We start from the raw sequence: 261,604 nt of genomic DNA on the forward strand, positions 1-261,604 counted from the left end.
AAATAAATAGTTAATATCTAAAAAATTGAAATCTACCAGATAAGATCCATATGGATATGTCTTTTGTTCGATGAAATAAACCAGAAGGACAAGTACTAGGTAATCTATTCATAGATAGAATATAAAGAGACAGAGTGGGGAAAAATATGAAATAATCACAGTCTCTTGCATTGAATTACAAAACAGAATTTTTAACAGTGAGATAATGAGAAGTTGAAAAAAGACATTGCTAGAGGATTTTGCTCATTTTAGTGATGATGATGATATACAATACTTGTATACAACCACTAGAAACTTTAATACTATTGTAACTATGTTACCTAAACTATATGAAAATTATTTATAAATATAATCATGTACTAGAACCCAACAAAATGATTATGGCACATGCCTAGTATGTTTTTGACCCATGTTTGATTCTCAGAACCACATGATTTTCTGAGCAGTTCAAGGTACAGTCATGGAGACTGCCATCACCACCAGAATGGCCTGGGTGTTCTCAGCATCACACATCCTGAGTAGCATTGAATCTTCAGGCATTTGCATTATTGAGAAACTGCACTGGAGCCTCTAGGCCTCTTAAATAGCATTTGGAAAGCCTCTCCCCTGCCAAAATTTCATGTATTAGAATTGAACACTGAGTGTTTCTGATGGATTAATTTTATATGGCATGGAGGTAAGGCATTTGCCTTGCATGCAGAAGGACCGTGGTTTGAATCCCGGCATCCCATATGGTCCCCTGAGCTTACCAGGAGCGATTTCTGAGCTTAGAGGCAGGAGTAACCCCTGACACTGCTGGGTGTGACCCAAAAAACAAAAAAAATTTAATTAAAAAATTTTGGTTTTGGCATAAAATATATTTAAAAGTGTATAAAACTCAAAACTTCTACATAATGTATTTCCAAATTTTATTTACATACATATGACATTGATAACTATCACATTTAACAGAACAAAGGTACTATATGTTATAATGTTTTCTGTATAGCCTTTCTTGGGGATATGTGATCTAAAAGTCACTGGCTCAGTTTTTCGTGTATGATAGATATTTGTCTTTGTATCTATTTTGTTTGGAGGTCAGGCTCAGTGGTATTCATGATTTACCTCAGGTGGCCAGATGGGATCTCGGGTATTGGACCTGGGTCAAACATATGTAAGACAAACACCCAATCCCCTGTACTAACACTCTGCCTTTATGTTTGTATTGTTCTTAAAAAATTCACCAAAGAATGTATTTTCATGGGGGAAATTATTATATTTTAACCATCACAGCCCTATAGATATAGCATATACAAAGCACTGGCTTTGTGTGTAACATAACTCTGTTTTATCCGAGCACCACTTTAGGTCTGTGAGAATGATCAGCAATCGGTTCTTAGTACAAAGCATGTAGCAACCTCTGAGAAATACTGGGTGTAGCCCAATGTCCCTCTGATCTCCCAAAATATATTTGTATAGTGGCAGTCATTATCTTTGACTCATTTGAAATTTCATTTACAAATGATTAATGAATGTGATTTTGACTAGAGAAAACAATACTTCCTTTAAATTATTTAAATAAATCAATATAAATTTGTTGAATTCAAGTAGTAGATCCAACTAAGTTAACATACTTTTGTTTATGTCTTCTAGCATCTCCATCTATTAAACTCTTGGTGGATGATCCTATAGTTGTAAACCCTGGAGAGGCCATAACATTGGTATGTGTTACAACAGGAGGAGAGCCAACACCTTCTCTCACATGGGTCAGGTCCTTTGGGACTCTACCTGAAAAGATAGTTTTGAATGGCGGAACATTGACTATACCTGCTATCACCTCAGAAGATGCTGGAACTTACAGCTGCATTGCCAATAATAATGTGGGAAACCCTGCAAAAAAATCCACTAACATCATTGTTAGAGGTAAGTTTCCCTCAAAAATGTTACAGCATAGTCATTAGGTTAGCCTGCTTACTAAAATATAAATTTGGGACACAAAAGTATTTCTTAGTGTATATTTGTGTGGCATATAGATAATTGTTTACCAAATAATGAATAACATTTAATAATTAATTGGATTAAAATTTCAATGTTGAATGAAAATTATTTTATCGAAGTTTTCATAATGTTCTTAGTGATATCAGTGTTTCTTTACATTTTAGTATAGAAAAAATTATTAGACTAATTAAACAAAGAATATTAAACTTTATTATATGGTATTTATACAAACAAACATACAAACAAATATATTTAAACAAACTATTTAAACAATTTATACAAATAAATATATACTTGTTTGTAGTTTAGGAATTTAACAAATATATAATTTAATTTCAAATAAACTCATTGAACAACCTAGAACAACCAGAGCTTTAAATTGGGGAACTTTATAAATATCTATAAAACATAACCCTATTCTCAAGGATTCTACTGTCATTAGTAAAAATAAATAGGCATTAAATCCATGTAATACATTTTTTGGCAAACATATGCAAAAGATATAAGATATTAATAATTATAATAACTTCTGACTGAGATCTTTAGGGCTATTCTCTAGGTCTTATAGCTTGAATAGTGCTTTAACATCTTTGATAAGGGGAAAATCATGAATATACAGAAATAGTAATCAACAAAGTTTATTTGAGGAATTGACAAAATACTGGTAATAGTCAATATTAGCAGTTATGTGTATATGTATCTATCACAAGCTTGTGTGCTTTGTTACATGCAGAGGGAATGTTCTTGTTTCATTTGAGAGAATGTGTAGTGGATGTGTAAGTAGAGCATCTGCATTTTCATACCTCAGTATGCCTGCCATTGTCCTGGGTTAGGAATGAGGAAAATTATTGACACTTCTAAAGTTAAGAATAAACATTTATACCAAAATGATTATTTTACTGAGAAATGAAGAATATCGTGATGGAAGAAAATGATGAATCCAAAACATAACTGAATACATAGAGATTAATGTTTATTTTGTGAACATAGATTCTTGACTAGCTTAGTGACCATGGCATATGTTATCCAAATACTGTACACTATCCACCCCCCAAAAGTTTAAAAGAAAGATAAAGTGGTACAAGGAATTAATGTTTATTTCTGCTTTTTGATTTGCTTTTAAGTAATTTTCTCATATGTTTTAGAAATAATGTTGCCAAATTATTTATATGTAAAAGAGATCATAATTGTGATAGTAGTGAGCTAATAAATGGTACAGTAGTTATAAATTGATAAAATATATATTTAGGAACCTGTAACATGGACTCTCATCCCATTATTTTATTTGAGAAAGGAACTGGCTAGAGAAAATGATGCATTAAATCTAGCTTGACTGTAAAATCAGCAGCAACCATGTTGATCTATATACAACTGGCAAAATATCCACCAAAAATGTCTGTATTGCTCGTCACCCACTATTAAAGTCTAACTCAATCCACAGCAAATACATTCTCAGAGATTTATTTGCTCCTCATTCCACCTGACAATATATTTCTCTTTTTTTAAAACAGAATGTTTTTTAACTTTGATATGAATGAACTGAATAAAGCTCTAAAAATGCCTGAAATTTATTATTTATTTATTGTTTTTATTTTATGTAAAATACACATTTGAATATTAAAATTATAGTGTCTGTGGAACTCTCATAAATTGCATTTATATAATTTATAATTTTGGTTTATATAATCTCACCAAATATAGAAATAGCTTTTACTAATGGATCATAGATTAAACTATGGAGAAAAAACTATAACAATATGAGAAATGTGATATGTCATATGTCAGGAACTTCTGTAAAAAATGGTTTTCTTTCATTATCTCAAATACATCATTTTTTAGTTTTCTGAATTTGTAGACCTTTGCACAGCCTTAGATGATACATATCATGAATACAACTGAAATAGCCTTTTAGGTTTATTACCCCTCACTTCCATTCTCAATATAATTAAATCAATATAGTCCAAGATTTCTGAGTGAGCATAATGATATCCTGTGCATTTCTGTTGCCAGATGAGAATATGCAAACTAAATTTAATGAAATAGATTCTCCCCACATCAGCTTGGATTCAACTTGAATAAGACACCTACAGTGAGAATTTTAACATGATTGATTTCTTTCTCTTCCTCCATTATCTTCTATTATCTTCTACTGCTATTCATCACCAAATATAATTGTCAGTTGCTCATACCTCTAGCTTGGGTGTTCTCTATATAAATCTTTGTTTATCATAAGTGGTTCATAAATGATCTATATAAATTCATATATCTAAAAGAGATTACATATCAGCATAGATCAAGGAGAAGCTTCTGGTGATGGGACCTCCAGTGAGTCTATTAATGTTCTACATACCTGAGCATTTTTTATTTTATCTTGACTCTCTTTGTGTTGAAGATTTCTCTTTCCTCTTCAGGTAGACAAGAAAACAAAGCTTAAGTTTATCTCATGCACTTCTTCAAAGCTGTGTAACACCTCTACTGAGTGAAAATAATTGCCAATACACTGTTTTTGAGCACATAGATTTCAGTTTAGCTATTTCCTATTAGCACAAGCATTTTAGGTTCACCATATTAAATAGTATTTTTCCACAGAAATTATTTCAGAGCTCTAATTGGTCCATGAAAACCCTTTAGTAAGACAGAATAGTCTTTCCCGCTACCTTGCCTTTGGAAGAAGCTATTTTTTTTTTTCCTTTTGAGGGGAGGCACACCTGTGAGCTCTCAGGGCTCATTCCTAGCTCTATGCTCAGAAATTACTTCTGGTAGGCTCAGGGGACCATATGGAATTCTAGGGATAGAACCTGGGTCTGCCACATGCAAGGCAAAAGTTCTACCAGCTGTGCTATCTCTCTGACCCTGTAACTTACAGTTTTCTTTAAAGCTATCTACATAAACAAATTTGTTTTTATATCTTTAACTGTGCTAACTATCTATAGAGTAAAAAGGTAATGAAGTTTTTTTTGTCTCCCCCCACCCCCTGGTAATGAAGTATTTTACATTTTTTTAAAAATATTCTGCACAAAGTTAGAACTTAATTTCTGCATGGTAATAAAAAAAGTAAAGTTTTTGTCTATAACATGCTGCCTCCACAATAATATTCAGGTACTAGAAAGTACTAGAAATTATTCAATTTCCTGTTTTATTTTTTAACCTCCTATGTTTTTAGTTTTGGTACACAAAAATTTGGTAAGCTATGGTGTTTACATTTATGGCTTTAATATACAGTTACCACACTTCATTAACACCACCTCATCACCATCTGCCAGTATTCTTGTTAACTTTATTATATCTCTTCATTCCCCTAGACCAGGGGTCTCAAACTCGCGGCCCGCGGGCCGTTTGCGGCCCTCCGTACAACATTTTGTGGTCTGTGGCTGGCCTTCAAATATCACAGTATTTGCGATTATTCATTTACTGAATAATCGCAATAAAAATCGCATTAGTAAGAAAAAAACCGCATTAAACATTCGCATACCCCGAGCAGTTCCGTTTGGGGTATGCAAATGTTTAATGCGATTTTTTGCGATTTTTTTTCTTACTAATGCGATTTTTTATTGCGAATATTCGGTAAGCGAAATCCCTTATGCGGCCCTGCCTCACCCCGACTTTGCCTCCTGCGGCCCCCAGGTAAATTGAGTTTGAGACCCCTGCGGCATAGACACTGCCATATAGTATATATACTTCAGTCTTGTAATACAATGAAAAGGGCTTATCTTCCTCAAACTTTCCCTTTTCAGAGTCAGAGAAATATTAGATATTGCTTTGCATGTGGCCAATCTTAGCTCAATCCCCAGCATGCCATATGGTCTCCTGAACATCACAAGCATTTTAGCAATCACAAGAAGTGATTGCTATATAAGAGTCATGAGTAACTTATGAGCATTGCTGGGTTTGGCCAAACAAATAAAATGCCTATTTTTTATTTTTCTTCTCTATATATCACAGATGAATTAAATCACCATATTCTCTTTCTCTCCTTAACTGACTTTGCTTAACCTAATACCCCAGTTCCATCCAAGTTGCAACAAATGGTATGATTCCACTTTTTCTTATAGATGTGTATCATATCCTAGTTACGGTTTTAAGCAATGCAGCAAACATGTGTGTGTATATATATTTTTTGAAATAATGATTTTGTGTTTGGGGGTAAGTAGCAGGTCGTGGAATCACAAGATCTTAGTAAAGCTCTATTACTTCATTTTATTTTATTTTTTCTTTAATTTAAATCCATGATTACTAATTGTTCATGATAGAATTTTAGTCTTACAATGTACACTACCCTTCACCTGAGAACATTTTCCATCACCAATGTCCCCAGAACCCACACCTTCCGCACATTCCAATCATCCCCGACCTGTCTCTGGTCCAGGCATTTAACTTCTTTCCCTCTTTTAGTTTCTCTTTCTCATTCCTTTTTATTTTCTTTTAGACATTTTGTTTTCACTATTGATAATAAAAAGGTACTATATATCTTTATCTTCATTCAACTCAGTTATTGTCCAGAATTATCAGTTCCAACTATCCCTTTGTCATAGTGGTTTCTTCTCTACCCAAACTGCACTGCTCCACTATTTGTGGTAAGCTTCCTACCATGAACTGATACTAGCCCTAAATTCTATAGTCTTTGGATATTATTACCATACTATCTCTTATTTTTCTTACATCCAACAAATAAGTGAGATTATTCTATGTCTATCCCTCTCCTTCTCAACAATTCACAGCATAATACACTCTGTATCCAATCACATATAAGCAAATTTCATGAGTTCATTTTTCTTTTTTTTCTTTTTTTTTTTTTTTTTTTTTGGTTTTTGGGCCACACCCGTTTGACGCTCAGGGGTTACTCCTGGCTATGTGCTCAGAAATCGCCCCTGGCTTGGGGGGACCATATGGGACGCCCGGGGATCGAACCGCGGTCCTTCCTTGGCTAGCGCTTGCAAGGCAGACACCTTACCTCCAGCGCCACCTACCCGGCCCCGAGTTCATTTTTCATAACAGCTACATAATATTCCATTGTATCAATATAGCAGTTTCTTATGTACTCATCTGTTCTCAGGCACTTGGGTTGTTTCCAGATTCTTGTTATTGTAAATTGAATGTTGGAGTGCAAATGACTTTTCTGCATTTGGGTGGGGGGATTCTTACCATAGATTGTTGGGTTGTATGGAAGCTTAATTTCCAGTTTTTTAAGGAATACCCATATTTTCTAAAAATGGTGGAACAGACTACATTCCAAACAGCAGTGAATGAGAGTTCTTTTCTCCCCACTTCTGTGCCAGCACTGGTTATTCTTCTTATAAGAGTGAGAATCTCTGTGATGTATGAGACAGTATCTCACTGATGTTTTGATTTGCATCTCCTGGATGATTAGTGAAGTGGAGAATTTTTTAATGTGCCTTTGGCTTCTATATTTCTTCTTTGAGGAAATGTCTAATCATATCTTCTCATTTATATTTTAAAAATGTTTTATTTATATTATTCCTACCAACAATGTCCCCAATTACTCTCTTGCCCACCCTCCCCATTGCCTCTGGGCATGAATTTTCCTCTATGGCTCTCATCGCTTTATCCCTCTTTCTCTTTTCTTTTTCTTCCTTTTTTTTGAGGGGGGCTTGGTTTTTGGGCCACACCCAGTGACACTCAGGGGTTACTCCTGGCAATGCACTCAAAAATTGCTCCTAGCTTGGTAGACCATATGAGACACCGGGGGATCGAACCATGGTCCATCCTTGGTCAGCCGCATACAAGACAAATGGCCCTATTGCTGTGCCACTGCTCCAGCTCCCTGTCTTTTTTGATATGATACCTGACACTATTGGTAAAGAAGGGGTGATATGCAAGTCACTTTCCCCTCTTTCAGCATCCAGTTCTTGTCTAAAGTAATCAGTGCTATCATTGTCATAGTGGAGCTTCTCTATAATTGCACTCTCTTCTCTTCTTTGTGGAAAAATTCCCATTATGAAACAGTACTCCTGATTCTCATCTCTATTGTCTCAGAGTATTATTACTATACTGCCTTTTATTTTTATTATAAGATGATTGAGCTTATTCCCTCTCCCTCAGACTCATTTTACTAAGCATAATAATCTCTGTGTCCATTTATGTATAAACAAATTTTATGATTTCATTTTTCCAAAAAGCTGCATATTATTCAATTGTGTAGATGTACCAGTTTCACTAGCTACTCATCTATTGTCATCTGTTGTTGGACAGCTGGGTTGTTGCCATATTCAGGCTATTGTAAATAGTGCTGTGATGAACAGAGTGCAGTAGGCATTTTTATATTGTATTTTTGTGTTCCTAGATTATATCCCTAGAATTAGTAAGGCTGCACCATAAGGAGCTCAATTTCCAGGTTTTTGAAGAATATCCATATTGTTTCCAGAAGACTGGACTAAGTGGCATTCCCATCAGGAGTGAATATGAGTTTCTTTTTCCCTGCATCCACACCAGCATTATTTGTTACTGTTCTTTGTGTACTTGTCTCTGTGGTATAAGATGATACCTCATTGTCAATTTGCATCTCCTTCATGATTAATGATGTGGAGTATTTTTTCATGTGCCTTTTGGCTATCTGTATTTCTTCTTTAAAAAATGTTCATTTTTTTTCTATTTTTTGGATGAGATTAGATGGTATTTTTTCTTGTTATATTCTGTCAGTACCTTGTATATCTTAGTATTAACTATTTATCAGATAAGTATTGGGTGAATAGTTTCTTCCATTTCTGTAAATCATTAATTATCAAACAGTTAACTAGAATTCTTTCTGTATTGTGAAATGAATGCAATTTTTATAGTTAGAGGATAAATATACCAGACATTATGAAGTCTTTTAGTAATATCCAAAGTCCTATTTTAATAAACCCTAAATTTTTGTTAAGAGATATGCTTTTCTTATCTAATAATTATGTTCAAGTTCAATTCAACATAGTGTTTTATACATTGTGATTTCATAAATATCATTGTATTTTCAAAGACTTAGGATAACTGTTACTAGCCAACTTAATACTTGCTACTTAAATAATTTTGTCATTTATAAAAGAACAGTAGAACCTCAAAATAAAATATAATTTTTTTGTTAAAATAGGCAGTTTCACAAAGCTAGCTCAGTCATTTTGGGGACAAACTGTGTATGCAAGGTATCTGGAGTAGATTCTCTTCTTGGTATAGTATTTGAGTATTGATTGCAACCACCCCTGAGCAAGGCACTGGAGGTATTAGCCTCTAATCACTGTCATGTGTGTTCCCCAAATCAAAGTAAACTAGTGGATTAAGAATCATATAACAATATAAGGAGGAAGAAAGTAAAAATTGACTATTGAGATATGTTTATTGTTTTTTATTTTTTGTGGAAAGGTATGCATCATCAACTTATTGATCAGAAAGTCAGTCTTAATTAATTGGCACTTATTCAAAAAAGAACCAATCAAAATTAATTCACTATGTATTTCTAAATGTAAATGATCTGTAAATTCCCACTTAGAGGGGCAATGGAATTCTTCCCATGCATGTAGACTAATCAAATTAAATTTCTAGTCATCAATACTTTTCTTCCATAATCTTTGATTAATAGGACTATAATGATGATTGCTAAATTGTACAAAACCAGTCTTTCAACAATCACCAAAAGCAAATCTGTCTGTAGTGTGCAGGTGTTCCAATTATTCATGGAGATTAAGCACTTTATTTCTATTTTCCCAACTTAATATTCTGTAGTAATTACATCTTCCCAAAACACCAGAGATAATTTTATCTTATTATGTTGTATAGCTCTGAAATGGTTTTATTATTATATTTTTAAATTTATCAGTATTTACAAAATGTAAAACATGTCAAATTTAGTTGTTATCTGAATATAGATTTCCATTTCCTTTAATAAATGAGAAAAATATCTGTATCAATAAATATTAATATTTATAAAATACAGTTTCAATAAAAATGTTTATCTGAATTGGCATTAACTTAAGATTACATTTATTTAATGCAATATAGGCAAATATAGGCAAATAGTTGGCCTTTTTTTCCCAAAACTATTAGTGCTCAGGGCCATCTGTTCTTAGGAGACAATATGCAGTTCCAGTGATTTAACTAGGTTGACCAAGTATAAGCCAGTGTCTTAACATTTGTAGTCTCTTTTGGGCCTTCTACTTCTGTTATTAAAATATATTGTCTTGTTGATTTATGGAGTCTTTGTTATAATAGCCTTTCAGCCAAAGATAGATATACTAGTTGGTTTTAATATTTAATAATAAATAACCCATAATATACAGAAGAAAGGATCTTATTTAGGTACATTGTTTTAATCAACTTTGTAGATGTTTAGTTTTTGAGTTATTTTTCTGCAGTTACAAAATAGTAATAAAACAATAAAATAATGAGATAATTTTAAAATACCTACCTCAAAACTATTAGCTCTTTTTGACAGCAGATACATTTTTCCCATGAATGCTGATCATCACATTTAGTTTCTGTGAATCAAACTGTCTATAGGCAGTATGATATAGGGATAGAAATTAGAATATGGTTCTGGATTCCTTTAAATTACTTTTTACATAGTGGATGTGTGAATGTATCTGCAATACCTAAGTTCCAAGATGATTTTTTAATAAGATAAACTTATTCTACCCATTTATGATTATTTATTTTCAAATTGTCCTTGACATAATTGTACTCTTTTTTTGTTTGTTGTTTGTTTGTTTGTTTTCGGAGATACCTCTTACAGCACTCAGGGATAACTCCTGCCTCTGAGCTCAGAAATTGCCCCAGCAGGCCTGGGGGACCATAGGGGATGTCAGGATTAGAACCAGTGTCCATCCTGTGTTGGCAGAGTACAAGGCAAATGCCCTGCCACTGTACTATTGCTTCGGTCCCAAATGTATTCTTTTTATGGGAGTCATACCCTGCAGCGCTCAGGGGTTACTTCTGGCTCTACACTCAGAAATTGCTCCTGGCAAACTTGGAGGGACCATACCGGATGCCGGGATTCAAACCACTGTCTTTCTGCATGCAAGGCAAATGCTTTACCTCCATGGTATCTCTCCATCCCCCAATTGTATTCTTTTTAAAAATATTTCTGTACCTTTATTATTTTTTTCCTTAATGAACTTATACAATGTGCCTGAGGACACCTGTTTCTTATATTTATGAATATTAAAATATAATTTTGATTCTTACAGATATGGTCTCTGAGGTTCCTGAGTATCATTCTAGGGGCCCGAAATCCTCGTAAATATTTACTGATTTTACTTCTTTTTAAAATGTAACAAGTTACATAACTTATCAGAATACAGTTTGTATTATTTGGACTGTCTGTATTGTCAGTAGTCAAATTCCTCAATCAATAACTCTTTCTCTTTCTATCTGGAGGATGGATCAATGATTTAAAAAAAATGCCTGTCTTGCAGACTAAGGCTGCAATTTTCGTATTGAATCATTCCCAAATGTACTAGGTACATTCCTGGAGGTTTTGATGCTTGAGACATTACTAACCAAAAAGTATGCAATTCTTAGGGAGTGGTGAGCTTTTCTGCCAAGTATATTTCATTGAAATGAAATAAACAGACTTCTACAAATACCAAAACCAAATGTATGTGAAAAACAATAAGAAAATCAACAAAAAAAGATCAAGTGAGAGGCATCTTCTTTGGTGGGGAAGATATATTTGGCAGTCCTCAGGACCTACTCCAGGTCTATGCTCAGAGACTTCTCCTGATAGTCCTTGATTGATAGTCCTGAAGGTACTTGTCATGGTTTAAACTTAAGTTGGTAGTATATAAGGCAACCACCGTACTCAATGTTCTGTATCTCTGACTTCAAGAATCAACCTTCTTAACTTTCATTGACCTACAGAAAAATATAAAAAAAAAAACTCAAATAAACAATATAACTGTATACTTGGATTTGCCAGAAATACCTAGAATAAAAGAAATAAACTTAGCTAAAAGCAAACAGAAGGAAAGGGGCATAAAAATTAAGAGTGGAAATGAAGGAAAGATTAAGCCAAAATAAATAATCAGTAAAATCAAGAGCTGGTTCTTTGTTACAAATAAAAACAAATAAAAATAAATCCAGATAAAAACCATAAATTAAAGCTCAAATTATGAATGATACTTCATGAATAAAAATAATTTGGGGAAGTGATAGTACAGTAGGTAAAGAGCTTGCCTATTTGCCTTACACTGGGCCGAACAGGGTGATAGGTTCCATATCAGCACCATGTATGGTTCTTTGAGCACTTTCAGGAGTGTTGCCTGTGTATGTTGACAAGAGTAGCTCCTGAGCACCATAGATATGTTCCCAAATACCCAAAGTAAAGACTGTTAGAGATAACTGTGGATATATGTTTGTAAACAAGGTGGACAACCAAGTAAAATGGATACTAAAAATTATGCATTATAATTTATTTTTATTTATTAAAGGATACAAAGATGGATCAATATAAGCAAAATCTCACTGTATACAAGTGAACAGAGATAGCTACCTGATTGTATCAATATCTGCTAGAAAAGCTTTTGGAAAGATGCATGGGAAAAATTACTATAAAAGAACTCTCAGAAATTTAAAGTGAAAATATCATGCCTCAACATAAAAAGGTTCATAATACTTGACAGAAAATGTCCCAGCTCCTCTGCCGACTTCCTAAAGAAAATAATGGCTGCTGTTACTTCCCAGGGAGTCTGGTGGAGGATGATAGCTCTGTGGAACTCTCAGATGCAGATTCCCTTTCTTCGTGAAAGACAGCAGCCCATTGGCACACTCTACACCTATCAACTAAAAGCTCATAACTCAGACTTAATTAAATCTGAGCAGTTGAACCGTCTCAGGTAGGATCAGACTATGCAGTTGAAAACTCTAGGACCTTTTGGAATGGATTTGGGCTGAGCACCCACAATCATCAACTGCAAAACCCAGCAGCCTCCTCTCACACATGCCATCTTCCAGGTAGAGAAAAAGTCCAGATCTTCTACCAAGTTCTGAAAGAAAATGTTGGCTACTGTCTCTTCAGTCTAGATAGTCCAAGGTGATACCTCTGTGGCATTCTCAGAACAAGTAGCAAAAGATTCCCCTTTCTGCATGAACATCCCCTACATCCTCTGACAGAAATAGTCCCCCTCTAGAATTTACCAATACCAAATTTCCAAACCATCAAATTTGCTTTAGAACTATAAATTCTGGAATACACAGCCACAACCAGCTGAGTGATAACTCACTAGCTCATAATAATGTCAGTTAAGTAGTATCATAGGAAAGCTGATGGGAAAGTTACACAGTATTTACCAAGCTCATTGAACCTCAACAGTAATATTGAAGGCTCAACTAGCATAAACCACAGCCCAGTATTACCATAAAGAGATATAAAAATCACTTAAAATTGACCCTGGTTGATCGAAATTTTGATCATTCCATCTTTTTTGTGTCATAACACTATGAAATAAACTTGTTTTTCAAGGTGAAAGTTAATAGCAGTTGGTGGGAAAGTAGAAACACTTACGAAGGGTAAGTCACACTGGTGGCGAGGTTGGTGCTCAAACATTTATTGTTAAAAGAACTGTATTGTGAAAAACTTGATAAGTGGCACTATTATAAGATATTTAAACGTTCATAATATAAATCACACAAAAGCATGGAACTCAAAGATAACATTGAAAGTTTTTCACTGAAAATACAAAGATAGACAAGAATATCCACTATCGCCTCTGCTTTTTAACATAGTTTTTGGAAGCAGTAGTCAGAACAATTAAAGGACATGAAAGTGCATGATATATTAATGTACATAGAAAACTATTATATTTACATCCTATAATTTCTTTTCGCATACTGTATAATTTTATTGTTTCCAGGTTTTGGCTACTATAAAATGAAGGTTCTGTATATATCTTTTTTTATAATAATTTTTATTTTGACCAAAATAAATTACAAATCATTCACAGTAGTATTTTAGGTACATAGTGACATTGAATTAGGGGCATTCCCACCACCAATGTTGTCATCCCTCCACCCCTGTTCCCACCATGCATATATCTATTTTAAAGTTACTGTCTCTTTTGCATTTAAAGAAGTCCTAAAGTGGAATTGCTAAATACTCTAATAGTGCCATATTTTATTTTTTGGAGAAATTTTCAAAATGTTTTCCTAGAGACTCAAATTGTTTATATTTCCAATGAAAGTGAATGAGTATTGATTTTCTTCACACCCAGACAATACTTATTTCTGGGCTTTTTCATAAAGATCATTTTTATTCCTTTAATATGATAACTCATGGTCATTTTGACCTGCATTGCTTGATAATTAGTGATGATGAGAATTTTTCATGTTTCTATTTGGCCAATAGTATGGGGCTTTTTTGTTTATTTGATTTGAGAAATGTCTAGCTCTTCTCATATTCGATAGTGTTGTTTGTATTTTTATTGTTGAGGTTTGAGAATACTTTCTGACTTTGCTATATATATATATTTGCACATACAAAAGGTCATCTTTGGTCTGGTGATAGCTTGTTTAACATTGCAGAATATTGTTCTTTGGATCGAACTGAATATGAAATATTTTTCAGTGTATTGGCATTGTCAGTCATTCCAGGTAATCCTTCTTGAATGTCTTTTAATAAAGTTTATGTTTTTCCTATAAGAAAAGTTAACCAACTGCTGTAGAATTTATTTTTAGTATTTGAATTTAACTTTCTTTGTTCCTGATTTTGTAAATAACATAAATTAAAAACTCTCACTTCCTTTTCATTCTGTGATGGCAAATAGCTGTAAATATTGATCCTGTATTGCTCAACTTTATAGGTCTACTATTGGTCACAATTATTTATCTTAGGTTATTTTGAAATTTCTAAGTACATAGCTATCTCTTTCAAATAATCAAGATGCATTTATTCGTTTTCAATACTTCAATACTTTATATGTTTACTGAATTATTTTATTCCCTAATACACAAGCATGTGTTTAATAGAAGAAATATTTGGTATACTTTGTATTTTTTTCAGTCTCAGGGCAAAATATTTAAGTATTATATCATTCAATGTAGTGCTTACCACTAATATTTTAATTTTCTTCTATTATAAATCTATAAATATGTATTATGAGTGAGTGATAAATGTCTTGCTGAATCATGCTGGAAAAATCTAAGAAGATAAAGATGAGCAATGAAATTTCAGCTATAGATAAATCGAACCCCAAGAAATAGAGAAAAAGTAATGAGCAGATATCACATATCAGTGAAAAATAGAAAACTGCAGGAAAAAAGCAAAAAATATTTTTCTAATAACATTAACAAAGATAAATTTTAAAAATACAAATCAAGGGGCTGGAGGGATAGCACAGCAGTAGGGCGTTTGCCTTGCACACAGCCAACTCAGGACAGACAGTGGTTCAAATTCCTGTATCCCACATGGTCCTACCCCCATTCCTCTACCCTCGTGCCTGCCAGGAGCAATTTCTGAGTTCAGAGCCGAGTAACCCCTGAGCACCATTGGGTATGACCCCAAAACAAACAACAATATTAATCGGGAAAACAATAAAATACAAATTGCTGACAAGAACAAACACAGTTTTAACACAGATTTTGCAGACTTTTAAGTATAATGTGGACCTGCCATCACCAGATAGAAAATCAAGAGCATAGGGAGATTGCTAGAGAAAGAGGAAGTGATGAATCAGGGACACCAAAACATCGTTTTCACTTTATCTTGGCAGACTGGAGCTCTGGAGTGCTGCTTGGGTCCATCACCAGATAAGCTCGCGGGTCTGGCAGGCTGCCAATCTTAGAAAGTGCAGCTGGAGCTTTGGAAAGCAGCACAGGCCAACCCCACAGCGAAGGGCTCAGACATTAAGAGTGCAATTGAGCCATGGACAAAGTGCAGCTAATCTAGGCGGGCCCTGTGGTCAGGCAGAGGTAGCATGGCTATGAGATAGCTACAGCCATCCAGCCATCCATCCTCAGCAGTGAGGCCTGGGAGGTACTCAACTTGTGGGAATCTTTACACCCAGCCCAGTCCTGTTTCCCTGGTAACTCAGGTAGGGTCTGGGGCCCAGCCTGTACTTCCAACAAAGGTTCCTACAGACAGGCAAGAGCAGAGACCAGCAGCTGTGGTGATTGTGGGAAGCTCAGTTAGAGACAGGACAACCTAGAGACAAGCACAGCCCACAACTTGCTCTGAGGCCTCATATTTCTAGCTAAGGAGTTCCACAACAACACTTTGAAAGGAAAAAAAAAAAACGAAAACAAACAAACAAACAAAAAACTTCAAAGGTAACAATGGGAAAACAACACACCCCACCACATCTAGTGAATTGAGATTGTATTGCTGACAAACAAGCAAATCTGACACACACACACACACACACACACACACACACACACATATATATATATATAAAACCTCTCTGATAAAGACTTTAAAGAAGAAATATGGGGTCGGAATGGTGATGCAATCACCTTGGGTGACTAGCAGAGGATAGACTATGGTTCTATCCCTTGACGTCACATATGGTCCCCCAAGATAGGAGCGATTTCTGAGCTCATAGCCAGGAGTAATCCCTGAGAGTCACCGGGTGTGGCCCAACACCACCCCCCAAAAAAAGAAAAGAAGAAATGTGGGGATGATCAAAGAACGCAAAGCAATTATCTAACAGATGGTTTAAAATTCAAGAGGATATAACAGTAGATATCAGAGAACTTCAAACAGATATGAGAGAAATGAAAATCTTGGTAAACAAAGTGAAAAATTTTCTGGAAGGTAGAGTAAGAGAGAGCTCAAAAATGTGTTGATAATAATTCTATACATCAAAAGAAGTTGGAAAATAGTCTTAAAATAAAAAAACAGATGACCATAGACCTTTGAATAAATTCAACAGGAATATAAGAATCATTGGGGTCCCAGATAGGCAGGAAGAAAACCCCAATGTAAAAACACAGTCAAAGACATCATCACTGACAAATTTATAGACCTGAAGAGTGTATGTACCAACATCCTGGATGCCAAAAAGCACCAGCTATAAAGATCCAAAGAAAAGCCCTCCAAGGCACATCCTAGTGACAATGGTGAAAACCACAAAAATATTGAAAGCAGCAAGATCAAAAAGGGAAACTACATATAAAAATAATCCTTAAGATTCAAAAGCAATCCTCTACCAGGGTAGACACTACCACTGCTCTGGCATAGACCTATTCAACAGAGACTTCCCTTTAACACCCAGAGAACTTAACAACAATAACAACCCACTTTAAAGACTGAGCTCTCTGCATCACCTTCTAATTGTGAGTGAAACTAAAGGGTGCTCCGCATCATCCTGACTCTTATATTGGATATGGACATATTCCGAGATCCTTGGCTACAGAAAACTGACACCAACAACAGTGACTGTGTGAAAAATAAAAGTGTATTAGCACTACAGTCAATGACTTGGGTTGGACAACTTCAGGGGTAAGGTCTCCTTGTATTTAGGACAAGGCATTTTCTTTCCGTGTCCCCTATTTTTTGCTGGGCCTATGCAAACAATTTCCACACTAACACCAGTCTTTGCTGTGCTCCTTTGACTCATTCTTAATGAATTATTGTATTATGATCAATTGTGTCAACAAAACTATAGCTTTTAATGTTAAAGGAGTTGCATAAATTATGTGACTTTGGATTGCTTTGTGTAAGAAATATTATAATGTACTACAATCTGGGGGGTCGAGGGACAAAGTAAATGTACATGTTAAAATAAAGAAAAAAAAAGAAAAAAAAGATTCATAGCAGATCTATCACAAGTCACCAGAGGCAGTGGTTGGAATTTAGGGGAAAAAAAACACCAAAAAACTCAATGAAGTGCATGTCTCTCAATGAATATCTTACACAGCCAGGCTTTTACTCCGGCTTGAAGGATATACAAAAACTCAGGAATTTTACAGACACAAAACCAAAATTAAAAGAACTGAAGGAACTACTTTAAGAATAAGACAAAACCCACAAACACACCAAATTTCTACCAAAAAAGGTTCAAAATCCTATGACAATCATCTTTCTCAATGTTGTTAATTAAATGCACCAGATAAGAGACACAGAGTGGCAAAATGGACCAGAAATTTGAATCTAACATTTTGCTTCCTGCAAGATATACATTTGATTAGTCAGTGTAAACATATACTTAAAATCAAAGAGTGGAATATAAATCTTCAGGCAAACAACTCCTTAAAATAGGAGTTTCAGTTGGTGTCCAAGCAAAAGCAGAGAGCGTAGGGTATTTGCCTCAATATGCCCTAACAGGATTCAGCCCCCAGAATCCCATATGGTCCTCTCAGCCTTCCAGGAGTTCTTTCTTTTCTTTCTGTTTTTTTTTTTTTTTTGGTTTTGGTTTTTGTTTTGGGGGGACACACCCAGTGATGCTCAGGAGTTACTCCTGTTTATGTGCTCAGAAATCACTCCTGGCTTAGGGAACCATATGGGAAGCCAGGGAACTGAACCAAGGTCCGGTCCATCATAGGTTATCTGCATGTAAGGCAAATGCCCTACTGCTATGCCATCGTTCCAGCCCCATATGTTAAAGAATTTCATAGATCAGCTATAGCTGATTTCTGACTATTTTAATGAAACTCTTGATGCCCATTCATCATCAAAATTTCACCAACCCTATATTATATTGCTTAATATATTATTAAATATGTTTAAAATTCTAATTTATTCACTATATTTATCATTTAAATGTTTATTGTATATATTTTAATTATATGATTAAAATGTCCATGTATTTATTAAGCTAACCCCAGCGTTTTTTGTCTTATTTCAATACTCATTCAATTATAGGTATTTCAGTATATTCTTCTGGGAATTTGAGTGTCCTCATTTCCTAGTATCTATTGTCAATCCTATTATTTTTTTGGATTGTCTCTTAGGGAACTTATTTTGCTAGAAATGCCATTACTATTACCTAACTTTAGAAATACTTTGATTTTTTTTTTAGTTAGCAATTTGTATTTTTACAATATAATTGAGGTTGCATTTGAGGCATGTTAAATCACAACACTAGTCATAGTTCCTGTGTTCCAATGCTCCATCAACCCTCTATCCCCATACACACACTTCCTCAACCTCTACATGCCACCTATATAGGCACATTGCAACGTTTAGTGTATACAGCTTACATTTTTTCAGTGTGATTGAGTCTGACCTTTGAGTTTATACCTATACCACTATGCCACATCACCAATATAATGCACACTCAGAACCCCATTCCCCATTACTTCCCTTCTCATCTTCTTCCTTCCTAACTTGTTTTCTTTTCTTCTCTCTATTCTTGTCCTTCAGCTTTGGAGTCAAGGCTGATCTAGTTATTCCCACCCCTCACCCCTCCTTGCTATTTGTTTTTATCAGTTTATTAATTGATTGATTGGTTGGGTTTTGGGCCACACCTGGTGATGTTCAGGAGTTACTCCTGGCTCTGCAAAAAATTTAAAAATCACTCCTGGCAAACTCGGGGGACCATATGGGATGCCAGGAATCGAACCAGGTCAGCCCTGGGTCTGTGAATGCAAGACAAATGCCTTACTGTTGTGTTATCTCTTCAACCCCAGCTTCTTTGCTAATTTTTTCTATTGGTTTGATTCTTAGGACATGAGTCTTATAGTTTCTAACTCATTACTTGAGCTCTTAATGAAAACTTTTTGGGGGTTCTTCCATGGCCTGCTGCTGGTTTACAACATACAACCCAAAACAAAGATCAGCCCTGATTTCTTTGGATTTGTTTCTTTACAATGTTATTTTACCCAAATCTGGCAGGCAGCTCTCATTCTCTCTCTCTTTCTCTCTCTCTCTCTCTCTCACTCTCTCTCTCACTCTCTCTCTTATCTTTCTGTCTTGCTCTCTCTCTCTGTCTCTCTGCTTGATGAGACAGTTTGCCACACATATTTCACTCTCAACTTTTCCTAAGGTGACCCTTGCTCTAGACCCACTTTTCCTTAGTCTGCTCTAAGTTATTAACAAAAAATGGTAGCAGTAAAGTCAGCTCTCTTTTTTCTTTACTTACTTTAATATTTAAAACTCTCAGAATGTTAGACCAGAACTTTAATGCCAACTCTCATTGGCAGTATTGTAAACCATGGTGTATAAAATAAAATTAAAAACATAAAAATGGACTCTTAAGTCTTTCAGTCTTTTAAACTGTGTATCTTTGGAATTAGAGCCTAATGTATGTATATAGGAACAAAAATTTGATTCAGTAAACTTTTTTTTGTTTGGTTTTTTGGGCCACACCTGGCAGTGCTCAGGGGTTACTCCTGGTTGTCTGCTCAGAAATAGCTCCTGGCAGACATGGGGGAACATATGGGACACCGGGATTCAAAACAACCACCTTTGGTCCTGGATTGGCTGCTTGCAAGGCAAATGCCGCTGTGCTATCTCTCCGGACCCTGATTCAGTAAACTTTTAAGACTATTAATAACAGTATTATAAATCATTATCCCTAGATCAAAATTTGGGTAAATACGCTTTTAACAAAATATATTACTTGTAAACTATACACTAAGTTTATATTTGGAGTTTATGAAGAATGGTGATAATACAACACATAAAACAGATTTCGTAAGCAAATAAAATATAAAATAACTTAATATTTAAAGTTTACTCATTTTTCTACTATAAGCCTAATATTCTACAAGCTCTTACTGTAAGCAAAAACTTAGTCCCTATTCATTTTGAAGTAGCAACATATGTAATGGAATATGAAAGTATTTGTAACATGATTTACCTAGTAAAGGTGCTAAGGGTAGTGTTCTTTCAAAATCTAATAGCAAATAATAAAAGTAATTTGCAAATAGGTCAACTTGAAAATAATCAAAATTTTAAATTAATAACAATTTATAAATCTCTTTTTTATAATTGTAGATGTTTTGTTTCAGGCATTATTCACTAAAATAATAGTCAATGAATTGCATGTTTATATTATTACTAATTAATATGACATAGTATCCTTTGCAATATAATTATTAGTATGAGACAAATTATTTTAAAAATTATTTTATTTATTATAATTTAATAACTTACAATACTATTAAAATTTATGTATTACTATATGATTGTCCTACCTCCTCTCCCACCAGTTGTCCACACCCTCCCTCACTGTCTTTATGTCTCTTCTAGACTGGTCTTAGTCCCTACGACCAAAATTGACCATTGATTCTGTACTTCAACTCAAGGATTTGTCTTTGTTCAGTACTTTCTGCATTTTTATTTTTATTTTTCATAATATATAATTGAATATAATCATCCTGAGTTTGTCCTACTTCTGATTTATTTTGCTCTATGTGATGCCCTCAAGTTCTATTCATGTTGCAGTAAGCTAAATTATTTCACCTATATCGTGATCCATTCATCTGTAGTGGCACATTTGTGTTGATACACTGTTTATTATCATATTAAGGACTTCAATGAACAATAGTTTACATATATTTCAAGTTATTTTGTGTGTATATGTATGTTTTAGGGGGTAGATGGCAAGAAGTTAAATCTTTGGTTCATATATGAGCTTATATGGTTCATGCATTTTTGAGAAGTTTCTATACTGCTTTTCATAAAAGTTGAACTAGACTGTATTGAGGCACATTATTAATTTTTTAAAAAAAGTCCCTCACAGTGATATTCCTTTGTTTAGTTAATGTTAGTTTTTGTCTTTTTATTTATTAAATTTTTAATGCCAAATGAGAGTGTAGATAAAGAAGGAAAGTTATAAAGGAGTCTATTTGCATCTTAATATAAAGGGGTAACCCAGAAGCTAGTTTTTAGAAAATTATGTGTCTGGGAAATAAAGAGTGTGAATACTATTTGAAGCAGTGATCCATACATAGGAAAAGCGAGTATGGCAAAAATCTGTTTCAAGATTACAGAGACAAGCACCTGTTAAAGCTTGACAAGTAGACAACTAAAAGTCTAAAATCAAGAGAGAGGTTAATAGAAGAATTTCTTGAGAAAGACCTAGGACTTGGCATAATAGTTGCCCTGCTTATTTGATCAATCTGTGATAGTAAGAAAGGAGAAGTGGAACCATAGTGCAAGTTTGGCCTCTACATAAATATATTATACTCATTTATTCTTTTGCTTTTTGGGCCACACCTGGTGACCATCAGGGGTTACTTCTAGCTATGCACCCAGAAATTACTCTTAGCTTGGGGACCATATGGGATCGAAACAAGGTTCATCTTGGATTGACAGCATGCAAGACAAATGTCCTACTGCTGTGCTATTGCTCCGGCCCCATTATAGTCTTTTTCATTAGGGCTATTTCTTTTTATCATTGAAGAATAATTATTATGAATATGTGAGAGACAAGATCAGATGCGTTCAGGGTGGTATAATTAGAAAAATATCATAGACATTTAACTTGCCTTAAATTATACAGAGCATATGAATAATTTTACTTCCTTTGCCTTGGTAGTTCATATTTTATGTATATGTATTATGTATATATATTATATTATTATGTATATAATGAAATTTAGAAGTTAAAAGAATATACATAAAAGGGGAGATACATAAAGCATTGCTGTAAACAGAAACTAGCATTTTAACTAATGTACTTTAATAATATTTCTTAATAAGAAGCATATTATCATATAATTAACAATACTTAACTATTATTGGATGTGGTTCATTACCTGATTTATATTGTTTTGCCTTTTCTTGTAGCTCAGAAAATTGAACTCAAAGTCTTACAAGCATGGCATTTATTTTGATACTAAGTTATGCGTAAGCCCAAATGTTTTTTGTGGTGTATGTTGTGTGTTTTTTTTAGAGCAGTGGCAAGGACAAATTATGAACCTTGAACATATAAAGCAGTAATGTACTGATGAAAAATATGTCTGACACTTTAGTATTTGAATTTAATCATGAATTTTATTTTATCATAACTACAGTTTAATTATAACATGTCATTACTGATCACCTGTTCAAAATATAATAATCTGTCTTGGAACTACTGTATTTGTGTATTATATCTTTCAGAAATTGGCTGAGTTGAAATAAATGTATTCACATGACTGGAGGTGTTTTGAGAGATAGCATTATAGTACAATAAGCTATCATTCATGATTTCTTTTATAGAAAAGTATAAATTTAATACTGTTAAACTGATATTAAGTATTGTTTTTCATTGAAGTGAAAATAGTTTAAAAGCCTCTGTGAAAGAAATTGAATCTGATTTAGTGTCCCCACATAAACTTGCTATATAAATAAACCAGACATCTCTGAGGCCAGAAATCATTGAATTAAACATTATTTTTAGTACTCTAGTCTAAAAAAAGCATCTAAACAAAGCATCTTGAGCATTATTTTAGAATCATGTTTATTTCCTTCTAAGATGGGAGATGTCAGATACCTCTAATGCTCAATTATGTATTGATTCTAATAATTGGTTTTGTTCAATTACACAAGGTACTAAACCTCCACCTTTCTTTCTTAGCTCATTTTGTTTTCTTTAATTCCAGATGAGCTGCATATAAAATCTAAGAGAAAGAAACTAGCCCAAATATAGTATATTTGACATATTTGTTTGGCAATGAAGTATGATTTAATTAATAGCAGCATTATTACTGACATGTATTCAGTAAATGTTTTCTATAATAAATCCAGGTGCAAATAAAAAGGTAGTTTGATTTTCTCTGCCATTAAATTTTCTTTAAAAAATTAAGATAGTGCTATCAGAAGTTATCTGTATTTTATATATTTTACTTACATTTAAATATATCTTGTGACTATTTTTTTCCTCTAGTAATATCAGAATCAATAAAATATTAATTCCGTGATGATGTTTATGTCTATGTAAATATGAAAATAACAAAATTTTGTCGATGTTTGGAACCATATCAATGTAATAAAAGGATTCTCAGAATCAAGATGAAAATCAAATATGCCTTTGTTCTTTGAAGCTATTAAAAGTTCTACAACTTTCAGTCTATTAATGATGCATTGTCAAGTAATTATTTATTATTTTATTCCACAGTGAGCTTTATTTTAATTGCTAAAAGAAATTCACCTAAGCAATCTTCAAATTAGAGAGGACTTTTTATTTAACTTTACATGAAATGATGGCAGAGAAATGATATTAACATTCAAAACAGTTTATATATGTCTAAAAATTTCCATCAAATATTTGTATTTGCTTTCATAATTATGACCTACATGAATCTGTGGTATATCTCAACAATCCAAAAGAGGCACAAATACAGTTGCCTTCTTCAAACCAGGTCAGCTCAATAGACTCACTCTTTTCTTGAAAATATAAACTGCAACAGATTATGGCTACATGAGTCCATGTAACACAAAACTACCCATCTCAGGAGGAAATTTTGGAACAAGATCCTACCCTACCAAAGCCATTCTTGCTGCCTTCATCACACAAAATCACCGTTTCCCCAATGGCCTGTACATCACTGACTCTCCACAATATCCTAATGGGATGCCTATCTGACGACACTTTATGTACACAGATGTTGGGCTGATATTATCAGCTTTCTTGGAGTGAGTTTGGGCATCCTCCCCTGTAGTTTCCTTCTTTCAGTAAAGCCTGGCAGCTGTAGCCATCTTTGAACCAGGCCTTCTTCCAATATGCCCTGTAGCTGAGAATATGTCTCTAAAATTTCTAGTATCATAGCTTTGAATTTTTAGACAACCTTATTGATTTGACACAGTCATCCCTAAAAATATCACCCAAATTTAACAAACTGGACATATAAAAAGAGCTTACTAAACCTTCTGCCTTTGTATTAATGACTTCACTGTTAATACAATAATTTTCAGAAATGAGCTTGCTACTGTACTTTTTTTTCTCTTCTACCATTTTCTTTTTTCTTTCCATTTTTTAAATAACTTTGTTTTTACTTATCTGGAAACAAATGTATTAGGATCAACTTTGTCAACTATGTGATGTATTTTCTTAAATAAAATATAAAAAATAAGTAGTTCTACTCCTGAATTATTAGAAAAATGATATATAGTAAGAATCCACAGTTCCTACTATATATAAAGAAATGCTAGTACTGATTTATTATAAAGATGATATAGTAGCAATGCAAAATTCATATATATTATGCCAAGCACTCTGAATCATATATTTTCAAAAGTTCACTTTTAAAAGATTAGTTTGCTTCTTTTCATTTATTTTTATGTGAATAATGTTTTTATTATGTGAATAATGTTTTTATTATGTGAATAATGTTATCCAAGATTTTGTCTTAATATTGCCTCTTATGCCCAAATTTGAAAAGAAATCAACAGGAGTACAAGTGTTTATATGTGCTATCCTAATGATAAATTAGATTTATAATATAAAAGTTTTCTATGGATATGATATTTTATATATTCTAATCATAAGTAGTTTGTTAAAAGTACCTACTTAGTGTAAGCTACATATAACATGTTTTGGGGTTGTTATTTAGGTATATTTGTTGTTGCTATTTGAGGTGTGCTAGAATGATACTCAGCAATGGTCAGGACTTACTCCTGGCTCTATGCACAGCAATCACTCCTGGCATTGCTCAGGGATTATATGGAGTGTTGGGCATTTGACTATGTTGTGTGTTACTAGGTAAAAGCCTTACCTTCTATATAATCTCTGATGCCCAAACATAATTTCATAATGTATTTTAAACTGAATAGTTATTATGTGAAACTATCTTCACTCAGCTGATGGTTGAAATATCTGGTTTTGCAGTTTACAGTGAGTAAAGATTGTTACCCTTTGGGGATTATGATCCAAAGTTGTTGCTGCTCGGTATATTTCCATATTTCTATGTAGACAAAAAAGTTTATTAGGTTATGCTTTTAATTTGTTTATTTATGGGAGGAACTTCAGCCTGAGGCATGAATGCAAGTCTTTTAAGTTCCCTAAAGATGCAGATCTATAAACTCTGCACTAAAGTAACTTTAGTGAAGTCACTAGTGACTGCTTAGACAATGTTTTTTTGATGCTTTGCTTTTAGTTAAGAATCACTGATTCCAAAGACCTAAAATCCGTCTCTAAAGTAAAATATCTTTACATTTTCTTCAAACTTTACATATCAAATTCATTTAGGAAAAAAGTATCTTTAGCCTTAGGTTTGAAGCTTATTCTGGCTTTTTAAAACAAAATCCCTCTTCAAAATTGTTCCAAATGTCCCATTTGTTTAAGAAAATGTTCGAAGGTATTGTGTATTAGCTGTTTTATATACTTTTATGACAATATTAAATAGTCATACTTTTCTAGTATACTCTTTTGTTTATATTCTACAGTTTCATTTTTATTTTTTGCCTTATTAACCTCTGTTATTTTTTTCTTCAGGAAGCTTTAGTACATTGTTTTTAGATTGCTACTATCAAGTAAAATTAGACATACATATTGTATTTATTTTTCATCAATTTCACTCTGGTCTTGTCCATTTAACTTTTTCTTATATAATTTATCTTTTTAATTGAAATCTCTTAAATTTTCTTAGACTATGACAATGTATAAATAAAGAAGATGCTCACTCTGAGTTAAGACAGTCTTATTTATGTTATAACCCATTTAGGAAAAGAGAAAAGTTAAATCTTACATAGAGAGCTACCATATTTAGTTGAGCCAAAAGAGCTCAACTAAAATTTGAAATATAACCAAAGATAGCTAATCCAAAATTTGAAGAGAGACTAAACGAAATAGGACAAAATTCACATACATGTATATTTACCCAAAAGAGGTAGTCAGGAATTTTGAAAAGAATACAGTTGTTGCACTAATTTCAAATGATAGAATAAGAGCTTGTAGTTATCAACAAATACAGTAGCAGAACTGAAGCTCTCTGGCAGAAAAAAATTGACACAAACTAAAAATATATGTCAGTAGGTAGACATTTGGTGAAGAAATAGTGTTTCTGCTAACTCAGAAGATGCATAGTACCTAGCCATTGAGTCCAATAAATGATGATAAATTATGAAATTGTCAAGAAAATGCAAAATTGTGTTCTTGTTTCTTTACTAAAAAATGGAGCCATATACAATACATTTAAAGTAAATGTTTTTTTAAAAGGCTTGATGTTTTACAGTTTTGACTTTAGAATGATATGTTTTCAGTTGTGTTGAAAAAACACATAAACATTTTTCTGAGTTTTCAACTAGATTAATTTTAACACTGCTGCAGGTAAAAAGTAATTTTTTTAAAGTAGAGTGGTGCAAAGTAGATTTATGCAGAGTATTAAGGTAAGGAAGTGTTTTAAGATCAGATAAACTTAAATCATTACTCTGTTTTGTTACATGATTAATCGAAATATATGTGGTTTATGTTCTTCAAAGAAAGGAACAGATTTAGAAAAACCACTTTTCACTTAATTTTAGAATAAGAGCTCTCAACTTCTCATTTATTAGTTCTTATGTTACATGTAGAATTCTGATTGAATGTGTTTGTTCACAGAATATGTTTCAAAAATATACTTCTACAATTAGATTATATTTATAGATAAAACAGTAAGAAAAGGGAAGCCAATAAATAAATACTAAGAAAGATAACACTTGTTATCATATGTATTAATTCATTCGTATATGTATGTGTATATGTATACTCATATATGATAAGTATATATGCATTCATATATATTTATAATGGACACAGGTATCACACATATCTAATTTATTAAGCATTTGATAAATTGAGAATTTGATAAAAACATGTTTCTAACTTTTATATATCTTAGTCTTTCAACATGTATGAGAAAGATTTTAGAATTACACATGAACACATTATAGAAAATAAAAAATTGTATTTTATTTTACATTATAATTAGTAATAGCATTAAAATATATAAATATAGGTATAGTGCATATTACATGGGTCCACATTTTGGATTTTTTTATTTTTTCCAAAATTCTATAGATTTACCATTAAATGGTATTAATAGATTATTTCTTTCCTGTATTAAGTGTTTTTCAGAAAGACAGATCATTTGTTCTAAATCAATTAAGGAAAATATTCTGCAACAAGATTCTACAGGATTTTGAAAAGTGATTCACAAAAGGCGTGTGGTATTTATCAGGCTCCATCACTAATTGGCACCCATTTGTGTAAGAAAGATTAATTTATTTGCTTAAAAAATATTTTTTGAGTTAAAGTAGATTTCCCTGCCTATTTTTGTTTAAATGATTTATACTTATATTGTTATTTATCATTTTTCTATGATTAATTTAAAAAATAATGAGAGTTCAGTTTAGTTTATAATGAGAAAAATTTAGGAGTAACACAAACTCCACTGTTATCATTGGGGCTACATATCAGTGGGCCTCAGAGTAAAAATGTGACAGAGTTCTGTTTCTTTTATTTTTATTATTCATTAAACATGATAGCACAATTTATAATGTCGCCACCTTTCTCAGGTTAATAAATGTTACAACAAATATCTGGAAATAATATATGAGTTTCCAAGGAATGATAATTGTTCATTATAATCTTATTTTTGTTTTATTTATTTTTCCATATCATGGAATTAAGAAATGATGAGTTTCCAAGTGTAAACATCATGATCAAGAACTTACATGCAGAATCAATGTAGCTGAGTCCAAGAACAAAAATTATATTTAGGGGCTAGAATGATACTACAAAGGTAGGGTACTTGCCTTGCATACAGACAGACAAATAGTACCTGCACCCCGTTAAGCCTATGGTCCCTTAAGCCTATGAGGAATGATTCCTGAGCCCAGAACCAGGAATAAGTCCTGAACACTGCATGAAATGTCCTCAAATCTAATATATGTATATACATATATACATAATAAAATGTACATATATATATTTTATAAACAAATATGTGGAATAGGGTATTAAGATAGAAAATATTATTATATGTAACTTCATACATTGGTAAATAAATGCAAAGAAATGAAATTGGATATGGACTTGTTTACATGCTACTTAAACAGAGAACACGGAGATAGCATATTGACACATTCAAAGATCGTGGCAAAGTTGGATAGGCAGTGAACAATATAGGACAAAGATAGGGAAAAGATAGGTTTAATGGAATGGGTATTAGTAATAAAAGAAAGTAGGTGGAGAAACCCAAATATTCCTAAAAGTGGTGATACAACAAGTTTTAATCACTGATGCAAAGAAACTTTGAATTTCTTCATCATATAGAAAAGTAATTAGTGATTGGAAATAAACAACTGTTTCTCAGAGAAGTAGAGTCAATGACTTTACTATAAGCAGGCATTTGTGCTGAATCAGAAACCATGAATGCTAACCAAGTTTTAAAGTGACAATGCAGATAAAGAAGAGGGGAAAAAAAAGGCCAAATTTAAGATAAAACAAGTGAAAAAAATCAGTCTCTCAGCTAGGAAATAAGGGTAAGTAAAGTTCTACATCACAAATGCAGCGGAAGTGTGGTCTGACCTCTTTAAATCATGCTTTCAATACCTATTGAAAAAAGTTACGATACCAATAGGAACTGAAAACTAATTTAAATGAGATTAAGGTCTCTCTTGTTTACATTTTAAGGTTTACATGCTAAGGCAGTGAGAAAGTGAGAGAAAATGAAGTAGCAACAGAACATAAATTGTATTTTTAGTGCTTTCATATTGTTTTTTTGTGTTTTGAGGCCACCCCCGTTTGATGATCAGGGGTTACTCCTGGCTATGTGCTCAGAAATCACCCCTGGCTTGTGGGGGACCATATCGGATGCCAGGGGATCTAACCGCAGTCCATCCTAGGCTAGCACTTGCAAGGCAGAAGCCTTTCTCTAGTGCCACCTCTCCGGCCCCAAGTGTCTTCATAATTTTTTAATGAATGAATAAATATATTTGATAATGTTTGCAGATACAGAGGAATGAACTTGTCGAAAAAAGATAGAGTCTAGAAAAAGTGAGTAAGGTGCTTGCCTTGCTTGATATTAATCCTTATACCCAATATCATCCCACGAGCCCCACAAAGAGAAATTCCTAAGTACAGAGCCAGAAGTTCTTTTTTTTTTTTTTTTTTTGGTTTTTGGGCCACACCCATTTGACGCTCAGGGATTACTTCTGGCTATGCGCTCAGAAATCGCTCCTAGCTTGGGGGGACCATATGGGAGGCCAGGGATTGAACTGCGGTCTGTCCTACGCTAGTGCTTGCAAGGTAGACACCTTACCTCTAGCGCCACCTCTCTGGCCCCCAGAAGTAAGTTCTTAAGCACTGCTGGGTATTTCCCCAAAACACATAAAACAAGAATAAAAATATAAATAAAGAAAAATTTGCATACTATAATATTACTGTATATAGGGACATAGCTGCAATAAAAGCACAATTTAAGACAGTACTGTTGCAATAATAATAAATTCTGTAGAATTCTGTAAATAGTAATAAATTCTGTAGAACAACTAAAGCAATCCTAGAAATAAAGAAGATATAAAAGTATTTTCCCAATTTTATTTTCTTTTTAAATTAATTAACATATTTTTTGTTTTGGAGTGACACTCAGTGGCAGGGTTTATTCCTGACTCTATACTCATGGATCACTCCTGATTAAGACTCAGGTGATTATCGGGCTTAAAATGATCAGTCTGGGGTTCATTGTATGAAAAGAAAGCATCCCAGTGAACTTTCTTGCCTCTTTCTGCCCCATTTAAAATTATACTATAAAGCTATAGTAATCAAAACTGTGGTACTATATAGTAAGGGCAGACTCTCAGACTGATAGAAAAGAAGTGAGAATTGAAGAACTGTTTCTTGGCTATATAGACAATTAATCTTCAACAATAGGAGCAAAGTATGAAGTGTAACAAGAAAAGGTGTTGTAAAACTGATTGGAAATGCAAAAATATCAATTTAATCTTTTCAACCATGCTGCACAAAATTAGCTAAAATGGATTGAAGAACTTAATATCACACTTGAATCTGTAAATTACATTGAGAAAAACATAATTAAAATACTTTAATTACGTTGAACCAATGATTTTCAATGAATCAATGCCTTTGGCCAAGCAAAGAGAATAACAAATAAATAAATGGGATTATATCAAACTAAGAACCTTATGCACTGCAAAGGAAGCAATGTCCAGAATAAAAGTCAATCTATGGACTGTGAGAAAATATTTTCCCATCACTCATCTAACAAAGAAATAATATAAAATATTTATAAAACTTAGGTAGATTTTTCCAGAAAATAAAACAACACATATGAGTTGTATCAGAAATTGGGAAAATAAAAAGAAACTTCTTCCAAGATGGCATGCAGGTGGTCAAAAGGTATATGAAAAATTGCTCTATATCACATATCTTCAGAAAATATAAATCAAGTCAAAATTATATTCAACTCATATCAATGAGACTGGCAAACATTAGAATGAACAGAAACATACAGTGTTGGCATAGATCTAGGGAAAGAGATCCTTGTTTTCTGGTTGTATAAATGTCAATTGGTTCAATATTTTTTGAAAAGAATATGTACAACCCTCAAAAAAAAACTAGGATATTATCATCCATATAATTTACCAATTCTGTTTCTTGGCATCTACCCTAAAATCTCTAAAGCTATTTGGAAAAAAGAATTGTACTCCTATGTTTATTGCAGTTGCCAAAATCTAGAATTAATCCAAGTATCCAATAACAGAGTGCTTGATTAAAAAAAGAACATGGTACATATACATAAGTGAATATGAATAAGCAATAAGAAAAGATGAAACCATACAACTTGCTGTTATGTGAATAAACTTGGAGAGCATCATACTGAGTGAAAAGAGACAAAAGGTAAATGGTAGGCAAAGTAATTTTTCTCATGCCTTGTGTATTAACATAGTAGAATTATTCCTCAAAAAAGAAAAAACCCAGAAAATAAAAACTGGTCTTTAGTAGGAAGAAAATCATTGGAGAAAGATGAGGGTTAAAAGATGATGGGGCACTGGAACAGTGATAGAGGGATTTGACTTTAGTGAAGAATGAGATGATGAATAGTTTTATCCATGAAATCTTGCCATTAACAAAATTTTTTTAAAAACCACTCTCAGAGACAAGAGGACAAAGGTTGAAATCACAAAGAAAGAAATATATCTTGTGAAACCATGGGGGAATTTTCTATAGTCGAAAGTTGAACCATAAATAAGTGTTGTTTTAGTAAAAAAAAAAAATCTTTAAACCATGTACCTATCATGCTGTCACTCTCTACTTTGAATTTCAACATCTAAAAGAAAGATCATCCCATTATCTTCTGATTTTCCACTAAATCTCAAGAAGTCTTCCCTTTGCCTTATGTGGGAAATAGTCTTGTTTTCACTTTAATATCCCCTTTTATAATACTTAATACTAACAGTCATTATTTCACTTTTACTGTTAAAATTGTGTTTTTACAACAATTAGATATCCTTTTACAGCAGTAAAAATGGCGCATATAAAAAATATTGGTAACAATTTGTGTTGGCCAGGATGTATTGAAAGGAAATTCTTATCCACTGCTGGTTAGAATGCTGCATGACCCAACCACTATGGAAACTGGTTTGGAGAGTTCTCAATAAATTCAGAATTGACCTGTCATATTACCCAGCAACCTATTTTGGGATATTTAACCCCAGAACAAAATAAAAAAAAACACTCATCCAAAATGATATATGAACCCCCTATTCATTGCAGCACTCAGTACTGTGGTTAACAGTTGAAATCAACCTAGATGTCTAACAACAGACAAATGGATCGTGAAGAAGTGGTACATAGATACAATGGAATACTACATAGCTGTAAAGAATGACACAGTCATGCAATTTTCTGCAACATGGATGGAACTGGAAGATATTGTTAAATTAAATAAGCCAAAAGAAGGATAACTATAAGATGATAACATTTATATAGGGATTTTAGAATATCTTCATGAGGGAATGCAATAGTTTAAATGTGATGGTTTAATATAGAAAAGAGAAGGAAAGGAACTTGTGTGTGGAGAGGAAAGACACATAAAACAGTCTCGAGAGAGGGGCTAAGTGGTGTCAGTTGCATTGGTGGTGTTAAGAAAAGTGATAGCAAAGTATGAGATCATGAAATCATGAGACCCAGACTTTAAAAACCAAATTAAAAGTGCTTGTTATGGTGCACTAGAGGTAAGGTGTCTGCCTTGCAAGTGCTAGCCAAGGAAGGACTGCGGTTCGATCCCCCGGTGTCCATATGGTCCCCCCAAGCCAGGGGAAATTTCTGAGCACTTAGCCAGGAGTAATCCCTGAGCATCAAACTAGTGTGGCCCAAAAAAACAAAAAAAACCCAAAAAAACAAAAAGCTAAAAAAAAAAAAGTGCTTGTTATGATGATAGGCTGGGCTGAGGGGTGGTGGCATGTGATGGACTCTAGAAATAAAAGGAGGAAACTTGATACTGGTGGTGGGATTGGTCCTGCAATATTGTTTGTCTAAAACCCAACTATGAATAACTTTGTTAATCACAATGATTTAAATTAAAAAAAATAAAAGACTGTATCTTGACTTTTATTCACTATTAGTCCCTTTGTTGTTTATGATTTTCTTAATTTTAGCAGCACGCATAGTGATAGATGATTATTGGTATAAAGAAAAGTTTAATATACATTATTTAGATTACTGTTTGTGTGCTCTGTGTTGATATTCATACTTCCTTCAATTATCAGTTAGATTTTCTTCATTTTATATAGTTGAGAAAACAAGGCACTGATTTATGAACTATAGTAAATAACACGTAAAGAAGTAATGAAATTATATTAGAATCCAGACAATCTCATCCAAGAAAATTTAATCTCCACTATTATTTATGGTGACCTTCAAAGGAATTCATTAGGAATTGGTGGGCTAGGAATATTTCAATTTAAAATAATGAGCATAATATTTTCACTTTTAAAACAGTTTTAGTCATCATGATTTACAGTTTTGTTAATGATAAATTTTATTAATACTATGTTCCAGCATCACACACACACACACACACACACACACACACACATACACAACTACAGTTTCCATTTTCTCTACCAAGGACCTATAGTTCCCTCCCATCCACATATCTCTTGGTAAGTACAGTTACATAGACAATATTGTTTGGCTACTTATTATTTCTTTACTGTATCTCTTTATATTCATATGAGATAAATGAATCATTATATTCTTGTCCCTCACCATATGATTAAATTTATTCTAATCATATTATCTGTTTCCATACACATAGCAGGAAATTTTATATTTTTCTTTAGCTGACTAGTAACCAAATATATATGTTTAATTTTTGTGTTGAAGTATCAGCATTTACAATAGTACTGATATTGTTTTATACTAGTTTTTTTTCCTATAATCAAACTCATTTATGGTGACAAAATCTCTTCTTCATATTCTAAGTAATATGAGGGTCCCTCATTTCTTTTTATGATTGGTGTACATTTTTTTCTTTTCAATTTTTTTTGTTTATAGGGTCACACTTGGTAGTGCTCATGGTTTATGCCTTTCTCAAAAGTTAACCCTGGGTGGCAAGAATAAAACATGGCTTTGCAGCATCAAGACAAGCATCCTATCCACTGGATTCTCTCTCCAGCGCCTCATATTTCTCTTGAGCTTACCTCAGTGTCTATGTCTCTTGGAGATTGTCTAATCCTGTGCTTTGTTATGTGGTAATTAATATATTAGTATATAAGCAAGATCACCTAGAAATTTTTATTCTGACTCCACTTGACATTACATCCTTCAAATCTAGACAAGTCACTACAAATTGCAGGATTTTATTTATTTTTTCTCATACCTGAGCAATTGCTTGTGATGTATATTCATCACGATTTCTTTACTCATTCATCTGTTGTTGGGTATTTGGGTTGTTTTCATAATTTGGTTGTTGTAAAAAAATGCTTTAGAAAACTTAGATATGCATATGTGGTTTCTATGTTCTCGAGGTAAATGCACAGAGGTAGAATAGCAAGGTGATATGGATGATTTATTCCAAATAATAGGAACTGACTTAAAAACATTTTCAAAAGCAGCTGAAGCAGGTAGTAGTCTTAGCAGCAGTGAATGTGAGTTCTTTTTTTTTATTTCACATCCTTGAACTCATTTCATGTTTGTAGGTGTTTATATATTATATAACCATTCTCAATTATATGAGGTTATATTTCATTGTTTTTTGGTTTACTTTTCTGATAATCAATGATGTTGAACATTTTTTTATAAAAACTACTTGCCATCTTTGGGCCAGAGCTGTAGCACAGTGGTAGGGAGTTTGTCTTGTGTGCTGGACCTCGGATGGATCCCAGGTGTCCTATATGGTCCCCCAAGCCCGGAGCGATTTCTGAGCTCGTAGCCAGGAATAACCCCTGAGCTTCAGCCAGTGTTGCCCCAAAACAAAACTAAAACAAAAACAAATTACTGGCCATCTTTATGCCTTCTTTGAGGAAGTGATTCTTCATTTCCTCTCTCCAAGCTTGATTTGTTTTGGTTTTGGTTTTTGGTTGACAGCATGTGTTGCTTAGAGGCTACTTTTTTTTTTTTGGTTTTTGGGCCACACCCGGCGGTGCTCAGGGGTTACTCCTGGCTGTCTGCTCAGAAATAGCTCCTGGCAGGCACGGAGGACCATATGGGACACCGGGATTCGAACCAACCACCTTTGGTCCTGGATCGGCTGCTTGCAAGGCAAACACTGCTGTGCTATCTCCCCGGGCCGGGGCTACTTCTTTTTACAACTGGCAATCCTATGGGATATTTAGGATCAAACCCAAATTGGTCACATGCAAGATAAATACCTGATCTGCTGATCTATCTATTACTCCTGCTCCTCCTCTCTCATTTTTGACGAGGTTGTTATTGAAATTTGAGATTGTATGTCTATAAAAATTTTACTATTTCATGATAATTACTTATATTCATATTTTAGAGTTAAATTATCAGATTATGATGAAACCTATACATAATAAATTACTTCATAGAATTTTCCTCAGATTTTTGGTATGTGCGAAGGAAGTAATTTTATGTTAAACTCTATTTAAGCTCATTTGACTCTCATAATTTTATAGATAAAAAGAGTAATTTTCAAAATAATAGCCTCAGGACCAGAGAGATAGCGTAGGGCGTTTACCTTGCATCCAGGATGGATGGTTCAAATCCCAGCATCCCATCTCAGGCCGCTGAGCCTGCCAGGAGCAACTTCTGACCATAGAGCCACTGAGCACTGCCAGGTGTGACCTAAAACCCAGTAATTATAATAATAATAGTTTCAATTAATATAAATGATTTTCTTAGTTTTCTTTTAAGGGAAGTTGTTGCTACCACTAACATAGTATGTACTTTAACAAATCAATACCTGTATTTTCTTCAACACTCCCCCCCCCCCCCCGAAAAACTTCCTAAAGTCTTAAAAGTGTTACTTCTTAAAAGTAAGAGGGGGTGGATCACTCATCCCTGAAGCTGGAATAAGTTTCAGCATGCCGTATACAGGAATATAAAACAACTCCCGACTTTTAGGAAGTTTTCATGGGTTGAAGGATCATTTTATATGCCGGGAAATACAATAACATTCTTTATTGTAATGTCCTTCCTGTTTTCTTCTGATTCTCCATATCTAATGGACAGAAAATAACTTTTTAAGACAGAGGTTCTCAAACTTGAGAGTACAATATTATCACCTATTGCTTTTGTTAAGTTATATGTTGGTGCTATTCAAGATTGTTTATTAAGAAGATATACCCAAGGAATTGCATATTACAGCTACTTGGATATACTCTTGCATTTGTATTGGATCCACAGTTGAAAACTGGTACTCTAAATTATAGATGTCTCATTTCAATTTCAAATGTATACTGGAATGAGTAGATTCCTCACCATATATTTTAATAATTTCCTTTAAGAAAGAATATAAAATCTTCTGATATGAAAGTCATTGCTTCTGGTAAATGTTTTGATTGAGGAACTGATTAATTTAACTACTATGGTGGCAGGAAGGTTGCACTGGTGATGGGGAGTGTATTTAAAGAATATGAAAAACAGCTTGGGCTAGCCTCATAAATTTCATCCAGTTTTCACCTATCTATGTATATGTATATATATATATGTATATACATACATATATATATACATATATATACAATCCTGAAGAACTTCAGAAGAATTCTATTTAAGAATTCTATTTAACTTAAGATGTTCATTATTGCAAACCATGTTTAACTTTCTAGTTTTAGGTCTTTAAAAACTAATAAAATAATTTTACCTTGGATATGTTCTCATTTCTTATAGTGAAGCTGTGTTATTAAACTAGAAAAGGTGAGTTAGAAATATTTATAAATTTTTTGCAACAGAAGGCATTAATATTTTTATTAACATTTCTTTTTAATATTTCCTTTTGGCCACACCCATCAGGCTCAGGGGTGGGAGGATACTTTGACTATACATTCAGAAATTACCATATGGGATGCTAAGGATTGAACTAGGGTCTGCCATGTATAAGACAAACACTGTAACTGCTGTGCTATATCTCCTGCTTCCTAATTACTGTTTTTCTATTCAAATAATATATTCTATTCAAATATATGCTATATATAGTCAAATATTACTTATATAATAGGCATATCTGAATAAGTCTTTATTAACTTATGTCATCATATGAACACTAATAACTTATAGGAATATGTTTTTTACTTTAAAAATAGTAGGATTAAGTGAAAGAATAACAAAATACAAATGATAACACTATATTTTATTTCACTTACTTTTTACTTCTCAATGAAGAGTTTACACTAAAATATTTGTGTCCATTTAAATTTTTTTTATTTTTAATTGTTACTTAGAATATTTACCTGCATTTATTCTGTACAGCAAGAACATTCAAAAGACAATTAAAATTCAACTATACTTTACTTACACAATTTGAATTACTGCAACAATTATCTTTGAGTAAATCCACAAAATAAATAGAACTTCGATAATTCAAAATTAAATAAAATCCCTACTTCCTTCCAGCATTTAATTCTGCTTTCTAAGTACCAGGGTTGCTATTTTAAGCTACTTTTAGGAAATAGATGTAATGGAGTTTTTTGCTTGTAGTTCTTGCATTATTAATGAATATTTATTCACATACAGGCAATTGAAGTCATTATATAAAAGGAAGTAAGTATAAGAATACCCAATAGCACATAAGAAAAAACTTCCAATTTTTATCTATTTCCTTGATGCTTTAATGTACCACATAATAGCACTTTACATATGCTTATACCAACATAAGATGCAAATGAATGTTATGGTTTTCTAAAGTTATTGAATTAGATTGTCTTTTAGTAGTTTATTTTAATTTCTATTGTACAAAAGATAATGCTTTTAGTTCCTTATGTGCTACTTATATAGTTAAAATATGAATTTCCAAGAAAAGAACAAATTGACAAATAATTGTTTTCACATTGTTATTGATTGGGAAAGAGGCATACTACCATTAACATAAATATAAATTTTAAATATTTTAAATGATTTTAGCATTCACTTGACCGCATTTTAAAAGATTAATATATTATTTCTGTTCTTTATTTTAAATTACAGTTTTATATTTACTAGAAGTACATTGTATTATTTTAGAATGTTCATAATGAAAGTCTCTAAAACACCAAGAATTAAATCTAATATCAGTCTTTTTACAATTCTTATCAAGTAATAGACTATTTTACTTTATTCTTTGGGATGTAATCCCAAGAGGTATTCACAGATTAATGGTTTTAATAAAAAAAAGTCAGTTTTGTTAGTAGTGCGTGTGCCTATTAACATTTTGAAAACTTTGAATAACTGCAAAAAATAAAAGTTTCTCAATCAATTTGAAGAATATTAGTGTGTAGATGCTTTCTCCTTTCATTTCTCTCTTCTCTTAATTTCTATTTTAAAATCTAATCATATAAATAAGCCTGTTAGTGTAAAATATACTCTTTGACAAAACAGATGACTAATATATATATACTAGCTTATATATATATATATATACTATGATGACTATATACTCTAATGACATATACAGATGACTAGTATATATATTTATGCATATATATCAATGGCCTAATTGGGATGAGGTATCCTGAGTTTTTCCTGTATAGGATCCTCTTCACATATGATTGAATAACAACTGTCACAAAGGATTAGGTTCTATGTATAACGATATAAATGAAAAATAAGGCATAGCCCACACCAGTCTCCTAGAAACTAAAATGTCATATATATGGGACAAAGGATAACTGCAGTTTTTTGTTATCTTTTAAATAATTTTATGTTGATTTCTTAATTTCTTCCAGCTATGTATTCAGATATCATTCAAGAGCATTAGAAAACATTTATATTAACTCAATTTTTATTATCTTTAAAAAATATAAAAATAGAATATTAATTTATTTATATGGTCACTGTATTAATGTTTCCTAGGTATTTTAATTAACAGTATTTTTCTAGTTTTTTAGGTTTTTTTTTTAAATGTCAACCAAAAGTCTACTGAAATTGAGCTACACTGATAGGAAATTGAAATTGAGAGGTACTCTGTCTTTTTTTTATTTCATTATTTTATTGTATTTTTTAGCGGGGAGCAGTCTAACAAGTATGCTCAAATGGTTGGGTCTTCCAAGTAATTCTCAAACACCTGAGCTGCCAGTGAAGTGCAAAGTCTTAAATGTGTGATGCACATTGAGAGTTTGTTCTAAGTTTATAATGCTAGAGATTATACAGGCTGCACCAGTGGTGCTGAAACTTCTAGGACTGCACCTAAAAATTCTGGAGCATCATATGGTGCCAGGACCAAACTGGGAACAGCTGCTTGATAATATGTACTTTAACTGACCCTTGTCCTATTTTTCAGGCTGCATTCGATGATTTTTGTTGTTGTTGCTGTTGTTATTGTTTGTTCGGAGGCCACATAAAGGAGGAATCACTCCTGGCAGGACTCCAGGGGGCTTGGGTGGCAGGGAGAAGAGGGCGGTTCATAGGTATTGCTGGCTGGAGTGGAGAGAACACAGAACAGTTGCCTGCAAGAAAAATTGTACTATTTCTCTGCATTTGGAAATTTTTCTTTAAATTTATTTCCTTAGAACGGGGATGAGTAGTTAGTTATGCTTTCTCATCAGATTTTGGAAACAGAATCTTTACAGATTCAAAGGCTAACAACTGGAGCATAACTTAGTTCCAAATATCTGTTTCTTTATTCAAGTTTAAAATATTTTAAATTTTATTTTAATTACTGTTATTTTTTGCCTAAATTTTATTATAAAACTACTGTATATTATTTACTCCCTGGGATATTTGACATCATTGCATTGTTGCAGCTAACACTCAGGATATAGTCCTCAAACTTATTTTATTTTTTCTGCATTAAACTTGAATCTTTGGAAGTCACAGATTACAATTCTGGAAAGCCAGTGGTTGCTTGTAAAGAATTAATCTGACTTGAATAGCTCAAGTGTTTCTCTGAATAGTAGGCATTCAAAGGCCAAATTTCACTATTGTCTCTAGGGAATAGTCAGTATACATTTCTGCCCAGATCTTGGCAGTGATCTTTCTTTCATGCACTGGTTTCATTCTGTGCACAAAGCTCATTTGTAAATTACAAGTAGAGTTACCTCAGAGAGTAATCAGGAGTCCTCCCAAGAAACCTTTCAAAAGTGAATTTGGCCAAGTTTACATTCAGTTCTCAACAAATTAAAGGGTAGGGGAAAGCTTTAGGGTTATATCCCAGGATTTCTGCACTGATTATCTAGGACTAAGACTTGATGCTTGTACTTTCTAACTACTGACAATCTAAACAAGTCCCTTTTTGAGGTTCATCCATCACAATTTATGATACATTAAGATAAATCTTACGTTTTTCAGGCTGATGTGAGGGGATTTTCAGTACTTAAGCTAAGAAATTGAATTTGGAAAAGAGATTTCACCTTTTCTCATAGAATTTCTTTAGTTCTAAAGAGTCTTGCTATGTCTATCAGAATCCTGTTAGCCTGTTGTACTAATCGCAGAATGATTTTTTAAGCATTTGAAATCTTAACTGGTAGCAGGAAATGACTTTAAATTAACATTGCATGAACTACTATAAATTGTTCACTGAAAAAGAGAGTGTTTAATTATAAACGAAGGAACCTGCTTTCCAGTTGGTTAACTATATTAAACACTTTATAGTTTCAAAGCTCTACACTATTGCTAATAAGCTGTTTCTCACAATAGTTCTCAGAGGGATACTAATACGATCACCTCCTATTTTTATAAGAGATACACTTGACCCATAAAAATTAGATTGCCCACATTGTATCACAGAGAAAAAGGAAGTAAGTTGTAAGTTCTTACTGTAAACTGTGCCTAGTTTTCAGAGGTAGTGATTAGCTAAAATATTTAGAAAATGAAAATGAAATACAAGACAATTTTCTTATAACTGGCTATATGTACACATGTAGAAACACACATACACAATCATATTTTCTTCTAAGAATATTTCTCTATGCATAAAACATTAACATAAAGAACAATTAGAAAATTTAAAACATTCTCAAAAATTTGTCTCTTATATTTTTAGAGTGCTAATACAAATTTTAAATCAATAAATTAACTTAGGTTAATTTAAAGAAATGTCGATGGTTTGGATATTTAGTTCTTTGTGTTCTTTATTAATACAATCAAAGCACCTGAGTCCACTTGACTCCAATCTCCCATTTTCTCATTTATCTTTTCCTCCTCCACTCTACTTCGCTGCCTTCCTTCTTCTCACTGTATCCTGGTGTAAGTATTCTAGACAACCTTCATTTAAAAGATTGCATTTATTCATGCAGTTATTCTAAAATCACATATAAGTGATATTGTCCTGTATGTATCCATCCTTCTGGCTTACTTCACTTAACATGATATGTTCCAGTTTCTTTCTTATTGCAGCGAATTGCATAATTATATCACTCCTTATAGTTATGTAGTAATATCCAAACCACAGAATCAAAACAATGAAATCATGACACTTAAACTTTTAATAACCACACTTACAAAAATACCTGATATGACACCTGATATCCTATTTGGGGATGGGATCAAGGGATGAAATATGGGATGGACTCTAGGAACACTGATGGAGGGGGTTTGACACTGGCTGTCGAATTGATGTTGAGACATTCTATGTCAAAAACTTAACTATGGATAATTTTGTAAATCACAATGTTTATAAAAATTGTTAGTGGATTGTTAGCTGAGATTCTGACTTCTTCAGACTTTTAAAATGTATCATTTCTATACAATATGATTTCTTTATACATAAATATCATAGTGTTAGATAAATTTGATTGTAAATCATGTGTATCCAAAGAACAATGTACAAAAGCCAGGACTATGTCTACATTGCTCATCCTTGTTGAAAATCTATTCTGAATAGGAAGTCCATAAAAAAAATAAAAAAGAAAACAGGGGCCAGTGATAGCATAGTGGTAGGGCATTTGCCTTGCCTGTGACTAACCTAGGATGGACTGTGGTTCGATTCTTGCGTCCCATATGGTCCTCCAAGCCAGGAGTGATTTCTGAGATCATAGCCAGAAGTAACCCCTGAGCATCACTGGGTGTGCCCCCCAAAAAAACAAAACAAAACAAAAAATAAAAACAAAGAAAAATACAATATTTTTGATTAATAATTCAATTTTGCAAAATACAAATAAGAAGTTAGCTACAAATATTTGAAGCTAAAGTGGAAGCAAAATTAAAATAATACTAAGATTTAAAATACTGTGAATTAGAAAAAGTACATTTTTATAATTTTGTAGGTTTCCATATTCTATTGATGTATTGGGTTGATGCAAATCAAATTAAAGTTTAACAATGCACCCCATATATTTTTAGGAGTCGTGAATTCAGTCTTAATAGGTTCTCTAAATTCACTTTTGTATGATTATACATATTTAGATTTTATGATAAAAGTGCTATCTTTCATCTTGTAGCATGATACTGTAGATATAGAATAATATTTAGGGAGATGGAAATGGATAGTATGATGGAAAAGTAAGTGCATATGGCAATTGCTGACATTAATCATATATTGTATTATTCCTTGTTGAATCCCATGATATCATTTCAAAGTTCAAAACCAGAGCAACTGAGAAACTAATAAAATGCTAAAATACTCCCCTAAGAGTCTCAGGTAGGCATCTCTGCTGACTCAGTCTGTGAGAATAGAACTGACATAAAAGCAGAAAGTACAGCTGTTAGGATACCAACACAGAATAACTTGCAAACCATTCACTTAAGTGTTCCTCTGACCATCTACATGAAAGACAAGCATATAGTTTCAACTGTAAACATCTATATAGTTATATATTTTTTCAATACACAAAATTTTGGTGCACAAAGTATTTTATGAAATAAACTACTCATTTCTCACAAAACTTGGTTTTGGTCAATATGTAGCTACAAACTTATGAGGCTAAAAATAGGACATTTTTATTATATATGAGTTGTGAATCTTATACCAATATTTAAAAATAAATAAATAAGGAATGGGCTTAATCAACATAAATTTATAGTACCTTATATTTTATGATTTTATATAAATAAATCACAGTATTTGTTCAAACATTAATGGCAAAGTTTTGAAGGATTATATAAGCTTACAACATTTATTAATTATTAATGTATTGTCTACTGTATAAAAACATTCTTTAAAGTCTGTATGTGATTTAGGTCTTTAGGTTATATCTAGACTACTTAAGTATTGTTATATAAACTACTTTAAAATAATAAAATTTTGTACATATATACATTTTGTTTTCTTTATTTTACTTTAGCCCAGAGATGATTACCTAGAGTTAATAAATCCCTAACATTATGGAAGTAACACTAACTACTTATGGATCTTTATGTTTTAGCATTAAAAAAAGGACGATTTTGGATCACACCAGATCCTTATCACAAAGATGACAACATCCAGATTGGGCGTGAGGTGAAAATATCTTGCCAAGTAGAAGCTGTTCCTTCTGAGGAGTTAACATTTAGTTGGTTTAAAAATGGTCGTCCATTAAGAAGTTCTGAGCGGATGGTTATTACACAGACTGATCCAGATGTCTCCCCGGGAACAACAAATTTGGACATCATTGACTTAAAATTCACGGATTTTGGGACATACACTTGTGTGGCATCTCTGAAAGGAGGAGGAATATCTGACATCAGTATTGATGTTAATATATCCAGCAGCACAGGTAAGAAGCATTCTTTTCATGCAAAAAGTCCACATTTAGAAAAAGTAATTTACATTTAGTAGGAAGTAGTCTTCAATCAAAGTTGAGAACTTCTTTTTATTTTTAATATTTCCCAAAACACAAAATGGCAATAAATGGAATCCTCAATAATGTTAAGACTTACATCTATTTTGATTTAGCTAATAAAATGTTAAGAAATACTTCTATTTTGATTTAAGAATTAAGAAAATACTTCTATTTTGATTTCAATTATGTCATTATAAATAAATGTGCAAAAATTTTATAACATTGATTATAATAGATAAATATTTCCAGGTTAAATGGTAATAGATTATTTTTACTCAATAACGTTTCTAAAAGCTTAAAATTATATTTAACATTTAAAACATGTAGAGTTAAGAAAAATTCAGAAAATTTAAAAATACAGAAAAAAATGCAAAGAAGAAAATATGAATAGTAATTTAAGGTATTTAGATTAATAATATGAGATTGTATTTTCCAACAACAAAATTAATGATGAAATTACAAAAATTGTAAATAAATGTTAACTTTTAGAAAATCTTATGATAGAAAGTTCCACACTGAAGACAGTTAAACTTAAAACTATGTCGGAGTGAAATTTCTTCTTTTAGGATTAGAAAGTAAAATATGTTGCTACTTTACTCCTCTCAGACTATAACAGTAAATGAGGAAAAAATTAGGGGTTGTTATGGGAGGACACATTAGCTTAGCTAAAAATGTTTCAAATTACCATTTATGTGAACTACAATCTTATGTACTCATAGAATTTCAAAATATTTGCTTTGGTTTTGCCAACTAGTTACTAATTCAAATTTTAATTGAATTTATTTTAATGTAGAGTTAATATCTATTATATGGGATTAATATTATCTTGAAAACATAAGATAAAAATATAATAACCAGGCATACGTTTAAAGAATATTTTTGTAATCCTCTATATCTCTTTATTTGGACAGTATGTCAACTTTTATTATTTATTATTTATCAAAATGACTTGTATTTTTTTCATCTTTATGATTTAAATTATATTGAAAACTAGCTTCATTTTAGTTAGTAGGGTCATAAGTTTATTGATCTATACTTGAGTGGTCAAAACTACTAACTTTTTTTTCCCCCTCTCCAAATCAAAACTACTAACTTTTAAGCATTCTATTTGGGAGAGATTACTTTTGCTATTTGGGTTTTGTTTTGTTTTGTCTATCCAAGAAGTACTCTGGGAACATCTTTGTTTGAATTATTCTTTGGTATGATCACAGCTTCTTAAAAAACTATATACTTCGTAATTCAATATAATGACATAAACCAAATTTTTACAGACAGCTTTTCTTTTAAGATTTAGTTCTTCTTCTTCTTCTTCTTCTTCTTCTTCTTCTTCTTCTTCTTCTTCTTCTTCTTCTTCTTCTTCTTCTTCTTCTTCTTCTTCTTCTTCTTCTTCTTCTTCTTCTTCTTTCTTTTATAAGCTAGCTGGTCAGTACTCTTTTGCTCATGTAATTTCCTACATTTCCTACTTGGCTAAATGGGTTTAAGACCACTCCTGACTGCTCAGCAATTAATTTGCGTGGTACTCTCATGACAACATGTGGTGTGGGATATTGACCCAGGTCAGCTGCATGTAAGCCAAGCACCTTAACCCCTCCACAGTTTATTTCACCTCTTTCCTAATGACTTGTTTTAATTTATTTTTTACATTCAAATCTGTGTTACGTTGTCATGCTTATCATTTTCAGGGTTTGGAGAATCTCCAACTTGTGACTTCAAGTAAAAAATAAGGACAATTTCTCTTGTTCATAATTTGCTTTTAAATTTAAAGTAGAAACATTATGCTATTTATCAAATATAGGAACTTTCTATGTGTGGCTTGACAGATTGATTGGTTTATTTTTTTATTTTATTGCCAAATATGTATTCTGTCTAATTATACTACAGTAACTTTAGAACACATTATTTGGGTACAAGAGATAGTATAGCAGGTAACAACAAATGAGGAGCTTACCTCGCTTGCAGTTGACTCAGATTTGATCCCTGTAAACCTATATAGTCCCCCAAGCTCTAGTAGGAGTGTTCCATGAACTCAAACTTTGGGTAAGCACTGAGCACAGCCTCTATAGTCTCAAAACTGTAAATATAAGACATATTATTCAGAGTCAGGTGTGTGACTCAACTGGTAGAGTCTTACCTGTAGATTATAGGCTCTATTTCAAGCAGTGCTAGAAATACAGTTGCCAGTTGTAGCCTCCACAACAAAATATATGTTAGCAATCATAAACTTATCAATTAAAATTGAATACACTGAATTATTACTTATTACTATTCAATTTGGGGAGGGCAGGCAGGGGATCACTAAAAAAATGATCAGGATTCAAGAGTCACTACCACCAATTCTAGACTAAACAACCCAGTATTTCATTAGACCCAAAGATGTGTTGCTGCTCAGGTCTTGATGTGTTGGCAATCAATAGGGATCACAGTAGTTCCCATATTTCATTAGACCCAAAGATGTGTTGCTGCTCAGGCCTTGATGTGTTGGCAATCAATAGGGATCACAGTAGTTCTCTGTCATCTTTGGAGTTGTATCCACTGATGTTTGGAGACCATGTGGTTCTAGAAATTGAATCGAGGTCAGCCACATGCAAGGCAAACACATTAACCCCGGTGCTATATCTTCAGTCCCAGTTCACTTGTCTAAAATTTGAAACTCTTCAGTTATAAATGAAGTAAAGTTTATTCTAAAAGTCTGACAACAAATAAATCATCTTATGACAATGGAACTTGATAGTTTAATCACTTCTACAATAATTATTGCTGTAGAAGAATTTTAATAAAATATTTTAATAAATAATTTTAATAAAATATTCCATTGATCTTTCCAGTATTGTTCCACAATTACACTAATATAAATTTTTGAATACATGAAAACCATATGGGTTTATATGAAACTTTAAATTATTTAAATGATTCCTAGACATTATAAACAATGACACTGGTGATCTGTGTAATTCACTGGGAGATATATGTTAGTCAAATATAGTGGGAGACTCAATACAGATTTTATGTTACACTTTCTTCCTCATTAGCTTACATGACCATTATATGAACCAGAAAACAAGATTTAGATTATTCAACCACATACAATATTAGATGCATAGCTACCTTGAAAAAAGTTGTTTGGAATTTGAGCTTTCTTCTGACTATCTGACTAGATATTACAGCTGTGATAATTAACAAGTGTACAGATCTATGAAATAGAAGTTCTTGATAATGTAGGATTAAAGCTAAACATTAATAAGAATAACCAGTGATCAAGAAGCAAAATCAAAATGACTACATTAATATTATGCTTCTTTCCCCTTTACATTTAAGGAATAAGAATTCTTAATTTTTTATGATGAAAAATAAAAGTCTGGGGCTGGAGAGATAGCATGAAAGTAGGGCATTTACCTTGCATGCAGAAGGATGGTGGTTCAAATCCCGGCATCCCATATGGTGCCCCCAACCTGCCAGGAGCGATTTCTGAGCACAGAGCCAGGAGTAACCCCTGAGCGCTGCTGGATGTGACCCAAACAAACAAACAAACAAAAACAAAACAAAACAGAAAAAGTAAAGGAAAGAAAAATAGAAGTCTATATGTATAGTGAATTATAGTAAGTATGTAAGTGATAGAATATTCTGTGAAAGAAAAAATGTGAAATTCACACACAAAACTTTTATATACTCAAAAATCACATAATTTTTTCATAAGAAAAGGTTATGTATAACAGATTCAAACTTGTATTAATTTAGTCCCTGAATTACTGACACTGAAATAGTCATCTTTGAGTCTAAAATTGTCAAGTTTAATCCGTGTTCTCAAAATTAAGGATTGTTAACAGCAACTTTTCTCTTAATAGGCCAGATAGCACATTTATCTTTGTAAGCTATTTAAAAGATAATATAATAATTGAATACAAATTTAAAAGTTGGAGCGGTGTGGTGGCGCTAGAGGTAAGGTTTCTGCCTGTGAGCGCTAGCTTTGGACGGACCGCAGTTCGATTTCCCTGGCGTCCCATATGGTTCCCCAAGCCAGGAGCGACTTCTGAATGCATAGCCAGGAATAACCCCTAAGAGTCACTGGGTGCGGCCCAAAAACCAAAAAAAAAAAAATTAAAAGTTAAACTCAATGGACTACATAAAATTTAAGCCAAACCTACACTTGTTTGCTAATTATATAAATAAAAAAATAACATTTTTTGAAAAGTCTTTCGTTATTCAACATTTCTGTGTATACTTTGATTCTTTGTTAAGCTGATTATTTTCTATTAAAGTGGTTCAGTTCTAGAATTTTATTGAAAGGATTCCTAATGATACTTTGTAGTTGCTCCAAGTTAATTACTAACATGCAAGACTTCCTATTGCTATCACTATTATGGTTTTAAATAATTTAATTTATTTATAAAGTACTAAATATATGTTTATATAAGACTTATATATACATACATATGTATATGGGCATAATGAAAAAGCTGGAAGGATTAACCATAGTATCAAGCTTATCAGAGAGGTGAGCACAGCTAGTGAAATAACTGAACTATCAACTACTGTGACAATGATTTTGAGAGAAAGACATAGAATATATGTCCTAAAGACAGGTAGGGGTGGAGAAGGATGGAAATGGGGAACAATGGTGGTGATAGTTGCACCGATGAAGAGTTATGCACATTTAATGACTAAAATCCAGCAACAAACATTTTTGTAACAATGGTGCTTAAATAAAGAAATTATTATAGAAATAATAATGATGCATTATTTGGTTTGGTGGTTACACCTGGAAGCATTCAGGACTTACTCCTGAATCTATATGTTCAAAGATAACTCCTTATAACTCCTCAGGGGACCATGAAGGGTGCCAGGAATTAAATCGAGGTCGTCTGGGTGCAAAACAAGTGACCTATCTATATACTGTCATTTCGGCCAAGCATTCTGAACTTTAGCATGTCCTCATTATAAAGACAACATTCTTCTCTTTTTTGAATATATAATTGTTTGTTTATCACAATGACCTCATGTAGAAGTAATTCCACACAGATTGAATTTACTCTGTAAGTGTTGAAGTTTCCATTATTTAAACTGTTTCCTGTGTATGTTGGAAATGTTATTTTTTATCTATACTTGGATAAAGTCCAGGAATAAATACAATGTTTCAATAGTACTTCAAAGGTTAGAATTTTCTTAAATTGCAGTGCGTTATGCATATATTCTAAAACCTTCCTTACTTTTTATTAACTTTTGCAATATAGAATTATTACTGGATTATACATCACTAGTAGATATCTTTAACATTGTACTTTGACACTTAAGTGCTCTGAGCTTAGTGAATTTCCCAGAAATACATTGCAATGCAAAATACTGTTTTTATAGGCCATATATAAGAAATATTTCTTAGGAAACAGACTTCTGCTTTATAAACATTTTTTTCTGTTTTTGTAATGTTTTGTTTTGGTGTTATACTCAGTGTTACTCAGGGAATATTCAGGGGTCATATTCAGTGTCTCGCTTAGGAAGTGATAGGGGTGTGAAATCACCCTCTAAGCCATATTTCCAACCCCTCTGAAGCAAGGTTGCCTTGAAGAATTAATAAACCAACTAGAGAGAATCATGGATTGATGACATCTCATCTCACAGTTTCTCTGGCCAACAAGCCAAACGAAAACCTCTTTATTTACCAAGTAGTAGGAGGAGGGTCAAGTGAGTGACAAAAACACCTACAAACCAATCTACTTTCACATGAAGGAATAGATGAAAAGGAAAGAGGAAGCTGGGGAACCATTTTGGGTGGGGGAGAAAATAGGGTGTTCCAACAATATGGAGGATTGGGACTCAAGCCAATATTGATCACCTGCAAAGGAACTACCTTATCGACTGTGCTATCTCTCCAATACCAAATACAATGTGTTCTGAAACTTTTTATTAGGGGGACAACCAGATTTCTCTGAGGTAACATATAGCTGTGTGATCAGGAATAACTCTTGGTGGACTCCAGGGATTATCTGTATGGAGTGTTGGGGATGGAACTTGGGTCAATTGCATTTCCCCCAATTGTACTATACCTTGAATCCAGTTTTATGAACTTTTAGGCTGACAAAAAATTAGAAAATATCAGATGTCAAAATAAAAAGTCAGTTGAACACATCAAAACTATTTTCTATATTATTATTGTTATCCTTTAGCTTGAGATGCCATAAATAAATGTGTGGTATTCAGAGCTAATGTCCAGTTTTTAGTTTCTTTATATCAGCTAATTAACTAAATAGTCAAACATCTAAGCATGAATTTTTTTTAGAGAAAGATATTTTCAAAAGATTTATCAAGCCAAATTATAATATGCCAAGTAACATGAAAGAGAATTTTTACAAGTTCAGAAGATAAAGGTGTAATGAATCAAATGAAAGTAGTTTACCAAGAACTAAAAATTATTATGCCTTTTATGTTCATTTGTTTCAGGGGGCTACACCCAGTGACACTCAGGCGTTATTCCTGGGTATGCATTCAGAACTCGTTCCTGGTTCAGGAGACCATATGGGATGCCATGTCCTAGGTCAGCCGCATGCAAGGCAAACTCCCTACCACAGCTCCACTGCTCTATCCCCTATTATTTTTTAATGAAGACAGGCAGTTCACTAAAATAAATGAAACAATATTTATAATTATATTTATTGATATTTTACTCTTTTCCTTATGGAATATCTTGCCCTTGTTTCACAAGCTCTCAGATCTATAGCATCTGTCCTTTGTTGTAGTAGAGCAAACTTTGGAATTTGAGAGGCAAGATACAGAACATAGAAGTAAAAATAATGCTAATGTTGTAATATGGCAAATAGAAAGTGTGTATAGCTGTCACCTCAATTCTGGAATTAATTCATGAAATATAGTACGCGTTTAAACAAAAATATTCAACAATTGTTCATGAAAATAGAATATAATAAAACATAAAACTGTGTAGATCTAATTCAAAATCTATTTTATATTCCAGTGGGAATACATTTGCAAACTTCAATAAAACATAAAGTCTAACTATTGCTTTATAAACTATTAGGGTGATACATAAGCATACATTATAAAATTCTTAATCTAGTTATCACAAATTTCATAAATAAGTGGCTTCTGTGATGGTTAAGAATGGGAAGTCTATGAAATTAGAAGTTAATGAATACAATACAATATCATTATAAAATAAAGAATGATCAATAATTTTATCAAGGTTATCATATAATCAAATTGATATTCCAAGTGGCCCATTTATTGGATGAATATATGATGCTAGAAGAGATAGAGGAAAACAAAGAAATAAAGTTTCTGAATATATATCAGTAGCTTTAGAGTCATTCATTTGATCAAGTAAAACTTTACCTTAATGTAAAATTTATGTCACTGTCCTTGTATTGTGAGAGACTGTTTAAAAAATCATTTTGGAGCATGTTTGAACAGGACCAACTACCATAGCCTCACTCTTTTTCAAAAGAGATGTAAACTTGGGGCTGAAGCAATAATATAGCAGGTAGGGCATTTGCCTTGCATGAGGCCAATCTTATTCAATCCTCAGAAACCCATATCATCCCCAAGCCTGCAGGAGTGATTTCTGAGTGCAGAATAACCCCTAAGTGCCACCAGCTATGGCCCCAAATCAGGATAATAAAAAGAGAGATGTAAACCTAGTTATGAAACTAGTGTTTCATAACTAGTAAACATAGTTATGAAAAACAATGGATGAGGGGCCGGGCGGTGGCGCTAAAAGGTAAGGTGCCTGCCTTACCTGCGCTAGCCTAGGACGGACCGCGGTTCGATCCCCCGGCGTCCCATATGGTCCCCCAAGCCAGGAGCGACTTCTGAGCTCATAGCCAGGAGTAACCCCTGAGCGTCACCGGGTGTGGCCCAAAAACCAAAACAAAACAAAACAAAAAAAAAATGGATGCAACAGACACCATTCCTCTATAAATCTTTTCAGAGACAACCATATGATGAAACTTTAGGTATGTGAGTTGTTTGGGCTAATTATCACCAGCACATTTGAGGAGCTAGTATGGACAGCACATACCCACCCATATTTTGCTATTTTCAGGAGGCCTGGCAACTGAGAACCCACCCCACAAAAGCCACAGTAACAGTTATAGTGCTATGAATTTCTAGACAACATTTGTTTGATGATGCCATTCTTAAAGAAACACACCAATTTAAATGCCAATGGTAGCTGAGTCACCAAATGTTCTGAAACAAATGATATAAGAATGGAGGGCATTTGTCTTGCACATGGCTGATACGGAATGGACCTGGTTCGATCCCCAGCGTCCTATATGGCCCCCGTAGCCAGGAGCAATTTCTGTGCGCATAGCCAGGAGTAAGCCCTGAGCATCTCTGGGTGTGGCAAAAAAAATTTGGACAACATATCTCTACAGTACAGGAAATTACCTCCTTAAGTAGCCAGTAGGATGAACAAGTCAGCTGGTTATAGCATTGCAGTTTTATATTAATAATTTGCCAACTTTTATCTAACCTGCACTCATGTACAGATTATGCTTTGAAGTGTATTTGATCTATCATTGTCTTGATCTTTTAATCAAAATGTATATTTCTAATCATTTTATAAAGGTGAGAGAAATGGCAGAATGAATGTTTATTTTCTTGAAGAAGGTATTTTTAAGATTAAGCTTCAATATGGCCTGGAAACTTTGCTATCAATGTAGTTTGATATGTATTGCATTTGAAAATCTTGTGTATTGTAACTGGTTTTATACAAATATTGACTAGTTTAAATTGTATAATTATAATTATGCAATTAAAATGATTAACGGCCAAAAAAAAAAAAAAGAATGTAGATCCTGGACTGGAGCGATAGTATAGTGGTAGGGTGTTTGTCTTGCACAGGGCTGACCTGGGAGACCTGGGTTCAATTTCCAACATTCCATATGGTCCCCAGAGCCTGCCAGGAGCCATTTCTGAGCTGAAAGCCAAGAGTTAGCCCTGTGCCTCACCCCAAATGGATAGTTGACAACAAAAGCTTACTAAACTTTCTGTCATTGTATTGCTTACTTCATTGGAGATACAATAATATTCACAAATATGCTTGCCACTGTTCTTTTCCTTCCTTTCTTCCTTCCCTTTCTTTATTTTCTTCCTTTCTTCCCTGTTCCTTTTTTCTCTTTCTTTCTTTCTTTCTTTCTTTCTTTCTTTCTTTCTTTCTTTCTTTCTTTCTTTCTTTCTTTCTTTCTTTCTTTCTTTCGTATTTCTCTCTGTCTTTCTTTGTATCTCTCTTTCTTTCTTTCTTTCTTTCTTTCTTTCTTTCTTTCTGTCTTTCTTTCTTTCTTTCTCTCTTTCTTTCTCTCTCTCTTTCTTTCTTTCTTTCTTTTCTTTCTTTCTTTTTCTTTCTGTTTTTTCTTTCCCTTTTCTTTTTCCTTCATTTTTTTCTTTTAAATGTTTCCCTATTCTTCCTTTTTATTTTATTATTTTAAAGTATCTTTACTTTTACTTATATGAAAATAACTGTATTTACCAATGGCATCATTGGGAATAAAATAATTATCAGAAATTTGCTTGGCACCATTTTAAATTTTCTCTCTTCATTTTTTTCTTCTTTCTACTTTCTTTTTATTTTTCTTCTATCTTTTCTTATATCTTCTTTCTTTCAAATGCTTTTTTTCTTCCTTTTACTTTTATATTTATATTATCTTAAAATAACTTTAACCTCATTTATATGAAAACGGCTGTATTTCCTAATGATGTCATTGGAGAAAAAAATAAATTTCACCAAGTTGCTTGGCACTTGTTTAAATTTTCTTTCTTGTCTTTCATTTTCTTTTTAATTCCTATTCTTTTTATAATAACTTTGCTCTCACATATCTGAAAATGAATGTATTTTGGTCAACTATGTGATGCATTTTCTTTAAATCAAGTAAAATTGAGAAAAATCATTTTGAAATACTGAATATAGAAAAGTTTTTGTTTATTCCTTTTGTTTTTGTTGGGGTCTTTTTTGTGTGTGTTTACTTCACATACATCACATTCGGGTCATTTTTCTCTGTGTTAAGTGATTTCTGGTGGCAGGAGTAAGAATGCTGGGGATCAAGTCTAAGTCAGTGGAATATAAGTCAAGCACCCTGATTACTGGACTTCTCTTCCAAAGACAAAAAATTATTGGAAATGATAAGACATTTAAGAGAAACTATTTAATATATGTGTTAGGTGAGAGGAAAAGATAAAGAAGAATTAGGTAGATAACTAAAAAAAATAGACTTTTTCATGACATTCAATTGAAAATTGAGCTGGCCTCTTGGCATCTTAGATTCCTTACTTTTCACTACTGATTTAAAATATTTTATCAAAAGAATTTGAGGAAGTCAAGTGGGAAAAATTTTAAAGGCCTTGCAGATTGGATTGGGGATAAGGGACTATTATACATGTGAAGTGATTGATAGGAATTAGATGAGGTGCTCGGGAGCACTCATAAACTCTTCTATTATGAGGCAGTTAAGTCAGTGACCAATGCTTTTCAGTCAATTTGAAAAAGTGCCTGACTGCTATTACGCAGCTTAATGTAGTGTAGATTCTTGAGTCCACGCCCAATCTTTCCACTTATAAGCTTTATGACCTTGAATCTGGCTGGACCTTAGAACATTTCATATATATAGAATTAAGAGCTCATCTGAGTAACTGATTTCCAAATTGTGTTCCAATAACATCTAGGAATTTGGAGGAATATTTTCAAGGACTGAACTTGAGGAGAAGGTAGAGCAATACAGATTATTCACCTTTTATGCCCTCTAGCCCTTTCTCCATATCCAACTTTAGTCAGAGATAAGCACACATCTCTTCTCTATATAGGAATTCTGCACAATAAAAATAGATATATTATTATAACTTTATTTAAGCACCATGATTACAAACATGTTTGTAGTTGGGTTTCAGTCATAAAACATACACTCCCTTCACCAGTGCAAACTTCCTGCTAACAATGCCCTCATCTCCTCCCTACCCACGCTTATCTTCAAGACAGGCATTCTCTTTCTCTCACTCACTACCATTATCCTGATAGTTATTAGTTGTTTCTGTAACTGCACTCACAATTCTTTGTGGTAAGCTTCATACCATGGGCCTGTCCTTCCAGCCTTCATCACTATTGTCTCTGGATATTTGTAGGATACTATCTTTTATTTTTCTTAAATCACACAGATGAGTGAGACTATTCTGTGTCTCTCTCCTGCTGACTTACTTCTCTCATCATAATAGTTACCATATCCATTCATGTATAGGGAAACTTCATGACTTCATTTTTCCTGATAGCTGTATAATATTCTATTGTATAAATGTACTGAAGTTTCTTTTTTCTTTCTTCTTTCTTTCTTTCTTTCTTTCTTTCTTTCTTTCTTTCTTTCTTTCTTTCTTTCTTTCTGCTTTCTTTCTTTCTTTCTTTCTTTCTTTCTTTCTTTCTTTCTTTCTTTCTTTCTTTCTTTCTTTCTTTCTTTCTTTCTTTCTTTCTTTCTTTCTTTCTTTCTTTCTTTCTTTCTTTTTCTTTCTTTTGGGCCACACCCTGTGATACTAAGGGGTTACTCCTGGCTATGCCCTCAGAAATCACTCCTGACTCAAGGACCATATGGGACACTTGGGATCAAACCAAGGTTTGTGCTAGATCAGCTGCATGCCAGGCAAATGCCTTACACTGTGCCCTCACTCCAGCCCGAGTTTCTTTAGCCACTCATCTATTGCTGGGCATCTGGATTGTTTATAGATTCTGACTATTGTAAACAGTACTGCAATAAACATAGACATGCAAAGGGCATTTTTTATTGTGTTTTTGTGTTCCTAGGGTATATTTCTAGGAGTGGTATAGCTGAATCATATGGGAGCTCAGTTTCCAGTTTTTTTTTTTTTTTGAGGAATTTCCATATTGTTTTCCTTAAAGGCTGAACTAGATGGCATTCCCACCAGAAATGAATGAGAGCTCTTTTCTCCACATATCCTAACTAGCAGTGATTGTTCTTGTTCTTTGTGATGTGTGCTAGTCTCTGTGACATGAGATGATACCTCATTGTTTTGACTTGCATCTCCCTGTTGGTATGGAGCATTTAGTGATATGGAGCATTTATTCATGTGCTTTTGGCTATCTGTATTTCTTCTTTGAGGAAGTGTCTGTTCATTTTCTCTACCCATTTATTGATGAGATTAGATGTCTTCCTCCAGGTAAATTCTCTCAGTACCTTGTATACATTATAAATTAGTTTCTTATCTGGTGGGTACTTGGTGAATAGCTTCTCTCACATTGTGGCTGGCCTTTGCATGCTAAGCACAATTTTCTTTGAGGTGCAGAAGCTTCTCGGTTTAATATTGAGGTAGGTGCAGATTTGTATATTTTATAGGGAACTTTATAAAATATGAGTGACTTTTAATATATCACCTAAGCTAGAAGAAGATTTTGCATGTAGGCCATTTTTATTTTATTATTAAATAATTTTATTTTAGACATGGTTTTACAGAGTGTTCTATAAGTCAGTTATTTTTGTAATTCAGTATTTCAACACCAATCCTAACACTAGTGTAAAGTTCCCTTCACTCTTGTCCTCAGTTTCCCAATCTCTTTGGTCATTATGTCGCAATTATGACCACATTATAACACAATGTGGCCATTATGTCATTTTTGGAAGGTCTACTAAGCTGTATTGCTAGTTATTTTTATTGTTACTGTTTATTTTTATTGTTGTTGTTGAGCTTATGTGGTTTCAGTGATAATTTTACATCTAATCTGGTCTATTGCTATTAGGAAATAAGTATTAAAATTATAGAGTGCTACATGGCTGGTAAGACTGTAAGGACCACAATTTTGAGAATCTGGGCTGATGAGGTCATTATTGGGGCCCTCTGCAGGGCTTCAGTGCATCACCTGAAGGGCTCATATGTCCATGAGTTTTTCCTGCCAGTTATGCCTCTCTATCAAAAGTTAGATGAGTCTACGGAGTTGGCCACTTCTAGCGGAAGTTTCTACATCAAGGGGCTGGCTACTAGGGCTTCTGGAATTACTTATGCTGAGGGAAAAGGCAACTCAGCCTGGCTTCAAACTGTCATTGGATATGTCAGGCACAAAACCGCATAACTGAAGGTTTTGGGTGGCTAGAAATCAGCAGAGATAAGTGGGTAGCAGTGAATCTGGGACACTGGTATGGTTGCAGTTGTAATTGTAGGGCTTCAGCAAGATAAGGGTATGATTTATCTTCCTCAGTGGACCTCATTGCAATCAGCTGTAAGGCAGTACATACTTGATTATTTTCCTGATAGTTATGCCTCTCTTTTGAGATTTAGATGAGAATTTGTAGGCCAGTTCTGATTATAAGATTTAGATTCTGGGGACTGCACACTACAACAGTGGGAAACTGAATCTAATGGGTGTCATACTTGAGGGAAGAACCAAAAATAAACCATGAGCACATCAGATTTTGGCCCCCAACCAAACAATAACTCTGATTTTTTGTACAAAGCACACCCTCTCTGTAAAATGAACTGAATAAATAAGAATTCAGAGTTTAGGGGTGAATTGTGAAGAATGTTTTGTTGCGGTAAGTGAATTAGTCTTAGAAATCTTAAGTCAGCATTATATATGTTTTTATTTGATTTAAGAAAATATGATGTGTAAGGCACTTTCTTTACATATGACTAACTTGGGTTCACTATCTGGCACTGTTATGGTATGTCAAGCCCTGCTAGAAGTGACCCCAAAGCACAGAGCCAGGAATAAACCTTGAATGTTACCAAGTATTACCCCAATGTTACCCCAAATACAAATTGTAGACTGAAAGTCAAATTGGGTGAAAGTCAAAGAGGCAATTAAGGATCACGATCTAAGACTTAAAGGACACATGACAATAATTTGTGGGGAAAGGGAAGAATAGGAAAAAGCACATTCTTCTCAAACATTGAAGAAAATGAGTGGTAAGTATGTCAGATTCCAAAAGTTCTAAGCCAAAGAGATAGCACAGTGGTAGGATATTTGCCTTGCGCACTGCCAACCTGGGATGGACCAGTGTTTGATTGCGTGCATCCCTTATGGTCCTATCCGGAATGATTTCTGAGTTCAGAGCCAGGAGTAAACCCTGAGCACTGCCGAGTATGGCCCCAAAACAAAACAAAACAAAACAAAACAATAAGAATTCCAAAAGTTTTAAAAATATTTGTTGATAATAATGGCTCAGTAAAATAATTAAACTAAAAAAAATAATAATAATAATTAAACTAAATATAGCATTGTAAATTTTATAAAACAGTTTTATATGCAAAATCAAATATATTGGTAATTTATAAATATGAGCTACGAATAACAAAAAAAGCAGTTCAGGTGTCTATATCAAAAATGTGTTCAAAATAAAATCTGTTGAGTATAAATTATGAACCTCTATAAATGAAACATAAATCATCCACTTTTTTCGTCTGTTTAAATAATATATATAAACAATATATATATTAGTTAAAATTTAAATAAAAATATCCTTGTTTAGAAATAAAATTCAGGGGCCGGAGAGATAGCGTTTGCCTTGCATGCAGAAGGTCAGTGGTTCAAATCCCAGCATCCCATATGGCCCCCTGAGCCTGTCAGGAGTGATTTCTGAGCATAGAGCCAGGAGTAACCCCTGAGCACTGCCGGGTGTGATCCAAAAACAAAAAACAAAAACAAAAACAAAAAACAGGAAATAAAGAGAAAAAACTAAAATGCAATGTAAAACTGCATTAATAAAAAAAATCTTTATTACTGCACATTAACTTAGAATTAGTTACATGTCATTACAACCAATGGCATTATATGATATTTTATGTGATTTTAAAATCAAGTCTATTTTTATTGTAACATTCTACACTTCTACAAGCTGGTTGATACTCTCATAACTTAGAATCACAAAATGCAATCAGGCATTTGTAGAATATTTGCTAATAAAATCTGCATGTGTTCTAAGAATACCTTCCTCTTTTTATTTCTAACTGTTCAGTTATCTGTTAGCAGATCTGTTAATTAAGCATCATTTGCTCAAAGGAACATGTGGACTAAGTCCGCTGATGGAACACAATGTTCACCAGTTGTTTCATTTTGCTCTTGACAAAGCATAAAAGAGCAAGAGCTGTTTTATGGTATGATGTTTATTAAAATAGCAATAATATCCATTTCCACAGGAAGAGACATATTCAATGTTACACAATCAGTGGTATAATTAATGAATTTGTAAATCAAGACATTATCCAGAGTGATCATTTATAAAAGGCCTAACTGTGTCGCATGTATTCTGTAAGGAAAGGAATGGTCTTTTTATTATAGCAGTAAATTGATTTTGTAGCCATTCTACATTGAACAACTTACCACTGTGAGCAATAGTAGCTCTGGAAAGTAAATAAATTATGGATTGCTTTAAAATATATTTCTTTTGTAATGCTTTTATAAAATGCATTTGACACAAAATTATAGCTTAACCTGTTTTTCACTTATAATTCCTTCATTCATAGGATAAAAATCACATAATTATTATTATCAGACAGCTCCTATTTTGCTTGCTGGTCGTGGGTTTTCATGACAACACACTGACCTTTGTGGAAATGGACAGAGCTGACATTTTGTCAACCTTGTAAGGGAGGAATAGATATATTTAGAAATGTTCAAATCTCATTTTGTTGTAGGAATGGAATAAGACCTGGGTTATCTGTATTAGGTGCTACCTTATGAAAATACTTAAGCAGAGAGATGTAATTATTATGTCTTAATGCCATACAAATTCAGCCGTTATTCATTGACTGACACTGGGAGATATCGCTGACTCTTCAGATAAAAAATATTTGTGTTATTTTCAAAATGTTATTTCTTCAAATAGTATTCTTTATCTGAAATGTGTGTACAGCTCTGACATAACTGACATTGGCAATTGTATATATATATACATATATATACAGATATATGTATACATATGTATGTATATATATGTATATATTACTTGTACATATACATGTGATGCTTGTTTGAGCATTTATGTACTTGCCCTCAATATTTAACCATTATTTGGGATGAATAAAACGATTTTGCTATTCTATATTATGTGTATAACAGTAAAATATAATCATTTATGTAAAATTATTTATATTGGTAAGAAAATGTAACATACTCTTTGTACTAAATCTTGTACACAAGATTTCATTTTTATATAAAAATTAACAATATTTTTCTATTTACAGAAAGAGGAGATACTATTATATTCACTTTAATTAGGTTAAATAAAAATAATGAAAGTTAAATAATTTCCCAGGTCATAAATCTAGTAGATGGTAGACATAGGATTTTAATCTGGACTGTCAGATAAGAGTCTATTTTTCACACGTACATTATATAACTTGTATAAATTCTGTAGTGTTATAGGATGTTCTTATTTCCATTGTTCCAACTTATTTTTTAATTCATATTTAGTGATAGGAAAATTTAGATGATCTAACATCTTACAACTAGTGATTGGATTAAAACATTATATACAAGCCAACATTCTTACACTTGGCATTTAAAAACCTATTAACAATCTCTTTATGTATATATATATATTAAATTTCTTATAACTTTACTTAAAATAATCTGACTCATCGCAAGTTACTAACCATCATTCCTATTTATCAATTCCCATAATGAGTAGTATATTTTGTGGATTATCAATAAATAGTTTTATCCCTTTAACTATTAATCTTAAAGATGTTTTTTCATATTGAAAGGGTTAAAATATAATCATGGCACTTAAATAAAGATTTCATAATATATATATTCTAAATAAATATTGGTATTATCTCTAGTGTAAGGAATAAATCCTTGTACACAGTTCTTTTTTATAAGACTGCTGTTAATTAGAAAGTGTAATTAATTTATACATCAAGTATATAATTAAATATGGAACTATTTTTAAGAAGTATGTAAGAACATAAATATGAAATATAGAAACTTTAAGAATTTACCTAAGCCTCATATCTTCTAGCTTGTATAATAAAATGTTGAGAATACAATATTCAACTTTTAGAGTTACTTATGCTTGTTTACTTTTTTTTAGCTTTACTCTATACTATTAAAATAAAACAACAAAGGTAAATAGAAGTTTTTAGCATTTGAGTGTTCTGAAAAGATAAGTCCCCCAGTTTATCAGAAATGGTTCTGTATTACTTTTTGTTCTTAAATAAATTTATCCATTATTTTATATTTTGACTCAAAATATTCTATTCTTATTTCAATAAATGAAAATAAAGTGTTTCTTAAATAAGTTAACTTTTTTTTTTTTTTTTTTTTTTTTTGGTTTTTGGGTCACACCTGGCAGCACTCAGAGGTTACTCCTGGCTCTATGCTCAGAAATCACTCCCAGCAGGCTCTGGGAACCATATCGGATGCCAGGATTCAAACCATCAACCTTCTGCATGCAAGACAAACGCCTTATCTCCATGCTATCTCTCCGGTCCCAGCTTTTTTTTTATATAAAGTAAATAAATGTTTTACACCCATATTCCTTCAAACCTCCAGTCTAGATGTCTAAAAGATTTAGTATAATTGAATTATCAAATATAATTATTTTCTCTTGTTATAATTGTTTCAAAAATTTTTTCTGCAAGACCAGAGAGATAGTACAATGGTAGGAAGTTTGCCTTGCATATAGCCAATCCAGAACGAATGGTGGTTTGAATCCCGGCATCCCACATGGCCCCCTGAGCCTGCCAGGAGAGATTTCTGAGCACAGAGCTCTTGAGCACCACCAAAACTCACCACCCAAAAACCATAACACAAACAAAAGTTTTTTTATTTTCCCACTTGTGAGAATCTACTGATCAGTAACCAACATTCCTTATTATACTTCAGTGTATAAAAATACATCTGTCAGGAAAGAAGAGAAATGCTTAAAGTAAAAAAAAGAGGTATGTGTTCCTTCTCTTTTTCCAAATGGTAACTAGAATATTTTCTCGTTTATAAATGCTTATTTATAAATATTTATTTAAATTATTCTCAAAAAATATTTTACTTGGAGCTCATGATAGAAAACAAAATTATGTGACAATAATAATAATTCAAAGTATTCAAAACAAAACTTAACCAAATGCTACATAAATCACCTTAGCCAAAAAGCTCCATTCACTTAATGTTTTATGAGGCAACAAGGATAGAACCTGTGTTTATTTCCAGCTGGTCTTGTAGTTTGTATAGCAGGAAAAGTATGAATGTCACTCAGAGAATGATTTTTTATTTTATTCTTTCATCTTACACTTTGGGCTATTTTGAATCCCTCTGAGACTATTCTTATGCCATAGCAACACCTGCTGGGAGAGGGAAGTTGGAACAGTAACAACTGTTGCTTGCCAAATCTTTTTCCTCATTGAAAGGCACTGCATGCCCTCTATCTTCTAATACTAAACCTTCCAGAATTGTTACACCCCAGGTTTCCTAAGGGTTCAAAAAACTATAAATGCAATTGTAATACGATTTTCTACAGTTCTTTGAAAATAAGTATTGTGTATAAGTATATGAATATTTCCCCTAAGAGGTTCCAAATGCAAGTGCCGTGACATTGTATTTTCATCTTAACTTTTTTAAATATGTATTTTCTTCATTTTTATTGCATAATTTATAAATGGTAGTTAATTTTGTTTTATTGGAATCATGATTTACTTTAAGTAAGCTAATAAAGAAATGTCAGTGTGCAAAAACACAAAACAAAGCAAAACAAATCCTGACCAAACAGAATAATTTTATTTTCAGAGTGTGATAATAGAAACTTTTATGCTTATCAACAAAAAGAATAGACAGGTTTAAATATATTTATTTTCTTTATATGTGGTTTACCATAGGCTAAATTATAGAAATCTCCATGTACATACTACATGGACATTCTTTGTTAGAACTTTTTCTTTACTGCTAGTGAGCAAAGCTGTAACATGCACAATTTACTCAATACTACAAATACTTCCAATATTTCATATCCCTGTATCATTACCAAAACCTAATTAAAATCTAATTCTACTTAGGGTTTCTGCTTATATTTAGGAGTCCTAACTTAATAAAAGACTATTGCTTTTTTTTTTTTAAAATAATTTATTTAAAAAAGAGTTGGGGCTGGAGAGATACACAGTGGTAGTTCGTTTGCCTTGCAAGCAGCTGACCCAAGACCAAAGGTGGTTTGAATCCCGGCATCTCATATGGTTCCCTGTGCCTGCTGAAGCTATTTTTGAGCAGAGAGCCAGGAGTAACCCCTGGGTGCCACGAGGTGTGGCCCCAAAATCAAAACCAAACAAACAAACAGAGGTACTAAGAGTTCTATACACAAAAATTGCATTGTCTTGAAGTTCATATGCTATGTTATAATTAAGAATTAGAAAATTAAGAGGTGCTTACTTGCAATATTTTTCTTACTTTGATTCATATCGACTGGTGCTTCTTCAATCAGTCAAGAAAGATGAAGCTAACCAAAATACTTTAAAATGTGATGCTACGTTGAAGCTACTAAAATAAATAAAATAATAAGCAAGTACATTTTAGCATGTACTGTACACAGTAATCCAAAGAGGTGGAGAAACTAAAGATATAGAAATCAGAAAAGTCATAAGAGAACAAAAATTAAAATGATCTTAAATGAACAAAAAATCATGGGATGTATACTGTTATTTCCAGAACAGAAGGATAAGGAAAAGTACTTGGAAGTTAACCAACTATGTTAAACAGACCAAAAACCTTACCTAAATTGAATAGATACATTTTCACAAAATCACTGTTGATTAATAATGTTTGACAAGTAATATGAAAAACAAGTAATGAGATTTCAACCTAAGGAACTAAACATATATAAATGATGAAATGCCGGACTTTTAAGAAATATTATCTCAGAAATTACAAAAATGTTATATGAACAGATAATTTAGACTATTCAATTTTTCCAATTAATTTATAAGGAGAATAAAATATAAAAGAAAGTGCAGCATCAAAATACAAATTACATAAAATACTATATATAATATTTATATATGATAATACATATTATATTAACATATAATAATAAATTATATATAAAATACTATATAAAATACTTTAATATAGTAAAGTACTATACAAAGTAATCCAGTGTTATATTACATTATATATAGAAAAATTTTAGATATACTGAAACAGGAACAATAGAGTTTCTTAATCTATGAGGTATAATTTATACCTCATCTATATGAGGTATAATATATCTTCTCTGAATTTTCTCAAGAGAAATTGTTTTTAGTAGCTATTAGCAACTTTTATAATATTGCAAATTTTTAATATTTCAGCAAGTCTTGTTGGGTTGATTTTTGGGGGGAAATTAATATTATTAGAATTATCATTTAACCTAAAGCAATCTAGCTCAATTTTATCAAAATCAAGTGGCATTATTCTCATAAATAGAGAAAAATAAATTCTAACTTGGAACCCCTGATGTATGAAAAATAATTCTAACCAAAAAATGTTGTAGATATGTGCCCCCAATTTTAAATTATCTTACAAATAAATACTAATCAAAATGATATGGTATTATATAAAAAGCAGATATCAGGCCTGAGAGATAGTATAGTGGATAGGGTGCTTGCCTTCTGCACAGGTAATTTTGATTTAACCCATGCCAGTTCCACCAGAAGCAATCCTTGATCTCAGCATCAGGAGTATGCCCTGAGCAGTGCTGTGGGTAGCTCTAAAACCAAAAATAAAAATAAAAGCAGACACCTAGTTCAACAGAATAGAACTGAGAGCCCAGAAATAAACATGTATGGGCAATTAATTCTATTCAAGTACTGTAAAAAAAAAAAGAGGAACCCTGGTAATGAGTTTAGATAAATATAGAAGAAATTCCTTAGCCCTATAGTACACCAAAGGCAGGAAAAATATATCCCTTTGAGATGCAAATGGAAATTTAAGCTCTTTGCAGATGAAGAAAATAAGGCAGCACATAGGTGTAGAAAATAAGGTGTCATCTAGTGAAGGTAGATCCCTAAGAAAAGAAGCTATTAAGTAATTTAGAGGTCATTATAATATGAAAGGCCATCAAGAAACAAATGCTTTTCTTGTGACAAGTCAGATTTTATTTTCTAATTTTAATTTTAACATGTTGATTTACCAATTTGTTCATAATACAGTTGTTTCAGGTATTAAATATTTAAACACCAATTGATCACCGGTAAGATCTTCAATTCATCAGTGTTCCCAATCTTCTACCTACCACTATTGCTTGTCTCTATACAGGCACAAATTTACTTCATATTAGTTATTACAGCATAGAGGCAAATTGATTCATCAAAACTTAAATCAGTAAGTGTCAATTTGAAGTGTTTGTTATCTCTTCATGGTGTAATTAAAGGATTTATTAGTTTATGTTTGGTGCTAGTTTAGCATTCTCTGTTACTGTTTTGGCTCATAATTTGGAATAAGGATATTGCTAACTTGTAGTCTCAGAAGTTCACAAATCATAAAATTCAGAGAAGTAAAATGTAGCTATAGTAATTTTCACTTAAGTGCAATTGTGTTATGAATTCTCAAAAATCATAAATAAATATTATAACATAATTACTTATACATCATTCAAAATATAATTTTTGTCTACTGAATTTTTTCTCTTCATATTCAGAAATTACTTTTATGTTACAAGATATATATTTTATAATTATATCGATGCACTGCTATTAAATTTCGAACATATCTATGCTTTAAACTATGGGTGTATATAAACACTGAGGTCTGTTTCAAAAAACATGTATTTTCACACCTACTGTTTGGATGACAATCCTTGCCCTGAACTACTATGATAGGAAAAATTGGTTAGTAAGTAAAGACTAAATATTAAGTATTCTCAGCTTCTTTCCCAATAAAGAAATTAAAATTCTCTCCTCTAAACCTGTTATAGTACACAGTTTGTGATATGATGGAAGAGTTGATAGAAAACCAGATTATTCAAATGAGCTGTCTAGTTATTTATGTTTGGAATGAAAATCTTTGGTGTCATACAACACTTTTCGGGTTTCTCAGCATATAATAGCTCCTATAATAGCATTTCAGGTCAGAGAAATTAAAGGATAGTATATAGATCTTATGTCAGAGAATATACCTGTGCTTTTTATTAGGAGAGAAATTTTCTAGTAGGTTTGTTACTATTATAGATTTCACAGGTTTAATAAATTTATAATTCCCTGCCAATTTTGCTATTACTATTGTGACTTAAGTTTAGAAAAAGTAGTTGCTCCAAGAAAAATGCAAATCCAACATAACAAAATTAAATATCATATACTAAAATTGGTGCTTTGCACTGTTTAATTTATTACATATCTATCCAGATATTTATATTTAAAAAAAAGAAAAGCTGCAAGAGCCTAATTTTAATTTTGCAAGAACCTCTTCTTTAACTTTTGCATTCCATTCTTTGTCCATTCCAAGACATGTATGCATACAAACATCCAAGGTTTGTTACTATTATAGATTTCACAGGCTTAATAAATTTACCATTCCATGACAATTTTGATAAAATACAAATTCAACATGACAAATTGAAATATCATATCCTCAAATTGGTGCTTTGCACTGTTTTAATTTATAACATATCTATCCAAATATTTAAATTAAAAAAAAGCTGTAAGAGGCTATTTTTAACTTTGCAAGAGCCTCTTCTTTAACTTGTCCATTCCATTCTTTGTCCATTCTAAGACACATACACACATACACACAAGATCTACATCGGAAATCTGACCTTATATACTTTACTACAGATCCTAAAACTTGCATGGACCACAAGTTATAAAATTGCTACTTTTCATTGCTATTTTCAGCTATTAATGATCTAATGGTATTGTGTTTATTACTATAATTTTTATAGCTTTAGATAACTTTCTCATCAGTGCTTAGGGTCCCTAACATCATTCTCAGTGATAAAAATACTTGCAGTGCTTGTAACCACCAGGGTCATCCCAAGACAGTTTATGGGCCACTAACTTCCAGAGGAACCAGTTCATGACTTTGAGCTATTTAGTAAGTCCTAGTCTTACCTTTTTGTGCAGGTCGGGTTACACTTGACAACAACTGGACCTAGCTCTCAACTGTGTGTTTAGAAATCATTACCAGAGGTGTTCAAGGGACTTTGTGGTGCTAGGGTTTGAACACACACTGGTTCTGTATCTTCAACATACAGAGTATACTCAGCCTATTGAACTAGTCTTACTCATAATTTTTTATCTTTTTTTTTTACCATCTATTTGGTTCTTCTTTCTGTCACTTTCTTTTCCCAATTATTTACTAACTTTTAAATTGTGCTTATTAATAGAGCCAGACTTCAAACTTGAGTAAGACACTGGAAGCTCAGCTCAGTAGGTCTAAGACATGAGAGAAAATATGGCAGAATTACAAGTACAGGTTAATGTGCTCTCCATAAAAATAGGTTAGGAAGAGTAAGCCCAGTTTATGAGCAGCCAGTAGAAAAGTGACAATGTTTCTGAAGGGCAGGTATCACATCCAAGGCAATTGCTTTTCAATTAGTTGCAAACCTAACCCCAAAGTGGTCATTTTTTTTTTCATGAAAAGCTTACTGAGGGGCAACAGATTATACTACAAGAGAGCAGTGCAGCACATAGCTGCACAGAAAAAAGAACAACTGTTGAAGTGCATTAAGGTTTATTCGTTTACTGCAGATGAATGAGGAACACATATATCTTATATTATGTTGTCTAGCAAGCTACCCTTGTTTTATTAAGCAGTAAAATTTTTATTAATTGAGCATTAAAAATAGCGTTAACATTTTAACTTCTTTGGACTTCTTGGCTCCTGTAATATGTTAGCACTGATTTAACATTTGGGGAAAAAGCTGAATAAAAATATATAAAGAAAATAAAGTTTGTTTACTGGTAATTCTACACTCAAGAGAACCATGATCAGTATAGTTGTATATATAGTTGTGGTATAGTTTGGTATAGTCATGTGTGGGATATCATTACTGTTAGATTTCTCCATTGATAAATCTTCCATATGTCTCTGAATCAATAGTAAATGCCTCCTATTTTTATTTTAATTTGTAAATTTATTATAAAATTTACTATTGAGTTGCTATTCATTGTCCTGGATAATTATAATAAAAATGAATCATATATATTGTCACCATCAAACTCTTCATTAACATTAATTGGCATGTGTTTTTATAATAACATGTATTATTGCTATTCATATTGATCAGTAGAATTTTATTGTTATTATTGTTAGATCTTTTCACACTATTCACTAACATTTATTTTTGCTTAACATGTCTATTAATAAATCATGTCCTATTATGTCAACATTTTGAAAGTCTGCCTTGTATTTATTCTTAGTGTAACTATACCGTTATTTACTTAACAAATTTGTCAGGCTATTTTCAAGTGAAACACTTCTAAATAAGCAATTTTATGATGGACACTCAATAAATATGGCAGTTTTATTTATTTATTTATTTATTTATTTATTTATTGGTTTTTGGGCCACACCAGCGGTGCTCAGGTGTTACTCCTGGCTGTCTGCTCAGAAATAGCTCCTGGCAGGCACGGGGGACCATATGGGACACCGGGATTCGAACCAACCACCTTTGGTCCTGGATCAGCTGCTTGCAAGGCAAACACCGCTGTGCTATCTCTCTGGGCCCAAATATGGCAGTTTTAAGTAATATTAATGAAATTATATTTATGTTGATAAAACTATAACATGATAGCAGGAATATTTAGGGTAATTACAGAAAAAAACTAACACAGTACCAGGAGAAAATAAAATGACTTCTACTAAGAAATCTGCTAAAGAGTCATAAAAATAGACATATATATTATTAATATAGGAATCAAAGCAGTTGATAAAGTGGTGAGCAAAAGTTATTAGATAAACAAAATATGCTTTGGTTTTATTTAGCAAATGAAGTGAATTGATACATAATTAAGTTAAAAATAATGCTTATAATCAGAAAGTTGAAAAACTTGGCTTCCAAGTATAAAGACTCCAATAGACAGAAAACTTGAACAAACCATAAAATAAAGTTTGAATGTATATTATATTTAATAATTAGATGTGATAAATTAAGAATAAGAAGTGATGTATACTAATAGAAAAATACATGGTAAAATTATCACAGTGGAGTATAAAATTCTAGGAAATGTAATTTAGAAAACTTTTGAGAATTTATAATTCCTTGACCAAAAGCCCTGAAGGAAAATTTAATTCTTACTTTAATATATAAAGAGCTTTATGGAAGAAACAGAAAATGATTACATGTTGTTTTTGGTAAAAATTGCATAATTTATTCACATAGTCACAAGACCAGGTTGAAATTGAATCTTATGAGACTAGGGAATACCAGTGTCTATGGAACGCTCACGTGATGCAGGGATCTAATTAGGGTCCCAGGCATGCAAAGCATTTTTACTCTCAAATTTCCAATAACTACCTTAGATTAAGCCAATAAAAATTTGCATGACTTGTTAAAGCAAAAATCTACAGAAATATTTTTAAACTATTAAGCATGCTAAACAAAAAAGTAGCTTTTTAAGAAGTTTTAGAATGCTCTAATGTAACTTCCTTGCACATCCTGCTAAAGTACATTTCTTTAAGCACCATTTCTACTTAACTGGTTGTTTTCTCTTGCATTCAGAGCATCAGTAAAATTTGAACACTTTGAAGTACAATGTGTTAGAAATTTCAGAAGTGATCTTAATGCGTAGGAGTGATTAAATATTTTAAAGATTATGTTCTACTTTAGAAGATATATGTTTTGACTACTTCAAATCACATAGTCCATTAACAGTTCATTAAATAATCATTGATTCATCATCTATTTTATTTATTTCACAAAATTTTTATTTTTTCTTTTTTGTAAAATTCAACATATATAGGAAAAACTCTAACATACCAATGTAGCTATTTAAGATTAACAACATTTATTTGAAAATGTGTAGGTAATGTGTCATTTATCACTTTATATTACAACTTTATATTACTTCCTATTATTTGTGAGACATTACCATTCAGCATGGACAGAGAAACTGTTCCAATTTGTATCTAGTAATGGTATGGTAGTATATGAAAGGCTAAAAATACTGTGTTAGATCAAATTCCTCCTTCATTACAGGAAAGTTTATTAGACCCTGCTTCAAAACTCATATTTCTATCTTTACCACCTATTATCAATGAAAAGTGTCAATTCAAATTTTGTCAAACAGAAGAATTCATCATTTCTTATTGTTAGTGCTCTTAATATTCAATTTTATTATTAAATATTCTACCTTAAGTAATATCTTGGGAATTAAATAGAAATATACAATAACTCTCTGGTTCACAGTATAGATGTAGTTAATATTAAGTGCTGAGATTATTGCTGTTTTCTGTGTCTTTTCTCATGGAGGGTAAATAAGTATGCCCACTTTTTTCAAATTCTGATGTTATAAGATTTCAGCATCATTTATTTGTGACTGAAGTCAAATAGAATGACTTACCCTAGAAAATTTAATTGTTTGTATTTATAATAAAATAACTATTATCTCATCCAGAGGCTTTTAAAATACAATCATTTAAAATTTATATTTTGTTAATGTCAATTCCTGCAATCTACTTAAAGACAAGGATGGAGGTCAATGTTATGTAAATTTTCATTTCATTGTTTACATTATATAGGTTTTAAAAACCTATACCAAACAGATATATGATCACTAATAGTAAGCTAGACAAAGAGGGAACTACCTACCCTAGCAGCCCAAGGAGTGATAGTGGGGTATGTGGGTTGCAGAAAGGGAACTGGGATGGGGGGAGGACAAATTTGGCGATGGGTATTCCCCTGATTCAATGTTAATATGTACCTAAAATACTACTGTGAAAGATATGTAAGCCATTATGATCAAAAGAAAAAAAAGAAAAAGAAAAACCTATACAAAATAAATGAAGGGATTAAATGAAATTATTTACATGAATATACATAAATATCAAGTAATTATATTACTATATGTACTTAAATTTTTCTCAATGTGCTATAAGAGAGAGCATTCTGATGTAAGTTAAAAAAATTCAACATTTAGGGCTAGAGATGTAGGGCTATCAATCATAGAGACAATGCCTCAGTTGTGAGGTCTGACTTTATGTACGTCATCAAAAATTTTTAGATTTAATTATGTTATTGTTGCTTCTGGGCACTATAGCACAAAAATGCAAGGAGAATTGCCTATATCTGGACAGTAGAGCACAATGATGCTAGAAAGATCATTACTTTTATCTATATGAAGTTTTATCTAGATGAAACATCCAATATTTATTTCAAGAAAATAATTGCTCATATATTTTTAGTTCATTTTTGTTAATTTTATTCAGAACTTTTGTATAGACAGGGCTTTTTTGACACATTATATTTCATAGGTAAATTTGAGTTTGTAAATATTTATATATGAAAGACGATCTTGAATCTAAATTATTGTATGGTACTTTCAGTATTTTCTTCATTAAACCCACTGTATATATTCTAGCTCATCATTTTTATTGGGATTGTTCTGATTGTTTCCTAAATACTTCATTGCAACTAAAAATTTGTTTTTGTTTTTGTTTTTGTTTTTGTTTTTGGGTAATGCTTAGCTGTGCTCAAGGGTTACACACAGAAATTACTCTTGGTAGCCTCAGAGGAGACTTCCCATGTGAGAAGCTGGGATCAAACATGGGTTGACTGCCTACAAGGCAAATGCCCTACCCACTTTGCTATATAAAAGAACTTTTTGACAAAATTAAAATTTTGATATTAAAATATTTTTGAAAATTAGCTCAATATTAACTTTTGACTAAAATATAAAAGCATAACAAACTATAATATTAAAAAGTGCTAAATAAAATTGAAATAAACTTTAAAAAATACTAAAAAATAAATGAAAAAAATCGTGAATTGTTATTGCGTAACAATTGACCCACCACCTCATATCCACTTAAAGAACACAATGTTAAAATCTCATCAATTTGTCCAACTTTCTATATCAGGTTTAGACTTTTGCCTTTATATAAGATTCCATACCTCAACCCCTTATGTAGCCTTTTCTTTTATGTGTTCATACTTTGCCTGCTAAATCTTATATTTTATCCTTACCTTATTCCTTTATTATAGCACTTTTGGGTGTTAGCAATATAGGGAGCAGAAGATTGAAAAACTAAAATCTACTCTCAGTTAGCAATATTGTTTTGCTAAATGAAGAACATATCTAATTATTTGTAAATAATGTAACTCAGAATTAATTTTAATGTGGCTCTGTGCATTTATTACAGACAAATATGTTCATAATTTTATAAAATATATATAATTTTGTCATCTGAAATGTCACATTTCTTCAACCAACAGACATTGTTTCCTTGTGATTAAATGTGTTTTGATTATGCTTTACCAATTTATACTAACCTTGAAAAATTTTCTTTTTCCCATTTCAAGTTCCACCCAATCTGACTGTTCCGCAGGAAAAATCACCTTTGGTCACCAGAGAAGGAGACACAATAGAACTTCAATGTCAAGTAACTGGAAAACCTAAACCCATCATCCTTTGGTCTAGAGCGGATAAAGAAGTTGCAATGCCTGATGGGTCAATGCAAATGGAGAGTTATGATGGAACACTGAGGATTGTGAATGTGTCAAGAGAAATGTCAGGAATGTACAGATGTCAGACCAGCCAGTACAATGGATTTAACGTTAAACCAAGAGAAGCCTTGGTGCAGCTCATCGTGCAGTGTAAGTAAAGATTTTTAATGCATTGCATTTGAAGAATCACAAAAATAAATTAATCATGTTACTAGTAAAAATATATTATTTTTGAAATTCGGTGAAAATAAATATTTCTACATTGCTGCTAACAAATTCAAATTTTACTCTACCTTAACTTACCTATTGCTTGGGCTAGAAAGCAATTATCTGAAAGTGTTTGTGAGAAAATACTAATGTTCTTCTATGCTTGATTTTTGCCAAGGAATTAACAAATCTAATAGTCAAAGACTGCCCATGTGCAATAAAGCAAAACAGAGTTGAAAATAATTGCCAATCAGGTGATAATACAGTTGTTCACAGTTCATGTTTGTACTTCGGCATTTTTGTGCCTTTTCCCTAAATTACTAAGGCATCCTTTGCTTAAATTGTGGAGACCTGCTTATGGAAGTGTTTGTATATTGATTACTGGTACACTAGATTACATAATTATCTGGTGCTATAATCAGGCATATATTTGGTACTGCATTTTTGCTTGACTTTCTTATTTAAATATAAGTAATATGTATAGTAATTTTATTGGCATCACCACTATTTGTAGTTAAAAACTGATAACAGTATCTTATATTTTTCTTTAAAGTTAAAATTCCAGAATTCATACATTTAAGAATTGCAATATTGTGTGGTTGAAGTTGGAAGAAACATAGATGATCATAATAAACAGAAATTGTGTGTCTCTCAAGCCATGTTTTATCACTTGTTTAGTTTCTCTTGTTTTATATTGAATAATAACTAATCAAAGAATGACATGATCACAAAGTAAAAATACTTTCTGAAGTTCAAAAAATAAGTTGTCCTAAAATATCGATTGTGACCAAAGTTTAACCATCAAAGGCTAATATAATTGACAAGATAAATAAGGTTTAAAAAGGAAAAGGAAATGAGTACACATTTTGCCTTATACAGATAGGAAGATATTAAAGAAATATAAAAGTAAACGGAAAAAAATTCTTACTTAATAGTTGAAAAAGTGATGACTTCCAGTTTAGAAGCTTGTAACCTGGAAAACAATCCTTATTTCTATACATTTCCTATTTTCCAAACTACTTCAGTACAACTTCCTTTATAACTTTATGGATATAGTATCATAATGTTATCTCTTAGTGAATGAAAGAGATCCTCATGGTTGTCTAATTAAAGATGTACAATACAACTTAATATTAATTTAAAACTGTTTTGACAAAGATTAGATAATTTACTTCATGCATAGTAGTTTTTATTTCACAGTTTCCTTTCTTATTCTCTAAATATAATACTGTCTAAGACATTTTTAAACAACTAAAGAAATGTTGCTAATGAGCTCATAGTTTTCATATAAACTTACATTGATTAGTTGCATTTACTTTTTCACTAAAACCATTTCAAATGAAATTTAGATTACTACCATAAATTAAATACACTCATAAGCTTATGTTTGGGGTTTTTGAAAGACTACAACAAGAATTATAAATAATAAGCTCCCGGTAATTTTCATCCTACTTTGAAGAGACCATTTATTTTGAGATTTCTATTGAACCAAAGAATCCTAGCTTCTATCATATATTACTGTTATTAATTAATAAATTGAGGTATATTACAATTGTAAAATATTTTTCAAGAAAGAGTCAATTATAAGGCAACCAAACTGAAAATGTTTGGGAATTTTTCTTAGATGAGCGCTAAGAAAATATTTGTATTGAGAAAAAGAAGAAACTGATTAAATGACTGCTGTTCTTTAAATCATAGTTATTTGTACTTGTCTACTTGTAATTATATGATTTAATTTTTCTATTCTAACCTTGATGTATATACAGACTTAAATTTAGGTGAATTTTAGAAGGTCACCAATATAGTAGAGCCCTTTTTACAAAAAATAATATGGAAATTAACTCATTATCTGGCAGGGAGGAAGATTTCCTTATTCCTCTTGCTTCTCAGATTAGTTAAATAAAACAACAAATCTACTTATAAGAAAGGAAAATAAGGATTTCAAGACAAGTGAAGAAAATGAATGGCGTATATAAGCTGAGATGAGAAACGGATGAGGGAGTCAGAGAGATAAAACTTCATTTAATGTGTTCTCTTTGCACATCAATGATTAGGTTTGATCGTCAGTACCAAAGATTTCCCCAAGCACTGAGGTGGCCGATGTAATTTCTGGTACCTCAGAGCTAGTGTATCATACATTTTGTTTTTGTTTTTTGTTTTTGTTTGTTTGTTTGTTTGGCCACACCCATTTGATGCTCAGGGGTTACTCCTGGCTAAGTGCTCAGAAATTGCCCCTGGTTTGGAGGGACCATGTGGGACGCCGGGGGATCAAACCGTGGTCCTTCCTTGGCTAGTTCTTGCAAGGCAGACACCTTACCTCTAGCGATACCTCACTGGCCCCAAATATCATACATTTTCATATCAGGCATGGCACTGCCCAACCATTGGTCAGGAAGTTTTGGATGGCTCCAATGAATCTCACATGGGGAGCATTATATAGGGGTCTTGGGCTTCAAGGCATAAATATGACAATAGTGTTTGTAGAAGACTGTATGCTCTGTGCTCAGAAATTCCTCCTGGCTTGGGGAACCATATGGGATGGCAAAGGATGGAACCGTGGTTTGTCCTAGGCTAGAAACAGGCAAGGCAAATACCCTATTGCTTGTGCCATTGCTCCAGCTCCTGTCCTCAGTTGTCCTATTCTTCATCATACAGCACACAATAAATATGGTGACTCAAAAATTATTTTAGATCATTGTGAATTATAAGTCCTTAATAGTTATGTTTCAGGCATAGAGAGATGGTTAATTAAAGCCATTACCATCAGTAGTATTTAACCCTCCACCAAAGACACATGCATGTACGTATTCCATAATTTCGCAATTAGCACCCTTTTACCAATGTAACAGGTCCATTTTATGTTTAGATTGTTGTAGTTTGGGTGATTCTAATATTGTATTCTATTGTTATTGGTTTTGGTTTGAGTATTTAGTTCTGACCCTTTTTATTCCAACACAATGTACCTGAGGCCACTTGTCTCCTGGGCCACATCCACTTTTCTTTTTTCTCAATTTGTAGAAAACATAGAAATATGAAATAAAACAAAGTATCTCATTTCTTCAGGTTCTATGACAAATGTCTGAGCTCTATCTAGAAGATATAAATAAAATAAAAAAATAAAGGTTATATGTGTTTGTGCAAGGTAGGTGTTTGTTTTTGTTTTTGATTTTTGCTTCGGCAAAGCAAACACTAGGGACATTAGAAAAAATATAAAATTGGCCTAAAAAACAGGGTGTATCTACTCATGAAGCTTACTGTCATAAGACTGAATATAGGTCTCAGGCATACTAATTGTGTAACCCAAGGTTTTTCTGCATGGTCCCAAGAAAAGTTTACTCAATTGCGGTTGTTGCAGTCAGGCTTCTATAATTAGAGATCTTGGTTTTTGCACAGATCCTATGACAAAGCTGGAGTTTCATGGTAAGATTTCATTTTACCATTAGGTATCAAGGCAGGGAAACCTGCCCTTAATGCAAGTTGCTGCTGTTTCCTCATTGCCCGGGTGTCAAATGCATCTACCCTGGAGCAAGTTGGTGCCAGGCAGCATTAGCACCTCCCTCAGGGTGAGGAGGTGAGGAGTTTGATTCCTGGTGCTGGTGCAGAAATCTGTGTGAGTTCTGAGGATAGGATTTAAGGTTCAAGGTTGGATGGTCGATATCTGATCAACTGAAGCCTAAGTAGATCCCCATGACAAATATTTAGGGTGAAAGAAGCCCTTGTAGTATAAAATTTATGAGTTCCTATCCTATTAGATAGGAGCCTTTTCCTATATAATATATTTCCCCATTTTAGTGTACCTATGCAACAAGGAACAATGCCATATGATACTACTGGTGCATATGGGGTAAAAATAACAAGCTAAACAATTTCTATATCCTAAACTCAGTTCCCAAAGGAGACTTATCTATTATAATTCACAACTATGGATATTTAAAAATAGGATGGAGGATACAACTGTTCATATAGAAGATAATGGAACAGGAATTGAATGGATGAGAGGATAGAAGAGGATTTGTAAGGCTTGGAGGAGAGGTTATATATTACAAAGATTATATACAGTATAGGCAGGCATGAAGTACAAAACAGATTAGACAAACATAGAGGTTAGAGATGTCCACCACATACACATTCATACACACCCATGTGGATAGATATTGGAGATAAAACATGATAATTTTATAAATTTCACTATGATATTTTAAATATATAGTTTCATGTAAAAATCGATTTTTTCTGGAAACTCATTCCTCCATAGTTTATTTTATTGTTATCTAAAATGAACATCATTGATTTAATCCACCATAATGTACCCTCTTTGTTATCCTAAGCAACACTTCTTCTTAGTATTATAACACTGGCCAGTTCCAAATTTTTGGTTACATAACTCTTCCCAGGGTCTCTATACTCCTGGAAGTTTAAAGCTAAAACTTCTAGATAGGAATTTTTTTAATTTTGTCCTCTCAATGGGAAACTTTGTAATATACTCCAATAAAATGTAAGTTAGGGAAATATTTTAGGTCTTTTTTAGAAAGCAGAATTTTAAAATATTTCCTATATTTTAACATTAATAATTTTTAAATGAAATAGAAGTTATCAATTACTGTTCTTTTAATTTGAATTAAACAACCATTATTGTTTGCAGTAGTCACTAGAAACATTATGCACTTGAACTCTGAAGCAATATTATTATTTAAATGTATTATTTCTTATCTATTTTTGTCCATTCTACCTTTATTCTCCCCTAGGTAAGATTTCTTTCTTATAATATAAGAAGATGTGCAATATAAACTGTATAAGATGAATTCTAAAATTTTTATTTCAATTTGGTATGCTATATATATGTATATAACCTTATATATAATAATATTAGTATATTATAAATAATATATATGGATATATATCTTACATAATATTCCAGTAGATTTAGTGAGGCAGTAAATTAAGTTGACTGGAAGAGATATTTGTTAAAATAATTTTTCTTTAATTTTTTGTAATTTTTATTGTGACCAATTACATTATATTTACGATACATATTGATAGTGAATTAGGGCCACCACCAAGGTTGTCCTCCTTCCACTCTGTTGCAAACATGCATCTGATACCTCCTCCCTTTGTCCCCTGAAGTGCTAAAGTAACATGCCCCCTTTGTGTATACCTTGTAGATTGGGGTCTTAATTCTGTTGTTGACTTTGGGTTTGGTGTTTAGGTCTGATCATTTTTTTTATTTCCACTCTAAGTTCAAGGGACTGTTTACTCTTGGCATCATCCACTTTTTCCCCCTTAGATTTATGAGGCAGAACAAAATGGTTCAGGTTCTGTGGTTCTGTTGGAAAACAAAACAAACAACAACAAAACAAAAAAAAATATCAGCAAGAAAAAAACACAACAGTAACAAGAACAATCAAACAATAATCATAAGAATTAAAAAGAAAAAGAAAGGGAAAAAAAGAGATAAAAAAGGGGGGGCTACTGTGGCAAGTTTTTCTTTTCTTTTTGGATTTTTTTTTTTTTGCATAGGCACAGTAAGTATTGAGGATATTAGAAAGGGAATTTCTTTGGCCTAAAAGATTCAGGGTTTATCCACTCCTGAACCTTACTGTCAAGGCAACAGTGACAAAGCTCTGGACATGCTCATTATAAAACCCCAAGGTCTTTTTTTTGGTGCCAGGAAATGTTCTGCTCAGGTGTAGCAGACTAAATCAGCCCTCTGTCATTAGAGATCTTGGTATTTGCATAGATCTTAGGGAAAAGTCTAGGATAGAGTCTTTCTTTATGGTTCTGCTCTGTCACGGGTTCTTGTAGTCATTACTTTTGAGTATTTGAAAATTAGAATTCTCGGGGCCGGAGAGATAGCATGGAGGTAAGATGTTTGCCTTTCATGCAGGAGGTCATCGGTTCGAATCCCGGCATCCCATATGGTCCCCCGTGCCTGCCAGGAGCAATTTCTGAGTCTGGAGCCAGGAATAACCCCTGAGCACTGCCGGGTGTGACCCAAAAACCAAAAAAAAAAAAAAAAAAAAAGAAAATTAGAATTCTCAAATGAACATGCATTTTTCCCAATTCTTCTTGTTTATTTAATCAGAATTGATCCTGCCATCCTGGACAGTCACAACACACCTTTTTTTTTTCTAATTTCTTAAGATAGCAGGATAGATATCTATAGTAATTGTCAAAGAAGATGAAAAAATCTTCCTTCTAAAAATGTTGGGGCCATAATCATAGCTCAGTGAGTAGTTATTTGCCTTCCACGTGGCCATGCCATGTCAGTTTTGATCCTTGGTACCTTATATGGCTCCCTAAGCCTTCCAGGAGTGATTTCTGAGTGCAGAGTCAAAAGTATTTCTTGAAAACCTCCGGGTGTGGCCCCAAAAGAAAAACAACAACAAAAAGTATTTGATGTAGAATTCACTGGATATATTTATTGAGCAATCTTAGCAAATATTACCTCAGAAGTTTCTTCATCGAGTACAAAGAACATTTAAATAAAGATTCACATTCTTTCCTAGTGCCATCTCTGCTTCTATCTTAAAATAAATATTGGGGCCGGAGTATAGTGCAGGGGTAGGTCATTTGCCTTGCACGCAGCTGACCCAGGATGGACCTCGGTTAGAACCCTGGTGTCCCATATGGTCCCTCAAGCCAGGAGCAATTTCTGAGCACATAACCAGGGATAACCCCTGAGAGTCACCGGATGTGACCCAAAAACCTAAATAAATAAATATAACCACAGTATTTTATGCTCAAAAAGGGTATTTTATTAAAAGGTTAATTTTTTAGCATCTATACAAAAATGTGGAATATTTGAAACTAATTTAAATATATATTTTAAAACTGTTGATCACATAACCCAACCAATTCTTGTATTTATTGAAGTCAGCTATTATTAATATGCCAACTGCTATTGTACAGAAATATTCAAGAGGTTGATTATAGCATTTCACAATACTAAAAATATAGTTTTGCAAGTCTTCATATATGTGATTAGGCATTTCTTCTTAAATTTTTTATTTTTTAAATTGTAATATCATTATTTAGCAGTTAGAGAAATAACTACATGTATTTTAATGAAAAAATATTCTAGTGGATTGTGTAATTAAAAGAGAAAGAATAAAATACAGAATATTTAGTTATAAAAGTTATATATAACTTTAAAAATTGTTTTATTGGGGCCTGAGCTATAGCACAGCAGTAGGATATTTGCTTTGCATATGGCTGACGCAGGACAGACTTGGGTTTGATACCCAGTGTCCATATAGTCTCCCAAGCCAGGAGCAATTTCTGAATACAGAGCCAGGAATAATCCCTGAGCATCCCTGATTGAGGTTCAAAAACCAAAAAAAAAAAAAAAAGTTTTATGCTGATTTAATCTTAATCATTTAATCTTTAATATGTAAAATCTATACCTAAACACTTTCATCAAATTACATTTAATTTGTTTGATTGTTTGTTTTGGGGGGGTTACACTCGGTGACTTTCAGGGGTTGCTCCTGGCTATGCGCTCAGAAATAGCTCCTGGCACAAGCGGTAAGGCATCTGCCTTGACTGTGCTAGCCTAGGAAGGACCGTTATTTGATCCCCCGAGTCCCATATGGTCCCCGTAGCCAGAAGTGATTTCTGAATGCATAGCCAGAATTAATCCTGAGTGTCACTGGGTGTGGCCCAAAAATTAAAAAAAAAAAACAAGAAAAGAAATAAAAGAGAAGGTAATTAAATAATACATAAAGTTTTAAAATATTATACTTATCACTATCTTATCTTTTTAAATATACCTCTGACAATATGCCTGGTTAAAGAAAATTAAAAAAATATGTCAGGGACATGGGTCTATGTTAAGGAAAATAATATGCACAAGAACATAAAAAATAGGTAACAGTTTAAGAAATAAAATATGAAAAGTAGTTTTCAGTCAATGAAAGATAAAAACTAATCAAGAAATGGCAAATACATGTCTCATTGCTAAAGAGAATCATGACCTGTCATTTCTCTGGTTCAAGAGATTACATTTACCAGAATAATTAATTTATTTGAAAGTTTATTCATATTAAATTAGCTTATATTTTGTTAGCATTTTATATTATAATCATATTCTTAGCTATTTTTATAACAGCTACTTATTTTAAGCACCATAATACTTAGAATATTCATATTTTGTCAATAAATTTTAACCTACTAGGAAAAATTCTATCTTCTAACCTATCATAAGGTTGGTTTAAGCTTCTAAAACATTTAATTCATAGGCTACCAGTGGTTATATGGTCTGAAATTCACTTTAAAGACATAAAAAAGGGGTCAGAGTGGTGGCGCAAGAGGTAAGGCATCTGCCTCGTCCATGCTAGCCTCTGATAGACCATGATTGATCTCCCGGTGTCCCATATGGTCCCCCAAGCTAGAAGCGATTTCTGAGTGCATAGCCAGGAGTAACTCCTGAGCATCACTGGGTCTGGCCTCCCCAAAAAACTAACGAACAAACAAAAAGACAAAATACAGAGCCTATAGGCTTCTAGCATGCTTTTTTATCCTGAGAAGATTGAAAGCAGATATGTATATTGCAATGTTTGAAGAAAAAATAATACTGTCAAATTATCAAAAACTTAGAGACATTGTTCAGTGTTTTAAATCAGAGGTTCTCTCAAAAAAATAATATTCTGTGTATAATTATTTGGGAATATAATGGTTTTAATTTAATGATATTTGAAGACAACTGTTTTGAATATTTACATGCAAATAAGTATTTCTCCATTTTCATCACAATGTGTTTATATTTATATGTATATATATTTCCAAATTACCTGCATAAATGACTCCAGATTAAAAAAACTAATTTTAAGTGACCATATAGAGTATATAAATGTTAAGATCATTTTCTGCACGTTATTGCACTAGATTAAATATTTAGAAACACACATAATTGGTTTTCCAAGCACCACCAGGAGCTGTCTTGAACATAAATCTAGGAGTAAGCCCTGAACACCATCGGATTTGATCTAAAACAAAAAACTAAAATACATATATATATATATATATACTTACACAAATTTATAATATAATTTAAAAACAACTACATGTATGACTGCTCCTATATAAAGAGATAAGTTACATAAAGTTTCTAAGGAGGATCTGATAGAAGCCTCTGACCTTTTGAATCTATCATTTTTTATCACAGCCTAGATATCTAACTCACTGAGAACTCTTAAGTACCAGAATCACTATACTAAACTCAAACTTTGGCCACTTAACAGTGATTATTATTTCTCTCAGTCCAAAAGGAATAATACAGAAATGCTGTTAAAATTGTATTTAGTCTTTACATATTCCATTATCATTGCTATGGAATCCCAGTTAGAATTTTTAAAAATTAGAATTTTTATCCAGGAGAGAAAGTTGATTTGGTCTATTCAAAAGCATATATTTTTGGTCTGTCATGTTTAATTTTCTTAGATATTTTTTTTTCTCTTGTGCATTTTCTTCACTTGATCATCATAATTTCAAATGAGTATTCGCACATATGTTTCCAAAATACCTTACTTTTAAAAATAAAACTAGTTCTTTGACTGATCTTCTGTGAGCTGCTGTACTAATATTTTTTTCAGAGAGTTTTTTTCCTGGGTTTAAAAAGGGAGTAACCGTTTCATGCTGTTCCATCAGGTATTTTGATCTTACTTATGAATCTCTTTCTTGTGGCAAGTGAGTATTCCTTGAAGATTTAACAATTCTTGTAGGCAAAAGCAAAATTCTTCAAAGGAAACTTTGAGATTTAAATTGCCTGTGCATATAAAATTGAAAGAAACTTCCCTTGATTTCACACTTATTAGACTTATTTTAAAAGTGGAAATTATTCTTATTCCCTGAATCCAAAGCATTTCAAAGAGAAGAAAGATAAATACAGTTCTTGGAAATTAGTGAACTTTTGAATTTAGGTCTATAATTCTGTTTCTTAGTAACAAAAGTTTTTTCTTCAGAAAGGTTGTATGCATTTAAAAAATAATAGATATTTAGTTATGCAAAATTATTTTAAAAAATGATTTAATATAAATCAGGGAATTGAAGGTTTTAGAGAAAAGAGATGCATTTTATTAGTATTTAGCTTCTGCATTAAAATGAAGGAACTGGTGATAAAACCAGCAGGTAGGATGCTTGCTTCCATGTGGTTGATGTGGGCTCAATCCTTGACATTTCAGATGGTTTCAGAGCATCACTAAGAGGAATTAATGAAAGTAGAGCTAGTAAAAAGCTCTGTGAAAAGCTAGGTGTGGAATATATGAATAAAATGACAGAAAGCAATAAAGTCTTCCTTCAGTTATTCTTTATTTCTTAGCTATTGTCATTATGAACATTTTTCTAGTGATTTCAAGCATTTGAAGATATATATTATTAAACAGATAATTTTTGTTGGGTAGAACCATAATAGGGAACTTTTATTGTTGAGTTAAAATTATTAAGTAATCTTAAAATTTGAAGGTTTTTTATACCATTAAATCTAAGATATAAAAAGCATAAAAATCCATTTTAATTATATATATTAAAATATTCAAATCTCTAGAGAGGTATACATGTGATGATTCATATCTATTATATTTTATTCATCTATTATCATTTTTACATTCATATAGCTAAATATTTTTCAAGTTGGAGACATGTATTGAGTGAATATTCATTTTTAATATAGTTAACAATAGGAGTTAACATTTTTTAAAATATAATTATTCACCTATCATCAGGTGAGGTGACTCACACTCTGGATTGGCAATTTTATATTCAAACTTTTACTCCTTTGTGGACCTTCTGATGTTCAGATCTGAGATATGCTGCCAATTTCTGTGACATTTCAATTAATTTAATGGTGAATTCTAAAATATGTGACTAAATTTTACTTACTGTGATATCCTTCAATAATTTCCTTTTAACTTCACTGTTCAACATAAAGAAGCACTCTACTATTGTTAGTAAAATTAAAGTTCTATCTTTTGTCCAATTTACGTTTAAAAATTAAGGTACTAAATTTTGAGATTTCTCGTAGTTGATTTTTATTTTCTGATCATGGTGATTTATTTCTACTACATTAGAAAATTTTATGAAATGTTTAGCACTATATGACATATAATAGCATTCCATAAATTTTAGCTCAAATCTGAAACCTTCCCTACCACCGTACCTCAGTTACACTTTTTTTTCATTTTTTTAAATTAATTTTAACATGTACATTTACTTTGTCCCTTAAGCCCCCAGATTGTAGTACATTACAATATCTTTTACACAAAGCAATCCAAAGCCAAAAATTTATGCAACTCCCTTAACATTAAAAGCTGTAGTATTGTTGACACAATTGATCATAATACAATAATTCATGAAGAATGAGACAAAGGAGCACAGCAAAGACTGTGTTTGTTTGCATAGGCCCAGCAATATATAGGATACGTGGAAAGAAAAAGCCTGGCCTAAATACAAGACCTTACCCCTGAAGTTTTCTGGCACAAGACCAACCCAAGTCATTTTTATTTTTCAGACAGTCACTGTTGTTGGTGTCAGGTTTCTGTAGCCAAGGATCTTGGAATATGTCCATATCCTATATAAGAGTCAGGATGATGCGGAGCACCCTTTAGTTTCACTCACAATCAGAGGGTGATGCAGAGAGCTGTCTTTAAAGCAGGCTATTATTGTTAAGTTCTCTGAGTATTAAAGGGAAGTCTCTGTTGAATAGGTCTATACCAGAGCAGTGGTAGGATCTTCCCTTGTAGAGGATTGCAATTAGGTGATGTAGTACACAACCATGGTTGTTTTGTAGATGGCATCCCTGGTTCAGGGGTAAATGGACAATGCCTAATCTTTCAAGACATGAGCCAGGTCTTTATGACAATGTGCAGGGTGTAAGGTCCTACTGCAGTACAAGATTTGTGTGTTCCCATCTCTATAAGATAAGAACGTGTTTGTATATAATTTCCCATTTTAATGTGCCTATGCAAAGGAAGAACAGTATCATATGGCGAGATCAGTGTCTATGGGGATGCTAGAACAAGTCCAACAATCCAATTAACTTGGTTCTTATATAAACGTTAAATGGAGGGACACTTCTACAAACTTCCTTATTTAACAAATAACAAAGGGATAAAAAGTGGGGAAAATAAACAATCTAACTTAAGACCGTGGACTCAATTGTCACCTTTTGTGGGAACTAATCAGAAACTTAGTATGGCAGCAAACACAGTTACACAGTGAAGGAAGAGACCAAGAGGCTGCTGAGAGTAAACAAGTAGGAAAAGAGTACTGGCCTCTTCCCAGCCTGAGAGTCCATCCTCTCATTTTTATTTTGAATATATCAGTTCCACTTTTTTAAAAGATAAATTATTTATATCTTACAAGCAATTCCTACTAATTTTCTTATCTTTAATCTTTCCTTTGTCTTCAAATATTGCTAGCAGAAAAATACTTATTTGTGAACTGGCACAATTACATAAACAAATGGAAAATATTTTGTGGCTCAGTGTTAAGGGCAAGATACTGTAGTGAATTCTAGTGTAGATTAAATATTGTCATCTCAACATTTGGTACTTTCATGTGCTGATTTTAATTAGCTGTTCTCATTATTTAGGGGTTCAACTAGAAAAATAAAACTCTGCTTCTCACATAAAGATCAACTCCATTTAGAATATTATTGTTTGGCTTATATAAGCATAATTTATAGCAGTGACAAAGATATTATAATGGTTCATTTCTCTGTGAATAATTATGATTAGGCTACTCATTATTTCTATTTCAAAAATACAACCTCCTAATTGGTAAAAAAAAAAGATCATCAGCTTTCTCTGATATCACACATTATTTAATCATAGCAAAATATTTATAAACCGAGTAGATTCAAAAATTTTTTTTGAATTTTATTACTTTATCATAAATATACCAGTTAAATATTTGAATCTACTTAAAACAATCTTCAAAGCAAATATTTTTCTAGGTATCATCCACAACTTCTACATTTGCTTTTGCATTGTTATATCTTTTATAATCTTCTTTATCTGAATTTAATAATTTCAGCTTTATGCAAATGTTATAATTTATATTTAAAACTTTTTTTCTTGAGGATGGAGCAATAGCATAGTGGGTAGGGCATTTACCTTGCATCTGGTCAACCAAGTTTCGATTCTGACATCCCATATGGAATGGTTTCTGGACACAAAGCCGGGGTAATTCCTGAGCATTGCCAGATTTGGCCTTAAAATCAAAATAAAAACAAACAAAAAATCCGTTTGTTCTCTTTGTCTATCAAAGAGAGCAAAGCATTTACATCCAAGATTCATAAGCATATCTTTGCAAAGAATATAGACAGTAAATATATAAGCTATTATAATATCTCTATTTGACTTTGTATTTTATCTATAATGTTAATGGTGACTAAACATTATAAAAACAGTTTTGGTTTTTATTTCTTTTTGTTTCGTTTTTTTTTTTAAGGTTATGGGCCATACACAGCGACACACAGGAATTACTCCTGGTTCTGCTCTCAGAAATTACTCATGGCGAGCTCAGGGAATCATATGGGATGCCAAGGATTGGTCCCTGGTTGGCCACATATAAAACTACCCACTGTGCTCCAGCCCTAACACAAACAGTTTTTAATCATAAACATGAATTTACTATATTCTTGAATAGGGAGAAAGGAGACTAAATTGTGATATAGTTTCTAATTTTGATCTGGGCTTTTATTTGAACATTATAATTGTAATGTTTGAGTTTTCTCTATCTTTACCACCAATTTTCTTATGGGAATGAAATTAATATGTCATCTCCCAATATGAGATTGATAACAAAAATTGATTTATATTTAATTTTATCATACAAAAAAACACATTCTAGCACACATTTTAGTTACCTTCTATATTATGCGTATTAATTTAAAAGATGCACAAGTAAAATTTATTTTTAACTACTTCCCATTATTATCATAATTTAATTGTCTCAAGTAAAAGATAAAAGTAAAGACAGAAAAAATAATTTGTAAAAAATAATTTGTGATTTGTGTCTAATACTTGTTGAAAATGCAATGCATCTTTAATCATACTAAACATTATTCATAGAACATATAATTACAAATGTTAATGCCTTATCAATATTTTAAAATTTATTACAGTTGTCATTATAAATTTTACACCTGAATATTTTCATCTTTTGATTTATGATCAATATTATTTTACTTAAATTGATACTAGATTAATTTAATAGTCTAAGGGGCCAGCCAAGGAAGGACGGCGATTCAATCCCCCAGCGTCTTATATGGTTCCCCCCCCAAGCCAGGGGCCCCTGAGCATCAAACGGGTGTGGCCCAAAAAAACAAAAAAAATTTAATAGTCTAAATATTCATAAGTATATATCATTTTAGTTTTCAATTTTTGGGGGGCACACCCGGTGGTGCTCAGAGTTTACTCCTGACTATCTGCTCAGAAATAGCCCCTGGCAGGCATGGTGGACCATATGGGACTCCGGGATTCAAACCAACAACCTTAGGACCTGGGTCGACTGCTTACAAGGCAAACACCGCTGTGCTCTCTCTGGCCCCCAAGTTTTCAATTTATAAATGTTTTATTATGTTTTTTATTGAAAATACTCAACATAATAACATGGTTAAATCAAATTATTTTATTTTGTTTGTGTGTCTATTGTATGTAGATATCATTATTGTTTCTGTTTAGGCTATATACATTTTCTTCATTAATGGAATGATTATGATGCTTGGAAATTAGTATTTCTCTTTCAAAAAACAATTTATAGAAATGCCTAATTTAAGAGTTAGATTGTCCATTTGCTTTAGCAATTCTCTTTGTTGAATAGTTGCTTAGCATTTTTTTCTCAAAGCAATATAATAAGAAGAAGTTCTGGCTTTAGTATTTTAAAATTTAAAGAATTTATTTAAAAATTTTTACTGATGCTCTGTTTTAAATCCTATTAGTAATGGCTTTTTCCATATCCAGTATCACATCTTTCACCAGTTTACTCCCTCCATCTCCCAAATACACCAATCACTCTCATTATATTGGTCTTATTGTAGCTGTTTGAGAGAATTGCTGTTTCTTCTTTCTGGAAGACCTTAAAAGTTTGGGTAGGTGGTAGGTCCTCTTTAAAGTGTGGAAGAAATAACAAGTGAAACTGGTCCTAGGATTTTGTTTATGTGGAAATTCTTTTTAATATATAAATGTTTCAACATCCATGAGAGTAATAGATCTATTTAGACTTTTATCTTTCTCCAATCAGGTTATTAGATAGTTGTAAGGCTCTAAAAATGTATCCATTTCTTCTAGACACTCCAACTCAGTGTCATGAAACTGTTCATTGTAATCTCATATGGTCCCTTGTATTTCTTTTTGTTTGTTTGTTTGGGTCACACCCTTCAGCGATCAGGGGTTACTCCTGGCTCTAAGCTCAGAAATCCCTCATGGCAGGCTCAGGGGACTATATGGAATGCCAGGATTCCAACCACCATCCTTCTGCATGCAAGGCAAATCCCCTATCTCCATGCTATCTCTCCTGCCTGGTCTTTTGTATTTCTGACCTATTCCTTGTAACTTCTCTTTCTCAATTTCTAATGTCTTTTTTTTCTCTCCTTTGTTAGTCTTGCAATGGGTGTTTTTGTTTGTTTTTGTTTTGGGGTAATACCCAGCAGCGCTCAGAAGTTATTCCTGCCTCTGCACTCAGAAATCACTCTTTGCCTGCTCAAGGGGCTATATGGGATGCTAGGGATTGAACCCAGGTAGGCTTCAAGTAAGGCAAAGACCCTACATGCTGTCCATATCGCTTCAGAGCCAGGGGTTTGTCTTAATGATTTTTTAAAACCCTTTATTTTTTTTATGAACCTTTAATTGCCATTTTATTTTTATGTCATTATTTCTGCTTGGATTTTTGTTATTTCTTCTTCCTACTTAATTTACGTTATTTTGTTGTTCATTTGCTAGTGTCTAATGATGTCAAAATAGAATACATTTTGTTCTGTTCTTATTTCCTGAGGAATAACTGCAGTACATAAATTTATCTAAGTACAGTCTTTGATGTATCCCATATTTCTAGTAGCTCATAGCTTCATTCATAATTGTAAACAGGGATTTTTCTACTTTCCCATTGATTACTGTGTTTTGGGGGTTTTCTTTTTCTTTCTCTTTTTCTTCTTCTTCTTTCCTTCCTTCCTTCCTTCTTTCTTCCTTCCTTTCTTCTTCCTTAGTTTCTTTCTCTCTTTCTTTCTCTCCCTTTTTCCTGCCTTCCTTCCTTCCTTTCTTCTTTCTTTCTTTCTTTCTTTTCTTCTTTCTTTCTTTTTCTTCTTTCTTTTTCTTTTCTTTTCTTCTTTCTGTCTTCTTACTTTCTTTTCTTTCTTCTTTCTTTTTCTCTTTCTTTTTTTCTTTCTTTCTTTCTTTCTTTCTTTCATTCTTCTTTCATTCTCTTTTCTCTCTCTCTTTCTCTCTCTTCTCTCTTTCTCTCTCTCTCTCTCTCTTTCTTTCTTTCTTTCTTTCTTCTTTCTTTCTTTCTTTCTTTTCTTTTCTTTCTTTCTTTCTTTCTTTCTTTCTTTTCTTTCTTTCTTTCTTTCTTTCTTTCTTTCTTAGCATTGTGTTGAACAACTTCCCAATGCTTGAATTTTTCTTTCCCCAGATTTCTTTGTATTATGGACATCTACAAACCATTTTAAACCTAACAAGATAGTTGATATAATTTTATTTTCCTTGATATAATATTTATTCCTTAACTTTATGAGGGCTTTTTAATGTCCCTGCATGTCACTTATGCTAGAGAATAATCCATGACAATCAGAGAAGAATATTACTCAGCAAGATGGAAAGTTTTATAAATGTAATTAAGCTTATCTTTCTGTCTCACATAAGCCTGTTTCTTCATTTAAAGTGGCGCTGTTTCTTATTGGTTTATGATCTCCCTAATTATTGGTGTAAATGCCTGCATTAAAATCCAATACTAATATTGTGTTGCATAAATATGTTTCTATGGTTTTTGGTAGTTGCTTTACATACTTATTGCTTCCTAATTGGTGCCTATGTTAAGGATTATTCATATTTGGTGTATAGATACTTTGATCACTATAAAATTTCCATATCTGTTATTTATTTCTTCTTTCATATTGCAGTATATTTTGTCTGCTAAAAGTATGGCTTTCCCAGACTTTTTAGTCTGCAATTTACCATATATTTGTTTTTTACTCTGAGCTAATTTATCATGATACTTCAGGCAAATTTTTTATTAGCACCAATATGCTGGGTTCAGTTTTCTAATTTATCTGTCTGGGCCTTTTGATTAGTGGATTTCCTGGGTTTGCATTTGGGAATTACTCCTGGTGGTGCATAGGAAAACTATATGGGTTGCTAGGGATCAAATCTAGTCAGCAGCATGTAAGGCAACTGCTGTACTCTCTAGCCACAAGACTATTTACTGGATCTTGCAGTACTAGATTAGTGCCCACAAACTTTTTAATCTATTTATTAATCTGTGACATTTTTGTTGTATTTTGAATTTGAGAGAAACTAATTGTATAAAGCATGTCACAATTTGGCAATGGATTCTGTTTAATTCAGCATATTGATTGTAATGTATCATTCTACTGTAGTGTGTAAAATTTTATTTGAAAGATTAACCATGACTATTATGGGGAATTTCATATAGATAATTTTAATTTTTTTCTAATTACTATTCAGGATTCTAGTCAGGATTTCTATTCAGAATTTCTATTAGGATTTCTATTCAGGATTCTATCTCTATATTTGAATCTTTCTACTTTAATGCTATATGTCTTGTTGATTTTCTTTTTGAGATGATGAATTATGAGATTTATTTTGAGCTTCCTCAAACTGTTTGTATTATTTATTTTTCAGAGTGGAGAAGTTTAACTATAAATTCTTCCACTCAAATTTCTTCACTTTTTTCTGGGATAATCCAGATTTTTTTTTCTTCAGGCTGTGCTATAGATATTTGCTCTTTTCTTCAATTTGCTCCATTTCTCTGCTCCTATCATTCTATATGTATATCTTCTATTATATTTTAACTTCTATGTCAGTTAGATATTATTTCCAAACTTAATAAAATATGACTCATACTTATGTTTATCCATTTTTATTAAATACAGTAATAGTATTCTTGCCATGGTTATATTCTCTGTTAACAATTTTCTATCTCCACACTTGATCTTAGCCAAAAGGCCGAGAAGCGATTGCAATTTTCTATCTCAAGCAAAATAACTGGTAAGGTTTTTCTAAAGAAAGGAAAAGAAAAGAAATATCATTACATCAGCCAATACATAGTACAGTGTGTGTGTGTGTGTGTGTTATATGTGTGTGTATCTGTCTTTGAGAGAATGCGAGAGTGTGAGAAAGAAGCAGATAGAGAAAAACAGCAAGATTTCCACAAAGTGAGTCAACTGGACTTTAAAATTGCAATGTAGCATTTTCCTTCTTTGGTGTTTCTGAATATACTGTTATGTGTGTTCGCCATATGTGTCTGTGTCTGTAGAAGCACAAATGAAATATTGATCAAAGAGAATTATAGGACAAAAAAAGAAAAGTAATAAAACAAAGATATAGAAGTCTAAAATTTTGCATAGTAACAGAAATATACGATCACTTTTTGATTAGGGTTATTTTTAAATATTCACATTTTTCAAGGGTTATTTTTAACAGCTTGTCATTAGCATAGGTAATTTTTATAATATATGTTTTATTTTAATTTCGTTTTGGGGTCACATCCTGAAATGCTCAGGGGTTACTCCTGGCTCTACTCTCAGAAATTGCTCCTGGCAGGCTCAGGGGACCACATGGGATGCCGGGATTCGAACCACCAACCTTCTGCATGCAAGGCAAATGCCCTACCTCCATATTCTCTCTGGCCCTATGATATATATCTTAAATGTATTTAAATGGTAAACTCTGATATAAAGTAATTTAAGATGATAGAGCCATCCTTTATATCGACACTTTTACTTAAATTTAAAGCCAATTATTTCTGTAATACCAGATCAGAAAGATAATGTTTGATTCTCTTATAAATGAGAACAAAAGAAGACTTTTTAGGGCCCGGAGAGATAGCACAGCGGTGTTTGCCTTGCAAGCAGCCGATCCAGGACCAAAGGTGGTTGGTTCGAATCCCGGTGTCCCATATTGTCCCCCGTGCCTGCCAGGAGCTATTTCTGAGCAGATAGCCAGGAGTAACCCCTGAGCACCGCCAGGTGTGACCCAAAAACCAAAAAAAAAAAAAAAAAAAAGAAGACTTTTTAAAAATAGTTGCAGTTTTCAGCTGTATGTGCAATTTTAAAATAAAATTATTTGAATCTTTTCATATATTTTTTATTGTAAATGTTGAAAATATTGTGAGAGATAAAGAGATAGGTGTTATTGATTATATTAATGACTGCCATGTAATTTTCCTTTTTTCAATTCTCTGTTTTTATTCTGAGAAATGGACAAGATATATATTAATAATGTATGTGAAATCACATACATTATTGTCGATCACACTGGCCTTTGTTCAGGATATATACTTATCAACACTTTAATGCCATATGCTAGCCAGAGATCAGAGGTTGATCACATGCAAGGCAACCTTTTTAACTCCTGTATTATCTCATGGGCCCTATAATGCTTCATTATTTCATTTATGCTCCAGCCATTATATATTTTGAATTGAAATAAAATATCAATTACTGAAGAGACTTAATATTATGAACTTGCTAATGGTAAAATTTAAGTGTTATTTATTAAAATAGCATATTATTAATTGCTTAATATTAATTTATGATTGAAGAGAATTTTTATGGAAAAATACATATTTGCAAGAATTCTTAAGATTCTAAAATGTTTTGGGGCCAGATAAATAGCATGGCAGTAGGGTGTTTGCCTTACATGCAAAAGGATGGTGGTTCAAATCCCAGCATCGCATATGGTCTCCTGTGCCTGCCAGGAGTGATTTCTGAGCACAGAGCCAGGCGTAACCTCTGAGTGTTGCTGAATGTGATGCCTCCTCCCCAAACAAACCCCCAAAACAAAAACAAAAAAGAAAAGCTTCTAAGCTGTTTTAACTAATATAAGTAATATTATAAAAAGGACTAAAGGTATCTCTTTGAAAGGACTATGATATGATAAAATAATTTGCAAATAAAATTGAATGTTTTACTTTATAAAAAATTTCTTGAAGTTCATAATTTTATTTTAATCTTATTCCTAAGACATTGTATAGATAACAATATCATATCTTAATATGTTAACTGAATTTTAAAACTAATAATAAAATGCAACCGTGTCTAAATACACTATATAGTTATGTAACATATATTCGTATGGTGTATATTACATACATTATACTCTATGTACACCTTATAAGCAGTAGAATGTGTCAAAATTTCTAGTCTAATGTCATTTTTTATTTCATTCAACCATGGAAAATAATAAATTGCACCTGGCGTCTAGTACTGTAATTTAGAAAATAAGATAGAATCGAGGGCCGGAAAGGTAGCATGGAGGTAAGGAATTTGCCTTTCATGCTGAAGGACAGTGGTTCGAATCCTGGCATCCCATATGGTCCCCTGTGCCTGCCAGTGGCGATTTCTGAGCATAGAGCCAGGAGTAACTCCTGAGCGCTGCCTGGTGTGACCTAAAAACAAAACAAACAAACAAACAAAAATAAGCCAAAAAATGATAGAATGAAAACAGAGTAATCTTAAGGATTAAGTCTTATTAGACATGTGATCTGTCTTGACTAGCAAATTGTTATTTGCTAATAAACAATGAATTATTATTGTTTTAGTAGACTTATTTCTAAAGGTAGATATAAAGAAGAATTAACACTATTCAGTTGCTTCCATAAACCACCTGCAAAAAAACAAAAAAAAAAAACTCAAGAAACAATTGGACTCTAATTTCTCCTATACTTCCATTAGGAGGAATCTTTTGATCTACTTTTAGCTTTGAACTTTTTATTATACTTATAACTTTGTTTTTCTCATAATTGCACTGTTCTTAATTTATATAGAGGTCTTTTGAGTTGGTTTTATTACTCAATATATAAATATCAAAAATAGCTTCTGTGACTTCATAATGCATGTGTAGAGTTAAAGCTCAGTGTATCTTCTAGGGAACATTCATACATGATTACATAGTCATGATTGTACAGAATTTTAAGGGTTGCCAAGTATTAACTAATAAAATCAGAACTTGGGTTATATACAGAAATTGAAGTCTTAATGAAATACACATTTAGAAATGGATATTTTTTCAAAATAGTTTTTTACCACATTATAATTTATATTTTAGAGCATGTTTGAAAATTAATAAAATTGAAATTTATAGTATTTACTCACCTCAATTCAGAAAATTCTAGCAGAAAAAAATCAATCCAATCTACAGTATTAAATGAGTTGTTGGCACAATGACAATAATATGTTTACTTATGTAAGTAAAAGATAACTGGTGAACAAGAACAAATCCTAAAAATATATTACTGTTGGAACATTTTATTTAATTTCCATGCTCTCTTTTATAGTTTGGAAAAAAATAAAATAATTTTTCACATGGTAACACACAAAATAGAGTATGTACCATTTTTCTGAATAGTATTTCTTAGAACAGTAACATTCTCTGTATCTCTAGTGTTCCATATTACTTTTCCAATTAAGATTATTATGTAATCTTAAAGTTGAGTAAAATAGTCCTTCTATGAAAAAATTTAAAATCAAGTATGTCTGACATGCAGTGCATATCAAATAATTAGCAACCATCAATAGTAATATAATTATTAGCTACATTATTTTGTTATTGATATATATAATTTCAATTCTATTAAGACATTTTATTTTGATGTTAATGATGTGACCTACATTTACTTTTATGTTAGGAACTGTGATTAATCAATGGCAATGATAAGGTTTTTGTGCATAGAATGTTCTAATACTACCTTCCACTAGTGTTCCCCTACTGCCTCCCTATCTTTATCCTCTTTACATGATAACTTTAATAGTAAGACAAAATTTTAATGGTTGTCAAGATAAATAACTTATAAATCTCAACATGTAACAAAGGAAAATAGTGGGATTTCAACCAAATGTTACTATAAACTGAATCATAGTTTAATTCTTTTTGTTAAATATCATGATATATTATCTTTCTTATGAAACCCAACTCTCTAGAAACATATATGTAGAAATGGTCATGCATGTCCTAATTCTTAGATATCTGTGCTCTTCTGGACTGTGTCCTCATTTAAATAAACATTTGTCATGATGGTCACAATTACAGTAGAGTTGTTTCATACTTACCAGTAGAAGAGAGAGATGAAAGCAAGGAATGAACGACATAGAGAAAGAGAGATAGTGAGAAAGGTTAAGAGAGAAAGCTGTCATCTTTTATGGTTTCAAGGCTGGCAGAACAAGATGTCTATGGTTTCCTTTTTTTTTTTTTTATATCTCTCTCTCCCTTTTCCATAAATCACATTAAGTACTGTGATATTTTGCATTATTTGTCATAGTAATGAGAATGCTTGCCTTATTGTAATTATGTCTAGCAATTGAATAATAAAGAATTGAATAGAAGAAAAAATTAAGACTCTTATTATGCATCTTGGAAAACACATTACTTTTTTAGATGATGCACCAGGTTTAGAATCAGCCAGATTTGCTTTTGATAAATAGTAAATTTGTCATTTCAAATTAAATCATGTACATCAAGAATTTAAAGGGTATTATAAAACAAAAATTGTATAAGATTGGTATTCCAATAATTTTTATGATTTTTGTTACAGATATAGTGTATGCTGATGATATTGGCTAATATGTTGATTAATAATACAGAGGAAAATAGATGACTATATTAAAGCTTGTGTCTTGTCATAATAATAGAATTTGACTTTGAATATTTATGTCTTTGAATTTATACTTTAATTTATTTAATTTAAATTTATACTTTTGAATTTATACTTTAATAATTCAAGGTACCACATTAAAAACTACCAAAAAATGAACTAAGTTAGAGAAAGTAAAGCAGTCTTATTTTTGCAATATTAATTTTATTCACTAACTTTCATATGAATTTCAGTTCCATTTTATTTAGATCGCTCAATATACCACAAAATAATAGAAGTAATTTAATTAAAATGCACTAATTCTATTGAGAATGTTAGGTTTCTGACATTTCCTTAGTAGAACCATTTATATAATTGAACAACTTACAATTTATGGGAATATTGGAAAAGGAAATCTATATTATATTGAAGACTTTTTTGTTTGTTTTTGTGCCACACCCATTTAATGCTCAGGGATTACTCCTGGCTAAGCACTCAGAAATTGCCCCTGGCTTGGGGGAACATATGGGATGCTGGGGGATCGAACCACTGTCCTTCCTTGGCTAGCGCTTGCAAGGCAGACACCTTACCTCTAGCGCCACCTCGCCTGCCCCTATAATGAAGACTTTAAACCTTCGGTCTCATTAAACAAAAAGTAAAATAAACCCAAGCCCCTAGTCAAATGATTTAAATATATTATACATATATTTATTTATTATTGATATATAGTACCCATGTATAATTCACAATATATAAAATGAATTTAAAACACTTAGGAGGTTGAAATATTTTAAGCATTTTTGTTTTCCATATAATATAAAAATTAATAGGATTTTTATAAGAACATCTACTCTTCCATAAAGTACATACTTTATGATTGACTGCTATTGTCTTTATTAGATTAAGAAAATGCAGAACTTTTATGCTGGTTTAAGATTGACACTTTATATGACCTTTGTTGTAATTAATTGGCATTATTAAGCTTGCTAGATAATCTTAAATTTTTTTTTACCACAGTACGTATATTTAAACACACATGCTAAGTCTCTCAAGGGTACTTTCATGAACCCCAACTCTCCTGCAAGTAGCTGGTTTCCACACATTTTTAGACAAATTATTATTTGGGGAGATGGTTACTTAATGTGGTGCTCAGGTATTACTTTTTGCTTTGCATTCAAAAATCACTCCTAGCAGGCTCAAGGAACCATATGAGATGGTGGGAACAGAATCTGGGTCAGCCAGGAGTAAGGTAAATACCGTACCCACTACCACCCTATCCACTCTAGCCCTAAATTATTATTCATTTTAATGGGACTTCCCAAGCAGCCCTCAAGAAGTTATAAAATGATCCTAGTGATGCTTATTTCAACATGCAGGTCTGATATTCAGTGACAAGGTACAGCTATGCAAGCTCCTCAGGTAACACTCACTCCACCTAGGGACATGCCAAGGACTGAACTTAGGGATTTGTACATGCCAGGCATGCATTCCACCATTGAACTATAGCCCTAACTAACCTCACGATATTTCACTCGTTCCCTTATTTTTTAGCAGTCACCTTTAAAGTAACTACATCTTAGTCATTTATTTTTCTTTGTGAGATATAAAGCAATAATACTAGTATGCATTTACTTGGTATTTTTTTCTATCAGCAGAAATTTGCTTTTCTTTGAAAGTAAGGGCAGATTAGGATGCTCTAAAATTTTACTGTTAAGACTAACTGCTGAAAGTAACCCAATATGGTACATAGAACACTTTTAATGTTAATATTGAACGGACATCACCCCTTTTAATTCCTAACATACTGAATTAAAAGGATACACAAATGCATACCATAAATACATATTAAGTATGCTAAAATTGTTATAAAAAACTAGCTCAAATTTAACCTTTTACTTTAAATTCTTATTATACTATTATAGAAGTAATATAAATATATCTTTATATTAATAAAATTTAGACAAATTCATACTTAAATTATTTTAAATTATTTACATTTATTATGCTATCCTTTTCTTATTTTAAAATATATAAGGAACCAAATATTTACATTGATAAAATTATATTAAAGACTTTTTTGCTAAAAAATATCACAGGAAAAATTCTAAATAAAGCATTCAAAAATTGTGAGCTGGAAAGTTCTTCCAAGTGAGTGTTTGCTTTGCATGCAAGAATCCTATTATTAATCTCTGCATTGCATATTTCTCCCACCTTCCCCAAGAAGGTGCTAGACATGAATCCTGAGCACTGAGCCAGGAGGTGCTCCTGAACACTGTAGAACCTAACAAAGAAATTTATAAAAATTTTGAAAATTAAAACTCATTGAAAATATTGTCAAATAAGCATTCAAACATTTAGAATAACTAATGTGTTCATGTCTAATAATGAATATATGATCTATCTTCATGATATATCTTCAAGCAAAAGAAAGTGTTAAAATATGTAAATATACAAATTGCTTGACAAAACTCATACATTTATGATCAACCATATTTAAATAAAATTGTGCAGTATCGGGCCCGGAGAGATAGTACAGCGGTGTTTGCCTTGCAAGCAGCCGATCTAGGACCAAAGGTGGGTTGGTTCAAATCCTGGTGTCCCATATGGTCCCCCGTGCCTGCCAGGAGCCATTTCTGAGCAGACAGCCAGGAGTAACCCCTGAGTACCGCCAGATGTGGCCCAAAAACCAAAAAAAAAAAAAAATTGTGCAGTATCAAACATGTTAATAATTAAAATGAAATAAAATTAAATTCCACAATTATTTAGTGAAAAGCAATGAACTAACTCTAGTACATAAGAAATATTTTCTATAGCTTATCAGTAGTTCATAAAATTTGCTAGACAAAAGAATTATCTTGAGCTGAGATACAGTGTTTGCCTTGCATGCGGCTGACCCAGGACAGACCTGGGCTCAATATAGCAGAATCCCATATGGTCCCCCAAGCCAGAAGCGATTTCTAAGTTTATAGCCATGTCCCCTGATTGTCACTGGGTGTTCCCAAAAAAAAAAAAAAAAAAAAAAAAAAAAAAAAAAAAGAAAGAAAGAAAACTCCTTGTTGACTTGAACAGGGTCATTATTCAGTTGATTATAAGTAGAAGGAAATGATCATTTTTATTTCTAGTTATCTTAAGATATTAATTTCTTTGTTTTCATGCTGACTTTGATTGTTTTCATAAAGTGATATTCATTGCCCTATAATGACCTGCCATATTTGTTTTATATGGGCTTTTCCAGTAATTAAATATCAGAAATACTGCTTTGCTCTGCACTATCCAGCCTACATTGGAATTAAGAATTTCAAATACTTAATTTTAATGTGAGTGTTCATAAATTTTGATGTGCCCACAGAAAGAATACTAGAATGAGGCCAGATCTGAAATGATGTATGTGGAAAAATAATGGAAAGAAAGTGCCCTTTGTATTTAAAAATAAAAAGATTACAGGGAGTTATATTTAATTGACTTTTATGCTATGCCATGTGCTTATTTCCTTTGCATCAAGAAATGAAATGAATGCCTTAATTTCAGTTCTAGAGATTTTATATTTAAGGGTCTTTTGCTCTTATATTTAAGGTTGTTTTGCACCAACTCTTGAATTAACTATTAAAATCCACTTGTAGTGCAAGAGGAATGAGCGGAAGCACACATGGCACTGACAGTAAGTTTATTGAACTATATTTGCTGATCTATAGTTTGGTCTGTTGATGTTTATTTTTGTTTGGACTAAGATTGTGTGTTATGTATTTGAGTAGTGTGTGTGCTTGCATTTTAGTTTGTGTCTCTAAATAATTCTTTCTTGTAGTTGGTCAAACTACAAAATTTGGGGGCATAGTTCCCTAACGATTCCCCTCATTCCCCTCATGTCTGATAAGAAAGCAAGTGTAGTTTAAGGGATTCCACCAAACCACTTTTAGGTTTAGTGATTTATTAGGTGAATTGAGATAACTAATATTAGTACTATATTCAAATTTATAATTTATTATTGGAAGAAGATTAAAGTCAACCAGAAAAAGAGACACACGATGGGTTTCTTATGTGAAGCTTCTGTTGTCTTCCCTAAGTTACCACTAAGTGTAACCTCCCAGCACTTATCTTTTACAATACAGTATACACAATACCACAAACTAGGGAACAAATACAAGCATCAATTTCTAGAAATATACTGAGGCATTATAAAACAAGCACCACAGATTTCTTTTCTATATAATTGAACTTGATCTTCAAGTCAACTATTAGTTGTAACTCTTTTCTGGGTAGAGTACTTGCTTGCACATGGCAAACTGGTTAGATTTTCTGGTGTCCCAGGTAGTCCCCTAAGCACTGCCTGGAATAATTTCTGAGTGTAGAACCAGAAGTAATCCCTAAGTTTCACTAGATGGGACTTCAAAATAACAAAATTTATTTAAAAATAATCATGATGATTTGTTATTAATAAGTAGTTACTGTTACTTGGTAGACTCAATTTATATACTTTTATATAGAGTCATGTGAAAATTTCCATGTAAAAGGGTTTCAATTAGAAAAACACTAAAAACAGAAAAACAATTTAGTTTACTTCTAGAGGCATAGGCTAAAGCCCAGACTTCTTTTTTGCAGTTTGCTATACATCTTTGTAGAGCAAAAAGGTAAATAACCAGATGAATTAAATAGAGATAGTAAACTCAGAATTCAGTATGTGAGAAAAACATCAGAAAAGTGATAATTGGTGGTGGGAATAATGTGATAACATGTATCCTGAAACATCTAAAAATGTACACACTTGTAAACTAACATGACCTCAGTTATTAATTCCAAAGCATTTTTCAAATGATAATTGTGGTCCCTGAGCACTTTCAAAAGTGATCCCAAAGCACAGAGCACACATGGCCCAAAAATGAAACATAAAAAGTGATAATTGTGTAAAATGTATTGTAAACAACATTGATTAGTATTATTTATTGACAAGATTTCAATGCAAAAAACATTTTATTTTAAGCCTGAATTATTTAGATGTGAGCCTATGTCCGTAGTAAAGGTGATTTCTGTGAGAAAGTAGAGTGGATGAAGATTTTAGCAATTTATAAAAATATAAATTAATTTATGGTTAATTGCAATAAAATTAGAAAAATTAATTAGGAAAGCTAATGACAAAATGTTTCACATACCGTATCAATAGGGAAATTTTAAAATATTGATTTTATTGTTAGCATCCTTTTTATTAGAAGTGGCTATCCTAGTATATCAGAAGAAATATATTTTTCACGCGTGCAATTTTTTAGGAGAGAGCTGGATTTGTTTCTATGTTTTCTTATTTCCCATTATAAATACTAAATATGTAAGTTATTAGGTTAGTTAATCATAGTACTGTGTCATTAATCAGCTTCATGCATAGGTTAGGATTCATTAGGACTGTGCTGGAAATTATTTTTATTTAAAATATTTTCTCACAGTGAGCTCAATAATTAATTTTTTGACAAAACAAAAGTGACGCTATATAATGGTCCTTCATATTAGTTTTAGCAATGTACAAATTATAATGTTTGCTAGAGAATTAAGACTTTTTATTTATTTATTTATTTTATTTTTATTTTTTGAATTTTGGGCCACACCCAGTGATGCTCAGGGGGTTAATCTTAGCTATGCACTCAGAAATCACTCCTGGCTTGGGGGACCATATGGGACTTCGGGGGATCTAACTGTGGTCTGTCCTAGGCCAGCATGGGCAAGGCAGTTGTCTTAACGTTTCTGCCACCGATCTGACTCCAACCCCAAAATAAGATTTCTATCTGAATTTTGTTATTATTATACCATAAAATGAGAATAATATATATGACAGAATATTTTAAAGAATGAAAACCATATGCAAATAAAATTATTATAGTGTATAATTGTTATTTCAAATTACTTTATTTTAATATGTATAATATGGAAATTATTATTGCAACATTTTATAATAACATTTAATTTATCAATTATATATCATTAATTTTAACAATCATGGGCCTATAATCAATTACTTCATCATAAAAATAAAACAACTCTGAGAATTTTAAAAAATGTTTTAAAATTCTTGGGTAATTAGTTATTTAGGAATTTGCCATGAGTTTTTTCTAGTATTTTGGTAGAAATTTTTCTAATTCATTTTAATAAATATAAAGATAATTCACAGTAGGCATTTAGTAAATTCATTCAAGTATAAAATTCTAAGTTAGATTTTCTAATTCTAAGTTATTTTCTTTTCATTTCTTTACATAGCTCACACCAGGGATTTGGACTGTGTAAGAATTTTTAATCATTTTCACTAGAAGCTGTTTTGTTGCTTAGTTTATATCTCAACTGCTGATAACAACTATTAGGTTTTCTCTTTTGACAGGAAGATTATATTTAGAACTAGGTTTTCTTGCATCCTGGCATCATGAGTTTTAAGCAGTTATCTTCCTTCTATTTAGATGTAACAATTATGTATTTTTCTGAGTCATGACAAAAATCAAATATATAAAGGCTACTTTTGTATTTTAACCTTTGGATGGTTCCAAGAATCTTAAACTGAACTCTGATATAATTTGGTATGACAAATTGTGATATAGCCGAGCTACAGTTGAAGAGGAAAGATTGTTTTTATTTTTAAGTTGATTATAAAACAGTTGCATTCATATTTTATATTTATTATAATAATAAGAAAATAAATTCCTTCAGCAATAGTAGAAAAAGATGCTTCACATTTTTCTCTTAAGAATATGTCATCAAAAAAAAAAAAAAGAATATGTCATCAGGGGCCAGAGCAGTGGTTGAGTGGTAGTGCATTTGCCTTTGGATGTGGTTGACCTAGAATGAATTGTGGTTCCATCCCCCGAGGTCCTATATGGTTCCCCAAGCCAGGAGTGTTTTCTGAATGCATAGCCAGGTGTAACCCCTGAGCATCACCTGGTATGGCCCCCAAACAAACAAACAAGAGAATATGCTATCAAAGATAAGAAAAATGATCAAAGATTGATATAAGACATTCTGGAATATGTTTGAAATATCCTCAATAAAATATCAATGCTTTTATTTATATAGCTAAAATAGCAGATTTAAAATGCCAAATAATTTAATTATTACAGCCAAACTTTACTACTTTGACTATGTATAGAGTTACTGGGGGAAATATTAGTTTATTAGGGACTAAATTATCAAATGATGTCTAGTGTTGCTATTTGACAAATAATCTGTTTGATAAATAGTCTGACCAGCTTACTTACATAAGAATTATTACTAATGGTATAAAAATATTTTTCAACTTTGAAAACTATAAGATCTGTACATTTCATGAGAATTTAAATAATTATCAAGAGATGACCTTTCTAAAAAAGAGTATGTCTCCTATCTTGAAGTTTCTGTTGATTTATCTGACATTTCCGTAGTACTTGAACTAGAAATATTAAAGGACAGAACAAGATGTACAGTCATGATCATAAAAAGTCTTGCTATATAACCCCAACAAGAGACATGAAATGCATTGACACTTTTAATTTTAGATTGAGTAAAATATAACTTGTAAGCAAAAAACAAATCACTGAACATGAAGTCCATTTTAGTGTATGCAATATAATAGTTGTAGTCATGGTCTTATAATGCTTTATAGAACTGATCACCAGCTTTTTGTCCAGGTGGTTTCTAGCTTTGTTTTACATGTGTGTACTTGTGCGTATTTGTGTACATTTGTTTGATTTATATATGAAAGCAAATCAATTATTAGAATATTTATTATATATTATCTTAAGAACTTAAGTGAATCATAAGCACATTACCTATATGCAATATATGATGAAGTAAACTGTCATATATTACTCAAAGAAAGTTATATTTAATTGTCTATCAATATCTAGTAACCTCACTATAATTTTAAGTCTCTGATCACGTTTTACATATAATATAAAAGACATTGTCAGCTAATGTACATCATTTGCAACTTTGAACAGTTGGATAAATTAAACATTAAAACGTTAGGGAGGCCTGAGATAAAGGATAGCAGGTAGGGCTTTTATTTGCCATGCACACGGCTGACCTGGGTTCCATCCCAGCATTCCATATGGTTCCGTGCACCTACCAGGAATTATTTCTGAGTGTAGAGCCAGCAGTAACCCCGAAGTGTTGCCAGGTGTGGCCCAAACAAACAAAGTTAAAACTTTGGAAAATGCTTTTTAAAATGTAAAAAGATTTTATTAGCTATGCTTTTCAATAGAACTTACTATTTTCTTTTTATTTATTAAAACACAAGATTCCCAAGAATGACCCAGGACACTTTCTAAATAAAGTTTACTACACATTTGTTTTTGTTTTTTATTTTGGAGAGGCCATACCTGGTGACTCTCAGGGGTTACTCCTGGCTGTGCACTCAGATATTGTTCCTGGCTTGAGGAACCATATGAGACACTGGGGGATCAAACCGCAGTCTGACCTAGGTTAACGCTGGCAAGGAAGACACCTTACCACTCTGCACCACCTCTCTGGCCCATAATAAAGTTTTTTTTTTTAATTTTACATTTATTTTACTTTCAGTGTAATAGGGAGCAAAACTCCATGCTAATGAAGGGACGATAATTAATACAAGAATTGGACGGAGTCCATCACATGCAAAACAAGTGTCTTAATCTCTATATTTTTACACCAGCCTAAAACATGTATATCTTGCAATTTATCCAATATATTTAATAAAAGATTGACTTTATTAAGGTTGCAAACCTGAATAGCTCTAACTTTATTGTGTTTTTTTTTTCTATAAACTGGCTTTCAGGTCTAATTTCTATGGAAGTTAAGAAATAGAGAGCAAGTAATTTTGTTAAGTGCTTTGTTTGTATTGTTTCATTTAATTTTTAAAATAAAGCTGAAAGTTCAAGTTACCTTCCTAATTTTAAAGATATAGAATTTATAGCTCAAAAGAAATTGGATTCACATATTTCAAAATCTTATAACTATGATGATAAAGTTCAGATTTAAACGTGAGAGGTCTCAAATATAAAATACTTTGAAAGAACTTATCCTTTGTAATTGACTACACTGCATAATGCATGGAAAGGCACGTTTTCACCACATATATGAAATGTGGAGTTTCAATTTTAATTTCATAATAGAAACTTACTGAATACTAGGAAAGAATAAGTTATTTGGGACTTGAATTAACTTTTGAACTATTGACCTTTAGTGTTTCTTCCAACTCTGAAAATCCTATAATTTTTCAAAATTATAAAAGATAATAAGAAATAAAAAATTCATTTATCGTATTATCTGTATATGTTACTTTCCACGACACAATCACTTGAGAGTTAACTGCATGTTAATTTTATTGCCAGCAAAAATTAACGTTATAGTTAGTTTTGCCATGATTGCATTGTCAATATGCAAGTCTAGCAGTATTGACAAGAGTAGTAGTAAATTAGATAAATTTGCTCTATCTCCTGCCAAGATTTTTAAAAGATTAGCTTATTACATTTTTATTTTATTTATCAAGAGTTCATTTTCCAGGAAAAAAACTACCCAAGAATTTCTATTTTATTGTCTTCACAAATTTGCTTTTATTTCACTGACTACTCTGACATGATACTTCAGAGAAATTGCATTTGCTATTACTTGTTAGAAAATATTCCTGACCTATAAATTGTAACAAGCCAGTAAAATATTGCTCGTGGAACCAGGACCAGTCATGTGGATATAGACTATAAAGATTTTTAACAGCTTTGGAATTCTAAGAGTTATACAGACATAAAGAAATATGAAATAATTATAAGTACACATGATAATAACTCCCTACTAGTAAGAAGTATCAAAGTGTGTGATTTGTGTTTATTGTATAATATAAATTACAATACAAATGAGAGCAAATGAGTTTATGCATTGGATGTGTTATTATTTAGTTATAATTTAATTTTATTTCATATTTTAGTTAAAAGAGAATGTTTTATTGAAAGATAGTTGCTTAGAAAGATATGAGAGGGATGAAAGAGGGAAATATATTCTAGAGAAAACAGGCTTCTCCAGAGTGGAAATAAGCAAGCAAAGAAACAGACAAGCAAGCGAGTGATGTTTTTAAGGAAGAATACTGGATTGAAGAGCAAGTTTGATGTGCTAGTTTTTAAAATGTACTATGTTTCCAGTCCAGAATTTATAGTTTAAAAATATTTGTCCGTTGAGAGCACATTATTTTTTAATGAATAGAAATATTATCCAAGTGTTTTTAAATAATACCTATATTTAAACACCATGATTACAAACATGTTTGTAGTTGGACTTCAGTTATAAAATGAAAAACAAGGACAACCCCTTCACCAGTGCAACCAAGTGTTATGGTGAAGAAACAGTTGAAAATCACTCACCTGGGAAACATTAATGCACCTGGCCAATCCAAGTTCCATTCCTTGCACCACATATGATCTCCCAAACATTGGCAGGAATGATTTCTGAACACAGAACAAAAAATAGATCCTGAAGATCACTGAGTGTGATTCCCCAAAAATGGCAGGGAAAGAAAAGAATACAGGGAGAAGGGCAAGGAAGAGTAAGTAGGTAAGAGGATGGAAAGAAAAGGAGGAGAAAGTTGGAGATGAAAGAAAAAAGTAGAGGAGGGGAGTGGAAAGGAAAGAAAGCACTCTCCTCTATAGATCTATTCTGAATTCTGAAATGGGTTTTATTTCTGTAGGCCAAATCATCATAGAACATAAATTTCAATATTCTGAAGAGACAGTAAAGCAAATGTACATACAATGTTTTGAAGCTTTGCTCTATCTCTTCATTTTTCTAGGTTACTATGATAATTTAGCAAGTCTAAGTGAAGATGGTGCCTGCTTATTCACTTCATTAGTATTGCTTCTAGTTCTTCCACCATATTTTATCTTCTTTATCTTTATCTTATCATATCACACCCTTGATATGCCTGGCATTTTATCAGACTTCTACTTGGACACTTTTGAAAATTGGGGTTCTGTTCCCACGTGCAGCACCAGCAGCCTTACATGTCAGCAAATGAACATGTCACCTTTGCTAGGTGTCTCAGTCTCCATTAGGCTAATGATGTTCACATTAAACTCTGTAGCTGCACCTGTCTAAATTGAGGACATATACCATGCTACTTAAGTTCTTCCTCCTTCCCTTTATAATAATATTATCTTTATGGTAATATACATTTCACTAAAATTTTTGATGAGGAGGATTGTGAATAAATAATAACAGTAGAAATAATAGCTCATAAAGTAGTAAATAAAAGTGAGATGAATAGGCATGAGAAAATTTGAGGTTAATTGATGGACTAAGGGTATCAATAGATAAGAATAGATAATGTGGGGCTGGAGCAGCGACACAGTGTTAAGGCATTTGCCTTACCCGCTCTAGTATAAGATGGACCATGGTTCAATCCCCCAGAGTCCCATATGGTCCCCCAAGCAAGGCGTGATTTCTGGGTAATGTGTGGTGCCTACATATCCTGCTTCATAATGATATTTTTCTTTGTTCTAGCTTATATTTACCTCTCTACTTCTATTTTTGTTATTATGTTTATATTAAAGATGATGAAAGATATAACAGCTAGTTAGAATAACTGACAATGGAGTTCCAATGATACTAATATTCAATTTACATACTTTGAGTGCTTGATATATACCTTGATCCAATATAAATTATAGCTTGGGTATTGTAAAGTTGATCTGAATATTTAGTTCTTGTTTGCAATTCGTCAAGGTAATCTTTTCAAATTATCTTCTTAATTGATCAAGGTAATCTTTAAATCAAGCAATCATTTCAATTTTTAAATTTACTATATATCATATTGCTGCTTCTCTGGACTGGAATACTTAGTACAAAGGCTTTATGCCTAAAATGATTCTATTGTTTTCAGTGAAAAATGTATTTATAACATTGATTAATAATGTATAATATAATTTATTACCTGACACCTTTTTTTTTGTTGCTGTGTTCTGGGCTACACTATGTGGTAATTTCCTGGTACTACACTCAGTAATCATTCCTGGTGGTTTTTAGTTTACTATACGGAAATTGAACATGAATCAGCTGTGTGCAAGACAAGGATCCTACCTGCTGTATAATCACTTTACCCCTCATGGTTCTTTTTTTGTGTCAAATGTTCATTTGTGTCTTGACAGGTCAGATTACAAAAATGTTTTGCGATATTTCCCCAGTATCAAATTAACTGACATTTCATGGAGTAACATATTAACAATGAGAAATCTAGCCCTGTTTGCTTTCCCAGCCTTTTCCCATTCACATTGTATCTACTAGGATAATATTTTAATATATAATATAATTTTGGAGTTCATTAACTACACACAAGGAGCCAAACAGTTAAATAAATAATAGATAAAAAGATAAATAAAAGATATATGAAATAATCAGGTCAGAATTATATCAGCAAAATAATTCATAATAAATGACTTTGAGAAACTATGAGATATAGTTGACTCTAGAATGTTCCTGAAAACCAACAAGCATCCTCAATCAAAATTTAAAAGTAATTTCTAATAGGAAAATGACACATTTTACAGGTTTTTCTTATTAGAAACAAACTAGAGCATGTGGCTTGCATACCTATAGGAATCAACTTCTGATCTTCAACACTGCATTACCCACTGAGCACCACTAATAATGATCACTGATAGTCAAGTCTGGAGAAATTCCTGAGTATTGCTGGGTCTCTCCATGCCTGGCAAAAAAAAAATAAACTAAAAAGATAATACAAAATAAAATAAAGAGTTCTAATGAACTCAATACTAAAATCAATCCCAGGAAATCACATATACTTTGTTATTGATGATTTGGGTAAACAGTGTGTTTTAAGAAAACCAGGATAGCATGGATACAGACCCAATTATATAGTATGAGTAATTTATTGCTGTTGTAATTTAAATTTTCTTAAGAAAATTGTAAATTTCATTCGTAAATTGTAAATTACAATTTTTAATTATAAATTTCATTTGTAAATTTCTTCAAAGGCATATTTAAACTTATCAGGTAGCTACAACATTAGCCTTTAATTTAATCAGTTTATATACAACAGAATTAAAATTAGATTCAAGTTTTTAGAGAAGGTGGTTGGAACATTTTGAGATCTGTGTTGGTAGGTGCTCAGGTAGTCTTCCACATTGTTATTTAATGTTTTGTGGTCTTTCATACTGAGCAAAGCATGCCAGTAATTTACAATTAAAAGAGTAGTTTTTCCTAAGACTCCTTGAACAAGCTTTGTTGGTACACATAATAAAGGCACAGATGTAGAGGTAACTGATAAAACTTCTGTACAAAGAACTTCTGTGTTCATCTTTGCAAAACAAAGTTCTGTATGTGACAATATTCTTGAATGAAAACAATTGTTTTCAGTCACGCATCTGTTATGTTGAATTTATACCAACATCGTAAGTTAAAACAATGGCTATTTCCCATTTAGAGTACTAATATTTACTTAACTTGATCTTGCTGCAAACTTGCACAGGCTGTCAATGCTAATAAAATTGTATAAATGCTTTTTAATAGAGAAATAATAGAGAATGCTTTTTATAGAGAAATACTTATCTTTCCATATATTTGACCACCTTTTAAAATAAGTAAGTTCAAGGATTTTTTTTATTTCTCCCAGTATGGAGAATGATAGCCATATAAATGCAGCAAGACAATTTTGAGATTTGCGATTTTTCACATCAAATGTTTCTCTTTTTATTTTAATGCCTGATTATTATAATTATTTAAGGTTTAAATTATTTCAGAAGTGAAAATATTCTGTAACTTTATATGGCACTCTATGTTCTATACCTGGGACTAATCCAGAAAAAAACAAGGCAGAATTCACTGATGCACAGCTCTTTATAGTCTCAGGAGTAAACTTTTATCCTTTATACTGAAGGTTTGCTCAGTTTTTAGGAGAGATGCCAAGTTCTATTGCATAAGAGTGAGAGTAGATTTTTCTACTGTAGTCTGGTTTCTTAATAAGTAATGGTATCCTTGTTGTTAGTGTATATACTTTGTTATTTTGTTTTTTATAAATACTTTATTAAGCACAATGTTTGCAAAATTATTTATGATTTAGTTTCAGTCATATTATGTACAACAGCTTCACTTGTGCACATTTCCTGTCACAATTGTTCCTATTTTCCCTTCCACCTTCCCCCTGCCTGCCTCTTGGCAAACATTTTAATATACTCTTTACCTCTGTCTATCTCTGTCTATTTCTCAATCTTGCTGTCTCTCACTTCCAGTTTTTAACCTTTTGACCCCTCTTGCACTATTGTTAATGAAGGGGTATGTATCAAGTATATTACTTTAGCCCTTTATATATATATATATATATATATATATTTTTTGTTTTGTTTTGTTTTTGGGCCACACCCATTTTACCCTCAGGGGTTACTCATGGCTATGCGCTCAGAAATCGCCCCTGGCTTGGGGGGACCATATAGGACGCCATGGTCTGTCCTAGGCTAGCACTTGCAAGGCAGACACCTTACCTCTAGCGCCACCTTCCCCGCCCTACTTTATCCCTTTTTAGCACCTTGCTTTTGATGAGTGATCAGTTCCAACTATCATTGTCAGAGTGGTTCTTTCTTTAACCAAACTGCACTTCTTCACTATTTTGGCAAGCTTCCTACAATGAGGGTCCTCAAGATCTTCATCTCTATTTTTTCTGAATAGTATTACTATGCTATTTAATTTTTCTTATATCCCACAAATGACCGAGATTATTCTCTACCCATCTAGCCATTTAACCCTGGGTCATTTCATTCGGCATAATCATCTCAATATTCACCCAAATATATGACTTTATTTTTCTCTAACAGCTACATTGTATTCATTGTATAGATGTACCACAGTTTCTTTAGCCATTACTCGGTTTTTGGACACTTATGTTGTTTCCAGATTCTGACTATTATAGCTACTGCTGTGAAGAATATAGGGGTGCAGATATTTTTTTTCTGCATGGTGATTTTGGGCTCCTAGTGTTTTTTAATACTCAAGGAGCAGTATTGCAGTGTCATATGGAAGCTCAATTCCTAGCTTTTAGAGGAATATCTATATTGTTTTTAATAAAGACTGGACCAGTCTGGATTCCCACCAGCTGTGAATAAGAGTCCTAGTCTTCCCTCAGACATACCAGCACTGTTTGTTCTTGTTCTTTGTAATATGTGACAATCTCTATGATGTGATATTATAAATCAGTGGTGTTCTGATTTGCATCTCCCTGCTGATTAGAGATGTGAAGAAATTTTTTGTTGTTGTTGTTGTTTTGTTTTTGGGCCACACCCGGTGATGCTCAGGGATTACTTCTGGCTATGCACTCAGAAATTGTTCCTGGCTTGGGGGGCCATATGGGACACTGGGGGATCAAAACAAGTCTGTCATAGGCTAGGTGAGCAAGACAGATGCCTTACCGCTTGTGCCACTGCTCTGGCCCATGGGTGAAGAGAAATTTTTATGAGCTTTTTGGCCATCTGTATTTCTTCTTTTAAAAAATGTCTACTCATTTATTCTTCCCAGTTTTCAGATGGAGTTAGATATATTTTTCTTGATAAGCTCTACCAGTGCCTTGCATATCTTAGATATTAAATGCTTATAATCTGATGGGTATTGGGCAAATAGTTTCTCCCATTTCTTTTTTTTAATATATTTTTTAAGTTTCTCCCATTTTATAGGTATTTTTGTATTTTTTGTATCCAAGTTACTATTTCATTTGAAGTACAGCAGCTTCTCAGTTTAATGTAGCCCCATTTGTTTAATTTTGTTTCTACTTGCTTAGCCATTGGTGCTTCATCCTTGAAGATATTTTTAGCATCAATGTAATAGAGCAGTATGCCTAGGTTTTTCTCTATGTATGTTATGGTTTTAATTATAATATCACTGTCTTTGATTTGCTCTTTGGGAATGGCATTAAAATATGTCAGAGTACACTTTTTTTGCATGCAGTTGACCAGTTTTTACAGCATTACTTGTTGAAGATATTTTCCTTACTCCACTTTCTATTGCTTGCTCCTTTATCAAAAATTGATATATCGTAAAACTGTAGACCCATATCTGATGTACAAGTCAATTCCACTGATGTGAGATCCTTGATATGAGTGTGTCTTTATTCCAATACCACACTGTTTTAATAACTACTGATTTATCATACAGTTTAAAGTTGGGGAAATTGATCCATCCATCTTTTTTGCCAAGTTCTGCTTTAGCTATTTGTAGTCGTTTATTGCTCCATTAAAATTCATGAGCATCTGATTCACTTCTTTGAAGAATGCCATGGATAACCGTATAGGGATTGCATTCAAACTGCACAATGATTGGAAAGTATTGCATTTTAATGATGCTAATCCTTGAGGCCAATCCATGAGCAGAAAATGTTTTTATTTCCTTGTGTACTATTTTATTTCTTGAAGTACTGTGTTGTAGTTTTCTATGTACTTTCTCACCCTTTAATTAATGGACTCATTACTTGATTTTTTGAGGCACAATTGTTAATGGGATTATTTTAATATCTTTTTTCTCTTTTATTATTTGTGCATAGAAAATACATGGGTTTTTGTATACTATTTTTGTAGCCTGCAACTTTATTATAAAGTCTTTTGTTTCTAGAAGATTTTTGTAGACTCCTTAGGATTTTTCTAAATACCATATATCTCATCAGCAAATGATATATACCCAGTGGGTCAGAGTTGAAATTGAAGAGGAAATCAAAAGATTCTTGGAAACAAATGAGAATAAAGACACTTAAAAAAATTTGTGGGATGCAGCAAAGTGATATTATATGGAAAACTAATAGCTCTGAGATTATATATTACAAAGGCATAAAAGGCCTACATATATAATTTAATGGTACAGCCTATAAAATTGAAAAAGGACAAGCAAAAAGTGCCTAAAAGCAAGCTACTTGCCTTAGTAATTTGACAAGAAAAAGATATTAATTGTGTCCACATAGGAAGAAAGTGAAACTCAATTTTTGCACATAACAATGCATATTGAAAGTGCCCTCAAGAAAATTGCTCTTCTGTTATCTGAGCTACTTCCAACATATATCATTAAAACATAGAGCCATTAGTATTAGAAAAATTTCTAATATTAATTCTAATACTAATTATTAACAGCAACTTATACTAAAAACAGCAAGATATATATTTACAAATTTAGTATTTTATATATTTACAAATTTACAAGTTTCCCATTTATGACACCTAAATAAAGCCAAATGTTTTATTTTCTAATTATTAAGGAAATATTAATTTAGATAGATGTGTATATTACAATTTCATACTAATTCAAAGTATATGATATGACACCACATCAGGGGTCCTCAAACTTTTTAAGCAGGGGGCCAGTTCACTGTCCCTCAGACCATTGGAGGGTCTCACTATAGTAAAAACAAAACTTATGAACAAATTCTTATGCACACTGCATATATCTTATTTTGCAACGAAGAAACCAAACAGATACAAATACAATATGTGGCCCACGGGCCATAGTTTGAGGACCACTGCACTACATCATCATCAAAATACCAATATTTCTACACCACAATTGAAGTTCCTTTAGGCAAACTTAGGTCTGAGCCCACTAATTTTTTTTGTTTGTTTTTATTTGTTTTCTTCTTATATCTGACATATAAATTCTGTGTCATTGTTCTTCTGTATTATATCATATAGCTCTATGTAATATATATTACATATATTACATGATATATGTAAAATATGTATTACATATAATTAATATAATATAATATAATTGATATAATTAATATAATATAATATAAAATATAATATGTTGCATATCACTAATCTATCCATACGAATATATAAATATAAAATAAATATGAATATAAAATACAAGACTTAATTTTTTCATCATTAATTAATGTTTATTTTTATACATAAACAACTTATTCACTATCTACTCATGTTTCCTAACACTTTATTCTCATATTTAGCTATTGTAAATAACAATAAAATGAACAAATGTACCTATTTCTTATAAAATGAATAATTTGGGATAGATCTATGGAATTGCCAGATTAAATATTGGTGCAAAGTTCTTTATTGTTGTGACAATCTTTTCAACAAGTTTGTATTGAGATATAGTTGTGTGTGGCATAATATTGTATTTATCAAGTAAATACTTAGAAGATAATGCTGCTAAATTTTGTCCTACCAAAGAATTCTCTATATTATTTTCGTTCATCTTATTTAATTTAAATTCCATTAGTATTCATTAAAAAAGGAAATGTTTCTAAATAAATTTCACAAAGTAAAGATTTTTAATTGAATCTAATGCCAGTAACTTGGCACTGACTTGGACTCAGTCTTTCAAATTATCAGCTTCACAAAAAACAAGTTCTGCTGAAGAAGGTGCCCTTAGGCAACAACCCATAGTAGCTACCCCCAAAGGGAACAAGGTTCCCACCCTAAGGCAGCTGCTGTCACCTCCAAACATCCCCAATGTGTAGGAAATCAGTTAGTCATTAAACCATAGCACAATACATAGGAGCAATAGTTAAAGATGCAACAATAGGGATGCAGAGGTAATAATATAAATTGGGGTGGAAATTGATAAACTAGACACTCAAAATACAATCTTGAAGATCAATGAAAGCAAGAGTTGGTTCTTTGAAAAAATAAACAAGATTGATAAGCCATTAGCACATCTCACACACAAAAAAATGGAGAAACAATAAATTGACTAGGAAATGGAAAGGGGGATGTCACTACAGATACAACAGAATTTCAACGTGTAATCAGAGATTACTTTAGGAATATTTATGCCAAAAGGTAAGAGAACCTGGAGAAAATAAATAAATTCTTGGACTTCTTAACCACCTAAGGTTGAACCAAGAGAATCTGGAATATTATAAATCACATAATATTGAAAAAATTGAAGTGGTAATTAAAAGACTTCCCAGAAACAAAATACCAGGATCAGATGAATTCACCATTGAATTCTTTGAATCCTTTAAATAGCACCTACTGTAATACTTTTTCAAGATTTTCCAGAAAATTAAGAAACAAAAACGCTCCCTATTAGTTTCTATGAAGCTGATATCACATTGATATCAAGATCAGAGACACATGAAAAGAGAGAACTCAGGTTAATATCCTTAATGAACACAGATGCTAAATTTCTCAACAAAATATATCAAATAGAATCCAATGGCTCAAAAAGGTTCATACACTATGAACAAATAGGATTCATTTCAGAGATTGAAGAATGATTTAACAAATGTAAGTCAATCAATGTAATAGAATATATCAATATAGAAAAAGCAAAAGTCATATAATCATATCAATAGAGAGAGAGAGTTCATTTGGCAAGGTCTAACACCCATTCATGATAAAAACTCTAAAAAGATGGGAATTGAAGAAACTTTTCTCAAAATAGTTAAGGTGATTTACCACAAGACTGTGGGACATATTTTAATTAATAGGGAAAAATAAAAGCCTTTCTTCTGAAATTTGAAACCAGACGAGGTTGCCACCTCTCACCACCACTACTCAATATAGTATTGCCATAGCAAATAGACAAGAAAATGATATCAAGAAAAGTCCAGATAGGAAAGGAATAAGATCAAGATCTCATTGCTTGTATATTACATGAAACTATACTTAGAAAACCCTGAAGACTATACCAAAAAACTTCTAGAAACAATAGATTTATAAAGTGGCAGGCTACAAAATTAATACACAAAATTCATGACTCTTCTATATTCATTGTATATTGAATTACAAATAATTACGAATTACAAATAACAATACAATTATAATATAATTTGTATCATATTATACAAATAATGAAAGAGGAGACATAGACATTAAAAATTTTTCATTCAAAATTTTATACATGGGGAAATAAATGTCCACAAATAACTAAAGCAATCTTTGGCAAAAAATAATAAATTAGAGGAGGAATCACTTTTCTCAATTTTAAACTACAATATAAAGCACTAGTTATTAAAACAGCATGATAATAAAATAAAGACAGACCCTCTGATCAATAGAATAAACATGAATATCCAAAAATGGACTCACACGTTTACAAATAATAGTTTATCATTAAGAAAAAAAGAAATACAAAGAATGTGTCTTCAACAAATGGTATATAGAAAACTGGTCAACTATATGAAAAGAAATTACATGAAAAGAAAATGTACACAGACCTCTCTTTAAAACTATACACAGAGGTCAAATCAAAATGAATCAAGACTTTGATATTAGAACTGAAGCCATAAGGTACAAAGAAAATAACAAATGCTGCAGACAGGTTAGTGTTGCTAAGCAGAAGCTTCGTGGGGTTCGGGAACCTTTCATGGAGAAAGAATCGTGAGCACGAGTGGAAGAATATGAAATATGAAATAAATGAGACCACACAAAATACATTGTATGGGGACCCTCGCCCAAGAGACGAGAGACAATTTTACTTTTCAGTTGATGGCATTTTATAAGAACAGACTCTGGTATACAAGGTGTCCTCAAAGAGCAGGAGAGCAGTACAATGGGAAAACAGACCTTAAATTTACATATTAAAAGACTTTTCTTCTGGTGAGAAAGAACTCTGCTGGAGGGTAGTGAAACCAGAAGTAGAGATGTTTTTAGTTTAGCAAAAAGCAAGTTTTTCAAGATACCAGGAGGAGAGAGACAGAGATATTCATGATGTTTAAGTAGTAGCCACAAAATAGATTTTAGTGGGGACGGAAATAATTGTTTACCATCATAGAGCTAGACTTAGAAAAACAAGCTGTTGGCGCCAGGTTATGCGAACTAGCCAGCAGGGAGTTTTTGGCGGGCTTTTGATACTGACATCTCTTTGTCTGTAGGAGAGCTGAGGCTGGATTTCTATAGTGGCCAAATAGAGAGAAAAATGTAATGTTACAGCCATGTTTGAATTACTGCCAATGATCCACGCAAAGGGTCAAATGTTTGACTTCGCTAAGCGGGCCTTTTGGCAAATAATTCTTTTGGAGGAAAGCCCTGCACCAAGGAAGGAAAAGACCATGTCTGGTGCGTACTTTCCTTAGATGGGATGTAACAAACAAAGGTAGAACACTTCAAGACACTGAAGCTAAAATCATCTCCAAGAATAAAACACCATTGGCAAAGTGAATGGAAGAAAAGATAAACAAATAAACTACCTTAAACTGAGAAGCTTTTGCATTCCACAGCAAGTAGTGACTATGATACACGGTCTGTAATGGAATAGGAGAAGCTATTCACTCAATACCCATCGAATAAGGTGTTAATATCTAAGATATACAAGACACTGATAGCAAGAAAAAAATTCTAACACCATCCAAAGTTGAAGAGAAAAAATGAAGAAACATTTCTTCAAAGAAGAATTAAGATGACCAAAAGACACTTGAATAAATAATCCTCATCACTAATCCTCAGGAAGATGCAAATTAAAACAATAATTAGGTATTATCTCACACCACAGAGACTATCATATATCAAAAAATATAACAAAAAAAGCCAATGAAATGAATAAAGGGCGAATGAGACTCTAATTCAATGCTGGTGGGAATGCAGACTGGTCCAGCAAGTTTGAAAAACAATGTGTATATTTCTCATAAAGCTAGAAATTGAGCTTCCATATGATCCAACAATACTATGTACAACAAAGCACTATGATCAATAGCATCAAACTGGAAACAACCCAGGTGCCTGACAACTGGTGAGTGGCTAAAGAATTGGTGATGCATTCTAGACTATGGAATACTATGCTACTGTTGGGAAAAATGAAGTAAGGAAATTTGCTTATATATAATGGACATGAAGATTACTGTGGTTAATAAAATAATCCAGAGGGAAAGTGACAGACATAGAAAAATCTTACTCACTTGTTGAATATAAGAAAAACAAGAGAGCATGTTAATAATATGCAGAGATGGGGCCGGAGAGATAGCATGGAGGTAAGGTGTTTGCCTTGCATGCAAAAGGACGGTGGTTCGAATCCCGTCATCCCATATGGTCCCCTGAGCCTGCCAGGAGCGATTTCTGAGTGTAGAGCCAGGAGCAACCCCTGAGCACTGCCGGGTGTGACCCAAAAACCAAAATAATAATGATAATAATAATAATAATAATAATAATAATAATATCCAGAGATAATAGATAGAAGGCTTAGGCAGTCTGGCCCACTTGCCACAAGAGTGGTGAATACAGTTAGAGTATACAAGGGTCAACTAAGTCAATTATAGTTGGGACTGATCACTCTGGACAAGAACTCAGTCCTGAAAGGAGAGAAAGTGACATACAATGCACCTCTCAAATAACAATAATGCAAACACTGTGAAAAAAAAAAGAGTGTGTGAGAGAGAGACTAAGAGAAAGAGTAGCACGTTGTCTGTCCTAGAGACAGGTTGGGGGAGGACTTGGGAGAAAAATGGGAGACATTGGTGGCAGTAACAGTGCATTGGTGAAGGATAGAGTACATTGTATGGCTAAAACCCAATAATGAACAATTTTGTAACCACAGTGCTTAAGGAGAGCAATTTTTTAAAGAAGCAAAAAAAATTGTACAATCAGAAAATCAAATACCTTGGAGTCAACTAAAGAAATGAAAGACATATACAAAGAAAACTACAAAACATTTCTCAATGATACAAAAATAGAAACAAGAGAATAAAAAATACCCTGATTAAAAGAAAAAGAAATGTACCCTGATCATAGTTTGGGAGAATTAATATCATTAAAATGACAATACGTCCCAAAGTACTTTACAGGGGCTAGAGCAGTGGTGCAAGTGGTAAGGTGTCTGCCTTACCCATGTTAGCCTAGGACAAACTGCAGTTCGATCCCCAGGTGTCCCATATGATGCCCCAAGACAGGAATAATTTCTGAGTGCATAGCCAGGAGTAACCCCTTGAACGTCACCGGGTGTGCCAAAAAAAATGTACTTTACAGATTTTATGCATTCTTGATAAATGAATCCATGCATTTATGCATCCATGGCATTTTTGAAAATGGATAAAAAGAAAAATCTCTGGAAACAATAAAATATGAATAGCTAAATCAATAGTTGGGAAAAAGAAGATAGGAAGTATCACTTTGCCTAACATTTAGCTGTAGTATAAAGAAGTAATTAAAACAGTATGTTATTGGAATAAAACAGGTCTGCAGATCAATGGAACAGACTTGAAGTTTCTGGAATATGATCAATTAATCTTTGATAAAAGAGCAAGAAATACAAAGTGAATCATAGAAAGCTTCTTAAACAAGTGGTGTTGGGAAAACTGGTCAACTACATGCAAAACGGAAAATTCAGACCTCTTGGTAACACCATGCACTAAGGGCAAATCAAGTTGAATTAAAGACTTTACATCATACCAGAAACCATATTGTATATATATGAAACTGTAGGCAAAACATTCTATGACATTAAAGCTTAAGGCATCTTTATGGATGAAACACCACTGGCCAAACAAGTAGAAGCAAAGATAAACAAATGGGACTACATTAAAATTAGAAGCTTCTACATTTCAAAGGAAATGGCGACTAAGATAAAAGACTACCCATGGAATGGGAGAAACTCATCAGATAAGAATTTAATATCTAAGATATACAAGGCACTGATAGACTTAGTAAAAATAAAACACCTAATCCCACTAAAAAATGGGGAGATAAATTGAACAAATGTTTTCCTAAAGAAGAAATATAGGTGGCCAAAGGCATATTAAAAAATACTCCACATCACTTATACTCAGGGAGATTCAAATAAAAACAACATAAATATTATCGCACACCATGAAAACTGGCCATATTACAAAGAACAAGAACATCTAGTACTGGCATGGATGTGGGAAGAAAGGTACTTTTAATTCACTGTTGATGGAATGTAGAGTGGTTCTCCCTTTTTGGAAAATTATATGAATATTCCTCAAAAAATAGAAATTGATCATCCATTTGATCCAGTAATCCCACTCCTAGGGATATACTCTAAGAACTCCCAAACACCATGAAGTAAAGCCTGCTGCATTCCTGTTTTTGTCACAGCACTATTTACAATAACCAGAATTTGGAAGCAATCCAAGTGTCCAAGAACTGTAAATGGCTAAAGAAACTGTGGTATATCTACACAATAAATACTATGAAGCAAATAGGAAAAATGAAGTCTTAAATTCACTTATACATAGTTGAATATGGAGGTTATTATCTCAATCATTTGGGGTATAAAAGAAAATTAAAAATATGTTTAAAATATCCAGAAATAATAGAGATGAGGGCCAGGAGAACCAGTCGATGGTAGGAAGCATGAGAAAAAGAGCCAGGATTGCAGTTAGTGTAGAGAAAGGTTTACTATGACAATGATAATTGGAAATGATCACTCTGGACAAAACAGGATACTGCATGGGGATAAATTTATATGTAGTACACCTTAAAACCATAGTCACTAAAAGAGATTCAAGAAAAGGAAGAAAGAGTGCGAGGAGAGATTAGAGAGAGAAGAGAGAGAAAAGGAGAGAAATGAAATGTCTGCCCAGACCAGGCAGCGGGAGGAAATATTGGGGAACCAGGTGACAGAAAACATGGACTGGTGAAGGGAGGTGTATATTGTTTGAAACTCAATCATGATGAATTTTGTAATCATGTTCCTTAAATTAAAAAAAGCTATTTGTACCATTTAAAAAATAAAAACAATGTTCTGCTTCACTTCCTTGTGCTTTTTCAACCTTTTTCTTCCCTCTTTCCTGTTTTAAATATCTTCAGAATGCCCCAAATGACTTATCAAAGATAGTATAATATTCTATCAACTATTAAGGGACAACTATTTTTAAATAAAACTTAAAAGAAAATTCAGCAAATAACTATTCAGAGATTAAATATAAACTCTAAGTTACAATAAGTATTAGTAAGGCTCTGGTAAAGTTTGTCAGTAACTGGAGTATTATGAATGATATTAAAAAATAGAAAACTTATTTATGTATGAAATTGTTTTGCTAACTGAATATTAAAACATAAAAATATTAAAACATAAAAAGTAATTTTTACTTATTTGGAAAGTTAGAAATTGGAAACAAGTCAAAAACTTTGATATGATTGCTAGAACAGATCAAGTTCAATAGTTAAGCATTAATTATAACAAATTATGTAAGATACTTATGAATTGAAGGACTATATAAGCATTCATGAGTAATATTATGAAAAATACTGGATACATGTATAGTTGAAAGTCATCATGATGTGAAAATGATGATATTTATTTACTTACTGTGTAGATATATTTTGTAATTTACATATGTTTACAAGAGCTTTTACTAATTTCTTTACATATAGAAATGCATATACATTTTATTTTCTATATTTTCATATATTAAGGAGTTCTTTTACTACTTTTTTAAAGAATACTTTAAAAAGAATGTCAAGTCGGTAGAAGTTATAGCCAATATGGTAGGTATTTGGACCAATGCTTTCCTTTGTTTTTCAGATTGGGGCAGACTTCACTGGGGAATGCACCAGGTTTACTTGTGGCTCTGCACTCTGGAATCACTCCTAGTGGTGTTGTGGGTATCATATGGGATACCTGGGCTAGAACCCAGGTCTTTTGCATAAAAGGCAAGAGACTTGCCAAGTGTATTATAGCTCTGGGTCCCTTATTTAATCTTTCAAACTGAAGCACCATGATATACAATTCTGTTAATGTTTTATGAATACAATGCCACTGCATTGCCACAATTATCCCCTATGCACCAACATTCTTCCCATTCTATCTCCTGGTCCATTTTTATTAACCAACTAACATCTGCTAATGTTCAAAATTATCTGACTTAAGGTCTTTAGGCATTCTCAATATCTATTTTCTGCTCTCTTCCTGTAATTTTTATTGTGGTACAATAAGGTGACTCAATGTTTATCCTTCACTTAGTGTCCATTCTCTGTGAGTATGCACTTCACACAGTCTTGACACCATTCAGTTGCCTGCTTTCCTACCTTCCTTCCTTTTTCCTTCCTTCCTTTTTCCTTCCTTCCTTCCTTCTTTCCTTCCTTCCTTCCTTCCTTCCTTCCTTCCTTCCTTCCTTCCTTCCTTCCTTCCTTCCATGTTTTTTCCCTCCATCCTTTTTCTTTCTCTTCTCTTTCTTTCTTTCTTTCTCTCTTTCTTTCTCTCTTTCTTTCTTTCTTTCTTTCTTTCTTTCTCTCTTTTTCTTTCTTTCTTTCTTTCTTTCTTTCTTTCTTTCTTTCTTTCTTTCTTTCTCTTTCTTTTTTCTTTTTCTTTCTTCCTCATTCTTTCTTTTTCTTTTCTAGTAATATTGCATTGTATTAATCAGTTTTTAGCTGTTTATCTTTTGTTGACACTTGGTTTGTTTACAGATATTGGCTATTGTTAATTGTGCTGCAGTGAACAGAGGACTGAAAATATATTTTTTGAGTTAATGTTCTGTGTTCTGGGGTAGATGCCAAGTCATATGGAAGTTTTTTTTTTTTAACTATGTGAGCATTCTCCATACATTTTTTTATGCATTTCACGTTCTCTATACATTTTCAATAGAAGTTTCACAGATTGATTGACATTCCCACCAGCAGAGAATGATGTTTGCTTTTCAACACATTCTTTCCAACACTGGTTGTTTCTAGAATTTTGGGACCTTACCAGTTTCACTTGTATAAGATGCTATTATTTTTATTTTTATTTCTCTAATCATCAACGAAGTTGAACTTTTTCATATTTTAATTGACTATCTGTCTTGTTCGGAAACTATTTCTTCTCTCCATTTTTGATGACACTGTTTTTTCTTTTTTGCTATTGAGGTTTGAGTACCTTAAATATTAATATATGATATTAGACTTTTGTAATATTAGACTTTTGTAATAAAAATACCTTTTTATTATTCACTAGGTTGTTTTAATTTAGCCGTAATTTCATTCTTGACACAAAATATTGTATGGAGTCGGAGTGATAGCACAGTGGGAGGGTGCTTGCCTTGCATACGGCTGACCCAGGACAGACCTGAGTTCAATCCCAGGTGCCCCATATGGTCCCCCAAGCAGAGCGATTCCTGAATGCCTGTTTTGAAATGTGGGGGGGGGGAAGAGGAGGGAGATGAGAAGCAGTGGTGGTGGGAAGGTTGCACTGGTGAAGGGGATGTTCTTTTTTTAATAACTAAAACCCAATTACAAACATGTTTGAAATTAAGGTGCTTAAATAAATATATTTAAAAAATAAGATAAATCAATGTGTAGTGTTCCAAGACCATATCCATTGAATCTCTTAGCACATTGACATAGTATAGATTGTTTTGATTTGTTCTGTTTTGTTTTTGTTTTATTTTTGGGCCACACCCAATGATGCTCAAGGGGTTACTCTTGACTATGTGCTCAGAAATCACTCCTGGCATGGGGACCATATGAGACACCAGGGGATCGAACTGGGGTCCGTCATGATCAGCATATCCAAGACAAAAGTCCTACCACTGTGGCACCATTCTGGTCTCGACATAGTATAATCTTAACCATGATGATATTGGAATTTCTTTGTAAAGAACAAGGGTAGATTAAACATATTAAAGAATCAGTGTCCATATTATGATATTTCATTTTGGACCAATCCTGGTTATTCCTGGCTCTGCATTCAGCTATTACTCCTAGAGTTATTTATAGGATCATAAATAGATAGAACAGGAATGGAACTTGGTTTGGTCACATGCATGTCAAATACCCTTCATGCCTCCATGCAAGCCAAATACTATCGCTCCAGTTCTAATATATTTTAAACTTTAAACTGACACATTGGGATATTTTGAATTTAGTTAGGAATGATTTGATGGATTGCCTCTTGAAGTAATATTTTAATATTCTTTTAATTAAAATTCTGTTATTTAAATAAAGTTGATTAAATATTACATTAGTTCAAATGCACAATAATAAAATACAGCCATGGAAAATTCTATGATGCCTTACTAAAATTTAAATAATAAGATTACACTGAGAAAATATTAACTATCAGAATAAATTTAATGATTTATTAAATGTTTCTGTAAAGAAATCGGTAACAGGAACTAGAATGATAACAGCAGGTAGGGCATTTTTCCTGCACAGTCAACCCAGATTCAATTTCTGACATCCTATAAGGGTCCCAGAAACTGTCAGGAGTGATTTCTTATTCAGAGCCAGAAGTAATCTCTGAATGCTGCTAGTGTGATCCCAAAGTAAAAAAAAGAAAACAACAGTTCTATAAATAAAATAATTATTGAACTTTTTTTGAATATTTTACTTTAATTTATAATAAAATTGAATACAGGGTTATGATGCCTTTGTATGAGCCTGGGTCAATTCAATCCCTACACTACATAGTCCACAAGGTATCATGACCTAGAACCTGTAGTGACTTACCTTCATCCAGTACATATTAAAGAGAAACTTCAAAGTACTGTTGATATGAACATAATTACCACTTCAAAAAAATCTATCTGGAGTAGTAGTAAACAAGTCTATTTCTTTAGAAAATATTTTTATTGACTTTGATTTTAGCACCACCAATTTATTAAAACTAATATGTCCATCATTAAATTAATAAACAATATTTATTTAATTTTGAATACATCTTGTATAATTTAGTAGATAAAGTATGTGTTATTTTGCTTATCTTTACATACCAGCATTTGTGTCAAGTGGTGTCATGAGTCATAGCAAGTGTATCGTATCTAATCACAAAGTTTTTAAGAGTGGCAGAACTAACTCTCAAATATATATTCAAAGAATGTCTTTAATGCACAAGTGATGCTCAAGTTTTTAAATATTTTTCAATATCCAGATTAATAATCTGGATCTATACATGATTACAAGTCAATCTCTTAAAATGTTGCAGTGAAAATTATAACTTGTTTTTATCAGTCTCTTTGATTCACACCTCTTACTTTGTTCTTTGAATCAATTACTTTTGCAGTCAATAGAAATAATTCAGTTAATTCAAATCTAAGTGTTTTAAGCAAAAGACAGACAAAAAAGTACAAGGCCCAGATTTCAAATCCTAGAATCTTTACAAAATAAATGTTACTTCCCTACAATGTTCTCTATTTTTGCATTCAACACTCATTTTTAGTGTCAACATTTCTAAATATAGAGTGCCTAGGAAAAGATGATTTTTTACAATCAGAATTTAATATAATTATACCTACCAAAATACATAAAAGATGTGAAATATATAAATATTATTTTGTAATTATGAATTAATATTTTTAAAAAACTTTTATTTTAATGACAATATATAATAATTTTCTAATTTTGAAAATGTAGCCACAATAGCTAAGCAGAGGAGTGAAAATATTTATTCCTTTGCCTATAATTACCTGAAGCTGAAATTTAATTCTCTAAATTAATTCTCTGAAACCCAAACTTATTTTAATTACTTCATAAATGAGAATTTACATCAAATTCAAAGCTTCTTATGTCATTACTATCACTTGAAATGTTAAGTACTTTTGAGAAGAAATGACTCATTTTAGAGGTAGAGTTTATCATTTTTTAAATTTTATTAAAATATTTTGATTTACCAAGTTATTCATAGTTGAGTTTTAGGCATACAATATTCAAGCAATGTTTCTATCACCAATGTCAATTTCCTTCCACTAATGTCTTAGGTTCCTTCCCCTACTATGACTGTCACCCCTCTTGACAGACAAATTTTGAGTTTTTTTAAATGTTTGTTTCACTTAATTTTATGCTGTTGACTTTGTGGTTTGGATATTTAGTTTGCCCATTCCTTAACAGTACCAAAGTTCTAATTTTCCTTGATTCCAATCATCCGTTGCTCCTCATCTGCATCCCCCCAACCATTCTACTCTCTTTCTCTTTTCCTCTTCCCTATACCCTGGGGCCAATAGTGATATAGGTATCCCACCTTTAAAACATTGCATTCTTTCATCCAGTTATTCTAGATACCACATATAAGTGATATGCTGTGATTATCCTTCTTCTGGCTTACTTGACTTTACATAATTATCTTCCAATTCAATTCATGTGCGGTGAATTGCATGATTTAACCATTGCTTGCAGCTGTTTTGTATTCCATAGTGTATATAAATGCATCTTTATGATCTACTCACCTGTCATGGGCATCTACATTGATTTCAAATCCTAGCTAATTACTGAGTGCAGCAATGAATAATGGTGTGCATATGTCCTGTGGGGTAAATATTTTTCTGTCTAGGAGACTGATATCCATAAGTGGGATTTATGGGTCATCTAGCAGCTCAATACTGATTTTACTAAGAACCCTCAATACTATTTTCTGTAGGGGTTGGACCAGGCAGCATTCCCACCAGCAGTGGATAAAAGTTCCTTTTTCACAACATCCTAACAACAAACAGAATGTTCCCAATATTTTGGTATGCTCCTTTTTCATACATGTAAGATAATATCTTCTTTTGTCTAGATTTACATTTTCCAAATAATAAGTGATGGTGAGCATTTTTTTAATATAGTCTGCTAGTCCTCTATTGCCTTTCCTTAAAGAAGTGTCTGTTCATTTTCTCTCTGCAAATTTTACTGGGGCTTTAAGGAAGTTTTTGTTGTTGTTGTTGATCTTTGTAAATAACTTATTGTCCTAGATATCAACACTTGATCTTATTTACTTCATATAAATATTTTCTTCTGCTCAGTTCCCTTTTAGTGTTAATATGCATTTTTGTGTCATATAGAATCTTTCTAGTCTGTTGTAGAGCTGTTTGTTTAGTTTGGTTTTGTAGTTTTGCCAATAATATATCATTGAAGATTCCTTTGACACAAATTTCAGTGACTCATATATACCATGTGTTCTATTCCCCTCAAATAATAATTAAATAAGCCTAAGTATGTCAGGATAAATGGCTATTTTATCTTAGAAAATCTTTTATTGAAATTATTGCCAGATCTATGTTGTTGGAAATTTATTAAGATAATTTTTTTTTTTTGGTATTTGGGCCACACCCAGTGACGCTCAGGGGTTACTCCTGGCTATGCGCTCAGAAGTCGTTCCCAGCTTGGGGGACCATATGGGATGCCGGGGATCGAACCGCAGTCCGTCCTAGGCTAGCACTGGCAAGGCAGACACTATACCTCTAGCGCCACTGTGCCGGCCCCAAGATAGATGTTTTATATAATAAAATGGCAAAACATGTCAATATAGTCATCAACCATTTCAAATAAAGACACATTTTTAAAAATTAGAAATAGTTATTAGTAATGTATAGTTATCATTGTACAAGTTCAGTTCTTATTATTAAGAGAACAAAGAAGCCTTGATTATATTATTTTATTTAAGTAAACTTTGAAAATTTTAAATAAAGTTAATATGTTCATTTTTTAACTAGGTGGGTATATATTGATTAAAAGATTAAAGAAACTGTCTAGATGTGCATATATATGTCATGCTTTCATTTTATTCAGGATTATTCTTTAATCCTTCAGTTTATCATGTATATTAGTATAAAAACCTGGTAATTTATTAAATACAATTTGGACTATGGTTATATACACTAGACCAGTTAAGCTGAAATCCCTGAGTAAAATGACAAATAAGATAATTACCCTTTCCAGTGAAATTCTTCATAATGAAAAACATTGTGCATGTAGAGGAGAATTGCTGCAAATTAGGAAAATGTAGACAAGAGAAAAGTAGGAATAAGTGACTACCATATATGGAGAAGAAGAAATATTTTTCAACGAAATTTATGAAGATAAGTTCTTGGCATGGTGAACTATTTAAGATGCAAAAACTAATTTTTTGTTTTCTTTCCTAAAGATTTAGAAAACTCTCAAATCAGAAAAATGAGTTTGAAACTATAATGCTAATAACTCTACAATTTAAGTTATTTATATTATCAGTCTCTCATTAGCTTTTAAACAATATTGTTCTTTAAAATAAGAGAATTTTCATAAGTGTTATAGATGTCAGAATTGGATGTATATATTAGTAACAGAGTTTAAAATGTGTTGAAAAATACCAAAGTTAGCCAATGTATCAGCAATGAGAAGGGAGAGTGATAGTGCAAAACAGTAGTTTCAATTACATGTAAATAACGTCAGAAGATCACCACCTTTTACGTGTCTTGAAGAAAGGATCATGAGGTGGAACTATGGAAACTCTCTAACACATACCTCAAAGGGATGCTGCACGTTTTGAATCAAGCATGGGGACTTGAATGGATGCAATTTTGAGTATTCACTTACAGTGTTCTTGATCAAAAGGTTATATAATTATCATCTAGGAGATAACTTGTTGTCTAAAATAACTTGTCTAAGAGATAGCTTGTTGTCACCACTGAAAGTCAAAAGGGGTTGAGCTATACTTTGCTTACTCTTAGTAATGAAAAAATACATAACACCTTTTAAAAATATCTCTCTCAAATAAAAAAAAAGGTTAGGTACATTATGTAACAAGTTTTAATTACATGGGGGGGACTCACAATTAAACAAGATAAATAAACCATAGAACTGTGTTGAAAACTACTTCTGTGGTATAATTTGCAATGTTTCTTTAAGGTCTGCACATGAATATTTTGAGTCATAATCGGATAAAAGGAGACCAAATAAAATAGGGAACTAATTCATTTATTTTTCTTACCGTTTAGTTAATTGACAAATTCACAGAGGTCAAAGCACTTTACCGAACAAAAGAACTGTAAAATTCACTCATTTATTTGTAAAGCAAGCTTTCTATTCTTCATAATCTCATAGTTTGGAAACTACGTTTCATATCCAGAGCATCACTTGGCCACTAAATGTATAAACCGAATTATCACAAGAGGTTGTTCCCCTCACCACCACCACACACACCCACACTCCCACAAACAGCAAGAAAAATAAACAGCTAGTTTCATTGTAAATGCTTCTTTAGAGCAATGAGTTTCATTAACTGCCCACACTCAGGAAATCACTTATTCCCAGCCAAAGCTGAAATTCCTGGGCCTAAATATGTTCTCTTCCCACCTCTTTTCCTTTTGTTGGATATGTTCTTAAAATTGCTTTTCATAACAAAATAGCCGTTGGTTTATTGCAACCACAAATTTTAAGTTTTATCTTTCCTTTTGTATAGACCCCCCCTGCTGTGGAACCAGCGTTCCTGGAAATTAGGCAAGGACAAGATCGGAGTGTCAGTATGAGCTGCCGAGTATTGAGAGCCTATCCAATCCGGGTGCTGACCTATGAGTGGCGCTTGGGCAACAAATTACTAAGAACTGGTCAATTTGACTCTCAAGAATACACAGAGTACCCGGTAAAGAGCCTTTCCAATGAAAACTATGGGGTGTATAATTGTAGTATCATAAATGAAGCTGGAGCTGGGCGATGCAGTTTCCTGGTTACAGGTAAGATTCCACATATTTCACTCTCAATATTTCTTTTTTCTTGGTTTTGTTTATTAGAATCTATGAAAAGCAATGCCGGAGAATTCAGGACCCACCTGATGGTTCAGTAAAGAACTTGGTGCTGTGTTGCTTGTGGCTGGCTGTGCTGGTTACTACTAGGGCCATCCCATTAGTGTTTTAGAACAACCAAGACTCAGGGAACATGTACTTATGGGAATTAAATTCAGGGTCTCACACATGCCAGTCAGACCTTCCATCTTTTTCAACCATCTCTTTCAATCTCTTATCAATATACATAACCACATTAATCTCTAATACATATACACCAGCTCAAAGGATCTTCAGCTTATGTCAACGGAAGAAAAGCTTTTTGCAGAATTGTAAATCGAAAAATAAAGAGTTTGACTGCTTCAGTTAAGAGCTCCTGCTCAGTATTTTCAAACCTAGTTTATTTTAGTAGTTACAATAGTTTATGTGCCTATAAAAAGACACATAAGTTTATGTGAATTCAAGTAGGTTTGGTGATGAGGTTGGTTATTTTGAGTGCCTCAATAAATAAAATAACAGATTGTAACAGTTTTATTTCTATCAAACTGCAAAAAATCAGTATATATTTTCTTCTGCAGTAAAAAAGTAATCATGTGACCTGACCTCTGCTTTGATTTTCTCAATAGCAGAAAGAGAGCTTTTTATTTTTCCTTTTTGAATCTGTATGTTGTCTTTAGCTCATCAGAGTTTTCAAAAATATTTAAAAGGAAAACAATAAATTATATCTGGCATATAATAGATTAGATGTCCATATTTGTCGTCCTTAATTTATTCAACCTTAAAACTTTATTTATTCTTAGGTACTTACTTAATTTTTTATTTATCAAAATAAACTATTTGAGGAGGCATATCTGACTGTGTTCAGGGCTTACTCATGCCTCTAAAGTTAGAGAATGTGTCTGCATAGCAGAGACCCCAAATAGGGTCAAGCATCTTAATCTGCCTAATGCTTTTTCTGCCCCAAATTCCTTTTTGAGTTCTAGGTTAGGTATTAATAAAAAGGAAATTCTACTTTTTATTATTACCTTGTTCTCATTACTTGTAATGTTGGAGTATTTTTTACTAGTAAAACTGAACGTTCTATATTATTGAAAAGTAATTGAAAAGTATTATTATTGAAAAGTAATGTTTTAGATTTAGTTAAAACTAATCTTTGATAGTGTAAATTTTTATTATCATACTCTTTACTCATAAGAGAGATCTTTAGATAGAATCTTCCTTAAAATATTTTGTGTGTGTCCTGAAATGTTTTATTGAGTAGATGAATATAATTGGCTAATAGAATAATATGATGACAGGACCAAAGCTACAGTACAGTTGGTAGGGTGTTTGTCTTATACAGGGCCAGTCTGGGTTCAATTTTGCGCATTTCGTAAGGTCCCCAGGCACCACTAAAGAATAATTCTGAGTGCAAAGCCAGAAAAAAAATCCCTGAGAAATTCCAGGTATGTCACTGCAAGAATATGAAGGTGCCTCATTACTATATTATATTTGGCCCCTTATTGTTCATACAATTCATTTTAATTAACATTTAGTTGAAATAAAAGCCTGAGGAGAGAGGAAAAGTTGAACCAAAGATAGTTGTGCTTAATTCTGTCTCTGCGCTTTTTAAGTGATCATCTGAAATATCAGGGATTATAACAGAATTGGTTATATGCAAAGCAAGAGCCTTATCCCATATACTGTCTTTCTGGTCAATTCTCAAGATCAGTATGGTTTATATGATGATATAATTGTGATCCTCTCTAATCTCTTATCCATAGAATGAAATTCCTAGAAATATTTACTATGGAAAGAGTGCATAGTCTGTTACTATAAGGGGTAACTTGAATAGCACTGCATACTTTTATTCTTTATATACTGTCATCCAAACAAAAATTTCAAAGGCTATTGTTTTTCACATGTTGGTATATCTTAAATTTTTTTTTGGTAAAAAACATCATAGTCACCTAACCTCGCACCCCCCCCAAAAAAAAAAACCTGAATACACGGTAAAATTAGCTATGTCTCTTTCTTCAAACTTTCTCAGCACTCAATACATTTTAATTTTCTTTGGTGACACTGCTTTCTAACTCTGGGCTAGTTTAGACCACGCTGCCTCCACAAGCTTTTCATTTGCTCTGTATTATGTGATTCAAATCCTATTTTTTGAACTAGAAGACAAGCTGAGACCAGAAGAAATACTAGTTCTATTCTCCCATTCCAAATCCGTGGGGTGCAGTAAGTAGATTTCAATAGCTGCAGAAAGAAATAAACCTATTATTGGTGGCCCCATAGAGAGAGAAGAAATAGCCTCGAGCATTAATGTTTCCTGTGTAAAACTTTTCAATCTTTAGGTCAACCTCATTGTTTCAGGAGCTGCACATACAGTCTAATAGAATTTCTAAGAGAAGAAAGGAAGTGATTAAATTCCAAATAGTCTATAATCTGGGAAACTATATAAAGAAATCAGTGATCCTATTGCATGAGACATCTGGAAGAAATTTTGAAAGTTCTCTTAGTTCTACTAAAATATGCCATAATTAATAAATCTATAAATTTCCACAGTTCAAAAACCTTTGAAGCTCTGCAGTGCATGTTTTGTATTCATAAGGCAAAAATGTCTATAGGACCATACTCAGTGGAACTGGACAGATAGAAAGGAGAGGGAAAAGCTTAACTGGGATACGAATTCTCCATAAGTAGATATTCAGGTCGCTAAAGTGGTGCTACTTGGTGTATGTATTGGAGGCCATTTGAACTACAGTGATGACCAAGGAGCTATATGTTTTTAGTGATCCAAAGCAAAGTTTCTCACATAAAACCATGTGCCTTACAACTTGAACTATCTCCTCTCTGTGACTCAAATTAGGAATATCTTTTAAGCTACATCTATTTATTTTTGAGGTCCAGGTTATCATTAAAACATATATATAACATATATATATACACACCCACACATATATATATATTAGGTAATTACAACTATTTTACCGACTCAAAGTTTATTTATTCATCAAGTATGTTATATAGTCACCAAAAGTGGATTTGATCTCACTGTACATAAAAATATACAGGATGTAAACCTTCACATGTATATGTATTTTAACTTCAAGGAAAGATTAAGAGATAACATCCATTACTCAATTTGTATTGTGTTTAAGATGTGAGTGGGAGTAGGGAACAGAAGAAAGATGTTGTTTTATTGACAACATAGGAAGAATTTTGAGTCTTTTCTTCTAAGGGAAAGATAACAGCAATAATTTCAAATTCATCAATACAATAGTATATTGTCCATGACAGAGAATATTACTTACAGTATTCAAATATTTTGGTTAATTTCATCAACTAATAGTATGTCTGAGTGTAGTTTAAACTTTATGGACTAAGGTAGGAATACAAACCTCAATAGTCATGACCTTGTTGGGAAGAATTTTCAAAAATTCTCAAAATTAATGTGGAATTTTGTTTTGCTATAACAGGCCTACTTGCAAATATGAAATTCCTAGCTCACATTTATATTTTAATAAGTAGACAAATATTACAATATTTAATAGATGAATATTTTAATTTTATTTTTTAATTTTTTATTTAACACCATGATTACAAGCATGATTATAGCTGGATTTCAGTCACAAACAGAACAAACACCCCTTTTCACCAGTGCAACATTCCCATCCCCAAAGTCCCCCTGCCTATATTCAAGACAGGCATTTTACTACAGTTATTTTTTGTTTAAGTTTAGTAAGATGTTTTGTTTGTTCTTAAAGGATGTGTCAAAAAATACAGTAATAAAAGTGTGAAAGTGGCAATCACCGTTTTTTACATAGGCCCAGCAAAATATGGGGGGAAAATCCTTGGCTCGATTACAAGAAGGCCTCACCCCAGAAGTTTATTGGCATAAGACCAACTCTGGGCTCCAGGCGTACCAGTCTGTCCAACCCCTGAGTCATTCTCCATGGTCTCGGTAAAACTTTTTCACACTTTAGCTGTTGTTGGTGTCAGGATCCTGTATTTAAAGGTTCTGGATTCTAGATTCATCACAGAACATAGATGAATATTTTTATTTAGTACTATTATTTTAATTCAGTTTAGTAAAATAAGCTTAATTTATTTCATAGCAAATTTCAAAATGTATCATGGATTTTTCATTGTTTAAAAATGCCCATATTATTTAGTTTTGGAAAAACTGTTCTTAAATACCTCAGATAACCTAGGCACATTAATGCATTTAAAAACATGAAGAAATAGTACATTGTTTAGAGATTATCCTTCTTCATTACCAAGCTCAACCAACTGGGGTGTCTGAATATCCAGAGGATGGTAACAGGAGTAAATATTTAAATGGAAGAAAACTTGCCCAAAAGAATTGCTTTTTTTTTTTATTTGGGTGTTCAGTGCTTATCATTTTATGCCCATGTATCAAACCTGGTTGATTTGGGGGCCATGTGGGGTTGGCCATTTGCAATCACTTCTGCCCACAAAATTTGTATTTGATGAAAAGCTTAAAGGAATATGGAGCATATAAGTAAAGAATCTGTCAAAGTAAAAATACAAGATATTTTATATTATAAACTAAAAAGTAAACCCTTACCCCCAATAAGGTTAGACCATCTTTGGAATCTGTATTATTTTTTAAAGAAAAAATAAATGTTAAAATAAAACATTGAGAGAAGCTGTTCATAATGTATTATCTATGTGGTTTCTAAATGCAATAGTGTTTTGATATGAAAGAAGCATAGGAAACTTTTAGTGAGGAGATAACAGATAAGTAAAGAGGCAGATATATACCCATAAATCAATTCTGGAGCCAACAGAAGCTAAAAAGTACCTAATCCTACCAATGAAGAAAGTATTGTTCTGCCTTTGGTTTCAGACTTTTAGAAACCAGAACCACAGAAATAAAACACAAGTCTTTGTTCGGAACAAATGAATATGTGGTGTTTTTTCGAATGGAAGCTTCAGATAACTAATACATACTGAAAGATCATTTGAAAAGAACCACTCCTTTTAAAATGCTGCAAACTGGATAGAACTGTTTGCCATGTATCCTCAGCTATAGCATTCTGAACAAGCTAAACCTTCAAAGCATGGACACAGTAATTTCCTACAACTTGTTCTTATTGTAAACAATGATTATTTCAAACTTCTGACTAAATAATTGGAACAAGGCTACAACTGTAAAAATTAGACAATAAAGAAAAGCAACCTGCTGCTCTTCATATTGGCAAAAGCATATATTTCCAAAGACCCCATGTATTCTTCTACACTAAAATACTATTCTCCTTGCATATTAAAATGAAAGCAAGAAGTCTATAGCATTTTAATTACATAGTACAAAGGATGAGAGAAACTTGGTAGATTTTATGGACAATATCAAATTGTTATGTCTAAAGCATAACAAGGCAGACTATATAAAGCAAGTTATGAATTGGTTTTCTGTCTTTCAAATTCTTCTAATTGATACTGATGATCAAAGGTGTAAACTATTCCCATTATATTCACTAGCAATTTTGAAAAAAGAGTATTAACTGAAATGAAAAAATAAAAAAAACAGCTCATAACACAGAGCATATGCAAAAGGAATGGGTTTGATTAACAGCACTGCATTCACCCAAGTATCACCAAAAGTCACTCCCAAATTTAGACTCAGAAGTAAACATGGACACCACCAGGTGTGGCTCTCATACAGAACAAAAAATTAATATCACTTTAACGAAATTGTTTCTGTTTCTGTTGAAGTGACTTTGGATAACTACAGATTAAAATTTACTAAACAATTGGACAAGGCATTGTATAGTTTGAAAATAGATGGATTTTTCTTTATATTTTCAACTAGTTGCATAAATAACACATGAAAGCTGTGACATTAAATATGCTTATTATGCTTCATTTGGGGCTGGATAAAATAATAGCAATATAAAATAGTACCCCTATTCTTTAAATAACCCAAGAAGGAAAAATCAATATATCTATATAGCTTCCAGAAAAATATATGCACACAGCTTTTATATTTTGTATAGCTGAATCAGTATGATTGTTTCATTGAAAAGAATTAAAGGACTTGAGTCGCCTTCATTAGTCAATAGTAGACATATATTTTGTAGTATTTTCATTAATCAGTAATTTAATTAAATACATAATTAAATTAGTCATCAATATATTTATTATGATAAATTTTACAATCAAGTAAATATCTTTAAATAATTATTGTGTACCTAATATTAGATATGATGACATACTCAAAAATACTGTAATAGATACTCCTTCCCTAAAAATCTTCCCTTATAGTGTGAGTTTTTATGTCTTATGTTGTGTATTTGTAAGTGTTTTGAAACTTATGTTTTATGTTACCTAATATTAGCTTACTGGCATATTATACTATTCTTTTGTCTACTGGTTTATCCATATTTCATACTACTGACATTTATTATCCTGGAAAATCTAACATTTAATTGGTAAGAAATGTTGCTGTTCTTTTTGACCTAAAATGTTATGGAGTCATTATTAACAAACTATCTCATTAACGTACCAAAGAATATATTACATAATATTTCCATCAACCCTATCAACTGCTTCAAACTCTAGGCAAATTAATTTAAACCAAACTTTACAAATTGTTAGAACTGTGCACATTTGTTCATATTTCTTTATCTTAAAATACTAGCTATGTATACATATCTGTATACCAAATAAAGAGATTAGAGTTTTACAACACATTGTTTTATGATTCACCAATTATGTATGCTAACATTTGCCAAGAATATGTAATTACCTGTAAAATTATAAGCAGCCATAGGTTAAAAAATACGGTTATTGCTCTCAATTCAAGATCATGAAATATCATGAAATATACTCTATTTCACAAAATTCTGAGGGGGTCAGGATTTTTTTTATCATATCATTCAACTATCATGTATAGATGGTATATTTTATTGTATCAGTCACTCTATGTTATAGCTATTACTTTTATACATCAGAATATATTTTTTAATTGTTTTGTTTTTTTGTTTTGCTTTTTTTTGTGGTTTTTGGGTCACGCCCGGCAGTGCTCAGGGGATACTCCTGGCTCCATGCTCAGAAATTGCTCCTGGCAGGCATGGGGGACCATATGGGACACCGGGATTCGAACCGATGACCTTCTGCATGAAAGGCAAACGCCTTATCTCCATGCTATCTCTCCGGCCCCTATACATCATAATATTATCTTTTATGGTTTACCCCATTTGGTTGATATACTCCATATTTCCATACAATTGGAGATGACTTAATTTTACTACTAGATTTTTAGTAAAGACCATGAGTGTAGATTTTATTTTGAATGACACAATATTCATATATTCATATATATAATTGCCTTTATTGAAAATATTACATTGAAATTATTGAGATAGGCAAGATTAAGATCTATGGTTTTATCTCTGCAATTCTTAATAATACTGCTGATATAGACATTACTTTCATGAACCTTTACCATTAGAGTATTCTAATTACTTTGAAAGACAAGAACAAACTGCTTATCAGCTATGCTTATCTTTCTGGCCCCCGAAAGTTTTTTATTTGCTTAAAAAGCTTTATTTAAACATCATGCTTTACAAAGTTGTTCATAATACAGTTTTCTTTTTACAGTTTTACAAAGATATTCATGATTCAGCTTCAGTCAAAGAGTGTACAACACCCTCAACAGGGCATATTTCCCACCACCAATGTCCCCTATTTTCTTCCACACTCTCCCTCCCACCTTCTTCCATGCCTGCTTCTATAGCAGATGTTTCTCATCTCTCTCTTTCTCACTATCTCTTATATATATAATTATAATTATATATTACTATATATAATTATATATAATCTGACTTTTTTATTTAAGACATTGTACTTTGTTACTGAAAGAGTTATGATGTATAACACTTTATCTCTAGTAAGTTATTTTCCAGAGCAATAATTTCCAACTATCATTGCCACAGTGATCATTTATATTGCCCTAACTGCACTCCATCACTATTTGTGGCAAGCTGCCTACCATGGCCTGGTCCTCCTATTCTTCCTCTCTTTTGTTTCTGGATTTTATTACCATACTATCCTTTTTTTATATTCCACAAATGAATGTGATCCTTCTATGTCTACCCATGTCCCTCTTACTCATTTTTCTCAGCATAATAATCTTCATAGACATTCATATATAAGCACGTTTAATTATTTCATTTTTACTAACAGCTCCATAGTATTTGATTATTAGATGTATCGGCAATTTCTTTTGCCATTTAGCTGTTCTAGTACACTTCTGTTGTTTCTAGATTTGGTACTGTAAATAGTGTTGTGATAAACATCAGAATACAGCAGATTTATCTGCATTGTGTTTGGGGGGTTAATAGCATGTATTTTTAGGTATGGTATTGCTATATATAGAAGCACAATTTCTATTTTTTTTTAGGAATATCCATTGTTTTCCAAGAAGGAAATGACAAGTCTAATTTCCCACCAACAATGAATGAGAGTCCCTTTCTCCTACATGCATGTCAGAACTGGTTGTTATTGTTTTGATGTATGCCAGTCTCTGTGATGAGAAGTGATATTTTATTGTTGTTATGATTGGCATCACCCTGATGATTAACAATGTGGAGCAATTTTTCATGTGCCTTTTAGCTTTGTAGTTCTTCCTTGAGGAAATATCTATTCATTTCTTCTCCCCATTTTTGGATGGGGGTTAGATGTCTTTTTATTGCTAAATTCTACCATTGTCTTGTATATCTTTGATATTAACCCCTTATCTGATGGGTATTGGGTAAATAGTTTGGCCCATTCCATGAGTAGTCTTTGTATAATAGTCACCATTTCCTTTGAAGTGTAGAAGCTTCTCAGTTTAATATAGTCACATTTTGGGGGGGGGTGGGGGCTCACACCCAGCGGTACTCAGGGCTTATTCCTGGCTGTCTGCTCAGAAATAGCTCCTGGCAGGCACGGGGGACCATATGGGACACCGGGATTCGAAGCAGCCACCTTTGGTCCTGGATCGGCTGCTTGCAAGACAAACACCACTGTGCTATCTCTCCGGGCCCTATAGTCACATTTTTATATAAAATTTTAATTGAATCACCATGAGATACAGTTACAAAGTTGTTCATGATTGAGTTGCAGTTATACAATGCCCCACAAATGCTCATTTTCTGCCAGCATTGTCTCCAGCTTTCCTCCCCTCCCTCCCTTGTTCTATGGCAAACATCTCTCTCTTTCTTTTCCTCTTTCTCTCTTCCTTTATTCTCTTTCCTTTTAGAAACTGAATTAAAATATTGTTACTAAAAGGGTATTACTTTACCTTCTTTAAGAGCCCATTTCTTGTCCAGAATGATAATTTTCAATTATCATTGTCATAGTGGTCTCTGCTCTAACCCAACACCTCTGCACTTTGTAGCAAGCTTTCTACCAAAGACCAGCCATTCCGGTATCGTCACATTTTTTGTAATCATTGCTTCCATTTGCTTGACCAGTAGTGTTTCATCTTTGAGGGTGCCTTTAACTTCAATGTCATAGTTATTCTATCTACATCTTCCTCTATGTACTTTTATGGTTTCAGGTCTGATATCAAGGTTTTTAATTCATTTTATTTGATTTTTGTGCACAGCATTAATGAGAGGTCTGAGTTTAATTTTTGCATGCAGTTGACCAGTTTTCCCAGTACCACTTGTTGAAGAGGCATTCATTACTCCACTTTAGATTACTTTACCCTTTGATCATTACATGAGAGTCAGTATCAGGAAATACAAAGTGTGTTTCCATTTCTTCTTTCCTCGTCTATTTTTGTTTATTTGGGGTTTTTTTTTTTTTTTTTTGGCCACCCCTGTGACGCTCAGGGGTTTATTTCTGGCTGTGCAATCAGAAATAACTCCTGGCTCTGAGGACCATATGGAACGCTGGGGATCGAACAAAGTCCATACTAGATAGGCCTCATGCAAGGCAAACCCCCTACCACTGTGCTATCGCTCTAGCCCCCCACGTCTATTTCTATTTCTTGAAGCATTGTTTTATAGTTTTCTTTGTACAGATATTTTATCTCTTTAGTTGACTCAAAGGTACCTGATTTTCTGAGGCACAATTGAAAATTCAATTTTTTATTATATCTTCTTTCATTCTTTGTATATAGATAAACCATATATTTTGCATAGCAATTTTGTATCGAACAAATTTATTATACAAATTTATTCTTTCTAGAATCTTTTTGTGCAGCTTTTAGAATTTTCTAAATATAGTATATCATCTGAAAACAGTGAGAGTTTGACATTCTTTCCTATGTGGATAAACTTGATATATATTTTTCTTGCTCAAATGCTATGGCAAATACTACCAGCACTATATTAAATAGAAGTGATAAAAGTGGCCAACTTTGGTTTGTGCCAGGTCTTACAAGTAAAGGCTTATTTTTACCCTTGTTAGAATATTTTTCATGGATTTTTGGTATATGGCTTTGATTATATTGTGAAAATTTCATCAATTCCCATCTGTTTTTTTTCATGTAGAGGTATTGACTTTTGTCAACATTTTTCTCTGCAGCTATGATATGATCATATGATTATTTTTCTTGTATTGATATGGTGTATTATAATGATAAACTTCCCTATATTAAACCATACTCACATCTCTGGAAAGAATTCTATTTGCTTATGTTGCATAATCTTTCAGATTAAATGTGGGATTCTATTTGCTGCATTTTTCTAAGGATGTTAACATCTGTGGCTTTATTTTGGGGGGTGGAGGGGACACACCCCAGCAGTGCTCAGTGTTACTCCTGGTTCTGCTCTCAAAGTCTCTCCTGGCATGCTTGAGGGATCATATGTGATAACAGGAATCGAACAGGGGTGTGTCCAGGGTTGGCCACATCAAGGTAAATGACCTACCACTGTGCTATTGCTCCTGCCCCCTGTTTTGTTTTGTTTTGTGTTAGAGGATATTAATCAATAATTTTGTTGTGATGTCTATCTGATCTGGGGATCAGGGTCATGCTGACTTCATAAAAACTATTTAAAAGGTTTTCTATTTTTTCAGTTCCTGTAAAATCTTGAAAAAGTTTGCCAATTGGTCTCCTTTAAAGGTCTTAAAAATTAACATGGGAATCCACCTGGGTCTGGGCTTTTATTTTCAAGAAAACTGTTAATTACTATTTCAATTTTCTTGATAATGTCAGGTCTGTTCAGATATTCCAAATCATCTTGCTTCAAACTTAGAATGTTATTGGAGTCCACGAAGTTATACATTTCTTCTCTCATTTTTTGGTATGAAGATTCTCAAATGAATCTCTGAATGCTTTTAATTTTTATATATTCTGTTTTGATATTACTCCATTCATTTCTAATTTATTTATTAGAGTTCTCTTTCTTTTTGAGATATCAAATGAGCCACGAGTAGTTAATGCAAAAATCTCTGAATTAAATTTTTTCTGGGAGAGATGGTAGATAAGAATGAATACAGCATCCCAAACAAAAGTGTATTCTTAAGGGTATAAGATTTCTGGTAATTAGTAATTAAATGACCCAAATCACCTTTTCAGCTTCTACTCTCAGACTATCATCTTTCTAGCTAAGATGATTTTCCCCCTGGATTTCTGTATATCCAACACTAAAAAACTAACAGTTCCGAACTATCTTAAGAAGCCTCCTGTTCACTTAAAGGACCATTGGTTAGGGTTTGTGCTCAGCGGGGGAAACAGATGGGAAGAACTGACCTAGTGACTTTTAGACTGAGCACTGTATGTTCAATGGTGTACTTATAGACCAAATTAACTTCTTGGCAAATGCTATTGCTGCACATGTGGGTGGTCCATTACTGAATATGAATGTGCTGAATCCCTTTTACTCAGAGAGCTAGGGGTATTCAAGAACATTGGAGAGTAGCCCAGAAGGCATGCTATTTATCTTCTAAGAACATTTTCTACAAAACATGTAACTTGAACTAATAAAGTAGATTTAGATGTGAGTAAAGGAAACTAGTAATTGAAACAAAATTACTTTGACTATCTAAGAATAATCCAGAGATATGTGAATTGATTCTTGCCACAAAGAAAAGATTAGTGAAAGAAAAAAAAAACTACTCTTATTGCTAAGAAACATTGGTCTGGATCTGACTGCCAAGTAGGTGTCAGAATGATATTTTGTAATGGTCATTTTGATTTGTTCTTTAGAAGTAGACAAAGTTCATTACAATAATGAGGAGATTCCCTAAAATACTCGATTCATAAGAAATTATAAGTTTTTTATTATGCCCTCTAGCCATAAAGTGGAAAGTATCATTAAAATAATATCTTTTTATTGATTTTCTAAACTTACAACCCCATCATAAAATCTCTCTTGAGAAAATCCAACAGTTCAGGTTGTGGGCAATTATCTGTAGAAACTCCCTACTGACCTTCTTAAGTTTGGTAAGCAGAAGCCTTTGAAGTAAGTTCTGCAAGTTTCTTATCCATTTATGTTCCCACAGGATGATGGACAAGGGCCAGATGCTTAATTAGATACATGGAGATTTGGGAGATGGCTTTGATTTTACTGAGCCAAGAGACCTTTAATTCCTTCACATATTGGCTTTATTATCACTTAGTATCTAATGAAAAATACAACTGTAATAAATGGAAAATAGAATGTTAAGGAAACACAGAAATACCTACTATAATATATATGTATTTTTATTATAGTTATTTCCTTTTTCTTTTTTGCTATTATCATGGTTATTTTCTGCCAGGGACTATTTGAAAGTTCAGATTGTTTTTTATCTACTACAGACTGGCTCTAATACCTGTGCAAAATAATACTAAAAAGTTATGAGAAATAGTTTGGGAAATTTTGATCTAGTTTATTATAATGATTGTCCTGCCCTCCCTTTATTCTTCCAAGTAGTAACAGTCTTAAAGTGGTAATCCTTCAGATCCTGATTCATATGTTTAAATTTTAAATTCTATGCATAACCATTCTATCACTCTAATAGGTCAGCCTATTTTCTTAATATAACCATCACTATCTCTTAAAGTAGGAAATATAATTAAGGGTAGATTATAATTGTTTTAAGTGGAAGAAGTAATCTGAAGAATAGCCATTCTTATGTTTAATAAAGAAAACAAATCCTGGGCCTGAGCAGTGGTACAATCGGTAGGGCTTTTGCCTTGCAAGCACTAATCTTGGATGGACCATGGTTCTCTCCCCAGGTATCCCACATGGTTCCCCAAGCCAGAGGCGATTTCTGAGTGCATAGCCAGGAGTACCCTCTGAGTTTGTCACCAGCTAAGGGCCAAAAACAAAAACAAAAAAACTAACAAAAAAAGAAAAGAAAAGAAAAGAAAGAAAACAGATCCCTCTGTGAGGACATTTATCAGCCTGTACAATACTTGTGTGAATTAAAGAGTTCCCTTTCTTAAAGCAGTTATAGTTCTTATACCAGGATACTACTGGAGCCAAGAAGAATTCAGTCTTTTTTTGTTTTGCTTTGTTTTGGGGCCACACCTGGTGGCACTCAGGGGTTACTCCTGGCTTTGCTCTCAGAAATTGCTCCTGGCATGCTCATGGGACCATATGGGATGCCAGGAATCAAAACTGGGGTCTGTCCAGGGTTGTCCCATGCAAGGCAAATGTCCTACTCTGTGTTATTACTCTGGCCTAAGAATTCAATATTAATCTCAGCCTTAGCCAGACATTCAAGTCAGTAAGATACACTCTATCATGAGTAAATATATTCACACAGGCTGGATTTTATAATGAATTCAGAATATAGTTTGATTTTTTAAGTATATATTTACATAAACAAGTTACTTGAGATCTTTAGTACTAAATTTATTCTTTTGTAGTATCAAAATAGTAATTTGTTTAATGTACAAATGATTTTAAATATTAAAAATATATAAATTTATATTGTTTATCATCGTATATAAAACTTAAAAGATATTGCAACTAAATTGCCTTAAAACTCTTACTTTTGCTATGGAAAGATCAAATATAAATTCACCCTCATGACTAAGAATAGCATTTTACTCCTTAAATTTATCTTTCTCTACATGCTTTACAAGCTGTATTTATTGTATTTTTTGTGACAATATAAACACTGGGTGCAGATTTGTAGCATCATGAATAGGAAGATTGAAGTGTAAGTCCTTTCACTAGAATCTTATAGTTTATTCATCTACATAGACATATTTATGACTTATGATGCAAAATAATATCCAGTATTATACAAGATTGAGATTATTAAATTAAATAACTAATAAGATACTATGTGTGAAATTTTCCTTTTGTTTGACATATATTCTACTTCATTTTTGTTTATAGTTAATTATTTTACATATTTTCAGGTACATAATTTAAAGTCACATAAAATACCCTTACATTTCACCAATATTTATACAGATTTTATTTCACATTAAAGAAAAAATAAAAAATCCAGAAAAAGCATTTAATTAGTAATGGGAAAGTTAAGGATATAGAAAGTCAAGATCATTCAAGAGAAAGGATATTATTTGTTCTCTGATTTTGCCTTTGATTGAATATAAAAGTAAAAGCAGGAAAACATGGAGCGTTTGTGCTTGAGAATACATTTTTAAGTTCTTTGGGAATTCCCAGAAAGAATAAGGAATATGTGAGGGGACCTGTAAATATGTGCACCATATAAATAAAGTAAAAAGTTTGTATCCCATATTTGGTCTCATATATACTATCATATAATTGAAGAGGATGCAGACAATATTTCTGCTTTTTCCTGGAATGTCTTAAAATTAGCAATTGCATTATTAAATAAAGTATCAATATATAAGGTACTTTTTTTAGCATTATTAAATGTTGAACACTTTGTAACAAAATAGGTTTATCACAGAAAAAGAGTATACCTGTTAAGACTATAAACAAAAATACTTATGACAAGGGTGCATGTAATCACAAAGTAGGATTCTTTTTTGCTTTTCTATACATATTTAATCATTTTTTTCCATCTCTGCTTCTGTTTTTTTTAATTTAATAACAAAAATGGAATTGCTTCTGTAGCCCCAATTTTGTATGTACTCTCAGCAAAAGCACATTTTGTTCCAAGTTGGCAATTTATAAATGTGTTTCCGATTTATGAAATAAACATAATTGTTGAAGTGATGGCTTATATATTTTGCATACAAGCAAACATGAACACAAAATTAGTAGTCTCTTATTGTGACATAAATAAGTCAAGTATTGGAATGATCACTATTCTGAATTTGTACTTCCCTCAGCCATGGTTGAAAAGTGGAAATGAGAGTTGACTTGTACCCTGTATTAGTGAAATGCTTTCAAAAAAATAACAAATGAAAATAATAGATTTGTATTCTTTAGACATGGAAATTATTATTTGCAGTATTTCAATTATTTGGTTCTAACATTTAGACATTTTGAGTTTGAAAGGTAGTTTCTTTTTATTTATTATTGAGGTATTTAAAGGAATGAATGCCCAGACAAAAATAGTAGACTGCATTCACTTATTGATTATGGTGTTTTTATTAACTTACATTTTTACAAGCATAGCCAGATAATATTGTTCTGAAGATTTGTCTTACCCTTTGTTAAGATAAAACCCAGTTAATATTTGCGAAGTTATTAACCAAGTTGTAAATTCCTATATAAATTTGAAATACGATGTTTATCCCTCAAGATTTCACTTGCTCCATTAGTCTGTCATTATAGTATAAAGTATAATATGGTGACTTTCAGTAGAAACCCATATATATCACTCTGTGATGTGTCTCAAATACTTGATTATAGATACATTAAAGTTCTGAGGTGAGTTCTGTGATTAAAACAGGTTATCATTCAAGTATAGAATTTAGATAACTGTTCCATCCCCTTCTTTTGGGGGAGGATCAGGGGTGTCTACACCAGCGACATGACATTGAAGGGTTACTTTTATTTTTGAGCTCAGAAATCGCTCATGGCAGGCTGGGGGATCGAACCTGGGTTGGTCCTGGGTCAGCCGTGTACAAGGCAAAACCCTACGTTGTGCTATTGCTCTGGCCCAACATCATCTTCTTAATCTAAGTCTCTCTGCCAACAATCAATCATTTATAGTCATAAAGGGCTTTGGATTTTGCTTAAAATATGTAGTTTTTAATTCATAATATATTTGCAAAAAATACAAATGCACTGAGTTTTGTTTCAAAGTTCTTTAAACTAAAGTAATCATTTTTACAGTGTTTGCATTTGATCCTAAAGTTAGCCTTTTATTAATAAAAAATCATGTCCTCATTTCCATAATTTTGACAAGTTAATTCTGAATATTAGAGTAAAGATTCAAATATTATATGGTAAATGAATACCTTTATTTTATATATCTCAATAAAACTCTTTATATTTGATACATAAGCCAACGATTATTTTTATAAATATTTATTTTTAGGCTGATGCAAAAAAAGGATTCAATTTTATTGAAATATTTCTTCACTATCGCTGATGAAAATATATTTATGTTATTTAAATTTATTTACCTTAGCTTTAAAATTGCTTTTATTTTGTTGTTTTTATTGTAACAAAGAAAATAAATGTGACTCTAAAGTATTATTCTTTTCTGATTTGTGTGTGTAGGATGAACAGTGATTAATGCCTATAATTATACTTTTTTCTCATTTTGCACTTTGGTTCACATGCGGAAGTGCTGAGAGCATACTACTAAAACTGTACTTCTGGTAGGACTCAAGACCATATGGCATGCCAAAGATCAAAATGGGTCTATGAAAAGCAAGAACTTTATCATTGTACTATGTAATATTTATATTTTATTTAAGAATATATTACAGGGGCTGGAGAGATAGCACAGTGGTGGGGCATTTGCCTTGCATCTGGCCAACCCAGGGTGGACCTGAGTTTGATTTCTGGCATCTCATATGGTCCCAGGAGGCTGCCAGGAGTGATTTCTGAGCACAGAGCCAGGAGTAACCCATGAGCTCTGCCTGGTGTGGTTCAAAAAAATATTAGAATTTTGTTTATTTTTAAAAGTTATATAGATAAGAACTTAAAGAGGATTATTCTATAATAATGACTGCATTTAATTGTTGCTTTACATTATTTAGTCAGAAGTGTTTATTAATATAATGCTTCAACATGTTTTATTAATAAAATTCTGTATTGTTGTATAAAAATTTCTAAAGAAAAAAGTAATTAAAATAAAAAAAAATTAGAGGCCAGAGAAAAAGAACAGGGATTAAGGTGCTTTCTTTACATAGGGCTGATCCAACTGGATCCCACGTATCACGAAAGAGTTATTCTCTGATCACAGAATCAAGTGTAGCCCCTGAGTACCACTGGTCAGGACCCAAAACAAAAAGGGAAAAATTAGATTACCTCAAGATGGATAATTGAGGAGCCAGAGATAAATTCCACCTGTATTCAGTGTTTACTCTGAGCTCAGCACTCATGGATCACTCAAAGGAGCGCTCAGGGACCATAAATGGGGTGCGAAAAGTCAAACCTGGATCTCTGGCAAGCAAGGCAAGCACCCTATCTGCTGTATTATCTTCCGCTCGCTGTTTTTGTTTTGTTTTGTCTTATGGTCCTGGTCATATGTGGAGGCTCTACTCTCAATTTTTCATCCTATACTGACCCTATACTGACCCAAAACTCATTACTTGAAACTCATTTCTTGAAAGTATAACTTTCAAGTGAAAATGTAACAGCAACAGAATTTTTCTTCCTAAACTCTTCCATATACCTTATTTTCAGTTGTCTGTTTTTGACTCCTCATAACCGCCTTATTTCTTGCAAGCTTCATTATGTATCTGCAAAAGATTTAGACTAGTAAATTTTAAAAAGACACATTCATTTCTTGATATCTACTGTATTTGAGTATTATTTATAAACTTATATTTTCAAATCTCAATTTTAGTGCTTTTCAAAAATTATTTGCAATGTAAAAATTGTAGTGTAAAAAGTATGGGTAGTTTATTTAAACTAGATAACTTTCATTATATTTTAAGAATATTTTAAAATCTTAGACTTACAATTTTATTTTAAATATTTAAGAATTATCTTTAGTTTTTATTAATAGAATTACAGTAAGTCTAAAAAGATTTAAACTCAAAGATTTAAACTGAAAAATATTCCATAAAATAAAACCAGAAGTAAAAGAAAAATTAATGAATTAGTTCCCTATTCAACCAGTAGATGTCATGTTTGGTTGTCAGAGCCATGATGGTTATAAAGAAATTTCCTTGATATTATTGTGTATGTCTTACAAAGTGAAAGTGCATACATTAAATATGTTGACTATAAAAACAGAGAAGGAATTGATGTGTTTACTTTTTTAATATATGTCTCCAATAAAATTAAAAATAATTAAAAATAATTTTTCATGTATGTTTGATCAAAAAGGGTTAGGTATTCTAAACACAATTTCTACAGGCATGTCTTAATTGAAATAATTTCCAGAGATGAGGGCTGGAAGACCGGCTCACCGTATGAAGCTCACTACAAAGAGTGGTGAGTGCAGTTAGAGAAATAACTGCATTGAGGACTATCATAACAATGTCACTATGTGAAGGAAGTAGAAAGCCTGTCTCAAATGCAAGCCAGCAGAGGTGTGGGGTGGGGAAGATGGGGGCTTTGGTGATGGGAATGTTGCACTGGTGTAGGGGGGTGTTATTATGATAGAAACTCAACTAGAATCATGTTTGTAAACATGGTGTTTAAATAAAGATATTAAAATAATAACAATAGAAAAGAAAATTTACAACTAAAAACAAACAAACAAATCGGCATGTCTGTATTTACTTTGGTGCCACACCTGGGAATGCTCAGGATTGGATTACTTCTGGCTCAGCTCTTAGAAATTATTCCTGACAGTGCTCAGGGAACTAAGTTGGCCACATACAGAGTAAATGCCTACTTACTGTACTATCTCTCCAGTCCACTGTATCTATATTTAACTATAACTATCTAAAACTATTTCTTGCCAGTATTCCTTATTAAACGTTCTTATATATGTACCATTTAAATTTTTTTTTGTGTGTGACTTTAATCACAAACTACTGCAGTTATCCTACTTTAAATTTCTCTATATAGTTTTAATTTAATAATTAAGAAGTTAAAATTTGAGAGGCCAGGAAAATGGCTGAAAAAGCCTGAAAAAGCCCAGAATTATTTTTGGCACGTATGATCTCCTTAGCACTGCTCAGAGTGCTAGCAACCCCACATGGCAAGGTAAGAAACATCCCCAAATACCATCTGGATGTGGTCCCTAAATGGGCAAAATCAGTAATAGATCTTGTTGTATTTAATTTTTGGTACATAATTATAATACAGCAATCTCCATGTATTACCGAGGCTTTTGTTTTATGTTTCTTAGCTGTATGAATTATTTGGAGTAGTTTATGTCTAAATTATTTTCAAATTTAATGTTTTCTGAAGTTACCACATATATTATAACTTGCAGTGGAAATTGTGTATTTTCAAAATACAGTGAAAATTATTTGTAGTAGATTGCAACTGAATGTAAAGATGATGATGCACTTTTATAATAAAGTCTGATCTAATTGTATTATTTAAAGACTTTATAGTTATAGATTAATTTTACGATCATGAATCTTCATATATTTTCTCTTTTTTATTTTAAAATCATTAATTTATATACACATTTATATTTTATAATACTAAAATTCAGCATATGTATACATTTTATTTTGATGGCCAACAAATCTAATTACAATCAAATACATGTTTCAAATACATGGTAATAAACAAAATCACAATATCCATGAGGTAATAAGGATTTTGTTTCAACTTTAGTTTCAAACTGTTTCAATAATACTAATGTATTTATTTAGGGGCCATAGTGATAGTAGAATGTGTAGGATATAAACATTGCATGCCATCAACCTAAATTTAATTTCAGTTGTTACAGATTTTCTTGTGGGTGCCCTGAGCACTGTCAGGAGTGTTACCTGAGTGCCTAGTTAGAAGTAACCTGAGGACATTACCATGTGCAGCCCAAAAGACAAATAAAAAGTTTGTATTTATATAATTAGTCCAAGTTTATATCATCATACAGATATGACATTTTTATAGTGAGTTCTGGCAGTGCAAGTAAGCAAGATAAGACTACTGATAAATGGAACATTAAAATAAATCTTATAAATAAGCATGATTAGAACAATTGAAGTTATACAATGAACTACACAATAAGTACAGTGTATAAGTACTTTATAGATTTGACATTGAAAGGTACCTTAATGGCCATATTGTGAATAGTTGTTAATCTTAACTTTGTTAAATGTTAAATAAATGACTAAATACCTGTAGTTAAATAATTGTCTTAAAGGGCAATTTTATAGTTTATTTCAGAGAGAATTGGTAAACATTTCTAAGTTTAAATACATATTCCAATCTTGTACGACATATCTGTTAAATTTGATCTTTAATTTTGCAATAAATTTTCCAGTCTTAGAAATTTTTAAAAATCATATGATCATATCAATAGACACAGAGAAAGCATTTGACAAGATCCAAAACCCATTCATGACAAAAACTCTTAACAAGATGGGAATGGAAGGAAATTTTCTCTATAGTGTCAAAACCATCTACCACAAGCCAATGGCAAATATCATTCTCAATAGAGATAAACTAAAACCCTTTCCTCTAAAATCTGGTACAAGACAAGGCTGCCCTCTCTCATTACTCCTAATTAACATAGTGCTGGAAGTTCCTGCCATAACAATTAGGCAAGAAAAAAAATATCAAGGGCATCCAGATAAAAAAGAAGTCAAGCTCTCACTGTTTGCAGATGACATGATACTATATTTGAAAAACCCTAAACACTCTACCAAAAATTTCTAAAACCAATAGAATCATATGGCACAATGGCAGGCTGCAAAATAAACACACAAAAATTAATGGCCTTCTTATACCTAAATAATGATAGAGAAGAAATGGACCTTTAAAGAAACAATCTCATTCACAATAGTGACATAGAAACTCAAATACCTTATTGTCAACTTAACTAAAGAGGTGAAAGACCTATTCAGAGAAACTACACTGCTTTAAGTAATAAAAGAGGACACAATGAAATGGAGACACATACCCTGTTCAGGGGTTGGGATTAACATCATTAAAATGGCAATACTTTCCAAAGAAATGTACATATTTAATGCAATTTCATTAAAAATACCCATGACATTCTTCAAAGATATTGATTAAGCACTTCTGGAATTTTTTGGAACAACAAACACCCACAAATAGCTAAAAAAGAAGATGGCAGGCATCACTATTTACAACTTGAAATTGTATTACAAAGCAATAGTCATTTAAACAGCATGTTGGTGGAATAGATCAAAGGAATAGATAAATGGAATAGACTTGAGCATTCAGAGAATGTTCCCCAGATGTACAATCAATTAATATTTGATAAAAGGGCAAAAATGCAAATTCGAGAAAGGAAAGCCTTTCAACAGGTGGTGTTGGGAAAACTCGTCAGCCACACCCAAAAAAGCTAACTTGAACCTCCATTTAACACCATGCACAAAGTTTAAATCCAAATATATAATGACTTTGATAGCAGACCCTGAACCATAAGTTATATTGAAGAACATATAGGTAAAACACTCCATGACAATACAACTTAAGGCACAGTCAAGGAGGAATCACAACTGTCTAAACAAGTGGAAGCAGAGATAAACAAAGGTACTACATTAAACTGAGAAGATTCTGCACCTCAAAGAAAATGGTGGCTAAGATACAAAGGCCACACATATAATTGGAGAAACTATTCACCAAATAACCATCAGAAAAAGGGCTAATATTTAAGATATACAAAGTACTGACAGAACTTAACAAGAATAAACTTCAAACCCCATAAAAATGAGGAGAAGAAATGAACAAACATTTCTTCAAAGGAGAAATACAGATGGCCAAAAGGCACATAAAAAATGTTCAATATCACTAATAGAAACACAAATAAGGTACCATCTCATGCCATAGAGACTAGCACACATCACAAAGAAGAAGAACAATCAGTGCTGGCAGGAATGTGGGGAAAAAGGAACTTTCATTCACTGCTACTGGGAATGCCATCTAGTCCAGCCTTTATGAAAAACAAGAAGGATATTACTAAAAAATAATGGAAATTGAGCTCCCATATAATCCATCTATACCATTCCTAGAGATATACTCTATAATGAGAAAATAAAATAAAAAATGTCCTCTGCATGGCTATATTTATTGCAGTACTATTTACAATAATCAGAATTTGAAAACAACATAGATGGCCAACAAAGATGAGTGGCTAAAGAAACTGTGGTACATATACACAATGGAATACAGCTATCAATAAAAATGAAGTCATGAACTTTCCCTACATGATGGACATGGGTAATTATTATGTTAAGTTAAATTGTAAAAAGGGCCAAAAATCCTAGAGCCCAAATGAAGGCCTGAGGTCTGAGACAGCCCATGGGCCCAAAGTTAAAAGGGAACCATAAAAGCCGAGGGCCTGGGTTGCCCTAGCTTCGGTACAGCTCCGGGGCCCAAGGGGGAAGCCCAGGATCAGGGAAAAGCCCATTACCTCAATAAAGACCATGAAACATACCTCAGAGAATGCAAAAGCAAAGCGAGTTTTTATTCCAAAGTTTTGGGGCTCCGTGGACAGCCATGTGGACTGAAACTGGAAGCCCAGGGCAGTATAGGGAGGCATCATTTATAGGTTCAAGGAACCTTAGACCTATCCCTATTGCAGGTTTAAACACAATGTCCAATCAGATGGCAAGTTTGTCTTTTCCCAAATAAGGCCCAAATATATCAAGCTCCACTTTGGAGAGGCATTGGCCCAGGGCAGCAGGCCATTGATCCTCAGGTGAAATACCAGATCAAGGGGAATCCAGCAGGCAGGATGGAGAAAGGATTAACAGTCATATCTGGTCAAGGTTGGGGACGGAAAAAGGTTTAACAGGCATCTATCACATATCTGAGTTATTATAATATCTATTTTTATAAAATTTCCCTTAACAAAATTAGTCAGAGGGATAGAGATAGACTCAGAATAGTTTCACTCATCTGTGGGATTTAAGAAAAATAAAAGATATGATAATAATACCCAGAGACCATAGAGGTGATGTTTGAAAGGACCAGCACATGATAAGAAGTTTACCACTAAGGTTTGGTGAATGCAATTAGAAAAATAACTACACTGACGACTATCATGACAGTGGTATTGAGGGATAGAAATAGAATGTCTGTCTGGAAGAGTAGAGAGTAAGGAGGTGGGGGCGTTGGTGGTAGAAAGTTTCCATTGGTGAAAGGGGGTATACATTTTTATGACTGAAACCTAACTAAAAATTTTTTGTAATCATGGTGCTTAAATAAAAATGCAGTAAACAAAAATAAATATATTAATAACAATAAAAATAAAATGTCCATTTTTAAATATTTTTTCTCTCATACTTAATTGCCTATGCATGGTTTTGGGGGGATTTTTTGTTTTGTTTTTTTTTGGGGGGTATTTTTTTGGTTTTGGGGCCATACCCAGTGATGCTCAGAGGTTACTCCTGGATATGTGCTCAGAAATCGCTCCTGGCTTGGGGACCATATGGGATTGAACTGTGGTCTGTCCTAGGCAGAGGCCCTACCACTTGCACCACCACTCTGGCCCTGCATGGTTTTAACTATACTGTTTTTTAATTTAAAGTGAGTCACTATCTTTAAAAGGTGTGGGTACTACTCTTAAAGATCAAACTTAAGTAATTAAATATCTGTATATTTAAAAACAGAAGCAGAAATTGAAGAGTTGGTATTCCCAGCACAGTGAATAAGGGTTCCTTTTCTTCCCATCCACATAAGCACTAATTTTAACTTATGAGTACTTACACTCACACTAGTATGAGGTGATATTTTATTTGTGTTTTCCTCATAATAAGTAATGAAAAGATTTTCTTTTTTTTATATTCATATTGGTCACATTCAGGGATTCTTTGAATTCACTCCAGGCTCTGTTTGGGTTACTCCTGGTGGATGATGCCTTGAAATAACTACTACTGTGCTAGGAATGATACCAAAGTTAACCATGTTCAAGGAAATGATCTAAAATCCTAGCACTATCCCACTTGGTCCTTTCTGGCCCAATTTTTATTGAGTTTTTTTTGTTTTTATATATATTCAGATATTAACCTTTTGTCAAATGAGGGATGATATAAAATACATTAACCAATATTTAGTAGTGTCTTTTTAATTCTGAGATTTTTGTTTTGCTTTGCTTATTTTTTTTTTGTTTTGGTTTTGGGGGGCCACACCTGTGGCACTCAGGTGTTATTTCTGCTCTGTGCTCTGAAAATTACTCTGGCAGTCTTGGTGTGTACCAATGAGATGCTGGGGGATTGAACTTGCTTCCACATGCAAGGGTAAACACTCTACCTACTATGCATCAGTCCAGTCCTAGTAATTATTTATTTTGTGCTGCAGAAGGTTTTTAATTTGATATAGTACCATTTGGTTTATTTTCTATGCTAAGGCCAATGCTATCAATCATTGAAGATGTCTCTAGATTTATATCATGAGTGAATTCTTCCTATGCTTTTCTTAATTTAAGTTATGGATTCAGGTTTTGATATTTATCCACTTTGTATCCACTATAATTCATTTGGTTTTTTGAATTGTGTAAGATGTGAGTTAGGGGTCTGAGGTTTATTTTTTATGTGACTGACCAATTTCACCAACACCAGTTGCTGAAGAGCAAATCATGACTGTCTCAACACTTTTGTAAAGGCATTATAATCCCTCACAAAAAAAGTACAAGAGTTTAAGAATGGGCCATCTTCCATTCACACCGGAACCAGGCAAGCTATCTACGAAACATCCAAGGTCTTTTATTAGCAACAGCTGAAGCAGTTCCTCTAGCCAGAAAGACACCACCAAGGTCTTACATCGACCTCCAAAAAGAGAGACATTCCGTTTTACACTGAGAAGACTTGACAACAACAATGACCTGCTCTACAGGACATGGTTCTCTCTAGTGCCCCTTAAGTGTGAGGTGAAACGAGAGGATGCTCTGCACCAATCCTGACTGCAATATGGGATATGCAGACTCCAGGATCTTTAATACAGAAGCATGATACCAACAACAGAGACTATGTGAGGAATGGAGGTGTAATTGCCACTACAGAGGATGACTTGAATTGGACAAACTAGGTTTGCCTGGAGTCTAGAGTCAGTCCTGTGCCAGGAAACTTCAGGGGTAGGGTCTCCTTGTATTTAGACCATATTTTTCTTTCCATAGTCCCTTATATTTTGGTGGGCCTATGCAAAACAAATGCCACTTTAACACCGTTTTGTTACTAAGTTCCCTTGACTCCATATCCTTAAGAAAAACAACCCACTAAAACTTTTGAGGTTAACTTAAACTAGTAAGCATGTGCATGGAACTAGATAAATGTACTTTGCCCTCAATGTTTAAGGAGTTACATAAGTCTAATGTCTTTAGATTATATTGTGTGCTGCTAAGAAATAGCAGGTACTACAACTGGGGATTTGAGGGACAAAGTAATTGTATTGTACATGGGTTCAGTTTTGTTTTTCTTAATGTTCTTTGGCTGAAACTTCAAGGCTGGGATATCATCGATGGGACTACCAAGAATTCTGTTTATGGGTGATTGGGCTTCCACTGTAACTTTACCCTGTCCTCTTTCTTTCCATCTTTGTTGTCATAATTAAAATAAAAAAAAGTACAAGAGTTGTTTTTTCTTATAACCCAGCAATTAAAAACAATTTCCAAAAGATATGTGTGTCCCTAAGTTCATTGAAACTGTATTCACAGTAGTCAAAATATAGAAACAACACCAAGTGTTCAAGAATAAATGACTGTATGAAGACATTGTGGTATATAAACATAATGGAATATTACTCAACTATATGTAAGGATGAAAATCTTCAAGTTTGCCACTACAGGAATGAAACTTACTGAGAGAAGTTAGCCAGGATAGAGACAGATATGGAATGATCTATCTCATATGTGGTGTATAAAGAAAGAATCATAGTATAGGAGAAACACATGGCCATGAACAGAAAAACTGGAGAGCTGGTCTATAGAACTGAACTTACCAGATTGGAGGTTGGGTGTATGGGAATAACTTGAAAGGTTTCTCTGCAGAAGGTCATTGGTTCGAATCCCAGCATCCCATATGGTCCCCTAAGGCCTGCCAGGAGCGATTTTCTGAGCGTGAATCAGGAGTAATTCCTGAGCGCTGCCTGGTGTGGGCCCAAAAAACGAACAAAAAATATTTTAATGGGGGCCGGAGTGGTGGCGCTAGAGGTAAGGTATCTTCTTGCAAGCACTAGTCTAGGACTGACTGCACAGTTCAATCCTCTGATGTCCATGTGGTCCACCAAAGCAGGAGCTATTCCTGAGTGCATAGCCAGGAGTAACCCCTGAGAGTCAATGGGTGTGGCCCAAAAACAAAACAAAACAAAAAACAAAAATATTTAAAGTGATATAATTTAAAATATTACACAAATAATTTGAGGTCATAAGTACAGGTCTCATGCATATAAAACATTATATTTGCTACTAAAAATTTCAGTTTTATCATTTACCATGTATTGACTTCTTATCTAATTAGTTGCTTCCTTCCCATTTCTTCAATGTCTTCTAATTCAGTTTAATTGGTCAAAGGTGTATTACTGTGTTTATTATAACATCTTTAGTTAAAAACATTGAGCTGTTGTCTATGAACTGCCTAAGAGAACTACTACAGTTAATATTTGGGAAAGTTGATGTATAAATTAATAATGTGGTGGGATATTATGTTATTTATTCTATAGACTCTTTTATTTTATCTATATTTGACTTTGGAGTATTATGATCTTGAATTTGTTCTATCCTTTAGTATTAAAAAAGATTTTAGAAATGTGAAAAATAATAAAATGAATTTAATGGTCCATATCTAGAGACCTCCCTCATGTAAGATTTTTATATTAATGTTAATAATATACTTTCAATTCATTTAAAATAACTTATAGACTTTTAAGTATTCCCAAAAGTTGATAAAAGACTTTTTAAAATGGTATTAAAACCCATATATTTATTTTATTTAAATTTTCTTGTTAATTTTCAGAGATTAAATTTCAGTTAACTTTATACAGCTTATTTCCATCTCATAAAATCTCTGAAGTAGATGATCACCAATTCTATTTTATTCCACCTTTTAACTAGAAAAACTTTTGTTAATTTTTTAACTAATACATACCTTGGATGATTACTGATTAAAAGTAAAAATAAGTAAGAAAAGTTCTATATACAGTTAAAGAAACAAGCCAACACATAATATTTAATCTATTTACAAGCAAAATGAAAACATTAAAATTAGTCATGGTAACTATACAATGCATTAATTCAGTATCCATTAGAAAGTAAAATATCTGGGGCTGGAGCAATAAAGCAGTGGTAGGGCGTTTGGCTTGTATGTGGTTCGATCCCCGGGCGCATAGCCAGGAGTAACCCCTGAGCATTACCAGGTGTGGTCCAAAAGGCTAAAATAAATAAATAAATAAATAAATAAATAAATAAATAAATAAATAAATAAATAAATAAATAAAAGAAAAAGAAAGTATAAATATCTGAAAATTATTTTTATAGACTAACATTCTTGTATTATTGTGTTCTTATATGGATAGTATTCTTTCACTAAAGACATGGATTATATAAGCAAATATTTTTATTTAAGATACATGAAGTTTTAGAAACAGCCTAAGTGTTTATTAATGGGTGAATAAAGAAAATTGTGGAAAAAGTGTCAAGCCATTTAAATAAGAAAATCTTGCCATACGTTGTGACAATCTTTGTGACATTATACATGGATATTTAAAATATGGAACCAGAATGTCAAAAATATAGAATAATCACTTCTTTGAAAAAAAGATCCATGTATGAATCAATATGCATGAAAAATTTCAATATATTTTTACAAATTTTTAGGTTTTTGTTTTTGTTTTTTTTACAAATTTTAAAATTCTATTTTTTTTTTCCTCTTCAAGGATGACACATTTCAAATATTCCTTCTGTTTGCCATTTTTCCTCCTCTAGATTCTTTAAGGACATTCTTCTCTTCTCCCATACTTTGGATATCCATGTTCTTCAAAGTACAATTGGAAGAAAAAATTCACATTGCAGTTAACAACCATACCATTACTTGTCAGAAATAACTCTTCTTCCTCTGTGTTCACTAACTTGGCAATGTTATAAATTCCCTGGCTTTACATTTATTATAAGTATATATCAATTGTCCATGTTTAGAGAGTAATATTTCTTACTTCACCCTTTCCTTAATTCCAGTCAAATAAGTTCAACTTTATTTATATGTTTATATGACTAAAACATTCAAAAATACCTTTCTGATCTTTGGCCCCCAAATTTGATCCTTTTATTGCATTTATTGTAGTAGATGATGATAGTAATTTCTGTTTTACTTAAGTCAAAAACTGTATTGTAATGATCCCTGATTCTTTTCTTTCTTTCTGTTTCTCCATTTAGAAAACATTTTTTTTATTTATTCTCAGAATCTCCATAAATTTTATAAAATCTAATAATCTGACTTTTCTATACAAATATTTCTTAAAAAACATTATCGTTCTAAAGTTCTAAATTTGTTTAACTGTAAAATATGCCATCATTTAAATTTAAGCACTCTTTATTTTTTAGGAAAGGCCTATGCTCCAGAATTCTATTATGATACCTACAATCCTGTGTGGCAAAACAGACACCGGGTCTATTCCTACAGTCTGCAATGGACACAAATGAATCCTGATGCAGTGGATAGAATTGTTGCATACCGATTGGGTATTAGGCAGGTAAGAAATGTAAGAAATACCTAATACTCACTTCTTTCTCTCCTTTGCTTTCTCTTTTCCTTCCTTCCTTCCTTCCTTCCTTCCTTCCTTCCTTCCTTCCTTCCTTCCTTCCTTTCTTCCTTTCTTCCTTTCTTTTTTCTTTCTTTCTTTCTTTCTTTCTTTCTTTCTTTCTTTCTTTCTTTCTTTCTTTCTTTCTTTCTTTCTTATCTTTCTTTCTTTCTTTCTTTCTTTCTTTCTTTCTTCTTTCTTTCTTTCTTTCTTCTTTCTTCTTTCTTCTTCTTCTTTCTCTCTTTCTCTCTTCTTTCTTTTCTTTCTTCTTTCCTCCCTCCCTCCCTCCCACCCTCCCTCCCTTTCTTCCTTCCTCCTTCCTTCCTTCCTTCCTTCCTTCCTTCCTTCCTTCCTTCCTTCCTTCCTTCCTTCCTTCCTTCCTTCCTTCCTTCCTTCCTTCCTTCTTTCCTTTCTTCCTTCCTTCCTCTCTTTTTCTCCTTTTCTTTCCCATTTATTTATTTATTTTTTGGTTTGGTTTTGGCCACACCCGGTGATGCTTAGCTCCTGGCTAAGCGCTCAGAAATCGCTCCTGGCTTGGGGGAACACCTGGGATGCTGCGGATGGAAACTTGGTCCATTCTAGGTCAGCCATGTGCAAGGCAAACATCCTACCGCTGAGGCACTGCTCTGGGCCCTTATTCATTTTATAATTTCTTTTTCTCTTTTTCTTTCTTTCTCTTCTCCTTTCATTCTTTTTTCTTTCCTTTCTTTTATCATTTCTTTTCCTTTATTCCTTTCTCGTTTTCTTTTTCTTGGAGAAACATACAATACCAGCATGCAAAAGTGCATTGTAGCATTTAAAGTTGTTTCTCCAGCCACCAAACTGGTATTTTTTATTTCTAGTGAACCCTTGTTATTCTCTGCTTTGAATTGGAATTTCAGATTGTATTTTCCTCTATAAAGATGTTACTCTACACAGAAAACTTCCAAATTACTTATAAATCTTTCTAATTAATTTATAAAATTTCTATTGTTAAAAATACATTAGAGGTTTAACTTTGCATTTTCTGAAATTTATCATACCAGTTATAAAATAAAAATTACATGACAAAAAAGCTAAGAATCTTATTTAAGATATTTTCACACTATACTGTGTGAATCTTTATGTTGTTTTCTAAGAAATTAGAGACCTTATGTATTTTTACTTTAATATGTGTAAAGTATATTGGATATTTTAAAATTATTTATATTCTTAAGTGTGAAATATATTCTTTCAAATGAGACACTGTTAAAAACATTAATCTTCCGTTAGTATAAATAATGTTTGATCTTAACGTAGGTACTTTACTCTTACATAACTTTTCTTTAAGTTATTTTATTATAACAAAGTTTTTGAAGATTTTGTTACTATATAATTTATGCTATCTCCCGTAGCGCTGCATATTCACTGATGTGTATGTTTTCCTCAATTAAATCACAGGATCGCATTTTGGAACTGAACAATAGAAAAGACAAGTTTGCTCTGAGAGTGATCATTTACAATTCACTCAACTATATGCTACTATATTTTTAAACATTCTTTCAATGCTTTTCCTTTAATTTTCATAAGAAAAGACAAAGAATGATGTCATTTAAATTGATCTAAAATATTCCTCTAGTGGAATCATCCTGGCATTTAATAATCATTTCTTTCTGGGCTAAGTATTTGTTGGTCAATGATATAATAACCAGTAAAGGCTTAATCACTTATTAATCCTCATTTGCATTGGAGACTCAAGTAAATTTGTCATTCTCAAATGCTTATTGCTTGAATTTGACAGTAATATTAATTGATAAAAAGACATAAAAATAACCACTTTCGGGGCCGGTGAGGTGGCGCTAGAGATAAGGTGTCTGCCTTGCAAGTGCTAGCCAAGGAAGGAACGCAGTTCGATACCCCGGTGTCCCATATGGTCCCCCCAAGCCAGGGGCGATTCTGAGTACTTAGCCAGGAGTAATCTCTGAGCATCAAATGAGTGTGACCCCAAAAAACAAAAAACAAACAAACAGAAAAACAAAAAATGCTTTCTTTCCATAAATGATTTTATCTCTTCCTTCTCTTTTACACATTCAATACATCTAAATATATAACATTCAGAGATTTCTGAAACATTTCTCTGACTTGGACTCTGCAACTCATTTTCTAAGTTTAGATTATGTCACTTGACCATTTATATTAGTATTTTATCTTATATGTTTTAAAATCTGAATAACTTTAATACAGCATTTCTACCTATATTTCTGTCTCTTCCTAATTTCTTTTATACGTGTTTCTATTTCAATGATATAATCAGGATTTCATCTTTATTTTATCATTTATATAATATTCTTTGATTATCTTTCCTTAGTTGGGTAACTGTCCATTACTATCTGTAGTCTGAAGCGCTGCCTGCTTAGATCTGCAGAATTTCCCCAGCTTTACTATTTATTTACTCCCTTTAATATTCTTCAAATCCTTTGTTTCTAGTATCTCCATTTCATATCTCATTCTTCAAACCCTTTATTTCTAGTATCTCCATTTTATATCTCAGATCACCTTATCAATAGTACAAATTTAATAGGAGGTTTTTTTGATTTTGGAACCTTACCTATGAAGTAGACAGCTTTTATCCAAACTGGTTAAATAGCTTGCTCATAAGAACCAGCTCAGTAAAAGTCTACCTTATAGTTCATATGTTGTACTTGTTATTAAACAGTATTTCATTGTATTTGTTAATAAACAGTATATTTATTTTTGCATTATATTTCTTGTTGTGCACTTTGTCACTGAGTTTACATTTAAAAAAGTTTTTCTTCCTTAAAATTCTCATCTCCTCTAAATTTGTGCCTTTATATTTTTGATCATGAAATTAGCAAAGAACTCCCTCATATGCAATGGCACACATTTTCCAATAACTGTGTTGTTTTTCTGTGATGACCAAAATTAGATAATTACCTCTGTTCTGCTGCTTTAGAAAAATGAGAAATATTTCTAAGTGTGCATAATTTTCCCCATAGTTTTATTAAAATGATCAATTCTAGACACATCTGGGTTCTAATTCTGGCCAAAACAACCTTACATTTTTAATCATATAAACTTGAGAATATTTCTGATCCTATGCCTTGATTTCAACTCAGCAAATTGAAGATAATGATTTCCATCAGGCTAATGGGATATGGAGCAGAATATATACTGCCTATTTTCTCACTGGCTTCAAGGCTACATTATCTTAGATGGACTGTCCTATCACAGAAATCCCTTACAATGATTACATTTTTTTTTTTTTGGTTATTGGGTCACACCCAGCAGTGCTCAGAAATCGCTCCTGGCAGGCTCAGGGGACCATTTGGGATGCCGGGATTCGAACCACCGACCTTCTGCATGCAAGGCAAATGCCTTACCTCCATTCTATCTCTCCAGCCCCAATGATTACATTTTAATCTTCCAAAATTGTGTAAATATTTATCTAGTCTAATAATTTTATTTTAGTTCTATATGGAACTCTATATAACATAGGCCTAGTCGTAACCACAGTGATCATATTTATCAAGTAATTTTAAGCCTTTTTTACTATCTTATGTTTTTTGAACCTACTATCCTGAAAAATATGCTATATAGTGATTCACATGTTTCACTTCCACCTTGACTGAGTTTAAAGTATTTTTAATTGAATCAATGAGGTGCTAATATTTCTCTTCCCAAGTTTTGTGAGATACCTGCTATGCACTGAAGGTAAATTTACTGTAGTGCTATAAATGATAGCCCATAGAGATTTTTCCTTTTACTAACACAATTTTTGAAGCTTTGTGATGCTTTTTTAAAATAGTACTTTACTCTAATTGGTAATTTTATTCAAAACTTTAATTTTACCTGTAAAGAGGGACTGATATAATTTCGAGGATGATAAGTGAAGTAATAACTTTGTACTGGTCTGTCAATGTGGACAGGAATGTAATATTTTATGGATAAATTAAAAGCAGGAAGAATATATATTCTTGTTTTCTCCTATCATATTCCTTGTATTTAAGTCTTTTTAAAATATTTATAGTTTAAATAATTAAAGCAGTGACAGTAGTAATAGTACAGCAAGTGGGGCATTTTCATTTCATGTGGCCACCCTGTTAAGATACCTGACTCCTTTATGATACTCAAATCACTCCTACCAGGAGTGATTCCTGAGTGCAGAGTCGGGAGTAAACACTGAGCATTTCTGGATGTGGCTTCCCTGTAAAACAAATAATAAAAAACAAAAATATGTAAAATACTTAATTTAAATATTTCTCTACACATAAAAGTTTAGAATTATTTAGAAAAACTGTTCAAAAATTAAATTTGATGCTGATTTTTCATGACATTTAACACTTAAAACTCAGAAACAATAATATTCATATAAAATATGGACTTCTATATTAGAATGATCATATTCCTTGGGTATTACCATTTTTAGCTTATCAACATTTCTTGGAACACAGACACTTTGAAGTTACCAATGAATTATAATATAATAATTATTATAATGAAAGTTTTTTATATATAATGAAAGTTTTATATTGCATGCATAACTTAATTTCATATGAGCCCTGAGAAACTTTAAGCAATAAAAATGCTTTGGTATTTGGGGGTTACATCCCATAATTATCAGGGGTTAGTAATGGGTCTATGCTCAGAAATGATCCTTGATGCTGCATAGAGTACCATATATGATCAAAGATCAAACCTAAGTTCAACACCTGGAACATAAATTACCTTACCCTTTATACATTATCTCCAACCCAGTAATGAATATGCTTTTAAATATATAGAACACTACACATAAAATTTAGATAAACTATGTTATCAATAAGACTAGAAACACACACATTAAAAATAGAAGTCACGATTGGAGAAATAGTATAAAAATAAAGAATTTGCCTTTCACGCCTTGATTATGAACCCGTTTAGAATCCCTAGACCATAAATTATCTCTAAAGTACTTCCAGAAGTGGTTCTTGAGCACAGAGCCAGAAGAGGCCACTGGCATTGCTGAATTTACAGCTTCCAAAATAGAATATATGCCTTAATTAGTATTTCTATCTTTTGTTCAGTTAAATTTGTGAGTCATGTCCTACAATGCTCAAGATTTACTCTTCCGAGAGCCTTATGTGGTTCTGCAGATCAAACTCAAATTGGCTACATAAATTGGCAAGAGAAATGCCTTACCTTTTGTATAATAGCTCCAGCCCAATATTTCTTTGATTAGGAGAACAAGGTTTATTCAAAAGAGTTTTTACTACTTTTTTATTTCACTATTTTAGGTCTTACTATTATGTCATTTTTAATTTTTTGGTGTTTGGGCCATACCTAGGACTTTAGTCTGACTCTGTACTCAGGAGTAACCATTGACTGTACTTATAGGTTCATATATGATGACAGGATCAGCTGCATGTATGAAAGTGCCTTACCTGCTATACTATCTCCAATTTTATATGATTTACCATATGTTTTTATTTTATCCTGTATCTCAAGTATTAATTTTACCAATAAAGTATGTATCTAACCAACTTGATATAAACAATCTCACATCATTCTGAAATATAGCTTTAATTATATAGTAAATTTTGAATTAAGCGAAGTCTGAAAAAAAATATTTGCTCTTCTAAGATTAGTAGCAGATTATCCTCTAAAGAATTCTATATTTTTAATCTTAAAGTCATTAGACATAGTATTATCTTTTTTAAGTTAAGATTGTAAATTTACTATGGTATATTAAACCCACAGCTCAGTGTGTGGGTTTAACTAAAACTATCATTTAGACCATTTTTGGTACTAGCTCACTGTTTTAGTAAAATTATATGGCTTGGTTAGTATATGAAGGGTAAGATGTCAAAACTGCTTATAGTTTTTTTTATAAGGCATTATGATATATCTGTAAAAAATACTAGAATTCTGTAATCACTTATTCTGAAAACTGAAAAATACACCATGTGAACTAAAAATTAATAGGTAGAAATTTGTTTCTTAAAATTTAATGCCCTTGTATTGTACTTGTTAGATTCAGCTAAGTAATTTCTTAGTCTTCATAGACGTTTACTAGCCTCCCAATTATTTGCTTCATTTATTGCTTAACAGGAAAGAAAAAGGAGTATGAATGTCTAACTTTTCTTGGTATCTAAGGAATTCAAAATCAAGTAAAACTGTTTCTAAGTTGAATATACTCAGAAGAATAATAAAAAGCATAAATAGCCATTCAACTTTATTTTAAATATAACATAGCTATAGTCTTTAATAATAATGAATTTCTGATTTATATCAGTAGAGATATTATTATATAATATATTCCTCACCATAAAGATCACAAAAAATTAAATTTTTGGCTTATATTTTAGAAAGTAATATATTTTATGAATATCTTATTGTTCATACATGAATTCATAATATATTAAAATGCCTAAAGTTATAATTATTTGCTCATTCAGTAACTAAAACTATATGTAAATCATGTAATAATAATCTTTTCTTTGAAAAAGAGAAGTGCTATCTGCAATATCTTAATAAAATAAATGCTGTAATATTAATAAATGGAAAGTGCTATCAAAATAGGTATGAGAGCAACTAGGACTGTGAAGGGGGGAAGCTAAAAGAGATGATCACCCATGCAGAGACTCATTTCTCAACTCAAGAGGTGGAACACTTGTCTTGCATTTATTTAGCCCAATTTCATCTCCACATCACTAGATATAATCCCTTGAGCATCATTTAACCACTGAACATAGACTCAGAATATTCCCTCAACATCACTGGATATTGGCCTGGCCTCCTTCACCTCCTCTTCTTTTTCCTCTTCCTCTTCCTCCTCCTCCTCTGGCCTCTCCTCTCCTCCTTTCCTCTTCTTCTACCTCATCTTTCTTCTCCTCTCTCTCTTTCTCTCTCACACACATATGCAAACACTTCCAAATAGATAAAAAAAGAAAGAAAAAGAAAATCTGACAGAAAAAATACAAGTAAAAACCAAAATATGAAAATAAAAAATAATTTATCAATTTGATGCATGTATTGCAAGAAATAAAATAGATATGGAGGGTGAAACTTCTGAAATCACATTCTGAAATTCACTGAAAATCATGTTAAATATTCTGAGAATCTTACTAAAGTTTGATAAAAATAGAAGAGTACGTTTTCTATTTTTCCTATTTCCAAATCATGGTCATGTAAAGAATTAATCTGGAATAAAGTTAAATAATCAAGTACTTTAGCTACAACAAGTAAAAAAAATTCACCCATATTCATTAGTTATTTTATTCACTCTTAACAACTAGATAAGGTAAAATAAATGACTCTAAACTTGGTTGTCTACTTTCATGACCCTTTATTTTGTTCAGCAAGAAGGAAACAAATTTACCTTGAAATATAGATTGAATTATATATTTGACAAGTTTCCACTATAGATATGTAAACATCTATTGACAGTTTGCAATCCAGGTCACTTGCACAGGAACAATCAATTAAGAACAGCAAAAAAGTTATAATTGTGTGTAAGACTCTCTAACATGAGAGTGAGACATTCTGTTTCAAAGGCCTTGAGACTCCTATAATTTCAGATAATTGCATTTTTTCTGCAGTAAATAGCTGTTTTTATCACAACAATTATGCTTGTAATTAAAATAAAGTAATTATAAATATTTTTTAATTTCTTTTTCTTTTTTCTTTTTGTTTTCGGGGTTTTATTTTTGTTTGTTTTTGGGTCACACCCGATGACGCTCAGGGTTACTCCTGGCTATGCGCTCAGAAATCGCTCCTGGCTTGGGGGACCATATGGGACGCCGGGGGATCAACCGTGGTCCATCCTAGGCTAGCGTGGGGGAAAGGCAGACGCCTCACCACTTGCACTACCACTCCGGCCCCATGTTTCTTTCATTTCTGATTTATAAAAAGTAGTATTTATGATATATATTTAATTTATGTTTCAAATATTTTGACTTTCTGTTAAGAAAATTTTTCTGTCAAAATTTGTGATACCCTGTTTTAATCCCCTAAACACATATATCTCACATGCTACTTTCCCCTAACCTGATTGGCTGACATAGATTTCGCACCCTATTTTGCTCTAACCTGATTGGTTAAGACACAACATAAACATTCACTTTCCACCTAAAATAGAGTTATAACCCCTCAAGTGGATGTTGGGTGCTTTTTTGTAAACTCTCTACTTGCCCAGGATCTGACCTCACCAGTGATAATTACGAATACTAGATTTAAAATGTTATTGAATACTTTTGCATATCATTTTCATGATCTTTTCTACTTCTTCTAATCTCAGTTTAACTTTGATTTTATATAAAAAGAAACAATTTGCTAAACTTTAAAGGCCTACTTAAGTAATTTGAACAAAACAGTTAATATGTTTTCTTTCAAGAGTATTGATTTTTTAAAATAACAAATGCCATGATAAATGAATTTGTATCTATATATATTATTTGTTTTATCAGTGTTTCTCTAATTTTATTACTTGAGATATTTTAAAGACTTTTTAGTGTCATCATTGAATTAAGTTTATGATCAAAATATTGGAATGTTCTGCAATTTTCTATTATATACATTTTTTGATACTATTGTAACTCAGAACTTTTCCACATGGGTGAAGTCATTGTTCAAATGGTATTTATTGCTATTTTAGTGAAATCAGTCTAGAAAATGTTCTTGGTATTCATATTTCAATTGATCTAAATTGAGTGACTCAGTTTACTCATAAGAGCATGAGTAGTGTGCAATATCAGTAATTGTTATCATAAACAAAATTATTAAGGTGCATGGAAATCATTTGAGTTGAAGAATAAGAGTATGATTTTTATTTTTTTAGTTTTTGGGCCACACCTGGTGATGCTCAGGGGTTACCACATGTATTTGAGTATAAGCTAACCCGAGTATAAGCCAACCCCCCTAATTTTACCCTAAAAAAACCTGGGGAAAACTTAATGACTCAAGTATAATCATGCAGCAGCCACTGGTATTTTTCAAAAATAAAAATATATACCCTAAAGAATTACAGTTATTAAGGAATAATTAAATAAATAAATAATTACATAAATACATGATTACATTTACAAATACATGATTGTTTGAGATACTGTATACCATTAACATACCACATTAACTCAATGGCAACTTTAATAAAGTGAATAAACTATTTAAGGCAGTAAAGCATTGTAAATAAATGGATAAAAATCATGAATCCTTATACTCCAAAACTTCCAATTATAAGGATTCAGGATTTATAAGCATTTATTTTATTTACACTACTTTACTGCCTTAAATGGATATTTTACTTAAATAATGTTAATATTGTGGATTATATAGTTCAGTGGCATACAGTTCAGTTCAGCCGGAAACCTCATCAGCTCAGATGTGACTTGTGGACTGAGCTGAAGCACTGCCCCCTCCAGCAGAAAGCAGAGGACAACTGGAAACTATGTGCACCAAATTAAATAACCTGTATCATTTGAGTAGGAGCTGAGCAAAATTTGTGCCGGAAAAAACACGGCTTATACTCGAGTATATACGGTACTCCTGGCTATATACTCAGAAATCGCTTCTGGTTTGGGGACCATCAGGGACACAGGGAATTGAATTGCAGTCTGTCCTGGGTGAGCCCCGTACAGGGCTGTGCCAATGCTCTCGGCCCCAAGATTATACTATTTTTATGGCAAATTTAGAATGGTTAGGAACTCAAATTTACTAGAAGTACTTCGTGTAAAATATTATATAGATTGAAAAGATATTGCATAGAATTTAAGGTGTATGCCTTTCATGTAGCCAATCCAGGTTCAGTGCCTGGTATAACATGCTCCCTGAATATCAGTGGGTACATATGAAGAGGTCCCTCTATATCACCGTGATGACTCAGCTAAAGCCTAATGTCGCAAGACCCTACATCAACACACCATTTGTTGGAAGGCTCCCTGAAATTAATTAATTAATTAATTAAAAATATTTTAGAAGTCAGGGCCAGTGTGGTGGCACAAGTAGTAAGGCGTTTGTCTTGCATGCTGCTAACTTAGGATGGACTGTGTTTTGATCCCCCAGCATTCCATATGGAAGCCCAAGCCAGGACCAATTTCTGAGCACATAGCCAGGAATAACACCTGAGCATCACCAGGTGTGGCCCAAAAATTAAATATATATATGCCAATTGAAATGTAGAATTGTGTGTAGAATCAAAAAACAAAATCATGTGTAATTTATCTAGAACATAGTAGATTTAAAGCACCTTATAAAAGCAAAGTACAAGACTGAATTAGTCACATAAAATAACTTTAAGAACAGACTATATTATCTTGGTATTAAGTAAATACCAGAATGTTAAAATCAACTTCCCTGCAATTCTGATCTTTTTGTATGTGCTGGAAAAATAAACATACAGAGAAAGATGCTAAGTGAAATGCTTAATTTACTAAGGTTGAAATCTATAATTAATCTTAAGTTAAGGTGTCCTTGTAAACGCAGATCTAAAAATGGCAAGAAAAAAATTACTGTTATTTGCAAACTTAAAGGAAAATCACTACATCCATAGTAATTTGTAATTCATTACCTGCTGAAGAATAATTATTTTTGCTGAAATGCTTACCTCTTGGGTGGTTTCCAATGTTGTTTTATTTAACATATGAAAGTAATAAATGGATATGGGGATACGCCAGTATAATGCAAATTCTGTCCGGAGGCAGTGTAAAACACCCTGTCACTTGATGATTTATATAACAGTTTTGAGCATAGAACTCAGCACAACAAGAGCATATATATTCACTGGAATGCCAGAACAAAATTCATAGGCAGAATCTGAATTCTCTTAAACATCAAGATTCAAGATACCAACTCTTTTTGTATTACAGACCTCATCTTAAAGATAGATTTGCTGTCATACTCTTTCACACTTTTATATAATGCAGAAAAGTATGGTTAGACCATCCCTACTATAAGCAGTTCTTCAACTTTTCTAAAATTATGATTAGGATTGTAACCTGAAATTGTAACATAGTGGCTTCTTAGAAGGTTAACTTGTTAATAATTAGGTGACCTAGGAAACAATAATTCTTTAATTTTAGCTTCCTTAACAAAATACAGAAAGAAAGAAAGAAAGAAAGAAAGAAAGAAAGAAAGAAAGAAAGAAAGAAGAAAGAAAGAAAGAAAGAAAGAAAGAAAGAAAGAAAGAAAGAAAGAAAGAAAGAAAGAAAGAAAGAAAGAAAGAAAGAAAGAAAGAAAGAAAGAAAGAAAGAAAGAAAGGAGAGATGAAAGAAAGAGAACAGAAAGAAAAAGAAAGAAAGAAAGAAAGAAAGAAAGAAAGAAAGAAAGAAAGAAAGAAAGAAAGAAAGAAAGAAAGAAAGAAAGAAAGAAAGAAAGAAAGAAAGAAAGAATGAATGAAGAAAGAAAGAAAGAAAGAAAGAAAGAAAGAAAGAAAGAAAGAAAGAAAGAAAGAAAGAAAGAAAGAAAGAAAGAAAAAGAAAGAAAGAAAGAAAGAAAGAAAGAAAGAAAGAAAGAAAGAAAGAAAGAAGAAAGAAAGAAAGAAGAAAGAAGAAAGAAAGAAGAAAGAGAAGAAAGAAAGAAAGAAGAAAGAAAGAAAGAAAGAAAGAAAGAAAGAAAGAAAGAAAGAAAGAAAGAAAGAAAGAAAGAAAGAAAGAAAGAAAGAAAGAAAGAAAGGAAGGAAGGAAGGAAGGAAGGAAGGAAGGAAGGAAGGAAGGAAGGGAAGAAGGAAAGAAATGAAAGGAAGGGAAGAAGGAAGGGAAGAGGGAAGGAGAAAGAAGAAAGGAAAGAAGGAAGAAAGGAGGGGAAGAAGGAAGGGAAGAGGGAAGGAAAAAGAAGAAAGGAAAGAAGGAAGGAAGGAAGGAAGGAAGAGAAAGAAAAATAGAAATAAAGGATAGAAGGAATGAAGGAAGGAAAGAAGGAAGGAAGAAAGGAAAGAAAATGAAAGAAAGGAAGGATGAAAGGAAGGATGGAAAGAAGAAAGGAAGGTTAAGAGGAAGAAAAAAAAGGAAAAATGGAAGAAAGGAAGGAAGAAAAGAAGGAAGGAAGGAAAAGAAACAAAATAAGGATAATGATATTAATCTCATTGAGTATTTTTTAAGAATTCATCGAAGAAATTCACAAAATCTAGTACAATTCACAGGAATAGTTAGTTATTGGAGTATTGACAACCAGTGATCTTTACTTTTTTGGTAGAAAAAAATGTATAATATCAACATCATCATCTCAAAACAGTTCAATGATTTTGGTTTTAAAAAATCAAAGGCATTTCGAAGGATATGCCTTTAAAATGATCTGATAGCTGGTGCCTTCCTCATCAGATTTTCTGTAATCTTACTTGGACTGACACTACTATGAAATTTTGAGGTTTTCCATGATCTATAAATTTGAACAAATTCAGTCGTGTGGCTGTTTAATAAGGTTAAGTTATGGATTTAGGCTGTTTTCCTGAGGGTGTATGGTATGCCTCTGATCTGCTGTGATTTCATATTAAAAGAGAAAGATATCTGCTTTCACCGATTCTGAGAATTCCACAGAAGAAAGAGTTGATAACCATTCTTTTTCTTTTTTCTTTTTTTCTTCTTTTTTTTTTCTTTGTGGGCCATACCTGGAGTTACTCAGAGGTTACTCATGACTCTGTGCTCTGAAATCACACAAGAAATTGTGTTCCGAGACCTTATGGGTCAGCTGCGTGCAAGGCAAATGCCCTACCGACTGGGTTACTGCTCTGGCCCCCAAACTATTATTTTCTTTTGGAGCTTTGTAAAGGAAGCTGGGCCATTTTTATGGGAAGATGGTAGCTGTCGGTGGAGACTGCTAAATATTCCTATAGTTTGTTTGGTGTGTGTGTGTGTGTGTGTGTGTGTGTGTGTGTGTATGTGTGTGTTTTTTGGAGAGGGGGTTCATTCCATTTAATTTTAGAAATATTCTAGTTTTCAGATTGCATTGACTGTCACCAATTATTATTAATTGTTGTTAATTGTGCAAAATTAAAAGCATTCCTGTTGAGATCATGAGCAAGACAAAGATGTCCACTCTCTTCACTCTTAACACTGTTTTAGAAGTTCTGGCAATAATAATCTTGCAAAAAAAGAAAAGCAAAGGGATCCAAATTAAAGAAAATTAAATGAAATTATCTCTATTTGCACCCAGCATGGTGGTATATATTGAAGACCCTAAATAGTTCACATAAAATGTTTTTTGAAACAATAAACCAAATAGTAAAGTGGCCATCTAAAAAGTCAATACACAAAAATTAGTTCCATTCCTATCTATAAGTAATGAATCAAAAGAGAGAGAGGAAAAGAGAGAGATCTAAGTTTACATGCCTTTTGTTTGTTTGTTTGTTTTGGTTTGGTTTTTGGTTTTTGGGTCACACACACCCGGTAGCGCCCAGGAGTTACTCTTGACTCTGCTCAGAAATCACTTCTGGCTAGCTCTGGAGACCATATGGGATGCCAGGATTTGAATCACCATCTGTCCTGGGTCGGCTGCATGCAAGGCAAACGCCCTACTATCTCTCTGGCCCCAAAGTTTCCATGTCTTTTAAATAAAATCCAAAGATCAGGTATCTAAGACCTAACTTAACTAAAGAAGTGAGAGGCCTATACCAAACTTCAGAGCCCTTAAAAACAAAAAGCAAAGAAGACATTAAGAATTGAAAAAACATTTCATGCTTGAATATATATTGTCAAAATGACTTTTCTATCTAAATTACTATGTCGGTTCAATGCAACCGTATTTCTTTTTTTTTTTAATATTTTATTTAAATACCTTGATTACAAACATTATTGTGGTTGGATTTCAGTCATGCAAAGAACAACCCCCATCAACCTTATTTCTTAACTTAAATTTGTTTTATTATATGACATTTCCAAGTAATGCTGAAGAGACCCAGGGGCCAATTTCAGTAATATTTGGGGTTTTATTTATGCAAGTTGAATGAGTTATTGCTCAGTGATATGTTGCTACGGTCAGGTAGTACTGATGCTCACCAGAACTCTACCTGCTGTGTTTAGGGTTACATGTGTTTCCAGTCATCAGTCTCAGGGTCTGACATATTAGACATTTAGTTTAAGCCTTTGCATGTTCTCCCTGGAACTACATTGTAATACTTAACATCCTGAATATAGTTAGACAATTTTATTTCTATTTTGTTTTTTTGTTTGTTTTTTTTTTTTTTTTTTGGTTTTGGGGCCACACCCATTGACACTCCTGACTATGTGCTTAGAAATTTCTCCTGGTTTTGGGGATTATAAGGGACATGGGAAGATTGAACTGTGGTCTGGCCTAGACAGACCTAGGCAGATGCCTTTTGCCCTGTGCCACTGCCCTGGCCCTCTATTTTGCTTTTGAGTTTCTGGTGGTGGTCTATCATACTTCTAGCTCAGTGCTTGAGTGTTACCTTTGTTGGTGCTCAGGGAACCATGTGCTACCAGGAATAAAATACAGGCATCCTTCATACTAAGCATATTATTGAAATATATTTAGAGCCCAATACAATTGTTCTTCTTTTATATAATCTCTAAATAGATTTCTGCTACACTTAATTACAGTGTTTGCTTTTAGTTTTCTTTTTTTTTTTAAACATGCCAGATCTGGGTAACTTTATTCAAGATTTTGACCAAAATTATCCCCACAGGAATATAAATTTAGACACATTTTAAAGTTCACATATCAATAAAATTTTAAATTTAGTCTGGAGTCAATATTTAATCAAAACATGAACCAAACCCACAAAATTATATTATTCTCCTTATTAAGTTCATTGTATTTTCTAAATCAGAAATCTTAACTGTCTTTCCTTCACTATTGGTATTTGGAATCTTTTTAACATGATTTACACAGCTTTCAGAGTTTGTACTTATCCTGACACTATCATTAAAAATATAATCCAAAAGTGATTGATTTTGTCTTCTATTACATTATACATCATCCATGTTGTTATAAAATCTTCTGAGTAACTACATAAAAACTTAATGATGAATTATTATTACGAACTAGATTACAAACCTAAAATATAGTGATATACCTAAAAAGTGACATTTAATATTTTGCTTATTATAAAATTGTATATTAAAATAACATAAAATAATATTTTACTTATGTTAAAATATAGGTATATATGTCAAACAAAATATTTTAGTGTTTGGTAACAGAATTTTTAACAAATATAAGTACAAAGATTACAACAAAATATTTGCCGAAAAACTACTTCGTTGTAACTCCTAATTCCAAACTATCTTTCACTTGACTTATTTTTGTTACATATATGAACTCCATTGTTGATTGTCTTTATCAAATATAGTTGTGAGCATCTATATAAAGTGAGCATCTAGATTGTAGGCTACTGCAATATAGTATATTTTGTTGTCATCTATATTACAGTCTGCTTTGTATAAATTTTTTATCAATCTGTTTGTAGCACAGCTGCATTCTCTGAACTCTGACTTATTCAGTATTCCCTACATACTTCCTAAAGAATCCTTTAACACTTCAACATGATATATATTGAAAGACATTGTGTACTTGACAATGACCTGTCAAGTTTATGACAATGGAAATGCAATAAAAAAAATGTGGCTGTTGCTCACGATCTCAGGAGAAAACTTGAATTTTTCTGCATTGGATGTTGATACAATTTATTGAGAGACTAGACATAAATCAATCTGTCAAAAGCTTTGTTAGCTTTTAAGAAAATCTATTTAACTTATATTTAAACATAACTCAATTAAGAAAAATAATACGGAGCTGGAGGGATAGCATGGAGGTAAGGCGTTTGCCTTTCATGCAGAAGGTCATTGGTTTGAATGCTGGCATCCCATATGATTCCCCAAGCCTGCCAGGAGCAATTTCTGAGCATGGAGCCAGGAGTGACCTCTGAGCACTGCCGGGTGTGACCCAAAAACCAAAAACCAAAAAAAAAAAAAAAAAAGAAAAGAAAAATAATACAAACTACCCAAGAATTCAGAGCAGACTAACTATTAAATGTTTGTATATGCAAAACAAATACTGTATTTGAAAAGTCATTAACATAATGAACAAAATATATAAAATCTATATTCATTGTTGAAAAATTATTCTAATTCATAAGAATTAATTTTGTAAAAATAGTCTCTACTGGAAGGAAAATAAATAAATGAAAAAATATGCTATTATTAATGTATCTATTAGACCATGTTATTGTATGTTTATCTTCATATATTATTAGGTTATTAAAATATTTGTTATATATGCTATTAAAACAATGCTTTAGGGCCCGGAGAGATAGCACAGCGGCGTTTGCCTTGCAAGCAGCCAATCCAGGACCAAAGGTGGTTGGTTCGAATCCCGGTGTCCCATATGGTCCCCCGTGCCTGCCGGGAGCTATTTCTGAGCAGACAGCCAGGAGTAACCCCTGAGCATGCCGGGTGTGACCCAAAAAACCAAAAACCAAAAAAAAAAACAAAAAACAAAAAAAACAATGCTTTAAAGTCCATTTGAACTTTATCTGCATCTATAAGTCAATTTCATTTTTATACATTAAGATATCTTAGATAATTTACTGCACACTTTGTGTTTACTAAGCTGTAACTGTTCATAATGTACTGTTTTTTATAAATTATTTTAGCAATATATAAACAAAAGTATTAAAACTGGCATAATGAGCAAGATTATTGTAGAACAAGATTATTTCTAACTTCTAAGAGTAATGAGAAGATATTCATAATCCTTCATCATAATCTCCTAAACTTAGTCAAAATTAAAGATTTACTTGTAGATGGGGTCTGTCAATAATCCCAAATTTTTCTCTCTGCACCAAATCCATTTCAGTAAGCAAGGCCTCAACGGGGAAAATTAGTTAAGGAACACTAGTATAAGTTAGGGTGGTGATTTTTTTTCAATTTATTTTGAATAGCCATGAGGTACAGTTACAAATTTACATATCAATGTCTCCAGTTTGCTCCCTGCAGTCCTACCACCTGCCTTCCTCTGTCTTCCCACTGCTTACCTATATTGGAGATTTTTTTTCTCTTACTTTCACCCTCTCTCTTTTCCTTTTATCCCTTTTAGAGATTGGTTTGTAATACGGTTATTGGAGGGGTTTCATGCATACATCACTTTACCTCCTTTCAGCACTTGGAACTTTTTCAGAGTCATTTTTCCCCACTATTATTGTCATAGTGGTCTCTTCTTTGCCTTATTTGCTCTCCCTCATTCTTTGTGGCAAACTTTCTTTCTTTATTGTGGGGACACACCCGTTTGATGCTCAGGGGTTACTCCTGGCTAAGCGGTCAGAAATTTACCCTGGCTTGGGGGACCATATGAGACGCCGGGGGATCCAACCGTGGTCCTTCCTTGGCTAGTGCTTGCAAAGCAGACACCTTACCTCTAGCATCACCTCACCGGCCTAATGTGGCAAACTTTCTAAAGTGGATTAGTCTTCCCGGTTCTCAGCTCTATTGTCTTTGAGTATAATTATCATTCATTTTTATATTAAGATGGTGATAATAAGCTGTTGACCAATCTATTAATCTGTCAGTTCATGAAATTTTAATAAACTTGGAGTCTACTTAAAAAACATTAGAAGCACTGCACTTTCCAAAATATTTACTGATTATGAGTAATTTAAAATTTCATTTTATTCCCTGCCTAAAACTCAATGCCAAATTGAATGTATAAAGTAATGAGAGGTGTAACTGGAATACATATATTAAATTTTCCTAAGCATGAATGAGGCTGGAGAGAAGACATCTGTCATGTGATTTGGTTGATTTCTACAGCCAGTTAGTCCCTGGGAATAGCTTGATATAGCCCCAGAGTTTCCAAAGAACTACTAGGTGTTACCCTTGAGGTATTTCTGGCATTGCAGGGTTCAAACAATATTGCGTCTTTAGGCATTAAATTGAGTTGCTGACTGTGTTTGCCAAGGACCATTGGAAGAAACTCTGGGTCCCAGAATACCACTAGGGGAGACCTGCAAAAAATGTAACATAAAATTAAGATAGCAATGTCTTTTATTAGTTTATATTAAATTAAATGTAATAAACACACTATATATTTATACATACACACATATGTGTACACACACATATATACATATATATACATATATATATATATATATGATTCTGTGGTAGCTTGACCTGCTTTATTTTCTTCAAAATGTTCCTATTTGTCAAGTAACTTTCAGTGGTTTGCATTATAGTGGGGTTTCTATCTAAAAGAAAGAAAAATAACAGTTTTTTTCTTTTATTTACATTCCAAAGGCATGACAGACTTCAGGTGTAAATAGTTATATATATATATATATATATATATATATATATATATATATATATATATCTTTTTTTTTTACAATATAAGATTAAATAATAAAATTTTGCTTCCTGAATCCTGTAGTAGTTTTTTACTCTGAGGTAAATAGGAACATTTACTCATTATTTTTAACATTATTAATTATTATTAACATTTTTAATGAGGCATTATGAAATGCCTCATGTAGGGAATTTTAGGCTTTGAAACTACCCCAATAATAAGATGAAAGGAAAATATATTTCAGGGAAAGAAGCTAACTGGAGACTCTTTTTAAATGGAGAATTTTTGAACAAATGAAATGTTAAATCCCAATGTTTTATTTACATATCAGTATCTTATGAGTAAGTTCTGAAATTGTTATTTGTATCTGTAGTTAATGTACTATGTTCTTTAAGGGTTTTGTAGTAGTACAACCAAATAGTGAATTAATATTGCATTTTCCTTTTGTATGTGTGCACATTGCATTTAGTTATTTGATTTTCTATATTTCTTGCTTTACTGAGACTACAATAGGAAATGTTTAATAGGTTTTTCAACTGAAATATATATTTTTAAAAAGTTACTGATTTAAAATGTGTATATGAAGCAATACATGCCTCCATTTGTCATTAGTAACAATTATTTGTCATCTAGCACTTTTTGAATATAACTTTCATTAGAACAACAGAATACCTACAGTATTCCCTTGGGATTTTTTTTTTTTTGGTCCCCCAATTCACAATACAGACCAGGCAAAGGGCCTGGGTTGAGGTGTATATGGGGTGCATTTACTGTACTTTCTCTTTCTATACAGTCAGTGTAAAGAAACAGCCTGTGGTAAGAATTGGGAGGCCTTATCTTTTCTTTTCTTTTTTTTGTGTATATATATATATATATATATATATATATTTATATATACACAAAAAAAAATCCTTCACCAGTGCAAGATTCCCATGACCAATATCCCAAGTGTCCTTCCTCCCCACCTCACACAGGCCTGTACTCTAGACAGGCTTTCTACTTCCCTCATTCAATCACATTTTGTTATGATAGTTCTCAGTGTAATTATTTCTGTGACTGCACTAAATGATCCCCTGTGGTGAGCTTCATGTCAGAAGCTGGACCCTCCCGTACTCTTCTATTTTGTCCCTGAGAATCATTACACAAATGTTTTTTATTTTTCTCAAAATCCATAAATGAGTTATAAACATCCCTGGGATGTTTTTAAATTATTTACTGATATTAAACTTATATTAGCATCCAAAGTATGTTTGGATTAAGTTTTTGTATCTTCAAATAATAATGAGGTGTCAAATTATTCTGCATATGCTTTTCTGAATTTCATTATGGTTACAATAATTTCTTAAAAATATGTATTTTTCTGAAACAAGAGAATTTAGTTATTATCTCATCAAATAATCCAAAAATATAAAACCTAAAATAATAAAAATTCCACATATATTATTATTTTATATTTTATATATTAATCTGATAAAAATTTTATAGTATATAAAGTCAACTATGTATTCTTAAATTCTTTCAGTAGCATAAGATTTTATGTCCAGTTTTACTACTGTACACAAATTTAGTGTTTGTAGATGGTCATCACTAAGTTGTATTTCTTGCTAAATTCCTCGGAGACCAGTTTCTTACATATCGTATGTTGAAATTTAAACTCATAAGATATTTTATCAAAAGAATAGTTTAAAATGTGCTATAAATAGTAGTAACAACTTATTTATGACTTATAATTCATATGCCAAAGAATACTGTATCATGAATACAGCATGTCCAATATAAATAACACTAATAAATGCCATGAAGGTAATGATAAATTCTGAAGAAGCAAAAAAAACGATCAATAATCATTTGTACACAATCGGACATCACAGCCTTTGTTAGCAAGACAGCCTTATCACAGCTACATTAACTCTCTTTATCCTCTATGCTCTCAATTTTAAAATTAAACTAGCCTTGGTTTTTACCAGCAGTTGTGGTGAATTAGATAATAAACTACTGAAATATAATAAATATAATTATAATTAAAATAATTGTAGCAATAAGTACAAAATCATACTAATATAATGTCTGGTACACAGTGAAGACTTAGAGCGATTAGAGGATTTTTTTGTCTGATTTTGCTGTAAATCACTTTGTCTACAACAAAGTAATTTTTTTTGCTTTAGTTATTTTTGTTTTAGTTATTAATTAAATTATAACTATTAGAAAATGAGGTACTCTAACAATACTGACTTGACTACCAAATTTACTTTATTTGGCCTTAGTACTACTATGGTATGCATGCAAATTTCATTAAGAAAACGCTGTTTTAATATCTTTTTTGGGGGGGTTGGGGCCACACCTGGATGTGCTAGGGGCTACTACTGCCTCTGCACTCAGAAATCGCTTCTAGCAGGCTCTAGGGACCATATGGGATCCTCAGAATTGGACCCGGATCTATCTTAGGTCTGTCTCCTGCAAGGCAAACTACCATCACTTCGTTCTCTACTATTACTTTGTTCCCTGAAAACTATTTTATAACCTTTCTGAAAAGTGTATTTCTAAAATTTCTTAAAATAGCTTTTGGTTAAGTCAGACTTGATATTTTTGTTGTTGTTTTTGCTTTTGGGACACTTCTGACAGTGCTCAGGGGTTACTCCTAAGTCTATGCTCATGGATCATATTCCTTGTAGTGCTCAGGAGACCATATGTTGAGGATATTGAAGATCGAACGTGGGCCAGCAACATGCAATGCAAATGCCCTACTGACTGTGCTATCCTTTCAGTCCCAAGACTTGAAATTTTTGAAATGATATAACTCCCATGCCAGCCCACATCTGTGAAGCTTGATTGGAGAGTCTAGGAAAAAAAAAACATGTTAAGCAATGACACAGAAATATGGAAATCTGAAATGAGAATTAAGTCCTCACAGATATAGATGTAGAAAACAATAAATCAAAGAATATCTGTAGAGTTGAGAAAAGAGTCATGTAAGAATTTACACATCTAATGGTTATTTTCCAATATTCTCTTTCAAAACCAAGAAGAAGTGTCCAAGAGTAGTACAGAGAGTAAGGTTGTTTTAGTGTGGACTGGGGTTGAATCCCAGGTATCCTATATGTTTCCAGAACCTGTTAGGAGTAATTTCTGAGTTTACAGCCACTGAGAGTCTATGTGTGTGACCCCAAAACAAAACAAAACAAACAAGAAAACAAGAGAAAATATATTTAAAGCATATACAAAAGTAATAGAATTATTATGTATCTACTACCTAAAAGAAACAAATTAATCTATTTGTTTCTTACTTAAAATGGCATATTTTCTTGACATTATTCTAACTAATCTCTTGAACACTTTGCATTTCTTCATACTCTACTATGTTTGTGTATCCCTATTCAAAAATATATTTGTACTTGTTTTAAATATATCAGATTAAGATAAATTTTGTCTAAATATTAGTTGGTGAGACTTAAATATGTTGATGTAATAACTTCAGTTCTCTTTTCATCCTCTACTTCGTTATATTTCATGAAAATTTTATTACTATATCTCAGTTCAGATACTTGATTAATTTCTCTGCCTTCTATAGCACGAGTATTCCTGTTTTGTTGTGTAATATTGTTTTTATTGGCAAAATTGCTTTCCAGACTTGTACCAATTTACATATTTATCCAGGCTAAATTTTTAGAAGATTGTTCTCAGTAGATCGCTTGCATTTTTATGTAATACTTTTGCAGAAGCACTCTATATTTATTCTACTTATATTTCAAGGACATTTGCATAGAAAATATCCTTAGCATTAAGAGAGTGTATTACTCTCTAGAGTTAAAAAGTTCTGTTCAGGTGTAGGACCACTAAGTAGTTAGCTAGGCACAGAGGGGACCACTTATTCTGGCAGCCCCAGGTGTGAGGGAGGAGGAAATGGGAGGTAGGACGGGAACGGAGGTGGAGGGAGGACAATTCAGTGATGGGAATTCCCCTGATTTTATATTAATATGTACCTAAAATATTATTGTCAATGATATGTAGACCACTATGATTAAAATAAAAATTATATTTAAAAAATTTCTGTTCAATGTCCATTATAATAAATATAAACTCTCCCTCTTGGACAGTACTTGAATTGGTATAGATACTTCCAATTATTAAAAAGAAAATTTTTTTTTAAGCTCTGAGCCCCTCAAATGTTGATATAAAATCAAAGTATGTGAGAAATCTAACTGGACACTTGATCATCTTTGAGTAACTTGGGGAAATCAATGCAAGCATAGAGCTTCTGCTTTGGGCTATATCATGACTCAGTAGTGAATCATTGTTTTTACTTTATTTTATAGTAAGTCTTCAGTGTAATTTAGTAGTAAGTCTTTTTTAGTGTAATATTCATTACACTGTTGAGAACTAACTGGTTAATTTGTAGGTAAGTATAGTCCACTCCACTCTTACTCTTGAGATGTATAGAATTATTATTTTGTCTCTATAACATATATTAAAGTTATTTATGTGGACAGTTTTCAAGTGGTACTTGGTGAAGCTGGTGCTCTCTCCTTGAGTCTTAGCTATCCAAAGTAAACATTTGAATCCCAAAGGCCTGTGGTGCTTATAGACATCACCATCACCAATGCCACACGTGATAGTGCTAATGAGAAACTATTGGTGTTAGGGATGAAACCAAGAACCCATGCACATTAAGCATATGCCTTATGCCTTGTATTATATCTCCTTGTGTAAGTTATTTATCTGATAATGAGCAATATATTTAGCACATTTTTTCCATTTCTGAGACATATTCTTTACAATTAATTATTTTTATTCTATAAAACACCTATTCCTATTGAGCTCATTTTGCTATTGTTTTTGTTATTTGGACAAGGAAGCTTTACTACACTTTATAAAAATGAATATGATTTAAATTTCTTTTTCAATTTCTGTTTTTATTCTCTCTGCTAAATAGGAATCACTGATGAGATTGTTGTACAAATATTTTAAATTTATTTTTAAGTTAAAGATTGTCTAATTTATCAGATATCTTTATTCATTGTGCTTTTCTGAGCTACTTAAGAAATGAATTACCACAAAATGTGTTAATTTTTTTAATATTTTTAAATTATGTTAGTTTTTACCTTTTAAGTATTTGACTCAAACTTACTGTTCTAAGATATATGAGAAATCACAATAATGTTTTTTCCATATACATAAACAATTAAACAGAATATAATTTCCTCTCTTTTATGTAAGCAACCACACAAAATCAAGAATAGACTTCTAAAAAAATTGATTTTATTTGTAGTTTGTCTAGTTTTGTGCTAATATCACTTATTTAATACTTTCATCTTCAGAAATATAAATATTCCTCTTCAGAGAACTAAGATATTTAATTATGTCAACCAGTCTTCAAACAAGAATATAAATAAATCTATGCATAGTTACATTATATACATATATATCTATATATAAATATACATAAATGTGTTTGTTTGATTACTATTAGGTAAACTCTAAGGGAAATAAAAACTCAAGAAAGGTAATTGAAAATACTACCCAAGTTACTCTAGTTCTCATACGATCACAATCTCAGTCAAGAATTAAAATTTAAAATCGTAGTTCAACAGTAGATGACATCAAGGGTTTCATAATCAAAGTAAAAGTGAATAATATTGTTAGTGTCCTAAAGCACATATCAAAGTACATTTCTAAAGAACTATCATTATCAAAACACCCATGCCCAAGTAAGAGTATTTATAGCTATATAGTTGATAAAAAATAATGTACATAGTGTGTATATAGCACACTATATAGTTGATACAGTAATATTACCAACTCAGTTAAAAATAAGCTAGAAAATCTAGTAATGAGAGTTTACTAAACACTCTGATAGTAACATAATTACCTTATTGGAGACACAATATTTTCACAAATTTGCTTCTTACTGTGCTCTTTTATTTCTCTTCCATCTTTCTTTTCTTTCTCAATATTACAATTTATTTCTTACTTATCTGGAAAAAATTATTATCACATATGTCAGTTCTGTGATTATGCTCTTTAAATAAAGTGAATTAAATTTTAAAAAATAATCAAATAAACACAAAAGGTTTATGAATAAAGACAACATAAAATTGATATATAAAATTTGTCAAACACAGTTTGTACTTGTGATTTGATAAACATAATTAAATGTATGTAAAGAACAGAAAGTTGCCAAAGTGTCAAACATAGTTAATATACTTTATTATTTTAGAGTACTTTTAGGTTTATAGCAATAAATGAGCAGAAAGTATAATGATTATTCAAATATCAGTGCCCCAGGCAGGCAAGACCACTACCATATCAACACCACTTGAGTACAATTGTTTGTTTGTTTGTTTTGGTTTTTTGTTTTGTTTTGTTTTTTGGGCCACACCCGGCGTTGCTCAGGGGTGACTCCTGGCTGTCTGCTCAGAAATAGCTCCTGGCAGGCACGGGGGACCATATGGGACACCGGGATTCGAACCAACCACCTTTGGTCCTGGATCGGCTGCTTGCAAGGCAAACACTGCTGTGCTATCTCTCCAGGCCCTTGAGTACAATTGTTACAATTAATGCAATTACAATGACACATTATTAATCAAGATTCTTGATTTACACTGGTGCACAATCTTGGTATTGTGCATTTTAGGTGTTTGAAAAGAAAGTGTAATTGCATGAATTATGTTATGTAATTATATGTTATTTTATGTTATGTTATTATACAGACTAGTTTTCTGTCATTAGAATATTGTCATAATTGTCTCCATATTTCCCTTTCCCAGTACCTGAAAATCAGTGCTTTTGTCATTTCCATAGTTTTCCTTAAACCAGATACTATGCTATTAGGATTATATTATAAATAAGTTTACCTTGTTGGTTTCTCTTGCGTATTATCATGCATTTAAATTTTATATGTCTCTCTTCATGCAGAGTGGTTGTTATGTAGTATGGTATAAAGTTTCCCTAAAATACTGCAAGTGCTTGCATCTTAGCACTCTAGTAGGGACAAAATCCTTCATGAGAGGAGAAAGGATGCAAAAGCAGCCAAATGTGAAATATGAAATAATGAAACCACACACAGAGTATGTGGGTTCAACACATCTTCTGGCAGGAATGCAACAAGTTTAATCTTTAAGCAGGAGGCGTTATAATGGGAAAAAACAGTCTTAGGTAACAAGAGGAATGTTTATAATCGCAAAACAAAGTTTAACAGTAAACAATACTTGAGCTATGGGTGTGAGGCATAGGGATTCTGAGTTACAAAGGAGAAGGTTATAACTCAAGGCTGCTCTTTGCAAGCTTACTTCAAATGTAAAATCAGGGATTAATAGGAAGTAGAAAATATCTAGGAACAGGGTCTTCGCTGAGCTGGGCTCTATTGTTTTAGAGGCCAAGTAAAGGAAGGAGCCAAATCCCCTAAATTGTGGTTCCGTTTTTCTGAGAAGAGTCAATAGCCCAGGATCTGTAACGCCCTTGATTAGTAGAAACTGAAGCTGCAAGAACATATTTGAAAAAGAGTAAAAATATTCTCTTTACTTTTAGGTGCTAAATATTATCCAGAAAAGGAGTTCTCATAGTAATCTTTGGTGCTGGCATTTCTGAGCCAAATTATTTGATAGAGGCCATAATTTTGCCTGAGATTTTTTAATTTTTATTTTGATCATAGTGGCTTACATATCTTTCACATTAGTATTTTAGGTACATATTAACATTAAATCAGGGGAATACCCACCACCAAATTTGTCCTCTCCCCTTCCCCGTTCCCTTTCTGCAACCCATATCCCCCACCAGCACCCCCCGGGCTGCTAGTGTAGGTGGTCCCCTCTTTGTCTAGCTTACTATCAGTGATCATAAATTTGTTTGGTCCTGGAAAAAAAAGCACAAAATAATCATTTTTCCACATATATATTTATTGATTGATTCATTTTATTTTGATGTCCTTATTTTGGTGTAGATATAGAAGTTGATGCTTGAGATTTTACAAAGGAGAGATAGCCAAATAATGACAGAAAATGTAATACCAAGCATAGATTTTTCTCTTTGGGAATTCCTCAACTACCCACGCACGGGGAAAGGGCATCCACAGCGAGCCTTTTGAGGAAACCCGTGGGAGTTATTTCACTTCTCCCCCTCAGGAAAATCTGGGGATACATCTGGTGGGTTGAGTTCCCCTAAAGTTCATGCATGCTGTGGCAAAAATACAATAAAATAAAATGTGTATTAGAAAATATTTTCTCGAAAATTTTATCTTATATGTATATTTTCTTAGTATGTGTTTTTGTAAAGTATGAAATTTAATTTAAATAATTTTGTCAACTAGAATATTATGTGCAGTTTGTATTTGTTCTACTTGTGGTATACTAGAATAAACTGCTGTTTAAAAATAAAAAAAATAATTTTGTCTTGTAGATAATTTATCTTATAGATTGTTTTTTGCTAACAAGGCTCATATTTAGAAAGTCTCTCATAACAGCATCTTTATCTAGAGTTCATTTCATGTTATTTTCTAGAGGTTTGTAATTTTCTGCTTTAAGCTTATATCTGTCATCATTTGAGTTTAATTCTGTAGCATGTAAAGTGTTCATTATAATCAATGTTCTTCATAGGTCTGACCAGTGGTTTAATATATTTTATGAAAATATGGTCACTGTTCCAACAGATCATCTTGATTCCTTTAATAGAAATTAATTTGCATATAATTTATTTTTGACTCTCAGTTCAATTAATTTTATCTATATGGTACATTCATTTACCAATATTACACTATCTGGATTACTATAGTTTTAAGTAGATGTTGAAGTGGAATTGTGCCAGCATTCTTTGCCTTCATTTATATCCTTCATATTATGTTAATTCCTGGGAACTTTTTCTTCTATATAAATTTTTATGTCAATATCTCAATATAAATTCCTGAGATTTTCATTAAAATTGCATAAAAATCAAATTGGAAAGAACTGGTATCTTGATAAGAGAGTCTTCTCATCTATAAACATAATATAACTATGATTCATGAGCATCTCTCCATTAAATTAGTTCCATTTATTTTAACACATTTTATAACTTTTCTTATATAACTATTTTACATGTATTTGAGTTCTATATACTTGTATATATTTTATAGTTTGGGAGTGGTATTGCTAATGATATTGTTTCTTATAGATGATAATAATGCCTTATTGCTAATACATTATATTATTATTATTATTATTATTATTACCTTCTTTTATGGATCATGTCCAGTAGTGCTTAGGTATTATTCTTAACTCTGTGCTCAGAAGTGTCTCCTTATGGTTCCTGAAAAATCATATGCAGTGCCATGCATTTGAACCAGTCAGCGAAATGCAAGAGGCTTAACCACTGAACTATCTCTCCATCTCTGTGTGTTTTTTGTTAAAACTCTGCTATTTTTATTAATGATAGGTTTAGGAAACTGTTGATTTCTTGTTCATTACAACTTTGCTTGAATTTCTGATTAGTAACAGCTGAGATTTGAGTTTTATTTGTCTTTTTGTTTGTTTGTTCGGTTTAATTTGCTTCTTTTAGATTTTCTACAAAGATAATTATATCATCTGAAAATTACTGTAACTTGATTTGTTTTTCTTTCAGAATTTTTTATTCCTTTTACTACCTTTTCTTTCTTTGTTGGTTGGTTATCACATGAATACAATACATGCACAGAGGTTAAAGGAAAAAAGTTCTTCATATGATTCTGATCATTATGAAAACTCTCTAATGGAAATAGTTCTAATAAATATCAGTTTATTTTGCTATATATTTCTGTTTCATATTATCTAATTAATAAAGTTTACTGCTGTTCATAGATCAGAAGTAAACTGGAGTCAAAGTCTGTCCAGTTTTTTACATTTATTTTCTGTACAGTTTTGCGTTTTTATTTTGGGGTGAGGTCAATACTCATGATGTTCAGACTTACTTCTAGCTCTGTCTCCAGGGTTTACTCCTGGTTCTGTGTTTCTGTGCAAAGAGGACCATATAGGGTAGCTAGGATTGAAGCCATAATACTGGGGTTACAGAGGTTAAGTGTCATGCCCAGAATGCTGCTCAGTGTGATCTCTAGCACGACAAGGTTCTCTGAGTATCACGAGAGGCAACCCCGAAGGTCCCTAAGCACTACTAAGTGCGGTTTTTGAGATCTCAAGCAAACTTTTGTGGCCCAGATAATGCCCAGTACTGAAGGATATATACAACATGGCAACTGCAGTATCTCGCAATGAACTGCCTTACCTGATTGTTAAGAGATCAGTCAGAACTAGCTCTCAAACACACAGAGCATGCCTGGGACTCTCCCAATTATTAATATCTGCCCCACAAAAAAGGGAGAAAGACGGGTACTTGATTTCACTCATATGTGATATATATAAAAACAAAACAAAGTGACACTAAAATAAAACCACTAGTCTCACCAGAATTGAAATTATCAAAGAAGGAGAGGAGTGGCTGAAAAAATCTAGTGTACTGTAGTGGAAGGGTATATGGCATTGTCTGGTAATATTGTATGCCTAAACTGACCAACATCTTTGTACAATAATGTTACCAAAACAAATAAGTTATGTAGAGAATGATTTATTCTTAATGTTAAATTTATTGATTTTCAGACAGTTAAACCAAATTCAAGACAACCTGACTTGAACAGGATTAAATCAGTTTTATTTAGGTATATTTTTCTTATATAATTTTTAGTTTTTAACTTTATTTAAGAAGAGAAGACATATTTTTAATTCTTTATACTATCTTGAAATTTAGATATAAAATTATAATTATTTTTAAATTATCTTCTATAACTGAACAATTTTGAAACTGAAGATTTTCTGAGCATTGTGATATTCAAAAATAGAAATCATTTGAAACACAAAATTTCTTTTGATATATAACTATTTAGGCTTTCATATTCACTAGTACTCCTGTATCACATTACAATATTTTCAGTTTAGTCTTACAAAATCCAGTGGTAAATTCCTTGTCTCATATTTTCCAGAACTATTTTACTTTCTTTTCTTTTCTTTTTTTTTTTTTTTTGTGCGGGGGGTGGGGGGGGAATACCTGATGATGCTCAGGGGTTACTCCTGACTATGCGTTCAGAAATCGTTCCTGGCTTGGGGGACCATCAAGGATGCTGGGGGATCAACCAAGGTCCGTCCTCGGTCAGCTGCATTCCAGGCAAATGCCCTACCACTGTACTATAGCGCCATCCCCTATTTTACTTTCTTGCAGAAATGTCTTTTAGGTATTGAATTGAGAGTCCTCATATTCACTTCTTATCTATATCATCCTACTTTTTTCTATTAAAATGGTAATATTTTATACTTATATTTTATAAATTTTTAACTCATTCTACAAATTCATTTATGGTTTCTTTAATAGAGAAGTTAGGTATTTTGCCTTACTATTTCATGTCCTGGTGCTAATAATATATTATGACAACTGTTAAATATATGATGACTTTATGTTTAGTAATATAATATAGTTGCAAGTATTCTAAAGTCCAACATGTTAAAATATATTAAGCAAAAATTAAGACTTTACATCTCTTCAATTTTCTATGAGAGGCCTCTATACAATTTTGACTCTGAATATTATAAATAATATGTTATAATACATTAAATATAATATAATATAAATAATTCTATATAATTTTATAATATTATAACTATAATTTTATAATTTTATATTACATATTAAAACTGTTTTATCACAGTATTTATTCTGTTATAATTTTAGAATTATCTGGAAACAACTTCTGTGTTCTGTTGCATATTAGAGAAACTTTGACTTCAATAAAATGGGTTCACATAATTAAGTGTACATTTTCTTAAATCTCAGAATTTTCCTTCCCATGTTTTTAGAACATAATAGGAAACTCTTACAATTCTAGGTAGATTAAAATATCTTTTTTTTCAGGCTGGACAGCAGCGTTGGTGGGAACAAGAAATTAAAATAAATGGGAACATTCAAAAGGGAGAATTAATTACATATAACTTGACCGAACTAATTAAACCAGAGGCTTACGAAGTGCGACTGACTCCTCTCACCAAATTTGGTGAAGGAGATTCAACAATTCGTGTCATCAAATATAGTGGTAAGTAACTTTTTACTTAAAGGTGCATATTTGTGGACCAGATAGATAGTACAGGGATTAAAGTGCTTTCCTTTCATGCAACTGACTTTCAATTCTCAGCAATATATAATGCCCCAAGAATAATAAGTAGTGTTCTCTGTATACAGAGTCAGAAAAAAAGCCCTGACTATTTTCAGGTGTAATTCTCCAATACCAAAATATAAAAGTAGTAATTTTCATATTAAGATACTAGAAAATTTAGGTTACACCTATCAAATTTAGATGTGAACCAAAATCTTGCATGTATACTAGTGAGTCATCACACAAATACTGAAAACCTAGACTACAGAGATAGAGCTTATCTTTCATGCAGCTGGTGGAGTTCTATGTCTGGCAACTCATTATTCTTCATCACTTAGTGATGATCCCTAAGCACAGCATTGGGAGTAAACCCTGGTTTTACTTTAGGTTTGGCCCAAGTCCCAAAAATAGATAAATAGATTAGATAGATAACATAATCATTTTTAAATTTCTATTTTTTAATATATTTATGTAAGCAACATGATTACAAATATCTTTGTAGTTGGGTTTTAGTTATAAAATGAACACCCCCCCCCCCCGCCAGTGCAACCTTCCCACCACCAATAACCTCCATCTCCCACAACCCTTGCCTGTATTTGAGACAGGCATTCTATTTCTTATACTCACTACTAATATATATAATATGTATAATATATAATATAACTCTCACCACATGATAGTTATATAGAATCTACCAAACATTCTCTGGGTCAAAGATGTGGTTCAAATGGTCGAGTACATGCCTTGCATGAGTGAGGTGCTGAATCTGATCTCTGACCTGTATACATGAGTAACTTCAATGGAATGAGGGGCCTTAGAGATGCACCCATCATTGCTCAGTGGACCATGTGTACCTAAGGATTCGAACCTGTTATTTGTGTGCATGATAAACATATGCTCTATTTCCCTGTTTCTGTTACTTTTCTTAAATGGGATTTTTTGTTTTGGGATTACTGGAAGTGCTTGGAGTTACTGAAACTATAAGGCCAGGCCTTGAACTGGGGTTGGCCATGTGCAGACCAAGCATCTTAAGAAAAAAAAATGTAATCACTGTAAAATGACAACGTTTTTCGTGATTTGGTTCAGGCTTACATTGTTTCAGTACAGATTTCTTTACTAGTATCTACTTCTGTCCACCAGCTCCCCATATCCAATTGCCTCCCACCTACCAGTCTGTCTCTATGGTTGGTTACTTTATATATGTTTTTGCATTGCAAATCCCAGTGATGCTACTGATAGGTTTTCATAGATAACACTTCATTATCTTTCAGCACCACCTCCTCTATGTTGAAAACCTCCCTCAAGGGTAGGGGTAGTCATTGCTACTTCCTAATTCTAACTCCATACCTATAGGTGGCATGTTTACTGATGAATATCAGTTCTCAAGTAAAGTCAAGCATGGCAAACTTGTACTGTCTCTTTGTCCCTATACTCTAGTTTCTATTGAAAACTTCAAAGCAACAGAGTAAGATGAGACAATTCTGGAAAATGAATATATTTATTATATACTATTTGTAGTTTGGTGAGTAAAAATATTATGAGAAGATTCAATTAAAATCCATCATAGTCAAAGGTTTCCTACAGATGCAATGCAAGCTTCAGCTAAATTATAATTTATAGATGTGCAGTGTTTTACAAGATACTACATAAAAAAGGCATTCAATGTAATATTTAATTCAGAGATATTTTCAATGTTTTACTAGTTAATTGTCAAATAAAATATTGTTATCCTGTAAGGAAAAGAATTGTTATTGTTATAAAATCCATGATTCATTTGAAGCTCAATATTAAAGAAACGGGTTTGTTGTTAAGAAAGCAGGTTTATTTAGATGACTCGTAACTTGCAAAGATGATGAAATCGTTGTTCCAGTGTCAATGTTAGTCTTAGACCAAAACATGAGAAGGGCTGGTAAAGGAAGTAAGAAAAATAAGGAACTGTTGTGGGCTGGTGAAGAGGTGGATTTTAAATCATGCAACTTCTGTAGCTGCCAGTAGTTTGATGAAATTATGGGGCCATTCCAATATGTTCCTTGTAAAACCTAAGGTAAATAATACAATTATGCAACTAAGATATCATAAGAAAGAGGCATTAGTCATTTTCTCTTCATTATTTTGTGGTTGGTTGGATCCTACTCTAACTTTAAACACTTAGCTTAGAAAAACATTTCTTAGCATTAGAGATAACAAAGAAGCAAAAGAAGAGAGAAAGATATAAAAACTGCAAAGAAAAAGTACTACTAGTGTGTATTCAAATAAGGCCAGACTAGTGGTGTTATATAGTGAATATAGACCATAGCTTCTTTACCCAGCTGTTTGTTCATGAATATTTGGGTTGTTTTCATATCTTGAATATTGTTTATAGAGCTGCAGTAAATATGAGTGCAGGTATCTTTACTGCATTTTGCTTTTGGGATTTTTGGTGTATATTACAAGGAATAGAATTGTTTGGGCATATAGAAGCTTGATTCCAAGTTTCTTTTATTTATATTGTTTTCCCAAAAGACTGGACCATAAGCAATGAACAAGAGTCCCTTTTTCCCACATCCTCATCCAAACTAATAGCTTTTGTTCCTTTTGATGAGTTAGTTTTTGTAGTTTGAGGTAATATTTCATAATTGTTTTGACTTGCATATCGCAGATGATTAATGATAAAGAGAATTTTTCATATGCTGTTTGGCCATTTGAATTTCTTTGAGGAAGTACCTGTTTATCTCTTCTCCCCACATTTTTTTCTGAATAGGATTGCAATTTTCTTATAGTGTTTTACCAGTGTTCAATATATATTATATATATAACCTTTATAAATTGTATTTTTTGTTGGATATATGCCATTTATTGGATGTATGATGTTCAGTTATTTTACCCCAGCTACCTTGTCTAGTGTCTATGGCAAACACTTCTAACACTATATTACATACAAGTGGTGAGAGAGGGCAACCTCATCCTCATTGACTGTGTTTGTTATTGGCTAATGACTTTGATTATGTTGAGAAAAGTCTCTTTAATTTCCATTTTATTAAGTATTTTCTTATCATTAATCAGTGTTGGAACTTATTGAATGTTTTTCTGTATTAATTGATATTAACATATATATATATATGTATTATTTGAGCCCACATCCAGCAGATATCAGGGGTTATTTCTGGCTGTGTACTCAGAAACCACTGCTGGCAGGCTCAGGGGACCATATGAATTACCAGAGATCAAAACAGGGTCAGCCCCAGGCAATTCAAACACCCTAGCCTCTGTGATATTGCCCTAGACATTATTTTTTCTTGTAAAGATGTATTACATTGATTTATTTGTGTATGTCAAACCATCTTGCATATCTTTGCTGAATCCCACTTGGTAATGGTGTATGAACTTTTCAGTTAGTATTTGGATTTGATTTGCTATTATTGTGTTGGCAATTTTTGCATTTATTTCCATTAGGAATATTGGTCTGTTATTCTGTTGGGTTTCTGTTTCTGTTTTAGGCATCAGGATATCATTTGCTTCATAGAAACTATTTGAGATTTTCTTATTCTAAAATAGCTTGAAAGATATGCAGAAGGTCTTTTTTGAAAGGTTTGTAAGAACTCACTAGCATATTTATCTGGACTGGACTTTTGTTTTGAGGTAATATTTTTATTACCAGTTCTATTTCCTCAATAGTTATAGGTCTTTGGGGGTATTCTAAATCATATTGGTTTAACTTTGTGAGTTTATAGACCAAAATTTCTTCTAGTTTCTATTGTTACATGGCATAAAGATTTTCAGAGTAATCTCTAATGATCTTTTGAATTTATGTGGTATCTTTTGTGTTACCCTCTTTGATTTCTGATTTAGTAAAGCAGGGTCTTCTTTACTTGAGTCTTAGTAGCGGTTCACCTATCTTGTTTATTTCTCAATAACAAGCTCTTGGTTTAGCTCTTGGTTTAGTTCATATTTTGTATTGTTGTTTATGGAGTACAATTAATTTATCTCTGCCCTAAGTTCTATATTTCTTTCCTTGTACCCTATTTGGACACTTTATTGTTCATTTTTCAATTTCCTTAGCTAATTCACTTATTTCCCATTTCCTTAACTATTCACTTATTTATATAAGTTCTTTCTTCTTATAGAATATTTGCATAGTTATGAATTTTCCTTTTAACACTGGTTTTGTGGTACCCCATAATTTCTAATAGTTCATATACTTATTCTCGTGTGTTTCTATGAATATTTTTATTTTCTCTCTGATCTGCTGGTTGTTCAGTAGCCAGCTATTTATTTTCCAGGTGTTAGAGTTATGTCTCCATTTCTATTTGTGGTTAAATTGTATTTCACAGCATTTTGACTTAAAATATAGATTATATCATTTTTTATCTTTTTTGATCCAACATCTGATCTACACTGGAAAATGTCCTGTGTGCACTGAAAAAAAAAACATGTACTCTGATTTTTGGGAATAAATAGTCATGTAAATGCTCCCTTACTCCATTTTCTTCTTCAAATCTAGTATTTTCTTGCAGTGTTTTAGTATAGTTCATCTAACAAGTTATGATATAATGATGTTGAAACCAACTAGTTTTGTCTTATCAATATCTTCTTTCAGATATACAATAGCTGTATGTATTTTGCAGGTCCCTTGTTAGGTGCATCTATGATTAGAAATATGAGTTTTCCTGCTGTTTGTAACCTTAATGACTAAAAATTACCCTCTTTGTTTCATAATTTTTTAACATGAAGTTGATGTCGTCTAATACCAGTATGGCCAACTGACCTTTTGAGGGAGCTATTTGCTTGAAATATTGTTTTTCACATTTTAATATTTGAGTCTATGTTTTCCCTTACAATTCAAAGGTGTATCTTGTAAGCAACAGATGGTTGCATTCAAATTCATCCTGTCGACTGTGTCTCTTGCACAACTAAGTAGTTGTCATTTTGTGAGATTATGTTCATAGACTTTTGTTACATTTTTTCTGTAGAAATTTGGTGTGTTTGTGAGATTTTTTGGTCTTGAAATAGTCCCTTTAATTCTTCTAGTAGAGATAGTATAAGTCTATGGACTATTGTTTATTTTTAAAATTCTTTTTTTTTTTTTTTGTTTTTGGGCCACACCCGGTAACGCTCAGGGGTTTCTCCTGGCTATGTGCTCAGAAGTTGCTCCTGGCTTGGGGGACCATATGGGACACCGGGGGATCGAACCGCGGTCCGTCCAAGGTTAGCGCAGGCAAGGCAGGCACCTTACCTTTAGCGCCACCGCCCGGCCCCCTATTTTTAAAATTCTTTATTCTTCCTTTAAACTTGAATGATTGTCTAGGTAAATATTTTGGCAAGGCATTCATTGCATCGAGGGATTATTTCTTTTTTTTAAAATATATTCCATCATCGACTTTGAGCTCATATGATCTCATATGATAAACTTACTGTGTAGCTTATCAAGACTTTCTTGTAGACAATTTCTTTGATCTTTCTGTGTTTCATATCCTCTGTATATTTTATCATTATGATTAAATAAGTCTTGGAATATTTTTATTTGGATTTTTTTAGTTGGTACCCTCTTGGTCTCTTAGATATGGGTACTTATGTTCTCCAGCTCTGAGAACCTCTCTGCAATGCTGTGTTTAATATTTCTTTAATGTCCTCAATATACATAATGTTTTTCTTCATCAGAGTTGCCTTCCTATGATTTGAGATTCTGATGATTCATATGTTGCTCCTCTTGAATTTATTCCAGTTTTATTATCTGCTGTTCATTTATTTTGTCATTTTTATTCACTTGCTATTGTCTATAGGTTTTCTGCATATCATCTTCAGTTCACTAACTTTGTCCTATGCTACTGTTACACTGCTTGAGAAGCTTTCAGTGAGATGTTTTTTTTTTTGTTTGTTTGTTTGTTTCACCAACCAAATTTTTTAGTCCTATCATTTCATTTGCAGTTTCACATTTCTTCCCTCATATCCTCTGTGTTTTATTGGCTATCAATTTTTTGAGCTTCTTAGACAACCTCAAAATTTTGTCAGTGATCCCAAGGTAAGCTGACCCTGTCCCCAAAGGGTGGAGTCTGCTCCCTGCAAGCAAAACACTCCTTAATATGAGTGCCATCCAACCTGCTGGAAGGGACCAGACACACATGCCACATGTTGCCAGGACCTACATCACCCTAAGAGTGGATGCCATGGAATGCATGTCAACAGAAGTGAGCTGACCCTATTCACAAATGATAAAGCTATATGATCTCAGCTGCTCTGCTTCATTTCATCACCCTGAAGTTCTCCTGGTCAATGAACTCCAGCATAATATATAAAAAAACACCACACTCAATTTATGAGGCAGAACAAGATGATTCAAGTAATGTGGTTCTGTTTGAAGGGAAAGAAAAAAAACAATAAAAGCAAAAAACAAAACAAAAAATTGGGAGGAGTTCATCTAGAGAAGATATCAATTTAAGAGAAGAAAGGGAAAAAAGAAGAAAAACATAACAAAAAGACAAAAAAATACAAAAAGAACAGACAAACAAAACAGAACAAAACTACAATGACAAAAAAAAAACAACAAACTGAAAAGCATCACCACAATACAGACAACAACCTGACAATAATCATGACCCTGAAATAAGAAGAATACAAATATTTGTGCTTTTTTATTTTTGCATAGGCACAGTAAATATTAGGGAGATAGAAAGGGAATTCCCTTGGCCTAAGAGATATAGGGTAACTCTGCCCTTGAAGCAGACTGTCATGGGAATAACTACAGGCTCCATACATGTTTTTTTACTCTCCCCTAGGTCTGTTTGTGGTGTCTGGAAACTTTCCGCTTAGTCGTGAATGATAAAATCAGGCCGCTATAACTAGAGATCTTGGTATTGCACAGGTCATAGGATGGAACCTAGGATAAAGTCTTTCTTTATGGTTATAGAAGTTCTGTTCCATCACTGTTGTTTTAATCAGTCTACTGTAGTTGGTGGTCTTGGTTTTTGCACTGATTCTAGGATGAAACCTTAGGATAGAGTCTTTCATTATGTTTCCAGAAGTTCTGCTCAATTGCAATTATCTCAGTCAGACTTCTGGAATTAGAGATCTTGGTTGTTTTGCAGATCGTAGGCCAAACAAAGTCTAGGCTACTGTCTTTCCTATTGATCCCAGGATAAGTTCTGCCCAGTCATAGTTGTCACAGTCAGTCTTCTGTAGTTAGCAATCTTGGTTTTTGCACAGATCAAAGGATGACATGTCTTAAGATTTCATCTTATCGTTAGGTGATGAAATAAGACAACCTGCTCTTAGATCAAGTTGAGGGGAAAAATGGATGGTACCAAGACCAAACAATTGTATGAAAATTGAATAGAAATAAAAAAAATGATCAGACTTAAATACCAAATCCAAAGCCAATGACAACAGAATCGATACCCAATCTACAACAAGTTTGATACAGTGGGGACCACTTATAGTAGCATCCCAGAAGCCAAAAGAGGGGGATATGGTATGCATGCTGGAAACAGGGGTGGGGGGAGGACAACACTGGTGGCAGAAATGCTCCAGATTCAATGCCACTATGTACCTAAACCATTACTGTGGAAGATATGTAATTCACTTTGGTCACAATAAAAATTATTAACAACAACCACAACAAAAAATAGGAAAAGAAAACACCACATTAGACGTGTGATTTTGGGTGAAATAACATAGTCCTCCACCATGCATAGAGAATGAATATGGCAGCTTAATGACCTGAAAAGGGTCATATAGTCTCTCAGATAAGGACTTTAAAGACAGAATAAAAAGATTGTCATAGAACTGAAAGAAAGCATGGAATGAACTGAACAAACCACAAATAAGAATCAAGAGAATATAAAAATATAAATAAAAAAATTCAAACTGAAATAACAGGACTGAAAGACTTGGTAAAAGAAATGAAAACCTCATTAGAAAGCCTCTCCAACAAAGTAACGGTAGCTGAAAACAGAATCAGTGAGTTGGAAGATGAGATGTAGAACAACTCCATATTGGAAAATAGCCTTAAAATGATTAGACAATGGATAAAATACTCAAAGAACAGATGAAAATAGAAGTATTTGATAAACCCAAATGAACTAACATAAGAATCATTGGAGTCTCAGAACTAGGAAGAAAATACCCATGAAGAATCAATAGTGAAGAACATCAATGCAGAGAAATGCTCAGAGATAGAGTGCATGCAGGTAAAGTCGGTATGATCAAAGAGTATTGGCTAAAATAAATCCAAAGAAAAGCACCTCAAGACACATCCTTGTCACTTTGATCAATCCTACAGATAGGGATAGAATAAAATCAAAAAGAGAAGTTACATTCAAAGGCACATCCTTAAAATCTACAGCAGATCTGTCACAAGAAACCCTCAAGGCCAGAAGACAATGATAAGATACAGTGACAAAACTCAATGAAATGAAAGGAATACATCATCAAGAGTACTTCACCCAGCCATACTCACATTTAGATTTGAAGGAAGGCTGCACAACTTCATAGATAATGAACTGCTCAGAAACTTTACAGACTCAAAATCAGCCATAAAGGATGAACTGAGAGGTCTACTCTAAGACAACAGACCAAAAGACACACAAAACTTCTACAGAAAGATGGCAGTAATACCATGACAATTATCTCTCTCTGTGGCAATGTACTAAATTCATGAGTTAAGATATATAGAGTATGGGGCCAGAGAGATAGCACCACAATAAGAAATTAGCCTTGCAAGCAGCCAATCCAGGAGGGATGGTAGTTTGAATCCCAGCATCCCATATGATCCCTTGTGCCAGCCAGGAATGATTTCTGAGCACAGAGCCAGGAGTAACCCCTGAGTACCACCAGGTGTGATTCTCCCCCCAAAATACAAAGAGTGTCAAAAAAGATCAAAAAGCTGAATCCAACATTTTGCTGTTTACAAGAAATACATCTGAATAGTCAGAATGATCATAGACTCAAAATCAAAGGTTTGAGGACATTCAAATCAAGCAAACAACTTCCTTTATAAAGCTGCAGTGGCCATATTAATATCAGATGACACAGACTTAACATGTATCAGGGACAGAAATTGATATTTTCATTAATCGAGAAATATGTACAAGAAGAAAAAATTACACTCCTAAACATATAGACACCCAATGAGGGGCCGGCAGTATACTTAGAAATTGTTGAGAAAACTGAAAGATAACATCAATAGAACACAATAACTTTGGGAGACCTCAACACCACTTAGTCAGCCCTTGATAGGTGAAACAGGTAGAAATCTAATAAGTATATACTAACTCTGAAGGGAGAAATGGAAGAAAGTGACCTAATTGGAAGAAAGTTTTATATATTTGTATATATGTATGTATGTATGCATATATTCTAGGCAACTTTATTCTATTTATCCTTTCAAAAATATGAAATATATAAATATATATACATATACATGGCTCTTCATCCTTAGAAAACTGGATACACAATCTTCTCTGATGCACACAGGTCATGCTTTAGGATTGATCACATACTTGTGCATAAAACATACCTTCATAAAATCAAGAAGATAGAAATTGTATGAAATACCTTCTCAGATATAAGGTAATGAAATTGTAAGTGAATTACAAGCATGCACAGAATAAAAACTTTAACACCTGGAAATTAAACAGTTTATTACTGAAGAACCAGTTGATCAGAGATTATATCAAAGAGGAAATCAAAAAAATTTTGGAAACAAATGAAAATAAAAACACTAATATCAGAATTTGTGTAACACAGCAAAAGCTTTGGAAGCACGCAGCAGGAAGGAAGAAATGTCCTATATAAATAATATAATGACTCACTTATAAAACTAGAAAGTGCTAACAAAATGAACCAAAAAAGACAGGGAGAAGGAAATTATATAGCTTAGATCAGAAATTAATAAATTGGAAATCAAAGAAAAAATCTGAAACATCAATAAAAGCTAGAGTTGTTCTTTGAAAATGTAAACATGATATTTAAACCATTAGCAAAACTCACAATGAAAGGGAGAGAGAGAAACTTAAACAGAATTAGAAATCACTACAGATACTACAAAAATTTTAAGTGTAATCAGAAACTACTTTGAGAAACTCTATGCCACAAATACAAGAGAACCTAAAAGAAATGAATAAATTTTTGGACTTTTATAACCTTCCAAAGTTGAATCAAGATGATCTTGCAAATCTGAACAGACTATTGCTATTGAGGAAATTAAAACAGTGATAAAAATTCTTCACTAAAACAAAAGCCCAGGCTCACATAGTTTTACTAACAATTTTTTTTCAAACTTTTCAAGAGAATCTACTACCAAACTTTTTGGTTTCTTCGAGGAAATTGAAGAAACAGAAAATTCCAAAATAGGTTATTTGGGGGGGTTATGTTTATATTTTTTAAAAAATAAAATGTTTATTTAAGCACCATGATTACAAACATGTTTATAGTTGTGTTTCAATCATAAAATAACACCCCTCTTCACCAGTGCCACATTCCCACCTTTAAATAGTTTTTATAAATCTATCATCACCCTGAATCCAATAGCAGAAAGAGATGCCATAAAAAAGAACTACATTTCAATATTCCTGATAAACACAGATGCACATATCCTCAACAAATCCTAGCAAATAGGATATAGCACCTCATTGAGAAGGTCATTTACCATAACCAGATAGGTTTCATTCCACAGATACGGGGGTGGTTTAATATACAGAAGTCAACCAACGTAATACACCATATTAAGCAAAGGAAAATATTATCATATCAATAGATGTAGAAAAAGTATTTGATAAGGCAATATCTCCTAAAGCAGTGTACAGATTCAATGCAATCCCTCTAAAGATACACATGATATTCTTCAAAAAAAGTGGATCAAACATTCCTGAAATTCACTTGGAATAAAAAAAAAAGTCCATGAATAGCTAGCAATACCCAATAAAAAGATGGGAGACATCACTTTCCCCAACTTCAATTCGTATTACAAAGCAATAGTCATTAAAACAGCATGTTGTTTGAATAAAGACTAGACCCACAGATGAATTGAATAGACTTGAGTATTAAGAGAATTTTTCCCAGATATAAAATCAATTAATCTTTCTTAAATGGGCAAATAAAAACCAAAATAAAGGGCTCAGAGAGATAGCACAGCGGTGTTTGCCTTGCAAGCAGCTGATCCAGGACCTAAGGTGGTTGGTTCGAATCCGGGTATGCCATATGGTCCCCTGTGCCTGCCAGGAGCTATTTCTGAGCAGACAGCCAGGAGTAACCCCTGAGCACCGCCGGGTGTGGCCCAAAAAACAAAAACCAGAGAAAAATAAAAGCAAAATAAATTTAGAAAACCTCCTCAACAATTGGTGCTAGAACAACTGCTCCTCCACATGCAAAAAAATGAATTCAGATCTCCTTCTAACACCATATACAAAGGACATATCAAAATGGATAACAGACCTTGATATCAGATCCAAAACCATAAGGTATATAGAAGAAAACATAGGCAAATCACTTTATGACTTTGAGACTAAAGGCATTTTTAAGGGGAATACATCACTTTCCAAAGAAGTGGAAGCAGAGATTAAAAAAATGGAACTACATTAAACTTAGAAGATTCTGTACTTCAAATGAAACAGTTACAAGAATACAAAGGCCATTCATGGAATGAAAGATACTATTCACTCAATACCCATTGATTAAGGGTTAATATCTAAGACATCCAACATAGTGACAGAACTTAACAAGAAATAAACATTTAACCTCATCAAAAAATGCGAAGAAATGAAAAAACACTTCCTCAAAGAAGTAATACAGATTGGCCAAAAGGCATATAAAAATGCTTCACATCACTAATTATCAGAGAGATGCAAATCAAAGCAACAATGTGGTATCATCTCATGCCAGAGAGACTGGCACACATCACAAAGAACAAAAGCACTCAGTGTTGGAGGGGATGTGCAGAGAAAGAAACTCATTCATTGTGGGGAATGCCATTTAGTTCAGCCTTTATGAAAAACAATGGAGATTCCTCAAAAAAACTGGAAATTGAGCTCCATATCATCCAGCTATACCACCCCGAGGAACAAAAAAACTACAACGCAGAAGTGTCTTTTGCACAATTGTATTCAATGCAGTGCTATTAACAATAGCCAGAATCTGGAAACAAACCCGATGCCCAACAAGAGATGAGTGGCTAAAGAAATTGTGGTAAATATACACAATGAAATACTATGCAGCTGTTTGAAAAGAAGAAATTATGAAATTTGCCTATACATGGATGAACATAAAAATTTTTATCCTGAGTGATGTAAGTCAGTGAGAGAGAGATCGACACAGAATAGTTTCACTCATCTGTGGGATATAAGAAGTATAAAACATGTTTTAGTAATCATGCACAGAGACAATAAAGATGATGAAAGAAAGGGTCAGCCCATGATATGGAGCTTACCACGAAGAACGGTGAGCAAATTATAGAAATAACTACAATAACAACTATTATGACAATGATAGTGAGTGAGTGCTTGTCTCAAAGACAGGCAGTGGGTAGTGGAGGAAGGAAATGGGGAACATTGATGACTAGAATGTTGCACAGTGAAATAAGCTGTACATTTTATGACTGTAGCTAACTAGATATGTTGTTTGTAACCATGGTGCTTTATAAAGATACTATTATTAGTAAAATTAATTAATTTGTCACTAAATTGATTCATTTAACTTTATTAATAAAATTAATTTGTCACTAAAGTCCTTATCAGATTTAACTAATTGTTACTGATAGTCTTCAGGTCTACCTTCTTTTTTTACTAAAAGTGATGGGGTTATGCATTACTTTTCCAGGTTGAGTTTTATACCCAATAGGTGCTTTTTGTGTGTGTGTTGTTGTATGGATAGATGATTGTAGTTCGAATTTTGTGTATCTTCTCTGTGAGATATGATGAAGTGAATAAATGTGTGGAGTGGTTATGTCCTTGTATGGGGGATGGCATCCTGACTTGGGAGCGAAATGACAGGATTGAGTTTAGCTTCCTAGCTTTGAGTTTTCTGGATTGGGGCCTGGCTTTCCAGGGCCTACCTGGACACTCTGGGATCTTTGTCAGCCCAACCAAGTGAACTAGCTGACATGCTTGGGGGAGAGAGCCCTAATAAGGGGCAAATTGGTATGATGCTCTCTAATACCTGCTAATTTGTAGGGTTTTTTTCTCATTAATGAGAAGTTAATATATTTTTATGTTATGTTTTTATAATTTGCAATGAGGAATGAAAAATCATAAAAAGCAATGAAAGTAATGGAAATAGTCTTCTGTATATGGAAATAGTAAAAAATAATTAAATATAAATAAATAAATAAATAAATAAATAAATAAATAAATAGTAAAAATAACCTTTGTTTGGACAATCCTCAGTGAATTAAAGTAATGGTTATAACATTGTTTTTATACATATAAATGCTTTGGGGGAATCACAATTATATGTGTGTATATTTTAATACATGTTATACTTTACTGATTAATTTTTAATTGATCAAAGTGAATGATATGGAATTAGCAACATAGTAGACAAAATTCTGCTGATCAGTTAAATTGTAATTGGGGACTACATGTTTTCCTTTATACAAAATGGGATTTTCTCTCAGTGTGAATTCTTCTTAACTAACACAAATAAATTTCACTAATTTTTAGTTATATCTTTGTTATTCTATCAGTAAATTATTGAGTCTAAATTTCTCTTCATGTACAAATCTGTTGGTACTACTGTTTAGTTTACTAAAACTAAACTAAAACTTTCATTTTATGTGATAAGTACATTAAAAACTCAAATTTTTTATCCCTTCTTATTTTCACCAGAAGTAGATATTAGGGAAAAATAAACTAAAAAGTAATATCTGTTTTTTTTTTTTTTTTTGGTTTTTGGGCCACACCCATTTGACGCTCAGGGGTTACTCCTGGCTATGTGCTCAGAAATCGCCCCTGGCTTGGGGGGACCATATGGGACGCCGGGGATCGAACCGCGGTCCGTTCCTTGGTAGCGCTTACAAGGCAGACACTATCTCCAGCGCCACCTTCCCGGCCCCCAAAAGTAATATCTGTTAGGTAATCTCTCATAGTTGAATAGCTAGATTATAAATTATCCATGCTATAAATCATATATTTGTATTTTGTTTAGCAATCATTAACAAATAAAATACTAGCACTTAATTCCTTGTAAATTCATCGTATCTCAAATGCTCTTTATTTTCATTACTATGGGTATTTTTAAGGTTTCTGTTTTTCTGTTTTTATTCACTACTCTAAAACTAAAGGGAATATCAGATATAATTTTCCATGGTCACAGTTGGGAATATCACTAAGTTTTTGTAAAGAATTATAAGACAATGCTTCAACTTTTATTTATTAAAGATACTAAAGTCATTATAACATTGCTTTTCACTTTTCTTGTAGCTCCTGTTAATCCGCATTTGAGTAAGTATATTATTCACTATATATTACAATTAACTATAAAAGGAATAAGTGAAAAATAACAATCATATGGCAATAATTCTTATTTAGTTTAAAATGAAATGTCTAAAATAGTGTAAATTAATGAATGTGAATTTTTAATTTGAAAAGAAAGATTATAAAACAAATTGTTAAATATTGATGATCTTTTGCCTGAGTATTAACCAAATTCTTCAAAATACTTACCATTTGTTATTTTGTAATAAGAAATTGATATTTTCTATTTTGGCATGACATATTAGTTTTATTGCTATTATTTATTTGTCTAATTTCATTATTTTATTTATTTACTCATTTATTTAGAAAGCTGGACCTAAATGGCATAATTAAAAGTTTTCATGGAATCTCTGTTCTATATTCCAAATTTCAATGAAAAATAATTTCCATTATTTTATAATAATTTATATTAAATTTTGGAAGACACACCAAGTGTTGTTCAAGTACTATCCCAACCGCTGTGCTCAAAGTTCATTCTTGTAACTATGTGGTGGCAGATATTATATATAGGTCTATGTGCAAATAATGCATTTAATCTTTCTTAACTATTCTTTTGGCTTCTGTATATTGAATTTTTGTCTGAGAATGTGTTGTTTTTGACTACATAATGAAGAATCATCTTTTAACTCTTACATTCATCAAACATTCTACATTCTTTATACTTAATGCAGACAATTTCTGTTATAATTTCCTATTATTATTTAACTTTTTTACTATATGTTTAACTTCCTTTTAAAAATATATAGCTAGTTTTTTAACAAAATTTATAACATAATATATTAGATTTTTTGTTGTATTTTGTTATCAATATCAACTCCACTTCTGCACCTCCAAGTTGATATAGTGTTTTTTACAGATGTATATTGTTTAAGTTTTACTTTCATATCAGAACTTCTTTACTCACTACAGTATAGTTTTAATGTAAATATTATAATCAGTCCAGTGAGTTTTAATTCTCTAACAAAATTTAGCACAAATGCTATTTCCCCAGGCAATTCCAATTTTTTATTTCACTCAGTAATTTATCTTTGTTTATATAAGAAGCTATTTCACAAATTTCTTATATTCTCATATACTATTTATTCTAAGAAATCTGAGATCTAAATACTCTTTCTCATTCCTCCCTCCATAATATTGTCTTGATGTTTATCATAGTTTTCCAATGGTCTTTTATTTAAAAGAACAAATAAATGACAGTTTCATTATTAATTAACTGCATAAAAAGATTTTCCCTGAATTTATGCCATGGTACTGTTGTTTTTTAATTATGTATTAATTATAATTCTATTAAAGGTAAGTTATGTGGTTGCATATTGAGTAGAAACCTTTAAAAAAAGTTGTCATAAATACTAAATACTAGTAATACAGAAAAATGTTTGGCAAATAATTTAATTCAAATAAAATTTTGAAAGTATTGAAAATTTTGAATTTGAATTCTACTAATATTACATATATAAACGTATAAGAGTGTTTTGCTAACATATCAATAAAGTTTATTAAGTGCTACTAAATTTAAAACAAGTTAAAAACTATTGAATAAAATAATATTTTAACTAGATCCTGAAAGTTAAGTAGGAGTACCTTGGGTGAAGAAGGTGAGGAAAGAAATATTATCACTAAAATGACATTTATAGTGAGATAATATTTGAATATGTATGTTTCACTAATCAACTATCATCTGAATTATATATGAAGGTTTAGAGTGTAGTTTAAAGAGATACAAATTAATTATAATTTGAATATTTATTCTAAAAACTTGGGTCTTTAGAAGAGAAGTCATCGACTTAGCTTCACTAGCAAAATTAATAATAGATTGTATTTTTTTAATAATTTAATTTAACCCTACCAAAGATATCTATTTACTTTATTCTTTGGTTCTTTTAATTAGTGTTCAATATGCTAAAAGAAAATTTTTAACTAAATATTTTTAGTAAACATCAGTCAATAATTTCTCTACATACTTTTTTTAATGTTACTGATATTCACAATTTTTTCCTTACTAACTGATTTTAAACCCTGTTATTAACTTCATGCCTAAATCACATTTTAAAAAATGTGTTTGAATAAACAAAGCTATTTATTATAGATTCAACTAACTATGGGCTTTTAAATAAAAAAGATTAGTTAGAAAACATGCCAAAAGTATAAATAAATATATAATTTTGCTTAGATTTTGTTGTGAGAATATAATTTTTCTTCCCTTCGACTACATTTTTATTGAATATCATTTTGTGAAGAGAGTACATTTAATTTTGGTTAGGGGACATACCCAGTATTGCTGAGGGGACTCTAGAGATCTGAAGTCCCCTGTAACACTGACAAGAGCCATGCAGTGCCAGGGATGAACCTCCAGTTCCTGCATGCAAAGCAAGTAGTTTACCAATTGTCCTCTGAGTTCTTCTTAAATATTTTATTTTTTTCAATTGGAAGTTTACAATAAATGACAAAACTTTCTCCATATTTTTTCTTCTTATCCATGTCAGCCACCTTTTAATTCTTTGCTTCTCAGTCTAATTATTTTGGATTACCCATCAAAATGGTGTTATGTGTGTCTGTCTGTATTTGGCTTATTTTATTTAGCATAATAAACCAGATTCATTTGTTTTCTCTATTAGCATGGAAGGTTTTTAAAATTCTTGTTTTAGGATATTCTGCATTTTAATTATCTGTTTATAAATAATCATGCTTGCTTTATGTTTCAATATCTTGAATTATTGTGATATGGTGTCCTCTGTGGTTCCTTAACGAAATATCAGAATTTTTATTTCATTTTCATAAAAGGTGGCATTAGTATTTTCATAGGGATTTTTTAACTCTTCAGATCACTTTGGACTATAAGCAATTTATAATATGTAATAATATTTATCCATATGTATGAGTATGGTATAACTCTCTGTTTAGTTATATTTTAATATCTTCCACCAATATTTTAAAATTTTTAATGTGTGTCTTTCATTATTTCATTATTTTTGATTGATTGATTTCTAACATTTTGAAATTTTTATGGTTTGCAAATAGAATTATTTTTTCTTTTTAATTTTAATTTTTCTTTTTATTTTACATTAAAATAATTTTCCATCATAATATGCAGTGATTGATCTGGTGCTATTGCTACTATATTTATTATTACTGCATGTTTTAATTTTATTACAGGAAGACTGAAAGTTTTATTAATCTAGTTAATCCTTATTTAGTTCAATTAAAATTTGTTAACAGGAGAATTTCACTGTGGATTTGAAGATGGTAACATTTGTTTGTTCACCCAAGATGACACAGATAATTTTGACTGGACAAAGCAAAGTACTGCAACAAGAAATACAAAATATACCCCAAATACAGGACCTAATGCTGATCGTAGTGGCTCCAAAGAAGGTATGCGGACATAAAATAATATTCAGAAAGATCTTTAGGCTCGGACATTTAGAAATTCTATCCATTAAATTATCAGGTTACTTAAATATATATTTTAAGTTTATGAAAAAAGCCATTAACATTTTATTAAAAATTAATCATTTATATATTTGGAAGCTTTACATACAATAGCTTCCTCTCATTGCAAACATACATATAGTTATAGATTAATTATTATTATTTTGAACATTCAGTTCTAAATATCAACTTTGTTTCATTTCATAAAATTTAAAACAATGTCCTCATGATTTTTTCAGGGGTTGTGTGTGTGTGTGTGTGTGTGTGTGTGTGTGTGTGTTTGTGGTTTTAGAGCCACACTTCATGGGGCTCAGATCTCATTCTTGACTCTGTGCTCAATTTTCATGGAGCAGGTTTCACATGGAGGATCATATAGAGTGCTAAGAATCAACCTGAATGGTCTCATGCATTACTTACTATACTACTATACTACCTCTCTGGCCCAGATAATTTGCTTTCATATCATTATAAATGCAGATTTTATGATGGAGGTGCATATTCTGCCCTATTTACTTTGATGTGGTTTTGTTTTGTTGTTGTTGTTGTTATTGTTATTGTTCTGGCTTCTCAAGCAGTGCTCCCTGCCCCTCCTGGCAAGATCTTCAAGGATGCAGTACTGCTATTTCCTGCCATGCCAGGAATTATCAAGGCCACATGAGAAGTGTCTGGGTGCCTCTACAGCCAGCCAATGCTTGAGAGCCTCTAAAGCTACATTTATGCATGTTTTAAGAACCATGTAAAGTGGCAGAGATCAAAGCAAGGGCATTGCATTAATTCTTATACTAATGCCTCAGCCCCATTATCTTTACTTTGCTTGAAAACTAAAACCTTACAACTTTTAATTACAAGTTACTAAATATATTTAAATACTTTATTTTGTCTTTTTAAAGGTTTTTATATGTACATTGAGACATCAAGACCCAGATTGGAAGGTGAAAAAGCTCGGCTTCTCAGTCCTGTTTTCAGCATAGCTCCCAAAAACCCTTATGGGCCCACAAATACTGCATATTGTTTCAGCTTCTTTTATCACATGTATGGACAACATATAGGTGAGATGGCAAGAACTGCTCTGCTTCTTATAAAGTAAATATTAAAAAGAAAAAGATTCCCCACTTTTGAATTGGGTTAGATGTTTTTTCTTGTTAAGTTCTAACAGTGCCTTATCTAAGATATTATACTAATATCTTAGCTATTAACCCCTTATATGATGGGGATTGGATAAATAGTTTCTCCTATTCTGTAGTCCTTTTATCCCAATTACTGTTTCCTTTGAGGTAGAGAAGCTTCTCAGTTTAATGTAGTCCCATTTGTTTATCTTTGTTTTTACTTGCTTGGCCAGAGATGATACATAAGCACACAAAATTAAGATTAGTTTTAAGAGGATAGTATTACCTTCAATGACTTACTCAAAAATCACAATAATCATTGTTAAATTTGTTTCATCATAATGTCCTAATTTCCAGACTTTAAATTAGAACTTGATATTTGTAGCATTAGATGACTCCTCCTATATAGTATCAATGGATTAATTATTAAAATTCGTTTGTGATGTCAATGCAAATATAACGTATCTGCTTCTTTTATACATAGGGCAGAGTTTCAATAATTATAAAATGAACACTAACAATCAGAATAAGTGACATTCTCATAATTTTGAGAATAGTACTTTTAATACCACTGTACACATTGGGAATATTGTTGTGATTCTTTTTTCCTGTTTAAAATGTGGCCTGGGGTGAAAGCGGTGGCTCAAGTGGTAAGGCATCTGTCTGCCTTGCCAGCGCTAGCCTAAGACAGACTGCGGTTCCATCCCCCCAGCGTCTTGTATGGTCTCCCAAGCCCGGAGCGATTTTTGAGCACATAGCCATAAGTAACCCCTGAGCATCACCAAGTGTGGCCCCCCAAAAACAAAAAACATAATAAAATAAAATAAAAAGTGCCTAACACATTTAGTAGAAATAAGCATATCCTATGTCCAAAATTGAACAATATTTTTGAATTTTTAAATTTACATAGCCTCAGAACATGGGCAAAAAATTATGGTTGCATATTTAACTGAACAAAAAGGCACTTTGAAAAAATATTTTTCTCTGAGCATGATAGAAAGTAGTATTTTTCAATCGACAGAAATAAGCTAGGGAAGATAAAATATTAGCACTTAGGAAATGAAAGGTGAGAGATAATGTGACATGTATTGAAAGAAAACATAATTCTTATATACTAATAAAAGAGCACATAGTATATGCTAGCTACTCTTAATGAGTTACAAAAGTGAACTCACTGTTCATGTCTATCTTTAATTGAATAAATAAAATTGAAAACATGGCAGTTTCATTAATTTTAAGCTAATTATGCTATGATATATAACCAGTATCACTAATGATATTCTGCACAGTGGAGTGATAGGTAACTAGAGTAGGAGAATCACCCTTAGATAGTGAAAAGTAACCCTAAGTTAAAGTCAGATGTTTGAAGTTGAAAGGAGCATATCCCTGTATTTTCTCTAAGATTTTAGGGAAATCACTTAAAAATCTTATTTTTCTCCTCAATAAAATAGTAACCTAAATTTTTATTTTAAAAAATTAGTACTTCAAAAATATGAGGTGATATATGTAAACTGTATTGTGTGTTATATAAGCACATCATCTAATTACTTTGATTATTAAAGAACTGTTGGGGAGAGGGACACATCAAAGGAATCTCAAGGCTTACTTCTGGCTCTGTGCAGGAGGATCAATCCTAAGGGCTCAATATCACAGATTGGCTGCATAAAAGGCAAAAAAAAAAGATTATTATCCTTCCATCCTCTTATAGCATTAGTTTTAGAAGAATGTGGTTTTTTTATTTAATTTCCTTCAATATTATTTATTTTAAATAAACAGAAAATATATGTTTATGGGGACCAGGATTCTATCATGGACCAAGACTCCATTCATTGCACTTGTTAAACTATTTGTTTTTATCTTTACAAAAATTATTATTCTGTATATGTACTAAAAACATTTAGCATCTATATTTTAATTTATATTTTGTTTTGGGACCAAGCCCAACTTTGTTGAGATCTTACTCTCAGCTTTGTGTTTGAGGGACCATTTGTGGTGTTAAGACTGGAAGCTGGATTGACTGCAAGCAAGACAAGCACCTTACCCACTGTACTAAAATATAGTCAAATGTATTGTATTACTATTTTATTTTAAATGCACAATACTATTTGCATTTATCACAGTAGTTTCTAGAAGCCAGATTGCTTATCTGATATTAGTAATTCAAAGTTTATATGTATATACACATATAGATAATAGATAGATAAAGATAGATAGACAGATGATAGATAGATGATAGATAGATAAATAGATAGATAGATAGATAGATAGATAGATAGATAGATAGATAGATAGATAGATAGATAGATAGATAGATGAGATAGAGAGATATACTTTTATTTATATATATTTTTGGTTTTTGGACCACACCCAGTGACACTCAGGGTTTACTCAGGGTTTACTCCTGGCTATGCACTCAGAAATTGCTCCTGGCCTGGGGACCATATAGGACACCGAGGGAGGTCAGTGAGTGCAAGGCAAATGCCCTATGGCTTGCACCACCACTCTGCCCTTCAAAGATTATATTTTATAAAATTGCAAATTAATTCTTAATACTGCTGTCTAATTTGAAAATGAACTAGAAACTACTAAACCAATTCTATTGTTTCTGACAAGTATCACTTCTTCAATATTTTGGATTTAATAACTTTTTTATGACTCTTGACCAGGACTTCTCTTACTTTTTCACCATGTGGATATCTCCACAGGATTGTCTGGTGGCATGACATCACACTTTCACCAAATCAAGCAGCCCTACAGCAGTCACATACACAGTCATTTTGAAACTTAATATTTGAAGTAATATTCCATAATTTCTCTATTTTATTTGTTATAACTGAGTTGATAGTCCAAATCAAGGAGAGAAAAATGTTAAATGATTTTGAGTACTAGGTAGTAAATGTCATTGGAAGCCATCTTAGTCATTGTCTGAAATACTGGTAAAATGTCTTCTTAGGTGAATATTTCATCAAAATGTATTGAAGAAAGTAATTAATGAAAAGTATAGTATAATATCACTATATATTGTCATTACATAGTTATTATTTGATTTCTGTGTACGGTTTAATATATGTTAAAGATGTTAAAGAATAGAATTTCAGCAGTCCTAAAGATAATAAAAAACACTAATTATTATTTAAGTAATGTATAATGTTCTTGCAAAGAAAATAAGTCTCTAAAGGTTATTGTACATCACAAAAGTTATTAAAATTAGTTTAAAATGTATTTCATTTATTACTTGAAGAAGAATGTGAGATCTAAGCATAATATTATACCAGGAAATTAAAGATAGAAACACAAAGGAAATGAATATATTCATTAAAATTGATAAGCTATTTAAAAAACTTAGGCCTCTAGAAATCTAGTTTCACTGTTAAATAAATTTAAAGTAAAAATATTATTTCATAAGTTATTTCTAATCTTTGATGAACAGTTTTGCTCATGAAGAAGTGAGAGATAGAATGGAGGTAAGGCATTTGCCTTGCATGCAGAGGGATGTTGGTTCGAATCCTGGCATCCCGTATGGTTCCCGAGCCAGCCAGGAGTGATTTCTGAGTATAGAGTCAGGAATAAACCCTGAGCACTGCCGGGTGTGAACCAAAAACAAACAAAAAAAGATACATATGAATTTTATTTGGAGGTATTTTAAGAGCAAGGGGAGTGAAAGAATAAATTTAGATTTACAATCATTAGAAGCAGAACTCTTTAAAAAATGAAAATTTAGGGTTCTATGTGGAAATTTGTCCTAAAGAAGAAATGGCAATTTTTCTAAAATGGAAAGAAACTAATTTAATAGGAATGTGGTTTTAGATGCATTTCTATATGCAAAGATAACAAGCATATTTAAAAGTTGTCCTCCTAAGGGTACCAATTTTCTCTGTAAAATGAAAGTTGAATGTTTGAAGAATGGACTACTTTAGGGATCAGTAAATGGAAGCAAAAACTAAAAGTAATTTGGAGTAGCAATAGTTGGAGTTTTTATAATTTAAACATCATTCTTCAAAGTTTTAAAATACATTTATTTTATTTAATGTTCACTTTGATGATCACTTCCTGAATATAGAAATCCCAAATAACATGAGTGGTTTCTGTGATGCTTCTTTAACTGTTGTTTCCAAGTTAAATATACATACTAAATATTAATACAATAGAATTTTGAAGATCTTATCTCCCTTGCTCCTCTGCACAAGAAGATTTATATTCTATCCTAGCTGTGTTTAAAATTCTTTAATTCAAGTTGTGTTTGCCTAGAAATTTTCATGGCTGCTATTCTTGATCCTGTTTAACGTTGTGTTTGGGTAGTAGAAATAATCTGTCCCCATGATGTAGCACCCTAGGAATATAAATATTTATTTGAGAACCTGATAAGTATTTATTAAGGAATGAATATTTTAAATTTTATAATAGTATGTGTACATTTTTCTCTTCAATTACATTAACAACTATATTCCTTAAAAATTCAACACAAGAAATATCAACTCAGATTCTTCCATATTCTTTTTTTTTTTTTTTTTTTTAATTTTTTTTTTATTTAAACACCTTGATTACATACATGATTGTGTTTGGGTTTCAGTCATAAAAGGAACACCACCCATCACCAGTGCAACATTCCCATCACCCAAGTCCCAAATCACCCTCCTCCCCACCCAACCCCCGCCTGTACCCTAAACAGGCTCTACATTTCCCTCATACATTCTCAATATTAGGACAGTTCAAAATGTAGTTATTTCTCTAACTAAACTCATCACTCTTTGTGGTGAGCTTCCTGAGGTGAGCTGGAACTTCCAGCTCTTTTCTCTTTTGTGTCTGAAAATTATTATTACAAGGGTGTCTTTCATTTTTCTTAAAACCCATAGATGAGTGAGACCATTCTGCGTTTTTCTCTCTCTCTCTGACTTATTTCACTCAGCATAATAGATTCCATGTACATCCATGTATAGGAAAATTTCATGACTTCATCTCTCCTGACAGCTGCATAATATTCCATTGTGTATATGTACCACAGTTTCTTTAGCCATTCATCTGTTGAAGGGCATCTTGGTTGTTTCCAGAGTCTTGCTATGGTAAATAGAGCTGCAATGAATATAGGTGTAAGGAAGGGGTTTTTGTATTGTATTTTTGTGTTCCTAGGGTATATTCCTAGGAGTGGTATAGCTGGATCGTATGGGAGCTCGATTTTCCATATTCTATTGCTCTTTCTTTTTCCATACACCTGACCAAGGTTATATTCTTTCAGGTTTAGAGCCAAGATATGAAAATTGAGAATGCAAGACTATCAATCTTGCAGTAGAGTAGAAAGTAGAACAAAGACAGTGACAGGCCCACATAAGAAATTTGAGTTATATCAGAGAAAAGAAAGTCTGGTCTAAATCATGTCTCAGGAAACTTTTTTAAACACTAATGTACAGATTTAACTAGATTTGAGAAGACATACTAGTGAATGGAGAAAATAAACTGATATTCCCTTCTTAAGATATCTCTTCAATTATATATTAAAAAAAAACAACAATAGATGCATGCAGCCATTTCTATTCAAGCAGAAAATGATTTTATAATTTCCCATTTTGTCTGTGTGTATATAACAAATGAAGCTAACAATTACCTATCAATATACATAGCTCCTGTCTGGAGCTAGATAATTTTGACACATTTTAATCCTTTATAAAATGTGAAGTGCAAATTAATGAATCTGTATTACTTATTAGAGTGCAACTATGATTTATATGCAAATGATCACCAGGCCTTAAATAAAAAAAATTACAAAGTAATTCATGTAAAGTTGTTATTTCAAGTATCTGTAGAAAATAGGCTTGTATATTTTGTATGTATATTTATATTATTTATTTAAAATAAATAATCACGTTATAATGAAATAATTAAATTGTAAGGGCAATTTAATAAAAGTACTATGTATTCATACCTATAAGATAAATGTATGGTTTATTACATTAATTTAAATTAAGTCTATTTAATTAAGATTTATGTTATTGCAGAATTTTAATAACGTCAATAATTTGGTCACTACTGACAAAGTAATACAACAAAAATTATTTTAGCTCTCTGAACATAGTACCTAAACATGAGACAAGCAAATCCTCCTTAACACTATCTCCTAACACATAGGCATAATAATCAGAAGATTAAATTAAATTAGAAAATTATGAAGACAAAGATAGTTATATGTATTCCCTGGCTATTTCAAACTTGTAGCATCAAACTACATTCCATTTGAAACTTTTTAGTGTTGATTAAATATGGTATCTGGTACCTACTGGTTAATAACAGAGTTTCTAAGGATTTAAAATTACTATTAAAGGGTATTATCACAAACCATCAAATTCACTCTGAAATTTTCTGACTATAATACTTATTAATGTGCTGAATTATCTTTGTTGAATCTAAGGTTTCTTGAATAGCCTTTTTCTACTTAATATGTCTAATATTTTTTTACCAAACCACTAAAAATACTTTAGCTTTGGTACTTAGAAATCATAAATCTAGTGACCTATTATAAAAGAAATCAAGTACAATTGTTTACACACATATACACACACAAACATAATTAGACTGATAAAAAGAAAAGATAATTAAATTAAATGTTGACATACAAAACACCTAAAATATGTTTAGTAAGTTTGATAGAAAAATAAATATAAAAAAACTATGCTTGGATACTTTTTAAGCAAACTACTGAAAACCAGAGATAAATTCTCAAACACTGCCTGCAGGAAAAATACAATATATATACAGTGGAACAAAGATAAAATAATGGTTGACTTCACATTTAAAATAGTGTATTTAAAAAGATGAAACATGATTTTTAAAATGGTAGGGAGGAATGAAAATTACCTGATTTCACAAACCATATGAAAATGAAAATATTTTTAGATTATTTTGTTTTAAGTTTCTAGGACATGCTTAGGTTTACTTCTAGCAGTACACTCAAGGATCTCTCCTGGCAGTGTTTGGCGTGGACCATATGAGATGCTAGATCAAACTCTGGTTGGCTGTAATTAAGGCAAATGCTCTACCCACTATAATATTACTCCATCCCAATGAGAATTTTTTATATATATAAAGAAATCTAGGGGCCAGCGAGGTGGCACTAGAGGCAAGGTGTCTGCCTTGCAAGCGCTAGCCAAGGAAGGACCGCGGTTCGATCCCCCGCTGTCCCATATGGTCTCCCTAAGCGAGGGGCAATTTCTGAGCCTTAGCCAGTAGTAACCCCTGAGCATCAAACGGGTGTGGCCCGAAAAACAAAAACAAAAACAAAAAAAAACACACAAAAAAAGAAATCTAAAAAATTTTACCTGTAGCAGGTAATCATTACATGGAGTATTGAAGAATGTTCTCAGGCCACAGAGAAATGATGTTAAGTTGTAACTCAGATATAGAAGTGAAGGTGAAAACCATCAGAAATGGTATGCAAACAAAAATTAAAATTATACTTTATTTCGTATAATTTAAGTACATCTGAATGTTAAATAGGTAACACTATAAGTTATATTTAATAATTTAGGTAAAGTAATAAGATTTAATATACTACTGAATAAATGATTCATGATATTTACTAAGATTATATTTTGATAGAAAATTCATAATATATAAGATGATATACTTAAATCTAAACACAGATAGCTGTATTAAATATACATAAACTAAATTTTAAAACTTAAAGTGCCAATACAATTACATAGATGAATATAATGAATTTATATTTAAGAAAAAAATAGTTCAATTATTGCAAAATTTCATAAATGTAAAATCCTAAAAAACATCATTTACTAGTAAATGGAGTCAGATCATCACTGCATGACATACAAAGGGGGGGATATGAAAATATATTGAATGGACAATTGGGAGAGAATCCCTGAAAAGCATAACTATTCTCTACCTTGATTTAGTGGCACTTACTCTGTAAAATGTAATAGTCAAGATATTGTTTATTGGGTTACATATAAGGAAAACGATCCCTTACATGTAAGAGACTCTGGATTCAATTCTATGGATTATTGAATACTGAAGAGATTTCTGAAGAGCCCTAGTGCAACAGCTCCCCACCACAAAAAACAAACAAATAATAACTTGAGAAGTTATGGAGCTCTATACTTAAAAACATATGATTCTGTTATTGTATGTAACATATCTAAAATGTAAATATTCTAATAACGCTTTAAAATTGTCTAGTTATTAAGATATTAGGCTTTGAAAGTCTATGATTTTCTCATTGCATGTCATAGAGAAATTTATTTAAGACTAAATTTTCTCTTTTATTACGTGTGGGTCATACTAGTAAACACTTTATGTAATTACTTAGATTGAAATCTTTTATGGAATAAATGTTCAACACCATTCCTTGATATTAATTTTAACATTGTCATTGTTACATTTAAGATATGAAATTGTTGGGAATTTAGTGAGTCAATAATTACTTTTGTTTTATCTTTTAGAAGGAAAAATGAGGCTGGGATGTAAAGTATATGATAAAAATATATCAGTCAGTGCATGATTATATCTCAATGCTGTGGTAACAAATAGTATTCCACATTCCCAGAGGAAAAATGGGTTAAGCTGATTACCTCACATGTGGTCAACCCTGATTTCATCTCTAGAAACATACAGGTGTGGCACCAAAAGCGAAACCCACTTTAAAAATACCACAAACTTTACTCTTAAATAAATATAATCTCAATATTTTATAGACATCAATGACAAAAATATGTATTGGGTTAAAATCATGGTGTCACCAGAGTTTGGTTCCTTCTAAAATCTAAAATTATATAAATGAATAATCTATTTTATTGTCTTTTCCAGTTTCTAAATAATTTATCTGACAAGTCATTTTTCTATCATTAAAAAGGCAGTCTAGGTGCTGGAGTGGTGGTACAGTGGTTAGGGCACTTGTCTTACAAGCTGCAAACTTGTTTTTGAACACTGTCATCATATATGGTCCCCAGAGCCCACCAGGAGTGATCCCTGAGCACTCTTAAGCTCTATACAGCCAGATGTAGCCCCCAAACCATTCAAAACAAAAAGAAAAAAACTAGCAAAGTAGATTCTTATTTCTTTGTTTTGTGGTCACACCTAGAATTACTCAGGGATAATTTCTGGCTCTGTACTCAGGAATTACTCCTGGTGGAGCATAAGGAATCATATGGAATGTCAGGGATCTAACCAGGGCAAGCTCCATACAAGGCAAGCATCCTACCTACTGTGTAGATTCTAAATGATATGCGTGATTACATATAGAAGCTCTTTAGATACTATAAACTAACTTTTCCATTTCAAGGTATTTAATCACATCTGCAAAATCCTTTTACCATAAAAATATAGTTCTCAAATTCTAAGGATTAGGTAGGACATGATTATCATTGGAGGCTTGCCATACATTACAAATATTATAAAACAAGATTAGAAAAGAGAGGAAAATGGGGAAAGATTACATTCTACAAATTTTCATTTTTAAAGCCTAAGTGTATGATCAAGGAGAAACAAAATTGCAATAAAAGTAAATATAAAAATAAAATGTAATTGTTGTCTTTAGGTGTTTTAAATGTTTATCTACGTTTGAAAGGGCAGACAACAATAGAGAATCCACTATGGTCGTCAAGTGGAAATAAAGGACAACGATGGAATGAGGCACATGTTAATATATATCCAATTACTTCATTTCAGGTAAGAAAAATAATTATGTCTGGGTGATGTTGCTACACATGAGAATAATATTATGAGAAGCCTGAAAATAGAAGCTAGAAATACTCAGAAAATCCATGATGCAAGCATCACAAAAAGCATATGATTATTTATCTTTAGTTCTAAAAGCTATTTTATAAATAGAAAATGTTCTTTCACTTATCCATTATGTATCAGGTATGTTTTAATAATAGCTTATCAAAATTCAGATAACTTTCCTGAAAAAAATGTTACCCATTTCCATGACAATCCACGTCTATATTTTATTTCCTGATGACATAGGTTCTTAGAATAATGAGAGCTGGATAATCAATTCTCAATAAGTAAATTTAAATTTAACTTTATAAAATTTTATATAATTTAACAAAATGTATTTCTTTGATGAAGTCATTTTAGTAATTGGTCACTATGATCAATAAATAGAGGCATTTTAAACAAGGTTATATTCTTTATGTTCCATGAGAAAACTTTAAGCTTCTTTTGTATAAAAATAACTGCATATATATTTTTATTTATTTTTATTGCATTGAAAATGGCTTAAAAGAGCCAGAAAAATATTGCTAAGCACAGCTAGGTGTGCCCACCCACCAAAATAATTAAATAGATCAATCAAAAAATGGAGATCCAGGAAAGTTAGTACCCAGAAAATTAAAAGACAGTGATGGAAAGCAGGTTTGAGTCCTATGTACTGGTCATACAAAGTATCCACTCTTATTTGACTGAAGGTCAGAGCCAGAGTAATAGTGCAGTAGATAGAGTACTTTTCTGTCCAAGCAGCTGACTAGGCTTGGTCTCTGGCATCTCATCTGGCAACCTTGAGCCCACAAGGAGTAATTCCTGAGTACATAACCAGGACTAATGCCTGAGCACCCAGATGTAGCCCCCAAACAAAACAAAACAAAATTTGATTTAAGGTGCTAATAAAATTGGAAAAAGCACTCTGAACAATTATTTTACTATTTAGATTTAATATATGCAGACATTAAATAATAATGATTCATATGAATAACTATTTTCTTCTGTCATGTTTTCACAGTAGTAAATGTATAGATTTATTTTCTTCTTGCAAATACACAGATTCTTTATTCAAGAAGCTGCACCAGGGAAGAACTGTTTCTTTGAATTTAAATATTTAGAAAGATCTATAGGGTAAGCAGAGGTAGCTGCAGGTTTGATTTTGTACTCTCAAAACAAAATTGTTTTGTAATATGGTTCATCTTAGTTGAATTCTGTTCCTAGGGTTTTGGTTAAAGAAGTAACTTTAGTGACCTTCGCAATAGCATATTGGTAGGGCATTTGCCTTGTACATAACTGATCCAGGACGGACCTGGGTTTGATTCCCAGCATCTCATATGGTCCCCCAAGACAGGAGCTATTTCTGAGTGCATAGCCAGGAGTAACCTCTGAGTGTCACCGGGTGTGACCAAAAAAAAATCAAAACAAAACAAACAAAAAAAGTAACTTTATAAAATATTGTTAGCTTATTGCTATTAGAAAACCTATAGTCAGTGTAAGTTCAGAGCAGTGCATTTTTACAAATCATTCTAAATGGCAACTTTTCTGCAACCACAGTGAACATATTAAATAAAAAATATTTTATAATAATATTCAAAGCCAATAGTCAAGAAATGAACTAAAATAAATTCTATTTATTAATTATTATAATTAAAATAAAATTTGTTTCAAATAGTTGATGTCCAAAATAATGATTAATTTTGGTGCTTTTCTTTCTATAGATTTATTTTTGCATCTATTTAATATTATTTAAAAGAACTTCATTTAACACTTAATATTTATTATGTGGTTGCATTTTTAACTTTATTTCAACTTCAGTTTTTGATAGGTCTTCTGGGGAATTATCATTTATTTTAACTTTAAATATGTTGTATTTTTGTTTACATTTCTTCGAAGATAAATATGATTAACCCTCATACTATTTTATTTGTTTCTTTTTGTTTTGTTATGATAGTGTCTCCTTAGCATTAGTTTGAGAAGTTTGATATGATAGATATTTATAGTTTTATTTATTTTTGATGTACCTGAATTTCATTGGGGTTTCTATACCTCCGGGTTTGTAGTGTCAATATAATTGTAAGTTTAGTTTGTCTAGATGCTCCTTGCTTTTCCTACTTTCCTTTGAAGCCTTTAGAACTACATAAATCACCTCAGTGTTGCTCAAATAGATACTGCTTTTAATTTTTTCTTGTGTTTTTTTAAGTTGTATTTAACTTTAAATAGTTAATACAATCTTTACATTCAATAATTATTTCTCATGCAATAAAAATTTGACTTATAATATTCAGTGTATTTTTATGAGTCATCATTGGTTTAATTCTGTAATACCAACTTGTGTTTTTAAAATATTGTCCATGTTATGGGGCCAGAGAGATGGCATGGAGGTAAGGCATTTGCCTTTTATGCAAAAGGTCATTGGTTTGAATCCCGGCGTCCCAAAAGGTCCCCAGAGCCTTCCAGCAGTGATTTCAGAGCATGGAGCCAGGAGTAATCCCTGAGTGCTGACGGGTGTGACCCAAAAACATATATATATTGTCCATGACTTAATGTTTTGAACTATAAAATTGACTTGTAGCTGTTTTAATGACACTTTATGCTAAACCTGTGTCAGTTCACAGTTTTTTTTGATAGATATCTTCTCCTACCACAACCCCATTTATTAATTATTGTTTTTCTGTTTTATTTTCAAAAATAGTAATCTGGTTGAGTGTCAGATATTTTTATAGGTTCTGTTATTTTTTGTGTTATATTCCTAAGCCTTGGGAGAAAATGTAGTTAAGTGGCTTGGAAATATTTTGAACCTTTTTGGTCTTGATGAGAATGGAATAGTGTTTGACATGAATCTAATTATTCTCACAATTGAGGCAAGAATTTCTTGAGTAGTCTTCCAAGGATCTATGAATTATAGGAGGTTTGACCAGTACCCTGTGTCCGGTATCCTGTGTGAAGATATTGGCCATTGCTTTATTATGCATTTCATTTGTTCTTTCCAGGTTTCCAGTAGCTTCCTCAAATTCAAATAACAATTTGTACTTTGAATTTACTGAATTCTTAAAGACTTTCTGTAGATCTCTTCATTTTTATCTTTCTCTGCTAGTATTAAATTGTGCAACATCTAGCTGCCCTGGACTTCGTAGACCCTCATCTCTATTTATTCGATTCAGATATCCCACCAGGCTATACCTTTGTTTTCTTGTACCATGATCTAGAAATGTTATATATAGCAGTTTTGGGGATCACTTTTAATTTATTCCATCTCTCATTCATCTCTATTAATATTTTCTATCTAATATGCTGAATATTACTCTTCATATATATTAGGTGGGTTTTTTTAGATGGAGTATAAACATGATTTCTTTGACCCCCATTTAGACTAAAAAAAATAAAAGTAAATATTTTGAGTCAGTTGAATTCTATTATTTATATTAAGGTAAAAAATAAGATAAAGCATTTCATTCTGAGTATCTACAACTGCTGATTTCATATGTCCAGGTTCACTGTCTAAGTATTTTATTTTATTTTATAAATTTTGATTATTCAAGTAAAGAATAAATATATTATATAAACTTACATCTGTATTATGCTTTTATTTTTTATTTCTTGTTTTGATTTTATGAAATTTTTAAACCTTAAAAATTATAACTTAAGTTTTATAAATATATCTGTTTTGGCATGTAATACCTAACACAATTTTATGGTACAAAATGTAGACACTGTATCACCATATAAATCAAGTTGTGAGAAACCTAAATATTGTTTGAATATGGGTTTTTGAATTTTGAGATGTCTTAAATTTAAATGGAAAGGAAATATCTTACCTCTTGGAATTTAAAATGAGATACATGTGATTTTAAGCCACTATTTCATTGACACGTTGTTTTATTTCATTGAAATAACATGCCTTTAAATTAGTTTGAGCCATAAATCTCTTAAAACATAAACCTTTCAAAAATAGTAACTTGCAAAATACCATATTTTCCGGCATATAAAACGACTTTTTAACCCATGAAAAACGTCTTAAAAGTCAAGGGTCATCTTATACACATGTATACGCATGCTGAAACTTACTCCAGATACAGGGACGAATGATGCACCCCCTCTTACCTCTGCATCCCATCCAGCTGCCAGGCATCATCACTCAGTCCTCTGCTTGCCCTGATTAATCTTTCAGGGCACTCAGAGGAGCTGAGTTACTGAGCGCTGCATCCCATTCAGCCTCCTGATGACACTGGAGTGTGGCTTTCCGGTGCTCAAACCCTATATTTTAACAAGAAAAGTAGGGGGTTGTCTTATACACCCAGTCATCTTATATGCAGAATATACGGTACTTTGTTTGACTCTGTCAATTTAGTTTGCTTAACTACAACTCAGTTATTGTGTACTACTTCTAAGAGCAAGAAATTTATCGTTATGAAACTTGCATTTTTTTTCAGAATTAATTTAGCATGATAAGTATTTCAGATAAATTAATTTTTATTTCTTTATAAGTAAAATTAATAAAAGGGCAATTAGAATAAGATTTTATAAGTATACAAGAATATTTCTTTGGTATATCTTGCACCAAGAAAAAAAACTTAACCATTCTTACTTCTTTCACAGTATTTGCCAAGTATATTCAATGAGAAAAGTAGAGCAACACCAAGCAACACCAATATTGTCTTTTTTATTTGTAGAAGAAAAGAATTCTGGAAACTTACTTTTCTTTTTGCACTTGAAATTTAAAAATGGTTTTAAGACAACTTATTTAAATTACACAAAACCTTTGAGGAGTTCCTTCATAAGTCAGTGTACTGTATTTATTTTTAATAATAGTCACATTATAATAATAATAACATTATCCTTTTAGTAAATATTTCGTAAATTTTTCATATCTATATTAAGATACATGCTAAGCACTCTAAACAAATTTCTGGTGCTGTTATATAGACATGCTAGCTACTGAAATAACTACTGAAAACATGTTCTAATTATAGCTCACAATATAATCTATTTTTCTCATTGCCAATAATTAAATACCTCCAGTTATTATTTCACATTAAAGGCTATAACAACCAATTGGCATTTTGTAGTATGTAGTACTAGGAGACAGTGAGAAGTTGAAATTTTATGTTAATATTTACATAGTTTATCAGGAAAAAAGCTAAGGTTATTTTAAATCTTATGTTGAGACTTCAATTTGTTTCAGTATGACAAAGTTAGGTAAGTTACTTTTTACCCTGGTAAAAACATAAAGGCACAGTTAATAATACAAACAACTATTTTAATATTTATTTATACTTTGAAGTTCTTTTACAAGTAATCTCCATTGCCCAATTTTCAACAGCTATTTGGCTTCGCAATTGCTTTTACAACTATTATAAGATGTGATAACATTCTGTCAGGAAGAAAATATATTGTGAACATTTGCAGAAGGTACCATTCCAATGAGTCATATCATAAGAAACACATTATATTGTTTGATCCCTTGTCTTCTTTTAATAGTTTTCTACTTGTAGCTTTACTACTCTTCTGATAAATTATAATTTAACATGTATTAGTATCCTTGTATCTTCATAAACATGTTTTTCTCTATAGACATTAATTTTAAAATTTTAAAACATTAAGCTGTGTAAGAAACTACCAATTAATGAAATAATTTTGTGTTGTGTAACTCTTATACAAAAGCCCACATACAATTTTGTACTTGCTCACTCAAGTGTTAATTTTTGGTTATACATTGCTTCTTACATAATAGGTGTGTCAAGTTACATGCACATACTGTGAAATATTAATTTTTTCTACTTGTCATTTAAGTTAAAGCAAGCATTTTAACCAATAGTAAAATGATTGTATATTGAGTTGGAGCCATAGTCCAGACTAGTGTTTTTGCCTTGTACTAAGGAACCTGGGCTTGATTTCCATCATGCCAAGTGGCCCTTCAAGCACTTCCAGGAGTAATTCCTGAGTGCAGAGCTTGGAGTAACCCCTGAGTATTATTGTATGTGGCCAAAAGTTTTAAATAAAATAAAATTAAAGTATTGGTTATGAAGAATGAGCAATCAGAAACATAGTCACAAGTGAGATACTTGTTCAGTGGAGAACACAGATTTAAGGAACAAGCCTTGATCCCTCTTTACAGAAGACATAAATTTCAACATTTTTTCATGAGCATCTAGATAAAATTAATTCCTTCTTATATTCAATAAAATCAAATGTATTAAAATATTTAACAAAATAGGAATACAATTTTATTATTGTGATGTAATAGTAGTCAGAATCATATTTCTTCTAAAATATGACATAATTTAATCTATGAATCAAGAAAAAATTTTGTGTCTAAGTGAATATAATTCAGATTCATTTCTTCGCATACAGAGTACATTACCTAGTTGAAATACTTCATGGAATATTGCTGTTTATTGTGTTTATATTTTGATAGAAGATATTTGTTATCAATTATTTTATTTTTATATTTAATTTTGGACAATTTTTATTTAAATTTTATACCTCTATTTCTTTTAGAAAATCAATAAAAGTAAAAATATATACTTTTAGATCTTAGTCTGGAAACTATTTAAGATTTGTTTTAATCTATATTCAGATAATTCAGATATAATTGCTACAATTAAGAGATCAAACAGAAAAATGATACAAATATTTCTTTGTGAGAATCAAGATGGGTTTAGAAACAGCAATACATATGTTCTCAATAGTTAAACTTTTGTGAAAATTCATCAAAAACAAATAGTCACACTATGGGAGATATTTTTTATTTATCTTTTTTTACTCTCTTTTTATTTTCTTTCAATCAAAAAATACGAAATGAAATTACTTTGTACTTTAACTAATAAAAGTAATTAATAATAGTTCATTGACTCACTTAAATATAATTAGATGGAAGATCTATTCACACCCAAGCCAGCATCCCTCCCAGTGAAAGGATTATGATTTCTGTTTCACTGGATTACTTCAAGTGTAAACAGCTACAGAACATTCTAACGCACTCTTTTTTTTTTTTTTTTTGGTTTTTGGGCCACATCCGGCGGTGCTCAGGAGTTACTCCTGGCTGTCTGCTCAGAAATAGCTCTTGGCAGGCACGGGGGACCATATGGGACACCAGGGTTCAAACCAACCACCTTTGGTCTTGGATCTGCTGCTTGCAAGGCAAACGCTGCTGTGCTATCTCTCCGGACCCCCTAACGTACTCTTAATCTCTTTACCAACTTCTCATCTTCTGTATAAAGAATATAATACTGATAATTTTTGCCATAGCTACATTATGAGCCCTAAATTCTACACTTATAACTGTATTTGCTCCCTTTTCCTTTATACTTCCCCTTTTAAAATTAGTATATTAAAATATTTAAAAAAATTTAAATATTTTAAAATTAGTATATTTTAAAATACCCTTAGTATATTAAAGTTCTTGAGGAGTTTTCTTCTTTACCATACCTTTTTTTCTGAATAAAATATTTTAATTCATGCATTATTCTGGAATCATAGCTATACTGGGTGGAAGAAATTGTCTCTTCTTTCCATTAAATAAATTAACTACATATGAGAAATCTTGTGAATATAGATATCCATATTAATTCAACAAAGAATAAGCCTTGTGACAAAAGTAGAAATTTTTGCTTTTATGGAATCAGACTCCTTTCACTTTGAATCTTTGAGTTCTGATTTCTCTAAGATAACATTCAGTTCATATTGCTATCTTCAAGCAAGACGAGCCAATATCATATGACTGAAACTAAAAAGGGGCTAGGAATAAATATATTTATTTAAGTTGCTCACATCAAAAAAGAACACATTTCAAAAATATCAAAACCCATGGCTAGGAATATACATGCCTGCTCACAAGGTGCTGATAGAAGCAATTCTAAGAACTACATGCTCTAAGTAAATAATAATAATTTTTATTATTATTTAAAATGTATTAATCTCAGTCTTGCAGAGTATCTGAAAGCAGCTTTAATTTCTAACAATAAAATTATTTAGCCAATGTTAAATAATTAATAACATTGTATGTATAAGAGAAAAGTTTTAAGATTAAATTTTTTTCAGAAAATACTACATAGATGTAAGGAATGATGCAATTATGCAATTAGTCACAACACGGATGGTACTGGAAGATATGTTAAATGGAGTAAGCCAGAAGAAGAAGAAATATAGGATGACATAACTTATATGTGGTATTTAGAATAATTGCATGAAGAAATGCAGTGGTCTAAATGGGAATTGTCTCAAACATCCTTGGTATCAGAGTATAATGAGGAGAAGGAAAGAAACTGAGTTAGAGGAAGAGAAATACAAATATGAAAGAATGGGGACAAGGGTACAAGCAGTCTCAGGTGCATTGGTCGAGATTAGGAAAAAAAAAAAGGACAGAACTAAATATCCAAATCAGAGTCAACAACAATGGAATTAGAAAACTCTAACAGTCTATACTTTAAATTTGCCTCTTCTACTGACAGGTTGATGTCAAAGGATGGTGGTATCAGATACACTCTGAGAACATGGTGAAGGGAGGTAGACACTGGTAGTGAGATTGGTCCTAATTCATTGTATGTCTGAAACCCAACTATAAAGGATTTTATAAATAATAATGGTTTCAATAAAAATATTAAATAGAAAATTATTAAAATTTGAAAAAAGAAAAACTTCATACTATATAAGATATTGTTATATTCATTATAGCTCCTTAAACTTTATTTCAATCTCATTTGGCATTGTATAACTGAATTTTAAAATAAACTTTATGATTCATCATCAATAATATTTTATTTGTATATTTATTTTATATATCTCTATACTCAGTGATCAAGTAAAATATGAAAAAAATTAAGTAGCTTAACTTAAACAGTACCCTAGTATTTTTAAAAATATTTTCTTTTTTTCCCAAGAACACAAAAAAGTCAAATGTAAATAATTATTTTTTGGGTATGAATAAAGGAACTATTTATTACTTATTCTAAGGACTTAAATTTTAATATTTCTGCACTTGTTTCTAAACAGTTTAACTCAGTCCTCTAATATTTTTTTGGCTTCAGTGAAATGGGACATTTTGGATGCTTTCACAGAAACCACTTTGGAAATCTTTACATCTTTAGTTTGCTTGTTTGGAGCACACATTCCAAAGTGGCATTTAGGGGACCATGAAATTCTAGGCTTCCCAATGGACTAATACCATTGAAGTGTCCCTTTTGCCCAGAAAGTCTTTAAAGCATGTATTTAATCATATGCAAGCATTTCAACATAAGTAAGCAAGATGCCTTCTCAACACAAATTGAAGATACTAAAATTAATCATACCTCTTTCTCCTGGTATATTATTAAAGTCATTCAACTCTGAACCATATTGAAATGAGTAGTGAGCACTCAAAGAAAAATTGGTAACTAGGGCCAGAACAGCAAGTGAGTAGGAGGTTTGCCTTGCATGTGGCCAACAGTGGTTCATTTCCTGGCATCCCATATGGTTCCTTCAACCCACCAGTAGTGATTACTGAGTGCAGAATAATTACTATTGAGTGTAGGAGTAATCCCTCAGCACTGCTGGACATGGCCAAAAGAAAACCAAAGGTAGCTAATGTTTCTGTCCATTAAGAAATTTCAATTAAAAATTAACAATAGCATACAGAAAAATAATAAATGTCTAAAGGTAGCACATATTTTTGAAAACCACTGTAAATTCACTATTTAGAAGAATTATAAAATTTCTTTTAAAGTCAAATGAAAAACTTAGAATTAAAATTTTGGCAACTGTTTTGATAAAAATGGTTTCCTTCTGAGTGTTTACAGTGCAGTGAATCTAGAAATGCTATTTAAATACAGTAGCAGGAACCATTGGTTTGCCTCCAAGTGGCAGACCCAGTTGGACCCAGATTAGATCTCCAGCATCTTATATGGTCCACCAATCCTGCCAGGAGTGATCTGAGCACAAAGCCAGGAGTAACCCCTGAGCGCCACCAGGTGTAACCCATAAAACAAAAAACAAACAAACATAAAATAAAATAAAGCATCAATTTGACATTCAAAACTTGCTTTTGTTAATTTTTATTTGGAAAAAAATAGATATTTCATTTATCTAATCATAAATGTTTTCTGAAAATATAATAGCAGATATACAGGTTGTGATTTAGTATAAAAAGAAAAAATTAGGGCCCAAGGATAGCACAACTGAAGTGTGTTTGTCTTACATGTGGTCAATCTGGATTCAAACCAGCAGTAATGCCCGAGTGCCATTGGGTGTGGCCCAAAAACAAGAACAAGAATAAAGTGGGAGAGAATATAGCAATTAAGACACACACTGAATATGCACATAATACCATTCAATCCATGATACTATATAAACTCCCAAGAATTCAACATTATATCTTGTAGCAATGTAATCCTCAGAGCAACATCATGGTGGCCCTGGTGGTCCCTGACACTGCCTGTAACTGTGAGTTTGATCTTCAAAACAAATTGGCAACCAAGTACTGCTAGGTATGTACCTGGTAGCCCCCATAATGAGCATTAAACTGTCAGATCTCCACAACCAAGCTCAGTCTCACTGCTAGTATCCCAGGGGTCCTTTGAGTACTGCTTGGGAGCCCCCAGCAGCTACCCCCAATATTTGTGTTGCTTTTCTGGAAACAAGTATAATTGAATATTATATGAAAATTCTATTAATATTTTTCTGAAAAATCAAATACAAAACTTGCCTATTATCCATATATTATGTTCACAATTTATAATAAACTGATTTGCTAACCTATGCTTTCAATCTTCATGTATTAAGCCTTTGGGTCAAAATTATTTTATCTATTTGTTTATATAATTTGTCTTGGGTGGGGGACACATCTGGTCATGCTCAAGGGCTACTTTGGTTCTGCCCTCAGAACTTATACCTGGTGGTGCTTGGGGAATAATATGGGTTGATAAAGATTGAAACCATGCTAGCTGCATGCAAGGCAAATGCCCCGCCTGCTGTATTATGGCTCAAGCCCCTCAATCACTATGTTAGACTTATTGAATTGAAAAAGCTGCCACTAAAAATTATACATAGGTATATTCATAAATACTTGCAAATAATTAAAATTATAAAGGCAAAAATGAAGTCATAGAGATGAGTTATATTAACCCATAGAAGTCATAAAGAATCTGCTCATCATATCGGCAAAAAAAAAATTATATAAAGATGTACAGAAACCCTTTTCTAGACTTTATGACAACTATAAAGAACCAGAACTGATTTATTTCTTGAAATATTTCTAGAAAATTAATGTTATATGTTTAGAGAAAATTGGGGATAAACTATTTTAGAAAAATAACATTCCTATTATAAAGTGTTTTTTCTTACCACTATAAATAAAAATGGATAGGACTTTTATAGTTATTCCTTCTATTTGTTAGTCTATTAATGTTTTTTAAAAAACTCATCACTAAACTTTTGTTGTTAAAAATAAAATAATACTTTACAAGGAAGACCCCATCATAGATCTTGTTAGGAAATGTGTTTATTGTAATTAATAACAATGTATAAAGACTAACAGAAATTAATGATTCCAAGGCTTTGATATTATGTGTTGTGCATCAATCTCAGTAGAATTTCATCTGCAAATCAAATTTGTACACACAGGTTTGTTTTATTCATGTTTTAGCTCATATTTGAAGGTATTAGAGGTCCTGGAATAGAAGGTGACATTGCCATCGATGATGTATCTATTGCAGAAGGAGAATGTGCAAAACAAGACCTAACAACCAAGAGTGAGTATTTCTTGTTATAGTGGTTTGAGGTGATGTAATTGTACTGATATTGATATTTTAAGATTATTTTAGTTTGATTATTATAAATTTACTTTTTAATAATTTTAATTACTTTGGGGGGAGCTTGGGCCACACCTGGTGACGCTCAGGGGTTACTCCTGGCTAGGCGCTCAAAAATCGCTCCTGGCTTGGGGGGCCATACGGAAGCCGGGGAATCGAACTGCTGTCCTTCCTTGACTAGCACCGGCAAGGCAAAACTCTCCACACCACCGCTCAGGCCCCTCCTTTTTTATTTTTAATTTACATCCAATGGTGCTCTGAGTTCACTCCTAGCTCTCTGCTAAGGTATTATTCCTGGTTGTCAGAAACCATTTGTGGTGAAGGGAGTTGACTATATGCCAGGTAAGCACCTAACCTTTGTAATATCTCTCTAGCCCTAGAAATGTTTCTATAGATGAGATATTCCACTTTTGAAAATATTTATAGTATCAAAGTATAAATAAAGTAGTTGTAAGTATACTAAATTAAGATAAAACAAAAGTACTTTTATTTATGTATTTTAATGTATATATTTTTCATTAAAATATTTGTCTAATTTAAGATAGTAAACACACATTTATATACATAGTTGATATTATTCTCCCAAACAGAAAGCAATTTATAACTATATTTCCTAGCTCAAATAACTTTTGTGAATCATTTTAACAAATTCAAATTTAGTATCATGAATCATATATATAATATAGTCCTTTATATTTATATAATTCATCTTTTGTATGCACTATATATTTTAATAACTTAGTTTTATTCTAAGTTTAGTGTGATTATATGATTTAGATGTTCAAAAACTTTACTGTAAATTTATTTATAATAATGATTGTTATAAATAATAGTAATTTGTAGTAATATAAGTAGCTTTAGAATGATATCATGAACTGCTTATTAAAATCTGCTTTTCCTACTATGCTTTAGAAGTTGAGAAATAGAAGATAAAATTAGAAGATAAAAATAGAAGATTAAAATTTCTCACATGAGGGATGGAGTGATAATATAGGAGGCAGAGTGTTCACTTTACATGCAGTTAACCTGGGTTTTATCCCTGGGCACGTCAGATAGTCCCTTGAGTACTGCCAGTAGTGACTAATGAGGAAAGAGTTGGGGTAAGACCTGATTATTGCCAGGTGTGACCTAAAAAACACAATTAAATATTCCTAACTTAAAGACTTTTCATAGGCCATCTTGAATTTTTAGTTTTGCGATGTTTTATGCAATTAATCTAAATTTATACAAATAAGCCATCAATTATTTTGCTTTCACAAAGAAAAAATCTTCTTTTTAAAGCAAATCAGGGTTTGTTAACTGAGTACTTTTGGTGAGAAATTATATCAGATTTGATATTGAAAATTAAATGTGTACAACTACCTATTGATTGCTCATGTTAATAGAATTGATTCCACTTTTTAAGCATTTCAACAGACAAAAGTGTGTGACAGTGAACCATTCTCCTCATATTTTTTCTTGTCATTGCACTTAGTATTTTAGAAAACACATTTCAAAAAAATTATTGTGTTTACTTAATTTGTGATAGAAAACTAATACAAATACTCAAAAAATCTGTCAAATAAACAGAATAACATGTATTCATTCTTCACAGGGGAGAATGGGATTTTTTTTGATGTGAAAAATAAATACATGCTATTCTGTTTATTTGATAGACTTATTTGAGTATTTTTATTGAGATGACTATCATTATTGTATATGAAAGTAAAACACAGTGACCTAATATCAAAATTTTAAATGAGTGATTTATTAATATTAATATTAACTTTTAAATACAAACCAAGATAAGAATGCTGGAGGAGTTGGAAGAAGTCCTTTCCCACCTGCTATGGTTTGTAAATGCTGGCAATAGTAAATAGAACTGTGGCCCACTTCATCTAAAGCTAAAACAATACATTCTCATTTTCAAAACTATTCTAGAAAAAGTCCAATTTATAATAAGGTTGGGGGTAAGGTTATTTTTGTTATTTTTGCCAGTGTTAGTTTCCTAGAATAATACATTTCTAAGAGGTATCACTTATAAAAGAAGATTCATCAATTATTTTAGAACTTCAATGTTGAAAAGTTTTTTTTTTTAAATTAGTGAGACTAACTAAAAATTTGATATTGAATTGGGACCAGAAAGATTGTAGGGCAGGTAAACGTTGCTCATGAGATATATCTCTGACACCACATAATCCCCTTCATCTCTGCCAGAAATAGTTCCTGAGAAATAGGGGCAAGCCCTGAGTAGAGCCAGGTGCTGTTAAATACAAAAAAAATTAAATAAATAAAAAAATAAAACAAACAAGAGATATTGGATTCATCTAAATAAGTGTTAGAAATGATTAATTTCTATACTAATAACAATATCTTCATAGTTTTCATAAAGTCACTTTTCTATCAGTCCTTAAACCTAAACTTTTCTGGCTACCTGGAGGATGTGGGTGTAGGTGAAAATCTGACCTCTATGGATTTCTGAGCATTTTCTGTATGTGCATGTTTTCATCTGACTAGCTAAACCTGAAACTGAAAGTTGAACTCAGTACAAACCCACAGAAATGTCTTCTGATATTCTGTTTTATAGCATAATTTATCACTTTAAATATGTATATAATTTTATTTCTTCAAATAACTGACCATAAATCCAAGTTCATTCCTTTCTACATTTTTAGAATTTGTTCATAAAATATACCCAAAAATGTTTCCAATATACTAAAATTGTATTATTAAATCACTGTATTGAAAGCTATGCTTATTCTCCTTTTATTTGTTTCTGGTCTTTATTTTTCTTGTCTCTAGATTCAGTTGATGGTGCTGTTGGAATTTTAGTGCATATATGGCTTTTTCCAGTTATCGTCCTCATCTCTATCTTAAGTCCTCGAAGGTGACCTTATCCTGGCAGAGGCTATAAAAGATTCACCAGGCACTGGCATGAAGAAAGAGTCTTTGTAAATGGACATTGAAAAAACAAACTACCAAAGATTCCTCCACTGACTACTGACTCAAAAATAAAATAATAAAAACAAAAATTTTTTAAACACTGGGGATTAAAAAAAAGACATCATGGAAATATAACTTATTCCAAACTACATATAAAAGATAATCATGACCTGAGTAGAGAAGAGACCTTCAGGTGCTTTTGTGGCTAAAAAGATTACAGCATCATCTGGTCATCTGGTTGAACTCTGGAAAATACACACACTCATACACACACACACACACACACACACACAAACACACACACACACACACACACCTATAGAAATCCTTGTCAAAGCACAAAGTCATGGCTGGTTTTGTTTCAAATGAATAGTTTGCTTGTTACCATGGAAACCTAATGGCCTGCCAACAAAAACCTCACTATAAACAGGGTACATGAAGAGCTGGCATTTATTTTCCTTTCAAGAAGGTTTTTCAGTAGCGAATTAAATAAATGTAGGCCCTTTTACCTTTGGTTGTTACACTTCCTTGAAAATAACCCTAACTCAGAATGATTTAAAATGTTCCAGCCTATACCATCCCACCTTGGTTGTTATTATTTGTTTTCAACATGGCTAAGCTAGACATCCATGCTGTCTCTTTTTGCATGCACTACTATCCAGGATGGTAAACCTGGGCTTACATAAATACACAGGCTTATCGGAGTTTGCTTGCGGCCACTTGAACACCCAAACTAAGTCATCTGTTCCAACGAAGAAACCAAACCACCATCTTTTATAAATTGCCATGGAAACCAAGTGCCTTCAATGAAACAAGCCTGACTAATTTTCAACTCAGAAGCTTGCACTGCTATGAGTGGTTTGTGTAAAACTATTTTATAAAGCAAACTACAGAGCCTAAATGTGCAAATTACAGGCAAAACAACAAAGCCGCTTCTGAAGAAGAAAGGACCGAAGCTGCTGCGTAAGCCCATGCAGATGAGATCTTTATTGTTTGACCTAGACAGCCATGGCCTTTCGGCTTATTGTCCATTAGAAAATACTTCCACTGAGACCAGACATGGGAGCAACACCTTTTTCTTCCAGGTTATTAAATGGGTCAACCAGAGCCAAAGGTTGTTAAGATTATACTTAGAGCAAAAGATGGTAAAACACAAGAGGGATTTCTCACTCTAACCTCCATTTGAAATGAAATTGGCCCTAGCTTTAGAGAGAACAAGAATATGTGAATGCAGTGCATACAAACTCTACAGCGGAACTGGGCCTGAGAAATCTGGCTTTATTCTAAACACTGAGGGTAATATGCCTCTGCCCTTTAGTCAGACTCTGTGCAAATTGTGAAATGTTATTTTATTATTTTACCAAGATTATAAAACACTTTTACAAAAAAAAAATAAAAACGTGTAAAAACGATTTTGAGCTACCTGAGGACAAATCATACCTTTAACCAGCCAGTTTTCCAATGCATTGTAAATTTCACCTAAACCTGTTGGTTATGAAAATTTGAAGATCTTTTTCCTTAAATTATCTCAGCTTTTAACTTCATTTAAAAAGACTTTGTCTAAGGAGAATATTATTATTATTATTATATGTTCTTTCAATACCCCAGGATTAAAAAATGATTATGCAAGTAATTGGGATATAAGTATTAAATTATAACATTTGCAATTATTAATATAAAAAGCACAAAAAGATGTAGTTGAGAAATGGCAAAGCTTGATTTTTTTATAAATTCTGTAGAATGTTTGTGCAAATTCAGTAATTCCCCTTAAAGATAATTTTACAGCTATGTTAAATTAAAGCCTCTTTCCAGGTAAGGTATGAAAAGCAGTATGTGTGTTTGTTGAACAATGCTTACTTATCACCAAAATGAGATTAGTTACACACAATTGTTGGTTATTTGTGGGATAAATATTTCAGTGTTACATATCATACACATGTCTACAGAAAAAAATATTTTAAGAGGAACTCCCTGATGCACTCTGCCAAATACATGTGAAAAAAAAAAGTCAAACCTTTTAAAGTAAATCATGGGGGAAAAGAGGGTTTTCATGTTTATTTTCAGTAAAAGAGGACACTAGTCTGAATATCTAGATAGTTATAGAGTTAACCTAAATCAAGTCATTTATATTAACCAGAATACAAAAAATAGTTTAAGAACTTCTTTGCATAGAATAAACATATTGAAAACTTTCCAAAATTAGTCCTGGGGGCCAGAGAGAGAGATAGTACAATGAGCAAGGCATTTGCCTTGCATGCAGTCAAACCAGTTTCAATCTTTTCTATCCCAATATATTTTGTTTCCTGAGCCCTACAAGAAATGATCTCTGGTCACAGAGGCAGGATTCAGCCCTGACCACTTATTGACAGACATGGACCAAAAACAAAACAAAACAAATTAGAAAAAATATTTATAGTCACCCACCTAATTTTACCAAACCAAAGAATCTGAATCACACGAGTTAATATTTTTTAGTAAATTTCTCTGCATCGTGACTTCATTTAGTGTGCAAATGACCACTTCCCACCATTATTACAATTGATGGATTATATTTACTTGCTGCACACACCTCGCATCTAATATCAATAAAATATTTTAGATCTAAGAGTAGGCTTAATTTATTACCTTCACTTACTATTTAGTATATTTTGAGTGAGGCTTTTCAGAAAATCAAGTAAACCTGTATTCAGACTAGAGATACTTAGCGTCTTTCCAGAAGAACAATCAAGTCTCCATTTCTCCCTAGTGAACTGGTTCCCATCTGAAGAAAATTTTCTGGTAAATAAAGATGTAGTTCTGCAAATAAACATCGTTTACTGCTCTGTTTAATGGTTTGATTAATGAATATTATATGATAGATCTACAAGGATAGAGGAATAGTATATCAGGTAGACTGTTTTGCCTTGGATATAGCTGAACTAGGGTTAAAAATCCTGGCATTATAAAAGCTCTTGAACTCTCCAGGAGTGACCCCTGAACACAGAGCCAGAGTAAAACGCTGAGTACCACTAGCTATTGCCCCCCCATCCGAAAATGCTTAAGTTCTTCTTGTAACTTTCACACAGTAAAGGAAAAAAAAAAACAATATTTCACAAGTGTATTCACAGAGTGCACAGTAAGTATTTAACAATAAAGACAGAGTGCTTCAGAAGTTCATGAGAACTGGCTGGTACTTGATATTTTAATTTTCATTAAATTTCTCAAAAGTTTGCAGATGCATTACAAGGAACAAATGGAACAATCAGAACAACAGCGAAGCAATCAAATTTATTGGTGTGGTAATACATTAAAATACATCCTCAACTGGGTTTCTGAATTACTTATACAAACCAGAAACCTTAAAATCTGTTTTTATGCTCCAGATCAAATGTTCTCTTACTTTAATCGAAAGCAAATGTATAAATATGCAAGAAAATTTAAAAGGTTGGGAGAAGGGAATTGTAAAATGTGTTGCATAATCTCTTTGATAATATTAATAACAAGATGACAACTTAAAGCACTTACCTGTTTACCAACTGCCTTCCTATTCCTATTATTCTTTTTGTATTTTATGAGTTTTCACTCACAAACATTTACCATTTTCTTTTTTGATAGCAATTTTTAAATGTTAAATGATGCCAGTATTTTTGTTGTTGTTTCTCATATCGGAAGCATCAGCAATAGAAGCTTTCTAATTTTCTGGGAGAAAGATTTTAACCATGTAAATTGCTTTGATTCCTACTACCAGTAATTGATCCTGACTAATTAGGACAATTGGTTTCATCAGTTCAAAAAATGCTTGTTTTTCCCCCATTTTGACATCTCTACATTTGGGCTTATTTTATTCAATTGGAAACTTCTGTGTGGTAATAGATAATACCTAGTGTATCTTAAATTGGTGGCATTTTGGATAATGTTTAAATTTACGTAAAGTTACTAAAGTTTCCAGGAAGTGCCCAAAACATGCTGATTACTTTCCAACAAATTCAAAAGTGAAAAAGATGCCCTGCCATATTTCTAAATTTATGTTATTCATTGACTATGCATTATTTAAAAGAATTTAAATGATTAAAACAATTTTTCAAAAAATTTAATCTGAGTCTTCTCTTACATATATTACATCCATATCTAACCCTTTCACTTTTTCTGCATAATTTTTAGCTCCATCATGATTTATAATATACTGTGTATCTATCCCTGGTTTTGTGTTTTCCAGGTTATGTGTTTCTGAGCACTTAGTTGGTATGAAATTTGTGCTGTTATATTTTCTTTCGGATATTTGAAACATGAATAATATGTCGCTATGTTACACAATAAACTAGACTGATGCTATTTCTTTTTGCATATATCACAAAATTGATTTAGGTATGCTAGTGTAATCATGATGATTATAAGCAGAATGACAGATCAGCTATTCAAACATTACAAATATTTAAAACATGTTTTTACTTTTATATTTTAAAATAAGAAATATAAATAACAAGTTTACTAACTTTCACTAGAGATTCATTTTAAAAACTTTGTAATAAACTTATTGTAATAAACCATATATCAAATGTATAGTTCGAAAATAATTAATTTAGCTCTATATTTAAGACAAGAAAACTGTTTATGATACATTTTCTTATCAATATTTGTTTGTTTTGGTTATGTTTGGTTATGTATTTTTTGGTTATGTTTTGGTGATGCAAAGGAAAGTTAAAGACTTATTTTGATATAGTAATTTCAAGGGATTATTTTGAATATATTTTTTTAATCAGAAACATACTTTAATGTGCCTTTCAAAAATCAGGCTCTCTCAAAAGACATTAAAATGGCAAAAAAAGTACTTCAAATTTATTTCCATCTTGTTTGATGACTAACTAGTCTTATCAATTGCTTTATTTGTGTCTCAACAAATCAGATGGTATAATCTTGTGACTTAATAGTCTATGTCAATGAGGAGTTATTGCATTTTCTGTAAAAACAATGAAATCATAGTGTTAGACACAAGCTGTTTCCATTCTTACAATGTTCTCTTGTGGCTAACTAGTTTAATTGATTTGCTGCACTTCTTTTTAAAAAAGGAGAGAGAAACTAATGCTTCTGCCATTTTTAAATTCAATCTTGAAGAAAAGCTTCCACATAATATTTCAAACTTTTTTCAAATCTGACACAATAAGTTCTTTGCTGACTATCCATACTATTTATATAACTAAAAAAAAACATGTTCTTATTTCATAGAAAAAGTAAAACTTAAACTCTTGAAGGTTATTTTTGTTTGCTTGTTTTGGGACCACATCCTATGATGGTCAGGGATGCTTCTGGGTCTGCACTCAGGAATCAACTCCTGGCAGGCTGAAAGGACCATGAATCCAACCCAGGTCAGCCCGTGCAAGACAGATGCCCTACCTGCTGTGCTGCCTCTCCGTCCAACACTCAATGTTTTTATGTCTAATGTACCAATTCATAGTCAATATATCATAGGTACAAATTTATTTAGAAATTGAAGTAGAAAAAATAGTAAATGTATTTATATGTGGATTCCTTTGTTGACATATTCTAAAAGTTTAAGAAGTTATGGATTGTAATTTTCTATTTTAAACCCACATTGAATATATTGAAATTAAAGAACTGGAACTCAAAATTCTGAGTATGAAAAAGTTAAATTTTGAATAGCTGAGATCATCTTCTGAAGAGAGTATTTGCAATTAATTCAATTTTATCTCAGTTGTATGAGTTATCCATGAGTTAAACTAAATGTATTCTGATATTTCAATAAATTATAAGAAATTATATAATATAGGGTTAATTTGCTATGTTCAATTTACATGTGGAATTTAGTTTTCCAGGAGCTGAAGAATATAGTTTTTAATTCTTGACTTTTATAAGCAAATTCAAATGCAAATATTGAATAAAAAAGATATATGTTAAATTTATAATAGGTGTTAGTTACATTTTAGATCACAAAATGAAGATTTAACTTACTTTTCCTTTGATCTATTCCTTCTGCTTAGTAGTTTCAGATAGCTGCTATTTTCCCTTGAATTTTTTAAAATAAATGAAATTATGTTAAATACCCTATTAGTCTTTCAGGAAAATTTCTGCTAACAATAAGCACATAAGTTAGAAACAAAAACATGTTTAAAATGGCAATTATATTTGCAGATTAAGATAAAAGTGCCATCACTTTTCCTGTCACTTAAAAGCTTTAATAGACTCAACATTATAATAATAATGTACAATTAGCTCATTAAATATATGTGTGATTTTGATATATCTTTGTGAGATCATTTATAGAATTGTGTTAAACAAGTGGCTACTAAAGCTTCCTGAATGAATTCTGGATCTAAAATTAGTGACTCAATAAATAACTCTTGGTTTCTAGATGATTAATAAAATTATTGCAATTAATAGCACCAGTGTTACCCAGGAGTATCACTTTCATTGGGGCACTGCAGGCTGTGGATCTCCTGAGGAAAACAAATGATGCCCCTTGACAAAGATTTGAGCGAACCAAAATATACATGGAATTCTAAAATGTGCTTATAATATCTTCTCTACAACCTATTTGGTTTAATAGCATAATTTTATAATTCCATTATAGCATTAATGTGGTATTTTAAAATTTTGAAACCCATTACACTTACCATCATGGTTAATATAATCATGTTTAAGACAAAACATTGAGATATAGAACTACTATTTATTCTTCCTTAATCATTTAGTTTAATAGTTATCAAATTTAAAACCTCACATGTATTTGAATGTCCTAGAGTACTTCAATTTATTAAAAGTATTCTTTGTTGATCTGCCTAGTTCTGGCACTGTGACCTCCTCACTGAGGATGTCTAATTCATTTTAAAGATTTCAATATCTCTAACTTATCTAGGTTCTCTAAGAATTATTGAGTTGACAATTAATAACTCATAGATTATAGTTTTATTTTGAGCAAAATTTATCAGTGTACCTAAGATTAAGTTGCAATATCACCTTTCAATTACAAAGTTGATGAAATTTCAGAGATTTGTTCTATACACTCAGAGAAAAGAGAAAGGCTACTGGAGCATCATTTGAAGAATTTACAGTACAATTTCATTGCATTTATTAGTTTAACAAGATATAATTATACTTTTCTGCTATCAAAGCAAATTCAGTAAATATTTTTCAAAGAAAAATTATTACATAGTTAAATTAAGAAAATGAGATTCCATGTTTTGTGTTCTGTGTACATGAGAAAAATACTACATAGAATCTTTTTCAAAAATATTGGCATGATCATACAATTTTATACTCAATTTTACATTAGAGCAATTAAATGAGCTCTGTGAAATGCAAAGTCTTAGCTGTATTTTAGGGTTTAGCATACTATATAATACTTGGGTTTTAATTGTTCATTAAAATTGAAGTGTGTCTGAAAGTACAAATATTTTTAAAGTTGTATAATAATTTAAGTTTTAATACAAAATTAAAAAAGTAAGAAAACATTTATTTAGCTCCATATGATTTCTAATTTGTGGAAGAAAGTGTTATTTTTAAATATGGGAACATTATTAATTGATAGGAAAACTATTTTAATTTTTTATTTTTGCTTTGAATGATACATTTTTATTTCCAAAACCAGAACAGGTAAATTAGTTCAAAATAAAAGATGAGATTTCTGGAGCCTGGGCAATAGCACAGCTATAGGGAGTTTGCTTTGCATGCGGCTAATCCAGGATAGACTCGGATTTTATTCTGGCATCCCATAATGTCGCCCGAGATTGTCTCCTGCCAGGAGAGAGTTTTGAGCACAGAGCTAGGAGTAACCTCTGAGCACTTCTAGGGGTGGCCCACCAACCCCCCCCAAGAAAAAAGATGAAATTTCAACTTAGAGTGATAGTAAACTGATAATGGCATTTTCCTTGCATGAGGCTGATCCAGATAGTTATTCTTGAGCATCCCATATGGTCCCCCGTGCATGGCCAGATTCAGGAATTAAGTCCTAAGGAAGGTTCTTTGTGTCTCAAAAACAAAACAAAACACATAAACAAAAGTGAGATTTTACTAAGTATGTCAACCACACAATAATTGATAAATTCAAAAATACTGTTAAAATTTTAATAAAGCAAACATGCATGTTTTCATGATCTTTTTAATAGTTTTTTTGTAATATGACAAACAAAATCTTGGTTCATGACTGAAACCCATTTACAATCATATTTGTAATCAAGGTGTTTAAATAAAGATATTAATATAAAAAATAAGAGAAGGTAAATTTAAAATAGGTAGACATGATATCATGTTTTCTTTGTTTAGATGTGCTAGCCACAAATCATTTTTCTGGAGTTATTTTCTTTTATCTGCATACAATTTTTTGGTTTTACATATTTCAACATTGTTTAAAGAATAATGTTCCATAATATTTGTGAGAAATAAATTACTTGTTTTATACTAAAAAATTAACTTTCCATTCCAGAAATGGCTAAGGGTCTTATGCTAGCAGTTCCTCGACAGTCCATTCCATATTTTATTGTGACTTTCTCCAGTTAGCCTTTTTCAAGCTATAACTAGTCCCATAAGGAAAATATATTGTCCCTAATATACTATCAGATGTCTAGAATGTTTTATTAGGTATCCAGACAACTAGGTGGAGAAAATTCTGGACCTGCTAGAAATGGCTAAAGGAAAAAGAAGGAGCAGCAAAGAGAAGAGTGAAGTGTGAGTTTTTACATTTTTATTTCACATTTTTGTTGAGACCAAGTTTAGATCACATCTCAAGCACTACAAATGTAGATAAATTAAAAGAATTGTCAAAATACATGTCAAGATACATGCCAAGGTCAAAGAACACAGTGATAGAGATTCTAAGACAGCAGCACACAAGGGACAGTATGAATTGACATGAATAATACATTCAAAAATGTATTCACATTATGAGAGCGAAAAGAAAAATCTTATAAACAAATTTTTTCTAGAGATAAATATAAAAATATTTGAGCAAAGCCATTTTTAAATGCAAATGTAAGTACTTTATCATAAGTTTCCCTTTCATTTTCTTCTTTACTTTGTAATGACCAGGGCTACAACTTAGCTTTAAAGTCCACTTTCTCCTTCTTGGTTTTGCAAACTCACAGTATGTAGGTCAGTATGAGATTTGTTATCAGCACACAAGATCATATCTCAGACTCCCACTCCTTTTCCTGACAGTTTTAGTCAAATTAACTGAGGTTTCTCCCTGTAAAATAGGGATAATATCAGCAGTAATAATATAGCATTTTTTCAGCTTACTGGGATTTTCAATAATATAAACACATACAGTAACTTCCTAGAAAATCGGAAACAGTAACAAGTATTAACATACTTGTATGCTTGTTACTTTTAGAGAAGATAAGTATAGGGCAACAATTTCTGGTATACTGAACATGTACCATATTTAGTAATGAGCATATTCAAGTAAGTGTCACTTTCTTTAAGTCTTTCTGCAAATTCAAGTTCACACACATATGTTTTTACATGAACAGAAATGATCATTTATCATTTTCAAAGTGATTTTACACATCATTTAATATGTTCTAAGTTATAATGATTAGTGACTTACATATGATATATATGACGCCAAATTTGAGGGATGACTTTCTCAGCATGTAGATGGGTCATTTTTCACAGTGTGACTAAGGACTTAAAAATATTGCTTATTAAATGATGCTATTTGTAATTTATTTTCCAATGTATTTATCAAATGTGAATTTTTTTATCAAATGTAAAGCAAAATATATGTGATCAAAGAATTACTGAAAACAGAGAAAAGTCTGGACTATCAAAGTGGGGAATCTGTACATCAATTTAAGAAACTAAAATGTTACTCTCAAGACAGTATTGGCATACTATGAGCATAATGTAAAACTGTTCACCTATAAAATTAAAATGATCAAACCATTATCCACCGCATAATGCATGATGGTTAAATTAAGCAGTTTCTTTCATGTATTTAACAAAGAATATTTTTAGTATTGTCTTATTTTGTTTTGTTTTTTGGTTTGGTTTTGGGGTCACACCTCTTGGTACTAAGGGGTTACTCCTGGCTCTGCACTCAGGATCAATCCTGCCAGGCTCAGGGAACTACATGAGGTGCTGGGGATCAATTTGGATTGGTCCTGTGCAAGGCAAGCAAACTACCTGCTGTATTATAGCTTTGATCCCTAGTAATTTAATGCTTTAAAAAGAATATTTTAAAGACAATATTTTCAAAATGAATTCTTTTAAAATTCATCTCATGGCTAAGTTTTATATACTTTTTTATTTTAAAGATAGCAATGGATGGGTTTTCTATCAGTTATAAACATATGAGTGAATTTGATAAAAATTAACATTACTAGTCTTAAGTTATGATTATAAATATTAGAACAGAAAAATAGCAAAGAAAATACCTTATGCGCAACTAATTTTAAACATTTATGGAAGACCAGAAAAGCGGGAAATTGTGAACAAATGGAGAATGGAACAAATTGGGAGGTAGACAAGATTAATACTATATTATAAAGTCTTATAAAGTTTATAGGAAATGTACGATATATTTTAATCAATATCCCACCTTCTATGGTGAAATAAATGTGTGCATTAATATCCATAAAATTATAAGAACAAAATAAAAACATAAAACAACTATATCTGCCAAAATGTACAGAAATACAGGAAGATTTTAGAAAAATATAAAGAGAAAGTAGTATAGGTAAGAATTAATTTTCTGAAATCAGATTTAGTGCAAAAATGGCTAAAATTCAACGGATAATTCGATATCTCTGTAGCCTTTAAAAAATCAAAAGAGTGGGGTGGAGCAGTGGTGCAAATGGTAAGGTGTCTGCCTTGCCAGCACTAACCTAGGACAGACTGAGTTTCGATTCCCCAGCTTCCCATATGATACCCCAAGCCAGGAGCTATTTCTGAGTGCATAGCCAGGAGTGACTGACCCGAGTGTCACTGGGTGTGGCCCAAATACAAAAAAAAAAATCTAAAGAGTATCTGAGGGAACCACCAAAACTGAAAATTTAAGGTAATCCATAAGTCTTTTAAATTCTAATGCAACGGTGGGAAAAGTTACAAAAAATAAATACATCAACTTCGGCTAAACAATAAGCTTAGTCAGAGATTATATAAAAACCTGTGAAAATTACATCTTCGCAGGTCAGAATAAAATATCCAATGAAGGCTAAAATAAATTTGACTTGATATTTAAACGATAGTATGTGAGTTCAACTGAGTTAAAAATAAAAATAAGAAAATGATCTTTTAAATTTTCAAGAGTAAAATAGTATATGAAGATTCAGAAAAGAATATATAAAATATCTTGGATAAAATTTAAAATTATTCAATGAGGTGAACTGGAACAACATGGAGCATTGTTTAAAAAGAATGCTAATATTGATCAACCCTGATTTGAGTTTTGATGAAATAACCAAAATATCAAATAATTTTATTCAATGATGAATGGAAAATGGCAAGCTAATAATAAATGAAAATATATAAAATTTCAATAGAGAAGTATGATTTACTTAAAAAAACAAATTTAGACTTTGAAACTAATGATTATTAACTCTAAAATTTCAAATTCTTTAAACATAATGGTAACAAGAACAAGATCAGCAGACTAAAATGTAGAGTTCCTATTGTTATTATCCCCAATTTATTTATTTTAAGTAATCCTTCTACTTCAAAATAAGATTTATAATCTGTTGTAATATAACTTGGGCCCTCAATTCTAAGTTTGTTTGTTTGTTTTGAATTTTATTAAAGCTTATGATTTGCAAAGTTATCTATAGTTTATTTTTATACATACTATGTTACAGCACCAATTCCATCACTAGTGTCTTCTTCCTTCCACCAGGTTCCCCAAGTTTCATCTTAGCCCCACATTTATCTTCAACTTGGCACATTTACAGGCACCTTTAAAGTTTAGCTGCTTAAGAATAGTATATATATATATATAGAGAGAGAGAGAGAGTATATATATATATACTATATAGTATATATATATATATAGATAGAGAGAGAGAGAGATATGTGTGTGTGTGTATGTATGTATAAGTGGTAGAGCTAAATCTAAACCACAGTCAACACTTTACAGCATTGATATAACACAATATTCAAATAGTTCTTATTTACTTATTTATTTTTGTTTTGGGGGGTTTGGGTCACACCCGGCAGCGCTCAGGGGTTACTCCTGACTCTACGCTCAGAAATCGCTCCTGGCAGGCTCAGGGGACCATATGGGATGCCGGGATTCGAACCACCGTCCTTCTGCTTATAAGGCAAACGCCCTACCTCCATGCTATCTCTCAGGCCCCAAATAGTTCTTATTTTAAAATAGAAAAAAAAAAACAATAAATGAATTTAAATGGTTTATTCATTTTCATTTAAAACATTGACAGTTTCTTTCACCTTACTATAAGATTAAAAAATAAATAATCAGGGCTAGAGCGATAGCACAGCTGGTAAGGCATTTGTCTTGCTTGCTGGCAACTTGGATTCCATCCCTGGAATCCCCCAAGCCTGCCAGGGGTGATTTTTTTGAGTAAAGAGACAGGAGTACCCTAGCACCATTGGGTGTGGCCCCAATAAATAAATAAACAAGTCTAAAAACTTAGAAGTTTTTACATCTCATCAAAATGTGAAATGTGAGTTGTAGCAATAGCACACTAGGTTGGGTTTGCCTTCCAAGTGGCTGACCCAGGTGTGACCCCTGGTACTCCACATCACATTCTATATATTAAATATATATATATCACATTCTATATATGAACATATAATATATATTCTATCATATCATATATATTCCCCTTTCCTCCTCATATCATTACCAGCATTTTCTGGAATCATTTGCCAGATGTAATATTTTTCTGCAATCTTTATTCAAAGATTGCTTTTGAGTGAATTAAGTTTGTACAATAGTTTATATATAGAAAAAAGAAACCAAAATTTTGCTATTTTAAATGTGCTTAAACTTCATGATATATATAGATATCATATATAACATATATATATGAATATATCACATTCTGTATATGAAGAAAATAGCTATATGATATAACTATAACTGAATCTATAACAACTTTTGCATATGTAGAATAAAGTGAATTTTTAAAACAACCCAAAGGATATCACCTTTAATGTTTCCATTTCTTCTTATCTCAATATATAGGAATTATGTCATGGATATAAAATCATTAAACATTTATTAAAGTAATTATGTATATGGAAGGATTTGTGGTAGTTTATAATGATTGGGAAAATGGACATACTCTAAATGTCTATCAGTTAGAGCAATAGTTAAAGTTATATTTTTACCTATCTATTTTTACCTATTCTCCAGTTGGATAAAGGATTGCTTCATTCTATCTATGTTATCTCACCAGTGCCAGCAAATAACACACTATAACGAGCTCTCTTGAAACTCCCAACTGGTGTTACGTGTGGTACCATGGAGTTTACAGACTCCCAGAGTTTCCCACTGGGATCTAGTTTATTTTCCACAGTAATCTTTGGATTAATAAAATGTGTCCATTGGTTTTCCTTTCATTCCCTTTTTCTTTCTCATATCATTACCAGCATTTTCTGGAATCATTTGCCAGATGCAATATTTCCCTGCAACCTTTATTCAAAGATTGCTTTTGAGTGAATATAATTTGTACAATAGTTTATATGTAGAAGAAAGAAACCAAAATTTTGCTATTTATAAATGTGATTAAACTTCATGTATATTTATAAATAAATATAAATGTGTATATGTATTAAAGTGGTCCACATATATTAATTAATATACTAATTAAATATACAATTAAATATATTGATATAATTTAATATAGTAATATATTATTATATATTATATGTATTATATAATATCTATTAATATAATATGATATATTAATTAAAATATATAATTTTTTCAATTGCTAAATCTTTCTTGAATTAAGGAAGGCTTACTTTTATTCATTTTCTACTTCATTTCTGAATTCTTTTTCTGTTTGTTTTGTTTTGTGGTCATACATAGAGGTCATACACACAGGGGTTACTCCTGGCTTAGCACTCAGAAATTGCACCAGGAAGGCTCAGGGGACCATATGGGATTGCTGGGAATAGAACTGGGGTTCGACTTGGGTTAGCCGGATGCAAGGCAAACACCCTTCCGCTGTGATATCCATCCAGCCCCAATTCCTGAATTCTTTTTTAAAATTTTCTTTCTTTCTTTCTTTCTTTCTTTCTTTCTTTCTTTCTTTCTTTCTTTCTTTCTTTCTTTCTTTCTTTCTTTCTTTCTTTCTTTCTTTCTTTCTTTCTTCTTCTTTCTCTCTCCTTCTTTCCTTTTTTCCTTTTCTTTCTTTTTCTTTCTTTCTTTCTTTCTTCTTTCTTTCTCTCTCTTTCTTTCTTTCTTCTCTTTCTTTCTTTCTTCTTTCTTTCTTTCTTTCTTTCTTTCTTTCTCTTTCTTTCTTTCTTTCTTTCTTTCTTTCTTTCTTTCTTCTTTCTTCTTCTTTCTCTTTTCTTTCTTTCTTCTTTCTTTCTTTCTTTCTTTCTTTCTTCTTTCTTTCTTTCTTTCTTCTTTCTTCTTTTTCTTCTTTTCTTTCTTTCTTCTTTCTTCTTTATTTCTCCATTCCTTTTCTTTCTTTCCTTCCTTCTTTCTCCATTCTCTTCTTTCTTTCATTTTCATTCTTTTTCTTTTGTTCTCTTTTTCTTTCTCTCTTTCTTTGTCTCTTTCTTTCTTCTTTCTTTCTTTTTTCTTCTCTCTCTTTAGTTTTTCAGTCACACCCAGTAGTGCTCAGGGGTTACTCCTGGCTTGGTGCTCAAATATTGCTCCTGGCAGGTACGGGGGACCATACGGGATACCATATGGATTGTCTGTGTGCAAGGCAAACATTCTACCATTGTGCTATTTCTCCAGCCCTAATTCCTGAATTCTTAATTAAGATATATTAACTCTGTAGTTGGATGAACTTAGGGAGAAAAGAAAATGATTTGGTGAAATGCAAGGTTTTCCTTGAGGTGTTGTTGTTGTTGTTAAAAAGGTTCTTTATATTTTTATTTTTTAATCTTATCTTTTTTAAGCACCTTGATTACAAACATGATTGTAGTTGGGTTTTAGTCATAAAAAGAACACACCCCTTCACCAGTGCAACATTCTCATCACCAATGTCCTCAGTCTCTTTCCTCCCCCTCTTCCGACTGTATTCAAGACATGAATTGTACTTCTCTCACTCACTGATATTGTCACATAGTTGCCAGTGTTGTTATTTCTCTAAATGCATTCATCACTCTTTGTAGTGAGTTTCATATTGTGAGCCAGCCTGTCCTTCCAGCCCTCATATCTATTGTCTCTGAACATTTTTACAATAATGTATTTTATTTTTCTTAAAACCCATAGATGAGTGAGACTATTCTGTGTCTATCTCTCTCCCTCTGACTTATTTCACTCAGCATAATAAATTACATGTACATCCATGTATAGGAAAATTTCATGACTTCATCTCACTTGATGGTTGCATAATATTCCATTGTGTATATGTACACAGTTTCTTTAGCCATTCATTTGTTGAAGGGCATCTTGGTTATTTAACAAATTCTGGCTATGTAAAATACTGCTGCAATGAATATAGGTGTGAGGAAGGCATTTTTTGAATTGTATTTTTGTGTTCCCAAGATATATCCCCTAGGAGTGGTATAGGCTGATCATATGGGAGCACAATTTCCAGTTTTTTGAGGAATCTCCAAATTGTTTTCCATAAGGGCTGGACTAGACAGCATTCCCACCAGCAGTGAATGAGAATGCCTTTCTCTTTACATCTTTGCCAGCACAGATTGTTCTTGTTCTTTCTGATGTGCCAGTTTCTGTGGTGTGAGATGGTACCACATAGTTGTTTTGATTTGCATCTCGCTGATGATTAGTGGTGTGGAACATTTTTTCCGTGTGCCTTTTGACCATTTGCATTTCTTCTTTGAGGAAATGTCTGTTCATGTCTTCTCCCATTTTTTGATGGGGGTAGATATTTTTCTTGTTAAGTCTGTCAGTACCTTATATATCTTTGATATTAGCCCCTTATCTCATGGGCATTGGGTGAATAGTTTCTCCTATTCTGAGGGTAACTTTTGTATCCTAGGCACTATTTTCTTTGAGGTGCAGCAAGCTTCTCAGCTTAAGATAGTCCCATCTGTTTATCTTTGCTTCCACTTATTTGGAGAGTGCTGCTTTCTCCTCAAAGATGCCTATAGTCTCTATTATGGAGTGTTTTACCTATGTATTGTTCTATTTAGCTTATATTCTGGATCTGATATCAAGGTCTTTAATGTATTTGGATTTGACCTTTGTGCATGGTGTTAGATGGATGTTTGAGTTCGATTTTTTGCAAGTGGGTGACCAGTTATGCTAATACCACTTGTTGAAGAGGCATTCTTTTTATTTTTTTAACCTTACAAATGTCATTTATTGGATTTAAATTTCAATTAAGAGATTTACAATTAAGGGATATACATATATACAACTAGTTTGATCGGCTACTAATATATTTTGGCATTCCTTATTTTTGTTCACAGCAGCCAGTTCACTTTTTCTTCATGAAAAAGTGAGCTTCGGAAAGTTTGCCTAGCTCTTCAATGCTGCTGAAGCATCATTTTTTTTCCAATCTGCCCACTATAAATTTCTCTTTTCCTTCTCTTCTGTGTATAACTCTTTTGTTTTTTTTTCTCAGTACCAATGCTGACATCCACAAAATTATCTTTTCTTTATTTCTTCTAATAAGAAATAGGATGTGGGCAGAAAGAAGACCTGGGAGATGCCCATAGTGTGGGTCTTAAATTCCACTTCCCGTTCACAGTTGACTTCCATCATGCTAAAGACCCAAACTTTACTACACTTCCGTCCACAATGAACACACTACCACATGGTTCCACAGTTACAGAGTGAGCAAGAGCAGAGTTTAGGAGATGACCAGGTGATTTTTAAGCTCTCCAGTTTGTCTGCTTCAACCTCCTGTAAATTTGTAATCCTGAGTGGCTGGGCTTTCTAAACATTCTACCTGCATAACCAGTCCACATGAAACCAAGCTATAGGCCTCTGAGTTGAAAGTGACAGAAAAACCAGATATTAGAGTGTCTCTTCAGGGATATTTTACAATGTATATGGCTTTTAAAAAAATACAGCTTTTGGGGCCAGAGTGATAGCACAGGAGGTGGGGCATTGCCTTGCATGTGGTCAGAGCAGGAAAGACCCCTGGTTTGATTTCCAGCATCCCAGCATTCCAGCATCCCGAGCCATCGCCAGGAACAATTTTGAGTGCAGAGTCAGGAGTAACCCCTGGAGCACCGCTGGGTGTGAACCAAACCAAACCTAAACAAAACAAAACAAAAATATAACTGTTGACAATCTACAAGAAGTGAGAGGGAGTAGGAACAAAAACAGTACCATTATCTGCCATGTTGAGGAGGTCTTAGTTATGTAATGATGTTATAAAACAAGATAATCACAATGGGAAGTATCATTTCGTATTGCACATTGGTAGAGGAAAAGAGGTATAATCAGAGAATCAAAGAATGCTCAACCCTGATAAAGGATACATAGTTCTTGGTTAGATTAATAGTATTTTATGGAAGAAAATATTTTATTAGTTAAAAATTACAGATATTAATTATAAGTAACAATGACAAGTTTCTAAGAAAGAATAAATATTCAAATTTTCATTTTAGAATATAATGTGCAGTTCCTCAGCACTATTTTATATCCTACCTTATATAGATTATTCTTATATCTTGACTGTATCTGTTCTAGAAAATAGTACACGTCATTTAAAAATAATCTCCATCACAATGAATGCAATTTTTTATAATTATGGTCCAGTTAGCTCTATTGACTTAAATGTGTCCTAATGAGTTAGTCCTCTATATTCAAATTCCATACGAATTAGCTGTGTGTAGAAAAATGAACTCCATGAACACACACATAATCTAAGTCAAAAATCTGATTTTTAATTTTGATGAAAAAAATGGCATTATATTTTTCAAGATCACTACTGAATAAAAATGTGAAAATCCTGATTTGGAGTTGGTGCTTTATAGTAGGTATTTTAGATATCCTTTATGTTTGTCATGGCAGTAATTATGATTATAATATGAGCTTGAAACATGAGACTCAAACTTGATGATTTCCTCTTTTTATATACCTCATATCAAATTTATCATTATATCTTGATGAATTTTGCTGCCTGAATACATATGTGTGTATGTATGTGTTTATTAGAAGGTAGAATAATTTATTGGACAGTAGAGGAGAAGGCTCTCCACATGGGGATAGAAATGTAGCATATGACTAAATTCCATATATTTTGAATCTATGTATTTCTTGTCATCTGATAGGACCAGCCTAGCCAGAGGTACCACTAACTCTTTGCTATGTTAACTTATTACTTTCTATATTCAATACTGTTAACCACAGCCATTCTCCATCCTGTGCTTTTTATAATAACCTTGAAATACTTCCTTTAAATGACCATCTATTGCATTTTCAATAAAGACTAGACTATTAGACTACATATCAAAGAAAGAACGTGTGTGTTGACTTACTACCAAGGGAGATTCATTCTTCTTGTTCACTAGGTATTGACTTTGTACCTACTATATTACACAGATTACATCATCAAGTTTTAATTGGAACTTATTAAATTAAAATAAATAACGATTGTTTTCCAACCCACACTCTTGCTTGTGTTGCTTCAGAACCAGAACTTTGCTTTAATGTCTTCTTACTCAGTATTCATGTTCAGCATTGCCTCTATATGCAGTATTAAGTATTGCTTCCATACTCAACTCTTTCTGCCTGTCAATGCTTGATCTCAAATATCTAAGCCCTCATTCCCTTTTGCTTATTTTTTTCTACTTTTGATTTCTTTAGATTTTATTCTGGGAATCATTTATTGTGTAGTACAAATAAGTCTATTTTGCTTACTTAATTTCACTTTAGAACTTATTTTTTTTTTAATATTCAACAATGCACTTGAGATACCACTTGGCTCCTTGGGGACCATGTGGGACACTGGGGGATGAAACCTCGGTCCATCCTATGCAAATGCCCTTCCACTTGCACCACCACACCAGCCTGATCTTACATTTTTTTTAAACCACATTCTGGTTTCATGAAAATTGACTTAGATTCTCTTCTGTCTAGACAGTGTAATAACATTTTAAACCATATCTGTGCCCTGGTACTCCTATTTCTCAAATAGATCACTATTGCTCCATCAAATTATTTGATAGATTCCCACTCTTCTAAGAATATGGGGCCTCAAACATATCATTCTCCTACTCAGAGATTCTGAATGTCTGCCATTTGCATGACTAAGGCAGAAATGAATAAGTTCTCAAAATTCTCACAATTTAATTTAATTTAAATTCTCACAATTTTAATGCGTGTACAAAATTGGTGAATCAGTTACAGTGCATTTTATTGGATCACATACCTTCCCAGAAAATATTAACTCTTTATATTTTTTATTTTTATCTTACTCTCTGACTTTTTTTAAATTACATTACAGCTTATAGTCTTGAGGATTGTGGAGAACTCCTATCAATTCCTGACCTTTTCAAATATGACCTTTTGACTAATACCTTCTTGAAATTCATATAGTCCTTTGTCACTATTTTTTGTGGAAAATATATTTTGTTATAACTATCAGGTCTATATTCCTCAAGAATTATTTTTATTGGTTTCCTATTTTCTACAATGTCAATATTGGGAACTGGTCATACACTAGGCTCTTGATAATATTTTAATTAAATTATCTAGAAAAAAATTTTATGTACAAATGTTCAAAAAACAAATGAAAAAATATTATACTATATTGTATAGGATAATTTTTATTTTGCTGTATCATTTATCACAATGTTGTTATATTAGTTATAGAATTTAATTATATGAAATAATTATTAAGACATTAATGTGAGGTTTCTGATTTCTTTATAAGATAAAACAAATAGTAACAAAATAATTCTACATATCAGAAAACTGTTACACAAAAATTTTTCAACTTAATATTATATGACTCATATCAAAACTAGGACTAAAATTTTGGTCTTTGACTTTGTTACAATGACATAGTTTCTCCTAACCCTAATATATTTTTAATAAATGTAAAATATGCTAATGTTAGTGAAATGTTTTATTTTAAAAATTTTTTATGTCTATAACACAGAGTGAGTAGTCTGAAAAATGATGAGAATAGAAAAATTCTTATACAAAAATGTTAATGATGTTAGCAACTTGCAACTATGTATACACAATTATTTGTGCATAAGTGTATTTTAGTGTTAATGCATATTTTATAAGCCGATGCATATGTAATATTTGTATGAAAATTCTATGTGTATAAACAAGTCTCCAAGCTGTCTACTAATTTGAGAAAAGAGATTTTAGTGATGTTTCCAAGAAATCAAACTCTCCCTTGAAAATGAATCATTAATTCCTTAATTTAGGAATTGCATCCCTATATCAAAAAAAAATCTTGGTTTTATTCTCATCAAAGAATACATTTTGTTTGGACGTTTTTTCTTTTCTTGTAAGATTGCTTTATTTAAAGTATTGTGATTACAAAATTGTTCATTATTGTGTTTGAGTCATACAAGTACATCTATCATCATCAGTGCTTTTTATTTTAATTTGAAATTATGTCTGCTTCAGCATAAATTCATAACCTACAATCAATTCAGTAATTGATTGTTATTGTACACAACTATCTGCTTATAATAAACCAGATGTAGGTCTTCTGTGATACCTTGTAATTTGTGCCTAGTGTCAATACTAGTAATTGTACAAGAAATATATTTTTGTATAAAAAAAGATATTGTACAAGGAAATTTTGTGGGTATTTTTTTTTTTTTGGTGAGTGTCACACCCACCAGTGTTCAAGATTTATTCTTTTCTCTGTACTCAGGGACTATGCCTAGAAGGAATCAAAGAATTATAGGAGTGCCAGCAATGGAACCCTGGACCAGCTGCATGCAAATCAAGAGCCTTATCCAGGGACCGGAGCAGTGGTGCAGCGGTTGGGTGTTTGCCTTGCATATGCTGACCTAAGGCAAGATCATGGTTCAATCCTCTAGCATTTCATATGCCCATATGGTCCTTGAAGCCAAAAGTTATTTCTGAGAGCATAGCCAAAAGTAACCTCTGAGCATCACTAGTTGTGGCCCAAAAAGCAAACAAACAAAAAAGAGCCTTAATCACTTCAGTCCAATTTTTATGTTTATTTCCCCTAAGAAATTATTGAAAAACACCGGGTATATCATACCATTCTAGCTGGCTATATCTTAAAAATTAAACATTTAAAATAAAAAGTAAATTATATTAGTAAAAATACTTTTTCCATATTGAAAATTATAATATGAAAATTATCTGCCTTGGGTGCTGATATTTCCACATATCAATAAATCATCTCATTTTTTCTTTTTTTATTATTATTTTAATCTTAATTACTTGATTTAATCACCATGGATACAAAATTGTTCATGACTGAGTCTCAGTTATAAAATGTACACACCACCCTTTAACAGTACACATTTCATGTCACCAATGTCCCACAGTTTTTCTCCCCTACGTCCCACCTGGCTTTTGGAGTCGCCATTTTACTTCTCTATCTCTTTCTCTTTCCCTCACTCCCTCACTATCTTTTGACATTGTGGTTTGCAATATTATTAATGAAAAGATACCATCCATATCATTTTTCCCTTTCCAGCACTAAGTTCTTGTCCAGAGTGATCCGTTTCAACTATCACTGTCAAAGTGGAACCTTCTCTACCCTAACTGCGTTCACCACTCTTTGTGGCAAGTTTCCGACTATGGACTGGTCCTCCTGATCCTCATCTTTACTGTCGTTGGATTATATTTTGTTTTAGTTCATAATCAATTGTGCTCAAGTATTAATCCTGATTTCTGTGTTCAAGCATTACTACTGGAGATGTTCATGTATTATATTAAATGCCAGGAAACTAATACCATTGCCCACAGCTTGCCCATTATATTATCTCTTGGGTCCAGTAATAAATTTTAACTTAGCTGTCTCATAATAATAAATTTATTTATAAATATTGCATGTTATATTGAAAAATTTAAACATTTAGAACTTAGTAGATGCATTTAGTAAAAAAAAAATTAAGTCAAAGAGATTGGAGAGATTAATACTCACTTCTAATGAATAAATTGTTTTCATAAAATTGTTACCTATTATTGATACTGAAACTACCTTAAATTAACTTATTGTCTATCTTTAAGAGCAAGATTAGAAAATATGTATTTTGTAACTTGATAGGATGAAGGCAGTGCCCTATGTGCAGTACATAGTTCCTTCTATTAGAAAGAAAAAAGCATCTATTGTAGGGAATGTTCGCTGATAAAAGAAGAGCTCAGATGGGGGGGTGTTATTTGATCATTTTGAAATACAAAATTACAAAGTTGTTCATGATTGAGCTTCAGTCATACAATATGAGAGCACTAATCCCTTCAGCAGTGTATACTTTCCTCCACTAATGTGCCAATTACCTGTCTGACCACCCAGCCTACTTCTAATGTAATCGCTTTGTCTTCTCCCTGCACTATGGTTGTGACACAGTTACACATCACTTTATCTCCTTTCAGTTCTCAGTTCTTGTTAAGAGTGATGACTTCTCACTATCATTGTCTTACTGGTCCCTCCTATGACATAACCACTTTTTGCATATATTGGGAAACTTATTACTAAGAACCAGTTTTCCTGGACTTTGTTTCTATTATCTTTGGGTATTTTTGTTCTACTATGTTTTATTCTCATATCCCACAAATGAATATAATCATTCGATAGCTGATCCTCTTCCTCTGATTCATTGCATCCAGCATTATACTCTCATGCCAATCCATATATCGTGAAATTTTATGATCACATTATGATCTAATGGGTGAATAATATCCCATTGTTGAGATATACCATACCTCCTTTATCTATATGTCTGTGTTTGGACATTTTGGTTTCAGAGTTTGGTTATTATGAATAATGCTGCAATGAATATTACAGATTTTGGCAATTGTTAAAGCAATAAATATTCCTGCATTATTAGGGGGCCATTAAAGTATATTCCAAGGAGTGGATTTAGTGGATCTTATGGAAGTCCAATTCCAAGATTTTTTTTTGAGAAATGTCCATATTTATTTTCCAAAAAGACTGAAACAACTTCTCATTATCAGTAAATAAAGGTTCCTTTATCCCCACTTCCACATAAATACTGGTTGTTTTATTCTTTGTAATGAATATCAGTTCCACTGGTATAAGATAATATCTTACTGTTATTTTGATGAGCATTTCCCTTATTATTAATAATATAGAAATTTGTGTAAAAGTTTTTGCCATTTATATTTTTCTTTGAGAATGTTTCTGTTGATCTCTTATCCTCATTATTTATAGCATTGAATAATTTTTGTAATTTTTTACCAGTGCTTGATATATCTTAGATATTAACCCTTTAATATGAGTGGTGGGTAAATATTCTCTCTTGATCTGAAGGTGCTCTTTGCATCCTGGTCTTCATTTCCTTTGAGGTACAGAAGCTTCTTAACTTAATGTAGTCTATTAATTTATCTTTGCTTTTATTTGCTGAGCATAAACTTTTTTATTTTGCTTTTTTTGGGGGGGCACACCCAGTGATGCTCAGGTATTCTTTCTGGCTATGGACTCAGAAATTGCTCCTTGCTTGGGGGTCCATTTGGGATGCCAGGGGATTGAAACGCAGTCCATCCTAGGTTAGCACGTGCAAGGCAAACACCCACACCACTGCTTCAGCCCCTAGATTTTAAAATAGTTTTAATAATACAATTTGTTTTTTTTTTTTCAAAATTGTGATATTATATTATTTGTACTCATTTAATTTTTAATTGTATGTGTCATGTCTTTGATGTTGAGAAATCAGATAGATTTACTTTATTAATTGGGGGAAAGATTCTACAACACAGTCATTGTAATGTCTATAACTATTCTGCTTTCTTCCACTTCTCAATCCATTCCATCAGACATGTATTGCTATAATCAATTTTATGGCATTTATGAGCCCAGATATGGTTCTAAAATTGGGAATGCAAAGTGCACAATATAGATGGCATCACTCATTTTTATTAAGTGGACAAATGGTTTTTATTTTTAAGATAATCTAGTCACAAATTTCTGGGTGGTAAACAGACTATAATAAAGCTTAAGAAAAATATGACTATTCATTCCATAGCTCTATTCAGTTCTCTGTAAATGTCTTTTAAACATACAATAGCCACTTAATACCATTTCTGCATTTTTCATTTCACTCTTATTTTGCATGTGAAGCTTTTAAGAATCACACAGAAAGTAAGCTAACATTTTACTTCTGCAGACCACTTTTAGAAAAACTTAATAACAAATCATTAACCCAGCATCCCTTTATACAGTGGAGCCACTATAAGGCTAAAATGGGGTGATCACAATTTGAGGAAGGCAGTAACTCTGAAGAATAAATGCTGAGAAGCTTTCTAAAGGCCACATGCTTAAGGATTTCTTTCCTCTCTATAAGCTATTTAACAACTTTTTATTAAAAGTTATAAAGTAAATGTATTTAAAAATTCTAAAGATGCAACATAAGCAAACTATCTTTTGTGGCATTAACTCTACTAAAATTAATTTAATTATCTTTAAAAAGAACTATTCTTACCAGGAACGTAATGAAATCTGTGATGCTGTGCAGTCAATTGAGAAAGAAGCTATATTGAAAAAAATCTTTGGCTATATATGCCCATTTCTAAAGAACCAATTACCAGCCTGACTTTCCTTACCCTTAAATTAAAAAAATACTTATCTGAATAACTATATTGCAAGAAAACTTCGATATTGAGCTGAAAATAAATATAAAAGAACATCTTAGAAATAAAATATTGGAACTATTGGATAATCCATTTAATTTATAAATTTGTTCTATACTGGAGCCAGAAATACAATAAGATAAGATAAGAAATTTGTCTTGCACACAGCCAATCATTTTTATTCCTGGCCTTACATCAAGTTCCCAAAAGCCAACAAGAAAGACCTCTGAGTATAAATTCAGGAATAATACCTACGCATTGCTGGGTGTGGTCCCCAAAAACCCAAAATTTAAAAACCAATAATAAATTTATTCTGCCTTTGAATTATAAAGATTGCCCTCAGATTCAATGATTTTGTAAGATATTAGCTTCTATAGTGACCTTGTGTTCAAAGTTGTAGAATTTTTAAATTGTTATAAAATATTTAACAAGAATTCATTTCTCATTTATAAATGACAGGGCTTCAAAAAGTAAAGAATGTATGTATATATTTTTTTATTTAATGATTCATGTTGAATATAACTCATCTTTTTGTTTTGTCTTGCTTTTTGAGGAACACACAAAAGTGCTAGGGATTACTCATGGATCTACACTCAAAAGTCACTGTTGGTGAAGGTGGGGGCTCATGTAGGGTTCCCAGCAATGAATCCAGGTCAAACATTATAGATTAAAATAAAATGTAAAGTATAAAGTCCACATGTTGGGTGAGTCCTCTCCTGGAATAGGGCCTCTAGCCCCTTTGGCCAGCAGGTCTGAAGATGGAGGTTAATGGTGGAGAAATAATTCACAAGCAGTCCAAGTTTCATTTGAGTCAGCTCGCTTTTATTCCATGGCCTGTCTTCACCATGAATCTCTCTGCCTAACTCATGTCTTTCATTCATGACCTTTGACTTCCTCTGTGTCTTTATCTCCTGAGCTCTCTGCCTACCCCCAAAGCCAGCATTTTTTCTTTATTTTCCAAATGCCCACCCACCAGGATGAAGAGTGGCCCTGTAATGCAAGTGTGGTTTTTACATATCAAAAGAGGTTAAGGAAACAGAAAGTTGGGAGAAGGGCCTTTGTTATCCTTTACCTAGGTTCACTTTACAAGACATGTTGTAAGGCTAGTATGCTACCTATTGAACTAATGTTCAACTGCCTCAGCTTTTGTTTAATTATTAAGTACCTAATCTATTTATTTACTATTTATATACCACAATTCTCCTATAAGTAAAATAGATATAATAAAAGTAATTATTTTATATAGCATGATAATTAAGAGAGCAAAAATTTATATTTCTCAAAACATTGTACAAATATGTTAATGAATGTATATTAACCACCTACTATATCAGAGATAAATAACAAGCTTAAAGAAGCATCTATGTTATAACTAGCATGCTGTTGAAGACACAAATCAAATCTCTTATCTTTTAATTCTCTATTTTTTAGTTCTATGTGACCTACTACTGATTAAATGATTGTAAAATTGAGTTCTCACATAAGTAGGAAATAAACTAAAAAATGTATATGACCCAGAAATTAAAATGTATTAAATAATGCATATGACCAGGAAATGTTATAAGTTAAAATGATTACAAAATGTAATTTTGCTTGGGGTTTTTATCAACATTTGATTGTAATATATAAAGTATATTACCTAAGGCTTCATAAGATTAGATGTTTGTAATGTTTCAATACATAGGTTTGCATTTACCTTTATAAAAATTTTTCAAAGACCTAATATTTAATAAAAAAAAAACAAATAAAAATAGAAATGAATAGGGAAAATTATATACTTTAGTTATGTAAACTAGAAATGAACACTTGGTGTAGAGCTTGCTTGATAATAGCAAAATATATGCTTTACTTACTGTTATTATTTAAATTTTGGACATTTTTCTTATAATGAAATAAAAAATTAGCAATAATTTATTATTTACAGGCATCCTAATCTGCAATGGTGTCTATCATGGTAAATAAGAACAGCAAAATATGACTTTTTTGTTTCCTGTTGGCATCTACAGATTTAAGACATGACAAACCACCTACAGTTCCTTCTTTATGCATATCCCTAATTATGACAGAACAATGCTTAAAGTATACTGCGTTAATACTAGGAAGGTAGGTGAACTTCTAAAGAAGTCTGTATTTCTTAATATACTTTTCTCAAAAATCAGAAAGATGCCTATCCTTAATGGTCAGGCTATAAAGACTCCTCTAAATCTCTTAAATTCCTATCTTAAGTAACAAAGTATTCATATGTCTTCATAATTGTGTAGTTTCAATCCTTTATCTCTTTATAACAAGAAGACAATTTTTCTTTTTATACAAGAAATAGTTTCTGGGATGGAATAACAATACAGACAATACATTTGTCTAATATATGGAAGACCCAGATTTAATTCCTGGCAGCATATATGATTCCCCAAACACTACCATGAGTGATATTTGATCACATAACCAAAGCAAATTCTTGAAGAGAGTTGAGTATGCCCCACAAGAAATAGTTTAATACTAAATTTGGAGCATTATTTAATTTATAAATTATCCATTAAGATTATTATTAAACAAAAATATATTATTCTTAATTTTATCTGACTGTTGTATATATGTATCTGTGTACATATATATGCACATATATGCATAATACATATACATGTATATGTATATATATATATATATATAAGACTTAAATTGTGTCAGTCACATAGCATTTACCAATTAAATTCTATTCATTTTAAAAGGTCATTCAATTATCCATTTAAGTACAAGTAAAGATCCCATTGACAAAAATGTTCATTTGGTCTCAAAATCCTAAGCAGAGGTTTCTCGAATGCTTTTGCCTGGTTTAGGAAAAGGATGTTCTCCATTTTAAGAAAAGGAAGAATATAGAAAATAGAAGATGCTAACTTAAATATGAAGGAAAATGTAATAAATTAAAAAATAGTGATTGGGGGCCAGAGCAGTGGTACAAGTGATAAGGTGTTTGCCTTGCATGCACTGACCTAGGATGGACCATGTTTCGATCTTCTGGAGTCTCATATGGTGCCCCAAGCTAGTAGCGTTTTCTGAGCACATAGCCAGGAGTAACCCCTGAGTGTCACCGGGTGTGTGCCAAAAACAAAAACAAAATAAAAATAGTGATTGATAGTGAAGGAAAAGAAAATGTTCAAAACTTCCCCCCAAAAGAAAAGATACATAGAGAGATGATGAGTCATGTAAATGGTGGAATTACCCTGGGATCAAACTAGCTCAGGAGATATAAATTCAGGGAATTTTCCATGTTTCTACAGTTTTTGTCCATATTCCAATTTATAACTTATAATAATCATTTAAATAATGCAGCCTGAGAGGATGTTGCCTCTTGCAACCAAAGAGTTGGCAGAGAAAAGTGTGTTTATTTAATTTTATTCAAAATTATACTCTATATTTTGCTAGACTATATAAAAGTTGCTGTAATGTGAATGATAAATGTTTACACATACTTATTAGACATACTCCTGAATTTTACTCTCTATCTTTAAAAATAATACTATTGCTGCCAGCACAAAAGAAGATTTTTTTCTTTTTTTATAATAATAATTTTATTTTGACTAAATTGGATTACATATCTTTCAGAATAATATTTTAGGTACATATTGACATTGAATCAGGGGACTTTCCACCGCCAAAGTTGTCCTCCCTCCACCCTCATTCCCAGCATGCATCCCATATTCCCCTCCCTTACTCCCCAAGCTGCTAGTATAAGTGGTCCCCTCTGTGTCTACCTTGTTGTAGATTGAGTATCGACTCTGTTGTCATTGGCTTTGGATTTGGTATTTAAGTCCGATCAATTTTACTACTACTTAGTTATCATACAACTTTTGGTCTTGGCACCCTCCATTATTTCCCCCTCAATTTGAGAGGCGGAACAAGATGGTTCAAGTTATGTGGTTCTGTTTAAAGAAAAGAAAAAAAAATAAAATGGAATAAAAAACAAACAAGCAAAAATGGGTGGAGTCCTTCTAGAGGATATAAATATCAATTTGAGAGAAGAAAAAGAAACAGGGAAAGAAACACAACAATATAAAAAGAAAAATAAATCCAAAAAGCACTACAGCAATGAATACAACCACCACACAATATTCACGGTCTTGAATAAAAACAAAACAAAGCACAAAAAATGAAAACAACAACAATAACAAAACAAGAAAAATTATTTTGTGCTGTTTCTTTTTTTTCATGCATTAGTAGAATCTTTTTTGAGAAATGTATGAAAAAATTGCATAGAAAACTCAGAAATTTAAGAAGTTAGCTACTAATGTGTAGCCCAGATATATAGGTCTGCTCCTTCTCCAATGTCAAGACCTTTCCTTTTACTCAGTTATAAAGTCACTCCTTCTATTCCCTCAATATATTGAACATAGACAATGTTCAGAGTCCTGTCCCTCGCCTTCTGCTTGATCAGTGTAGGAGGACTTGGTCTTGTCCTTATATTGTTCTACACTTAGTGTACACTTTCTAAGACATAAATCTTATTGCATGGCATCTTTATGACAGTAGTTCCCTTTCATCTGTTTAGGCATCAGAATCCTTTCCTAATTTTGCCTTCTTTCTGGGTCTACCTGGTCCTCCTCTCTGGCTGAGTGTAGGTGAGAGTGTGTAGAGAAATAGGAGAGAGTCTGCCTGGGGGACTTCCTTTTATCTGCTCTCATCTCTAATCCCTGGCTATCCCATTGCTTTGATTGGTTACTGTTTTGGTGGGCAATATTTAAAGTGAGCTAATCACATTAACTTAATTAAAATTAATTAAATTAACCATTCCACTCCTTCAGTATAATTACTAAATTTTATCATTTTATATCTCTCCAAAGATGTTGTGTTCGAACCAAGTACAATTTTAGTTATTATAGCTAAGCTAAAATTATGTTTTGAAGTATTTCTTTTTTTTTCTTTTGTTTTTCGGGCCACACCCATTTGATGCTCAGGGGTTACTCCTGGCTAAGTGCTCAGAAATTGCCCCTAGCTTGGGGGGACCATATGGGACACAGAGGGATTGAACCATGGTCCTTCCTTACCTCTAGCCCCACCTCGACGGCCCTTAGTTACAATTTTTTAAGCCACGCCCATGATGCTCAGGGGTTACTCCTGGCTAAGTGCTCAGAAATTGCCCCTGGCTTGGGGGGACTATATGGGACGCTGGGAGATTAACCGCGGTCCTTCCTTGGCTAGCGCTTGCAAGA

General features: G+C 32.2%; 1 protein-coding gene and 1 non-coding gene across 2 annotated transcripts; one reads left to right on the forward strand and one right to left on the reverse strand.

The window, feature by feature from the left end:
• The first annotated feature begins 91,225 nt into the window (after positions 1 to 91,225).
• MDGA2 (MAM domain containing glycosylphosphatidylinositol anchor 2) lies at positions 91,226 to 231,537 on the forward strand. The gene is made up of 9 exons (XM_049768946.1): positions 91,226 to 91,279; positions 128,674 to 128,944; positions 157,622 to 157,770; positions 187,963 to 188,140; positions 205,858 to 206,013; positions 206,961 to 207,119; positions 216,718 to 216,848; positions 228,502 to 228,607; positions 231,449 to 231,537. Exons 1-9 carry the CDS (start codon positions 91,226 to 91,228, stop codon positions 231,535 to 231,537), a joined length of 1,293 nt encoding a protein of 430 aa, XP_049624903.1.
• Positions 176,766 to 176,897, reverse strand: LOC126002590 (small nucleolar RNA SNORA51). Its single transcript, XR_007493275.1, has one exon. It is a non-coding gene; the product is annotated as a small nucleolar RNA SNORA51 (small nucleolar RNA).
• Positions 231,538 to 261,604: the final 30,067 nt, after the last annotated feature.

This window comes from Suncus etruscus, chromosome 2, assembly GCF_024139225.1.
Source record: "Suncus etruscus isolate mSunEtr1 chromosome 2, mSunEtr1.pri.cur, whole genome shotgun sequence".
NCBI classification, from domain to species: Eukaryota; Metazoa; Chordata; class Mammalia; order Eulipotyphla; family Soricidae; genus Suncus; species Suncus etruscus.

Coding starts and splice junctions, on each gene's coding strand:
- MDGA2 (XM_049768946.1), top strand. CDS start 91,226: ATGCGAGAGTGTGAGAAAGAAGCAGATAGAGAAAAACAGCAAGATTTC. Junction 188,141..205,857: donor TCGTGTCATCAAATATAGTG/GTAAGTAACTTT, acceptor ATTTGTTAACAG/GAGAATTTCACTGTGGATTT. Junction 207,120..216,717: donor CATGTATGGACAACATATAG/GTGAGATGGCAA, acceptor TGTTGTCTTTAG/GTGTTTTAAATGTTTATCTA.